General features: G+C 48.4%; 8 protein-coding genes and 2 long non-coding RNA genes across 18 annotated transcripts; 6 read left to right on the top strand and 4 right to left on the bottom strand.

Moving 5' to 3' along the window:
- The first annotated feature begins 28498 nt into the window (after nucleotides 1-28498).
- Nucleotides 28499-38120, top strand: TENT5B (terminal nucleotidyltransferase 5B). The gene is made up of 2 exons (XM_038377980.2): nucleotides 28499-28875; nucleotides 35744-38120. The coding sequence occupies exons 1-2, from the start codon at nucleotides 28702-28704 to the stop codon at nucleotides 36761-36763; spliced, it is 1194 nt and encodes a 397-aa protein (XP_038233908.1). The 5' UTR covers nucleotides 28499-28701; the 3' UTR covers nucleotides 36764-38120.
- Nucleotides 38121-87959: 49839 nt separating this feature from the next.
- Nucleotides 87960-167218, top strand: KDF1 (keratinocyte differentiation factor 1). Of its 2 annotated transcripts, XM_043506099.1 has the most exons (5): nucleotides 87960-88506; nucleotides 127521-127609; nucleotides 157993-159110; nucleotides 160414-160488; nucleotides 161099-167218. In XM_043506099.1, exons 3-5 carry the CDS (start codon nucleotides 158012-158014, stop codon nucleotides 161179-161181), a joined length of 1257 nt encoding a protein of 418 aa, XP_043362034.1. In that variant the 5' UTR covers nucleotides 87960-88506; nucleotides 127521-127609; nucleotides 157993-158011; the 3' UTR covers nucleotides 161182-167218. The 2 variants fall into 2 exon arrangements, with proteins under 2 accessions (XP_043362034.1, XP_038233977.1); XM_038378049.2 differs by lacking the exons at nucleotides 87960-88506; nucleotides 127521-127609 and adding an exon at nucleotides 150692-150898.
- Nucleotides 167219-172723: 5505 nt separating this feature from the next.
- Nucleotides 172724-190045, bottom strand: NUDC (nuclear distribution C, dynein complex regulator). Its single transcript, XM_043506100.1, has 9 exons — nucleotides 189812-190045; nucleotides 185682-185761; nucleotides 180279-180482; nucleotides 179608-179694; nucleotides 179082-179195; nucleotides 178394-178588; nucleotides 177261-177344; nucleotides 176065-176183; nucleotides 172724-174170 (listed from the first exon to the last, which is right to left on the bottom strand). Exons 1-9 carry the CDS (start codon nucleotides 190026-190028, stop codon nucleotides 174119-174121), a joined length of 1152 nt encoding a protein of 383 aa, XP_043362035.1. The 5' UTR covers nucleotides 190029-190045; the 3' UTR covers nucleotides 172724-174118.
- Nucleotides 181691-208974, top strand: LOC122458276. Its single transcript, XR_006278248.1, has 3 exons — nucleotides 181691-181703; nucleotides 187178-187181; nucleotides 208803-208974. It is a non-coding gene; the product is annotated as an uncharacterized LOC122458276 (long non-coding RNA).
- NR0B2 (nuclear receptor subfamily 0 group B member 2) lies at nucleotides 182529-197544 on the top strand. Of its 5 annotated transcripts, XR_005289607.2 has the most exons (3): nucleotides 190465-191138; nucleotides 192501-192584; nucleotides 196029-196164. XR_005289607.2 is itself a non-coding variant. In XM_038377784.2 (2 exons), the coding sequence occupies exons 1-2, from the start codon at nucleotides 194628-194630 to the stop codon at nucleotides 196307-196309; spliced, it is 825 nt and encodes a 274-aa protein (XP_038233712.1). In that variant the 5' UTR covers nucleotides 192599-194627; the 3' UTR covers nucleotides 196310-197544. The 5 variants fall into 5 exon arrangements, 1 of the variants encoding a protein (XP_038233712.1); XR_006278247.1 differs by lacking the exons at nucleotides 190465-191138; nucleotides 192501-192584 and adding an exon at nucleotides 182529-182982; XR_006278246.1 differs by lacking the exon at nucleotides 192501-192584 and having other exon boundaries at nucleotides 190465-191280; nucleotides 196029-196160.
- GPATCH3 (G-patch domain containing 3) lies at nucleotides 199731-208759 on the top strand. Its single transcript, XM_038377783.2, has 7 exons — nucleotides 199731-200171; nucleotides 201229-201659; nucleotides 203304-203478; nucleotides 204772-204831; nucleotides 206470-206591; nucleotides 207039-207166; nucleotides 208068-208759. Exons 1-7 carry the CDS (start codon nucleotides 199841-199843, stop codon nucleotides 208279-208281), a joined length of 1461 nt encoding a protein of 486 aa, XP_038233711.1. The 5' UTR covers nucleotides 199731-199840; the 3' UTR covers nucleotides 208282-208759.
- Nucleotides 208975-212907: 3933 nt separating the features above from the next.
- Nucleotides 212908-224809, top strand: GPN2 (GPN-loop GTPase 2). 4 transcript variants are annotated; one of them, XM_043506098.1, is made up of 7 exons: nucleotides 215338-215737; nucleotides 216160-216595; nucleotides 218351-218507; nucleotides 219647-219807; nucleotides 223242-223372; nucleotides 223914-223993; nucleotides 224650-224809. In XM_043506098.1, exons 2-6 carry the CDS (start codon nucleotides 216182-216184, stop codon nucleotides 223984-223986), a joined length of 936 nt encoding a protein of 311 aa, XP_043362033.1. In that variant the 5' UTR covers nucleotides 215338-215737; nucleotides 216160-216181; the 3' UTR covers nucleotides 223987-223993; nucleotides 224650-224809. The 4 variants fall into 4 exon arrangements, with proteins under 4 accessions (XP_038233849.1, XP_043362032.1, XP_043362033.1 ...); XM_038377921.2 differs by lacking the exon at nucleotides 215338-215737 and adding an exon at nucleotides 212908-213145 and having other exon boundaries at nucleotides 223914-224809; XM_043506097.1 differs by having other exon boundaries at nucleotides 215325-215737; nucleotides 223914-224809.
- Nucleotides 224810-228282: 3473 nt separating this feature from the next.
- On the bottom strand, nucleotides 228283-238244 carry LOC119845424 (T-box transcription factor T-A-like). The gene is given in 9 exon segments (XM_038377692.2): nucleotides 228283-229707; nucleotides 229710-229906; nucleotides 230971-231085; nucleotides 232062-232241; nucleotides 233004-233065; nucleotides 233469-233530; nucleotides 234983-235117; nucleotides 235800-236064; nucleotides 236976-238244. Coding segments are annotated over 9 exon segments (1356 nt in total). The 5' UTR covers nucleotides 237161-238244; the 3' UTR covers nucleotides 228283-229552.
- A 12011-nt stretch (nucleotides 238245-250255) lies between these two features.
- On the bottom strand, nucleotides 250256-261518 carry LOC122458274. Its single transcript, XR_006278245.1, has 3 exons — nucleotides 261506-261518; nucleotides 256438-256442; nucleotides 250256-250666 (listed from the first exon to the last, which is right to left on the bottom strand). It is a non-coding gene; the product is annotated as an uncharacterized LOC122458274 (long non-coding RNA).
- Nucleotides 261519-261641: 123 nt separating this feature from the next.
- SFN (stratifin) lies at nucleotides 261642-264681 on the bottom strand. Its single transcript, XM_038377622.2, has one exon. The coding sequence runs from the start codon at nucleotides 263029-263031 to the stop codon at nucleotides 262291-262293; it is 741 nt and encodes a 246-aa protein (XP_038233550.1). The 5' UTR covers nucleotides 263032-264681; the 3' UTR covers nucleotides 261642-262290.
- Between the last annotated feature and the right edge of the window lie 5617 nt (nucleotides 264682-270298).

Below are 270298 nucleotides of genomic sequence, written 5' to 3'. Positions count from 1 at the left end.
CAGGACCACTGACCGGTGTTTGTCTTAGCTATTCCTAAAAACCCCCGGGGATTTCACAAACTCCCTGCGAAGCCTGTCCCAGAGCTTAACTACCCTCATTGTTAGAAAGTTTTTCCTAATATCTAGCCTCCATCTCCCTTGCTGTGGCATAAGCCAATTTCTTCTTGTCCTACCTTCAGTGGACATGGAGAACAATTCTCCAGGTCAGGGTTTCTAAACTTTTTTATCGTTTCTGTTGCTCTCTTCTGGCCTGTCTCCACTTTGTCCAGAATTGGACAGAAGACTCCAGCTGGGGCCTCGCCACTGCCACGCAGAGTGGGCCAATTACCTCCAGGTCTTATATACAACAGTCCTGTTAATACACCCTAGAATAATAGCCTTTTTCACAACTGCATCATTTTGTTGACTCCCGTTCACTATGTGATCCACTAGAACCCCCAGATCCTTTTCAGCAGCACTATTGCCTAGTTAATCCCCATCTTGTAGCTGTGCATTTGATTTTCCCTTCCCAAGCATAGTACTTTGCACTTGTCTTTACTGAATTTCATCTTGTTGATTACAGACCAATTTTCCAGTTTGTCAAGGTCATTTTGAATCCTAATCCTGTCCTCGGAAGTGCTTGCAACCCCTCCCAGCTTGCTGTCATCTGCAAATTGTTAAAAGCTTGCTCTCCACTCCATTATTTAAGTCATTAATGAAAACCCTGAATAGTACCGGACCCAGGACAGACCCCTCTGGGACCCCACTAGATACACACCCCCACCCCAGGGTCGGCCTTAGGATTTATGGGATCCTATGCAGTATTATTAAACTGGTACCCCTATGCAACCTGGGCTCATGTATGTATTTTAGATAAGGGTGGTCTTTTGAAGGATTTATTTTAAAAACTATGTCTAAAGATCATAGAATCATAGAATATCAGGGTTGGAAGGGACCTCAGGAGGTCATCTACTCCAATCCCCTGCTCAAAGCAGGACCAATCCCCAACTAAATCATCCCAGCCAGGGCTTTGTCAAGCCTGACCTTAAAAACTTCTAAGGAAGGAGATTCCACCACCTCCCTAGGTAACCCATTCCAGTGCTTCACCACCCTCCTAGTGAAAAAGTTTTTCCTAACATCCAACCTAAACCTCCCCCACTGCAACTTGAGACCATTACTCCTCGTTCTGTCATTTGCTACCACTGAGAACAGTCTAGATCCATCCTCTTTGGAACCCCCTTTCAGGTAGTTGAAAGCAGCTATCAAATCCCCCCTCATTCTTCTCTTCCGCAGACTAAACAATCCCAGTTCCCTCAGCCCCTCCTCATAAGTCATGTGTTCCAGTCCCCTAATCATTTTTGTTGCCCTCCGCTGGACGTTTTCCAATTTTTCCACATCCTTCTTGTAGTGTGGGGCCCAAAACTTTACACAGTACTCCAGATGAGGCCTCACCAATGTTGAATAGAGGGGAACGATCACATCCCTCGATCTGCTGGCAATGCCCCTACTTATACAGCCCAAAATGCCATTGGCCTTCTTGGCAACAAGGGCACACTGTTGACTCATATCCAGCTTCTCGTCCACCATAACACCTAGGTCCTTTTCTGCAGAACTGCTGCCAAGCCATTTGGTCCCTAGTCTGTAGTGGTGCATGGGATTCTTCCCTCCTAGGTGCAGGACTCTGCACTTGTCCTTGTTGAACCTCATCAGATTTCTTTTGGCCCAATCCTCTAATTTGTCTAGGGCCCTCTGTATCCTATCCCTACCCTCCCGTGTATCTACCTCTCCTCCCAGATTAGTGTCATCTGCAAACTTGCACCCCAGCCCAGAGCCCCCTTCTTCATCCCAAACCTCTCAGCTCTGGCCCCACCCCAGAGTCTACACCCCCAGCCAGACCCCAGACCCCTTCCCGCACTCCAAACCCCTTGGTCCCAACCAGAGCCCCCTCCTGCACCCCAAACCTCTCATCCCTGGTCCCACTCGGAGCCTGCACTCCCAGCCCAGAGTCCATACCCCCCTTGCACCTCAACCTCCTGTCCCAGCCTGGTGAAAGTGAGAGAGTGTTGTGGAGAGTGAGCAAGGGAGGGAAGAGGGGGTGGAGTGAGCAGGGGCTGGGCCTCAGGGCAGGGGGTGGGTCAGGGGTGTTCGGTTTTGTGCCATTGGAAAGTTGGCAACCCTACTTGCCGCGGGCAAAGCTCCGAGGTGCTTCCGTCAGGAGGATCCCTGTTCTGAGAAGCAACTGCTAGAGACGAGACAGCCAATGCTTGCTGGGGGCCAGGAGACTGGGCCCGTATCCCTAGTGAGCTGGGAGATTTCACAGGCGTCTAGCTCAGCAGCTGGCAAAGTCCACCGTTCCCTGGTGCAAGGGCCTTCCTCCCGCTGAAGGCAGGAGGCGGGGGAAGGAGAAGAGAAACAAGCAGTGACACAGGTGCTTTGTGTCTCTGCGCTCGCTTGGCAATGAGCTGATGGCAAACAGCCTGCAGGCAGAGGGGTGTGCCGTCCCAGAAAGCTGGTGTTTACACCACAGCTTGGTGAAGTTGCCCTGGGAGAGAGACACAAAGGAAGGTGCGGACAGGCCTGCACACCTTGGCCGAGCGCTACAGGGGTGAGAGGGATAGCACCGTCTCCTGGTGCCCCTTAGGCCAGGTCCCCGTTGATCCTGGGGATGCAGTGCTGTCGCTTGTTCTGCAGATGGGGAGTCTGATCCTGTTCCCTCCACCCCAAGTGGGGTAAGGGTTGGGCCTCTGAATTTCTCAGGGACAGTCCACAGCATATAGTCACGTGCCTGCATGGTCCCTCCCATGTATACGTGTGTGCCCTCTTGCACAACCACCTCCATGCCTAGACCCACCGGTGTGGTGCACGTGCAGTTACCATAGGAACAAAATGAAACCGTCTTTCCAGGAATCCGAGTGAAACTGGAGAACCCTACTAAGTACCTGCTGGCTGCTAGTGACTTCTTTGCACCTGTGGCGTCTAAGATGCGTCAGTAGCCCCTCGTTCATGGAAAATACACCCCACCAAAGGCCCGATGTGCTAGAAGCAGCAGCCACCAATGGCTGGGACCATCTCACCCCACCCTGAGCATTAGCTCTTTCCATAGTACTTTTCAGCCCCAATGAAAAATGAATGGGGTAGCTCTAGACATGGAGGATACGTCTACACTGTAAAGTAAAATACCCCACAGCCCAGGTCAACTGACTTGGGATCAAGCTATGAGGTTACACATAGCAGGGCTGATGTTCCTACTCAGGGTGGAGCCCGAGCTCTGAGACCCGCCCTCTCGCCGGATTTCAGAATCCGGCTCCAGCCCAACTGGGAACATCTACACCCCCATGTTTCACCCTGTAGCGCGAACCCCAATCAGTTGAGGCGGGCTCTGAGACTCGCTGCTGCGGGGGTTTTGTTTTTGCTGCATAAAGATACCCAGAGCACACCTTCCCACTCATTGAAATGCAGCCGTTTCTGGGGTGGAACCAGCCACTGTTGAACAGTGTACAGTACTGCTATGAAACATTTTAGGAGAGGAAATGATGAATACCAACTGTATCCAACTGAAATTGCCAGAGAAAGAAAATTGTCCCAACTGGAATTTGTCCAGGCCGCCGGAGTTAACATTGCTGTGATGTCAAAAAGTCCCAGGAGATCTTTCACGCTCAGGAATCAATTTTAACACCCAGCTTGAAAGAGGCCAGCTCTGAAGTGCAGCACAACGACCTAATGCAGAGAACGAGAGGGGAAATGAACCACCTTCGAGAGGGGGCAGGCATGTCATTTAATGCACAGCTGGAAAGTGCTCAGGTACTGCCCTGAGGAGAGCAGGCTAAGAACCTCCACAGAATAGGCTGGCCGTCAGCTCGGTCTCCAAAACTGCGCCGGGGGAGCGAGAGCAAAGAACGTGCTGCTCTAGAGGGGCTCCGGGTCCCAGGAAGAGCCCATCAGCTTAGAGGGCTTTCTGGGCTTAGCCTTCCCCTTGATGAGCTCCAAGCTGAGTATGGAAGAGAGGGTGAAAGACCCTCCTCTCCACTTTGGCTTTGACACAGCCATGCAGGCCTCGGACAGAGCCTCCAGAGCCAGGCTTGTGGGTCCTCCTGGGAGCCACAATCCACCTTCAGGGCAGATCCGTTACAGAGAAGAGAAGTTGGCTGAGCTTGGGGTGGGTTGGTGGATAGTCCCTTCCCTCTCCCTGCCTGCTGCTGAGCAGAGCTAGTGCACTGGCTGAGCCTGGCCTCCGTCTGGCCACCCGGCAAGAAGGACAATTCCTGGGGCAGTCGTTATTTTAGGCCAGCTCTACTCAGCTAACAGCCCTGGAGACGGAAGCCTTCTGTTTACAAGGCACGGTCTCCCCGACCCCCTCACTGCCCAGCTCAGCCCTGGTCTTGAGTAATGGCCTCTTCAGGGACAAGAGTGGTGTTCTAGGCTCCCCACAGCCCATTGCATCCTGGGTCTCCGTGCTGAGACAGCCGACTTGAGGGACAGTCTGGTGGAGACACTTTGCCTGGGCTGAGACTCCCCTTCACATACACTTTGAGGAAGGAGGAGAATCTTGACCAACTTTCTCCAGCCCTGCCCTGGCCCAGACTCACACAACAATTCTGGCACATGCAAGCTCCCCACTGAACTCACCCTGCTCCCAGCCCCATCAAGCCCTAGGGAATGACCTGGCTGGGAGCACAGAAGCCAGGCAAAGAGTGAAAAAAAACCCCAAAAGCCCCACATTAAACTTCTCTGGACTTCCAGGCCTGGAGCTTGGATGAGTTGGGATGCAGGAGGGGAGCAGATATGACCTGGATCCGGCCTTTCACAAACTGGTGCAGCTGGGCCTTGCCAAGTGGAAGTGTAGTCTTGTGACTAAGGCGGGAGGTGGGAGTCAGCTCTCCTGGGTTCTATTCCAGGCTCTGCAGGTGAGTGGTGCGCGTTTTCCCAGCTGTAAATGAGAGATCATAAACACCTACCTCTTAGAAGGGGCTGGGATGCCAAATGAAAGGCACGCAGAGAGCCCCATTCCCTACAGGGTTGCTAGAATGACACCTTGGAAGCTGAAATCTCTAAATGAATTTGTCCTTTGCCATTCATGCACCTTGTTATTTCATTGCTAATAGCTGCATTTGGGCTCCAGCAATTAAGTTACGTCCTGGTGCGTGGGCATGAGCCAAGGTGACACCATCCTCCCCAAGCTTTTGGATGTTTCTTCTGAGAGGCTTTATTATTTTATAACAGGAGAAAATGTATCAGACTGGTTGCATTGGTAACTAACAAACACAGGACCAGCAAAAAGAACATGGAGTACTTGTGGCACCTTAGAGACTAACAAATTTATTTGAGCATAAGCTTTCGTGGGCTAAAACCCACTTCATCGGATGCATGCAGTGGAAAATACAGTAGAAAGATAGATATATATACAGAGAACATGAAGAAATGGGTGTTGCCATACCCACTATAACGAGAGTGATCAGTTAAGGTGAGCTATTATCAGCAGGAGAAAAAAAAAACATTTTGTAGTGATAATCTGGATGGCCCATTTCCAACAGTTGACAAGAAGTTGTGAGTAACAGTAGGGGGAAAAAATAAGCAGGGGGAAATAGTTTTACTTTGTGTAATGACTCATCCACTCCCAGTCTTTATTCAAACCTAATTTAATGGTGTCCAGTTTGCAAATTAATTCCAATTCTGCAGTTTCTTGTTGGAGTCTGTTTTTGAAGTTTTTTTGTTGTAGTATTGCCACTTTTAGGTCTGTAATCGAGTGACCAGGGAGATTGAAGTGTTCTCTGATTGGTTTTTGAATGTTATAATTTTTGACGTCTGATTTGTGTCCATTCATTCTTTTACGTAGAGACTGTCTGGTTTGGCCAATGTACATGGCAGAGGGGCATTGCTGGCACATGATGGCATATATCATATTGGTAGATGTGCAGGTGAACAAGGCTCTGATAGTGTGGCTGATGTGATTAGGCTCTATGATGGTGTCCCCTGAATAGATATGTGGACAGAGTTGGCAACGGGCTTTGTTGCAAGGATAGGTTCCTGGGTTGGTGGTTCTGTTGTGTGGTGTGTGGTTGCTGGTGAGTATTTGCTTCAGAATGGGTGGCTGTCTGTAAGCAAGGACTGGCCTGTCTCCCAAGATCTGTGAGAGTGATGGCTCGTCCTTCAGGATAGGTTGAAGATCCTTGATGATGCGTTGGAGAGGTTTTAGTTGGGGGCTGAAGGTGATGGCTAGTGGCGTTCTGTTATTTTCTTTGTTGGGCCTGTCCTGTAGTAGGTAACTTCTGGGTACTCTTCTGGCTCTGTCAATCTGTTTCTTCACTTCAGCAGATGGGTATTGAAGTTGTAAGAACACTTGATAGAGATCTTGTAGGTGTTTGTCTCTGTCTGAGGGCTTGGAGCAAATGCGGTTATATCGTAGAGCTTGGCTGTAGACAATGGATCGTGTGGTATGATCTGGATGAAAGCTAGAGGCATGTAGGTAGGAATAGCGATCAGTAGGTTTCCGATATAGGGTGGTGTTTATGTGACCATCGCTTATTAGCACCATAGTGTCCAGGAAGTGGATCTCTTGTGTGGACTGGTCCAGGCTGAAGTTGATGGTGGGATGGAAATTGTTGAAATCCTGGTGGAATTCCTCAAGGGCTTCTTTTCCATGGGTCCAGATGATGAAGATGTCATCAATGTAGCGTAAGTGCAGAGCACTAAACCATCCTATGTATTTTATGGGGCACTCATCTAATAATGAACTGGGTCATGCTTGTGTGCACTGATGCTCTCTACTGGATGGAATTGGAATGGCTCGGCTGTGTGTCATAGGCCCTGTATTGCTGACACTTAAAGGGGATTGTCCTTTAAATTTCAAATGGCAGGGGCATCTGCTCTGAGAGCGGGGTGATCTGAGCTCTGCCCTCTCTGTCAACATGAAATTGTAATATGCAGCAAAGTGACACATTCAGGGGCCAGGTCTTTTTTACAGAAGTACCATCTTAATCCTTTCGTTAATTGTTGCCAATTAAGGCGCTGATTCAGCCAGGTACTTAAGCACGTGCTTGACTTGAAGCATGTAACTAGTTGATGTTCATTATTATTATGAATTTGTATTATGTACCTAAAATTACACACATGCTTAAATACCTTGCTGAACTGGGGCCTGGATGATGCTAGAGTGTGTGATTTGGCTGCCTGCATGTTTAACCCAGGAGAGCGGATGCAGAGACAGCAGAGTTGACATTTCCAATTCCTAGCAATTTTCTGGCAGGCAATTCCCCCCCCCCCTTGCAAAGATCTCTCTGGGCAGGACAAACCATCCACCCGTCGACTTGGGCTTTTCCACAAGGCAGCCTCTGCCTGTTGATTTAATGAAGCTCATAGCATTGATTTCATGGCTTTACGCTTTGCCCTCCGAAAAGGGCCTGTGGCATTGTCCATTTAACTGGCATTTTAGTCATGCCCTGCCTAGCTCTTCCCCATTTCTCTGAACATCTGACCTGCCAAGGCTCAGGTCCAGAATCCTCTATTTTGGTGGCAGCTAAGCCACAGTTGGTCGGGGTGGGAGGGGAGGATATTTCATTAACTGGATCAGGAAAACCATGAATTCAGGTCTTTGCAGGTAAGTTGGAGCCAGACCCTGTAACCCTTCCTTACCCGAGTCGTCTCACAGACAATAATGCCAATGGCAAATATTCACAAAGCTTGAGGCTGGCCTGCCAAAAATATGAGATTGGTTTAAAAATCATGATTTTTGTAAGTTGGGTTCCTTTTATTTGCCTTCCCTTTTTCTTCTTTCCACCCTTTAGGTTGCGCTTGTTTCATGATTTCAGGCTTTTCTCTGCAACTATGTGGGCAAGAAACTTTGTTTTTAAATGAAAGCCAGGATACTCCTGACTACAGCAGCTGCGGCTTTAAGAAAACTTGTGAAAAAAACCCACAAGCGTTGGCAAGACTGCGGTGATTGAAATGGGCTTACTGTTCAGGTGAGTAAGGATTTCAGGATCAAGCCCTGCACTAGGAAATGTGTTTCATATTGCTTGTTCTCAGACGCATTGCTCTGCAGGTGTGAAAGTCAGCGCCTGCTCTCTGCTGTGGACTTGGGATCACTGCAGTTCTGCAGGGACAGCCAGCGCCTGTTCTTTGAGTGTCCTCGTTTGACGTCTTAGGCACTTTCCTGGGCACGTCCAAGGATGGGCCCAAGTTCTTGCTGTTTTAAAAGAGCTGCCCAATAGCCCGAACGAACTGTCAATCAAAGTACCTCTATGGCTAAAGAACTGCCTTGAGCCCTTTCCATGGTTCAGTTAGTCCCAGTGCTGGTGAACGGCTGCAGCTTGAGACAATGTCGGGTGATTAGCCATCGGAGTTCATAACCCCGCCATTCTGAAATCATACTTTGCACTTCTTCAGCACTTTCAATGAGAGGACTTTTCCCCTCAAAGGTGGGTCAGTGCCATTAACCCTGGTCTACAGATGGGGTTACTGGGACAGGAAGTGACTTGCCCGAGGTTGTACAGCAAATCAGTGGCAGAGCCAGGCCTTCTGACTCCTTATTCTCTGCTCCAACCATACTCCCTCCCCGAGCAGGGAGTAGAACATTCATTTCCTGGCCCCTAGTCTCTGGACCAAACTACTGGATGTGCTACGCCAACTTCATTCATGAATGTTGGCCATGTACAAACAAGCATCCCAAGGCAAGGAGAATTTCCCCAGCTTGGGTCTTGCATGGGGCATCTCCGTTCGCAAAAGAGTTGTGAATGCCATTACTATGCTTTCCTCTGTACTCTGCCACTCGCCTTCTCCCTGGGATGCGTGGGAGAAGAAAGGAATCCTTGTGAGGGCCATCAGGACTAAGTCATTGGATGTTGCAATGGTACGTTCTGTTTTAATGGCGTGGTGTCTTTCTTTGGGCTGTGCTAATGGTGGCTTCCAGGGCTCTATGCCAAAGCTGGTACCATGTGCCCACCCTGCTGCTTTCACTGTCAGAGCCAGGGGCCCCACAGAAGAGCGTTTGAGTCACTTGTCTTTATAGATAAGTGTTGAGTGAAACCGCAGCATTTCTTAAGGAATCGTGCTGAAACATTGCCTAATCACTCGGCCTCCCCAGCCAGATACACAGCACATTGTTTCTTTTCCTTGAGAACCAAGAGCAACAATTCTCCCGAATTACTTGTACTTTCCTGTCCAGCTGGGGCTGCCTACCACCCCCATCTCCAGCATATCTAAGCATCTCACTACCATAAATGAAATTGGTCCTCACAGCACCTCGGGGAGATAGGAAATTGCTAGTTATCTACATTTTATAGATGGAAACTGAGTCAAGGTGAGATTAAGTGACTTGGCCAAGGTTGCACAGTGAGTCTGTGGCAGGGCTGGCCGCTAAACTGAGATCTCCTGAGTCCCAGATCAGTGCCTCAGCCATCACCATCTTTCACATGCACGTGCCCACATGTGCTTTCAGCTTGAATCTCTTTATTCGATTACTTTTGTTCTCCTTGTTTCCCTTAAAGTCTCCATGGGAAAGCCTGCTGGGGGTGGTAGGGGTCTCTGTAACCTGCTCCATCTTTTCTGCCTCCCAAAATGGCAGCTGCCCCTGCCTATCAACACACTTGTTAGGCTTTCAATCTGCTGGGCGAGCCAGGCAAGTCACTTCCCCTTTCTGGGCCTCCATTTGCCCATCTGTAAAATGGGGGTGATAAATAACTCCCCCTCCTTTGCCTTTCTTGTCTGTTTTGATTGAGGCTGGGCCTGGCTTGTGCTGTGGGTTGGTGCAGCGCCCGGCACAGCTGATCTCGGTGGGGGCCTCTGGTTGCTGCAATAAGACACATTCAGAGGTCTCTGCAGGCAGGAAATGGAGGGGTTGGTGGCTCTCCGGGTGGCGGCTGGGAACGGCAGCAAAAGGATTTAATAAAAGAAAATCTGTCCCCACTGCTTCACTAAGGGGGCAGGGGGTATAGGGACAGGCCCCACCCCCAACTGGGAGACGAGACCGGAACAGGGAATCAGCTGCTTCAGTGCAGGGGGTCTGTCCTCTGGGCTTCCCCGTGTCCAATATCCAGTCGCTTCCAGCCTGGGGCTGTTCCTTGGCCACCCCGCCGGGCATTTGGGTCGCTGCAGCAATGGGCGAGGGCAGAGCCGTCATCACGCCAGCCTCTCACGGGATGAGGGAGCTCGGCTCGGGGGCAATAACTTATCTGAAGAGAACAGTGTACGTCCCTCCTTATAGAAAGCTTCTGGATCCCACCCAGGTTCCCGCTGCTCGGGGCCAAGGGGCAAGGCGCTGGTCTCCTGTTCTGCCAGCAGCGGTCGTGGGCTTTGCGTAAGGGTGGCAGTGTGCTAACAACCGTCAAAACTTGGCACCGAGCTGCCCTATACCAAGCATCGCTCCCAGCTGCTGTCTTGGCGGGCACGCTGGGGCCTGTCCCAGCAAGAGCTAAAAGCAGGTGGGGTTACAACTGGAGCCAAACCCCACTAGCTGGGGGGGCGGGGGGTGTCACAGGCTCGTATCCTGTGTGATCGGCACAGCCGAGGGGGCCTGGCAACACCCGTCCACCGGTGGGTGACGCTGTCACACCTGAAGCCTAGCCAAGCTTCGTTGCTGACAACCCCAGCCCCTGAAAGCAGCTGCAGTTCCATGGGAACCCCTAGTTCAGAGGGGAAGCTGGGCTCAAGGTTATTTTCCTTACACGGCGGGCCGAGAAGAGGGTGTCACAAGCTGGGTGGCAGCGGGATCTTAGTGGAAGACCCTGTCACCGTTTCAGCGTAACTGCACCTGTATTACTCACTCCGTGGGCCACTCCAGGCAGGTCTCAAGCCATCACCTGTCTCTGGACAGGGACCTCTTAGGTGGTGTTTGAGGCTTAACCGCTCTGTGAGGCCCCTTGTTAGCCCCCCTGCCTCTGGCAGCTGGGTGTCAATGCCACCAGCCTGTCAGCCACTCGAGCACTCCCCTCCGGGCTCGGCCAGCCTGTCTTTGCCTCGCAGGGGAACAATCGGAGCATCCCAGTCCCCAAGTCACATTCGAAAAGTTCACCTGTGATACCCACCTCCTGACGCTGGCTACTCTCAGGAATCCCAAATCTTCTGCCCCCAAAGGAGCTGGGTACCCCAGTTTACCAGTTGGCACCAATGGTCCTCTGCTGTGATATCGCCAGCCTCAAGGCCAGCGCCTGGGCCTTGCTTTCTGTCTGAGAGTGAGGAGCAATGTACGGCCAGCAGTTATAAGGTACCCTGCAGCTCTCTCTAAGCAAGCACAAGCATTGCAGAGACAACATTACAAACAATGCACAGAGTTGAACACACATGAACCATTCCAGGAGTCACCCATCCATCTAGTGGGGTGCCAGCTGATCAAAGTCCTTCCAATCTTTCTGCCGCTTGGACAGAAGGGCCTGGCCTTTTGCTGGATCAGACTGAAGGCCCTGGGTCAGTTCAAGCTCATCCCGATACCAAAAGCCTTTGGCTCCTCGTCTGTAGAAAGCCCAGCTTGCCCCAGCCTATGGGAACCACTTCAGGGCATGGCACCTCTCAAGAATAGTTAGGCTCAGTAACTCGCCTTAATCACCCTCCTCCCCTCCCAAGTTTTTAGTTCCCGGAGGAGCAGTGGTCACCCTTCCCCACAGAGCAGAACCCAACCCTACATCAACCAGCCAGAGACTTCAAACAACAGCCCCCAAAGACACTGCGTGGGGCTGCAGTTTCTGTCACAGATCCCGCCTGACCGAGCCCGGTACACAGGGCACCAAACCAATCGCAGGTGCAGGAGGCTTCTGTCTCTATCAGTCCAGGCTGAGTAGGATCGGACCTCGGGGGAATCGCTGTGTGTCCACACAGTTCTGCAGCCCCTTCTGAGCGCCAGGCAAAGCGCAGTGCCTGGGAGAGCTGAGTGTGAACTGGGGAGCCAAGCAGCAGGCCAGCTTAGGGTGCTGTGGGCTCTGGGACACGCACAATAGTCACTGTGTTGAGGTTTCGCTGCACCTGTGAGAGCTTGTAGGGCCGAGATGGGGCCGGCACCTTTCCTTGGGGAACAGCGCAAGGCCGGTCGTTGGGCTGTCAGTGCCACCGGGTGCTCGTCATGGTGACATCCAGCCCCCAAGATTCTTGCAGAGAGCAGCGCTTACTCAGTGCAGGCCCAAGTAAAACTACCCGTGGCCGCAGCGGGAGGTTCGCCTGAGTAAAGCACGAAGAAGCAGTGAGTAAAGACGCCAGCATCGGGCTCAAAGCAAACACAAATCTTCAGGTTCAGAGCCCAGTGATCCTGCTGGCTGCCAGCCAATGGGCATTACACTGTCGGTGTCCACCCGGGACCCAGGGCTGAAAGAAGGAGCAATAGCTGCCCAGCCACTTAGCAGCCAAGCTCAGCGCCCGACACACGCAAATAGCACAAACTCATGAATCGGCAAGCGGGGCAGGCGCTGACGAATCGCTGAAGCGAATCACGCAGTGACCTTTCACTCCAGTCACCGCAGCCTTCCAGTTCATCGTGGTGAGGCTGGGGGCAGCTTGCCCAGAGCGCCCAGGACTACAGAGGTGCATTTCTGTAGTGCAAAGCAGCTGAAAAAACAGCCATGGGCACATGACAGCCAGACGGCCCCGCCCCTCCGATGCCCGGCCCCCTCATGCAGCATTTCACGCCAGTGCAGAGCGAGTGTGACGTGCTACCCCATCAGCATGGCAGCGCCTTGGACCTCCCTAGCGCACTCATTTGGCACGGGTGCAAATGACCACACAAGGTGCAGGGCATCAGAGGTTTGGGCCCAAGGTTCACTCAGTCCCCTTTAAAGCACTGGAGGGAGGGTTGAGCCTGGGGTTAACTGCCCCGTTTCTCTACCTGCCCACGCTGCATCAACGCCCAGGGAGAAAGTCACCAGTGAGCTGCAGCCCTTTTATGCTGCCCTAGCCAGCTCAGAGGGGCTGTAAGCCCCACCCTGCCATGGAATACTCCTGGCACAAGAGCCCATCTCTGGGGGTCTCAGAGCCCACATATCCAGCGCTGTGCCCCCAGCCCATAGGAGCTGTTGTAGGAGCAGGCACTGGAGGTATTGGGGCAGAAGGGAGAGCGGCTGAGGGGTCAATACCCCAACTGTTCTGTGTCCCTGCGGTGGTCCTTGGGCTGAACCGGTTTCCGCATGGGGGAGGTGCACATTGGCACGGGGCTGGCAAGGAGGGGGCAGCTGTCGTGCTGGTGCAGGGATGGAGCTGGGTCTCACTGTCTGCAGTGATGGGGGGCTGCCCCAAAGGCCTGCCCACCTGTGATTTACAGGTCGTACAATTCACCCTGGCTGCAGCCCCATGAAACCCACCACGGCTCTCTGGGGCTTGCGTATACAGAAGAAGGAGCTATGGGCAGTTTCACCTGCAGGAGGGGAGCAGGATTCAGCCCAAGGCCAGGGTGACCGTTCCGTTCAGTGGGGCGGCTGGAAGAAGGCGTGAAGATGATAAAGCGGTGAGCAGAGTGGATGGGGCAGGAGGTGGCAGGGTCAGCTGACCGAGAGGCAGCGTCAGGGTTTAGAGGGGAAAAGGAGAAGCTGTGGAGGGCGAGAGGGAGCCAGGGAAGGGGCCCGGTCAGAGCAGTGGGAGTGGAAGAGGCTTTGAACAGCAGGGTTTGTGTAGATCAGCCTGAGAGGTGCTGCTGGCCCTGCTAGTCCAGCCCTGACGTGAGCCCCGTCCTGTGAGATGCTGAGCACCTGTATCTCCCACTGGCCCAGTGCCTGCTCTGGATGGTAAGTCAGGCTGGTGGGTGGTGCCAAGGCCAAGTGCTCCCAGCTCCAGGTTTGCTGTCTAATTGGCGAGTGTCACTGTGACAAATGGGCAGAGATTGTATCCGTTAGCTAATTGAGTATGCCTGGCAAATATTTACCTGGCAGACCCCACTCGCTTGCTGCCTTCGTTAGCTAATGGGCTCATTCATTCAGCTTAGGTCAATGCTTGAAAAACAAACGAATTATTAACGGCTCCAGAAACGCCGTTTGGAATTGGTGCTGACGTCTCTGGCAGGTAGCGACTGCTGATGCTGCAGGCAACGTGTGCGTGGAAAGGACGTTACAGGTGGAACCAGGGATGGACCTGGCCCCAAATCCTCCAGAGCTGCTCACCCCTTAATTCGGGAGTGTGGGGGAGCCACATCCCAAATTGGCATCAAATCCAGATTTTGTGGTTTAGAGGACAGAAATTGGGGCCTGTCCCACAGAGTTAGGAGCCCTCTAGCTCAGGGGTTCTCAGGGTAAAATTTGTGGTAGCCTCAGAGTGTGTAATAGGTGCCTATGTAAGAAAAAGTCCCAAAAAACGGGACTGTCCCTATTGAAATGGGACATCTGGGCACCCTAGCTGGTGGCCACACTCACACTTCTCCCTAAAATACTTAGTTAGCTTTAGGAGAAACAAATAAATAGGCACATAGACACGTCTAAATCACTGTACTTTATTTATTGCTAGCTAGTAAGTCTGTTGTATGTTTGTTAATATCACTTTTCACAACAGATTTACTCAGCCCTGCCAAGCCTGGGGACAAATTAACCCCTGGATGGGGGGTCGGAGTAGGCAGTTGGGGCCAAGGGCGATCGAGTTGGGGGGTGGAGCAGGGGAGACAGTGGGGGCCAGAATCTGAAGCCCCAGAGCCCAAAGCCCCAGAGCCTTGAGCCCAAAGCCCCATGGCCGGGGGACGGGGATGAAGCCTAAAGCCAGGTGGCCGGAGTCTGCTGCCCCACCACCCCTGGGATGGTGGGGAACTCACCAGGTGCCGGCTTCTCCAGCGTTGTGCCCCAGCTGTCTCCAGAGGGGGGCAGCGCCCAATCCCTGCTTGCAGCCCCAGGAGACAATGCCAAGGTGGTGCATCCAGGAGCAACGGGGGTGAGGGGCTGCTGCTTCCCTCCCCCAATCACAGCCCAGGAGGCTGTGGCTGCAAGAAAAGCCACTGATGGCCACGGTGGCCACATTTGAGACATGCTTCTCACGGGCCTCTCTGTCTGTCGTCTGTTGCAGGAGGCATCAGAATGCTGCCAGGTTAGTGGCGTAGGTCGGTAGCCGGGCTCGTATATTTGGACATAGGAAATGACTGTGGCTCTTGGGTAGTGATCTGTCAGCGTGGTTTTCCCTTGGTCTTCCTGCTGCATAGAGAGCAAGGACCCAAGAGTGGCTTAAGCCCATGTGGGACCCCGAGCAAAAGGCAGGGAATACAGAGCTCAGGGAAGGCACCAGCCTGCCCCAAAGCTGCGCTCATAGGCCTCCGGCCTAGCCCTGCTCCCCCTGAAAGCGACAGAGCCCCGAACTAAGTACCGAGCATGCAGCCGCATATGTGTGCATGGGGCTTTGTTCGCACCAATAGCCCCTCTGGAGTCAGCAGCGCCGCACTCGGCTGCACTTGCGGGAGCGGGGCCAGATTGGCGTCAGCGGGCGCAGGACTTCCTGGTGGCTGACACTCAGGGCCAGTTAAAGTGGCTGGTTCTTGTCCTCAGTCAGGGTCCTTCATTCACTTCCCTGGAAGGGTGGGCGGGGGGCTCAGGCTCTGCAGCTGCCCCAAGGGAATAATCAGGGAGGGGCTTTCAGAGCAGCCCCTGGGAGACTTGCTCCCCCAGAGCTCTCTGCCCCAGGTTGGCTGTGGCAGGAAATGAACTGTCTGTTGCAGGGAATGCAGGCCGCCCAGGAGGACACCAGCGAGCACTTAGGGAAGGACCTGGGAGTGTGACTGACTATGGCTGGAGCTGTTACATGTGCATCAAGACAGGGTCCACTTTCCCCCACCTGCCTGCTTGTTCGCTTCAATCTATGGGCCTGGCCGCCGGGAGATCGAACATGGTCTGGGAGCCACCAGCTCCCTGCCCCTTTGCATCTGTATGAGCCGCGTTCAGGCAGCCTGGCCTAGGGCGCAGGTGGGTCCCTCTCCCATGTTCTCGGAACAGGCAGTACCTACTGTCTGCTTCCCTCGGGAGGCAGGAAGGGCAGGCTCCAAGCCTCAGCCTGGAACACGAGCGGCAGCTGAAGCTGCTCCGGCATGCCGAGGGGTGGTGTGATCAGTCTATCTCCCTGCTGCCTGTGCAGAGCTGACGCAGCGCCAGTGGTTCCCCCTCCCACCCCATGGCCCTGGGAACACAGCGATGGTGCAGCCCAGTGCAGAGGGAAGGAACATGAAATGGATGGTCAGTGATGACACCCAGCATGGCTGTGGGTCTGAGTAAAGCTGGCTGTGGGGGACAAGAGCCAGCCTGGTGTGTTTGTTACAGGAAGGGTGCATGGAGGCTGCCCATCCACTGCCAGCTGCAGCAGGCCCTGTGCACCGCAGCATTGCAGCAGTTTCACTGCACCAGAGGAATGGGGATTCAGGATACCCGGGCGTAGGGGGTGCACAGCTGTGCTTCCAAGGGCCCCCTTCACTGCAGTCTGCTAGGAGGGCAGGGGCAGGGCAGGTGAGGGGTAAGGCCAGGAGCCCCCAGCTAATCCTGTGTATCTCAGCAGCATGGTATAATTTCTCTCCCGTCGAGTGGATGAGCCCTGGAGGTTGGGGGTGATTCCCTGACCAAGACAGGGCCATAGAGAGAGCCCCGGGATTACTGCCTGGGTAAGGAATCCCTCGTTGATTGTTTGCGTGAGCCCTGATGGACAGAGAGCCTGACACCTCTGCCTTGTCTCACAGCTGCCTGCATCGCTCTCTCTTAACAGTAGGGGGCTCTGGAAGACAGAGGGCAACTGGGGATCCCCGTTCCCACCAGAAGCATCCTGCAGGTGCCCCCAAGCCAGTCCCCAAGATATCCATCGATACATAGACCCCACCATCGTCTGCGGGTTGCCAATTCCTGAACAGTCAGCGGAGGTGTTTGGTGTCATTCCATGACCCTGCGTCACTGCTCATGCTTTTGTAATAACACCTTGCACGTCGGTAGCGCCTTTCATCTTAGGCTGTCAAAGCCCATTACAGGCACTCATTAAGCCTCACAGCAGCCCTGCAAGTATTATCATCATCATCATCATCATCAAAATTCTTATAATTTCCATTGTGCAGAGAGGTAAACTGAGGAACAGAGAGGTTGAAGTGACTTGCCTAAGATCACAGAGGAAGTTGGTGCCAGAGCTTATAATATGCAGAAACTCAGAAGTTGTCTCGCCCCTTCCCGCCACAGTAAACATACTGCGGTAGCCCAGAACAAGTTGTGTGCGCTAACCATAAAACAGCATGGTCAATTTGCTCCTGTGTCACACTGGAGCTAGCCATGGTAAATTCTGCTGTGTCCCATCTCTAGTGCGACAGAGCTGGTGTCGTACATTTGGCCTCTTTTTGCTCTGAAACAGTCTCTCTTCCAAAATCTTAGACCTCCTGGAGAAGAGTGTAACCCAGCTATCCACAGGAATCATTTAGCTCCGAAATATTTGAGAGGATGATTAGGTATACATCAATCTAGGCAGGCATTATAATATCAGACAGTGGGAATTCACCCAGTATTAGGGGGGAAGAGCCCCTGGTAGCACCTGTATGACAGTAGTATTTAGAAGCCCCAGTCAAGATCAAGGCCTGCATCATGCTGGGTACTGTATATGTAGTGACAGACAGGCCCTGCCTGCAAGAGCTCACAATCAAAATAGGCGAGACAGACACAGGAAGTGTGTTGTTATCCCCATTTTAGAGATGGTGAAACGAGGCCCAGAGTGATCAAGTGACTTGCCCAAGTTCACACAGGGAGTCAGTGGCATAGCTGAGAATTGAAGCCAGGTGAGTCCCTTAGGCACAAGACCATCCTCCTCCTCTGTGAGAGCAGCTGTCTCATTCTGGTGAGGTGGTGTCTCCCCGTCTCAGCCAGGGGCAAAGTACAGCTGCTGGCAGTTTACACAGGCTGGTGGAAGGTACCGAAATAAGCATTTTCGGCACAATTGGGCAATCCCATCTGAAGCAGGACCTTGGCCATCGTTATGTGAAACCGCTTTGCCGATGCTCTGCCAAAGTGCTGACAGTGGGTATCTCCGTTTGTCCTACTTGGGCAGGTGTCATTCCTATGGGACCATGATGGGGGTTGAACCCAGCACAGCTGGTGTGGATTGGGAGAGGGTTAGCAGTCTGAGCACGGGAGTAGCAGTCAAGTACTTGGGGCAGAGGGCGAGTCTCACTCTCCTTGGGCACGTACGCTCTCTGCACCTCAGCTTCCCCAACTCTATATTGGGGGCAAACACTGGCCTAGCTTACAGCGCTGTGAGTCTTTAATTCGTTCAGCTTTGAGAAATTAGGCCCCAGAGACCAAACTGGAGAAACTATTTCCACAGAGTGAGAAATAAATGATCCCAGTGAGAGATCAGCAAAGGGTTTCCCTTGGGGGCAATTTTGTTCTTGCCTCCTTAAAAAACATCTGCAAGGAGAAGGGAATTGTGGAGACTTGCAGGAATCAGAGAGGAAAGCTCAGGGCCTGTTAGTGTGAATCCACAGCGCTCGCCGATGTGGGAATGCTGCCACAGGCCAGGTGAGCTGAACGCACATCAGAGGCTGTTATAAGAAACTCTGCCCCAAAATCAGCTCCAACAACCTCACACCAGCAAAGCAGGGGTCCACTATCCACAACAATGCAAGAGTCTTCTCCAGCCAAAGGAATTCACGTGTCACCCATAGGCCACTATATGTAGGTTGGATGGATGGTTACCAGCCACTAGAATGAGAAAGCTCCTGGCGACCAACCAACATACAAAAGCAGATGGGCTGCCTGTCGAGAGAGGTACGGAGTACTTGTCAAGTCTCCTCAGCACATTAAGAGCCAAAGGTTAAATAGTCTAATGCAGCAAACGAAGAGAAATCCAGAGAATGTTTGTGTGTGTGTGTGTGGGGGGGGGGTCTTTGTCCCAAATCCTGAGCTATACTAGTCATTAAATTATGGGAAGCTTCAGTTCATATGCAGATACGCCCACACCATGCTTAATGTCCTCCCCTTGCAAATCACATCTCTCCATTCTGCTCTGGCAAGATCTTGTCAGCATCACTTTATGGGAAGAAGGCCCTGGAGTTCACTGAGCGTGAAATTCACCACTGTGCCAGGGGCTGGCACACAGCATAGAAACCATTAAAGTCCTTAGTGATAAGCAGTGTATATAAGACTTGTACTGGCCCCCTGCATGCAGGTGGGTTTTCCCTCTGTGACCTCTAGGATTTTTGTGCAGCTGGCTTTGACAATAGGAAGGTGAACTCCGAGGTCTCTTCTCATTTATTCCACCCAACTGAGATCTTACCCGCTCTGAGGCTGAGGTATCCTGATCCTAGTGGTTCACAGAAATCCTGACCAAGCCCGGGTGAAAATCTGGATTGAAAATCTGGCCTGTTTCCATAATGGAGGACAGAGTTCATCTCAGCAGCACCAAACACCTTTGGAACCATTTGGGTGAATTCTGACCCCATGGCCTGCTCCAAAGTCTACCAAAATCACTGGAATGCCTCCCATTGACTTCAGTGGGCTTTGGCTCAGGCCCTTCCTTCCTAGCTGTAAAACAACCTTTAGAGCTTAATAATACTGGCACCTTCCAAAGTGCTTTATAGCCACTAATTAACCAGACCTCACAACACCTCGGTGAGGAATTTGTGTGTTGTTATCCTCCATCTGACAGCCGAAGTTCAAGGTTACACCATGAGTCAGTGACAGAGCTGGCAACAGAATCTAGGCCCTGCCCTAACCACTAGACCACAGTCCCTCCCCAATCATGCTGTGCCTCTCACGGCCCAGTGTGTGACTAATGGTAACTTAGATGCTTTATTGGTGTGGGGGCTTGTGCTCACAGGTGTTTTGGTGGCACGACTGGCGACTGCCATGCACCTGTCTCTGCTGGCCCCTTGTCCTCACACACCTGTCATCCCTATCCCATGGCAGACGGCTTAGGCACAAATTGGCCCAGTCCCAGCTTGTGAGCTCTCTGTGTTATTTGTTTGTACCATGCCTAGCACAACGGGGCCCAGATTTCCAGTAATCAATATAATTATCCTCATTTGTGGGAACCAATGTAACATAATTTCTCTCCACTGGTAAAGCAGCACGAGGTACCGATCCCACACTCTGGGCTCTTGGTCGTGATTTTAAAAAATATCACCGTGTCAAAGCTTATTTCAAAAAGAATCCGAATGCTCATTTTCTGGTGCTTATTGGCCAATTCTTCCAGTGATTTTTAAGCCCCTTCGTTCTTGGGTGTCTGTGTGATTTAAGGAGTCCCTGGCTCCTTTAGTCAAGGCACTGAAACTCAACAGGGAGGTACTTATATAATGGGCTTTACTGACTATGTCTGTCCTCCGGGTGAAATTCACCCCAGGACAGAGGTCCCACTGTGGTGTTGAAGTGGGGTGTAAGTGATGCAGTCTGTTGTGTGCATAAGCTGCCTATCCGCCATTATGAGCTGCATCATTGTTCTGTACACTAGCATCTGCAGTATATCTGGAAACCCCCATAAAGGCCGTGATGCCTTTGGAAACATGACATGCAATCACTATGAATAAACAGGAGCTATCTAAAGAGATCCGTTTGTTAAGGGAGGTTTCTGACACAGAAGCGAGAGAGCACTCCACCTCCTAAATCCACATCCACCACCTCAAAGGCAGTTGTGTTTATACAGAAAGTGCCCTGTGCGTTAGCATTAGATCTTGGGAAATCACTCCCAATGATGTGTTTGGGGAGGACCAGCTTGTACCTTGATAAGAGACCCCTTGAGGGAATTTGAGGCTGGTAAAAGGTACAGACCATGGCTCAGATACCCACATCCTCTTTTCATTGGCAGAGGAGATACAACACGGGCAGTAGCCGTGCAAGCTTCCCACGTGCAACCCAGCTGCTAGGCCCTGTCCCTGATCTGCAGGAATCACTTCCAAGAGTGAGAGGGTCACACAGTTGTCTTCACGGCCCATTCAATCTCTGACCTCTCCTGCGACTGCCCTGGAGGCATCACTATTGGTGATTTTAGCAATATAGACACCTGTGTGCTAGGAACCGGACTGAGATCCACCTTTCTCCTCCCAGTACTGGCACCATCCCACAGAAACTTTCCTCCTCTGCCTTCCTGTTCCATCCTCTACTTCATCACCCGGTCCCTGATTTGGAGATTTCTCTGTTGCCTTCTGCCTCCAACACCTTGAGGAGTCTATGTTTGCTTATTTGGGTGGAGCCTTTTAGATGGGACAAAACCACGGTCTTGACTAAACCTTTTAACGTCCCTAAACAGGGGGCACTGCCTCTTCCAACCCATTCTAACCCTCTGAATAAGCTAGTTTCTGCCAGTCTATGTCTAGCAAAGCCCCATTTAGGAAAACCCGAGAGGGGCCCCAGAGAGGCCTCCAGCTCACCCACCCACCTGATTGCCACTCCAAAAGCCACCCAGTGCCTATCCAGATGATCCCCTGCCATGACAGTGGTACCTCAGCATCCCTCCTGCCCACTTGGTCAAACATCACACTCTTATTGAAAGAGCAGAGTAGGAGCTTTTCTCAATGAACCCATCTATTGGAAACCCAGCCTGGAATTCTTTCTCGGCTATTTTCCTACCCTTAGACCTGTGGGGGCATGTTCCTCGTTCCATCCCAGGCTGTTTCCAGCAAGACCAATAATAATGAAGCGAGTGCGTCTGCTTTCTGCACTTCTCTGGTGGGAGCAGGTTTAGAGGCAAGGGAGCTGACAGCTATTTACGCTTTTCAGGCAGTGTTTAAGTCTATAAGACTAATAAACCTTGTCTCCACTACCCTTTCCTCACTAAAACTACCCATTGTCACTAACGATGGCACAGATCCACCTGTGATAGACCAAGGTGCCATAAACCACTGGCATTTTAACTGCTATGTTGTCAACGCCTGTTCTGAGCACATACACACTAGGTGGGTCGTGGCAGTCTCATTATTACAGGACATTTCATAATTTTACTACATGCTGCCCAGCACACAACCCAATCATAGCTCTCAGCGTCAGCTCTGCGAGTTGGATGCATTTACTATAAATAGCAGGAAAGATGGGCTCCCAGTTCCATTTACACTCACCAGACACCACTAACTTTATGAGGGGCAAAAATTGATACTTTTGAGGTTCATTTATTAAAATGGGACAACTAGTACTCAATAGGTGGCTAGTGCAATCATTACTGAGCAAGAACGAAATTAACCCTCACCTCTTTTCTGCCTCCTGCAGTTTTCTCTCTGGCTCTTTTGGATAATTCAGTTACAAACCCTAACTATGGAGCTGTGTATTCCAGGGTGTGTTTAATTTGCTCATTCAATCAGCCAGTGTTATTTTCCTCGGTTCCCAGAGCTCCTTGCTCTTTTCAGAAGCCAGTGGCAATGTGCATCTCTTATGTAATCAACTGGACGTTTCTTTGCACCACCTTTTTTCTTATCATCAATAATCCTACCCTCCGTCACCTGAGCCACTGTCCGACATCTTAGCTTGTCTCATCTCATCACCTCTTAGAGGCAAATTCTGCTCTGCACGAATACAATGCCCAACCTGTAGGAATCATGGGAGTTGAAGCCACATCAGTGAATCTTTCCACTGCTCGCCTTTCCCACCGTGTCCAGCACAAACTACAGTACTTGTCTTCATTTTTAGGGCCTATCTCCACCTTAGCTATCATCTCATATACATGACGGAGCTGCCAGCTCTGCCTCCGCTCCCCCAACAATGCCAGCAGGGAGCGCTCTTTGGTCTAGTTTGTGGTCTTTCTCCCATAATACTTTTTATGTGTGGAAGGAGGAATTCCCCATAAAAATCTGCATGGCCACCTTGTTGTGCTCCAAATCCCGCCTTAAACCCTTCTGGGTTGTGATGCCTACAAAACATGCAACAATAGCTAGGCAGGGGGCACTGTGACTGCTGTTGGTTCCACTGATCATAACTGCTTCCCTGTTAGCGCGTGTTCCTTCCCCTGCCCCCGCAACCCCTATCTGTTCATCGTATCCGCCTGTTGGCTCTTGTCTTATAGTTTGGTTGCAAGTTAAATGGGGCAAGGACTGTCTTTTTGGTATATATGTGAACAATGTCTAGCACAAAGGACCCTGACTGGGCCTTGCAGGTGTTACCTCAATACAAAGAGTACAGATAATTTTGGTGTGTGGATGGGAACTTAGCCCTGTCCTTGATCCACGGTAGAGCTTTGGGAAGTCCAACGAGCTCCACATAGCCAGACTCTGAGGGAGCCCCAGACAGGCACAGGGAACTGATTTCAAGATGGGGACCTCAGGCTTTAGCACAGATCAGAGAAACAGTTATCTCCACTGTAAAATGTACCAGCACTTTAATCACCTTGGATGTCACCTGTATTGTGAGCAGATTCCTGGAATGTCTGAAGCTGCAGGGCAGATGGACATTTAGATTGTATGTTCCCTCAGTTAGTGAATGTGTCGGATTTTCTGTTTAATCAAATGCTGCATGCCTTTGCAGCACCATCATAGCATATAATCACCAGCTATAATAATAACCATTATGATTAAAGAAGGAGTTTCAAAAGCAACAAAGAGAATTAAGAGCACAAGTCCCAATTATTTTCAATGCAATGTGTGCTCCTAAATCCCTTACGTGCTTTGAAAAATATTCCCCATTATTCTTCCAGGCTGAGATTTTCAAAGGCACTTTCAGGGACATGTGGGTGCTTAACTCCTTTGTTCCAGAACTGTGCAGCCTTCTTCCTTCCCTCTTTTGAATGTTTCCCATGGTAGCTTTCTCAGACAGCAACTTGTCTTTTAGATCCTACTAGAATGCCTCCTGAGCCCACCTTAACCATGCCCCCACAGCCCTCTTCAATTCTCTATCAGAACGTGACTAAAGCCATGTTTAATAAATCCAGAGTCTGAAACGCTACAGCAGAGTTGGCTGCCTGCCTAGACTTTATCATAAGATAACAGCTTCTATGGCAGGAAAATGGCAGACTAGACAGAGCTTTAAATGAAAACTATATAGCTTACTAGCACCGGGGCCAGCGTTACGTGTTCTGCCTCTTGGACTGAGTTGATGGCAGAGCTGAAAGGGTGGAAGTGTATAAACAGAGGTGCTTCTCTGGGCAAAGGTCTTATTCTCACGTCACCGTTCGTTTAGTTTCAGGTGGTTATGACTTATCATAAAACACCATGAAACATAGGCAGTCACAGGGCCCAATCCTGCCCTGAATTACACCCTGGCAACTCCCCTGAAGTCAAATGGATTGCATGGGTGTAACTAAGGGCAGGATTTAATCCACGGAGACAAATTTATCCCCGATGTAGCAATGGAATGCCCCAGAGCTGTGACTGACCCACAGCCATTCTGCAGTTAATAACTCTGAAGCAGGTGTATTTGTGCTCGTAAGCAAAAGGCAGCAACTATCATCCCTGTTTGATATGCAGCCCTCTGTTCCCAGTGCTAGGAGAGCGTCTTGGCTGGAAGGGAATGATCAATCCCATCGCTCCATCTCAGCTCAGGGATGAGCTGAGTCCCCCATGAAGTACAGGACAATGCTGGTGTGATGCAGTAGGGAGGGGGGAGTGTTGACCTGGGAATGTGGCAGGGGAGTTTCATTGGGGATCGGATACCTGAGAACCTGTAACCTGAGCCAGGAGGGGGAGGGGGAAGGTAACACCTCTGCCTGGGAAACTAGACAAAGGCTGCAGGAGAGAGCCTGCTGGAGGTGTTTTGGTTTCAGTTTTGTGCTGGGTGTTGGAACGCAAGGAACCCCAAGGCTGGGATCTAAGCTCCCTGCCCCCCAGAAGGACTTGACTGAGGGGTCCTGGTTGTACCCACAAGCTCTGTTTTAATCTGTGTTCCTATTGTCCAATAAACCTTCTGTTTTACTGGCTGGCTGAGAGTCACAGTGAATCCCAGAAAGAGAGGTGCAGGGCCTGGAGTCCCCCACACTCCGTAACAGCTGGTTCTTTCCCTCTCTCCCTAAAGAGCGCCATATGGCCCCTCAGTCTCTTTCTTCTCTCTGGGGCTGGGTGTAATCTGTGCTGTGCGGTGTACAGACAGATAAGCAGATATTTTGACACTTTTAGGGATGACACTGCACCTAAGAAATTAGCATTTGGAGTATCACAGCAGCATCTCAAGTTATACTTAATATTGCCTCAATGTGTGTGGGAGGGGATGTACTGGGTGATCTCTTGAGGTCACTTCCAGCCCTACATATCTATGACTATCTTCTTCCATGAGCAGATAAGCCATTTCTCATATTGACCCATCTGCTGGAATAGTCTCCCATGTCCTGTGCGCCTTCATTTCCCTCCTTCCCCAGCCCAGCCCTTGCTCTGGATACTACCCCAAACCTTAATATATTGTAGTAAACTGCATAAATAACGCTAAGGACATCACGATCTTTCACTGTTGCATCCTTCGTTCTTCCATACCCACTTCCTCCACCCTTTATTGCTTCTCACTGAGGAAACTCCAGTTTCCATTGTAAGATCCCTGGGACAAATTTTCCTTTGTTATTTAGCTATAAATTCCACCACTTGCAACTCTGGGGCTGCAAAAATGGTCATTTTGAAACATGAACCCTCTGGAATCCAGAAATAAAATGTATACGTTAAAAAAAGGTTCTGAGATGAGCCAATTCTGAAAAGAGAGAAAAACATGATTATCTGTAAAAAGAAAAGGAGTACTTGTGGCACCTTAGAGACTAACAAATTTATTAGTTAGTCTCTAAGGTGCCACAAGTACTCCTTTTCTTTTTGCGAATACAGACTAACACGGCTGCTACTCTGAAACCTATGATTATCTGTGTGAAAGTGGGGCCTATCGGTCCCAACCAAGTTTGAGGCCATTGTGCTAGGCGCTGTACAGACAGAGCCAAAAGTGTTCTCTGCCCTGAAGAGTTTACAGTTCAAGTTGCTGAGCCTGCTAAAACTTACACATGTTGACTTCCAAGTAACTAAGCCAACATGGATTCCAGCCCGTGCCAATCACTATACCACTCACTAAGAACAGCATAGATCCACCCCGGCACTCTTCTAGATTCAGAGATTTTAAGACCAGAAGGGATTATCATGCCTGTCTAGTGTGACCTCTTGTGTATCACAGGCCATAGATTTCACCCAGTGATTCCTGCACCTAACTCAACAACTTGGGGGTGAAGTAGAGCATGTCTTTTAGAAAGACACCCGGTGTTGATTTCAGGACTCCAAGTGATGGAGAATGTACCACATCCCTTGGTAAAATGGCTCAACGGTCAATTAACCTCACTTTTAAAAATGTGCACCTTATTTTCAATTTGAACTTCAATTACCTCGGCTTCCTGAGAATGGATTGTGTTATGCCTTTGTCTACTAGATTAAAGAACCTTCTGGTATCAGATATATTTTCCCTGTGTAGGTAATTGTAAATTGCAATCAAGTCACCTGTTAACCTTCTTTTGATAAACTAATAGATTGATCTCCTTTAATCTCTTACCATAAAGCATGTTTAATTCCTCATGACCAGCACTGTAGATGATGGCTCAGGCTGAAGCTTATTCACAAAATTCCTAGTTGTGGAGGGAAGCTATGCAAAAGCCTTGAAGCCATAGATTGAAGTAAACAGTGCATTGCAATATATTTAGCAAATGTCATAAAATGCAAGTTATTATTATGACCGTGCAAATCACAGAAAGTCAGGGGGGAGGAGAAGATATACTTCCTGGACCGGAAAGCTGCTGAATGTCTAGACCCAGGGGACAGATGTTTAGAGTAGGGTGTCACTGACTTCCTCTCTGCAGATAGATCAGCACCGAACTAGGACCTTGCAGGGTGATTGGAGTGGGGAAAAGAGTGACTCTCCCTAGCACCGGTACAAATAAACAGCTGGGCCCTATATGCTCTGTCAAAGTCCTTGGTGGCTCTGTTGTGCCCAGCTGCTTTTGGTGTCCCCATGAGGGCACCACCCCAGTCCCTAGATTCCCACAAACCCCCAGTCCCAACTTCACTCCCATTCTCCCAGAGCCCCCTTCCTCTCCAGCTCCCAGCTCCCAGCTCCCTCCTCTAGATCCCCTCTAATTCCAAGTAAGTTCTAGCTCCTGCGGCCGGTGCGTGTCCCTTTAAATCCCAGCCTTCTTGCTCTGACCAATCACAGACGGGATCCCCGTCCAGCGACAAAAAGAAAAGGAGTACTTGTGGCACCTTAGAGACTAACAAATTTATTTGAGCATAAGCTTTCGTGAGCTACAGCTTACTTCATCGGATGCATTTGGTGGAAAATACAGAGTGGAGATTGATATACACACACAGAGAACATGAAACAATGGGTTTATCATACACACTGTAAGGAGAGTGATCACTTAAGATAAGCCATCACCAGCAGCAGGGGGGGGAAAGGAGGAAAACCTTTCATGGTGACAAGCAAGGGAGGCTATTTCCAGCAGTTAACAAGAATATCTGAGGAACAATGGGCGGTGGGGTGGGATGGGGTGGGGGGGGAGAAATACCATGGGGAAATAGTTTTACTTTGTGTAATGACTCATCCATTCCCAGTCTCTATTCAAGCCTAAGTTAATTGTATCCAGTTTGCAAATTAATTCCAATTCAGCAGTCTCTCGTTGGAGTCTGTTTTTGAAGTTTTTTGGTTGAAGGATAGCCACTCTCAGGTCTGTAATCGAGTGACCAGAGAGATTGAAGTGTTCTCCGACTGGTTTTTGAATGTTATAATTCTTGATGTCTGATTTGTGTCCATTCATTCTTTTACGTAGAGACTGTCCAGTTTGACCAATGTACATGGCAGAGGGGCATTGCTGGCACATGATGGCATATATCACATTGGTAGATGCGCAGGTGAACGAGCCTCTGATAGTGTGGCTGATGTGATTAGGCCCTATGATGGTATCCCCTGAATAGCTATGTGGACAGAGTTGGCAACGGGCTTTGTTGCAAGGATAGGTTCCTGGGTTAGTGGTTCTGTTGTGTGGTGTGTGGTTGCTGGTGAGTATTTGCTTCAGATTGGGGGGCTGTCTGTAAGCAAGGACTGGCCTGTCTCCCAAGATCTGTGAGAGTGATGGCTCGTCCTTCAGGATAGGTTGTAGATCCTTGATGATGCGTTGGAGAGGTTTTAGTTGGGGGCTGAAGGTGATGGCTAGTGGCGTTCTGTTGTTTTCTTTGTTGGGCCTGTCCTGTAGTAGGTGACTTCTGGGTACTCTTCTGGCTCTGTCAATCTGTTTCTTCACTTCAGCAGGTGGGTATTGTAGTTGTAGGAATGCATGATAGAGATCTTGTAGGTGTTTGTCTCTATTGTTTCATGTTCTCTGTGTGTGTATATCAATCTCCCCTCTGCATCCGATGAAGTGAGCTGTAGCTCAAGAAAGCTTATGCTCTAATAAATGTGTTAGTCTCTAAGGTGCCACAAGTCCTCCTTTTCTTTTTGCGGCTACAGACTAACCTGGCTGCTCCTCTGAGACCCCTCCAGCGACGGAGACAAACCTGACCTCGGCCCAGAGCCAGCTTTCCCTCCCCCTTGGCTCCGCCCCGTACCGTCCCCGGATTGGCGAATCTGGAAATACGGCCCGTCTCCCGCTCCTCCCTGCGGCCAATGAGAGCGGTGGAAGGAGTCGGAGCGCTGAGGGATTGGTGAGTGGGCCGGGCCAATCGGGGTGCGGCGGGGCGAGTATATAAGGCGGCTCCGGGGGCTGAGGCGACTGCAGTGTTCAGCGTAGCCGGCGCGCAGCGGAGGGTGCTCGGTCGCGGCGCCGGCTCCCACGGGTCCCCTCGGCCTCCTTGCTGCTGTTTGCCCGGCTTCTGTAAAGCCCCTCGCTTCCGGTTGCCCTCTTGTCCGCTTCCGGGTGACTTGGGCTCGGCTCCCGGCGGCGTTTCCCAGGAGCGGCGCGGGGCGGGTTGCGATGCTGGCGGCGGGGGCGCCCGGGGCTGGCGGCTCGGAGCGGCCCGGCGGGCGGTTCAGCGTGTTGAGCTGGGAGCAGGTGCAGCGGCTGGACCAGATCCTGGGCGAGGCTGTCCCCATCCACGGCCGGGGCAACTTCCCCACCCTGTCCGTGCGGCCCCGCAGGATCGTGCAGGTGAGGGGGGGGGCGTGTCCCTCAGACCCCCGGCGGGGCGGGGGGGTCCCTTGTCATGCATGGTCCTGGGGAGGAGGGTGGGGGGCGCCTGGTTCCCCTCTGTGCACAATGCTGGGGGGAGGGGTGCCCAATGGCCCCCCCATGCCTGGCATTGAGTGGAGGGGTCCCTGGTGCCTCCCCACTGTCTGGAGGGGGGGTAGGAGGTGCCTGGTTCCCCTCTGTGCACAATGCTGGGGGGAGGGGTGCCCAATGGCCCCCCCATGCGTGGCATTGAGTGGAGGGGTCCCTGGTGCCTCCCCACTGTCTGGAGGGGGGGGTAGGAGGTGCCTGGTTTCCCTCTGTGCACAATGCTGGGGGGAGGGGTGCCCAATGGCCCCCCATGCATGGCATTGAATGGAGGGGTCCCTGGTGCCTCCCCACTGTCTGGAGGAGGGGGTAGGAGGTGCCTGGTTCCCCTCTGTGCACAATGCTGGGGGGGAGGGGTGCCTGGTGCCCCCCATTATGTATGGGGGAGGGGGTGTCTCACTCTGCACTGTGCATGGTCTGGGTGGGAGGGATGGACCACTGGCTCCCCACTGTGTGACACAATGTGGGGAAGGGGGGGTCCCCTGTGCATAGTGCTGGCAAAGGAGGGGGCCTTGTAGGCCCTCCTGTGACCCACCTCCCTGTTAAAGGTCACCCTCGCCTGTAGAAGTGGGCAGTGGCTCCTGCCTAGCGTTGCTCACGGGCTAAAGCAGCTCTGCTGCAGTCCTGCGCGCTGGGCTGTTGGAAGCCAGCAGATCAGCTAGCTAAGGCTGGATTCAAAGGGTCCCCCCTGCACATGAGCATTGTGACTTGGCAAAGGCCGCACTTCCCATGGGAGCTGTTCTGACCCGCTCCTGTTTGAGAAACTGCCATGTGGGTGGGAGGGAGCTGGGATCTGCAGACACCCGGTATTTTCTGCCAAAGGGTGTCTCCCTCTCCAGAGCAACTGTGTTTAAATCCCCCTGCTTGATGGGAGACCGAGTGCATGTTTGGGCAAGGGCAGCTCCTCCATAGCAGAGCATGCTATGGGGCTACCTGAAACGCCTCCAGTTTTTCTAAACCAGCGGGTAGGCTCCCTGCATAGGAAAAGGAGGTCACCCGGAACTTTAGAGGCCATTGTTGACTCTCATTTTTTTCGTAAGTAGTTTGTGCAGAAGTGTTGGACTCTGCCCTGATGAGGCTGCACTCGGGCTGGTCCTGTGCTTGCTCTTGCTGTCTGCTTATATGGGGCTTGGAGTCTGCTAGCAGAAAATAAAACTGCTGAGACAGTGATATCCAGTCTTTCACCCTTGGCATCTTGCCACCCAGGCTGAGAAATTCTCCAGCTGAAGCAAATACTTCTACCAGCCGAAGCTAAGATGGTAGATTTTTCACTCTGCATCCATCTCTTACTATGTAAGGCCTCTGAATCTTGCTGCTACCTCACCCAGACTGAAGCACATGATGTACAGAAAACCGAGGGGTCATCACAGGCAAAGTCATTCAGAATTGCTTTGGGATTAGATTCCCTGTATCTATTGATATTCTACTGCATCTTGGCTTGTCCCTTGTCGTCTTGTTGACAGTTTCCTGTTAACCTAAAAACTCTGTCTTGGATCCAGGACAAAATGCATAACCTGATATCTTATTCATGTAAATAGCATATAGCAAAGTTCATTTAGAACTGCCCCATCGGTGGAGGGCAACATGGGACTACTTTACTGCACATATTAAAAACAGATGTTTGTAACAACTAAATTCAGACTCCATCAGCCCAGGTTAGCTTCTGTAACAGGAAGGCTGTGAGATCCTTTATGATAGGATAGATGCAGCAGGTACTGCAAAAAATGCAGTAATGGCCACCTCAACTAGTCTGTGAATTAGCTTAGTCTTTTTTGCGCCGTTTAAAGCAGTACCATTCAGCCTCAGTTGTCAAAGTGTCAGGGGGATGTTAAATGTCTGGATTTGTCAATGTAAATTAATGCTGGGACCCAATGACCCCATTTCAGACTTCTGAGGTCTGAATAATAAAAACTAAGCTTTAGCTGTGTAAGGACAAACTGATGCAGTTAGTATTGCTTGCACAGTTACACCACTTGTATTGCAGTGTCAGTAGACATTTAAGGGAATGTGTTCTATTCCATTTTATTATTGGCGGATTTAGGACCACTAGGGACTTAATCTATAGTTTGCTCCATAGGTAACTATAACAAAAGTAATCCTTAATGTGAAAGGATCGCTGTTAACTCAAAACAAGCTGGAAACTGGCTTCTTTACCAAAACATTAGATTAAAAATGAATTGTAAATATAAGTTACTTCTCACTTAGGGCAGAGTAAACAGAATATCTGCTTGTCCAATGATTCAAGTCCATGCCAAGTGGAGTTTCCTGGAGCTGCAAAATATGGGTTGCAAAGATTGAAGGGGAGTGTATATTTAAACCATTGGCATAAAATGCATTATGCCGCACAGAGCCACTTGCACGCACCTCCACCTAGGAGCTGGATCTGCTGCTGGCCACTTCCGGGGCGCAGCATGGTCCGCAGTACCAGGACAGGCAGGAAGCCTGCCTTAGCACTGCTGCTGACTGGGAGCTGCCTGAGGTAACCCCGTGCCCCAACCCTGCACCCCAAAACCCTCATTCCCAGCCCTGAGCCCCTCCAAACCCAGAGCCCCTTCCTGCACCCCAAAACCCTCATTCCTAGCCCCACCCTGCAGCCCTCACCCCTGAGCCCCTCCCAAACCCCTCATCCCCAGCTCCGTTGGGTCGCAGGCATCAATTTTCTTCAACTGGGTCGCCAGAAGAAAAGTTTGAAAACCACTCTCTATGCCATCATTTAATCTTCCCACATTAAGAGGGATTGGTTACCATAAAGTTGTAACAGCTGTGCTTTAATATGACCCTTCTTTCATATGAATATAGCAACATTCACAGTTTAGTAGAAAGTCTTGACATTCATTTGCGGGCTTCAGGAGATGCAGAGCACTCAATCTCCTGGAAATGAAAAGATTGAACACATGAACATGTGCCCCATGGCTTGGTGGTCTCTGCATTTGCATTGTGGTGGATTCTTGAGTCTCCATTTGTGCATCAGGTGCACATCTTCCATGTAACATCCTAATACGGTTGCTGGTTGTCTGTAGTTCAAGTAAGCTGCTGCATATTCACGGAAGGGAGGCTTCTTCATTCCTTTGTAATGACTCATCAAATATAAAATCAAGCATGTTGGCTTCTAATTAAAAAGCCTATTCACAAACCAAACTGGCTTTCACAAGAAACTAATTTAGGATTTCAAGATCTCTGCCTCTTGGAGTAATTAAGTTTGGAAATTGATCAAGTGGCATTTGAAAAATGACTTTTATACAAAGCAATGTGACTTCAGCTAATGTAGAGCCCTTAAGTTCATGCTAACTCAGTTGGACTTTCAAATTTTGTTGAAGTGCATATGTATGACATGAAAAATGTAATGAAGCAAATGATAGGAAGCTATTAGAATGCCAAGCTTGATTTGTGTAGAGTAGTGGAAAGCTGACATTGCTAGAAGCCAGATATCTAGCATCAAATGTTTCACCAGTTCTGAAACTTAATACCCAAACAGTAACTAAACTGGAGTGAAACTTTCTTCCTTTAGTCTCAGCTGTGTAATAGCTGATTAAAGGATATTTACAATCTTGCCACTACCAACTTACAATAAATACTGAGGACAGTAATTCTGACCAGGCACATTGGCAGTCTCAGCGTTTAGGTCTGAGTAATCTGAAACAGGTAACCTAAAAAGGCAGCCACTTTGTAATGCTTGGTTATATATAACCAGCTAATCTCATGATGTAGAGAATACCAGGCCAAAATGCAGGCTGGTTGTCAGAATTGCTCAGCTGTACCATGTATAGTGAGGTACTCTGTACTACTGACCTGCTTCTGATGAAACTGACAGTCCTCTTAAGTCTCTCCTCTACTTTATCCTAGTGCTAGCAGTGAGTAATAGATTTCAAATGCTCTTCTCCCTCTATAGTTGGGACAACAGATCCTACAACTCATATCCAGCCTTCTGCATGGGCAGGTATCCTTCAGAACAGTGTGGTGTGATCCATGAGAGACTCTCCAGACATTTGAATCCTCCTACAAGGCTTGGTTCAAAAAAACTAATAAATTCATGGAGGATAGGTCCATCAGTGGCTGTTACCTAGGATGGGCAAAGATGATATCCCTAGCCTCTGTCTGCCAGTAGCTGAGAATGGATGATAGGGGATGGATCACTTGATGATTACCTGTTCTGTTCTGTTTCCCTCTGGGGCACCTGGCATTGGCCACTCTTGGAAGACAGGATACTGGGCTAGATGGACCTTTGGTCTGACCCAGTATGGCCGTTCTTGTGTTTGGTTTGTGCCTGATCCTGTTGACATTCTTCTCAATGAGAAATTTCAATTTATTTCTATTGGAGCAGGATTGTATTTTTAGGCAGTTGGACACATAGCCAGTGTTCAACCTTCATGGGCTGTTAATGTGTTAAACTCTTCTGGCCATGGGCGTTTGGACTATTCAGAGAACTGCAACCATAAACCCCACTGAATTTCAGAGAGCGGGGATATTGAATCATGGGTCCAAAACCTCTGTCTTCTAGGTCTTGGGATGAATCTTAAGCCAACTGAGGTCTGAGTTTCTATTACTTGTATGCAGCAAAGATCTCCAGTTTGAGACTCGAATGTTAGTTTAATCCAAACCCTTCTCCTGATTCTGCATCAATCTTCACCTATATTTGATATTAGACTGACTAGTACAAACAGTAGTCCCCACATCATATTCAAAATAATATGGACCTGGGGGGAAAGATACAATTTTGTAACTCTGGTCTAATGTGTTCACTGTGATTGACCATAATTGGTATGAAGTTTCTTTGTACTCAGAACTTATTTGAATCAATTATAAATTCCTAGATAGAAAGCATTTTCTCCATTTAATAGGAGATGGAAATGTCTGCTCAGTATGTGAAAATGAGCAACCTAACTATGCACTGTCATGAAATCTGGTGTGAGCTTACTCCTAACTACTTAGCTGGATCTAAAACTAATCTACCTGACATGTTGGTAAGGGTGCATGCACTGGTAGGTATTTGACATATCTAATAGTAGATGGCTTACTTGTTTCCTGTGGCTTGATATGTGAATCTTAAAATTTTACAGTGAGTCCAGGCAAATGTCCAACTTCAGCTACAGTAGCTCCTGCTAGAGAGTAACTAGGAAATGCCAGCATAAGAACCACATCTTGTAAAAATTGTTAAATTCCATGTTTTCCAACATTCACAGCTTTCACCAGAATACCCTCTACTTGAAAGTACAGTTTCAGACTTGCAGCTAGGAGATACCTAGCCTTCATGAAACTAGCTGATATAAATTAGTGTCGTTTTGATACCATTAACTTTCCAGTAAGTATTGGTGGCTCTCTAACTTCCTGTTAAGCTTGATCCAAAATGGAATTCTTAGTCTAGTTCATGGGCCTGACTCTTATTGGTTAATAGGATACTCTCTTTTCCAGCTGGAAAAGTCAGTCAATAACTGCAGTGGAGCATAGCTTAAATTGCTAGGATTAGTTGAAACTGTAGTTTAAAAAAAAAAATTACTAGACTGGAACTGGTTCCAGTTACATTCAAAGTTGTGGCTGAACTATTTGTTCTGGAATAATTCTCTTGCCTAGTGGGGCCCAAACGCTTCAATAATTTCAGGAGCACATTAGGCAAATCAAGTTGAAGTTTAGTGTTTTTTGTTTTTAATTCTTAGGCTTTCTTGATGTTTGGTTTCACAGCCTTAATTTTCAACTTTTTGTCTGAATATCTTGATATTAAAGGAAGATGAAGAATGAATCTCTGCCAAAGTACTCAGTTTGAGGTCCTGACTGAGTTTAATATAGAGCTCAAATCTTTTGCTAAAAGGAAGTTACCATCCTCAATTGCTAGCTGATGTCTGGAATAGGTAGTTCATATTTTATGATCTTAGGGTTATTTCAGCCTATGCATGTTTAAGGAATCACAAGTGATTCAGCTTCATATTTAACAAAGCTTCAGAGGGGGGTGTGTGTGTGTGTGTGTGTTAATATTGAGGAGGTAGGATTAAAATTGCTTCAGTAACACCTCTTGGATTAAAAACTGCCTCTTAAACCTGGCAAGATGTCAAATGCAAAATATTGACACACTGGAAATTATTAGGATACACTTACTAGTTAAAACATGAACTTGCTGAAATGCACTTGCCATGAGTATGCAACTGTAGCTTCTTAGTTTGCCTTTAATGAGCCTTGGCAAGGCTAGGAGAACGTCTTCTGAAACATGTACGAATACAGCTACTCTAATCAAATAAAAAGTGGGACGTCACTGTTTCTGCATCCGGGCACTTCTCCCGGATCAGTTGCAGTTCCAGATTAATGGCAACAACTGTTACTTAAGACTCTTATTCGATAAGAATCGAGAGACTTGAGGAAATAGATCTTGCAATGAACCTGCTCAGACAGTTGCTGCCTGGAGATAATAGAGTAGGAGCAGTTAACTGCTGTAGGACAGAAGTACAGATGTTCACTTTCTGCCAGGAGCACTTTAATGTAAGAACAAGCAGTTGAGGCCCCTTTTTAAATCCTGTGACTGCAAACACATAGCCTTTGAAGTGTACATTTCTCTGTAGCCTGTGTCTCTGGAGTACCTCCAGACTTCCCTGTTTGTAATAGGAATGATAACCCATCTCCTTTTTGTTATGCTGGCATGACCTACTTCAACATGCAAACCCAATTTCAGTTCTAACATCCCATTCTAAGAACACTAGTTTAGTACTATATAGACAATGACTCTCTCTCTCTCTCTGTATCTCTCTCTGTATCTAAGGTGGTCCGCAGCCGTCTGGAAAAGAAGGGAATTGCAGTCCATAATGTCAGGTTGAATGGCTCAGCAGCTAGCCATGTCCTACATCAAGATAGTGGCCTGGGGTACAAAGACCTGGACCTCATTTTTTGTGTGGATCTGAAGAGTGAGGAGTCTTTCCAGCTAGTTAAAGATGTGGTCATGGACTGTCTCCTGGACTTCCTCCCAGAAGGAGTAAACAAAGACAAGATCACCCCCATGACTCTGAAGGAGGCATATGTGCAGAAGCTAGTGAAAGTATGTAATGAAACAGACCGCTGGAGCCTTATATCGCTGTCCAATAACAGTGGGAAAAATGTGGAACTCAAATTTGTGGACTCTCTCAGACGGCAGTTTGAGTTCAGTGTGGACTCCTTCCAGATTGAATTGGATTCTCTGTTACTATTCAGAGAGTGCTCAAAGAACCCCATGTCTGAGAACTTCCACCCCACAATCACTGGGGAAAGCGTGTATGAGGACTTTGGGGAAGCAATGGACCATCTCAGGAACCGAATAATCGCCACCAGGAACCCAGAAGAAATCAGAGGTGGTGGGCTTCTGAAGTACTGCAATCTCTTGGTGAGGGGGTTTAAGCCCAAGTCGGAAGTAGATATGAAGGCACTACAGAGATACATGTGCTCCAGGTTTTTCATAGACTTTTCTGACATCGGAGAACAGCAGCGGAAGCTCGAGTGTTACCTTCAGAGTCACTTTGTTGGGATGGAGAGCAAAAGGTATGACTACCTAATGACCCTACACCAGGTGGTGAATGAAAGTACAGTGTGCCTGATGGGACACGAAAGGAGGCAAACTCTGAACCTCATTGCCATGCTGGCTGTGAGGGTGCTGGCTGAGCAGAACATCATCCCAACAGTAACCAATGTGACCTGCTACTATCAGCCAGCACCATATGTCAGCGAAATAAACTTCAACTGCTATGTCACCCATGTGCAGCCCCTTCTGCCTTGCAGTCACTCCTACCCAACATGGCTTCCTTGTAACTGAGCATGGACAGCATTCTCTAGGATCTGTATTCCAGGGTGCTCCCTGGCCTTGGCAGCCTTCTAAAAGAACTGTGACAAAAGGCAATATACTGGACTCTTTCTGAAGTTTTTTTTTCCAAATTTGTTGGAACTAGCTGTGTGTGCTGTACACTGTGGAGATTGGATGTGCAGTGTAATGGAAACTGTAGATCTGAGATGTTTGCAGGAAGACTTATGAATTATGTGGGGAGTTGGGGGGATTGTAGGGTTAGGCTAAAGGTAGAACTGCACTGCCCTGAAATGCAAATCAGTCTGAATTTCCTTTAGTGCAGGAGGTTTTAAGGGTTGTGCAGACTCATGGTTTCTGAAGATAGAAGCCAGAGTGGCTGATTCCTTTGAAGGACCAAAGAATCCTGTTAAGTGCCTGTAACAATATAAACACAATTGTACTGTAAACCTTTTTTTTTTTTTTTGGCAGGGGCTAAGATCCCTAAGTGCTTGTGTGGGGATGTCTTGATGATGTGTTTTGGATGGGAGGGAGTCATTTGATCATTTCTAGTAACATAACAGATGTTGGATTGCAGGTGACATATTGCTAAAGCGTTTGGCATGGCTTGCTGCTCGTGAAGGACTGGCTAATAGTATCTAATATCTCAAAGCTGAATCGCACAGAGGTGGGGGTTGGCATTGAATGTATGTCTAAATGTAACATGGGACACTGGGGCTGGGGAAGAATTGCATTGTGGAGAATGCTGTCCAGAGCTTTATGGAGATGGGAAGCAGTAGAGGCCTATCCAAGTAGTCACTAAAAAGCTCCCAAATTGGCAGTGCCAAAATTTTCAGCAACTTGTGTACATAAACAGTAAAGCAAAGGATCTGTTTGGAAGTCTGCCATAGGTTATACTAGTACAAAGCTATATGTCTTCTAGGGAATTTGAAATGCTGCTACTTTTTGGCATGCAGTGTAGTTTTAATGCACAAACCAACCAATGGTCAGCTGGGCTATCTGGGAAAGACCAGGCTTGTCCTGAAGCACAAACCAGCTATTGGCTAGTCAAACCATTAACCATAGCAGTTGCTTTTATGTAGGCTGGAGCCAGTTTTAGGTAAAATGCTTAGAACCCTGTCCCTCAAGTATTAGAGTCCTAGCAGATTCTCTTGATTCTAGCCTGCCTTGGCTAGAGAATAAATCTTCCTTTCTGTGCCCTTGGTCCTTTTGTCAAAAGCAGCCTGTTCTTTCAGCTACACAATTCCACATCTGAGCAACAGATATGAGATTATGAATCTAAAATGGTTAGAAATGAAACATGACTTCTTTTGTGCAAAAAAAAAAAAAACAACCCTAAGTTTGGCTTTAGGAAAAGGTATGTCATGTTTTTTTTTTTTTTTTAAAAAAAAAAAAACACCACAAACCTTTGTCTGGGAGCATTTTAGTGTCTCTTAGGCAAATGTTCTGCCTTTGAAGTTGTGGCAGGGTTGGGTGTGTGTATGTGTGGAGTACAAACAGTCCTGCCCTGAGATGTCTGGACTGCTTACCCATTCTTTTGCAACATCACATTTGAGACTTAACAATGCATGGGTTTGTAAAGCTGATACAACTGAGATCAGGCATCTTCTCTTTAAAAAGATAAGTGTGCAGCTCTGGGAGTATACAACACTAATCACTTCATGGTGCTTCCTCAGAGGCTAATATACTTGACTATTTTTACTAACTTGTTTTCTGGTTGTTATAAAACTGTACCACAGCTGGGCAGATTGTACAATCTAATAAAGATTAGATACTTGGAATATGTATAATCAGAATTTTACCTTCGGGGGGGGGGGGAGAATGGGGAGGGAGGGTTGGAGCTTGTGCGTGCACTTCTCTGAAAACTAACAGGCTTAAACAAATCTGCTCCAGCTTTGCTCCTTTCATCTTTATCCAGTAAGAACAGGGCCCTGCCACTACCTGTCATAGTTTGTTAAACCTACTAGGATCTCATGCTCTCAGACTGTACAAGTTTATTTACACAAGTAATCATGATACAGCTTATGGGGTAAACTCTGCTACATGTAACTTCTTGATGCCCAGAGCCTGCTTCCTGTGGCAATGCCTGACATAGGGAGGTTTCAAATTTAGTTTTTCCTTGTGCTGAAAAACTGGTTTAAAGAATGTTTTTGGAAAACTAACTAGGATCTCTAGACATGCAATCCTCACTCAAAGACTCACTTTAAGGGGAGAGCTGGCTTTGCATTTTTTTATTAAACTTACTTTTAACACAGCTGATCTGTAGCATGCTGCACTTTTCTTTTTTGGGCAGGGAGGCTTCTCTCATACTCCTTAACACAAAGTGTGAAGGTAGATGCACTAAACTCTGATCTTTCCAGGGCAGTTACAGAACTCCCTCTTTCTCTAACAGAATGTAAAGTTTCCCTATATCTAAAAGCTTGATGGGGAGAACTTAAAATAAGGCTGCACTTTTGATTTGTGGGGAATGGGAGTGGTTGGTTCCTTGCAGTGTGAGATGCTGCCACTTGTAGAAAATCTGAAGATTCCAGTAGTCTGGCACTCTTAATTTTGTTTCAAATGTACGTATTCCTCCCCCCTGCATCTGTATCACTTGTCATGCAATGGACTTGACGTAGACTCACTAGATTCTTTAGAATCTGTTACAAATAAATAGTGTATTAAATTCAACAGATTTGTTGTTTACTTCACACACAAGGGTAGGGTAGCTTTACTATTTCAGCCCGTCCCCACTAAAAATGACCGATCTACAAATTGGATGAGTTGGCATGAGATTGGAGGACTGTGTGCACAGTCCTTGGCATTTAGGTTCTTTTAATTGCAGTGTCTAAATGCTCCTTGTTTGCACTTCAGGTAGTTGAGTCCCTAGAACAGAGGTTACTCCAGAGGCTTGAGTACATGGCAGGAAGAGAAGCATGGCAGCACCCCAAAAAAATTTTCTACTTCAGTATTGTGCACCCTACCTTCCCCAGCCACTTGTCAAATCACTGGCGCTGGGAGGGTGTTAACTGGCTAGCAGTAGTTGGTAGGGGATAGTTTATTCCACAATGTGAAAATTGTGTGGGGAGTATTTAAACACTGACTGCTGGGGGTAATCTTACTAAGTGGCAGCAATGGACTGTAAAACACTGACAGCCTCACGTGGGTAAATTGCTCAGCTGCTACAACTAGATGTGTGAACATGGTCTTAATGTCTCATGGGGGGCAGTGAGGTAGACATCTTAAATGGGTGCAAACTTTCAGAAATGCTTGGCTCCCCTGTGGTCACTTGAGTTTAGCTCTCAATACTGACCTCTCCTCGTGGGGGTGTGAGCTGTTCTGAAAATGCTGTCACTAATCACCATGCCTAGCCAGCTGTGATACTTCCTTATTATGGGAAATCGAGCTAGAACTGCCTGAAGTTCTGTTACCGTAGCCATGAACAGGATGGCATCTCCAGCAACAAGAAACACACACGTTTCTAGACAAAACACCTTGAGGCCAAATCCCCCTTTGTCACAAGTCCAATGTGGCTGCTGTCATTGGGCTGGCACCAGTCTAACCCGGCAGGAATGCACCCATTGCTGTCTCTCTCCAAAGCAGGAGGGGGTCTTGCCCTTCTACTACAGCTGTTGGCTTCTACTGAAACCTACACCTAGCCCTGCCTCTTAGGATACTTGCTCACTGCTTACAGCTGATGCATCTTGTTGGTATGTAACTTTCATGAACTAAAACTTCATATCCAGTTCAAAACTCCTGCTACCCACCCCAAGTGTGCCTTAGCTTGCAGGGGCTGGGGAGAATAGAAAGTCATTTTAAAAGTGACTCTCTCTAGTTCCCTTTTAAATTGTCTTCTCTATGTTACCCCTAGGTCCCACAATGACAGTGCAGGAACTAGTGAATAAGCTGCCTCTCTCAACTGGTGTGAGCCTGAGTGGAGCAGCAAAACTCCTGACAGAGTTGTCAGGGCCTTTCATTGTTGGAGCGGATCAAACTATACAAAGGGATGCTGGTGGAAAGTACTAGTTATCAGAAAGGAGCTATCAATGTTTACAACTGAGATTTGGGTCCCTCTTGTTTAACCAAATAAAAATATATATTTTCTCAAAACATGGGGTCTCTTTCTTGCTTTGAACAGAGAGGCATGTTACAGCTGCAAGGGGGGGATGATTGAGTGGGTTGTATTCAATTTGTGTGCTTACTTAAACTCCAGTAGTGGCATCTTAGGGTATGTCTACACTACAAAATTAGGTCAAATTTATAGAAGTCAGTTTTGTAGAAAGCATTTTTATACAGTCAAGTGTGCGTGTCCCCACACAAATGCTCTAAGTGCATGTAGTCGGCGGACTGTGTCTACGGTACTGAGGCAACCGTCGACTGCCGGAGCTTTGCACTGTGGGTAGCTATCCCACAGTTCCCGCAGTCTCCACCGCCCATTTGAATTCTGGGTAGAAATCCCAGTGCCTGATGGGACTAAAACATTGTTGCGGGTGGTTCTGGGTAAATATCGTCAGGCCTCCCTCCCTCTGTGAAAGCAAGGGCAGACAATCATTTTGCACCTTTTTTCTTGAGTTACCTGTGCAGAAGCCATACTACGGCAAGCATGGAGCCCGCTCAGCTAACCGTCACCGTATGTCTCCTGGGTGCTGGCGGACGTGGTACTGCATTGCTACACAGCAGCAGTTTATATTGCCTTTTGGCAGCAGACAGTGCAGTATGACTGGTAGCCGTCTTCGACATAGTCCTGGGTGGTCTTTTAACTGGGTGCCTGGGCAAACGTGGGAGTGACTCAGCCAGGTCATTTCCCTTGTTTTGTCTCATGGCGATTGAGTCCTACCGGCAGTGCAATCTGCAGCTAGCAGAAGACAATGGCCAGCAGTCATACTGCACCATCTTCGGCCGAGCACCCAGGAGGTGACGATGGCTAGCGGTCGTACTGCACAGTCTGCTGCCAGCATGATGTATAAAGATAGATGAAGTGGCTCAAAACAAGAAATAGACAAGATTTGTTTTGTATTCATTTTCTCCTCCCTCTGTGAAATCGATGGCCTGCTAAACCCGGTTTTGAGTTCTTTCCTTGAGGTTTTGAGTTCTATCCTTGAGGCGGCCATTCAGTTTCTCGCAAAGCCACCCCCTTTGTTGATTTTAATTCCCTGTAAGCCAACCCTGTAAGCCATGTCATCAGTCGCCCTTGCCTCTGTCAGGGCAACAGCAGACAATCGTTCTGCGCCTTTTTTCTGTGTAGACGCCATACCACGGCAAGCATGGAGCCCACTCAGATCACTTTGGCGATTAGGAGCACATTAAACACTACGTGCATTATCCAGCAGTATATGCAGCACCAGAACCTGGCAAAGCGAAACCGGGCGAGTAGGTGACGGCAGTGCGGTTATGAGAGTGATGAGGACATGGACATAGACTTCTCTCAAAGCATGTGCCCTGGCAATGTGGGCATCATGGTGCTAATGGGGCAGGCTCATGTGGTGGAACGCTGATTCTGGGCTCGGGAAACAAGCACAGACTGGTGGGACCGCATAGTGTTGCAGATCCGGGACAATTCCCAGGGGCTGCGAAACTTTCGCATGCGTAAGGGCACTCTCATGGAACTTTGTGACTTGCTTTCCCCTGCCCTGAGGTGCAAGAATACCAAGATGAGAGCAGCCCTCACAGTTGAGAAGTGAGTGGCAATAGCCTGTGGAAGCTTGCAACGCCAGACAGCTAACGGTCAGTCGGGAATCAATTTGGAGTGGGCAAATCTTCTGTGGGGGCTGCTGTGATGCAAGTAGCCAACGCAATCAAAGATCTGCTGATATCAAGGGTAGTGATCCTGGGAAATGTGCAGGTCATAGTGGATGGCTTTGCTGCAATGGGATTCCCTAACTGTGGTGGGGCCATAGACGGAACCCATATCCCTATCTTGGCACCGGAGCACCAAGCCAGCGAGCACATAAACCGCAAGGGGTACTTTTCAATAGTGCTGCAAGCACTGGTGGATCACAAGGGACGTTTCACCAACATCAGCGTGGGATGGCCGGGAAAGGTACATGACGCTCGCATCTTCAGGAACTCTGGTCTGTTTCAAAAGCTGCAAGAAGGGACTTTCTTCCCAGACCAGAAAATAACCGTTGGGGATGTTGAAATGCCTATAGTTATCCTTGGGGACCCAGCCTACCCCTTAATGCCATGGTTCATGAAGCCATACATAGGCAGCCTGGAGAGTAGTCAGGAGCAGCTCAACAGGCTGAGCAAGTGCAGAATGGTGGTAGAATGTGCATTTGGGCGTTTAAAAGCGCGCTGGCACAGTTTACTGACTCGGTTAGACCTCAGCGAAACCAATATTCCCACTGTTATTACTGCTTGCTGTGCGCTCCACAATATCTGTGAGAACAAGGGGGAGACGTTTATGACGGGGTGGGAGGTTGAGGCAAATCGCCTGGCTGCTGGTTATGCACAGCCAGACGCCAGGGTGGTTACGGTGAGCACAGGAGGGTACGGTTCACATCAGAGGAGCTTTGAAAACCAGTTTCATGACTGGCCAGGCTAAGGTGTGAAAGTTCTGTTTGTTTCTCCTTGATGAAATCCCCAGCTCCTTGGTTCACTCTACTTCCCTGTAAACTAACCACCCTCCCCACCTCCTTTCGATCACCGCTTGCAGAGGCAATAAAGTCATTGTTGCTTCACATTCATGCATTCTTTATTAATTCATCACACAAATAGGGGGATAATTACCAAGGTAGCCCAGGAGGGGTGGTGGAGGAGGGAAGGACAAGGCCACACAGCACTTTAAAAGTTTAAAACATATTGAATGCCAGCCTTCTGTTACTTGGGCAATCCTCTGGGGTGGAGTGGCTGGATGGCTGGAGGCCCCCCAGTTGTGTTCTTGGGCGTCTGGGTGAGGAGGCTATGGAACTTGGGGAGGAGGGCGGTTGGTTACACAGGGGCTGTAGCGGCGGTCTGTGCTCCTGCTGCCTTTCCTGCAGCTCAACCATATGCTGGAGCATATTAGTTTGATCCTCCGGCAGCCTCAGCATTGAATCCTGCCTCCTCTCATCACGCTGCCACCACCTTTCAGCTTCATCCCTCTCTTCAGCCCGCCACTTACTCTCCTCAGCCCGCCACCTCTCCTCCCGGTCATTTTGTCCTTTCCTGCACTCTGACATTGTCTGCCTCCATGCATTTGTCTGTGCTCTGTCAGTGTGGGAGGACAGCATGAGCTCAGAGAACATTTCATTGCAAGTGCGTTTTTTTTTTCGCCTTCCAATCTTTGCTAGCCTCTGGGAAGGAGAAGATCCTGTGATCCTTGAAACACATGCAGCTGGTGGAGGAAAAAAAGGGACAGTGGTATTTGAAAAGACACATTTTATAGAACAATGGGCACACTCTTTCATGGTAAACCTTGCTGTTAACATTACATACATAGCACATGTGCTTTCGTTACAAGGTTGCATTTTGCCTCCCCCCCCCCCCGCCCCGCGTGACTAACAGCGAGGAACATTTCTGTTCAGCCACAGGCAAACAGCCCAGCAGGAACGGGCATCTCTGAATGTCCCCTTAAGAAAAGCACCCTATTTCAACCAGGTGACCATGAATGATATCACTCTCCTGAGGATAATACAGAGAGATAAAGAACAGATGTTGTTTGGACGCCAGCAAACATACACTGCAATGCTTTGTTCTACAATGATTCCCGAGTATGTGCTACTGGCCTGGAGTGGTAAAGTGTCCTACCATGGTGGATGGAATAAGGCTGCCCTCCCCAGAAACCTTTTGCAAAGGCTTTGGGAGTATATCCAGGAAAGCCATGAATGCCAGTGCAAATTAATCATTAAACATGCTGGCTTTTAAACCTTGTATAGTATTTTAAAAGGTACACTCACCACAGGTCCCTTCTCCGCCTGGTGGGTCCAGGAGGCAGCCTTGGGTGGGTTCGGGGGGTACTGGCTCCAGGTCCAGGGTGAGAAACAGTTCCTGGCTGTCGGGAAAACCGGTTTCTCCGCTTGTTTGTTGTGAGCTATCTACAACCTCATCTTCCTCATCCCCAAAACCTGCTTCCGTGTTGCCTCCATCTCCATTGAAGGAGTCAAACAACACAGCTGGAGTAGTGGTGGCTGAATCCCCTAAAATGGCATGCAGCTCATCATAGAAGCGGCATGTTTGGGGCTCTGGCCGTTGGCCTCTCTGGTTTTCTGGTAGGCTTGCCTCAGCTCCTTAAATTTCACGCGGCACTGCTTCAGGTCCCTGTTATGGCCTCTGTCCTTCGTGTCCTGGGAGATTTTCACAAATGTTTTGGCATTTCGAAAACTGGAACGTAGTTCTGATAGCACGGATTCCTCTCCCCATACAGTGATCAGATCCCGTGCCTCCCGTTCGGTCCATGCTGGAGCTCTTTTGCGATTCTGGGACTCCATCATGGTCACCTCTGCTGATGAGCTCTGCATGGTCACCTGCAGCTTGCCACGCTGGCCAAACAGGAAATTGAAATTCAAAATTTCGCGGGCCTTTTCCTGTCTACCTGGTCAGTGCATCTGAGTTGAGAGTGCTGTCCAGAGCAGTCACAATGGAGCACTCAGGGATAGCTCCCAGAGGCCAATATCATCTAATTGCGTCCACAGTACCCCAAATTCGACCCAGCAAAACAGATTTCAGCGCTAATCCCCTTGTCGGGGGTGTAGTAAGGAAATTGATTTTAAGAGCCTTTTAAGTCGAAAAAAAGGGCTTTGTCATGTGGACGGGTGCAGGGTTACATTGATTTAACGCTGCTAAATTCGACCTCAATGCCTAGTGTAGACCAGGGCTTAGTCCTAGCTAGGCGGTGGGGGACACAGCAGTGCCATTAAGTCTTAAAACACCTGCTCTGGGCTTAATTTCTCATTTATAAAGCAATGTCTTTCCTAATGCAGCATGTAGAGCTAAACTCCCAACAGTGCATGAGCATCCAGGGCCATGGGAGAGCCTCAGTTTTGCAGGGATATTGATGCAGCAGACACAATCCAATTTCTTGCTGACCACATATGCTAGTGTCATAATGCCACCCAAGGAGATGCTGGCCATCATGAGCCATATGGTTTGCAAGGGGACAGTGGCAGTCAGGGTGGCGCAGGCTTTTTCTGAAGAGCATATTGCTTCTTGACCCTTGTTAAGGACATTACTCCCAAACTGGCTCCTGGCTTTTCCATCAATAGTAGAAGGTGGTGCTAAGCACCCCTCCGTAGGGCCATAAGTTTGCCATAAAACACCCCTCCACCTCTCTCCATTTGAGGCAATTGATGGTAAATGCCTTTGCTAAAAGAGGGCTGTAGGTGTTCCCTCTGCAATCACCTCCCTCTTTTTTGGTGAGGCACGGCTGGGGCAAGGCTTTCCTGTGGGCTATGTACGCACAGGTCTCAAGGAGGTGGGGTGACTGTGACTCAGTGTGTAGGGTTTGCATGCCCTTTTAGTGAACGCCTACCTATCAATTGCTCTAGGAGCAGCACAGATGTCCGATTTATAGACTAAGATCTAAAGTCTCATGTGCCAAGCTTGTGTCACGGGAGCTCAAAAGAAGGTCCCAGAAGTTCTGAGTTGCTTCCCTTACGCTAGTGTTACCACTTTGCAGAGGCAGTTCGGGCCAACAATGAGCCACCAGAACACCTTAAACTGCTGCAGAAACTTTGGCTGGGTGGCAAATATAAACACAGATTTGTCACACCTACTCAGTGACGTTTAAAGGGAACTCACTGTATTTAATGAAATGGAGAAGGCTCACTGGATAGCTGGGGCCCAAGAATGATTCAGATCTAGCGTCTCTTCCTAGCTCTGCCACAGATTTTATGTGGCCTTGGCTAAAGGCATTTAACTTGTTTCCTCATTTGTCCATGAGATAGTATTGCCTATGAGGCAGGCCTGTTTTGGCACTCCAGGTCCATAGTAGATAGATACAGTGTTTCCGAGGGGTTGGCCTGTACAATCTATGTTCATCAAAGTGCCTGTGGTTGCTGTTTCTGCCATTGGAGGGGACAGGTCCCAGGAGGTGATGGTCTGGGCCAGGCATCTCAGAAAATGAACAAACAGGGAAACCTGGGAGTCTCGGACTGCTACCAGCTCCGTGTTTTAAAGACACGCAGTCTTCTCACTCTCAGCTGTGTCTCTAACCTTGGAGTTCAGAGGGTGTCACCAACTTTTATTAATGCCTACAATTAAGATGCATTTTGAATGCCATGACAGGTCTAATCTCTGTAATTAGAGGTAGCAATTAGCTGATCTTTTACATTACAATGCAGTTTCCCCTCTAGCCACGCTGCCCCCTTGTTGCTGGTGTGATGCTGGGGTGTTAAATGTGCTAATGTGAGAGCACATAATGAGACCAGCCTCTGTCTGTAAGGCTCCTCTTTCCATTTATAGCTGTGTTTAGGCGATCCGGCGCACGGAAGTTTTGCAGCCTGCCTGATGCCAAGCACAAGACAAATGTCTCATTGATCTGCAGATACGAGGAAGGCAGTTTGTTCCCAGCGGACCTGGGATAGCAGGGATAGGACAGAGGATGTCACAGAAGTTGTCTGTCCCTTGACTGTGTTCTTGAGAGTGTAGGCAGCTTGCCTGATTAATGCTGTCCAAGCAAAAAGCCTGATTCTCTGAGGTACCGAGCACCACCTCCATTTCAAAGTGGAGTAACATGTATGCAGACGATGACTTGCTCTACTGCTGACTGGAATGAGCACATCTTGTATTCTGGCATCCAGCCATTGGCTGCTCACTTGAGATTATAGGTTAGGCTGAATTCCCACAAATGGGATTTCATTTTATCCTAGCATGGGCCCTTGGGAACACTTGAGAAACTGAAAGCTTGGCCCGTGGTATCTTCCCATTAAGATCAGATGTAGAGGCGGTGTTCACCAGCACGTGCCCTCTGCTTGTAGATTATTTGCCCTGTTTCCCTTACTCTACTGGGGATATTATTTCTTATGGCTCTTGCACCTGCTACTCAAAGGTGTTTAGGCTCCTAACTTCCCGTTGGTGGCTTTTTTTGATCTCCTTTCTCTGAAGCAACAGAGATAGCCACAATTGGAGATGAGCTACTGCACAGGGAAGGCCAGTGCTCTGAGATGGCACCGAGGATGTTCTCTCTCCTGTGCTTAGCTGGCTGGCTCATGCTCAGGGTCTAACTGATCGCCATAGGTGGGGTTGTGAAGGAACATTCCCCCAGGTCACACTTGCAGGCTTTTTGCCTTCCTCTGCAGCATGGAGTGCAGGTTGTTTTCTGGGATTATCTATTATTATTTGCTGGGAACACCTCACTTAGTCAACTCCCTGGCATCTCAGAGGCCTCTGGTATTAGCTCACTGCATCTGTGGCACATAATAGTTTAGTCTCCTGTGGGCTGTAATACTTTGATCTAATTTCCATTGTTGGGTTTAGTGTGTGGGTGTTCATAGAATCATAGAACCAGGGGGTTTGAAGGGACCATAAGGGTCATCTAGTCTAAGCCCCTGTGAGTGGCTTATGATATACAGGTGGTCAGTCTAGATGGTCCTTTCTGGCCTTTAATGCTATCTGGGCCCTTGTGCTTGAAGACCAGACACAATGCCTGAGATCTTCCTCTAGGAGGACCCAGCCTCACCCTACTGGCTTGTCTTGCATGCGGGGCTAAGGTTTAGAATGTGGATGTTTCCTTCTAGGCTGAGCCACTGACTTGCTTTGTGAAGATGAGCAGATTGCACAAATGGTTAGCTCAGCCAAGCTAGCACTCCTGCTTGGGAGTGTTATTTAAAACAAACCAACAAAGTAAAAAGCCCTAGATCAATTTATCTCCTGCATCTCATGGGTAACCCAACTACACAATACATGCTAGCCAGTAGACAGGTTATGCTTTCAGCTCATCCATTGTCTTGGTTTCTGGCCCCAGGCGAGTATCTTCGCTATTCCGTTCCTCAGCGTCTCCGTTGGGAAGATAAGGCCAACGATCCTTACAGAGGTGGGGGAAGTGATCCACAGAGGCTAGATGTTCTGAGCGAGCCTTGGTTTTGGAAGCCGGCACGTTGATGGAGCTGGGTCAATGGGAAGGTTAAGACGAGATGTGATAAGCTGTCCCCTGCTGCGGTAATGAGAGGGAGCATGCGTTTTCACCCCCTCATGCTAAACTCTGTCCTCAATCGCTCCTAACTGCCTATGAAACTCCTGTCCTCCTGCACCACGCTCATCTCTGCCTAAAACAGGACTGCTCTCCAAGAACACTGACCTGGCACGATCACTGTCCAACTTGTGTTTGTTTCCAGCTGAGCAGTCCTCATGGCCCGATCCTGGGAGGGTCTGTGGGCAGGCTCCTGACTTCTACTGCAGTCAGTGGGGTTTGGGAGCCCTCAGCACCCCAAAGGATCCATCCCAATGCCTATCGCTCTGGCTGATCCTTGCCCTGTGCTGCCACCACAGCATATTTACATTTCTTATCTTGGCAGTGTCAAAATGTGGTTTCACTGAGAGCAGTGTCACCCTGCCTTGGTAGCAAAGGGAGCAAGTGGTGTCCTGAGTGGTGTTTGTGTGGCCTACATTTTGTCTCTGAGCATGCCTCAGAGGAGGAGTTGAATGGGTTAGACCTCTTCCCCTCCCCCGCTTCCCCCAATAAAGCTAGCAGGGTGGTGGACTGTGGCTGGAACATCTGATTACTTTAATCATCCTTCTTCTAATGTGCAATTATAGGTTGCTTCTGCTTGAAGTCCCTGTTAAAGCCACATATTCACAGAATGACTCATGTAACTACTGCTCTCGTAATGAATGCTGAATGAATTCCTTAAAGACTGGACATAAAGTTAACGTGCTACTTACCAACCTGCTGCCCTCCCTTCCCCCCATTTTCAAATATCAGTTGTGGAACCAGCTGAGCCAGTCCCCCCCACCCCAAACAGCAGTCAATGGCTCATACTGTAGCAATTCCGGTATACTAGCATGGAAATGGCAAATTGCAAAGTACAGGTCACCAAGGGTATAATTACACTTAGCAGAGGGGTTTTCTCATTGCTGCAGCATAGCTCTTCCGAAAGCATCAGCCTCCGCTCCATGAAAGGATAATTGTCTGCCTGAGTTCATTTTTAGTCATTGAACTCTTAGGCCAGAGCTGCAACCCTGGGAAAAACAACCCCTAATTCTCAGCATGGCTGGACAGCCATAAAGCAAGAGAGTTGCAATGTAATTTGCAAAAAGAAAAGGAGTACTTGTGGCACCTTAGAGACTAAAAAATTTATTAGAGCATAAGCTTTCGTGAGCTACAGCTCACTTCATAGGATGCATTTGGTGGAAAATACAGAGGGGAGATTTATATACACACATAGAGAACATGAAACAATGGGTTTTATCATACACACTGTAAGGAGAGTGATCACTTAAGATAAGCCATCACCAGCAGCGGGGCGGGGGGAGGGAGGAAAACCTTTCATGGTGACAAGCAAGATAGGCTATTTCCAGCAGTTAACAAGAACATCTGAGGAACAGTGGGGGGGGGGGGGGGTTAGGATGGGGGGGAGAAATAACATGGGGAAAGAGTTTTACTTTGTGTAATGACTCATCCATTCCCAGTCTCTATTCAAGCCTAAGTTAATTGTATCCAGTTTGCAAATTAATTCCAATTCAGCAGTCTCTCATTGGAGTCTGGTTTTGAAGTTTTTTTGTTGAAGGATAGCCACCCTCAGGTCTGTAATCGAGTGACCAGAGAGACTGAAGTGTTCTCCAACTGGTTTTTGAATGTTATAATTCTTGACGTCTGATTTGTGTCCATTCATTCTTTTACGTAGAGACTGTCCAGTTTGACCAATGTACATGGCAGAGGGGCATTGCTGGCACATGATGGCATATATCACATTGGTAGATGCGCAGGTGAACGAGCCTCTGATAGTGTGGCTGATGTGATTAGGCCCTATGATGGTGTCCCCTGAATAGATATGTGGACACTGTTGGCAACGGGCTTTGTTGCTAGGATAGGTTCCTGGGTTAGTGGTTCTGTTGTGTGGTGTGTGGTTGCTGGTGAGTATTTGCTTCAGATTGGGGGGCTGTCTGTAAGCAAGGACTGGCCTGTCTCCCAAGATCTGTGAGAGTGATGGGTCGTCCTTCAGGATAGGTTGTAGATCCTTGATGATGCGTTGGAGAGGTTTTAGTTGGGGGCTGAAGGTGATGGCTAGTGGCGTTCTGTTATTTTCTTTGTTGGGCCTATCTTGTAGTAGGTGACTTCTGGGTACACTTCTGGCTCTGTCAATCTGTTTCTTCATTTCAGCAGGTGGGTATTGTAGTTGTAGGAATGCATGATAGAGATCTTGTAGGTGTTTGTCTCTGTCTGAGGGGTTGGAGCAAATGCGGTTATATCGTAGAGCTTGGCTGTAGACAATGGATCGTGTGGTATGATCTGGATGAAAGCTAGAGGAATGTAGGTAGGAATAGCGGTCAGTAGGTTTCCGATATAGGGTGGTGTTTATGTGACCATCGTTTATTAGCACCGTAGTGTCCAGGAAGCGGATCTCTTGTGTGGACTGGTCCAGGCTGAGGTTGATGGTGGGATGGAAATTGTTGAAATCCTGGTGGAATTCCTCAAGGGCTTCTTTTCCATGGGTCCAGATGATGAAGATGTCATCAATGTAGCGCAAGTAGAGTAGGGGCATAGGGGACGAGAGTTGAGGAAGCGTTGTTCTAAGTCAGCCATAAAAATGTTGGCATACTATGGGGCCATGCGGGTACCCATCACAGTGCCGCTGATTTGAAGGTATACATTGTCCCCAAATGTGAAATAGTTATGGGTGAGGACAAAGTCACAAAGTTCAGCCACCAGGTTAGCCATGACATTATCGGGGATACTGTTCCTGACGGCTTGTAGTCCATCTTTGTGTGGAATGTTGGTGTAGAGGCTTCTACATCCATAGTGGCTAGGATGGTGTTTTTAGGAAGATCACCAATGGATTGTAGTTTCCTTAGGAAGTCACTGGTGTCTCAAAGATAGCTGGGAGTGCTGGTAACGTAGGGCCTGAGGAGGGAGTCTACATAGCCAGACAATCCTGCTGTCAGGGTGCCAATGCCTGAGATGATGGGGCGTCCAGGATTTCCAGGTTTATGGAGCTTGGGTAGCAGATAGAATACCCCAGGTCGGGGTTCTAGGGGTGTGTCTGTGCGGATTAGTTCTTGTGCTTTTTCAGGGAGTTTCTTGAGCAAATGCTGTAGTTTCTTTTGGTAACTCTCAGTGGGATCAGAGGGTAATGGCTTGTAGAAAATGGTGTTGGACAGCTGCCTAGTAGCCTCTTGTTCATACTCCGACCTATTCATGATGACGACAGCACCTCCTTTGTCAGCCTTTTTGATTATGATGTCAGAGTTGTTTCTGAGGCTGTGGATGGCACTGTGTTCTGCACGGCTGAGGTTATGGGGCAAGTGATGCTGCTTTTCCACAATTTCAGCTCATGCACGTCGGCAGAAGCACTCTATGTAGAAGTCCAGTCTGTTGTTTTGACCTTCAGGAGGAGTCCACCCAGAATCCTTCTTTTTGTAGTGTTGGTAGGAAGCTCTCTGTGGGTTAATACGTTGGTCACAGGTGTGTTGGAAATATTCCTTGAGTCGGAGACGTCGAAAATAGGATTCTAGGTCACCACAGAACTGTATCATGTTCGTGGGGGTGGAGGGGCAAAAGGAGAGGCCCCGAGATAGGACAGATTCTTCTGCTGGGCTAAGAGTATAGTTGGATAGATTAACAATATTGCTGGGTGGGTTACGGGAACCACTGTTGTGGCCCTTTGTGGCATGTAGTAGTTTAGATAGCTTAGTGTCCTTTTTCTTTTGTAGAGAAGCAAAGTGTGTGTTGTAAATGGCTTGTCTATTTTTTGTAAAGTCCAGCCACGAGGAAGTTTGTGTGGAAGGTTGGTTCTTTATGAGAGTATCCAGTTTTGAGAGCTCATTCTTAATCTTTCCCTGTTTGCTGTAGAGGATGTTGATCAGGTGGTTCCGCAGTTTCTTTGAGAGTGTGTGGCACAAGCTGTCAGCATTTGCAGCATTGGATCTACATTAACGTCCGTGGGAGTTGTGGAAAATCTGTGCTTTCTTGAAGGCTTAGGGCCCATGTTGCCGCATCTGTCTTGAGGGCTTTGTAATGTACCTGATGGTTCTTTCTTGCAGAATTTGGTCTTTGAACCAGAAATACTAACTCTGGGCCAGAGTATAACTCTGTGATACCTTAGCATGCACTGAATAGCTCCTTAATCCACTAGTAATCCCAGTCAGACTACTTGTAGTGCACGGTACTATTTAACATGAGTAAGGACATCGCAATCTGTCCCTTAATGTCACTTAGAGCCCAATCCTAGGGTGGGGCCTCATCCAGTCACATCAATGGAAACTGAGACAGTCAACATCTGTCAGGAGCAGGCCTGTTGTTACTATTATTTAGTTCATTTATTATTTGTCTTCTGGTAACACAGAAGGATCCAACCAGATCAATGCTCCAATGTGCTAGGGGCTGTACAAACATATCATAAAAGACAAGAGCTTATGATCTGAATACAATAAACTTTCATCTCTCCCTGAGCTATGGAGAATAAAGAGCCAGTGAAGTTCAAGGCTCTGTTTTAAACAAGTGGAAATAAGGCACTTTGAGTTGATCTGTGAGGATTTGATTTGGGCCAGAGCTTTTATCCATCTAGTCCATTGTAGGTATTGATCTGCACCAGTCACTGAAGTGATTAGTCACCCACAGGTGCAAATGTAGCTAGAGGACCTCAGCCCTATGAGTGTTGGGAAGCTGCGGAAATAAAGGACTTTACAAAGGATCCATGAAAAGATGCCAGGTTCGGGTCTGCTGATCTGATTCCCCGACACGCTACAGATGGGTACGCTGAGTATACAGCAGGCCCTAGCCAAGGAAGCAGAAATTTCATCTGTGTGCGTTGATGACAAACTAGCCATCGAGTACAGAGCCGCTCTGATTAGACATGGACAATACCCAAGTCGCAGGCATTTGCAAAACCACTAACGGACATGGAGGTGACACTGGTATCGCTCAGGCCCTAATTGTGGACAGTAGCAATTACAGGCAGTTTGGTCTGTTAAGGATCTGGGTGTATGTGGGGGTTGTGTTTGTAAACTAGCTCAACAGGCTTTTTGCCAGACTTCTGCTGTTCACCTTTGGGGCCCGTGTTGGGTGGGGAGCGCTGACTTTCTAAATTGACTCTAGCCTCAGCAAACTGTTCAGGTCGATTAGTCATCTTCTCCTCTGCCTCATTTCCGTAGAACACAGAGCTGTCTGTCACGCGGAGGCCCCAACCAATCCAGCAGCACCAGATCCCATGCTGCGGGCACACACCCAGCCGCTGTAGTCCTGTCCAACTCTGGCTCCAGAGTGCCATGGCAGAGACGAACCTTCCTAACAACAGCTCTGTGGTGAAAGCTTCCCATTCCATGCCCTGGAGACCTGGAGCCCTACAACCAAGTGGGCACACAGAGCTTGATGCCACGGGCAGGTACCATTATTGGTTCTCGAAGGCAGAAGGGGCTCTGGCATAGCTGGGGAGGGAGTAGGCCCTCATACATTGCTTTGGAGGGAGGGAGCCCCTCAACTGCTAAACCAGCTCTAGAGATAATCCAAAAAGTCTGAAGGCAGAGAGCTGGCTCGCGCTCTTGAAGCCATGTGCACCTCAGTGTTGGGTCATGGTCACCAGAATGTGCCATTTAGCTGTTCCGCCTTTCTGGCAGAAATTCAAGGAAATACCCCACTGCGGGGCATTGACCCCTCCGAGGATCACAGCCAACTGGCTTCACTCATGAGCAGAGCCAAGCTAGCGTCAGGCCACCTCCCTGGCTTGCCTCCTGGGTCACTAGCCAAGCTCCTTGTTTGCATTTGTGGAAAAGCTCCAGCTTACCTGGCTTAGTATTTTACAGGGACAGTCATCAATTGCACACTCTGTTCTTCCCGTTTATCAAGTACTGATGGGCTAAGGCAGCCAGGGCCAGTTCAAGCAGCACCAAACCCCTCAGCTCCGGCATTCGTCTCTCAACCAAGAAGGATTTCTGCTTCCTTTGGTCCACTAGGTAAGGAGAAAATGTTATCAGTTACAGGGGGCTGTTGCTATCTCTGCGTGGCTAACAAGGCCAGCTACATGCTCAAGAATAGGACCAGGGAGGGATGCTGGTTTCAGTGCAGCTCAGGCCAGCGGAGGAAGGAGAGATGTTATGTAGCAACGAAGCAATGTTTTTTCTCTTCCACTTCATCGAGTTGTCCCCAACGGGAAACTTCAGGCAACAATTCTGTTTTCCTTTTGGAGGTTGGCTATAGAAATAGGTCACTTCCAGCCCCAGATGGTCCATATAAGCTAATAGTCTCAAGTATTGTAACAAATCCATGACCAGCAACCAACTGCAGAGCTGTTGCTATTCTGTACCCCACGGGCAGTGACAGCGGGGAGAGAACATGCAGACCCTCCTGCTCTGTGTGGATGTTAAAGAGCTTCAGGCCATTTCAGTAAGGGCAGGAGGTTGGGCTGATGTCTGGCGTGCGCTTAGTAGTGGTGTTGTTATAGTAGAGGCCCCAACTGAGATCAGAGGCCCATTGTGCCGGGTGCTGCACATGGACAGAGTGAGAGACAGGCCCTGCCCTGAAGAGCTGACAATCTAAATAGACAAGGCAGACAAAGGCGGGGATGGGAAACAGGCACAGAGAGGTGAAGTGACCCGACCAGGATCAAACGGCAAGTACGTGACCAAGCCAAGAATGGAGCCTGGGTGTCCCAAATCCCAATCCAATGGCCAACTCAATTGTTCACATGGCCTCCTAACAGGGTGATGGCTAGCTGCTGTGTTTGGGGGCCTTTGGGCCAGGGGTTTACTTCAGGCCGTTATAACAAGAGAGAAAATTTGCCAAAGCAGGATCTGCATTCAAATTGCAGACCTCCCTTCCATCTCCTGGTGTTGTGGGGTGTTGGGAACACAGGGTGAGCTGAGTCATGCTTTTCTCTACTTATAATACCAAAGGAGTACTGCTCACTCTAGGTTTGTGTGGGCGAGAGGAAAGCAGGCCCGACCCGCGTTAACTGTCACTTGCATAAACCTTCGAAGGCTGGAATTACAAACATTATCCTATGCTTGAGGAAATCCACCCTCTAATTAGCCTGATTGGAGTCTGCTGCCTTGCTGTCTTTCATCTTTTCTTCTCCAGTTTTGTTTCTCTTTCTGGAATTCCAGGCCCCTTTTCCCTCCCCATTACTGGAATTCCTTTCTCCTTTGTTATCTCAGCAGATGCGGCTGCAATTGCTGCAGGGGGACCGATCGCATGGCCTCCTCCAAAATGAAATCTAGCCTCCCATTAGGAAACTGCAACTTTGCAGGGAGCTCTGTCACTCTTTGCCAGCATCACTGCAGGGCTTCTCCTGCCCTGCCAGCCATGGTTTGCCGATGTGTGAAGAAGGAAGTTTAGTGCTGCAGAGAGGTGCAAATGCCGGACCAGCAGCCCAGGCTTTCCCCCTGCAGCCTTCTGCCAGGGTGCGTCCGTCTGGACCTATACCAGGAATAGTTCAATCTCCTCAGTGAGGATTTCAGATAAACCGGACAAGTATGATCACTAAGATGGGAAAACCATTTCTGTGTGGAGAGTGTTAATCACAGAATCAGAGGAGTGTGATCTACTTACTTAGTTATGTAGGTCCCTATCAGCATGATATGTGAACATCTCACAGATGTCCAAGGATTTATCTTTCCAACTAGGGAAGAAATGTTATCCTCATTTTACAGATGGGGAAACTGAGCTACAGACTGATTGAATGACTTGCCCAGCGAGAATGTGGCAGAGTCAGGAATATAACCCTGACTCCCAGAGCACCAAGCTAGCACCTTGCAAGGCCATTCTGCCTTCTCCAGGGGAATTGGAGGGGAAGGGAACGAAGTTAATTCTTTTGACTCTCTCTGATAAGCTGGCTAATTTTCCACAAGGGGGTCCTCGGCAGATGAGATGGTAAATTTGAAGCACAGGTAGCAACTGGTGTCCCAAAAAGAGTCTGGGTTTGTATTCTATCCATCTGATTTCTCAGCGAAGCCAAGCTCGGCTCTATACACAACATGCTCCACTTCTGAAGATCTCAGGGTTTCCTTATCATAGAATCTCAGGGTTGGAAGGGACCTCAGGAGGTCATCTAGTCCAACCCCCTGCTCAAAGCAGGACCAATCCCCAATTTTTGGCTCAGATCCCTAAATGGCCCCCTCAAGGATTGAAGTCTCAACCCTGGGTTTAAGCAGGCCAGTGGTCAAACCACTGAGCTATCCCTCCACCTCCAACAGCTGGGAATGCAGGCCCCTTCGCTACGAAACCCATCTCTCTCACTGCCTGGCCACCCTGGACATCCCAACTGCTGGCTGGCCCTTTAAATCTGTGAAGGATCTTGCCATTAGGAAGCTTCTCCGAATAGTCAGCCTTTGTCTTTGTTTAATTTCAGCCTCTTACTCCTATCTACCCCAGACCATTCCCAGTTACTCCCTTTGGGCCTTAGCCTTCCTACACCTGATCTATTGCCACAAGTCCTTAGCTCACACTCTGCCTTTCCGAGGTGCCGTGTGCAGGTCATTGGCTCATTACAGCCATGTAACCTTCTCAGCTGTTTCCTTTGTGGGTCTCTGCATTTCACCATAGTTGGGCTTCTCATGCAGGTTGCGAGGGGGATCCTAGGACACCAACTATGGGTATTGGAAAGATGGCTCTTTCCTGTAAATGGTTCACAGCTGGAGCCCATGGGCAAAATTTGAGCAGGTGCCACTGACTTCAATGAGAGATGGTTGTGTCACTCTGCAAGCAGGGTGTGGCTCTAACAGCTTGGGTGAAAGGGGATGCTGCTACTCTGGCACTCAAATCATACAAACTCCAGTTCAGCAACAGTCCTGGGCTTTCCCAGAGGTTTGTAAGCTGCAGTCAATGCGGTGAGTGCCCAGGGGGTCTATGACACCACCCTGAGCCTTGGGGCTCAGACCTGGATTTCCCCGGTGTTTGAGAGGATCCATAACTGGTAATCAGATAAGCCCTTCTCTGCTGGAAACCTCCCATTCTGGATGCATGGATTGCAAGCAAAGCTGCCTCAGGTGCTTGCCAGAGCTCCCTTCCTCCACCTCTGCCTGTCCGGCTCGGGGCAGGAGAAGCATTATCTGCTCACGGGCTTCCTTCATGCTGAGTATTTCTGTGCTGCTGACTGCTTTTGCTGATGACCCTACAGTTGGAGAGGAGCTAGCACACAAGAGGGCCTGAACTGGAGAGATCTGGGGAGATTAGAGCAATGGGAGACTCAGTCTTAATCAACAGGCAGTCCTGGCCCTAGGAGAGGAAATACCAGGACAAGACCTGTCCTAGTAAAGTGGTTTTACTTCCTTGTCTTAACTGTGTCCCAACATCCTCATTCCATGTAGTGAAGCCCTCCAGCCATTGCAGGGAGGGGAAGTGACCGATGCAGGAATGTGGTTTTTAGGAATGGGAACACCATGTGAAAAAGTCTCAGACCCCCACTACCTGCCCAAAGGGAGTATGCATACTTTGGCTGCCACCGTATTCACTTTTTGCCCCATGGGCCCTAGCTGGCCAACTGAGAATCCCCTGATGTAGGGAGCTTTCAAGGGATGTACAGCAGTATAGCCAGCTCCTAGCCTGCCCCTCTCCATCATGGTGTAGACAGGAAGGTAGACTGAGCCGGCACTAGGTCAGTTCACAACTGGCAATAGGGTCCCACAGAGAACTCTGCCTGTTGGAGTAAATTAGAGCAGCCCCAAAATTGCTCTAACTTACACCCCGGGCCAGGATCTGTGCAGATTCAATGGGGGCACCAGAATGGTGTAATTTTCACCCTAGTGTCCCCCCATGGGGTGAGCACTGGAGAGAATTTATTTAGAGAGGGACTCTAACCCTGAACACACCTGGGAGCCAGCATGTGGGCCTTGGTATGTGCACATGTATGTTATAAGCTATGTGCATATGCTGATGGCCACCATCTTAGCCGACACACCAGAGACTGAACTGGGGACTTCCAGACCTAAAAGCGGTAGTTGCGACAGCTTCAGCCGCAGAGCCAGGCTTTGCAGCTGGGGCTGTAACAGACTTGTCTCCTCGGCAGAGGTGGCGCCTGTAGCGCGTACTCCCCAGTGGGTCACACGTATTCTTCACAATGAGCTGTTGTAGGGCTCTTTCCGCAGCTGGGGTTCATGGGCATCCCTCCCGTTCTGTGACCTAGGAAACAAGCTAGGTGCTGGGAAGGCCTGCGGAGCAGTAGCTGAGCAGAAGTGCAGCCAGCCATCTTGGTGCTTCCAAAGAGGAATTGTGTTGATGGAAAAGAGAGTGAAAGCAGAGAAGTCCCATGCCCCAGCAGGGTGTGTTAGGGGGATGTCGGTGTGAGGAAGCAGAGGCAGAGATGGGTGGAGAAGGCTGGAGCTGAAAGCAAAGCAGCAGACAGAATCTTAAACTCCCTCCAGCACCAAGTCAAACAGGGCCATGCCCAGACTCCTGAAAGGGGTGCAGTAATCTGGAAGGGTCGAGAACCACTGCTCTGGAGCATTAAGGAATATCCTAACCTGAGGCTGTGGAGTCTGGTTTGACAAATTCTGATCATGGATCGTCTCAAGCGTCAATGCGGTTTCCAATTCCTACTTCAGAGTTAGCACGCTTTCCATAGTTCTGCACTGGGTAATTCCATTCCTGGTGAACCAGCACAAAGAGAGTTGATGGCTATTGCCATGTGTTTCTACAATAAAGGGAGTATCTGGTTATTTGACAGCAGGAATTGCCCATGAGGGAGTCCTCATATTGCCAGTGTAATTAAGACATTCATCTAATCAGAGATCAGTGCATGGAAAGACAAGTTCTGCTGTAGTGGCGTAGAGGGTTGGGCATCTGGAAATGACAAAACCACAAGTCAAAACAATGAAATTGATAAGAAAAAGAAGATACTAAATATATTATTTGTTATGTTACATGTTGTCTGAGCCCCACACACCCAACCACTCTGCTCAATCTCCTACCCTCTGTGTTAAGCAAATTCTTGTTCCACTTTTATCTGTGAACAGACTGGGATGGAAAGCTAAGCAGAGACGACGACTCCCATCAGCCCTGTCTCCACAGCACCTCCCCTTCCTCCTGGCCAGGAAAGGGGGATGTTCCTGAACCGGGAAGTGGCTACAGGCTCTACTTGGAGGTGGCAGCTGCATGGCAAGCAAGGAGCTGGAGAGAAACTCAGTTCAGAGCAGGCTCCTTAGGAACCATATGCAGACATGGGTGGGGAACAGGCTCTGATTACCAGACCTTACAGCTGGGTGCAGGTCCGTGTGGGGCTTACGGGAGAGCAGCTAGCAGGGAGCCAGTGCAGAGGGGCCCCAAGAGACATTGAGCCTGGCTTGGAAACCCTAGTTGCTTGCATAGAGCTTGGAGTAGAGAGAGGACATCCCAGGTCCTGGGCTTGAAGAGCCCTGACTCTCGACTGGGCTGCCCCAGGAGCATTCATCACTGTTGGTCACTGTGAATGGTTACTGTTTAAGCCTCGGTACTGAGGGTATTTGCAACCTTCCCCTTTCCTGTTAGCCCTAGTAAAATCCCCTTTCCCTGAGCCACGTGTCTGAGTGGCTAGTGGGACTCGCCAGGGCTAGCGTGTAAAAGGACTAGCAGCTGGAGGACATGCCTCCAAGGCATGGTCCACCTGGCACGCCACTGGCAGCTTAGAGTTTGGTGTGCTCCAGTACTCAACATTGGCAGGACACCTTGCAGAGAAACCAATGTGTGTTCTCCAGGCTGAAGCAATTCCCTCCAGGCTCCCTGTGTCACCGCAGTAATTATTAAGCAAAGCTCTGGAGGTATGTGAAGAATGCAATGATTTCAATATCAGGGACAGCTTGGGCTATAATAGACTCTGCTGTTGTAACAAATCTGTGGTCCCCTTGAAATTTAATAGCAACCATGGGGATAACACTCATCTCTTCCTGCTCCTAAAAGACATATTCTACTACTAGAGTTATAAGAGAATCTCCATTAGCCGCTAGCAGCACAGGGCTGATGATGCACCGCTGAGATTCATAGATTCATAGATACTAAGGTCAGAAGGGACCATTCTGATCATCTAGTCCGACCTCCTGCACAACGCAGGCCACAGAATCTCACCCACCCACTCCTACTTTTTGGATTCCTCTTAGCATAAGGTGCTGGTACTCATGAACACTACCCAGTTCACTAAAAATACTTATCCATGGCAACTCTTATTCGCATGATCAGCAAATTTAAGGCTAAAAAGGAATTTTCCCAATATCAGCTGGGACTTTGTGGGATTCACCTTCCTCAGGAGCATTGTGGGAAGATCATGTGGTAGGGTCAGATGGGTGTATCTGATACCAACTTCCTGCTTTTCCTGCAGGTGGACGAGCAAGTTCTTGTCTCTCAGATAGAGGCAATTGAGGGGATCTGGGGCAAGCGTGTTCCTGTGTGGGGCAGAGGTAGGGAGGATAATGATTCTGTCGTTTGGGGATGATAGAGACGACTCCCTCCCAGGGTGGGACAGGGAGGACACAAGGGATGGATAAACCCTGTGTCGTATCTAAGGAGGAGCACCTAATTCTCCCAAAGTAGGACTTGGACTGTAATAAGTAGTTCAAAACAATCTGTGGGTGGGTAATAGAAAGTTGTTTGCTTTGTCCTAATAATCTGCCCTATCTCCAAGTGTTGCTGTTATAAAATATTTAACTAGGCAAGAGCTCACGCCTGGGTGTGTGCCGGTCCATGTGCACTCGTCCCCAGCTGTGTCTAAGCACAAAGCCCGTGCAGCAGGCTGTCTCCGCCTGAAGAGCATGTGCTCCCCCCACCTTATTATAAGCTGCCATGCTTAGAAAGGGGTGAGTTGGTAGCACTGGTTACTGTAAAAGGTCATGAGCCAAATCCACCTAGCTGGAAAATAGAACACAGCAGAGGGATTTGCACCAGTGGGTAGATCCATTTATATCTGTGTTGCCAAGCGGTTTGGATGTGAATGGTGTGTGTGCAAAAGGTGCTGTGCCCCCAGGATTAGCACTAGTTGGACCCTTTGCTGGTGCTGGCAGAGCCAGGGATAAAAAGGAGCCAAGAAGAGAGAGCTCTCTTCTATCTTCCAGAGGAGGGCTCTTCAGGCCAGGTATAGTGGACAACAGAAAGTGACATTTCCACTGCTACTGCCTGTTCTGAAGCTAAATAGGCCATCATCCCGGGACACTTGACCCGAGACCTTTCTCCAGCACTAAATTGACACGAAGACATGTACAAAGAAAAGGAAAACAATTACATGTCTGCTCAGCTGTGCCCCCCAAGTCCACATGGTGCACCCCCACCTTTGCCGGTGCTGGTGGAGATCTGCCATCCCCAGTGGGCTGTTGTAACAAATCTGTGGTCCCCTTGAAATTTAATGGGTTTCAGAGTAGCAGCTGTGTTAGTCTGTATTCGCAAAAAGAAAAGAGGTACTTGTGGCACCTTAGAGACTAACAAATTTATTAGAGCATAAGCTTTCGTGAGCTACAGCTCACTTCATCGGATGCATTTGGTGGAAAATGCATCCACTTCCTCGTGGCTGGACTTTACAAAAACTAGACAAGCCATTTACAAAACACACTTTGATTCTCTACAAAAGAAAAAGGACACTAAGCTATCTAAACTACTATATGCCACAAGGGGCCACAACAATGGTTCCCCTAACCCACCCAGCAATATTGTTAATCTATCCAACTATACTCTTAGCCCAGCGGAAGAATCTGTCCTATCTCGGGGCCTCTCCTTTTGCCCCTCCACCCCCACGAACATGATACAGTTCTGTGGTGACCTAGAATCCTATTTTCGACGTCTCAGACTCAAGGAATATTTCCAACACACCTCTGACCAACATATTAACCCACAGAGACCTTCCTGCCAACACTACAAAAAGAAGGATTCTGGGTGGACTCCTCCTGAAGGTCGAAACAGCAGCCTGGATTTCTACATAGACTGCTTCCGCCGACGTGCACGAGCTGAAATTGTGGAAAAGCAGCATCGCTTACCCCATAACCTCAGCCATGCAGAACACAGTGCCATCCACAGCCTCAGAAACAACTCTGACATCATAATCAAAAAGGCTGACAAAGGAGGTGCTGTCGTCATCATGAATAGGTCGGAGTATGAACAAGAGGCTACTAGGCAGCTCTCCAACACCACTTTCTACAAGCCATTACCCTCTGATCCCACTGAGAGTTACCAAAAGAAACTACAGCATTTGCTCAAGAAACTCCCTGAAAAAGCACAAGAACAAATCCGCACAGACACACCCCTGGAGCCCTGACCTGGGGTATTCTATCTGCTACCCAAGATCCATAAACCTGGAAATCCTGGACGCCCCATCATCTCAGGCATTGGCACCCTGACAGCAGGATTGTCTGGCTATGTAGACTCCCTCCTCAGGCCCTTCGTTACCAGCACTCCCAGCTATCTTCGAGACACCACCGATTTCCTGAGGAAACTACAGTCCATTGGTGATCTTCCTAAAAACACCATCCTAGCCACTATGGATGTAGAAGCCCTCTACACCAACATTCCACACAAAGATGGACTACAAGCCGTCAGGAACAGTATCCCCGATACTGTCACGGCTAACCTGGTGGCAGAACTTTGTGACTTTGTCCTGACCCATAACTATTTCACATTTGGTGACAATGTATACCTTCAAAGCAGCGGCACTGCGATGGGTACCCGCATGGCCCCACAGTATGCCAACATTTTTATGGCTGACTTAGAACAACGCTTCCTCAGCTCTCGTCCCCTAATGCCCCTACTCTACTTGCGCTACATTGATGACATCTTCATCATCTGGACCCATGGAAAAGAAGCTCTTGAGGAATTCCACCATGATTTCAACAATTTCCATCCCACCATCAACCTCAGCCTGGACCAGTCCACACAAGAGATCCACTTCCTGGACACTACGGTGCTAATAAGCGATGGTCACATAAACACCACCCTATATCGGAAACCTACTGACCGCTATTCCTACCTACATGCCTCTAGCTTTCATCCAGATCATACCACTCGATCCATTGTCTACAGCCAAGCGCTACGATATAACCGCATTTGCTCCAACCCCTCAGACAGAGACAAACACCTACAAGATCTCTATCATGCATTCCTACAACTACAATACCCACCTGCTGAAGTGAAGAAACAGATTGACAGAGCCAGAAGAGTACCCAGAAGTCACCTACTACAGGACAGGCCCAACAAAGAAAACAACAGAACGCCACTAGCCATCACCTTCAGCCCCCAACTAAAACCTCTCCAACGCATCATCAAGGATCTACAACCTATCCTGAAGGACGAGCCATCGCTCTCTCAGATCTTGGGAGATAGACCAGTCCTTGCTTACAGACAGCCCCCCAATCTGAAGCAAATACTCACCAGCAACCACACACCACACAACAGAACCACTAACCCAGGAACCTATCCTTGCAACAAAGCCCGTTGCCAACTCTGTCCACATATCTATTCAGGGGACACCATCATAGGGCCTAATCACATCAGCCACACTATCAGAGGCTCGTTCACCTGCGCATCTACCAATGTGATATATGCCATCATGTGCCAGCAATGCCCCTCTGCCATGTACATTGGCCAAACTGGACAGTCTCTACGTAAAAGAATGAATGGACACAAATCAGACGTCAAGAATTATAACATTCAAAAACCAGTTGGAGAACACTTCAATCTCTCTGGTCACTCGATCACAGACCTAAGAGTGGCTATACTTCAACAAAAAAGCTTCAAAAACAGACTCCAACGAGAGACTGCTGAATTGGAATTAATTTGCAAACTGGATACAATTAACTTAGGCTTGAATAGAGACTGGGAATGGATGAGTCATTACACAAAGTAAAACTATTTCCCCATGGTATTTCTCCCCCCCACCCCACCCCCCACTGTTCCTCTGATATTCTTGTTAACTGCTGGAATTAGCCTACCTTGCTTGTCACCATGGAAGGTTTTCCTCCTTTCCCCCCCCTGCTGTGGGTGATGGCTTATCTTAAGTGATCACTCTCCTTACAGTGTGTATGATAAACCCATTGTTTCATGTTCTCTGTGTGTGTGTATATAAATCTCTCCTCTGTTTTTTCCACCAAATGCATCCGATGAAGTGAGCTGTAGCTCACGAAAGCTTATGCTCTAATAAATTTGTTAGTCTCTAAGGTGCCACAAGTACCTCTTTTCTTTCTTGAAATTTAATAGCATTTAATAGCCCAGTGGGCTGCTGTGCACAAAGGCTGAGATTTTCCAGCATGGCTAGTTGTTTTGGGTGCCCAGCTGAAGACATTTTAAAGGGATCTGATTTTCAGTGAGCATCCAGCATCCCACCCTCTGACAGTCTCCTCTAATCCCCGGGTCCTACACATGCCTATCATGACATGCGGTGCACCTCATCTAGTGCACTACATGGCCCAGTAGCCAGGGGGCCTGGAACAATGTATATAGTGGGGGTGCTGAGAGCCATTGAACCAAACTGTAAACCCTGGATATGATGGCAACCATTTCAATCCCAGGGGTGCTGCAGCCCTCCCAGCACCCCTAGTTCCAGCACCTATGCCAGTGGCAGCTATGTGGGTGAAACCAGACCATCACTACTCTCTGGAATGAACTCACGCAGGACAATGACAAAAGACAAAACCACCACATCACCGGTGGGGGAACACTTTTCACAAAGCGATCACTGTCTTTCTGATCTATCAGTCCTCCTCCTCAAAGGGAACCGGCACAATGCTTTCAAAGGACAACCCTGGGAGCTTAAATCCATCGCTTTGACAGACACTAAAAATCATGGACTAAACAGAGAGGGAGGGAATTTATGGCTTATTCCAACAATCTATAACTAAGGCTATGATTATCAGACGTCACGGAATCCATGACTTCCAGAGACCTCTGTGACATTTTCTGCCCTGGGGCTGGAGCTGTCAGCAGGTAGCCCACCCCCCAACCCCTGCAGCTCTCTGCCGCTTCTGGCAGCGGGCCCCCAGGAGCTCCTAACTGCCAGGCAACGGGGATCCTGCAGATCCCGGCCTCCACGGGCAGTGAGGGGACCCCAAGCCTGCAGCCACTGTGTGTGCTTGACCCTCCTCCCTCCCCATTTTGTCAGGGATATTTTTAGTAAAAATCACAGCCAGGTCACAGGCGTCCCTGAGTTTTTGTTTGTTGCCCATGACTGATCTATGACAAAATCAAAGCCTTATCTATAACCCACTAACAATCCCCAAGCTGCTCCCCTGTCCCCTTTCCTTTCCTCCCAATGTCTGGAGAGGTGTTATTGGACCGCTTCACCATCTGTGTTAACTACTTATGCTAAACAATCTGTTCCACCTTGTGTTTAGTTGTGATACTCCGAGTAAGTTTCCCAGACTTGAAGAAGAGCTCTGTGTAAGCTCGAAAGCTGGCCTCTCTCACCAACAGATATTGGTCCAGTGAAAGATATTATCTTACTCACCTTGTCTCTCTAGGCTTCTCTAAGGCATGTCAGGTTGGGCACCCAAATTCACTAGCTGCTTTTGAAAATCTTGGCCATGTATTCGCAAAAAGAAAAGGAGTACTTGTGGCACTTAAGAGACTAACAAATTTATTAGAGCATAAGCTTTCGTGAGCTACAGCTCACTTCATAGGATGCATTTGGTGGAAAAAACAGAGGAGAGATTTATATACACACACAGAGAACATGAAACAATGGGTTTATCATACACACTGTAAGGAGAGGTTTCAGAGTAGCAGCCGTGTTAGTCTGTATTCGCAAAAAGAAAAGGAGTACTTGTGGCACCTTAGAGACTAACAAATTTATTAGAGCATAAGCTTTCGTGAGCTACAGCTCACTTCATCGGATGGAGAGTGATCACTTAAGATAAGCCATCACCAGCGGGGGGGGGGGGAACCTTTCATGGTGACAAGCAAAGGAGGCTATTTCCAGCAGTTAACAAGAATATCTGAGGAACAATGGGAGGTGGGGTGGGGAGAAATAACATGGGGAAAGAGTTTTACTTTGTGTAATGACTCATCCATTCCCAGTCTCTATTCAAGCCTAAGTTAATTGTATCCAGTTTGCAAATTAATTCCAATTCAGCAGTCTCTTGTTGGAGTCTGTTTTTGAAGCTTTTTTGTTGAAGGATAGCCACTCTTAGGTCTGTAATCGAGTGACCAGAAAGAAAAGGAGTATTTGTGGCACCTTAGAGACTAACAAATTTATTAGAGCATAAGCTTTCGTGAGCTACAGCTCACTTCATCGGATGCATTTGGTGGAAAAAACAGAGGGGCGATTGACCAGAGAGATTGAAGTGTTCTCCAACTGGTTTTTGAATGTTATAATTCTTGACGTCTGATTTGTGTACATTCATTCTTTTACGTAGAGACTGTCCAGTTTGACCAATGTACATGGTAGAGGGGCATTGCTGGCACATGATGGCATATATCACATTGGTAGATGCGCAGGTGAACGAGCCTCTGATAGTGTGGCTGATATGATTAGGCCCTGTGATGGTGTCCCCTGAATAGATATGTGGACAGAGTTGGCAATGGGCTTTGTTGCAAGGATAGGTTCCTGGGTTGGTGGTTCTGTTGTGTGGTGTGTGGTTGCTGATGAGTATTTGCTTCAGATTGGGGGGCTGTCTGTAAGCAAGGACTGGCCTGTCTCCCAAGATCTGTGAGAGTGATGGGTCGTCCTTCAGGATAGGTTGTAGATCCTTGATGATGCGTTGGAGAGGTTTTAGTTGGGGGCTGAAGGTGATGGCTAGTGGTGTTCTGTTATTTTCTTTGTTGGGCCTGTCCTGTAGTAGGTGACTTCTGGGTACTCTTCTGGCTCTGTCAATCTGTTTCTTCATTTCAGCAGGTGGGTATTGTTGTAGGAATGCATGATAGAGATCTTGTAGGTGTTTGTCTCTGTCTGAGGGGTTGGAGCAAATGCGGTTATATTGTAGAGCTTGGCTGTAGACAATGGATCGTGTGGTATGATCTGGATGAAAGCTAGAGGCATGTAGGTAGGAATAGCGATCAGTAGGTTTCCGATATAGGGTGGTGTTTATGTGACCATCGCTTATTAGCACCGTAGTGTTCAGGAAGTGGATCTCTTGTGTGGACTGGTCCAGGCTGAGGTTGATGGTGGGATGGAAATTGTTGAAATCCTGGTGGAATTCCTCAAGGGCTTCTTTTCCATGGGTCCAGATGATGAAGATGTCATCAATGTAGCGCAAGTAGAGTAGGGACATAGGGGACGAGAGTTGAGGAAGCGTTGTTCTAAGTCAGCCATAAAAATGTTGGCATACTGTGGGGCCATGCGTGTACCCATCGCAGTGCCGCTGACTTGAAGGTATAAATTGTCCCCAAATATGAAATAGTTATGGGTGAGGACAAAGTCACTAAGTTCAGCCACCAGGTTAGCCGTGACATTATCAAGTCAGTGGCACTGCGATGGGTACCCGCATGGCCCCACAGTATGCCAACATTTTTATGGCTGACTTAGAACAACACTTCCTCAGCTCTCGTCTCCTAATGCCCCTACTCTACTTGCGCTACATTGATGACATCTTCATCACCAAATGCATTTTTTCCACCAAATGCATCCAATGAAGTGAGCTGTAGCTCACGAAAGCTTATGCTCTAATAAATTTGTTAGTCTCTAAGGTGCCACAAGTACTCCTTTTCTTTTTGCGAATACAGACTAACACGGCTGCTACTCTGAAACTTGGCCATGTATGTAAGCACTGGCCTGGTTAATTGCTGGGTTTGGTGGCATTCCAAATGGAAAGACACAATGATGGATTGTTAATGTCTAGCTGGTGTGGATGCATGTGCATTTGAACTCCGTGTCTGGAAATTGGGGGTGAAGGCCTTCACAGAGGAAAGATGGCCCAGTGGCTGGGGAGTTAGTTGGGGACTTAGGAGACCTGGTTCCATTCACTGCTTTGCTACCAAGAGTCCCCTAGTTTCTGCGTGCCTCAGTTCCCCCTCTTCATATTGGAGATGGTAGCAATGCCGTGCCTTACAGGGGTGTGTGAGGCTAAATACCCTAAAGATTGTGAGGTGCTCTGATGCTGCAGTAATGATGGCTGGATAAGTAGTTTAGCTAGATAAAAGAGGTTAACCTTCTTAAAGATAAAGGGAAGAAAAAATGATCCCAAGGAAACACCAAGACTTGAAAAAAGAAAAGGAGTACTTGTGGCACCTTGGATACCAACAAAGACTTGAAGTCTCGAACTGACCCACAATGTGCCTTTGACTGTTCTGGTTCTTACTGGGAGAGGTGTGGCTGCTGTATCCAATTAAAGAGTGCAGGGTGCTGGTGGCTGGTTTTTTTACACCTGTTGTGTAAAGCTACAGCCTCCCATTACTGACTCGCTGCATGACTGATTTGAATTTTGCCCTGTCCCGCAGTCAGCCACTTCTGGTGCAGCAGCTGGTCAGCACTTAATACGTAATGTTCACCTTGCCGGGCTCTGGCCATCTAGTATTTCAGGGTTACAGCAGCCTTTCTGATCTGGCTGTGGTATTCCCGTGCAGATTCGGTTGCACTATAAGCGATTACAGCAACTTAACATTATTTATGTACATAACACAGAGGTCATCGGGAAAGCTGAGGGGAGGGAGATAGCAGCATGAAAATCGCATTAGTCCACAGTGCAATTATAAGGTGAAATTAATGTGTTTTTAAAGCGTTTAAGCCATAAAATGTGCAAACGTTGTGCCCATTAAAGCCTCTGACTGGGAGAGTCCAGCAGCAATACAAAGCCCTGCAGCCTATTTTAAGTTCTTAATTGTTGTTCGTGTGCATAAAGCAGCTGAATTATTGCTTGGGTTTGATTGGCTGGGGTGGGGGAGGGCAATAATCCAGCTGTTTTCTCTGCCAGCTGGACCGAGATGGATTTCTTACTGAAGGGAGACCAGCAGGGCAAGGGGTGTAAGCTAGAGATGGAAAAGACCCTTTGAATCCATCCCCTCACCGATGCAATGGGCCTCCCACACCTTCCCTTAGGAGACTGTTCTACCACTTAAATGATTGAACTCTCAGGGAAGTTTTCTTGATTGTGCATGTGCACAAAGGGGGAGGTAATAATGTCCCTGCGGAAAAGGCTGTTCCAGACCCTCTCTAAAGGGCTATAGGCTTGTTTTGGGAAAGTGTCTGTATTAAACAGATGGGGTCAGCTGTTCAGATCCGTGCACTAGAAAAGCCATAGCCAAACGGGGGGTGTGTGTGTGTGTGTGGAATCAGGCCACCCCAGTTCTGTCTTGTGATTTGCACAAAGACGGCTCCACGGGATCCTCTGGGACTTGCACGCAAAGGACATTCTGGGGTGTAGTCTGCATGGTTATGCGACTTGGGCAATGGGCCCACAATACATACAGCAGGGAGGGGATGACCAATTGAGCTGTGCTAGGGCTGGCCTCAGCTGTACAGGTGTGTTAATGCTTCTTTTTCAGCGTCCATGCGTGCCAGAGTGGGGCAGCGAGTTATGCCTGTATCTGGGCACTTGTGCCATAAAAAGTGCCCCAAATACCTCTGAGATGGGGGGTCTCTAGCATTCGCTGCCCCCTGTGGGAGACCCACTGCCTTGGCACACCCTGTCCTGAGAAGGTGATAGTTCAGACCTCCAGGCCTAGCCCTAGAGAGGCCTCCCACGCACAATTAGCTGCAAGCAACACCAGCGAGATTTGGTCCTCTGGCACCTAGCTGGGCCCAGAGCAGGCAGAGTCACAGCCCAGCAGGCTGCTTTGCCTAGGGGCCAGTTCTGGGTGAAGCTAGGACGGGCAAGGAAGACTGTCCCTGCCCTAACCCAAGGAAGCTAGCCCAGTTAGGCCTAGTCAACTTGGTCTTAGACCTCTCTGAAGGAACTGTTTATATTATGGACCTTAACACCCTGCTGATTGTTTTGAGTTGAGGTTTCATTTGTTTTCTGTGAACCCAGAAGGGGTCTGGATGAAGAACTGGCAGGAGAGTGAGGCCACAGAGGCAGTAGACCATTGTGGAACCAGGCTCAAAGGGGTGCTAGAGAGGAAGATTCCCTGCAATGCTGCATCCTGACACAAGAGGGCGCTCTGGTGGCTAGTGCAAGCACGCAGTTAGTGCAACAAACACTATGATCGTTAAAACGTTATTTAGCATTCGTGAATCATGTTTGTCGCCCTCTCTCTGTTAACTCACCTGAAACAGAGATCCACGGAGACTAATGCAGCCTGAAATAGATTCTGCATCTGAGTTTGCTTTTGATCTCGCTAGTGGTGTCAACACTTGTGATTTTATCACAAGTCTCATGCTATTTAGTGTTTTCTTAAAAGCTCCAGCTTCTGGAGTCCTGTGATTACACGGAAACCTCAGCTGTCATCATCTTTTTAAAAGTACGTTTCTAGTACAAACAGAACTGTTTGTTATTGAAAAAAGCTGAGTCATCAAAATGAAAGTCCTGTGGGAAAGGGTGAGTTTCTTGACTCAAGAAAGTTTTGGGAAAAAAATTAAAAATTGTCAAAATGTCCCATTCTGGCATTTTCTGAAGGAAAAAAATCCATTTTTTCTCGTTCAAAATGACTTTCCATTTTTAAATAGAACCTAATTACAGTAAAAAGATTATTAAAAAATGGTTGAAGTCTAAATGAAATGTTTTGATCAACTTGAACCAATTTTTTTTTTAAGATTTTCAGTTTGCAAAAGCGTTTGAGATTTTTGACTTTTCACCCCGATTCAGGATAGGAATATTTTTCAAAATCTTGGAAATTTTAGCAGGACGAGAAAACAGTTTCCTTAACCGGCTCTAGGGTCTAACCCTCCTGTTTGTTGAGAAGCTTGAAAATGTGACCCCAAAACCAGAAGACAAATATAAAGGATCTACAATTTTTCTTTTTTTAAAGTCTCATTAATTTGTTAAAGCCGATTTCATGATTTGGGGGTGGGCCTGATTGATGATTTTTTTAAACTTTGGGACTCTGACCAGATGAACTGTGCTGTAATTTGTGTGCCCACGCACTATTACCCACGAGGGTTCAAAAATCATGAGCTGACACACAGAACATCATGAGATTGACTTAAAAACCATGAAACGTTTTTAAAAAATCAAAAATAACTTTTGGCTTCTTTGTATTTATCTTCTGGCTTTTGAGCAGTTAGGGTAATATTTTAAGGCTTTTCTCTGCTATGAAGGCTAGAAAATTACTTTAAAAAGGAAAACAATAAAAAAAAAAACAACCAGAGATTCTCATGTGATCCACTGACTCCAGGAGCTAGAGCTTTAAGAAAAACCACAAAGTATTGTGAGATTTGCAATGTAGTGTTGCCAGCTCCGGTTTGCCTCTTCTTCCCCCTACTGGATAAGAATTTAGTAGTGTAAAAGAAAATCCCTCCTTAAGAAGCTGGTCCATAGCCCATTAAAGTTAATAGGAATCTTTCCATTTTGGATCAGACCTTATGGGAAGTGGTCCTGCAACCAGATAGCAAGCTAAGGGCTTTGCACTCTCTGGGTTTGTTTAATGTCAATCTGATTGGGAAAGGGGCGTTTCATTGCTATCCACCTCCCGGGCCTCCCTTTGTTTCCATATTTGCTGTTCTAACCTGTGGTTTCAGGAGCAACCTGCTCAGCCCATCGCTATGCTGTGGTTTTTGTTGGGTTTTTTTTCATTTGAACCAGAGGGTCAATCAGATAATGATTATTAAATATTGACACTCAGAGGGCTTTTATTATTTAATGCCGTGTACACACTGAAAGGGATTCATTGTTCAATAGTGGGCTAGAAGTTAATGCATTGCAAACAGCTGCTCCATGATACAAAGTGGTAATAAACGGGCTGTAAATGTAAACCCTACATGGCAAGGAGATGAAGGGAATTAAGTCTCAGCCTGCATGTGGAACTGTTATTCTGTGAGGTGATCTAGCAGTTCAGTAATGGGGCGCTCTTCCCACTGAGTCAGAACTGAACCAGGGCTCCAGCATAAGGCTGGCCTGCTGGACTTAGTGTGTGGTGACTCATTTGGCCATGAATAAAAGATCCCATGTAATGAGTAGGGGTATTAGCCCTAGTGTCCTGGTGACATGCCATCTGGACAGGTAGGGTGACATTGTAGCCCCAATGGGAAGTTCACCATTGACTTAAAGAGACCTAGGATTTCATCCTCAGATTCTGCCTCCTTAAAAGGCCCCTGAAGTTGCAGCCTCAAAAGTCAGTCTTCACTTTCTGGGGAACTGTAGTGTAATAAGCTGTGCAAAGGGCATCCTTTTACCCCAAAGGGGGCTGCATATCAGAGATGGGATAATTGAGCCTGTGTAGAGTGTATAAATCAGTGTAAGTTTGTAAAGCACTCTTGGAACCTTTGGTATGAAATACTCTGGACGTTCATTGTTGTTTTTTCTCAATTGACCTGAGTCACCAGCTCCACTTCCCTAATGTTTGGAGCCTTGGAGGTGAATCATTGATTAGACCCATTATGTGGATGCAGACCAGCTGTGAAGTTTAGGTTTGGACCCAACATTCTCCAAGGACCTGGGGGTGTTTTGATCATAGATGGAAGATGGTTAATTTGGGCCCATCTCTTTTAGTAATATTGTTGTCTCTGAGTTCTGTCACCTTGGAGATGAGCCTAATATGGAAATGGGAGTGGAGCGGTCTTCCTTCGTAACTTCATGCCAAGTCTTGTGCCTTGTGCTTTGATGTCATTAATGAAATGTGTGACGACCTCCTTGAGGCTCTCACATCTGGTTCTGGGGTAGCTTATGGTTGTTTTCTGAAGTATTGGAATCTCCATCACTTTAAGTCTTCCAATCAAAAGTGGATGTCTTCCTAAAGAGATGCTCTAGTTCAACAGGAGATAGTGGGCTTCTGCAGGAATCACTGGGTGAAATCTATGGCCCGTGTAGGCAGGAGGTCAGACCAGATGATCACAATGGTCCCCTCTGACCTTAAAAGCTGTGACCGATCGACTGCAACTTATAAATCGATGCCCTTCTTTCTAGACAGGACACAGGCAGTGGGTTTTTACGTACTTCAAAGCCAGCACTGCTGCAATTGTACTCTTCCTCACTGGATCCTAGACTTGCCTCGTTGCTGGTGGTGGCCCAGGGATATCAGCAGAGGGTCAGTGTATTGTACCGACACTGCATGCCGTTGTCTCAGTCTCAAGTGCAGGCTGGTGTCTCCAGGGCACATGGTGGGTTTTTTTCATAGCAAAATGGGCTGCTGGTGTGACCCGTTTGTGTGTTAAAGGTCCTCATCTATGCAGAGGAGATAAACGCGTTACGCCACTAAGCAGGGACCGGAGCCCTGGCTCTTTCCCCCCACTTGTAGCAGCTCACATTTTGAGCTCTGGGGGTCCCGATGTGTTGGCCACAACAGGGGCCCTCACTGGGGTGAATTAAAACAGGAAGGTTGGGGGAGGTGGCTCAGATTGAATCTGACACAGAGCAGGGGGTAGATCCGTTCTGCCAGCTGAGCCACCTGCTGGAGTTGGCTGGGCTGCATGAGCTGAAGGGTAGGAAGACTGAGCCCCCCTTGAGAGGGATTGGAATGGGAGGTGCTGGGAGGAAGTGTCTGCCTTGGGGGGTAAGATTAGAACAGTCAGGGCCATGCAGTCCCCGTTAACCCTCCCTGGGATAATAATGAGGCCCCAGTTATGCCAGTGACCCTGTTCCACGATGCACAGTCGTCTTCTAGCAGCTTCCGGGGGAGCCCCCTACCAGAATCGCAGCCTTACACAGTGACATTGCAAGGACGTTTACACACAGGTCCTAGGATTGGCCCGGTTCTCTCACACAGACCATGAGCGATGCTTGGGGCTGGCAAGTTGCAAGCTGCAAGAGGTGAGAGTTGTTGTTTGAGTGGATTGTTTAATATTCCAGGAGAGGGTTTATCAGTGCAGGCAGCAGGAAAAACAACTCTGTTTTCTGATACCAGGGGCAGCAGAGTGGCCACCGTGCCTGGATCGGGGGCACAAAGGTTCCCTCCCTCTGGAAAAATGCTGTTTGCTTTTCTCATTGGGAGACAAAGGCAAATGCAGATGAAAAATAAAACTAGAGCTGCAGGGTTAAGCCTCCAGTGGCTTCTCCTGCCCTGTTGGTATTGCTTAGTTTTCCATGGAAATTGATGACACTGTACAATATGCTTTGTCCCTATGTGTCACCCTTCCTCGGAACGTCTTGCAGCATTTTACAAACATGCATGAATGGAGCCCCATGCCCACTCATGGAGTAGGGCAGGAGTAAGATGCCTGCCTCCCTGGTGGAGAAACTGAGGCACAGAGCTGTGGCATGACTTGCCCAAGTTCTCAGGAAGCATGAGGCCAGAGCCAGGTTTGGAGCCCAGATCCCCTGACTCCCAGCCCTGTGCTTTCCTCTCCAAATCCATCCCAGGGCTACAGTGGGAAGCACCTGCTTCATGCAGCAGCATGTTGGTTGCACTCCTGCTGGAGGGTCCTGTAATGTTCTGGGGCAGGTGAGCCGTTAACCCTGGTAGGAATGATATTTCAGGAGGACACCTGGGACGTGTTCCAGGTTAGTCCTTCGCAGGAGGGGGCAGCAGCTGTAATATCTGCTGATCTCTCCCCCTGCTCTGGTGATAGGGAGAATTGCAATCTGGATCCACTGCATACCAGGCGGTGGGGACTCTCCCTTGTACTCTGCAGGCAGGACACCCTGCCCCTTGGGAGCACCCCGGGCCAAAATGGAACCGTCGTGTGTGAGGAGGCAAGCTTTGTTAGAGGTTACCCTCCTTCAGCACACAACCTCTTGCTTCGCTGCTGCTGTCTAAGGCTTTGTCTGCACTGGCACGTTTGTCGGTAAAACTTTTGTTGGTCGGGGGTGTGAAAAAAGCATACCCCAACCGACAAAACTTTCACCAACAAAAGCACCAGTGTGGACAGCGCTATGTAGCTGGTAGATGCTCTCCTGCCAACAGAGCTACCGCTGCTCGTTAGGGGGTGATTTAATGATGCTGGTGGGAGAGCTTATAGCGGCTCAGCTGCAGCGGTACAGAGGTCCATAGTGTAGATGTGGTCTAGGTATGCTGGGTCCTGCATCAGACCTGGGGGCTGGATGCTTGGGATCCCTTCCAATCCGACATCTCTACGGTGCTGATGCCAATATCACAATGCACCTATCTCGGGCACACGAGGCAACGAAGTCACCAACTGCAGGCTTCTCCAGGGACTTCAGCTTCTAGCACACGAACCTCTGTCCTTATCCACCAAGCGCCTTGTCTCCTCCTTCAGACCCACTCCTTCCAGCCTTCCTGGCCTCACCATTCATTCTCCTGCATCCTCCCTCTCCTGGTGTTGGCTGTTGTGGTCACACGGCACCTGGCTTGGGCAAGCAGCTTACATCCAGGACCAGGTCTCTCATTGTTTGCCATGGCCTACACTGCAGAAGGGAGCATCAGTAATAAAGGATATTTCGCTCCATCACCACAAATCCCTTGGTTGGGATTTTTCAAAGGCGCCTAAGGGAATTAGTTGCCTGAGTCCTGTTGAAACCCCATGGCGGCTGGACACGCCACTTCCTCAGGAAGAGAGATATTAGTGCATCAGCCAGTGCTTCCGCGCTGTGCTTTGAGATGAGTCTCTCATTCAAGAGGAGTCAGTGCAAAAGAATGGCACTTCCGTTCATCCTGGGGTGTTGGGGTGGGGCTGTTCTGGACTCGGATGGGGCTGTTCTGGACTCAGGTTCGACACAAGTTATATATTTCCCCCCCTCCCTTGACTCAGGGAGATGGGAATTTGCTTCACAGCTTCTATTCCTGCATTTGGAATCACCCACTTAATGAAGTCTGGGTAGGCAGTGTGGTCTAGTAGTACAGCTTGGCGGTCATGGCTCCTTGGGTTTACTCTTGACTCTGTCGTTGACTCACGAGTGACCTTGGGCAAGCCACTTCAGTCTGTGCTCCAACCTCTCCATCTCTACAACAGGGGATAATACTATTCACCTGCCTTCCAGGGGCATGGGGGGTGGTGGTGGGATTAATGTCTGGAAAGTGCTTTGAGTTCCCAGCTAAGCAGTGGTATAGATTTCTGAACAGCAGCTCTACACAACTGCTTGAGCGAGGAAATGAACAGTGAGCGAACCAGCTGATGGGTGGGGTAATGTAAGTGGACAGCACATGGTTGTCTGAGTTAGTATTTGGCCAAGCTAATGCACCTGCATCTGGGAAAAAATGCCCAGGGATCCTTAATGGCCCAAGGGCCAGCACCCCCCCTGGGGAATGATTTGGCTCTAACTCAAAGGGGAAGCAAGCTCCCTACGCTGCTCCCTAGTAGGGCTCTGGGTATTGACTCAGAAGGAAGAGAGTATCACCTTTATGCAGCATGTGGGTGCTCCTGGCAGGCCTCCCATCCGTATCGTGACTCAGACCAACGCTGCTTAGGTTGAGATCAGAACAGATTAACCTTTAAGCAGAACAGCACGTTGTGCTCTTAGCCAGGGCTGTCGGCCAAACCAGAACTTCCTTCCCTGCAACCCCCCACACACACACAATGCAGAGAGGAAAGTGACGGATCCTTATGCAGGAGCGGAGGCCTGGTCTCCTTTTACTCTAGATGTTTTAAGTATCGTATAAAGTTCATCTCTGACTCACAAAACGCTTGTTAAAAACATTCAGCAGCCAGGAAGCTCCTTTCTGTGGTCTCGGTCCGTCCAGCTGCTCCAAGCCTGTGCCTTGGTTGTTTAAAGACAAAGGGATTTTTGTCCCTACTGCCCCAGATGACAAAAGGAAAATTTCAGTCCAAGTCCAAGAAGGTATTTTAAAATGCCTGAGAACGTTGCCACATCTCCACTGACATGTGCTGGGTGATCCCAAGGGAAATTGGGAATCAACTGTTTTAATTCAAATTCCACGAGGAAACCCTGCCTGGTGAGGCATGTTGAGACAGGGAGATAAGATCAGCCATGCTGGGTCAGACCAATGGTCCATCTAGCCCAGTATCTGACAGTGGCCGGTGCCAGGTGCTTCGGAGGGAGAGAACAGAACAGGGCAGTTTATCGAGTGATCCGTCCCCTGCCATCCAGTCCCAGCTTCTAGCCATCAGATCAGCCATGCACTCAGAGGCTCATGGCCCTTTAAGCCAGACAAATGGAGAACTTGCCTAAAAAGAGTGATGGGACTTCCCTGCCGCCCACCTGAGTCTCTGCCCGTTTCTCTGAGTTTGTGCGTGTCAGCAAGTCCATGAGCTGGCTGCCTTGTGTTTCATTATTTCCATCTTTAATTTTTCTTTCTATAGGGCACTTTAAAGAAGTAATTATTAGTGAATCAGGCATGTTTTACACTGGATCGAGTGACAAGCAACTACTCGCTACCCCTCTTCATTCCTATCCCACAGCTGAGCGCTACAAGTTCCATTGCAACATTTCCACTTAGTAACATAGTCACTTGCGAACTTTCCCAAACCCCTGTTTTATATGTAGTGATTGTAGCAGTGGGGGGTCTTGCCCAGGTGTTTTTGGAGAGCAGCAATTTCTCTCCAAGGCACACTAGTGTGCTTGGCAGGAAGAAAGGTGTTATGATAAGGCCCTGGCTTAAGACTTAGGAGATCTGGGTTTGATTCCCAGCCTCCCCAGAGTGGTGTTAGATAAATCACTTACGCTTGTTTGCATTAGTTTCCCCATTTTCACAGTGGGGCTGACAGTGCTGTTCTACCTCCCGGGGTGCTGTGAGGACAAACACCTTAATGAGGTACAGCACTAGGACTAAGGGCCCAGAATGGGGACAATCATTCTTCCTTTCTCCCACCCGGCTATGTGTCTTATCTATTTAAATGGCAAGCTCTTCTAAATAATGCATCCGATGAAGTGAGCTGTAGCTCACGAAAGCTTATGCTCTAATAAATTTGTTAGTCTCTAAGGTGCCACCGGTACTCCTTTTCTTTTTGCGAATACAGACTAACACGGCTGCTACTCTGAAACAAGCTCTTCTAAATGTGTGTGTGTGTGTGAGAGTGAGTGAGTGAGAGCACTGGGCCTGCCTCCTTCCCCGGGGTGTGTTGGAAAGCAGTCCTGAGTGCTGAAATAGAAGATGTGGCTCTCACATCAGCAGCCTGGCAATGAAAGGCCATTGTTGCACGGACAGTATAAATCATTTCAGTAGCAGCAGAGGGTGGCGTTAGCAGAGGCTGTGCAGGGAGGGAAGCACTGGTACAATGCATATGAGGCAGATCCTGAGGGGGCAGATAATTTTGTATCGTCCAGCCCTTACCACCCCAGCATTTTCCATTCTCTTCCAGCGAGTATTTGTCTTGGCCTGGCTGAGGACACCAGGCCAGGAATGTTTCCCCATCGCAGAGTGAAAGTGGAGGCTGGAATTGTTGGAATAGCATCAGGCTGAGTAACAGTTCTAACTTTATTCTCTGAAACAAAGCCCAGTGTCCCAGACACTGAGGTCTGTTCCAGCTCCCAGCTGGCAGTGTGTCCTGGGGCCAGGACTGGGGAACGCACTGGGAAGGGAAGAAAATACCGTCTGTTAACAGTACAGGTCTCCCCCTGAAATTCTCATCGTGAAACCAATGGGAGCCCCCCACCCCACCTACACACCAGCACCAGAGACAGCTAAGGGTATGTTTCTAGGGGTGAGCAGGACAGGAAAACACTGTCTATTACCAGCAGGGATTTCTGAAACGTTAGCATACAATTTCTCTGCCACTGCTTGTTCCTAGGGGTGCGTCCCAGTGCAGCTCTCTGCAATATCTTTCCTCTGCTCTCTGGGCTGGTTGCTGAAATCCCATTCATCCCCTCGGTGCCCTCACTTACTGCCGTGCAACCCCAAGGAAGTCAGTGGGATTGCACAGGTGTCACTCAGAGTAGAATATTCCCCAAGTACATACTGGGCAGGGAGGCTTATGAACCCAGTGTCATTGAGGGGGGAAATCCAGGGGGAGTGGGGGCACCATGCTTGCCTTTGCGTTAGCGCGTGTGGTCATTGCTGGGGAGTACTGCGGTGTTTTTCCAGCAGGAGTTTCTGGCAGAGGTGCAATTAGGACTGCCCTCTGGAAAGCCTGGCAAGGCACTGGGACTGGCGAGAATGCTATTGCAGGGGCCACCCTTCTGGCCTCTGGTGGGAATGCAGGGAGGGTGTTGCTGAGGTACTGCCTGGTGACTGAGGAGCAGCACTGAGCCTCGGGGAAGTATTCCCAGGGCTGGCCCATCCAGCCCTGTCTGGCCTAACTGTTAGCAGCAGAGAGAAGAAAATTATACCCACAGGGACTTGGAGAGAGGTGGGAAAACAGCACTTTCCTTTGGAGGGAAGAAAGCTAATGTTTTCTTGAGAAGCTTCCCTCCCCTAGCCCGTGGGGTGGAGGGACTGCCCAGGTAACCCACTGATCAGCATGTGGGGCGTCCCCGATCTGCAGGGCAGGTGAGTCTGTTTGCGCTGTCAGCTCTTTAGCTCAAGCTGTAGCCGCTGATGCTTACGGTGCTCGAGAGGGCCCTTGTTCAATCCTCGGTGCTGGCCAAGAAAGTAGTTGTCCTACCTGAATGTTCTCGAGCGCCTGCAACATTCAGTCTATCTGAGCTGTTTATCCTGGTATTTGGGTGATACCTCCCCCTCCCTGCTAGCTGAGCACCTCCCAGGGCTTGAACAATGGTAATTTCTTTCTCTTTCCCTTCCCAGCCCGGGAAGTGGTTGGAGTAGTTTATAGGGTCTTTGTGTGTGTAGAACTGAACTCTGGGGTATGTCTGCAGTGCACATTGGGTGGGGGGGAGACTCAGACATTCCTGGGCATTCTGGTACTTCTGGGAACACCGTGACCCCACCCCTGCTGCTGTGACCTCGGACATATGGTGCATGTGAGGTCATTCCGCACGGGGGCGGGGGGTGCCATTTTTTAAGAGGGCACAGCCATGCCCCACCCCTGCTGGTGTGACTTTGCACACATCGTGAGTGCGAGGTCATGCCAGCGGGGGCGGAGAAGCGCGCTCTTCAAAAAGGGCATTCCCCAGGCCATCTGATACTGCACAAAACCAGAGTCTGAGTACTGGACAGGGACCAAACCCTAGAAAAGCAGGACTGGCCTGGTCCATACCGGATGAATGGCCTGCCTAGTGCAAATAAAGGTAGGACTGTAGCCAGCCTGGGTAGCATCCCTGTTCTAACTTTCATCTAGCTAGACCCGGTAAAAACCAGCAGCATAGATGTGAAAGGTCTGCTCTCAGCATCACTTCAGTCTCTAACCGGCTGCTCTCCATCCAGGGGCTGATTTTTGGGAAGACCCAGCGAGCGCCGGTCAGAGGAGAGGTAAATGGGGGTGTGCTGCAAGCTGGGTGTTGCCTGCACCCTGTTGTCCCAGCAGGGTTCCCAACAGCTTCCTATAGATGTTTGGGGTGTTAATTAACGAACCACTGGCCGCCGGCGCCCTCCGGGAAGTCAGCCTCCTCTTCCTTGGCCGGGCCAGAGCTCAGGGGAGTGATTCCTGTGTGTTCTCGAAAAAAGAAAAGGAGTACTTGTGGCACCTTAGAGACTAACAAATTTATTAGAGCATAAGCTTTCGTGAGCTACAGCTCACTTCATCGGATGCATTCATCGGATGGATGTGTGTTCTCGGGCTCCATCAGAGCCCGAGGGGGAGAATGGGACTCTGGCTTCTTGTCTTGTGCCAGAGGGAAGAAATCCAGCTGTCTAACGGGGCGATGCTCCTTGTCTGTGAGCTCTCAGCTGGCAGGCTGGGGATACAGGACTGACAAAGGCCTTGAAGGAGATTCCCTTACTCTCATCTCCAGCTGGCTCAGCTGCTTCTGGGACCTACACAAACCCACAGCCAAGTGGGGGAGGGAGCCCCAGATAATGGAGAGCCCCCAAGTGGGTGAGCCGAGGGGGCTGGTGCTGCCTGTGGTCGTTAGGTGATTGCCAGCAGTTTGAGGACTGCGTTTATGGACACTGTCCCCTTCCCAGTATGGAGCTGGGGAAGCTGTTGGGTAAAGCATGGGGGCAGCCCCAGTGTGTGATGGAGGAAACCATGGAAATCGCCCCCTCCCAGGGCAGGCTCTGGAGCAGAGGGGAGGATGACCTTTGAGGGGTGAAAGGTGCAGAGAACAGCCCCTTCCAGGACTCTGGGGGTAAGGTACCTGGCAACTGCCCCAGGGCCGTATCACCCAATTGGCCGTGAGACCGAGGGCCACAGTGCTCTGGGAGGGGGGAGGCAGAAGAGGGGTGCAGCAGGGAGTGGGAGCGAAGCAGGTGGGGGGACCCAGCGGAGCAGCTGTGCCAGCCAGCCCAGGGGACGAGCTATAGGAGCATGTTGGCTGGCAGGGGGTGGGCTCTTGGAGGGAAGGGCAGGATTGACAACTGGCCACGGCGAGCTGGCTCAGCCGAGAACAGCGCCCCCATGAGAACACGGCCGACCTCAGGGGCATCGGGCACCAAGAGGCTACACGGGTGCCCACAATTGTAGGGTCTTTGGGAGCTGGCTGGCCGGCTGCAGCCCTGCGTGGGCTGGAGGGAGCCCTGGGATTTAGAGGTAGTGAGGCAGCCCCCGCAGCCCAGGGCAGAGCCGATTCTGCTGGTCTGAAGCAGTGGGGATGGCTGCACTAATGAGGAACAGCGATGCCATATGTTGTTTTCCTTAAATGAGACCAAGTTTTGAGTTGGAACGGGATCCATCCTTGGTGCCTGGCCTGCAGGCAGCGTTCCTGCTAGAGACTCCATTGGGGTCTGGGTAAGAAAGCACTTGCCAAGACAAACATCTGAACAGAGCCACCAAATATGTGAGAACGGGAAGGAGAGTTTTGGTTCCCTTGGCTCAATGCGGGCCGAGCCTCCTAAAAAAGAAGTGCTCAGGAGTGCGGGGGCTGGAGATGGTGAAAAACCCAAAAGCCAGTTCCCAAGGGGGCTGCAGCATGGAGTCCAGGCATCAGTCAAGGCCAGAATCTTCCCATGGCTCCCTGAGGTCTTGTCTATACTGGGGATTTCTGTACCTATGGAGCCACGCCCATGCACTCCCCCAGGGCAGAAACACTACGGTGGTGCAAACCTCGGTACCTCTTTGGTGTTTTTTCCTGGCACAAAGTGCCCTATTGCAGGCAGGCCCTTTAGCTGGACTGTTTGATCGGATTGCCCTTCACCTTTCTGTCAGTGAGCAGATTCCATTGCATCTTACTCTCCCTTAATAGGGTCATTGCCTTGTTATGGCTGGCCAGGTCCTCCTTTGCCCCCTCCAAAATAAATAAATAAGTAAATAAATAGGTCAGTGGCCTGTTTCTTTGGAAGAAATCTATTAGCACAAACAGCCTTCAAAGGTTCCATTTTAACTGAATTGTGACCTTTTTCTGTAAGCTGAACACCAAAGAATGCATGAGTCAAATTGGCCTGGTCCACGGAGCGGTGAATGCAGGATGGAAACTGTTAATGTAGCCTGGAAAATTCTGCTGGTCCTGAACACAGATATATTTAATCAGAAACACTGAAACCGTGAAAAGACAAAGCGACTCAAAGTCATCATTGTATTGTGACAAATCCATGGGTACCTAGCACTTTTTTATTGCCACCGCACTGCCCACTTTGAACTTTGTGGCAGCAGCAGGGATAGAACTCAGATCCTCCAGCTCAGAAAGCCCAAGTCCCTGTCACTTGACTTAAAGGAGAATCTCCCTTACCTTCCAGCAGCATAGGGCTAATGACACACAGTTGAGAAGCTCTGATCACACCCATAAGAGGGCACGGTTATGCACATACATGCTAGTCAGTTCATTACGCTATTGTTATAAATCCAAGGTAAAATAATGTCAGCTTGTTAGAGCAACAGGGATCGGCTAGGGTGGGGTTTTATGAATGACAGATAAGACCACTCACTGTAGCCCTGGGCTTAGGAGGGTGTTGTCAGATCGAGGCTTGAGACGCAGTTGGAAGGAGGGGCTTCGCTGGTTTTGCCTGTAACTGAGTCACAGGTAAGTGTGGTGTTGGGCTACGTTGTAGGATTGTGAGGCGGGCAGCTGGCAGATGAGTGATTGCACTGAAGGAATTTATAAGTCATGTCAGGGTACTGCCAAGCACTCCCAAACTTTGGCGCAGGACCCGTGGCGCTAGGCCCTGTACAAACACAGAAGAGAAAAACAGTCCCTGCCCCACAGCACTTACAACCTGAGTAAACACCGAGAAACAGAATTGGGGAATTCTTTCCTGCAGCCTTCACCAGCCCAATTCCAGACCCCTGGATGGCGGGGCAGGACCTCACTGACTCCCCCCGGTGTGCCAACAGCTCCCTTGGCTTTCCCAGCATGTCAAGCGAGGTGCATCGGCTTTCAACAGCCTGCTGAGTGAGCTCTCCTTGCTTTCCCTGCTACACCATCTCAGCGACCAACTGCCCAGCCAAACCACAAACATTTGTTTGTATGAGTGGGTCAGCTGTCATATCGTGTTTTCTTTATTTTACCCTGAGAACAGCTACAGTATTTTTCTGGTGCCAAAACAAACCCGTCCCCCATCTCCATGGCTGTACCTCTTAGAACAGCTTCGCTTGTTGGCTAAATTGACCCCAGGAAGGCATCTGTGTGCGCCGTGCCTGCACTCTTCCTCATCTGTCTCCCCTTCCTTCCTGGCTCCTCTGTGCAGGGTGGACAGGGACCATCCTCTCCCTTGGCTCTGCTCTGACCAGGTATGTTTCACTCCCCAGGATGAGCACCCCTTCTAGGAGAACTCGGGGTCCCTTTGGGGCTTGTTTATCAAATCCCCCGGAGGGAGCGTCAGGATTGCCTTGTGCACTCTGCTGCAGGGCGAGGAGGCAGTGGAGGTGGAGATGGGATACCGCCCAGTGGCTTAGTCACCAGCCCTTCTGCCTGCTGGAGATGCCAGCCACAGGAATGATCAACAGGGATTAGTCAGGGATCTAGGGTGGAGCAGCAGCTCTGAGAGGCTTGGAGAAGGTCCCAGCATCCCCAGAATCAATGGGACGAATTCTGCTCTGAGTTACACCCCTTTGAGGTCAGTGGGCATGCACAGACACGGGCAGCAAAATTCAGCCCCACAGACCCAATTCTCCTGGCATGCCCAGGTAGATCAGGAGCGACTGCTGGAATCGCTAGCAAAAAGCCAGGGCCAGGGCAGAATCAGGCCCGCTGTGTTTATTTTCCCACCCATATCCTGATTGTGTCCCCCAGAATGAATGCCATGTGCAGAGGCGCTGGAAGGGACACAGCCTCACCCAGCATCCCACAACAGGAGCATTGGTAGGAGGGGTTGAGTCCGTTATAGCATTGGCGACAGGTGCTCGTTTGCCAGCCTCAGGAGCAGAATCCTTTGTTCGTGACCAGCTCTGGCCTAGGCAGTGGCATTGGGGAGGGAAAAGGCTGTGGTCCCATGGATGAGGGGCAGTCATGGGACCTGGGTTCTGGCCTTGCCACTAGCTCACTTTACGGCCTTAGCAAGTCACCTTAGTTTTCCCATCTGTAAAATGGGGATGATGGTACTAACCCACCTGCGGCTAACAGACGGGAAGGGCTGTAATACTAAAATCAGGACGTAATTCCCAACAATTCCTTCTAGCTGTGCTGAGGCAGAAACCTCTAGCTACAGGCTTCCTGGGCAACCAGTCCTTCTGGAAACACACCTTTGGTCCTGTCCGGCTTAGTCCCTGACAAAGGGGGAAAGTAAGAAGGGGCGACAGGCCAGTGGAGGTGAGAGAGAGCATGGCAGGGAGGGATTCGTTAATCCCCATGGCAGAAGCCACAGGATGCCACACAGGACTTTACCTCCCCTTCTCCAGACCACGCAGAAACGGGGCGGGGGAAAAGCTAAAGGAGGGAGCTCAGAGTTGCAAGAGATACTTGGTGTGATGCAAAAACTCTCATCTTCACAGCCCCGGCTCTCTGCGGAGTGACGTAGCTTGCAGAGCTCAGTTTAGCTTGGGTGCAAGGAGCTACCTCTCCACTGGCTTCACGCCCGCTTACAGTCGGGCTGGGGCCATGAGCCACGTGGGCAGAGGGGAAGGGACACAGAGGAACCCCAAGGAGAGAGGGTCTGGCCCTCCCCAAAGCACATCAGCCCAATAGGTTTCAATGGCATTAGTAGGTGACTCCTGATCCTCCCCCCCCATTCCCTCTTTATTAATTGCTTCTGACCCTTGGCAGGCCTGTCTCCCACAGACAGTGATGGATCGGAGGTCGTTGGGACTCACTAGAGATTGCGCACGTCGTCCGGGAGTTTCTTGTTTCACCTGCTGGACATCTGATACCCCTTCTTCCCAACTCATGCCGCTGGCCAGCCTTTGGTACGTTGACTCCCTCCCTCCAGACGGAATGGATGCCAAAGGGAGAGGGTCTCTTTCCCTGGGCTAGGGCAAAGTGCTGCTTCTCCAGTAGATCCAGGCTTGCTTTCATACCATTTGGTTTCCTGCTCTGCTCGCTGGCAAGGCTTGTGAGGCCAAGTAGCCAAAGCCACCGTGTTCTGAGCAAGCAGCTACAATGTGTCACTAAAATCCAGCCGGCCCCACGCCCAGCACATTGGCCTGCGGGCAGCCATGGGCTCATGTTTCACAGTTCCTGGTGCATTGTGTTTGTGGCCAGTGGTCTTCGGAGCTTTTTGTTAACATACAAGGGGGGGTCAACTTGGTGCTGGGAGACAGAATGCTGGGAGTCCAGGACTTGATTGGAGATGGGGGACCAGAAGCCACAGAACTACAGAGGTTGAGTCATCTCTAAAAAGGCAGCCACGTGGCAATCGGGAAGATGGTGGGAGGCCATCAGCTACAGTAAATTACACCAGGAAGGGAAATAGGAGCAGGAGCAGAGGAAAAAGCAGGAGAGTGTGGTGCAATGGGTAGGGCAAGGCACTGGGAGGTGAGACCCATGGGAATATTTCCATGTGCCGTTTAGATAAGACACCTGATGAATCTGCCCCTCAGTTTCCCCACCCGCCCTGTGCCAGCTGCAAACCCTGACTCCAGCATCCTCCTCTCCCTTCCCCTGCCTCGGGGTGTGATGGGGTATTTCTCAGAAGGTTCAGTCTTTGCATCCAGTTTGGTTAAGCACCAAATATTCAGGTGCTACCCAGCACAATCTGAAACCCCTAGGTCTCCTGTGACCCCTCTTACGGAGGCTGTCCATAAATGACAGAACACATTTTTGGGTGATTTTCAAGACCTACACACCTCTTGTAACACCGAAACACACAAAATTAAGGAACCAAGGACACATCCACGCCCTAATGCGTTGTGTCATTTATGGACAGTCCTACTGAGCTCTGCCCCAGACCAAGCCCCATAGATATGGAAACAACTCACTTACCAGTGCCCCCTTGTGGCTGGGTGTGGGTTTGCTGGGCCTTTCCCTTGGTCATCACCTGCAGCCAGGACACGTGAAAGTTCAGTCTGCTTCTGGGGCTGCCAAGTCCAGCTGTAAATGGTCTGACCCCCAAGCTGTCTTCTCTCAGCTGCCCTCTTCAAAGTCTTTAAGATGTTCTGAGCAGCCATGACCCCCCCTGGAGCCAGATGCTCCCTGCCTGCCTCCCGAGATCAGGCCCGTAGGCAGGACCACATCAGTGACATAGGCCTACATTGTTTGGATTCCCCGCCTGAGACACCATGAAAGGGCCTAATTTCCAGAGGGGGGTGCTCTGTCTTTTCTGCAAATCTAGGCCTCTTCAAGGTTTCTCATGATGGGCACTGAAAATCACTAGCCACTTTTGAAAATGTAGGTCAATGAATTGCCATCCCAAACCCAAGCATTCAAAACAAGTCAGACCCCTCCTCAAAAGTCATGAGATTGGCTTAAAAACCAGGGGATTTTCAAAACAGTATATTTGGGGCTCTTTTTATTTGCCTTTGATTCTTGAGCCATCAGATGTGACATCTTGAAGCTTTTCTCTGCAACCACCAGGGCTGGAAACTTGCTTCTTTTTGTAAAGAAAAGCCAATAGTCTCATGTAATCACCTGATTCCCAGAGCTGGGGCTTTAAGAAAAGCCCCCTAAAATTAGGAGACTCACCATAAATCCATGAGAATTGGTAACAGTGTCCCATAGCCAGTAGCTTTTCACTGCAGTTGGACAGTGTCACAGGTTGGCTGGCCTGGAGTTGGGCTCAGCTTTGCTGATGACACAGTAACTATTCCCCAGCTGATCCTGCTTGGATAGAAAAGGAGTACTTGTGGCACCTTAGAGACTAACAAGTTTATTAGAGCATAAGCTTTCGTGAGCTACAGCTCACTTGAGCTGCAGCTCACGAAAGCTTATGCTCTAATAAACTTGTTAGTCTCTAAGGTGTGTGCCACAAGTACTCCTTTTCTTTTTGCGAATACAGACTAACACGGCTGCTACTCTGAAACCTGCTTGGATAGATTAATTGCAGGAATTGGATGCACCTGGGAAAGAGTCAGGACTGGGACACAGGGACAGTTTAAGAAGGATGAGAGCGCAAGCCTGAGGAAGGCAGAAATAGTTTGTATTTTCATGTGGGATTTGCTGGGGTGGGGAGTCCTGCGAGCCCCGACCCCGAAGGAAGGGTGAACCTTGAGAGGCTGTAGTGTGAATACAGGTACTCAGTGGGCCGAAGATGAGGTTGTGAGAAAGGCAGGCTGAGGTAGGAAGAAGCTATGTGGGGGTCCTGACTAGACAGACCTTGCCTGCTTGTTACTGGGTCCCTGGGCTGGAACCCAGAGGAAGGGGATGGCCTGGGTCCCACTGAGGAAGGTAGTGGAAAGATCTTGGAGACTAATGGACTAATAATCTTGGATCAAAGACTTGGTGTGAGGCTGTTGGACTCTGTTACCCCACAAGCAGTGGGACTAGATGTGAGCTGGCTGGAGGGCTGAGTCACGAGAAGAGGGGGCGACTGGAGGGGCTATTGGGATGGGGTGCAAGAGAAGACCCTGCCGTGCCATTCCTAGTCATAGCCGGTAAGTGACACTTCAACAGATTGCAATTTATTCCCTGATTTATTTACTGTCTTGTTCTCGCCAGAGTGAATCGTGGATGTCAGTGGGTCCAACTTGTAACCCTTGATTTCCTTTTTCTCATGTGTTTTGGAAAGAAAGCTTTTACCAGGAATTTAAAATCATCATCAGCACCATAGTGTTTCCTTCAGGGCACTGTGTAAACAGTCGCTAACGAGTGAATCCTTAGGAATGATCTGAGTCTTTTTGGCAGAACTTGTGAGAATTTATTTTACATTTAATCCTTGGAGAGGGAGAGAGTTTCTGTAAGTGTCTTTAAAAACCACAATAACATTCCTCTCCATGAGCACAATCAACTGTGGCTGCTTGATTCTCTGTGATTTTTTTTTTAAGCTTCTGCCTGAGTTTTGGGAGTGGATTGAAGTGTAGCCACACAGACCTGTGTCTGGAACCCAGACTCAGGGTTGAACAATGAGATCAGAATCTCAGCTTTCACTTAAAAAAAAACAAAACAAAACAAAACAGCTCTCTGCAGAGCTTGAAACAATAGCTCCAAGAAGTGTGAACTATCCCCATTCATCTTAATTCCGAAACTTGCTGCCATCCCACCAGAGGTGGGAGAGTACCACCTAGGGCTTTGGCCATGGAGGCCCTGAGTTTCCTTAGTTTGGCCCTGTGTCTTGCGTTCATCACCTGTTGGTCTGCTGAGTGGATCTCTTGTACCCGAGTCGAGACTCCAAACACCTGTCTGCAGCGTGCCAGCCTGTGTCTTGTACCCTTTGCTTCAGTGTGGCTCCCCTGGGCCAGTTCAGTGCCAACCATGGAAACTCCTGCAAAGATTCAAGCTGACTACAGTCCTGCATTACTTACTGCTGCCTTTGGGCTGGGCTCCAGTGCTTGGTCACTAAGGCGTGTCACTTGCTTGTTAAGCAACATCTCCTAGCATCAGCACAACCTAAGAACAACTTCGCCTGCATGCCAGGAAACCAGCTCCTTACCAGACATGAAATGCAGGAGCAGATCACTCAGCAACCAGACAGCCATCTCTCCAGAGAGGAGTGAGCCATGTTGGAGGGGACTAGACCTACCTCCAACCGTGGCCCCATTCTGTGCTGCCTGGTGCCAGCAGCTAGGACAACCTGTTATAATACTGAACTGATCCCATTTTATGAACCCTCTGAAAACCACTTACAAATGGAAACTGAATGTAAAAGCAACCAGGAGTCCTTGTGGCACTTTAGAGACTAACAAATTTATTTGGGCATAAGCTTTCATGGGCTAAAACCCGCTTCATCAGATGAGTCCCACAAGTGGTTTGGAACCATCTATAATACCTTCTGCTGATGTGCCTAATAACAAACTATAACAGCTTAGAGACTAACAAATTTATTAGAGCATAAGCGTTTGTGAGCTACAGCTCACTTCATCGGATGCATTTGGTGGAAAATGAAGTGAGCTGTAGCTCACAAAAGCTTGTGCTCTAATAAATTTGTTAGTCTCTAAGGTGTCACAAGTACTCCTTTTCTTTTTGCGAATACAGATTAACACGGCTGCTACTCTGAAACTATAACACGTTCCTCATGTCTGTAATATGCTTATAACAATTATTAATCATTTAACCCTCCTTAGAAACCATTTACCCCTGGACCCTGTAATATAAAGACCATTGAGGAGTTGATTTCATTCATAGCTCCCAAAGAGCTTTACAAAGTAGGATACCATTGTCCCCATTTTACAGATGAGGAAACTGAGAGACAAAGGCCCAGATCCTCACAAGTATGTAGGGGCAATGAAATCAATGGGAGGTAGGCACCTAAATACTTCTGAGCAACTAGGTGAATGTGACTTGCCCAGAGTCACCCAGCCGGTGAGTGGCAGAGCCAGGAGTAGGACTTGGCTCTTTGGAGTCCCAGTTCACTAACCTGTCCAGTGGCATTCCAAGCTCCTCTGGCTGACCTGACCAGGGCTTCATGTTGGAAGCAGATGCTCAGCGGTGGAGGTTCTGAAAGGTCCAAGATGATCAGGTACCTAAAGGAATGAAGGCAGTTGGGGTTAATTATCTCATTGCCCTGAAGCACAACTTAAATCTGCAAAACTTCTGCACAAACCTCTCTCACTTCAAAGCATTTCTGCCTATTTATATGGCACCCCCACCCCAACCTGGCGCTAGGGTGCAGCATACTTTGTAACTGTGCTTGTTTGTTGCCATAGCAGCAGTCCCTTTTGACTCTCTCTAAACAATGGCTGGAGTTTGACGATGTAAGCAGAACTTTATTTTCATGACCTGGCTGCAGTGTCTGTGTATTGCTATCCTCTGCTGGTTGGAATCCAAACAGTGTGTCATAGGCCCTATACTGCCCACACCTCACAGGAGATTCTTTTTTTCGTGTGAGTGGTAGCAGGCTGTTGGAACAGGAGGATCAAAGATCCAATCCAGTTGTGACGTGCTGAATGGCCCTGGTGTGCAGCATGGTGACAAGATTTACGGTGGTCAGACATGCCATTGTGTGGTTCTGCTGCATGGCGTCTTGCAGGGAAGGGATATTTCCTCCTTGTCATTGGCCTCCTGTGAATCAATAGAGGCAGCCTGTCTATGAGCAGGATGTTCCCCAGCAGCCCTCTTCTGGTTAGGTAAAGCCTTCCCAAATGTCAAAAAGTTTATGCTTTAAAGCAGCTGAAAGAGAAACCCAACTCCACTCAGCTGGAGTTCTTTTTCTTTTGGCCGCCTGTGTGCTCCAAGCCAGGCATGCTGATGGGTGACTCAGAGGCAAAGAGAGGGAACGAAAAGGAGGGGTGAGACTGAAGTGAGGAGGATGGGGCAGATGAGAAAAGGAGGGGAGGAGAAAAAATGGAAAGCCATGGAGAGAAGAGGTTTGAGATGGGGGGGGAGAAAGATAGAGAAGAGAAGGAACAGTCAAAGAGGAGAAAGAGAGTGGAATGAAGCTGATCATCAAGAGCTGAAAATCTGGCCCCATCTGTGGGTGCTGAGCCCTCAGAAATCTGGCCCTGAGCTCTTGAAAATCTGGCCCTTAGCAACTTGCTGTCTTTGGCAACCAGGGGCCACCTTCACAAACTGGGATGGGGTCAGGGCTGGGGGGAAGGTCTCTCAGTGATGCACAATTTGGAGGGTGCCTGCTATAGCAGTAATGCCCTCTGCATCCGAATGAGAGCGGTCTGCTCTTATCCAGGTGAAATATATCATTCATGGTCCCCATTTTTTTTTTAAGTGCACTTTATAATTTGTTGCAATTAATTCGTTTAACCCGGTTCCATGGAAACAGAGTTGGTGGCCAGAAACACTCGCTCTCCTGGACTCAGCCATAGCACCTCCAGCTGTGATCTCATTAGGTTTCATGAGCTAAGCAATGTTGGCTTGGTTAGCGCTTGTCTCGGAGACTGTCCAGAAACACCTAGGCGTTACAGGACATGGTGCTGGATGAATCATTAAGGGCGCTAACGTGGGGGAGGGGTTTTCCTGCCAGAGGGTCTGTTTTTCAGGTGACACATAAAACCGAGACACTCCTTGCTTGTTGTTAAGGATCCCTATGAGACACTATGTGCAGGAGTTGGGTGTTCAGACGCTGAGTTTAATTACACTCCAACTTGGGTAATTATGTTGGATGCCTAAATTCTCCCTTGCGATCGCATTCACCCCTTCCTAAAAATTCTAATAATCCGTTGCCGCATGCTGTTAACAGCTGGCGTGTTCCACCTCAGAGGGAGTTACCCAAGTGCCCCACGGCTGATATGCAAGTGTAACTTTACAGCCGTGGCGAGTCGAGAGAGGGTCTGGTGATTTTTTTTGGACGTGCGTGGATCTGGATCTGAACTTCTTGGCTCAGGCCTGCGAGGGGCAGGGGGCAGCTAGCTTAAGAAGTTCCTCTCATTCCGATTTGCAGAGCAGCTATCATTCTCTGCCACTGATGCACATGGCTCCCCAGTGCACATTTAAACAGGACTGAGAGCCTGGCGGGTGACTGGGCAAGCTCACCACAGACTGACAGCGCACGGAGAATAGGACTTCCCCGACTTGCTTCTCCATAAGAGGAACTGTTGAACCACCACAGTGACAGGGCCAGGCAGCCCCCCATCCTCCCCTCCCTTGTGCTCCATAAGAGGAGAAAAAGAGAGGGGCCCCCTGCTTGGCTCCCTTGGCACATTCCATTCCTGCCTGTCACGGACCAATATAGCCACCAGCATCACTCCACGCACACGCCAGAGGTGCTGAGGCAAGCTGGAAGGAATTCAGCTGCAGTAAGTGCTCAGACACTCAAGGCAGCAGGCCCAGCCACCACAAATGAGGTGCGCCTCTCGTTTGGAACCAGGATCCGATCCAAATGCCATGGACTTTGGGATTCTCAACTGGGAACTGGAAGCACGCCTGGGTGAGAGAGAACTACCACCATTTACAAATAGCACCCACAGGATTCCCAACCCCAAGGTGCTTCATGAGCAGCGTTTAGGAATCTCTTCTCTCTTTCCCCCCCCATGCAGCTGCTTCTGGGGTGGAACACTGTAGCAGTTAACAGCCTATAGCAAAACAATTCAGTGCAGGAAGTGAAGCATAATGTATCCGATTAAAACTGCTACGGAAACCTAAGGAGGTTTTTTTTCCACCAAATGCATCCGATGAAGTGAGCTGTAGCTCACGAAAGCTTATGCTCTAATAAATTTGTTAGTTTCTAAGGTGCCACAAGTACTCCTTTTCTTTTTGCGAATACAGACTAACACGGCTGCTACTCTGAAACCTAAGGAGGTGAATGTAATAATGCAAACTGGAATTTATCCAGGACTCTGGTGATTATTAATCCTTTCCATGAGCAAGGGCTAGCCTGTGTCCCACCTGGTGTGGAGAGGTTGGGCTGCTTGTGACAGCTGTCAAAGGGTTGATTAACTCTGAGAGGTCAGGTAGTTAGGTAACAGTGCCCTGCCCTTGGGTTATTTTCAGCCAAAGAAGTTTGTTCTCAGGACCTCATGCTTCTATCTTTGTTTGAGTGGCTGGCTGTGTTGAGAGTCAACATCTTGCTGAGGGAGGGCCATGCCACACCTTCAAAAATCATGGGTTGGGGCCACATCAAAACATCATGAGCTCGGCTTCAAAATCATGATTTTTTTTTAAAATTACTTTGTGAATGGTTTTGTATTTCCTTCTGCTTGCCATGCCTTCAGCATGCCCTCACACCAGATTTGCACAGCTTGCTCCACAACCATAAGGACTAGAAACTTGTTTTTTTTATGAGCTCCTGAGATTCTTACAGAATCACATGGCTTCAGGAGCTGGGCCTTTAAGAAAAACACCAAGTAGCATGAGAGACGGCAACCCAAAATCCCCAGCGGTCTCACACTTGCTTGTGCAGTTCAATTGATCTCCCTTAATAAATACAGATGAGGTTGGTTTTTTTGGTTTTTTTTTTTTTTTCCTCTCTTCCCTAATTCCCTGTGGTCGCCGTGGATCTACCGTGTAACAAGTTATGAATATTGCATGTGAGCTGGCTATAAGGTGTTTTTGGTATGGTGGTTTTTTTTGTTGTTGTTTTTTTTTTTTACTGTATGGATATTGTTTGCCATGTGGGAAAACAAGCCCTGGTCTACACTACATACGCTGTCCTGGGTTGACCTAATTCTGTAAGTGTCTAGATTCCCGCCAACATAACTCGCCCTCTACACCAACTTAATAGCGCCCTTCCACAAGCGGCACAGAATCAAGATTGATGTATTTAGGTCAATGCAGTGTCGGTGTAGATGCTGCGTTGCCTACAGAGACTGTTGCTGGCTTTCAGAAGCCGTCCCACACTGACCGTTCAAGCAGTATAAGTGCTCCTGGTGAGGACATGCACCACCGACACAAGGAGCCTAGTGTACTTGTGCACAATTGATGTAATGCTGATTGTAAATTAGATCAACTTAATTTTGTAGTGTAGACATGGCCCAAGCAGGAAGAATGAAGAATGGCTCAGGGTAAGCCATCTGCTGGTAAACGCTTCAGGGTTGAGAGACCCTCCCTGAACTATTAGCTGTGAAGATCCTATCTCCAGGCTTCAGCCAACAAACAAAACAGGTTTGGCTGCATGGGGGTCAATGCTTAGAACCAGCAGTTCAAAAGGACTATACACCATTAAATAGACTCCGTCCTGAGATTGGGAGCGGTTGCGGGGAGCCGTTCAGGTTCACCATCAGGACCTGCTGGTGTCTGAAGAAGCTGGGCCTGCCTGCCTCACCAGCAGGGCTCTAGTTGAGAGAGATTCACCGGGCAGGAGTGGCAGAAGGCCCTTAAAAGTAGGGGGGCTGCTGGTGCCTGAAATGTGGCTCCGCCCCCTTGCACGGTCCTTTCCTCCAAGGCCACGCCCTCATGCTGCCAACCTCCGAGGCCCTCCCCCCCCGTCACTCACCCTTGCGGCCAGTAAAAGGTGCGAGGAGGGGCTCATTCTGGTGCTCCTGCACATGTGTCGACACTGTCTTTTATTTCGAGGAAGAAGGATTTAAACCCTTTATTCCTACCGGTCAACCAAAATCGTGTTTAAATTGAAGAGGGTTGTCTGGTTACTATCCACCACTGCTCACGGCCTTCTGAAGGGAAGCACCACAGGTGGTATTGAATGCAATAAGCCCAGTGGATACATAGCGTGCTGTAGCCCAGTCTGAGAGTGGGAGAATTGTGATTCCACCCCAGGGGCGCTAAAGGCGTGAGGCCTGATCCGTGAGGGACTCAAAGAGGAAACAGAGGTGCAGCCAGCCCTGTAACTGACCGTCCCTTCTGGACAGCAGCCAAACCAGCCATGGATCAGAATTGTCCCAACTCCAAACAGTTCTTCTAACCGGTGTGCGCTGGGATCAAAAGCCGTTGAACACTGGTTTAAAACTAGATTCAACAAGGGCAGGATAAGTTTCATCACGGTGTTGCTAACTCTCATGATTTTTATTGTTAGCCTCACACTAGTTGGGGTTTTTTCCCCCTCTTAAAGCCCCAGCTCCTGGAGTCAAGTGATTAAAATGGAAGCTGAGCGCCTCATATAAATAAAATAAATGTCTAGCCTTCATGGATTAAAGGAAAAGCCTGGAAATGTGACCTTTGTGTAGCTTAAAAGCTCAAAATCTCAAAGGCAAATAAAGATAAGGTTCTTAAAATTGAGGGAGAGGGGTTATGATTTTTAAGCTTAAACTCTCAATTTTTTGGAGGCCTGACTCGTGAGCTCTGAGCGCTTGGGGCTGTTGCTACTGCTACTCCACAGCCTGGCCCCCAGCATCACAGCCAGGCTGCAGTCCAAGTGGTGTGTTACCCCCTTTGCATACGATTTTCCAGTCTGCCCCACCGCTGGGGAATGAAGGCTCTTCGCTTCCCGTCCCTGGAAATGCATCCCACCATTGGAGAGGGGAGCACAAGGTGGGAATGGGATGTTGCCCTTCTGAGTGAGTAATTGCCTTTGGCAATTAATTCTCTTACAGCCCTTAATGGACAAGTGACTAGGCGACATCTCTCTGGGAATGGCAGATGGTTGCAGAGTAGTAAGCTTCTCTGCTCGAAATCTCTCTCTCTCTCTCGGGAAACACTTGCACTTTAATGAACTTAAGGGGGAGGGGGAGAAAGTGCATGGGGGTGTTTCATGTGCCCATCACCATTGCATCTGGCTCCAGGACATTAATTAGATGCAACAATGAATGCAATGAAATAGTCACAGAGGCCCATCCTACTAAAAATCCAAGTGTTGGTCCAGCATCAAGCAAAAAGAGGTGCCTTTGTCCGATGATGTTCAGCAAACTTAGCCTCTGACAGGTCACCAGGGGAGTTTATAGGACTCAATAGCCCCATCCTTGCTACTGCTAGTCCGAGTTATATGTATCCGGGCTCTGCTAGGCTCACCTGACACTCGGGCTGTAGACGGCCAGTGCTGCAAAGCATGGTCCAGAATCTGACCTTTTCCAGACTCCAGGGGTTTTCAGCTTCAGGGGTCTGATTCTGGCCCATCACTAGCTTAGTTGGTCAGTGTGATCCTTACAACAGCTACAAACATGGCTGTTCTAATGCAGGTTGGTATCCCCAACACTCACTGGCCAAACTGGGCTTCAACTCTGCTGCTGTTGGACAGCGTTTGAATTGTGCTTATCTGAGATTTTTGAATCACTAATTTTGGCCAGTATGGGTCGGGCCAGAGATTAACCTGTCATCCTGCTCACTTGCTCCTGTCCCAAGCCTCTCTTTTCCTCCCCCGCAAACAACCTTCCTATTTTAAACAGGATTTGAGGGTTAGTTTGTTTTCGCAGTACACCTGTGTCCCTGTCCACCCCTGTCATGCTGCATACCTGTGACAGCTGCTTACCATGCTGATCAGATTGTCTCTTTGTTACCTTGTTTTTTCCCCAACTATTTGTTGAATCTACCTGTTCTTGTCTCTTATACTTGGATTGTAAATGTCTCATCAGGGCAGGGCCATCTCTTTGATCTGTGTTTGTACAGCGCCTAGCACCCTTGGATCCTGCTCCATGACTGAGGCTCATAGGCATTATTCAATATAGAAATAAAAACTGAGTCTGGCTGGCAAAGCTCAATGCTGAGTTAAAAGCATTTGCCGTTGCTGGATTTGTTGCACCTTCCCCTCGCAGGTCCCTGTCTAGCCATGAGCCTGAGCAGTTCTGCACAACTCAGTCTCTCCATCACCTGAGCGCTTTCATGCCTCGCAATCCTGGGAGTGAAAGAGGGGGAGAGGGGAGACTCCTTCCGATGCAGTGCGTAAGAACTGTCTCTGAAGCTGTCCAGGGCTCCTGACAAAAATGCTTCCTCTGGACAATGCAGCAGTTCCTGCCAAGTGTCATTAATAATGCCCGTAATGTAAACCACTCTGAGCGTGCTGGAAGGGGCTGCCTGACCACAGCATGAGTGATGGAGTGTGATCAGATTCGGGCAGCCAGACTGAATGAGATGAGCCTCCCATTCCTGCCTGCCTTGTGCAGTTGCTATTCTAAAGCATGCGCTCAAGAGCATTAAGCCAGCCACCCAGGGCAGGGGACAAGGGTGAGTCCTCTTTGAACCCTTGGAAAAATCTCTAGATTTGGGCCAGAACCCACAACTTCTACGTTCTCTGGGGCTGCTGAATTCTGGGGTTTTTACAGTTCAACATCACCTCCCCCTTCCCAGGCTTCTTGGAAGCAGGGCCACAAGAATCTGAGTTCTCGACCCTCCACTTAGCGGAAGGAACATGGGGTTGGATTAGTGCATTTCCCTTAAACAACTGGTTCAAATTATGGGGAAACTTTTTTCAAAACACAGTGGGGGGGGGGGTGGGAGGCCAAAACCCACAGTCTGCCAGTTTCTGCCCTCCCCAAAATGCTGTGTCAGGGTTGATAGCCAGGCTGTGGGGGCATACTGTGCCAATAGCAGACTGCTGAGGCATGCACAATGCATTCTGGGATACCACTCTGGGGAGCCGGTGCCTGGAGGTGGAGCCATTCCCTGACCACACTCACCCAGTCTTGGGTGGGAGGCATGGGTGTGCACTAATATAATGAAGGTGTGACGCTTTCTCAGCCAAGGGGCTGGATGTGTGGGTAGAGCAGGTGGGCTGACCTAGGGGACAAGCTCCTTGGCTCTCTGGATGTTTCCTACTTGAGCCATGGCAATCTAAGTCTTGGTCCTGGCACTGATTTCCCCAGCTGCCCTGCTGGTGTAAACCATACCCACTCCATGCATATGAGCCGCTATGTGTCACACCATGGCCCTGCAGGGGATGCTGGCACCAGGGCCGGAACCAGGCACTTGTGGATCCAAACCCATGAATTTCTGCTGCCAGAGCTAAAAGACCCAGCCGACAATATGTGGCCTAGCCACCAACAGAGAGGCCAGGATGCTACACAGGCCTGGGGACTTTCCATGCCTGCTCCATTAATATGAGGTTGCACGGTTCCTGCCCCCCAAACTGGGTCACCATCCATATACCTGACTACCCCATGAGCTCCATGCTCTGCTTCCACCTGCAGAGCCATGGAAGGGTCGCGCAGCTGGTCCGTTGAGCGCTGAAGCGGTTAAACCCAGCTGGATGCCGGGAGCAGAAAGGCCGGGGAATTAGGTCCATTAACTTTCAGACAAAACAAACTGATTTCTGAGGTTTAACCAGATCCGTGACTTAAGGAGCTTAGGTGGGAAGAGGAACTAGCACAAGCCAAGCTTAGCACAGTAACGCAAGTGGAAGAAGGAGTGGTGGGGATCAGACCGACCAGCAGAAATAGGCTCCTGATACGTGGCAACCTGTCACCGAGTTGGCCTGTCCCACCTACACCCTCTTCTCCCAGGTGAGGCTGGTGCTGCTATCAGAGACCTGCAGCGCTGGCTGGTGGCGACGCTTGTTAGGCCAGGAGATCTGTCAGCACTGAAATGGCTAGACGGGTGTGAGGAACCAGAAAGGGGGAGACAGGGCAGAGGAGAGGAAGAGAGACGAGCAGGGACGCTGGCGTTTGGCACATTGTACTCACCACAGGGCCCTGAGGGCACCTGTATAAGCCAGCAGACAGTGATGGGGAAGTGGATGAGGACAGCGAATGAGAGGAAAAACAAGAGAGGCCTTTGTGATCCCTTATTGAAGGCAAAATAAGGAGAGCTCTCGACCCAGAAGAAATGGGTCTGCACCCAGCTTACACCTGGCTGACCTCCTCCAGGAGGGAGCTATCATCTGTCTGCACCCGGCTTAAGAAAAGCAGCCACTCCCAGGGGCACAGTGTCTCCACCACAGCTCCCTGGGCTGCAGTCTGCCATTTGGATGGGGCGCGGCACTAGAAAAGTACCCGCATTTGCCGTGGTTTGGGGCTGAACCCCTGTTGAAATTTGAGATGACAGTTGCGAAGGCTGAGCACCTCTGAGACTCAAGCCCTCTGTTTTTAAGGTGGTAAAACCCGCTGCAGGCAAAGCACCGATTTGCCCACCTGTTGAACCCACCCCCTCAGCCCTGGACTCTCTGCCCTTCCTGTGCCCTCCCACGATTGGGCTCGGCTGCCTCGCAATGCTTGCTGCATGACTGCAGCCTAAAAGGCCGTCGCCATGAGGAGGGATTGTGGGGCAGGGGCTAGAACAGGGGACTGGGAAGTGAAACTTCTGGGCTCTGATAAAAAGTTCCTCCGGACTCAGGAAAGGATGAGCAGTTGAAATGAATAAACAAGAATATCCAGTTACCTGAGCTAGAACAGGGGCTGTACACTGTCCTTCACTGGGCTGTAATTTCCCCCCCAGACCGCAAATTCCATTAAGGAGACTCGCACGCCTTCCTCTGCAGCATGGCCCACTGGCCACTGTCTGAGATGGGACCCTGGGGTAAATGGACCCTAGGGCTGATCCCATGTGGCATCCCCTCTGTCCTTATTCCTTTCGACTCACTCAGAGCCCTGGGGCAAGTTGCTCAGCCACCATTTCCCTATCTGTAAAATGGGAACACTGATCCCAACCTGCTTCTCTGAGGTGTTGAGGCTCATGGGCTTTGAGAGCCAAGGGCTAGAAGGGCAGAGAATTAGTGCTGGCTCTCAAAAAAAGAAAAGGAGGACTTGAGGCACCTTAGAGACTAACAAATTTATTTGAGCATAAGCTTTCGTGAGCTACAGCTCACTTCATCGGATGCGTTCTGTGGTTTTTGTTAATAGCCTCTTGTCACCTAGCTAGAATTATTCCTGGAGTCCTAAAGGCCCCTCTTCCTCTTCCTGCATTTTGGAAGCACAGGCCTGATGGGTACTCCAGCAACACACCACCTTCTTAGCTCTAATCCGCGGTGCCTGCATCCTCCCTGCTTACGCTGCAGAGGGATTTGTAAGAAACTCGCCGGCTTCTAACCCCACGGCCCTCGGGGCAGTCTGACTCAGCAGCCAGCTGCTATCTGGCTGGGACTAGCAGTTGTGAAAGAACTAATGCAGTAGTCATAGGGTGTGGTCCCAGAGGGAGCTGTCATGTCCCCAGCTGTTCCAGAATCTGACCCAAAGTACTTGAGTTTGCAATACTTTATCGTGGGATATTCCTACCTGGCTCTCATCCAGAGACCAGTTAACACCCTGAAGCAGGACGGACGGGGAGCCCTGATTATTTTATTTTTTTAAAATCCTGGTGTCACATAAGAATGGCCATACTGGGTCAGATCAATGGTCCACATAGCCCACTACCTTGTCTACCAACAGAGGCCAGTGCCAGATGCATCAGAGGGAATGAACAGAACAGGGCAAATATCAAATGATCCATCCCCTGTCGTCCAGTCCCAGTCGCTGGCAGTCAGAGGTTTAGGGGCACCCAGAGCAGAAGGTTGCATCCCTGACCGTCTTGGGTAATAGCCATGGAGGATGGGTCCATCAATGAACTTATCCAATTCTTTTTTGAATCCAGTTATACTTTTGGCCTTCACAGCATCCTCTGGCAACAAGTTCCACAGGCTGACTGTGTGTGATGTGAAGAAATACTTCCTCATGTTTGTTTTTATACCTGCTGCCTGTTCATTTCATTAGGTGACATTGGTTCTTTTGTTATGCGAAGGAGCAAATAACACTTCCTGTTTTTCTCCACGCCATCCTTGATTTAATAGATCTCGATCACATCCCTCCTTAGTCGTCTCTTTTCTGACCTGAACAGTCCCACTCAGTTTAATCTCTCCTCATATGGCAGCTGTTCTATGCCCCACATCCTTTATGTTGCCCTTCTCGGTACTTTTTCCAATTCCTATTTTTTTTTGTATGATGGGATGAGCCAGAATTGCACACAGTATTCAAGGGGCGGGTGTACCATGGATTTATATAGTGGCATTATGATATTTTCTGTTTTGTTGTCTATTCCTTTCCTAATGGTTCCTGACATGGTTAGCTTTTTTGACTGCTGCTGCACACCCGAGCAGATGTTTTCAGAGAACTCTCCACAATGACTCCAAGGTCTCTCTCTTGAGTGGTAACAGCTAATTTAGATCCCATCGTTTTCTGTGTATAGTTGAGATTGTTTTCCAATGGGCATTATTTTGCATTTATCAACACTGAATTTAATTTGCTATTTTGTTGCCCAGTCACCCAGTTTTGTGAGATCCCTCTGTAACTCTTCACAGTCAACTTTTGGACTTACAAAATTACTCAAGATTGCGATCATCTGCAAACTTCATTACCTCACTGTTTACCCCTTTTTCCAGATCATTTATTAATTTGTTGAACAGCATTAGTCACAATATAGATCTGTGGGGGACCCCATTATTTACATATCACGTTTGTCTCAGTGTCTGATCATTCTGTTCTTTGGTATAATTTCAACCAATTCGTCTGGTACTGAAGTTAGGCTTACCAGCCAGTAATTGCCAGGATTGCCTTTGGAGACTTTTTTTTTTTTAACTCAGGGTTTCATTACCTACCCTCCAGTCATCTGGTATAAAAGCTTATTTTAAGTAATAGGTTACATACACAGTTAGTAGTTCTGCAATTTTTCATAAGAGTTTCTTCAGAACTCTTGGGTGAAGACCATCTGGTCCTCCTGACTTATTACTGTTCAAATTATCAATTTGTTCCAAACCCTCCTCTATTGACTCCTCAGTCTGAGACAGTTCCTCAGATTTATCACCTAAAAAGACTCTTGCTCACATTCTCTGCAGTGAAGACTGATGCAAAAAATTCATTTAGCTTCTCTGCAACAGCCTTGTCTTCTTTGAGTGCTCCATGAGCACCTCAATCGTCCAGTGGCCATGCTGGCTGTTTGGCAGGCTTCCTGCTTAAGATATACTTTAAAAAAAATTTGCAGCTGGCTCTTGTGTCTTTTGCTAGCTGTGTTTCAAATTCTTTTTTGGCCTTCCTAATTATACTTTACTTGATAGATTTATGTTCCTTTCTATTTTCCTCAATAGGATTGCCTTTTAGTTTTTAATATACCTCTTTGTTTCCTAACTGTCTCTTCTATTCTGTTTAGCCATAGTGGCATTTTTTGGTCCTCTTACTGTTGTGGGGGGACTTATTATTATTATTTGGGACATACATATAGTTGACCTTCTGTTATGGTGGTTTTTAAAACGTTTCCATGCAGTTTGCAGGCATTTCACTCTTGTGACTGTTCCTTTTTAATTTCTGTTTAACTAGCCTCCTTATTTTTTTGTGTAGTTCCCCTTTTTTGAAGCTACAAGCTAATCCCCTGCAGCAGTGGGTCCCATGGGTTAAATGCACACAATGTGTGTATTTCTCTGGATTCCCTCACCTCACAGCAACTGCCCTGAACTCAAGGGATGAGCACAGCCCAACCTCCATTTCCAGGCAGCCTGGATCAGTATTTGCTGGGAGCAGCGATGTTTTGGAGAGCTCTGATTCTCACTCCCCTCCCTTTCCCAGCCAGCAGGCCCTCTCTTGGAGCAGCATGGCACCTATTGAAATTATCCCCCTGAACCAGAGCCTCCTCCCCTGGTCCACTTGACTACCCCACGGGAGGGCAGGGGATGCTGCAGATCCATGATTATTTCAGTTCTGCTGCTTCCTTAATGGCTGCTTCTAATCTGCACAAAGCAGCATTAGGGTCCCTAGTTATTCCTCAGACTATTGCCCCTTTGATAAGAGGGGGAAGAGTGGCAGCAGCCAGAGGACGGCTGCTCTCTACTGTGGCACTCCTGTAGGTGAGGCAATAGTGAGCCCCCACCTTGAGCTGGCTCCAATAGCAACAGGGGACTCTGTGGCCGGAGCTGCGCTGCCAGGATGCCCGGGGGAGGTACAAATAAGTGCAGAGGCCTCTCAAGACTTGGCATCTCCAGATTATGCTCCAAGATCTGGATGGATCTCCAGGGATCCACTGACTAGGGGGCAGGGAGGTAAATTACATCACAATGCCCAAGAGACAGATGAGGAGGGAGCCCCCTCTACTGGGGACAACACAGTCCAAGCTCTGAAGTTCACGACCAGATCCTGTCTTCCCAGCATGCAAAGGGTTTTTGAACCCATCTCCAAGTCAGGCTCTAGCAACACCTGGGAAATACCAGGGGGATTTGGCATCAGTAGCAGAAGGCGACGTGACGATACCAGAGACAAAATGGCAATTAGTCCTTCTGCTTGTCGGAGTTCTGAGCTAGGGCAGAACCTGATGCCTTGAGCCAATTGCCTGTGCACAGAGGGAGGGACCTTTCTGTGCCGCGTATGGTCTGGCGCAATTGCCCTGAGGCAAGATGGTGGCCTTTTGCCTTCCTCAGAAGCAGGGTTGCCCCAACTTTGTCCCAATGTGGGCAACTTACCAGAAGCCCTGCTCAGCTGCATGAAATTGAGCAGACTGCAGTCACTGTGACTTTTAAGCAGAGCTGTGGCCTTTGGTAAATACAGGTCCCAGCAAGCGATTCTCAATTTCACGCCGACAGATGGAGCATTCTGTAGCCAAATGTGACTGCCCGGTCCCAGACACCAGAAGTCATCCATGGGGATCAAACAGGGGACCTTCAGTGCAAGCCCTTACCCAGTAGTTTTTGTTAGTCTCTAAGGTGCCACAAGTACTCCTTTTCTTTTTGCAAATACAGACTAACACGGCTGCTACTCTGTTACCCAGTAGTATACTTGAGGGTAAACGCAGGTAAATGGAGTTGACCCACTTCTCCTTTGGGGAATGTGGCAGGTACCCACTTTTCATGGAAGGAATAAAGCGTTTGCTCCATCCTTCTCTCCTGTGAGAAGCAAATCCTGGCTGCACAACCAGTCAACCAAGGTTCACGTTGTCTACCAGCCGGTAATGCTCAGCAACAGATCAGTCCTGGAAATTGTGGCCTGCAAAAATCTGCAACAAGCCATCCTGGGCTACTTCCCATGTGATTTGACTGAATATATTTGCCAACCATTGACAGTATACAATATTTATTTATTTATTTATTTATTTTTACAGCTTTATGTATCTTACTTTAAATTGGGCTTAGGCTAGTAAGGGCATCACTGCACACGTTTCGTGCCTACCTTACTACTGCCCGGCCTGGAACACCAGAAAGGTTACTTTAGCCATTTCATCAGTTTTACCACACTCCCACCACCCTTACCACTTGAGCGACAGGCGCAAATGTGTGAGGTTACGTCTACATTGTATAGAACCGGGTGTAGTGCACGTGTAGCTACACAGCAGACTGAAAAGCAAGCTGTGTCCCTGCTGCGGTGTGTAGCTACACACAGCAGGGAAAGACTATATCTGGATGGAGGCAGCAGGAAAGACTCTGGCAGCTGATAGAGCCGTTCCTGCTGCCTTCCCCTCCACAAGCCTTTCCCTGTTGCCAGAGTCTTTTGCGGCAGTGGGGAAAGGCTCCTGCAACAGGGAGCCAGCAGGACATGACACTGCTAAAAATAGACGTGTAGACAGGGCAGGCACTGCTTGTGCTTGTAGAGAGCTGTGTCGGGTATGTACCCAGAGGGTTCAGGTGTGTCTTTACTCACCTAAGCAGTGCCTTGCCATCTACACTGCTATTTATATCTGCACTGGAGGGGGGTGCAGTGTAGTATTCTACATGCCACCATAAGATTTGTGCAGTGTCGGCATACCTTTAGTTGCAAATAGCAGGGCTCAGCCACTGGAGGAGACATGGTAACAGACATAGTAATGGACTGTTATAGCTGAATTCTGGAGCCCGTACTCTGTAGGCGGCATCTGTGGATTAAAACTGCGATCGGCTGTAGGACTAGGATAATGAACACTGAGCTACACTTTGTTAGTCTCTAAGGTGCCACCGGTACTCCTTTTCTTTTTGCGAATACAGACTAACACGGCTGCTACTCTGAAACCTGAGCTACACTTGACCCACAACCACGGTTGGACCACTATTGATCTGAGTCCAGGTACAAGGTACTGCTGGATTAGATGGACCAATGGCCCGATTGGGTATAGCGAACCATCTGTTTCTAACATCTATTTTTATTTATTTCCAAACAACTTGATGTTTAATGAGAAAAAGCTAGCCAATATAAATGACAGATCCATCATATGCAAAGGGTTTATGCCTTAACAGCAAACTTCTGGACAGGGTACAGGCGCTCTTTTCGCTGCTGTTTTTTGGTCTTCAAACTTTCTTCATACTTATTTAATCTGTGGCGCATGGCACGAGTCTTCTTTGGCCGTAGGTCAAGAGGCTTGTGCTTTTTGCCTTTGTAAAATTTCCTCAGCTTCTACAGAAGGCAGATATTGCATCCCTGGACTTCTTGGTAATGCATTTGACCAGTGGGGTAGTAACTTGTTGCTGTTATTTCATACTGGTATTGCAGTACGGCCTAGATGCCTCTATCACATCTGGGCCCTGTTTCACAAGGGGCTGCACAGATATATAGCCGGCCTATACAAATAAATGGGCTATTAATTAATGTGGCATTGGAAGATGGAAAAAATAGCTAGCCTTTCTGGCTTCAGATGCAGGGCCTGTAGGATGAAAGTTTCCTCCATCTCTTCCCAGAGCGGCTTTCTCTTAGTCTTCCAGCTGAGGTTGACATGTGGTCCTGGAGCACCCTGTAATATACAATCTGTTTGGTGTATTGGCAGCACATGGTTATCCTGAGACTAAAGTCCTGTTCCAAAAGTTTGTCCAAACTGGCTTCCTCCCAAGCTGATTTCTGTGCAAGGTATTCAGGGAGATTTCATGCTCTGCAGATGGCTAAAGGGTAGATTTGGTGGAGTTTCTTGGTGGGGAGAGGGTCAGTTGTTTGCTTTGACACAAGCTTGAGCATGAGTTTCCTTTAGCAAAGACAGGGATGCTTGAGTATTCAAGTGGTGTTTACAAGGGGAGTGGGGTTTTTTTGTTTTGTTTGGGTTTTTGTTTGTTTGTTTTTGGTTTGTTTGTTTTTTTGTCAAGCCCTTCATTGCGGGGAAACAGATGGGATTTGATTTTACGGCAGCTCCAGGGAGCCGCAAATAACAGCCCTGAAATCAGTGCTGAGGCGGTGGAAAAGCACAAGAAAAACACCTTTGTGTCCATCTGGACACTGAAGTGAGGAAATATGGCTTGACATGCAAAATAAGCACAAGTGTGACTTGCCTTCTTGATGACAGGTGAGTCATATGACAGCCCTACATTCGTATTATTACAGTAAGCGCCTAGCTGTCTGGGGAGACGACTGCATAATGAATGTTAACATTACTGACAGGTTTCAGAGTAGCAGCCATGTTAGTCTGTATTCAGAAAAGGAGTACTTGTGGCACCTTAGAAACTAACAAATTTATTTGAGTATAAGCTTTCGTGAGCTACAGCTCACTTCATCGGATGCATTCAGTGGAAAATACAGTGGGGAGATTTATATACATAGAGAACATGAAACAGAGAGATTGAAGTGTTCTCCGACTGGTTTTTGAATGTTATAATTCTTGACATCTGATTTGTGTCCACTTATTCTTTTACACAGAGACTGTCCAGTTTGACCAGTGTACATGGCAGAGGGGCATTGCTGGCACATGATGGCATATATCACATTGGTAGATGTACAGGTGAACGAGCCTCTGATGGTGTGGCTGATGTGATTAGGTCCTATAGATATGTGGACAGAGTTGGCAATGGGCTTTGTTGCAAGGATAGGTTCCTGGGTTAGTGGTTCTGTTATGTGGTGTGTGGTTGCTGGTGAGTATTTACTTCAGGTTGGGGGGCTGTCCTGCTGGTAATAGCTCATCATCTTAAATGATCACTCTCATTACAGTGTGTATGATAACACCCATTGTTTCATGTTCTCTATGTATATAAATCTCCCCACTGTATTTTCCACTGAATGCATCCGATGAAGTAAGCTGTAGCTCATGAAAGCTTATGCTCAAATAAATTTTAGTCTCTAAGGTGCCACAAGTCCTCCTTTTCTGTTAACATTACTGTTACTAATAGTATTTATTAAGCTCCTGGAGCATGTCTAATTCACCCTCTGATTAGGGTTTTCCCAATTATCTTTTGCTGCTGCTTGGCTTTTTGGCTCCGATCCACAGCTCCACCAACTTACTGGAGGGTATGTCAAACACAGCTCCCACCAGTACAGAATAGCAAGCCTTTTTGCCAGGGTTTTGTTTATTGACAAAACAAATCGGTGTCAACTCAAATCACCCCAGAGCCTGCTGTCTGCCCCTTTTTAACGCCTCATCCCATTGATGCTTCTATGCATCCGATGAAGTGAGCTGTAGCTCACGAAAGCTTATGCTCTAATAAATTTGTTAGTCTCTAAGGTGCCACAAGTACTCCTTTTCTTTTTGCTCCCTGCTGGTTATCTTCCCTACCAGACTTTCCAGCTGGCTGGCCCCAGGTCCTTCACCTGATCTCACCTCTGCCTATTTGAGCAGGTGCTAGGCTCCCTCTTCCAAGGACTGCCTCCAAGCTGTCACATGACCCTGTCTTGGTCACCTGACTCAACCCATCAGCCGGAGCTTTGCAGGACCCTGGATTGCATGTCCCAGGGCCCTGTTCCACCCACTCCTGCTGATGTCCAGCTTCTCCCATCTTTGTGAAGCAGTAATAGAGACCTGAGTCCAAATGGCCCATTCCTCCCTGCCTAGCCAGGTTTGCAGTGTCCAGCAAATAAAAGTTATATGCGTTATATGCGCTACCCACACTGGCACTGCAGGCGCTGTATATCCCATGGGCGTTATACGCTTCTCACACAGTTGAATGCTCTCTGCCATCAGCTTCGGCCTGAGATGCATTGCACAACTGTCCAGAAAAGCCCTGCCTGCCGCATTCTGTGTTCTGATAGCCATCCCCAAGGCTTGGGAAAAAACCCAGCCATTCCCCCACATTGAGATCATAAATAACACCCGCCGTAAATCAAGCTGTTTCCTGCAGAACAGGACTGGCAGCCCCAGCCCAAAGACTGGAAATGGGGCCTTGCAGCCAGCCCTTTCTGTTCCCACAAGCCCCGGGAGCAGTTCCCCAGGGCAGGGGAGGGGATGAGGTAGGTGGATATTAGCCCAACAAAGCTCCACCAATTCCCATAACTGAGCTGCTTGTAGCTCTACAACCACTGGAGCTGTGTGACCCCCTCCTGTGATCTGCCAAGGACAGGAATGAGCGCTAGAGTGCAGGGCCGAGAACAGGGGAGCAGTGTTGTCTAGTGGGTAGTGGTGTACAGAGGTCTGGGTTCTGTTCCTGGCTCTGTCACTGACCTGCTGTGTGACCTTGGGCAAGTCACTGCCTCACTCTGTGCCTCAGTTTCCCCTCCTGCCTTTTGTCTGCCTTGTCTATTTGGACTGTCCACTCTTTGGGGCAGAGGCTGTCTCTGACTATGCCTCTGTACAGCACCTATCACAAGGATGGCCTGATTTTGGTTGGGTCAAGTCTGAGCTCAGTAATGACAAAAGGAAGGTAATAGTGCTATCTAATCTCTCTAGGCAGCATTGTGTGACAGGGGTAAAGAGTCTCTTTCTTCCAGCACTGAACAAGGAACTCTAATAGAAAAAGGAAAAGAGACTCATGCTTAACCCTGTTCAGTCTGTCTCTGCTTCCCTGCAGCCTGCCCCCAACTGGGCTTCCTGTTCCAGGTTAAAGAAGCAGCCTGGGTAATGCCACGAGCAGGGAGACAGCCAGCTGGTCTCCCTGTATTACACCCCCTTCTATCATCTTTCTCTGTAGCATTTCCCAAGGATGGATTCCTCCTTGGGGGTTGGGGGGAATCATACTGCTCAGGTACTGTCAGCACCAAGGGCTGCCTGCAGTTTCCCCACATCCTTGGTCATGCTGCGTCACGCAGGGGCTCTGACTGTGACTTACCAGCCCTGGCCTGGCCCCAGCAGGGGCCGTGGACTCTCCCTTCACTCTAGTGCTCATGTGGAATCCTTTGTCTCCATCCTCGGCCTCAAGCCCTGCTCTGGCTGTGGTGGGGGATCCCTGGACCGGCCCTGAGATGATAGATGAAGGGATGGCAGGGGGAATCATGAGCTCTGGGCTGGCCCTGAGGTGATGGGGAGGGAAGCAGGAAACTTGAGCTTCCACATGATCTAAAATGATTGATAGCCCGTGTGCTGGGCTCTGGGAGAAGCACTTTGGAAGGTGGTGGCACACGAGAAGGGTGCTGGAGCACGGAGGCCCTTGCTCCTCTGGACCACAGGAAGGGCTGGTCCGTGGAAAGTTAGCCGGGTCAGCAGCCCTGGAGGGGCCGTGGCTGTGGCTGGGGGCATGAGACGGCAGAGCTGGCTGCTCCCTGGAAAGTTAGCCGGGTCAGCAGCCCTGGAGGGGCCGTGGCTGTGGCTGGGGGCGTGAGACGGCAGAGCTGGCTGCTCCCTGGAAAGTTAGCCGGGTCAGCAGCCCTGGAGGGGCCGTGGCTGTGGCTGGGGGCGTGAGACGGCAGAGCTGGCTGCTCCCTGGAAAGTTAGCCGGGTCAGCAGCCCTGGAGGGGCCGTGGCTGTGGCTGGGGGCGTGAGACGGCAGAGCTGGCTGCTCCCTGGAAAGTTAGCCGGGTCAGCAGCCCTGGAGGGGCCGTGGCTGTGGCTGGGGGCGTGAGACGGCAGAGCTGGCTGCTCCCTGGAAAGTTAGCCGGGTCAGCAGCCCTGGAGGGGCCGTGGCTGTGGCTGGGGGCGTGAGACGGCAGAGCTGGCTGCTCCCTGGAAAGTTAGCCGGGTCAGCAGCCCTGGAGGGGCCGTGGCTGTGGCTGGGGGCGTGAGACGGCAGAGCTGGCTGCTCCCTGGAAAGTTAGCCAGGTCAGCAGCCCTGGAGGGGCCGTGGCTGTGGCCTGGGGCATGAGACGGCAGAGCTGGCTGCTCCCTGGAAAGTTAGCCGGGTCAGCAGCCCTGGAGGGGCCGTGGCTGTGGCTGGGGGCGTGAGACGGCAGAGCTGGCTGCTCCCTGGTCTCCGAGGGCAGAGGAGGCCCCTCTGTATCCCTTTGATCCCGTTGGAAGAGTCTTTCCTCTTCTGAGAGAACCCAACAGTACCACCTCGTGGCCAGCTTCTGTGGTGCAGCCTGTGCTTCACTTGGCTGCAAAGGGAGTCAGTCCCCAGCTAGGACCAGGCGCACTCTCCCCCCTCGGCTTGATGGACAGCTGCTGAACCAGGCCAGCCGTCCAAGAAGGCAGCAAGCTCCAGCTCTTGGGACATGACTCCTGCTTCTGGGCCTGATGGAGCTGGCCACCATCCTGCCATATGGAAACTAACAAGGTTAAAAATAACCAGGGTGAAGCTAGGGTGACCAGACAGCAAGTGTGAAAAATCGGGATGGGGGCGGTGTAATAGAAGCATCTATAAGAAAAAGACCCAAAAATTGGGACTGTCCCTATAAAATCAGGACATCTGGTCACCCTAGGTGAAGCTGTGGCAATCCCAGGTTAGGCCCTGGGGGGCCTGTGTGTCTGCCATTGTGGGCAGGTCCCTTGCTAGGATCATCTGGGTACATCTCACTAAATCAATTTGCTGTCCTTGCAGAAATCGGTGCACCTCAGTCCTTCCTGTTCTCTGCCTGGGACTTGCTGTAGTCAGTCTCCTGAGGGCTGTAATCCTGGTCTAATCCTGAGGTTGGCTTGGTGTGTGTGTGGGGGGGGGTAGCAGCCTGTGATATACAGGGGATCAGACTGGACGATCCGGTGGTCCCTTCTGGCCATAAACATTCTGAGTCCGGGTGGGAAGTGGGGGTGCAGTGGGGGGGTTGGGGAGAGAGGGAACAGAGACAAGGGGGGAAGAGAGAGAGAGGGATGTAGTTGGAGGGGCACGTTCCTAGCAGCGTGGCATGTGTTGCTGTACTCGCTACAGGCTCTGGGGCACCATCCGTCACCGACATGTGGCTGCACTTCACCAGCCGAGAGTAAAGCAAACCCAGTTCCCATGGACAGGGAGTCAATGTCCCACGGTGCTTACTGCCCACAGAGGCCTCCTTTGTCCAGATGTGGCGCTCATGCTGTATCCCATCAGAGGTAATCCGACAGCAGAGCAGCAATCCTGGCAAAATGATCCAGTCGCTTGTAATTTGAGCTCTTAGATTAGACAGCTGTCTGGAGCTCTCCCGCAAGTCAGGCTGCTCTCTGAGTGCAGAGGCAGTTGAGCTCTAGTGGATGCTCTGCTTGCTCTGTATGTCCTGCGGCTATTGCTTGCCTAGTTACAAAAAAAAAAAAAAGTCATTCCTTAATAATGTAGCATTTTGCAGTTGTATTTCTCCAAAGTGCCTAACAGCAGTGGGTCTGTATTGTTACCCCAGAAAAGGAAACTGAGGCATAGAGAAATTAAGTGACTTGCCCAAGGCCATGTTGGCCAGATTCCAATGGGAGTTACTTTGAGGATCTGAGCCTAACTGCTCAGCACACCCGCATTTGGGGCCAGATTTTCATGAGCTCAGCCCCCTCAGACACCTAAACTAGGGCCAGACTTTCCAAAGAGCTCCACGCCCAAGGTGCTGGCCCCGACTGTGGGTGCTGATCTCTTGCGCAAACACCAGCCATGGTAAAGAGAAAGTAATGCTGGGGTCAGAACCCAGTGTCGTGACTCCTAGCTGTACCCTCAGTCCACTCAATCACACCTAGATCCCGTAAATCACGATCCACTGGTCACAAGAGCCACCTGCAACAAACAGGCAGGGGATAGATCCTCAGCTGATTAAAAATCTGCCATGGGCCACCAAAGTCAGTGGGTCTACAGCTGGGGGTCTGGCTCAAGGGTGGACCCTTTATTGCTGCAGTAGCCTCTTAAAGGTATAGAGCTGTGTTCCTAAGGGAAAGCACGAAGAAAAAAAGGAAGTCCGATGTCCATGCCAGCACTGTCCTGGCAACAAAGGGCATTTGCAAGAGGTGAAGCCAGGAAGGTTCGGCACAGATATCTTGCCCTGCCAGACAGAGGAAGCTGCAGCCTGACTTCACATTGCTTCTGGTTTTTGCTGCTGTTGGGAAAAATCTTGACCAGGTGGTGTGGAGGGGGACTCAAATTTCGGCTTATAGAAATATTTCCGGGGGGCGGCGAGAGCATTGTTTGGATTGTCTCTTTCCGCCCAACGATGCTTCCAAAGCACTTGTATCACGGCCCTGGCTTGGCGCGTGTATGTTTATTGGGCTGGGATGGATGATTTTTGGAAGAGGAAGGCTCTTTAGCTGCGCGTTGACACTGATCAAGGACATCCCATGCACAGAGAGAAAGGGGAAGTGGAGATGGAGCTCATGTTAACCACAGGTTTGGCACGGAGCTGGACCTGCGTGGAGCCCCGATCGCTGGTAAGATCAGCAGTAAGGGTGATGCCCAGTAAGAGTGATGCCCAGGTGATCAGTACAAAGCCCTCAGCAGGCACCTCCTTGACTCCAGGATAAAGGCTGGGAAAATCACTCCCCTATGGACATGGCTTCGGGGGCCTTTTGTCAGTCGACATGCCAGGAGGCCTCTGTGTGCTCTGCCCAATAGCCCTTATCCATGTCCGTGGCTTTTTCAGGGAGAGGATGCACCCCACCTCGGATCAGCCCTTGTCGTTCCAGAGCATGGCCCTGCCCTCCTGCTCTGGTGCGTGAGCGCATGCACACGCACAGGCTCACGGCTACAGCCGTAACCCAGAAGCCAAGAAGTGAAGGGCAGGGTTGGCATGATGGGGTGGTTGGGGGCGAGGGGGGGAGGAAGTGTTCTGGGGCTGTGATTCAGGCAAGTCACTTTCTGTCTCTGTGCCTCGGTTTCCCCCAGCTGTAAAATGGGAGCAGTGTCATCACTCCCATGGCAGGGGCCTGACTCTGTAGCAGAGGAGCAGGGCCCCAGAAGGGCTGGCCGGCTCAAGGAATGCATGTGAAGTGCAGTGAAATCCCTGTGTGGAATTGCTAGGGCAGGGCACAGTCTCACTGATTCAGCTGCTGTTACTAGGGGCAGGTTATTTTCATCCTGCTCACTTTATCACCAGCTCCCCCCGCCCCCTCCCCCCAGCCCTGCTGCCCCAGGTGGGTTCCCTCCTTTCCCAGGATCCCTCCATAGTCCTGGGGCCCCTGCCTGTTGTTTCTCAATATTCCAATCCCACAGCTCCTCTCCCCAGGCTGCAGCAGAGGGGACCCCCCGTCTCCATCTGTCCCCATTGTGCCAGCCAGTGAAGTCTGCCCAGGGTCGCTTGAGCTCCTCTGCAGCGACTCTCTGCCAGCAGAGACCTGCTGTGTGGGAGGCGAGTGGTGTCATGTGCCAGGGGATTGTGGCCTCAGCCTTTGGGAACAGCAGAGAGACAAAGCAGCGGACTGTGAACCAGGCGGAGGGCTCACAGATTCCAACAGCAGGGAGTTGGGGCACATGCAGCAGAAACCATGGAAACGTTCTGTGGGAGACCCCAGCCCTTTCCCCACACCCCTGCGCCCAGAGGGGAAGGCAGCAGCTTGGTTAACGGCTCAACAAATCTCCCTGTGGTTGTTCGCTGGTCTCTGGAGGGCGTCTCCATCCCATTCCTATCAGCTAGGAGCGAAGGTGCTACGACAGAGGGGACACCAGCCTAGGGACTCACTCCACCTGCTTCCTCCTGGCCTTTTTCAGGCCCTAGCTCTCCCCAGCCGCCAGATCTAATGCATGGCCGGGGGAGGGGGGACTTGGCTGCACCAAGCTAAGCCTCCCCCCCCCGCTTCTTTCACTTTCCATCTCCTGCCAGCCACCCTCACCCTCTCTGGACTCAGGCTGCACCCCAAATCTTTGTTGGCACAGAACATGCCTGCTAAATCCGGAGGGATTTTCCTTGCAGAGCTGGGAATAACCAGTTTTAGGAGACCTGGCAAGGGGCGCAGTCTGCCCTGCACAAAGGTGCAGTATATGTTGTTGTAAAACAATAACCAGCTATGGCAGAAACTGCACTTGGCCCAATCCTTCTCAAGGAAAAAGTCCATGCTCCTCTTGGAGAGATATCCAAGCACCTCAATCATTAATGACAGGTTTCAGAGTAGCAGCCATGTTAGTCTATATCAGCAAATAGAACAGGAGTACTTGTGACACTTAAGAGACTAACCAATTTATTTGAGCATAAGTTTTCATGGGCTACAGCCCACTTCATCAGATGCATAGAATGGAACATATAGTAAGAAGATATTTATACATACAGAGAATATGAAAAGGTGGAAGTACCCATACCTACTGGAAGAGGCTAATAAATTAAGAGGAGCTATTAGCAGCAGGAGGGGGAAACTTTTGAAGTGATAATCAAGATGGCCCATTTCGGACAGTTGACACGAAGGTGTGAGGATACTTAACATGGGGAAATAGATTAAATTAGTGTAATGACCCAGCCATTCCCAGTCTCTGTTCAAACCTAAGTTAATGGTATCTAGTTTGCATATTAATTCAAGTTCAGCAGCTTCTCCTTGGAGTCTGTTTTTGAAGCTTTTCTGTTGCCAAATTGTCACCTTTAAGTCTGTCACTGAGTGATTAGAGAGATTCTCCTACTGGTTTTTGAATGTTATGATTCCTGATGTCAGAAGTTTGTCCAATGTACATGGCAGAGGGGCATTGCTGGCACATGATGGCATATGTCACATTGATTGATGTGCAGGTGAACGAGCCCCTGATGGCGTGGCTGATATGATTAGGTCCTATGATGGTGTCACTTGAATAGATATGTGGACAGAGTTGGCATCAGGCTTTGTTGCAAGGATAGGTTCCTGGGTTAGTGTTTTTGTTGTATGGTGTGTGGTTGCTGGTGAGTATTTGCTTTAGGTTGGGGGGCTGTCTGTAAGCAAGGACTGGTCTGTCTCTCAAGATCTGTGAGAGTGAAGGATCGTCCTTCAGGATAGATTGTAGATCTTTGATGATGTGCTGGACGGGTTTTAGTTGGGGGCTGAAGGTGACGGCTAGTGACGTTCTGCTATTTTCTTTGTTGGGCCTGTCCTGTAATAGGTGACTTCTGGGTACTCTTCTGGCTCTGTCAATCTGTTTCTTCATTTCAGCAGGTGGGTATTGTAGTTGTAGGAATGCATGATAGAGATCTTGTAGATGTTTGTCTCTGTCTGAGGGGTTGGAGCAAATGCGGTTATATCGTAGAGCTTGGCTGTAGACAATGGATCGTGTGGTATGATCTGGATGAAAGCTAGAGGCATGTAGGTAGGAATAGCGGTCCGTAGGTTTCCGATATAGGGTGGTGTTTATGTGACCATCGCTTATTAGCACCATAGTGTCCAGGAAGTGGATCTCTTGTGTGGACTGGTCCAGGCTGAGGTTGATGGTGGGATGGAAATTGTTGAAATCATGGTGGAATTCCTCAAGGGCTTCTTTTCCATGGGTCCAGATGATGAAGATGTCATCAATGTAGCGCAAGTAGAGTAGGGGCATTAGGGGACGAGAGCTGAGGAAGCGTTGTTCTAAGTCAGCCATAAAAATGTTGGCATATGTGGGGCCATGCGGGTACCCATAGCAGTACCGCTGACTTGAAGGTATACGTTGTCCCCAAATGTGAAATAGTTGTGGGTGATCCTCTGGGTGAGTGAGAAGTATTATCTGCACTCCGCCGATGGAGTAAATTGAAAATCAGTGGTTCTCAACCAGGGATATGGGTACTTCCAGGAGTACGCTGAGGTCTTCCAGGGAGTACATCGACTTCTCTAGATATTTGCCTAGTTCTACTTCAGGCTACATAAAACGCACTAGCGAAGTCAGTACAATCTAAAATTTCATACAATGACTTGTATATACAGGTCTGTATACTATATACTAAGATGTAAGTACAATATTTATATTCCAGTTGATTTATTTTATAATTATATGGTAAAAATGAGTGTCAGCAATTTTTCAGTAATAATGTGCTGTGATATTAGTTTTTATTTTTATGTCTGATTTTTGTAAGTAAGTAGTTTTTAAGGGAGGTGAAACTTGGGGTATGCAAGACAAATCAGACTTCTGAAAGGGGTACAGTAGTCTGGAAAGGTTGAGAATCACTGAATTAAGTGGCTTGCCTCAAGTAACACAGGAAATCACTGTCTGAGCCAGGAATCAAACTGAGGTCTCCTGCTGGCTAGTCCACTGCCAGAGCCTCTAGGCCAGCCTTTCTGCCCTAGGTGGTCAAGCCCAAGAACAATCACTTTTAAAAAGTGTCTTGCATAGCATCGCAAGAACGGTTAGGATTAATTTACAAAGTTGCTAATCAGAGGCAGGATAGGACAGAGAGAATGCAGTTTCTGCACATGAAGCTGCTGGAAATTAGCATTTCAAAGCTGTAAATTCTGGCTTTGGGAAGCGAGTTAGTTAGTTAGTTTAACAGTGTTGCCTAATAGTTTCCTGTTTCTCCTCAGAAAGAAACCGTAAGATCAGTGGAGCAAATAACCTCATTTTAATTTGTCTGGTTATATGGCAAGATTTTACCCCAAAACTGAAAAAGGGCCAGAGACCCTCACCAAGTCCACTAAGAACATTGCTTGTTGCTACTGATTTTATGTGGATGTTGCCCAGATGCTGCGGTGATGGGCAGCAGTATAAAACACTAATATTACAGTACCACCGATAGGCTCCAATCAAGATCAGGGTCCCATTGTGCTAGTTGTTTTACATACACCTAGTAAGAGTCAGTCCCTTCCCTGATAAAGAGATGAGGGCGATAGACAAAGAACATATTATTATCCTTAATGCACAGATCAGCAAACTACATCAAATGACTTCCCTAAAGGCACACAGCAAATCACTAGCAAAGCCAAGAAATGAACCTAGATCTCCTGAGTCCCAATCCAGTGCTTTAACCACCCCAGCCCCTTCTTCTCAAGGCCCAGGACTTCAAAGGAAATGCTCCCAGAATGTCCATGAATTGTTAGTCTCTAATGTGCCACAAGTACTCCTTTTCTTTTTTCATGAATCTATAACCACCCTTCCCCCACCCACCCCTTGCACGTTTGCCTCTGGTCTAAGTCCCTGCTCATAACCCTCACATGTACTTGTATTTCTATTCCCCTGCACAAGCTGTGTCCTTGGACTGTATCAATGCATTACTAACCGTCTGTCGTTTCATCACTGCCAAAATCTTTGTGCAGCAGATAAACCTGTGGCTGTGTCATTAATGGGAGTTCTTACACTGCCCCCTTGTGTCACCACATAGACATGAACATGGTTTCAGCATCTGCAAACAGCTGTATCTAAGGAAGGGCAGATTCTTTGCATTCCACTTTCCTAGCATCCCACCTTGCGTGCGCCCTGTGGGTTTTTAGGCCTGTGTGTTTTAAATCAACATAGTCTCTGGTTTTTTGCATTGTTTTCACACCAAACATTAATGAATGGGAGAATTTCACATCTTTGCCCAAACCTTTCTGAGATAACATTAAATGTCAGCGTTAAGAATTTATCAGTTCCCATCCACCTCACAACCCTGTGATCCAGCCTTGTCACATTTTGTTAGGACAAAAAGAAAAGGAGTACTTGTGGCACCTTAGAGACTAACAAATTTATTGGAGCATAAGCTTTCGTGAGCTACAGCTCACTGAGCTGTAGCTCACGAAAGCTTATGCTCCAATAAATTTGTTAGTCTCTAAGGTGCCACAAGTACTCCTTTTCTTTTTGTGAATACAGACTAACAGGGCTGCTACTCTGAAACCTTTGTTAGGACAGTCTTTGATCTGCCATTGTCTATTTGAATGAGGCTCCAGGCTATTTGCCTACAGGGTTGTGATGTACAAATGTCACAAAAGGACTTTGGAAGAACTGAAGTGGAGAGGTCCCAAATAATCCATCCCAGTTTTTACATAAGACGACCCCCCACCGCCACTCCACCCTGTCAATCTAACTGGGAGTCCTATGTTAGCACAAATAATAATAACCAAAGTGAGTGAGAACCCTCTGCTGATCCCGCCCCCTCCCCAATGCTCTTCACTCCCATTCCCGTCCTATCTGAGACAGGCAAGTCCGAAGACTCTCTAGTTCTTTGTCCCAAGGAGTGATGGGGTATCCAGGGCTGCTTGGCATTCCTCCCTTGGTGCGATGCCAGTGATCTACCACTGACGTGCTTCATCAGAACTAAACCGAACTGAAGCACAAAGGAGAAAATCTGGGCTTAGGTATTAACATCCCACATTAATTTTTCTAGAAAGACTGTAATGAGATAAGCCTGGAGAGCCAACATGTGCCAGCGCTATTTAGGGAACATTATTGCTGGCCATTGGCAAGAGGGCCGGACTACACGTAGGTATTACGGAAGCCCTGGGTCAGAAGGATGCACCCTCCATGGAGGAGGCAACGGAATTTTTATTTTTCCTTTGAATTTGTACTGCGGTTGCCAAGTCTTTATGCATATCTGTGGCCAGAAAAGCTGCTAGCCCACCCACTCTCTCCGATGGGATCTCCCGCACTGGATGGGGGTTGGCATTTCAGCCCTCACTCATGCTCTCTCCTCTTTCACCATCATTTTTAATATGTATTCTGGCAGCCCCTAGGAACCCCAGTCAAGGATCAGGGCCCTGTTGTGATAGGTGCTGTAGAGTGAAATAAAGAAGACCGCACAATTTTACAATACAAGTTGTCCATGCTGTAGGATCCATTAACAGTAGCCGAGAGAGGTTTGAGATGGTTCTTCCATGGATTTCAGCCCTGGAGCAGGTGTGGGAGTCAATAGGCTGTGAGAGAACAAGTGTCTTGTAGGAGAATTTAACAGTAAAGGGGATCAGGGGCATGGCTAGCTTGGAGTAAAAAGGCCAGTTGTAATGAAGCCTGAGAAATCTTGAAGGAATTACTTATTCGGTCCAGGTGGGCTATAGATTGCAGGTGGTAAGAGGAAGGATGGTCACATGGCTAAGGCACTGGCTGAAGATTCAGGAGATCTTAGTTCTCATCTTGGCCTTGCTACAGGATTCCTGCATGACACTGGCTAAGTCAGTAATGTGAAAAGCAGCCAGGGTATAGGGTGCCTTGTTCTTGGGCATGCACCTTGGCCTAGTTTTCAGAGCAGCTGCAGCTTCCATCCGGGAGAGCTGCTGATGCTCAGCACCTCTGGAAACCAAGCCCTAGGTACGTTCCCAAATCTGTGGTCACTTCTAACGCTTTTACCTTCGTTTCTCTGCACCTCCTATACCAGTGGAAAGGGGGAGAAGAATGATGCTTCTTTGCTGCCCCAGAGGAGGGAGTCACCTTCCAGAATGGGCATGCGAAGTTATCACTCCCCACCCTCCCTCCAGTTCTCTACGGGGATTGCAGGTTTCTCTGCATCCCAGTGGGGTGGTTTGGTGCAAAGTGTATTATATTTCATGTGCAGTGTGTTTTCACTGAACACGTCCAAATAGCTAGTGATTAGAACAGGCGGCTGAGAAATCAGGATGCCTGGGTTCTATTTTTAGCTCTTCTACTGACTTCTCCTGCAATCACAGACTCCACACTTGACCATCCTGCGTTTTTCCGAGAAATGGGGATAATACTATGTAACCTCCCACCATGGGGGTATTGGGAGGCTTAATTAATTAATGTTTGAGCTGAGTAGTAAAAGATTCTGAAGAAAAGCCGTTCATGATGAGACTGTAATTGTGCTGTGACCAAGGGGTGAGGGAAAGAGGTTCCTGCATTATTTCAATCCATGTCATTTAATGGAGAGTGGATTTCTTTTTGAAAGGTCTTTCCCTGCAATTCCTTTAAGTAGGTTCTCCTATAATTGGGTCAAAAGCTGATTTGCAAATAATCACCGAGAAAAAAAACTGGAAGGATTTAAGACCAAACTGTGCTTTTCATACTATTAATTGAAAACCTCTGGGAGATAATGTGTTCCTTCTCACATTTGAAACCCATAAGCCACTATTAAAGTCCCTGTTTCTGCCCTGCTTTTGAAGAAAGGGTCCCTGCTGGGATTAAGGCTGCAGCAGGCACAGAGAACCTTCTTCCATATTCTTCCTTCAGGTGTGAGTTGATTTAGAAAAGGGTCAGGAAGTTATGGGCTGGAATGGGAGCAGTCTCAGTCATAGGATGTGCAAGGCTGTGCAGGGTTCTCTCTGCTGCAGAGTTGCAAACACAGAGTCCTACAAACTGGGATCATTTTAAATTCAAAAAGAAATGGAAGCATTTCCTGACACATAATAATACTAAGAATTCCTAGCACTTTATCTAGCATTTGTCATCCACAGATCTCAAAAGTGCTTTACAAAGGAGGGAGAATTCATCATCCTTGTTTTACAGATGGGGAAACTGAGGCACACAGCAAGGTGAAGTGATTTGCACAAGGTCACCCCAGCAATCTAGGGGCACAGTTGGGACTAGAACCCAGGTGTCAGAGTCCCACTCTAGTGCATGCACATATTTTCTCTCTATCTATCTATACAACCTCCCCTAGAGTGGAGGCAGTTATTCCAGTGTAAATGGACTTGTACCAGTATAGCTTATTCTCCTATGGGAAGGGGACTACATTCTACCAGTATACACACAAACACTTATACTGGTATAATTACATCCACACTAGGGGTTGTGCTGGTGTGACTATCAATAAAACAGCACACCCCAAGAGACAGAGTTATACTTTGTGCAGACCAGACCTTCAGCTACAATCCTGGGAGGAAAAGCTTATGCTCAAATAAATTTGTTAGTCTCTAAGGTACCACAAGTACTCCTTTTCTTTTTGCGAATATAGACTAACACGGCTGCTACTCTGAAACCTGTACCCAGTGATGAGCCCTGCGCAGGGATAGGATCACCAGATGTCCTGATTTTATAGGAACAGTCCCAATTTTGGGGCCTTTTTTTTATATAGGCTCCTATTACCCCCCATCCCCTGTCCTGATTTTTCACATTTGCTGTCTGGTCACCCTACGCAGGGACCAGGTTGGGGGTGGCTTGTACTTCCCCTGTCCTGGGACGGCTGTTACGGCCCCTCTGGCAGTGCCTCCTAGCAGCAATAGCCCCATTGTGCCACTGTAGAATAACTGGGCCACTCCCCCTCCTCTCCCTGGCCAGAACCATCCCTGTGGCAATGAGCAGCATGGAGTCGGCTGTGGCATTATGAGGTGACTTTATCACCATCATAAAGTGGCTGCAACACACCCATGAATCCCCCACTCCTTCGAGTCTTAGAATTCCTCCTGCCCTCCTGGGGTTTCCCATCAAACAGCACTGAATTTGTTTAAAAACAAACAAGACACATCAACTTCCTCCAGGCCAGGTGGACTTTGAAGGCTTCCAGATCAGGTGCTGAGCACTGCACAGGCCTGACTTCATATATGAACACCCACCACCACCGGAGTGGCCAATTTTTGTAATACTTGGTGTTAACCTGAAAGCCCCAGTTCCTGGAATCATGGGATTATCTGGGCCTCTCAGCTTTCCTTTAAACAAGAAACAGGTTTCAGAGTAGCAGCCGTGTTAGTCTGTATTCGCAAAAAGAAAAGGAGTACCGGTGGCACCTTAGAGACTAACAAATTTATTAGAGCATAAGCTTTCGTGAGCTACAGCTCACGAAATTTGTTAGTCTCTAAGGTGCTACCGGTACTCCTTTTCTTTTTTCTTTAAACAAGAAAGTAAGTTTCTAGCCCTTGTGGTGGCAGAAGCTTGAAAATACAGTCTCTACAGGTTTACAAACCCGGAGACAAAAATATGCATTTAAAATCTCATGATTTTGCAAGCCAGTCTCAAATTATTGGGGGAGTCTGGTGATTTTTTGACTACTTGACCACACCGATCCCCTGAAAACTACTGGGAGTGGCATCTCACAGAGATCACTGTTGTTTGGTTTCCAAGGCGGTCAATCTCTTTGTCTTTGGATAATTGAACATTACAAATGAAACAGAGCAGGAAAGTTGCCCCCAGGCACAAACAAACTCATCAGGTACTTAACTAGATCACAAGCTGATACTAGTGTCTGATAGAAGGAGAACATTCTGGGTGATTATTGTTTTCATGGAAAGGAGCCCAAGAGTCTGAGTACATTATAAGCAAAACTGGTTCAAAAAATACTTTAACAAAGAGTTTCTTTACTGTAAAACGGCCTAGCACTGAAACACGGGACCCAGGAGTCCGGTTATGTAGGTTTTGCTCTTGACAGAGCTATCAAGTCACTTCAGACCAGATCCTGGAAGGTATTTAGGTATCTAACTCCTATTGAAATCAATAGGATTTAGGTGCCTAAAACTTCTGAGGCTCTGGGCCTTCATTTCTTAGGGCCCATTTTATAAAAGTGGGACGATAATACTGACCAATTTCCCACGTTGGCTGGGAGGCTCAATTCACTACTGTTTATAAAGTGCCTTAAGATCCCAGATGAAAAGGGCTACAATCACGTGAAGTCTTAGCATGGGGAAAAGCCCCCTCCGGTGACCCATGGCACAAGCGGACTGTGCACTCAGAATCCTGTGCAGCTGTGGCCCTGTCGGTCCCAGGATATTCCAGGGACATGATTGGGGAAGGTCTTTTTTTTTTTTTTATTGGACCCTCTTCAGAATCCCTGAGTTTTATTGTAAAAGAGAAAAGGCAGCTTACACTTTCCAAAATACATTGTTAATTTTTTAAAATCCAAGATGCCCAAGTGTCCCATTCCCATTCCCTTTCCCTGGTCTTCTTTCCTCTCTCTCCCCCCCCCAAAAAAATTAGTCTGGTCATGAAAAGAAAAGGAGGACTTGTGGCACCTTAGAGACTAACAAATTTATTTGAGCATAAGCTTTCATTTTCTTTTTGCGGATACAGGCTAACACGGCTGCTAGTCTGAAATCTGGTCATGAACACATGAGAGTCATTTAAAGTCCCTTCATCACTGCCCTGATCCTTGTGTAGTCACTGACACCAGATGTAAAATGCTACCAGCCTGGAGTGGTAGTGTCTCAAATGCACTGTACGCTGCTCTAATTGCAGACACAAGGTTGAAAGCAACAGTGATCTGGGCTCTTGGGGGTTTCTCCACAAAGCCCATCTGGCAGCTTAAGTCACCAGGTTGTGTTTGGGAGAGGGGATGGGTGATGGGGTGGAGGTGTTGGGAGTTTTGTGCTGGGTATTGCAGCTGCAAACAATGATGATGTATTCAGGTATGAAACTGAACTTTTTTTGGAGCAAAAATAGCTGTTGTCACATTGAAGCTACAAGCAGAAAAGAGCTGGTTACTTTACTTCTAAATATTGCTCTTTTGCTCACCAGCAACCACACAACAGAACCCCTAACCCAGGAACTTATCCTTGCAACAAAGCCCCTTGCCAACTCTGTCTACATATCTATTCAGGGGACACCGTCATAGGGCCTAATCACATCAGCCACACTATCAGAGGCTCGTTCACCTACGCATCTACCAATGTGATTTATGCCATCATGTGCCAGCAATGCCCCTCTGCCATGTACATTGGTCAAACTGGACAGTCTCTACGTAAAAGAATGAATGGACACAAATCAGACGTCAAGAATTATAACATTCAAAAACCAGTCAGAGAACACTTCAATCTTTCTGGTCACTCAATTACAGACCTAAGAGTGGCTATTCTTCAACAAAAAAACTTCAAAAACAGACTCCAATGAGAGACTGCTGAATTGGAATTAATTTGCAAATTGGATACAATTAACTTAAGCTTGAATAGAGACTGGGAGTGGATGGGTCATTACACAAAGTAAAACTATTTCCCCATGTTATTTCCCACCCCACCCCACCGTTCCTCAGATGTTCTTGTCAACTGCTGGAAATGGCCCACCTTGATTATCACCACAAAAGGTTTTCTTCCTTCCCCTCCCTTCCTGCTGGTAATAGCTCATCTTAAGTGATCACTCTCCTTACAGTGTGTATGATAAAACCCATTGTTTCATGTTCTCTGTGTGTGTATAAAAATCTCTCTACTGTATTTTCCACTGAATGCAACTGATGAAGTGAGCTGTAGCTCACGAAAGCTTATGCTCCAATAAATTTGTTAGTCTCTAAGGTGCCACAAGTACTCCTTTTCTTTTTGCTCTCAGACTGAGTCATCTGCCCTGTCCCTCCCCCAGCTCCTGACTCCCTAGGGGCTTAACGCTGACCCCAATCTTTGGAATAAGACTAGAGTGAAAGGACCTGATCCAGAGCCTGTTGAAGTAGATGGAATAACTCCCAGGACTCCAGTGGGCTCTGGATCAGGGCCTAAATGAGACAAACTCCATCCAGGTGATTTTCCTTCTAGACTTTGCTCTTTCTTTTAGTCCTGTCTAGCAGAGGGGCTGAGTGAGTCTGTGCTATCTCTGCATTTCTATAGGCAGATTCCTGAGGTGTTGGCTATTACTCCACCTTTATTCTGGCAACCTCTCATTGACTTCAATAGGATTTCACCCCAGCAGGGACAGATTAAACACAGAGTAAACCCCTATGAGTTTTAATCTGGTAGGAGTCCTGTCGCCTATGCATTGAATTGCAGATGGCATTGTTATCCAGGAAAGTTTTTAAAAGTGCCCAGGGGATTTAGGAGCACAGGCCCCTTTGACTATCAATGAGACCCGGGTTCCTAAATCTCAGGGGTGTAATGAGTCATTCAAATTATTCCCTCCAATGTGCATCAGTTTTCACTCACCCGTATAGAATTTCATCTGCTATGGTGCTGCCCAGTCACCTAGCTATCAGGTCCCCATGGTCTTCTCTAGTCACAACTAACCTACCTGTTGGTCTTCTGAAAATGTTATTTACAGCCTTCTCCAGACAATTAATAAATACACTAGCCTCGGACTGGATATGGAACATTTCACCATGATCAAAATGTATTCCTATTCTCCGTTTTCTCTCTCAGCCCAGGACTAGACTTAACCTCTTTTAATAAGTGCTCGATTAGGAGGGGATGTAACCGTTTCAGATAGCAAGGGATTTTTAGTGAGGTTGTACTGTAATGCAAACACCGTGACAAAAAAGAGTTCAGAGTCATGTGCGTCCTCGTCCGAAAGCTCAGGAGCAATGAAAGTTTCCCCTTTAGTGTTATACTACGAGAGCTCAGACAGGGCCTCGTGCAGGCCACGAATGGGGTTTATTGCCATATAAAGCCAAGTCTATCCCCAGCCTCTTATAGGCCATGCCCTAAGAGAGTCCCCTGTCCTGTACGCTGCCATCTCACTACAGCCCAGCAGGTGGCACGTGAAGATTACTACCAATGAATAAGTTTGTTACCCTGTCAGCCTCTCTCCACACAGTGTGTGGTTGTGTCACCTGTTTATTGTGTCTTGTCCTCAGGGTGCAAGCTCTTCTAATGGACAGGGACTCTCCATTACTAAGGGCAAGTCTACACTGAAAACTTTGCCTTGGCACACTATAGCGCTTTAACGCAGACGCTTTAAGCCGATGGCAGAGAGCGCTCCTGTCGGCGTAGTTAATCCACCTCCTCAAGAGGTAGTAGCTGTGTCAACAGGGGAAGCTCTCCTGCTGCCACAGCGCTGTTTACAGAGGAAGTGAGGTCCGTATAACTACGTCGCTCAGCTGCAAGGATTTTTCACACCCCGGAGCGATGGAGTTATCCCGCTATAGGGCTGTAGACCAGACCTAAATATGTGCCCTATGCCTCTGCACAGAAAGATCTCAGTCACATTCATGTCCCAAGGCACCAGCATAATACAGATATTCCTAGTCCAATGATTATGGTTCTGTTGCAATTAACACAAAATATTAAAAGCAAGAATACCCAGGTGACAGGGAGGCCAAAGGGCTAGCAAAGGGCAGACATGGGTCAGAGGAGGTTTGCACAGATGTTATAGGTGTATCTAATTTGGGGCTTATTTTTCAGTTTTCCTATCCCAACCTCCCCTTCCATATTTAAAGCAACCTCTCAAGACACCATATATAATGAATAAAATATATAGCTATTTATTTATGTACATACTGACTTCCAGAAAGTGCCTGCTATAAAGCACCAAGTACAAGGTGTATATTCAGTACAAGTCAAGCTACAGCAGCTGCTCTGGATCTATCCAGCATAAACACGAGGCAAAGATTATATAACAGACCTGCTGTCTCGCTCTCCCTCCCTCACACACACACACCCACCCCACCCCCCCAAGGTAGTCTCTGCACATTCATGAGTCAGTGTGATCAAAAAAAGCGATCCAGTTTAAAAAAATTAAAAGGGATGAGATAAGCCTCTTCTGACAGAAGAGTCAAAGAGTCCCATGCAAAGTGAACATTAGAAGCCAGAGTGATGGACGAGGCCCGGTGCAAAGAGATACTTTAACCATCGTTTTGTGACTTGTTCCACGTGGTTGATTCTGTTTCTGCACAGGGCTTGAATCGTGGCGCTGTTCTTTGTACCCAACGTGAAACTTGCAAGCAGGTTTTCAGCAAGGGAGTTTGCCATCAGAACCCATTACAACCTTGCCCTGAAGGACTTCCAACAGGGAAGTGTCAATGCTGCTTATTGTACGGCTCACTCAGACCGAACTCCACCCTTGTGCAGCGGGCCAGCACAAAGCATATACACCACTTCAGTCCCATACCAGTGGGCTTAGGCTAGGCGAGCTCAGGTAGAGGACATGGAAGGGCAAGTCAGATGTAAGCAATGCCTAGGCATAGTGCTAGCCCTCTTCCCAGGGGCTAAGTTTCACCCTGAGGGCACAAACCTCTTGTAGAACTTAAGGCCAAATCATGGCCCCATGAAAGTCAGTGGCAAAATTCCCAAAGATTTCTACGGGATCATGATTAAGGTCTAGCTCATAGTTCTAGGGCACCCCAGAATGTAACAATTAGATTCTGAATGTGAGAGTATATTGCTTCTAAATGGAAACATTCATTCAAAGCTGCGGGAGACTCTGTTTGGACATCTTGGTGTCCCAGCTGGGAGGCTTTGTGGTCATTACAATCACTGAAGAGGAGAATGTTCCTTTTTGGTCTCTGTCCCACTAAGCTGTCTCAGTGGATACTGGTCCATGAATAGAAACATTGTCCAAAATGGCAAGAGAACTAATGACCAGCTGCAGATACTTCAGGTTTGGTGCAGTCCGGTAGTGATGTCCCCAGGTGGATTGCTGAAGTCTCAGGCTGGAGATGTGCAGGAGTAAATTAAGGCAGGATTCTTGGGTCCAGTCCCCCTATTCCAAAAGGGGACCAGATGCAGCAGTGAGTCAGAGCAACAGGCTGATTGCTGCCAGCAGCCTGATGAGGTGGGAGAAACAGATGAGTCTATGCAGGAGCTGAGGAGGACAGTCTGTCTGGGGGAGGCAGAGTCTCTCTAGAGGGCCCATTTAGTCTAAAAGCACCCCGGATAGCAAAACAGATTGGGCCGTGACACAGCACACTGGGGTCTTCTACATGTGACTGTCCCACAATGGGGTTTGCTCTGCTCCTGATGAATTGAATCTTCATTCATTTCTTTACAGATCAGAGCTCTTATACTTGTGAGGAGCTGCATGTGGTTCAAGAGGCCAATCCACCAGCAGTGGTGCTGATGCCGTCAGGGACTAGATGGGTGAGTAGTCGTGGAACAAGAATTCTGCAAGCCAAGGTGGGGTGCTACCTGGGGCCCCACAAGAATTGACCCCTTCTTAGGATGGGTGCTATGGAAAGTCACCCAAGTGCAAGCCTAGAGTGAATGCGTTTCCCTATACCTACGGGTGCTCTCCCTTCCAGTTTCCCCCAGCTGATACGGGTGCTGACTTAAAGGCAGGTGGGTCAAGCACAACTTTCCAATTCCCAGAAGGGCCCAGGAAAGGCAGTTGCTGAGTGGGGTCCACCCAGGTCCCAGATCAGAGTGCTGCGGAGGGGGAAGCTGCTCCTTCCCACAGGTCCCAGCTGAAGTGGGTGCGCCTCCCGAGGACAAGGTGCCCTCCCCCCCCACCCGGGATGGGGCCCCTCCCGAGGGGAAGGCGCCCCCCCCCGCCCCCTCTCTGCTCTCAGGCCGGGGGCTGCCCCGGCGGGCTCCTCTTGAAGGGGGACTCGGGCGGCTCCGGGGCGCCCCCCCGGGCGCGGCGCAGCCGCCCGGCCGCCCAGGGCACGCAGCCGCCCGGCGCCGAGGCCAGCGGGGCGGGCGGCCGCGCCTTCCGGGAGCGCCGCAGGCTCTTCTTGAGGCGCTGCCCGTGGGCGGCCAGGCGGAGCTGGGCCAGGCCGGCGCCGCTGCCCAGCCGGGCCAGGCTCTCGGCGCGGCCGGCCACGCGCAGCTCGGCCTGCACCAGGGCGCGGTGCAGCTGCTGCACCCGGCTCTCCAGCTCCAGCACCAGCAGCCGCCGCCGGGCCTCGGCCAGCGCCGAGCCGCCGCCGCCGCCGCCGCCGCCGCCGCCGCCGCCGGGCATCGGGGGAGCCCCGCTTCCTCCCCCCTTCGGCGAGGATGCGCCCGGCGCCGGCCGCCGGCAGCCTTTATAAGGGGACGGGGGCGGGCGCGGAGCTGAGAGACGCTTCCCTGAGCCAGTCACCGGAGCCGCAGCGCCGTCACTCAGCCGGCCGGCCGCGCCCACGCTCCGCCAGGTGCCTTCCCCTTCCCCGCCCCCTCCCCCCCCCAGCCTCTGCTCCGCTAGCTCCGGCTCTTCTCGGCTGCCCGTTCCCAGCCCCCGCTGCACTTCGGAGCAAACTCCACGGGAAGGAAGGAATTTACAAACCGGGTCCAAAAAAGAATTAGATGGGGGGGGGAGGGGGGAATATCATCAGTGGCTAGTAGCCACGATGCTCGGGGAAGCAAGCCCATGCTCAGGGTGGCCGGGAACCGCTGATGCTCCGAAGCTGGGGCTGGACAGCAGGGGATGGATCTCTTGACAACTGTCCTGTTCTGTTCCTTCCTGCGGAAGCATCTGGTACTAGCCGCTGTCAGAAGACAGGATACCGGGCCGGGTGGGCCAGAGGTCTGACCCATTGTGGCCGTTTTTATATTTGTATGAATTCTGAGCACAAGCACGGCACAAGCAGCCCTCACTACGCTCCCCAAGGCCTCAGCCACACCCCCCCCCCCATACCCTGACCTAGACACACAGACTCTATACCATACACGTCCCTTCCCCGGACATCCCCCACCCATTCGCCAAACCCGCCCTCTCCTCAAACGCAACACTCTCCTCACACACTCACACTGTTGTATTCTCTTCTGTTCAGGCCATGCCCATCGCCCTGGCGTCTGAGGGCACTAGCCTTCCCCCAAACCTCCCAGACGCTCGCTCCTTTTCCCCCAAAAACGCACACGGCTCTGCTTGACATTGAATACTCTGCCCTAAGTAATGACTCTGTGTTCCTGGAATGGTGATGGTGATTGTCGTTTAACTCTGGGGGTATCATCAGTAAATAGACTGAAGGGAAGTGAGGTGGGCAGGAAACTGACTAGAGACTATCTCGCGAGGCACTTAGAGACATCCAATATGCCTTCAGAGCTCTACTGAGATGAAAATATACAGCTTAAAATCATCTCTATTTACCAGCCTAGCCATGAGAAAAATTCTTTACATTTGTCATTGTTTTTGGTGCATTTATTCCTCCTGCAAACCTCCTCCATTCTTCTCCCCTTGTGAGATTCTTGGGTGCGGTAGGGCCTCAAAGGGCTTAATAGAATAGGGATTTCTTTCCTGGACTTAGAGCCTGTCAGTGAGACAGTTAACGAAGATTCTGGGGCTGATGGGTTTTTTCTCTGCAGTTTGCAGAATTCAGGTGTCTAAGCGTCTTGCCATGCTACCGGAAAGAAAAAATGGAGAGGCTACCACAAGCCTGATTCAGTTTCTCCCAGGCCTGTAGCTTCAGGCATCCTCAGTCACAGTGTTTGAGTTTAGCCATTCGAAGGTAGAGAGCAGTTGATCCCTTTGCAGCTCCCTCAGGGAGATGTTTTGCTAAATCTATACGGGCTGTGGATCACAAAGGCAAAATATCTGTTCTTCAGATGTAGTGCTATGATCTAGGAGGGAAAGTCAGATCGACAAGGCAGGGGTCAGCAGTAACTAGGAAGGGGGTGAACTCATTCCAGGATCCCCTTATTGCCCACTGAGGAGGGTCCCCCATCTTCATAAAGATGTTCAATAGGAAAATAAAGGTGACGTGTCAATAGAGCCCAGTGGCCTGGAAATGCAGATCCTCTGTTTCATCATTCACGCTGATAGTGCAGCATGACTGCCAATAACATTATTATATAAGACTTTATTAATAAAGCTTAGAGTGGGCTGGTTTGACAGGAGATCACAGAACCATCAAAAAAAGAGAGAGAGAGAGAGCATTCTGGAGTGAGAAGGTGACATCTGCTCCCAGCTGGCAAACAGAGGCAGCAGCACTGGCCATCCCCATCCTGGGGTATTTTCCTCTTAAGCTTCCTGCTCTGATCAGGACACGGTGCAGCTAACAGCTGGGCCTTAATGCACATGGATATGTGCACTGGGGTCAGGGTGGGCGTGCATTTCACATAGTTAAGAAACAAACTCTTGAGTTTGACAATGCTGCCACATGCCAGTCAGACATCAGCGCCACATCAGACTATTGCCTCACCACTTGGCCTGCCCCTGGCTGCCGGCTAGTGCAATCAACAACAGCCCTCTCGCCAGTTAGCAAACCTGTTTTGATATCACCTCTGCTTCTCCTACAACACCTAGGATTGAAAGCTCTTCCTTGCTCCTCCAAAGGAAGCAGCCATGTTCTAAGCACCTGTCATAAATATAAAGGGAAGGGTAACCACCTTTCTGTATACAGAACTATAAAATCCCTCCTGGCCAGAGGCAAAACTCTTTCACCTGTAAAGAGTTAAGAAGCTAACCTGACCAAAATGACCAATGAGGAGACAAGATACTTTCAAAGCTGGAAGGGGTGCGGGGGGGACAAAGGGTGTGTGTGTGTGTGTGTGTGTGAGAGAGAGAGAGAGAGAGAGAGAGATGTTTTTGCCGGGAACAGATCAGGAATGCTCTTCACAACTCCTTAAGTTAGTAAGTAATCTAGCTAGAAATGCGTTAGATTTCCTTTTGTTAAATGGCTGGCAAAATAGCTGTGCTGAATGGAATGTATATTCCTGTTTTTTGTGTTTTTTTGTAACTTAAGGTTTTACCTAGAGGGATTCTCTGTGTTTTGAATCTGATTATCCTTTAAGATATTTACCATCCTGATTTTACAGAGGTGATTCTTTTACTTTTTCTTTAATTAAAATTCTTCTTTTAAGAACCTGATTGCTTTTTCATTGTTCTTAAGATCCAAGGGTTTGGGTCTGTGTTCACCTATGCAAATTGGTGAGGATTTTTATCAAGCCTTCCCCAGGAAAGGAGGTGTAGGGCTTGGGGGCATATTTTGGGGGGAAGACATCTCCAAGTGGGCTCTTTCCCTATTCTTTGTTTAACACGCTTGGTGGTGGCAGCATAGGGTTCAAGGACAAGGCAAAGTTTGTACCTTGAGAAAGTTTTTAACCTAAGCTGGTAAGAATAAGCTTAGGGGGGGTCTTTCATGCAGGTCCCCACATCTGTACCCTAGACTTCAGCGTGGGGAAGGAACCTTGAGAGCACCCTTGAACAAGACATTGAGCACAAAAACGTTGTTACGGACTAAGGCGATATTGAGGAATGATACCTATTCTAAACCTGAGTTGTTGCTTTATATATGTGTAGAACATGCTGTATAAAATCTAAGGCAAAATCCAGGCTCAGTTTTAACTGTGGGACCACTGTTAGTGCCATAGCGTATTCTTCGTTGTTATTTAACGAGGCCCCTTTTGTAAGATGCACCTTGCTGTTGCATACAAAATTATCTTCTCTCCTTCTATCCGCCACTCCAAAACAGCCCTCCACAGGGTGAGTGGTGCTAGGTATAATTTATGAGTCAGAAAATCCTCCTCTGTAATTATTGACTCTGCTTTGATGGAACTTGTACCCCCAAGGAATGAAAAAAAAATCTTGAAAAGACTGGTTGCATCTTCCCCCAGCCCATGGGAGCAATAAAGAAAGGAGAGAAAGAGCCTTGCTCCCCTTGGATAAAAATCTAATGATGAAATAATTGCATGTTGTTCTGATTTTTTTCCCCCTTAAGCTGGAGAGCAGAAATTCCCTTGGCTGTATTCGTGCTCTCAGGTGAGCTTTTGAGCCATGTTCTGCATTAATTTGCAATACCTTGGCTATGAAGAACCACACACATCACACAAGTGCCAGTCTGTGACTGACTATCAGGGACTGAGAATTACTTTGTTTATTTCCTTACATATATTTCATCTCTTTTCACATCAACTGCACCTGGTGAAACATGCCGCAGGGAAACGAAAGGCGGACTGGCAGAAATATAAACTGAGCAGACAGGAGAAAAAAGACAGGAAGCTGGGAACTGGACAGAAATTTGATGAAATGTGCAATCATTTGGGATTGTGACTTGTTGAGCACCACACTCAATATAGATGCAGATGTTTGTTGGCTGCGAATGTTCATTTTAAAGAAAAACCTCAGGAATTAGTTACAAGGCCACATTTTCAACAGCGCTCAGCTGCTTTCATTGTCCCCAGCAGTGGCCGAGTTGTTTTGAGTTGACTTATTCTTAGGGACTGATTCTGCTGCCATTTAAATCAATGGCAAAACTACCTTTGATTTAAAGTAAAGCAGTATCCTATTAATGATACTTCATCCATAGATCCCAAAGCACTTTACAAAAGAACTTAAGTATTGTTATCCCCATTTTACGAACAGGGAAACTCAGAGGGGAAGTGACCGCCTACAATCATTTAGCAGCTCTGTGGCAGATGAGAACTCAGATGTCCTGACGCCTAATCCAGTGTCCTGTCCACTGTACCACACAGCTAAAGCAATCTCTAGAAGTGTATTAGCAGATGGATGGTCACACTGTTTTTAGACATAGCTCTCCTTGTTTCATTCTTTCCTCAACCTTTAATGATGCTGGGAGCTGCCCTTTTGATGATATGTTAGACTCCTGCTGGGAAATAATCCTTTGTGCTTCTCTAGCACCCTTCGTCTGAGACAGCTGTTAATATTCACCTCTCGCCTTTCAGGTGGGTGAGTATTATTATATCCAGTTTACAAATGGGTAAACTAAGGTTAAGTGATTTATCCAAAGCCAGTCAATGGTGGAGCTGGGAGTAGAACCCAGGAAACCTGACTTCTTCTTCCTTGCACCGTATAACCCTTTGACTAGATTCCCTTCTGAGTAATAAATAAGAATAAGTGACATGACCAAGGCTTCTTTTTTTAATAATAGAACTTTCCAGACAACAACTTTGGAAAGTCTCCTGCCTTTCTTATGTATGCAAATCTGAGTTGCATTTATTGTGTCTTCACTATAAGCCATCAGACTGTCAGTATGACAGCTTCCTGTTTGAATTTTAATCATTCTGCTATTTTAATGTTCCATGCAGATTTTATTTCTGGTTTGCTCTTCTTTACACTTGGATGTAATTAGAATATTACAGATCTTGCATTGCAGATTGCCTTGTTCTTCCCTTTTATCCATTCTTCAATCCATGGGTCTGGCTTCCAATACACAGCTGTACTGTGGCAGGCTGTGTGAGTCATCTGCCACAATATAGCCATGAGAAAAGGAGTACTTGTGGCACCTTAGAGACTAACAAATTTATTAGAGCATAAGCTTTCGTGAGCTACAGCTCACTTCATGAGCACCAAATGCATCCGATGAAGTGAGCTGTAGCTCACGAAAGCTTATGCTCTAATAAATTTGTTAGTCTCTAAGGTGCCACAAGTACTCCTTTTCTTTTTGCGAATACAGACTAACACGGCTGCTACTCTGAAATATAGCCATGATTCAGTCAGACAGCAGGCCCCTGCTCTATTTAAATGAGCTATTCTCAGTACATCACCCAGAAATAATCAAGATCAAATGCAACTGAAGTCTCAGTAATTGTGAGCTGAATCCTGAAGCTCTTCAAGGGGAGTTTTGCCTAAGTAAGGACTACAGAATTGCCCCCCCTTGTCAATATCTATCACTTGAGTCAAGAAGTGTTGGATTACATTGCCAGCCACTGGAACGTGGATCTCCTTTCTGACTTTTCCCGCATTTGCTTTTAGACTGGTTCAGGAAACTCTGGATTAGGGAACATCCCCTGACCCCAGCACCCAATCTGGCTGTTCCCTGGATCCGAGTACTTACAAATCTGACCCTGTTAGTTCACAAATTTTAGCACAAATAAGGCATGTTCCTTGTTCGAAGCACTTCACTCATGTTAATCCATCCCCCAACACCCCTGGGAAACAGGTAACTAAAAATTACCCCTCAGTTGCCAAAGGCAGAGAAGTTAATGGCCTGATCCTGCTCCCACTGCTGTAGAAATGACAGTTTTGTCTTCTCTACAATGGGTGCAGGCTCAGGCCCTCAGTGACTTACTCAAGGCCAGACAGTGAGCCAGTGGCTAAGCAGGGATTTGAACTCAAGCCTCCTTGAGGCCCTGACACTTCTTTAGCCAACAGGACCCCACTGCCTCTCACAACTAAGGCCGACCTCCTGAGCTGGAGCCATCCAAGGAGCCCTCTCACACTGGCATGGCTCTTCTCCCATCGGTAGTTCTGGATCCAGGGCACTCCTTCCTTTTTGCGCCCCAAGCTTTCAGTGATAGAATCATCAGCCATGAGGATTCCCCCCACTGTTGCCTAGCACTGGAGCAGCTCCAGGGCTCAAGTGTTTTAACCACCACGTCCTCTAAACCTGCCCAGAGCAAGGGGTAAAGAGGCCAGCAGCTGCTGCACACTCGTGCTTCCATAGCCACCTGAGCCAGCATAAGAGCAAAGCAGGGAGAAGTACAAGGCTCCCAGTTAGACCACGGAGGAGAGATCTTGGGCGTTCTGCTCCACGGCCGAGTGTCTCACGACCCTTCCAATGGGTCGTAAAAGGCTCCAGGCATCCCATCCGTCACTGATGCACCGCACAGTCCAACTGCCCACAAGCAGAGAGAAGACAGATGAATGCAAACAAAGGGAAAGTATTATATTAAAGGCCATAGCCCCCCCCACACACACACATATACGAGCACCCACCCTCATCCCAAGAACAAATGTTACCCTGCAAGCCCTTTGTGCCTGGAAATAGTGCCTCAGCCATAAGAGACAGGCTGCAATGCTGATGGATCTTTGCCCAAGCTGACAAGCTTTTAATAATTTAGCAGAGAAGTCTGGATTTAGCAGCACTCAGAATAAACCTCTTTGATGTAAAAGCTGGTTTGTGAGCCTTGCCAGTAACAGACACTAGCACACATGCTTATCAAGTAATTGATACCACCACTTTGCAACCCAAGACACAAAAAACACACCCAACCCAAATGTGCAGGTATATGTAATAATTATTATTTAATACACTCTATACCCAGCTGCTCTTGCATTGTTACCAACCCTCATGATATTATCCTGAATCTCACGATATCTGGTGTTTTACTTCAAGCCACAGCTCCTGGAGTCATGGGATTATGTCAGGCTCTCGGTTTGCACTTAAAAAAAATGTCTAGCCTTCATGACTGCAGAGAAAAACTGGACAATGTGACCCACAGGTGTTCCTAAAATGTCAGAAGCCAGAAAGTAAATAAAAAGTACTCCAGGTTTTTTAAACTCATTTTTAAACCGATGATACTGTGTACTACATCAAGTAATGCATCCGATGAAGTGAGCTGTAGCTCACGAAAGCTTATGCTCTAATAAATTTGTTAGTCTCTAAGGTGCCACAAGTACTGCTTTTCTTTTTGCGAATACAGACTAACACGGCTGCTACTCTGAAATACATCAAGTATGGAACAGAGAGCAAGACACCGAGTAGCAGGGAAATGACTTGCTCAAGGCCACAAGGAGAGTAACCAGGCCTGCTGCTTCCCATGCACCTGAGGGTCACACAACAGGTAACCTGCCTCAGTTTCCCATCGTGGACTGTTAAAAAAACTAAAAATAAACCATTTTGTCCATTCCTGTCCCTTCTCAGCTTGTGCTTTATTAAATGAACAAACATTAAACAAACATTAAATTAACAAACATTCAAAACAAAATTTTAAAGTGCATCCAACTACAAAACAAAGTTTTCTTGGCCTTCCTGCCTGGGACCTTTACTACTTTGGCAGGCAACTCCCAGGCTGTCTTCACTCCCAGGAGTCTCTAGTCCCTGAGGGAGTATGTATGTATTTCTCTCTCCTTCCCTCCATTGCAGCTTCCTGCTGCTCTTTCTAGGGCAATCACCTTGAGCTCTTCCAGGGGATAGCTCATTCTGTGATCAGGACTGGTTAGCCCGAGCCCTCCAGTGGTGAGCCACCTTGTTACAGAGAGTCAGCAGCAGAGTGGGGAATAGGGCTGAGCATATTGGCTCCCAGCCCTAGGTCCTATTCACTGCCTCCCTGGTAGTAAGACCTTAATTTTTCAGCTTGCAAGAAGTCACAGGAGCAACTGCCCATAGCAATAGGTAGACCAGGGGTTCTCAAACTGGGGATCGGGACCCTCAGGGGGTCACAAGGTTCTTACATGGGGGGTCGCGAGCTGTCAGCCTCCACCCCAAACCCTGCTTTGCCTCCAACATTTATAATGGTGTTAAATATATAAAAAGTATATATAAGTATATATAAAAGTATTATAAGGGGTTGCAGTCAAGGCTTTCTATGTGAAAGGGATTACCAGTACAAAAGTTTGAGAACCACTGAGATAGACACATGGCAGACATTTAGAAAAACACCTGAGAGCAATTTGCAACCATTCATACACACAACCTACCATATGCCCTCCAACAGACAGGACAGAAACAAGACACACAATTCTCCCTTGCACACTGATGTCCACATGCTCTAATGTGCACACCTCCACCCCACCCTCCATTGGTGACACATTCATACAGATAGGAGATGGGGCCATGCCACAGGATTAGGGCTTCCCTGAAATGTTTGGGGGTGTCATGGTCAGACCTGGGGGCAAACCCATTTCAAATATAGATACATCCCTTCCTCCCCTGCTGCGGCCTGTCTCTCCCATCACCCTCTGGAGTTCATGTTCCAGATAGGATATTTTCCAGGCTAGTTTGAGTCCTGATTTGTTTCACAGGTTGTATACTGTGTAGACTAGGCATTTGGAGAGAACACATTTAATTTGCTTTTAGCGTTCCGTGATTCAGCAATAGCCCAGCTGTTCCTGGTGCTCTGATGCATCCACGTTGCCTCTGCTTCCCTTGGCATACCCTGGTTCACCCTCTTCACCCATTTAACCCCGGGGGCAAAGATAACATCCTTTGCCAGCATCCTTGCCATCTCTGCACTAGGAAGGACACTGTGCTTCTCTCTGCTTCAGAGTCTGACATCCTCTCTGCAAGGCCTGTGGGCCTGGAGTAGGCATGAGACACCCTGCCTCAGCCAGTGGACTGCAGCTGCATGCTGCCAAAGGGGGGGCTCATACTCACAAGGAATTAGAGGTAAAGCTTTAGGTATTGGGCAGATTTTGTCTCTGTTGTGTGCACATGAAGGAATTGGGGAGGGGGATGATCTTGAGCAGCATGGGACAAACCCTGTTTCCCTCCTTCCACAGCAGAACCAGCTCGAGGGGGTGGGGGTGGGGAGAAGGCAGTGTTATCTACTGGTTACAGCTGGAGGCTGGGTGTCAGGAGACATATGTCCTACTTCTAGCTTTGCCACTGACTTGCAGTGTGTAGCCTTGGGTAAGTTACTTAACCTCAGTTAAATCATCTGTAAACTGGGGAAAACAGTACTGCCCCATCCCTGACCAGGTTGGGAAGCTTTGCTGATGTGTGTACTCCTCACATGGGAGCCCCACAGAAGGACTAAGTTGTGTTATTACAGACGGGGTGGGGCGGAGACAGCCTTTGGCAGAGGCTGAGCCAGTCGCTGTGTTTTACGAGGACCCTCTCCCATCTGACCTGATCTTCTCCATCTGCACATCCTGGTCCCCTGTCCAAGCAGGAGTCCAGGTTCCTGCTCAGTAATCTGCAGCTGGCATCCCTCTGCCCAGACCTGCCCCTGAAGCCTTGGCACCACTAGCAGCTGAGACATCTTGTCACCTTCAAGGCCCCATTTCCAGCAGGTGCAAAGGATCCTGGAGCACATTTGGGAACTAGAGGCGTCCATTGCAGTATCTCAGCAACAGCAAAGATGCCCGTGGGGGGGAGGACAACTTGGCTGATAAGGCCCAGGATGGGCTGGGAGGAGGGAGAATGGGAATGGAACAAGAAGAAAATTCCTAGGGGTGCCTGATTTCAGCTTTACTGAGAGCCCTAATAAAGTTTTGGCTTCACCTAGGACACTAATGGATCTGGGAAGAGAGAGGGAAACAGAGAGGGGGTGTATTGGTCCTTCAGTTCTTGCTGAAAGCAGCGTGTTCCTGGGCTTCTCCTTGCAATGCTGACCCCAAGGATGGGGCTGGCTGGTCTGGTCCCTCTGGCTTCCTCATGCCCTCACACTGCATTACTAGCTGGAGCAATGGCCGTACTGGAGTTTCAACCCCCTGACCAGTTAGCTTGAGTTTAATACACCACCTACCTCGAGCTGGCGATTGTTGTGTGGGAATGGGAGGTGGGTTCATGGCTACCCTGGAGTTATACCAGGAGCTAACACTGCAGTGAAGACAAGCCCAGAGAGCCATAGGCTGGCCCTTACTATCTGCCAACCATTTAAAAGCTGGTGGCTGGTGGACTCTTTAGAAGTGCAGAATAATATAACCCTCATTAATTAATTAACGTGATTACTATCACTTCCCCAGTTGCCCAGGAGCTTTTCCATGCGTCACTGGTGCCAGCATGGGGAATCTAAGAGCTGCAGCTTTCCCCTCTACTCCACAGACCCTGATCTAGCTAAAGAAGAGAGCAGAGAAAAATCACATCTAGTGGTTAGAGCACATTAGGGTGACCAGATAACAAATGTGAAAAATTGGGACAGAGGGTGGGGGTGGGGGGTAATAGGTGCCTATATAAGAAAACACCCCAAATATCGGGACTGTCCCTATACAATCAGGACATCTGGTCACCCTAGAGCACATGACTTGGAGTCAGGCTGCTTGGGTTCATTGTCAGCTGTGCTGCTGACTCACTGCATGACCCTGGGCATGTCCCTTTCCCTCTTTGTGCTTCTGTGAACTTATCTAAAACAGGGATAATGACACTGGATCTGAGGATGGACAGGAACTGTGAGGATTAACTTGTTAATCTTTGCAAAGGGCTTTGAAACCCTCAGATGGAAACAGGCTAGTGGAGGGCAAATTGCTCCTGATAAAAAGGAAATGTGGATGCACTGCTGAAATATTGCTCATGTGCAGCTTCTGGGGCGAATCCTGTGACCCACCCTCCCCCCATGAGTGACCAAGGTATGGAATTATTGTCAGGGGGTCTGGAGTCACTGAAAGGTTCAAACGTCCTGGCATAAACTGGAGCATGTTCAAAGTCCTCCTCCAGCACCCAGCTCCAGAAGGAGTAAGGACCGTGCCAGAGTTGCTAGCAATGAAAAGAACAGACGTTAAAATTAGCAGCAGGCCTGACCTCTGCTAAAGATGCTTTCAAGCACTTTTAAAAGCCTCAGTCTTCTGGGAACCCAGGCCATGCACTGCACAGACCCTGATGAAGAGGCCTGATGTCATCAGGTGCCTTGCGTGCTGCTAGGTAGGCAGCTCTGGCTGATGCATCTGCCTCCGTGCCGCTGACTAATGCAGCTTCCTTGCCCACACTGTGACGCAGAACAGTGCTCAGCAGCAAACTGATCTTCTCTTCCTACCCAGGCCGTGTTCCTGCTGTCACTAGGCTTAAGAGTCTGCTCAATGCCCAGCGCTAGCATGACAGCCTTTGCACTGGGGAGAAGAGAGGAGAACATTGGCCATAAACTTGGAAGGAACCAACCTGAGCTGTTTCCATCGCTAAAGCACTGCATATTCCCTGGGGCAACATATGCAATGAAGATCAGCTGGATTCAATGCATATCCTTATTCCAAATAAAGCCCAGAGCTCTTCCAGTTTAGAAGGTGACTGCTTGGGTTGGAGGAATCTTATGAATAAATGAAAACCAGTGTCCAGATATTTTTAAATAGAGCTGGAGCCAAAGTGAAATGCCAGAGCCCAACAGCCCTGAACTCAGGGGAAGTTTGAACTTCATGGGCCCATCTCTAATAATGCAAGAATAATAAATTAATAATGCCCGGGAGGTGTTTTCGCTCTCTTGACCGGCACTCTCGACACCTGACGAGGAAAAAGGCAACACATTTCCAGGCAGCGCTTTGAATTGCACACAAATCAAACCCCAGCCAGCGAAATGACATGAGCGGGAGTGAAGCACGACGCTACCATTGCAGCGGCTTCAACAAATCCACCCAAAGTCTTTGTGCTGTTTTGAAAAGGAACCAGCCTCCTGGTTCTGGCAGAACATTGTTATCTGATTTCTCTCTCTCTCTCCCTCTAGCAGCCTGGCTGGTGCATCTCAGACAATCCTGTGTCAGTCGTAGCTACTGCTGTGCAGGGTGCTTTGGTGGTCCACAGATGTCAGCCTCATTCTTCTGAGACTCTTGCCAGCCAGCTGTCCCGGGATGGGCTTTGAGTATGAAGTGCCCTGCACCCCATCACTTCCCTCCTTTCCCCGAACCCTGGAGCAGAACTAAGCACCCCCCACCTCTACACTCCAGGCTGGTGAGTCATCAGCATTCAGAGATCCAATGAGTCACTCAAGGCAGCAGAAAAACAGAGTGAATGAGCCGAGCTGCCTGGCAGGTCTGCTCTGTGGAAAGCGCAGTGTGTCTCCAGCGTGCATAATTGCCCGCCACCACCATGCAGCAAATGACACCAAACCAAAGCAACAATGCCCGCAAGCTCCTCTCTCCTGTGAAAGCAGGAACTGTATTTGCATGGGACTTGTTTTTAGCCACCATCGCCTTCTTGTTACCCAGAATTCTTTTAACCCAAAGCTCTTAGTAACGTTTATTCTGTGCAAGGTGATATCAGGAAATAAATCAGGGAGGACACGACCGTCCGACCGATAGATGGCTGGCTCAAAGAGGACAACGCAAGAGTGCTTTTACTTAAAGCTAAGCCTTACTTAGTCTCAAGCACTTACACACATCCGCAACAGGCTAGTAAAACACCCCCAACCCTCGATAATTACCAAAGCTGAGTGTGGCTTTCGAGTGGCACCGTAACAGGCTTCTGCTGGCCAGGTTTCCGTCTGCCATTGGGGACCAAGATGCATCCAGAGGGAGCGTTCCTGAAGAGCCCCTTCTGAGAGAAGTCCAGTTACCTTAAACTTTTCCCCCTTATTTATACATTAGTTATACAATGACATATTCCTTAAAGAAAACTTGCTAAGCAAGTCGTTTTAAAAGGTCAAACACCTGATGATCGTCAGTTAACCAGAGATTTTTTTTTTTTTCAGAATGTCCATGCCTTTGGGCCCTGACAAACATTCCCGGGGGCACGTATAAACAGACTTCTTTTTTTTTTTAAATACTTGCATCAGCAATTCCAACACTCTTAGCTGGAAGGGTACAGGGTCAAGCAGCCCTGTCCGTGGCACCTAAAACCCCCTCCCCTGCTGTCTTGGTTACACTGAGGCTGCTGCGTGACCAATTTACAACCTGCTGACTTGGCTACTTTTAGCAATAAGCAAGAATGGCTCAGTCCGGCCTGCTAACTTGACTACTGTTAGCAACAAGCGAGAGTGGTTTAGGCACTTTACTGGTTTGCCAAAATCTCCCCAAACACTGTCTACGCTGGGGCTCCCATCCTGGCTCCCACAGGCGGTGCTGCTCTGGCAGAAAATGATCAAGACAAAAGTTTAGTGGAGACAAGGCCAGGAGACATGCAACTCACCCAGAGCCTGATCCAAAGGAATGACCCCCCCACCACACACACACTTCAGAGGGCTTTGGATCAAGCCCACAGCTTGCATATTCCCGTCCCTGCCACATAGCAGCAGTTTGCAGAGGTGAATATGAGGCTTTTGACCAAGTTTTGCTTTGTGTGGATTTCTGCCTTTTCTTTGCTTTGATCCCTGCCTTTGTCATTCCCATGAGCTCAGACCCTCACCAAACACCCAGTTATTACCATTTGACATTGTTCAGATAGCACCAGAGGGGCACACTGCACCTACCAAGTGTCTGAACTGCACCCATGGGTCTTACAATCAGGCCTAACCCTGCAAACTCTGGCTGCTGGGCATAGCACTTACTGCCAGGCTATTGACTCCAAAGCAACTGGGCCTGCTGGTAAGCAGTGTGCCTGGTAGAGTTGCACAATCAGGTCCTAAATTAGATCTAGGATAAAACAAATGGCAAATCTTTAAAGCCCTGATTTAGGAAAGCATTTAAGCACATGCTTAACTTTAAGTATGTAAGTCCCACTGGATTGCTATTGCTGCCTGACATTTTCAGAGGAGAGTTCTTCATTCTGGAACTCACCTCTCCTCTCCTTCATCCAATATGGTCTGAGATCGTCAACTCTCAGGGCACAGGGTTTACCATAGGAGGCAGCAAGGTCCAGTCAGGAGATCTGGATCTGTTCCTGGTTCTTCACTTGACTGGCTGTGTGACCTGGGCAAGTCACTTAAGACCAACATTTGCAAAAGTGGCCTCTGATTTTGGGTGACTCCTTTTCTGGGTGCCCTGAACCAGCCACTGTGGGCCTGGTTTTCAAGCCTTGAGCACCCCTCAACTCCAGATGAAGTCAATGGGAGTCATAGGAGCTCAGCACCCCCGAAAATCATGCTCAACGGTGTCTCAAAATGAGCATCCAAAAATCAGAAGCCATTCTTGCAAATGTTGGCCATAACCTCTGTGCCTTGGCTTCCCCATCTTTAATGCAGGGATGACTTTTGCAAAGCACTTTGAGATCTATGCATGAAGAGCACCAGGCTGAGTGGATGACAGTGCGGTGGACTTTTGCTTCAAGCAAAGAGTGGGGTTGGATGTTCAGCATTAGCCTAGTGAATTTTGTGGTGTTATCTTTTACATATGGGGCTGGGAGACCACAAGATGGTCCCTTTTTTTAAAAAAATCTCAAAATATAAATAAAAGGCCAGGGTGGGTTTTGCTAGATAAGGGGTCGTGTGTGGCAACAGGGTTAAAATATTAGTAATTAGGAAGGGAGATTTGCCCTTGAGGGGGACAGGCTGTTATTCCCGCAGAGCAGGTTATTTGAGTTGATTAGTTTCATTTTGGTTGTGCTGTGTTTTCATATGTGTGGATTACTTTAAACTGTCTCCTTGGTACTTGTTGTTTCCAGGCCTGTTGAGAGAAGCCTGTTTGAAGGTGGGGTTAAAGCAGAGCGGGGTGCGCACACAGCAAAGCATGACTCAAGGATGCGATCACTGCAGACCATGCTTTGGCATATTGCAGTGGCACGGCCCTCATAAAAGGGCTTTGGAAGTCCCCCTCTAAAGGGAAGGGGAGAGAGCGGTGGCAGTGCTCTTGCACACATATGTGTAAAGAGAGACATGTATTTACCTTTTGCCCTTCTATGGCAATTCCCATCAGCGATCTCAAAGCACTTTATAAATATTAATAATTTGTATTATTGTAGCACCTAGGAGCCTGAAACAGGGAAATACTATTTCCATTTTACATGTGGGTGAATTGAAGCAAAGAGATTTGAGATGATTTCCACAGTATAATGGAGGGAGTTCATGACAGAGCCAGGAACAGAACCAAAGTCCTGATGCCAAGCCTCTGCTCTAACCATTAGACAACGCTCCCTCTCTACATTGTAACAGGCTGATGCTTTGAGTTTGTATTGTGGTGTGAACAAAGCTTTACATGGCCCTCTGCAGAACCATGCTAGTCTGACGGCCCAGACAGTCCCACAATTCACTGCACCATGCCCTCAAGGGAAGCCCTCAAGGCCTGCTTCCTGCCCAGCAGCACAGTGCAGGTCAGCGAGAATGGAGTGGGGGATTCCTAGTCTTGCCCCAGGATTCCAAACACCCTGCCCTTTGGACTACTAGTGTGGATGCAGAAATGCTTTAACTTAATATGGTTACAGTTTAAACCCTCCCAGTAAACCATTTTCAAAGTGATTTAATTTGGTGCCAGTGTGGGCAGGGCATAACAATTCAGATTACCCTTCGCTGAGAGTGGATCAGGGCACTGCCGGCTCTCTTCCTTTGTCAAGACACTGCCACTTTGCTCCAGCCTCTGCTTGGTTTGCTATATGCAATGCCACTATTCATTTCTCCTTTCTGCTCTCCCACCCCATTTCTGAGCCCCCAGATGTCAGCACATGCAGAAGTACAAGGACATTGCTATCAACAGTAGAAGCTGGTAATTGGCAACAGTATCAGCTAAGACAATTTAAAAGTAGAGGGAGTTCTGAGTGTCTCTGCTCTGCTACGATGGATGAAGAACTGTAAAAAACTCCAGCCCCACTTCCATTTCTCAGAATGGTAACCATGTTAGTCTATATCAGCAAAAAGAACGAGGAGTACTTTTGGCACCTTAGAGACTAACAAATTTATTTGAGCATAAGCTTTCGTGGGCTAAAACCCACTTCATTTGATGCATGCAGTGGAAAATACAGTAGGAAGATAGATATATACACAGAAAACAGGAAGAAATGGGTGTTGCCATACCCACTATAACGAGAGTGATCAGTTAAGGTGAACTATTATCAGCAGGAAAAAAAAAAGCTTTTGTAGTGATAATCAGGATGGCCCATTTCCAACAGTTGACAAGAAGGTGTGAGTAACAGTGGGCCGGGGGAGGGAAATAAGCAGGGGAAATACTTTTACTTTGTGTAATGACCCATCCACTCCCAGCCCTGGTCTACACTAGGTATTGAGGTCGAATTTAGCAGCATTAAATCGATGTAACCCTGCACCCATCCACATGACGAAGCCATTTTTTTCGACTTAAAGGGCTCTTAAAATCGTTCAGGTGCCCGTTCCTGCTGGGCTGTTTGCCTGTGGCTGAACAGAAATGTTCCTCGCTGTTAGCCAAGCGGAGTGGGGGGAGGCAAAATGCGACCTTGTAACGAAAGCACATGTGCTATGTATGTAATGTTAACAGCAAGGTTTACCATGAAAGAGTGTACCCATTGTTCTATAAAATGTGTCTTTTCAAATACCACTGTTCCTTTTTTTTCCTCCACCAGCTGCATGTGTTTCAAGGATCACAGGATCTTCTCCTTCTCAGAGGCTAGCGAAGATTGGAAGGCGAAAAAAAAACGCACTCGCAATGAAATGTTCTCTGAGCTCATGCTGTCCTCCCACACTGACGGAGCACAGACGAATGCATGGAGGCAGACAATGTCAGAGTGCAGGAAAGCACAAAATGACCGGGAGGAGAGGTGGCGGGCTGAGGAGAGTAAGTGGCGGGCTGAAGAGAGGGATGAAGCTGAAAGGTGGTGGCAGGGTGATGAGAGGAGGCAGGATTCAATGCTGAGGCTGCTGGAGGATCAAACTAATATGCTCCAGCATATGGTTGAGCTGCAGGAAAGGCAGCAGGAGCACAGACCGCCGCTACAGCCCCTGTGTAACCAACCGCCCTCCTCCCCAAGTTCCATAGCCTCCTCACCCAGACGCCCAAGAACGCGGTGGGGGGGGCCTCCGGCCACCTAGCCACTCCACCCCAGAGGATTGCCCAAGTAACAGAAGGCTGGCATTCAATAAGTTTTAAACTTTTAAAGTGCTGTGTAGCCTTGTCCTTCCCTCCTCCACCACCCATCCTGGGCTACCTTGGCAGTTATCCTCCTATTTGTGTGATGAATTAATAAAGAATGCATGAATGTGAAGCAACAATGACTTTATTGCCTCTGCAAGCAGTGATTGAAGGGAGGTGGGGAGGGTGGTTAGTTTACAGGGAAGTAGATTGAACCAAGGGACCGGGGATTTCATCAAGGAGAAACAAACAGAACTTTCACACTGTAGCCTGGCCAGTCATGAAACTGGTTTTCAAAGCTTCTCTGAGGCACACCATGCCCTCCTGTGCTCTTCTAACTGCCCTGGTGTCTGGCTGTGCATAACTAGCAGCCAGGCAATTTGCCTCAACCTCCCACCCCGCCATAAACGTCTCCCCCTTATTCTCACAGATATTGTGGAGCGCACAGCAAGCAGTAATAACAGTGGGAATATTGGTTTCGCTGAGGTCTAACCGAGTCAGTAAACTGCACCAGCACGCTTTTAAACGTCCAAATGCACATTCTACCACCATTCTGCACTTGCTCAGCCTGTAGTTGAACAGCTCCTGACTACTCTCCAGGCTGCCTATGTATGGCTTCATGAGCCGTGGCATTAAGGGGTAGGCTGGGTCCCCAAGGATGACTATAGGCATTTCAACATCCCCAACGGTTATTTTCTGGTCTGGGAAGAAAGTCCCTTCCTGCAGCTTTTGAAACAGACCAGAGTTCCTGAAGATGCGAGCATCATGTACCTTTCCCGGCCATCCCACGTTGATGTTGGTGAAACGTCCCTTGTGATCCACCAGTGCTTGCAGCACTATTGAAAAGTACCCCTTGCGGTTTATGTACTCGCTGGCTTGGTGCTCCGGTGCCAAGGTAGGGATATGGGTTCTGTCTATTGCCCCACCACAGTTAGGGAATCCCATTGCAGCAAAGCCATCCACTATGACCTGCACATTTCCCAGAGTCACTACCCTTGATATCAGGAGATCTTTGATTGCGTTGGCTACTTGCATCACAGCAGCCCCCACAGTAGATTTGCCCACTCCAAATTGATTCCCAACTGACCGGTAGCTGTCTGGCGTTGCAAGCTTCCACAGGGCTATTGCCACTCGCTTCTCAACTATGAGGGCTGCTCTCATCTTGGTATTCTTGCGCCTCACGACAGGGGAAAGCAAGTCACAAAATTCCATGAAAGTGCCCTTACGCATGCGAAAGTTTCGCAGCCAATGGGAATTGTCCCAGACCTGCAACACTATGCGGTCCCAGGCATGTGCTTTGAGAGAAGTCTGTGTCCATGTACTCATCACTCTTGTCACCACGCTGATGTCGCCTACTCGCCTGGTTTCACTTTGCCAGGTTCTGGTGCTGCATATACTGCTGGATAATGCATGTGGTGTTTAATGTGCTCCTAATTGCCAAAGTGATCTGAGCGGGCTCCATGCTTGCTGTGGTATGGTGTCTGCAGAGAAAAAAGGCGCGGAACGATTGTCTGCTGTTGCCCTGACGGAGGGAGGGGCGACTGACGACATGGCTTACAGGGTTGGCTTACAGGGAATTAAAATCAACAAAGGGGGTGGATTTGCGAGAAACTGAATGGCCGCCTCAAGGATAGAACTCAAAACCTCAAGGAAAGAACTCAAAACTGGGTTTAGCAGGCCATCGATTTCACAGAGGGAGGGAGGAGAAAATGAATACAAACCAAATCTGGTCTATTTCTTGTTTTGAGCCACTTCATCTATCTTTATACATCATGCTGGCAGCAGACTGTGCAGTACGACCGTTAGCCATTATCACCTCCCGGGTGTTCGGCAGAAGACGGTGCAGTATGACTACTGGCCATTGTCTTCTGCTAGCTGCAGATTAAAAGGCAGTGCACTGCCGGTAGGAATCAATCGCCATGAGACAAAACAAGGGAAATGACCTGGCTGAGTCACTCCCATGTTTGCCTAGGCACCCGGTTAAAAGAGCACCCAGGACTATGTCAACAATGGCTACCAGTCATACTGCACTGTCTGCTGTCAAAAGGCAATAAACTGCTGCTGTGTAGCAATGCAGTACCACGTCCGCCAGCACCCAGGAGACATACGGTGACGGTTAGCTGAGTGGGCTCCATGCTTGCCAGGTACGGTGTCTGCACAGGTAACTCAAGAAAAAAGGTGCAAAACGATTGTCTGCCCTTGCTTTTACGGAGGGAGAGAGGGAACGGGGGCCTGACGATATGTACTCAGAACCACCTGCGACAATGTTTTAGCCCCATCAGGCACTGGGATTTCTACCCAGAATTCAAATGGGCAGTGGAGACTGCGGGAACTGTGGGATAGCTACCCACAGTGCAAAGCTCCAGAAGTCAATGGTTGCCTCGGTACTGTGGACACACTCCGCCGACTACATGCACTTAGAGCATTTGTGTGGGGGGACACACACTCGACTGTATAAAAACGCTTTCTACAAAACCGACTTCTATAATTCGACCTAATTTCGTAGTGTAGATATACCCTCAGTCTTTATTCAAGCCTAATTTAATGGTGTCCAGTTTGAAAATTAATTCCAATTCAGCAGTTTCTCACTGGAGTCTGATTTTGAAGTTTTTTTGTTGTAGTATTGCGACTTTTAGGTCTGTAATTGAGTGACCAGGGAGATTGAAGTGTTCGGTTTTTGAATGTTATAATTCTTGACGTCTGATTTGTGTCCATTTATTCTTTTATGTAGAGACTGTCCAGTCTGACCAATGTACATGACAGATGGCATATATCACATTGGTAGATGTGCAGGTGAACGAGCCTCTGATAGTGTGACTGATGTGATTAGGCCCTATGATGGTGTCCCCTGAATAGATATGTGGACAGAGCTGGCAACAGGCTTTGTTGCAAGGATAGGTTCCTGGGTTAGTGGTTCTGTTGTGTGGTGTGTGGTTGCTGATGAGTATTTGCTTGCCAGAGGTTGGGGAGCTGTCTGTAAGCAAGGACTGGCCTGTCTCATTTCTGGATCTTGTTTGAACTACAGGTGAAGAATAATAATTACTGGAGGTCAAGGCTGCCACCTACTGGCCAACACACCTCACTGTGGGCTACCACTTATGTCTTCATTCTAGTGCTTTGCTTTTCTGCAGCTTCTCCCACCTCAAGATCTCAAAGCCTGTTACAAATCTTAATTAATTAAGCTTCCCCCTAAGGTGGTCAGTATCATTATCCCCATTTCAGGGATAGGTAAACTGAGGCATACAGCGGGGATGTGGGTTGCCCAAGCCCACAAAAGAGATTAGAGTCAGAGTCAGGTGTAGAACCCAGGAGTCCTGACTCACTCCCCTGCAATAACCATTAGGCCAAATTCCCTTTTGCGTGGTCTGTACATCCAATAGTTTCAGTGTTCAGATACTAACTATAGGGGAGTCCCAGCTGAGGCCTTGTGAAGCCTCGTACTTGGGGGAGCAGTAGGACTCAGGGGAAGAGCTCCGGAACGGGGGTCAGCGGGTGAAGGGATCTCGGGGTGAGGGGTAATTCCTGGAGGGAAGTCAGTAGCTGCAGAAATTGGGGGGAAGGGTGAGAGGAGGGTTTGGTGGTCACGCCATGGGGGGGTGGGCAGGAGCAATGATTGAGAGGAGTCAGTCCCGGTTGGGGCTCCCAGGGGTGTCAGTGTCTGGGGGGAATTGTGTGTGGGGGGGTGTCAGTCCCGGTTAGGGGAACCAGGGGGGTGTCAGTGTCTGGGGGGGTCAGTCCTGTTTGGGGCTCTGGGAGTGTCAGTGTCTGGGAGGAATTGGGGACATCAATCCTGGTTAGGGTCCTAGGGGGTGTCAGTGTCCGGGGGGAGTTGGAGGATGCGTCAATCCTGGTTGGAGATCCTGGGGGGTGTCAGTCCCATTTGAGGGTCCCGGGGGTGTCAGTGTCTGGGGGGGGGGAATCAGTCCCTGTTAAGGATACCAGGGGGTATCAGTGTCTGGGGGGGGGGTCAGTCCCGGTTAAGGATCCCGGGGGTGTCAGTGTCTGAGGAGGTCAGTCCTGTTTGGGGCTCTGGGAGTGTCAGTGTCTGGGAGGAATTGGGGACGTCAGTCCCGGTTGGGGTCCTAGGGGGTGTCAGTGTCCGGGGGGAGTTGGAGGATGTGTCAGTCCTATTTGAGGGTCCCGGGGGGTGTCAGTGTCTGGGGGGGGTCAGTCCCGGTTAAGGATCCCGGGGGTGTCAGTGTCTGGGGGGAGTCACGGGGGATCAGTCCTGATTAAGGGCCCCAGGGGGTATCAGTGTCTGGAGGGTCAATCCCATTTGGGGTCCCAGGGGTGTCAGTGTCTGAGGCGGGGACAGTCCCTTTTAAGGATCCTGGGGGGGGTCAGTGTCCGGGGGGGTCAGTCCCGGTTAAGGTTCCCCGGGGTGTCAGTGTCTGGGGGGGAGATCAGTCCCTGTTAAGGATCCCAGGGGGTGTCAGTGTCTGGGGGGGGTCAGTCCCGGTTAAGGATCCCGGGGGTGTCAGTGTCTGGGGGGGGGATCAGTCCCTGTTAAGGATCCCAGGGGGTGTCAGTGTCTGGGGGGGGTCAGTCCCGGTTAAGGATCCCGGGGGTGTCAGTGTCTGGGGGGGGATCAGTCCCTGTTAAGGATCCCAGGGGGTGTCAGTGTCTGGGGGGGGTCAGTCCCGGTTAAGGATCCCGGGGGTGTCAGTGTCTGGGGGGGGATCAGTCCCTGTTAAGGATCCCAGGAGGTGTCAGTGTCTGGGGGGGGGTCAGTCCCGGTTAAGGATCCCGGGGGTGTCAGTGTCTGGGGGGAGTCACGGGGGATCAGTCCTGATTAAGGGCCCCAGGGGGTATCAGTGTCTGGGGGGGTCAATCCCCTTTGGGGTCCCGGGGGTCTCAGTGTCTGAGGGGGGGACAATCCCTGTTAAGGATCCTGGGGGGGGTCAGTGTCTGGGGGGGTCACTCCCGTTTGGGGGTCCCGGTGGGGGTCAGTGTCTGGGAGGAATGGCGGGGTCAGTCCCGGTTAGGGGTCCAGGGGGTGCCAGTGTCTGGGGGGAGTCGGGGGGGGTGACTCCCAGAACGGGAGGAAATCAGTGGCTGGGGATCCCGGGGCTCCGTGGCTGGGAGGGTCCGGCCCGGAGAAGCGGGTGGGGGGGGCCGGGTGCAGGGCCCAGGAGCTCAGTCCCCGGGCCCTCGTCCGCGGGGGAGGAGCTTCGCCTCTCCGAGAAGCGTGTCCCTAGCGCCAGCCCGTAGCGGCGGGTCACATGGTCTCACCTGGCCCAGGTGAGGGAGGGGCCGGACGCCGTTCACCTGGCTCGGCACAGGTAACTCCAGGGCCGGGCCTGGCCACCGACCCCCCCCCCGGCGGGAGGGGGCCCACTGGGGGGGCCCCCCCCGCGCCCGGGGGGAGCAGGCCCCGCCCCGCCTTGCCCAGGTCGCTCCCCCCGACACACTGCGGGGGGCGGACCCCGCCCCTGTCCGGCTCGGGGCGCCCCAGTCCCACCTCAGAGACCCCGCCGGCGGGGGCAGCCCCGGGGGAGCCGCCCCGCCCCGGGGGCCCTGGCAGCGGGGGGGGGCGGGGTTCTCCCGCGTCTGCTCGGTGGCTCTGGATTTGTTCGCCGTGGGCAGCGGCTGGGTTTCGTGTGCGGACCCCCCCACGGAGGTGCGGACCCCGTTGGAAGCCGTAGGCATCGGGCAGGGGTCCGCGGATCGGAGGCCCTAGTGAGATCCAAAGCCGGGGCTGCCTTCCCGCCTCGAGGCAGGGGGACCTCTCCTTCCCCCTCCCCGCGGAATCGGTCTCCGCTACTTGTGACAACCCTTCTCCAACCCCCCCCCCCACACCCACCCACCCACCCGGCTCCCTGTTTGATGAGGTGACATTCCCCCAAGCACTCTGTGTCCCCCTCCCCCCCAACCTGCTCGCTCTGGGGGGGGGGGTGACATGCATCTTGCACTCCCTTTGTGTTGCTGGGCTTGGGAGGGTTCTGAGCTCCATGTGGGATGAGGGATCTGGTGCCTGTTCAAGAAATTTGATCAGCTTTCTAGGAAGCATGTGATTGACTGGAACCACAAACGCCAGTGCCGCCGTTGCCACTTCATGTCCTGTGCTCAGTCGCATGCCGTGGACCCAATACCTCCAGTTCCATCGCCACACTAGCTGCACGTCTGTTACTCTTTCTTTGGAAAATATTTGTAGTTAACTTTTTAAAAAAGTATCGGTATGCTGTGTTGTTGGGAACGCCCAAGGTGTTTGTGTCAGAAGCAGATGTACCTCCGTTTATGTGAAAATAACTTTGTCTGTAGTGAATCTTCAGGAGAATGAACAGTTTATTATGATTTGTACAACGGGGGTGTCTAGGATCACCAACTGAGATTGGCAACTCCATTGTGCTAATGTACAAACGTATAGTGAGACGAGCTTTTGATCTAAATATACAAGACAGATGTGAGGTGAGGAGGAAACTGAGGCACAGCAGCAAAGTGACTTGCCCCAGTTTGCCTAGCAAATAAGTGCTAGAGCTGGGAATAGAACGTGGATGTCCTGAGGCCCAATCTACTGCCAGCAAAACCACTGTAAGGCAGGTTTGAACCATGGCAGCAGTGTGGTTTTTGAAGACACTGTAAAAACTATTGAGGGTTTTGTGTGTTTGGATGCAGGTCACGTTAGAAATCAAGAAAGGATTAAATTTGAAATACAGCAGTTTGGAAGTTCTGAAAGGCCCCCTTTTATCCAGTGTTTCCAAATCCTCCGGTGCTAGATAAGGATGAGTCAAAGCTGTGGCCAGCTTGGTTATTGGCTTACTGGTTTCGATAATTCAGCTAAAACAACAAGGAGTCTGGTGGCACCTTAAAGACTAACAGATCTATTTGGACATAAGCTTTCGTGGGTTAAAATACCACTTCTTCAGATGCGTGCATCTGAAGAATGCCATGCAACTGAAGAAGTGGTTTTTTATCCACGAAAGCTTATGCCCAAATAGTCTTTCAGGTGCCACCAGACTTCTTGTTGTTTCTGTGGATATAGACTAACACTGCAACCCCTTAATGCTTGATAATTCAGTTCGTTCTTATAACTGATTTTGAAGGAGATTTCCTCTCCCTCTCAACAAGGAAGATCTTAAACCCTGGATAATTAGAAATTCCAACTACTCACAAATACCATTCTTCTGAAATGGATGCTTAACCTCTTTAGAAGGATCTTGTTGGTTCAAATAAGATTGATGCTTGAGGAGGAGGAAGGCTACCAACTTCATTGTCAGTGTCAATTTGGCAAGTGGTTTTTAACCCAAATATTTATTTGCCATTGTTAGGCAGCTGGTTACAATTTAGCATCTGGGCTTACAGTCAAAAGGAATACATCTTTGGAATCCTGGTAGTTGGGCTTTGACTATAGTTTGATATCTGTGTTGGTTGAGAAGTCTTTATAGTCTTAAACTTGTGATCTTGTGGTGAATACAGTGTGCAGCTGTGATCTAATGGATTGAGCACAGGGTGTGAGCAGGAGATAGGTTCTATCCCTGACACTGTATTTTGCACAATCTTAGATAAGTCATTTAACTGCTGTGCCACAGATATTTTTTTCTTCTACAGTGGCAATAATACCCACTTTATAAGACACTTTGAAACCACAGCGCTATATAAATGACCATTACTTTATGGGCTTTGGATATATGTCATTCTTTTAACATGACCTCTGGTATTATGATTAATCTGTCTTCCTGCTGACCAGTAATGGCTCTCCACTTGGAGAATTTGATCAGCTCAGATGAGTTTTTTGGTGCATGAAAACTTGGTGAAGTTGAGCAAAAGCTGATGGCCTGACTCAAAAGTGCCGTGCACCCACAGCTCCCGATGAAGGCAATGCGAGCTGGGGGTGCTTATCCTCTCTTTCAGAAGGTGCTATCTGAGTTTTTATATTTAAAATGTCTAGGAGTCAGGGAAGGGGAACTCTCAGGGTGTGTGTTAATCTTATAAAATAAATAAGTGAGACCAGATGGCCTGAAGAAGAGCTCTGTGTCGCTCAAAAGCTTGTCTCTTTCACCAACAGAAGGTGGTCCAGTAAAAGATGTTGCTTCACTCACCTTGTCTCTTTTATATCCTGGAGCCAACCCAGCTACAACACTGCAAAATACATAAGTATCAGCCAAGGCTAATGAAGCCAAAATGTCCATGGAAAACAGCAGCACGGACGCTAGAGAAGCTTATCCCCAATGTATAAATATCTGCCAAGCACTCCCAGTCCCCGTGTCTGTTACTTTGGCAGGGCCACTTTTAAAAAGTGGCAGTGGTCACCCTAGTTAGGGTAGGAGTAGGGAGGTTATATTACCTTTGTATTTGACAGTGATGTGACCACTGTTGGAATACTGTGTCCAGTTCTGGTGTCTACATTTTAAGAAGGATTTTGATACATAATACAGAGGGTTCTGAAGAGATCCGCAAAAATGATTAAAGGATTGAAAAGCATGCCTTATAGCGATAGACTCATGGAGCTCAATCTGTTTAGCTTAACAAAGAGAAGACTAAGGAATGACTTGATCCCTGTACCTATAGGTACCTATATAGGGAGCAAATATTTGATATTAGAATCGTAGAAATGTAGGGCTGGAAGGGACCTTGAGGGGCCATCAAGTCCATCCCCCTGCATTGAGGAAGGACCAAGTAAACCTAGTCCATCCCTGACAGGTGTTTGTCCAACTCATTTTTAAAAGCTTCCAAAGATGAGGGGAGGGATAGCTCAGTGGTTTGAGCATTGGCCTGCTAAACCCAGGATTGTGAGTTCAATCCTTGAGGGGGCCATTTAGGGATCTGAGGCAAAAATTGGGGATTGGTCCTGCTTTGAGCAGGGGGTTGGACTAGATGAGCTCCTGAGGTCCCTTCCAACCCTGATATTCTATGAGGACTCCACAGCCTCCCTTGTAAACTTATTCCAGAGCTTAACTACCCTAATAATTAGTAAATTTTTCCTAATATCTGACCTTGCTGCAGATTAAGCCCCTTATTTCCTGTCCTACCTTCAGTGGACATGGAGAATAATTGATCACCGTCCTCTTTATAGCAGCTCTTAACATATTGGAAGAGTGATCTGGTCGCCCCTCAGTCTTCTTTCCTCAAGACTAAACATGCCCGTTTTTTTTCTACCTTTCCTCATAGCTCAGGTTTTCTAAACCTCTTATCATTTTTGTTGCTCTCCTCAGGACTCTTTCCAATTTGTCCCCATCCTTTCTAAACTGTGGTACTCAGAATGGGACACAGTACTCCAGCTGGGTCCTCACCAGTGCCGAATAGAGCAGGATGATTACATAAACACTCCTTTTAATACATCCCAGAATCATATTTGCCTTTTTTGCAGTTGAATCCCATTGACAACTCATTCAGTCTGGTCCATTATAGTCCTCAGATCTTTTCTGGCAATTTTGTAGTTGTGCATCTGATTATTCCTTCCTAACTGAAGTACTTTACACTTGTCTTTACTGAATTTCATCTTGTTGAATTCAGACTAATTCACCAGTTTGTCAAGATCATTTTGAATTTTAAACCTGCCCTCCAAAGTGCTTACAACCCCTCCCAGTTTGGTGTCATCTGCAAATTTTATAAGCATGCTCTCTACTCCGTTATCCAAGTCATTAATGAAAATATTGAATAGTACAGAACCCAGGACTGATCCCTGTGGGACTCCCAATTTGACATCAAACCACTGATAACTATTCAAGAACAGTCTTTCAATCAGTTGTACACCCACCTTATAGTAATTTCCCTTAGACCATATTTCTCTAATTTGTTTATGAGAATGTCGTGGAACTGTGTCAGAAGCCTTACTAATCAAGGTATATAACATCTACTGCTTCCCCCTAGGTCAATAATTCTGTCAAAGAAGGAAATTAACTTGGATTGGCATAATTTGTTCTTGACAAATCCATGCTGGCTCTTCCTTATAAACCTGTTATCCTCCAGGTGCTTTCAAATTATGTAACAATTTGCTTCAGTATCTTTTCAAGTATTGAAGTTAAACTGACTGGTCTGTAATTCCCCAGATCCTCCTTGTTCCCCTTTTGAAAGATAAGTACTATGTTCAGCCTTCTCTTGGTCTGGGACCTCTCCTGTCCTGCAGGAGTTCTCAAAGATAATTGCTAATGACTCCAAGATTGCTTCAGCTAGTTCCTTAAGTACCCTAGCATGAATTTCATGAGGCCCTGCTGACTTGAATACATCTAACATATCTAAATATTCTTTAACCTGTTCTTTTTCTGTTTCGGTTTGTGTTCCTTCAATATTAATTGTGTTGAGTCTCTGGTCATCATTAACCTTTTTAGGGAAGACTGAAGCAAAATAGGCATTAAGCACCTCAGCTTTCTTGATGTCACTAGTTGTTAGTTCGCCTTCCTCACTAAGTAGAGGACCTCCACTTTCTTTCAAGTTTCTCTTGCTCCTAATGTAATTAAAGAACCTCCTTTATTGCCTTTTATGCCCCTGGCTAGGTGTAACCCATTTTGTGCCTTAGTCTGTCCGATTTTTTCCCTACGTACTTGTGCTGCTGTTCTTTTGTACTCCTCTTTAGCAATTTGACAATGTTTCCACTTTTTGTAGGATTCCTTTTTGATTTTCAGGTCATTTAAAGAGCTCCTAATGGAGCCATTTTGGCCTCTTGCTGTTCTTCCTATCTTTCCTTTGCTTTGGAATAGGTTGCAGTTATGCCTTTAATATTGTCTCGTTGAGGAACTACAAGCTCTCCTGAACTCCCTTTTCCCGTAGATTTTCTTCCCATTGGACCTACCTACCAGTCCTCTGAGTTTGTTGAAGTCTGCTTTTTTGAAGTCCATTAGCCTTATTCTGCTGCTCTCACTCCTTTTCCTTAGAGTTGTGAAATCTATCATTTCATGTTCACTGTCACCCACATTGCCTTTCGCTTTCAGATTCATTACCAATTCCGCCCTGTTGGTCAGAATCAAGTCTAAAATGGCTGTCCTCCTGGTTACTTCCTCCACTGTCTGGAACAAAAAATTGGGCTCTTCAATCTAGCAGACAAAGGTATAACAAGATCCAGTGGCTGGAAGTTGATATATACTGGACAGCTTTGGAACCCAAACAGAGTGGGAGAAAGTAGCTACAATAACAGCACAGAGAGAGAGAGACTGACATACCTTGGTTCAAGCATTGAGATGCATGAATTTATTTGTCCTCATAACACATGGTGACTTATATGTTCAACTCTCATTTGGTAAATTCAGGGATCTAAATTTCAGCATATTGCATTAGAAGCGGGTGTGCGGAGACCAGGGAGTGGTGGAAAGTTGTACCCTTTGAAATACAAACAGCCTTATTTGCCACAGTGGTAACCACTGCTAGCCCAGGCCCCAAGGGTAGAGCAATGTATTGGTCACATGCAGTGTGACATTGAACTTGTATGTAAAAGCCACATCAAAGGTTTACTCCAGAGGTCTGATTTGAGACTAATTTGGCATCTACGTTCAGTTCCCTGAAAACATCTGCAATTGAAATGAAAAGAGAAGCAAAATCAGTTTTTCCTTCCATGCTTTTTGCACTATATGACACTGACTGCCAAACACAATCAGCAACAGCTGTGCCACCATTGCCAAATCCCCTGAATTTGCTTTAGCACCAAGTAGCTCAGAGCTCACTGTCTTGGTCAGCTGCTTGTACAATGATTAGTCAGTTGTCATCTCCTCCTAGGCACGATGTGTTTTGAAATGGATATGGCTTATTCTTAGAGCCTACTTTAAGCCTGAAGAATGCAAGACGAAAGGGAAATTGTTCAAAAGAAGGTAGAATGTGTAAATGGAAGCTGCCAGCTGGCACCAGCCACCTTCTGAACAACTTCAGAGTCTGAATCTCCTTCCATTTATGCTGGGGAAGCATCTTCTGAAGGTTATAGTGGCTTTTCTGACTTCCTGCTTCCTTTTGGAAGGCACTTAAAACTCAATGTTTAAAGCACTAGTAAAAGTACTGCAGGGAACATTGCCCTGGGCAGGGGTTCTCAGACTTCATTGCACCTTGACCCCGTTCTGACAACAAAAATTACTACATGACCCCAGGAGAGGGGACCAAAGCCTGAGCCTGCCTGAGTCCCACTGCCTAGGGTGGTGGGGCCAAAGCCCAAGGGCTTCACCCCTTGGTGGGGGGCATGTAACCTGATCCCTGTCACCACGAGCCGAAGCCTGAGCCCTGCCGCCCAGGGCTTGAAGCCCTCAGGCTTCAGCTTTGGCCCCAGCAAGTCTAATGCCAGCCCTTCTGACCCCATTAAAACAGGGTCGCAACCCACTCTGGGGTCCCCACCCACAGTTTGAGAACCACTGGGCTAGATGATCCAGGTGTCATCCTTCTCTGATGATTTAGACGCTGGCTGGAGACAGTTACTGTGACAATGGCTCTAAATTTGACATGAGACCTTCTTGTTCTTCAGGTGCCTGAGGTGGTGAGCCATGCTGGGCAGGAGAACAAGACACCCCCAAGAAATAATCAGTAAGCACCGGATGAACCTATCCCACCAGGATGCTGTGCCCCAAAGGATCAATCCATCCAAAGAGTGTGACATCAGCCTGGAGGTGTTTAGCAAATCCACACCTGAACTCAAACAGAGCCGCAAGCTGGCACAGCAAGCACGGGACAGGAGAGCCCGCAAAGCTGACCTCAAAGACTCCAACGGGAGGGAGGCAGAAACAATTACCTTTATTTCTGGCACAGCAGAGGCTCCCCAGACCCAGAGCTTGTGCTGTCTTTCTTTGTCTCAGGCCTGGAATGCCTCCAAGGCTGTTCTCTGCTGTATAGTGGCCTGTGGGGGCTGCTTTAAGAATTGCAGCATTCACATCCCCTGCATGGGTCACACGGAGACTTCAATTGATGATGGAAGAAACAGAGAGCAAAACGGACGTGTGCCTAGCAACAGCCCTGCCAACATCTCCCCTGTTGAAAAGAATGGGAACCAGATCAAAAAGAACACCATGGGGAGCAGCTTCAGCTACCCAGATGTGAAACTGAAGGGGATCCCTGTCTATCCAAACCGGAGCCCTGGCAACCATACAGATGCAGATTCGTGCTACAAAGAGCCCCTGCCAGAGAAGACCTTCAGAAACAGTATAGAAAAGCCACCACTCCCCAGCAGCCACCGGAGCTCGGAGGAGTATTACTCCTTCCATGAGTCTGATCTGGATCTCAGTGAGTTGAGCAGCTCTATGTCCAGCAAAGAGATTGATGTCTTGATCTTCAAGAAACTGACAGAGCTCTTCAGTGTCCACCAGATTGATGAGCTGGCCAAGTGCACATCAGACACCGTCTTTCTGGAGAAGACCAACAAAATCTCAGACCTGATTAATAGCATCACTCAGGACTACAACCTGGATGAGCAGGATGCTGAGTGCAGGCTAGTCCGAGGCATTATACGCATCAGCACTCGGAAGAGCAGGGTCCGGCCCCCCATTTCCATTCCTGCCACCAAAAGCCACGAGGAGAAGATGAGCAGAGGAAATCCACCGGACAGTGGCAATGAAACCATGCTTGAGTCCCTAATCTCCAGCCAAGACGGTACGTGCAAGTCCCTTGTCCACACAAGCTTTGCAGCTCAGCTCCCTGTGTTTGAGAGCTGGGTTCACCTTGGGATATGAAAGCCCTGGTCTTGTGAGAGCTCCTACTTTGGAATTAGCAGAGAGTGGAGTTGGAAACTGAACTGAAGCATCAAGGTTATTTTCCTGAGTTGGAGGTATCCTTTTCCCTTTCTAAATCCTGAAGATGGCCACTTAATACTATCCACATCCCTGAGAATCCACTTTGCAGCTAGTATCCTTCTCGATAACTCACCATTCTTTACTCTGCTAGAGGGGTTTGTGCTCAGTGATATAAGGGGCTGGCCATGCTGGTTCTGTGCTAGTCCTGGCTCTCCTCCCTAACCCCATCTTAGGAAGCAAGACCATGACTCAAACTCAGGTCACTGGGTCATATCTGATCATATCTGGCACATACCAGAGCACTTCCACTAAGGCTAGTAAGCTGGCCTTCTTAATTAAGCTTGACCAATGTTGTTCTTGGATAATGTTCACCTCCTGATGCTTTCTTCCCCATGTCTCATTCTCAAGCCAAAGGAATCTGCTTCTCTGCCCATAGCATGAAGGAAGTTTCCCAATCCAGTAACAAATCTGAAACAATTGTTTATCAACAGCCTTGGAAAACTGGCTGGGTGTGTGTGGTGAGGTTTCACCATATTAATTTTCTAATCTTTCATTCCATTTCTGGAAAGACTTTTCTTCCCCCACTCTCACCCTTAACTTAGAGTCCTGTAACGTAACCATATACACTTCCAGACTTCTGAACTGCACAGTGAGGCCGGTCACTAGCTTGTCCCCTATCGTTCTTCTCTTAGGTGTTAGTTACCTGCAAGTATCTCAAGTGCTGCCTAACCCTAAAAGAAAAGGGGGAGCTGCTGACAGAGTGGGAGGGCCTCTTTCTTTGGAATGTGCACCCCCTGTCCAAGTACCTGAAACTGCTCACCTCCAGGACATGCCACAAGGCGCGCTGTCTTAGGGCTCTTGAAGAAGTAAATATTGTTGGATGTGATGGGGAAGAAGTAAGACTATTCTATTTTTGGGCTCGCTGGTTACTTAGTTATAGGGTTGCTGTTCTTTTATCATATTTCAATAGTTGTCAGAGGCACAAGAATGTTTCTTAAACCTAAAGAATAAAGAAGTCGTGAGCTTAGCCCTGATACCCAGCTGGATACGTGCAAATGATAGTGGCTGTTGGGAGAAAACTTTATATGTTGCTGGCAGGTGCATCTGGCACCATATACACCTTCAGTCTCTCCTCTCTCAGCACTTCTGAATTTTCTTTCCAGATTTGGCTGTGCAGATATCAGAGGAAACCACAGCAGATGTGATAGCCAGGAACATGAGGCGGTTCAGCACTGCAGGTAACACCTCTGTCTCTGTTATAGTGAGAAAGCAAAGGCTACAGCTCTTCCAGCTTCCATCTGTGACTTTGGGATGCGGCACTTGTTGAATAGAGGCCATTTCCTTCATTGGGAGGACCCAGGCTAGTACGTACACACACACGCGTACACACACTTTTCTCCTGGGGCCTGAGACCAAGCCTGAGGGTTTTCAGTCCCCAAACCTTTTGACAAAGTTTGAAGGGAAGTGAAAGCATAGTTAGGATGGGATTTTGACTTCAGCCTGAGAGTAACTTACCGTGAAGTGAAGCAGCAGGGGCGAATTATTTACCAGCAGATGTCTTGGGCTCTTCCTCTCCCATATTGCTTTTAATGTTTTGCATCAGAGAGTGGCCACAGGCTGAGCTGCTAGATCCCCTGTGTGTGTAAAGTGATAGGATCTCTTCTGAAAGTTGCCTCTGATACTCTGGGCTGTTCCCTGCCTGAGGGCGTCAGCTGCTTTCTCTTCCCTTGCCATACTTAAGCCCCTTCATGGCAGCTGTATCAGTCTAGCTCCTGTGGATTTTGCTGCTGCAGTCTGTGCCATTTTATTTGAACTTATCCTCTCCCCCCCCCCTTTTTTTTTTCCAAGGGTCTCCAATGAGCAGAGCTTCCTCCTATCAGGACACAGAGACTGATTCGTCTGGAGCACCACTGCTTCAGGTTTACTGTTAGAATAATGGACCAAGGCAGAGCTCTGTGGCGGGAGAGGTCGCTGGGCCTTACAGCAAACAGAGTTCCTCATCTCTTTTCATATAAAACATGCTATGCCACTTTATTTTCTTCAGTTCTCATTTTCCCTTGTTAAAGTTCAACTTGCCCCTCAATCTGTGGGGTGCATTGGATTATTTTTCTGTGTGTGGGATCATAACAGAACCTTGAGGAAATGGACCATGAATCTAGTGAACTTATTCAGACAATGGGACGTGAGTTCTTGGAACAGAAGATGGACAAGGGGATACTGACAAAGGGAATATGTTCTGCCTTTGTGGGAACTTGCAGTACTACTTCCACTCTTGGAATGCAGTTTTAGTACCCAACCAGACATCAGACATCCAGCTGTTGCCCAGCTCCAAGAGTCAGCTGTACAGTTTTTGCCCTTCTGGCACTGTAGATGTTAATGTATGTTGTGTAGCTTTGTTGATGATAGGAATGTCTTTTCATTTGTAGCAATTCTGTTGAGGTGAACTCCAAGGCTGTAAGAACACCTGTTTAAGATCCCAGATGTCTACTTACCATTGCTGGCCTTGATTGTCCCAGAGGCTGAGTCCTCTATGCACGGTAGCCAGACAAGCTTTCTTGACAAAGTGCCTTACACCTGTCCTGAAGGGACCACCTCAGAAAAGAGAGGATAGTTCAGCCTCCAGGGTTCGTTTAATCCTTGGCCTTTTTGTAGTGGGTGCCAACAAAGCAACCAAGCCAATTAGTGCTAACTACAATGTGGACAACTTGTTGATGAGACTAACTGGACTGCGACCCAACTCTTGTCTCTCAGGTTATCATGCAACCATTGAATAACAACTTTAAATCACTGCCGGTCTGGTGAGAACCACTGACATGAGGTATTAAGTAGACAAAGGTGTTGATTTATAACTCATTTGCCAATCAGCTTTTCCCTCACTCATCTGCCAAGGCTTACATAGCCCTGGGTGGTCATGTTAACTGCTGGAGAAAGCCCTGACCTTGGGTCTTGGCAGGTAAGTGAAAGACAAGACTTTTTTAAAAATTACAAATCAGTCCTCCCTGTAACTCTGCCTGTGTGTTTGGGATCTTAAATGCTCCTTAAAAATGCTCCCTGGAAAACTTTGCTGTTGCCTTTAAAGGGAGGGAGAAGGGATTTGTGGGGGAACTCTCCATGAAGTGTATGTAGGGAACTGATTATTGCTGTGTAAATGTGACTCTCACCCCCCTTTGCACAGGGGTGTTCAGTGTGCTCAGCCTCTTTCCTAGGAGCTGTGGCCACCCTAAAGGCACCAAACTGGGTGACCTTGAGGGCTGCAGCTTTTCAGAAGCCTGAGGGCTGCACCTCACTGGCATCTCCACTGGCTCGTTTATCAGAAAGTAAACACCCCCAGCCATGAGACTCGTTTATACACCTCAGTGCCTTAGCAGGGGAATAGGAAATGCTCGTTGGTGGAATTAACCAGCAGTGAAACCGGTGTCCATTGTTGCTAGAGCCAGACGCTGGCAAAGGTTGGCTCTGGCCCTGGTGTAGGCCGCACTTCTGTGCTTAAGCAAAGGAAAGGTGTCTTGAGCTTGTTGGTTGGGACTTTAGAGCCTGTGTTTGCCCCTATGCTTTTCAAAGATTTGGAGCTTTTCGTTCCTCACTTCACTAAGGAGGCTTATACAGCTGCCGATTGTGGACAGAACCCCCTTGAAACATACCGTTCACCTGAGCCACATTTAAGTCCCACTCAGACCTACTTGCTGTTCTTGTAAATTACTTGCTTTTAAAAAATACAGATTCAATCCTATCACTTGAAACATCAGAAACACTGGCTCATGAATCAGTGCTGACTCGGCAATGATATTTAGGCTAAATAACTGATCCCACATCACTTCGAAGCTTCTTCCACATTTGTCTGTGTTTTCTTGTGGCGCTGTGTCCCACGTTTGGGCCTTTGACGGGCTCAGAGGGATGGTCTGGCAATGCGGGGGCCACTGAAGTTTTGGTGAGTTCGACTGTATTTCCTTAGGCTTTGTTTTTTAAAGCAATGAAATGTAAATTTGAAAAAGCCCTCCCGCTTGTTCATGTGAGGACCTGACCCAAAGTGGTGGCCAGGACTCCTGGCAAACAGAGACTGACTGACTAAATACGTAATATTTTACGTACTACATTTGATGGGCCTTGCTGCCTCTTGGCTTCTGAACTAGTTTGTAAATATGTATTTGGATAAGTTTGCTTTTTAAAATGCACATTTACGTGACAACGTAGCGTGGCGCCTACTGCTGGAAGAAACTGATTCCATATAGCACCTTGATGAGGCAGTTTCAGGAAGAGCTGCCAATGGTTGCTGCCCAGATGCAACAGCAGACTTTTACAACTGTTTATACAGCCAGTTATGCCAATAGTGCCTGACAATGTATGTGGCTTAAAACTCCGAGTGAAAAAACCAGTGGGTGTTAGAGGTGTAAAACAATCCCTGAAACTGGCAAACCTGTTGTATGTTATGTTGGACTCAGTCTTTCTCTGGTTTTGGTTTTTGTTTTTAATTGCTCCCTATTTAATTAGGCTTTAAATTTCAGCCTGAAGCAGATTTTAAGCACATCCTTTGCTGAAGGGTCTGGGAGAGAAGGGCGTGTGTAGTGCCCTGCAGCTGGCAGACAGCAGTGCTCCAGCTAGAAGTTTCTCTTGTGGTTGACCATTGTGTTAAGTCTGTATATGTTTTTCCCCCAGTTGATTTAATGCAGCCTGGTGTCTGGGGAGCAATGAGGGTCTGTATAAATAAAGTAGCCTCTTGGGAGCTGTCTGTGTGCAGGGAATGTGTGGGGGGGAGTTAATAAAGGGGAGACACTGTCAATGACAATTCTACAGAACTGAGGCCAATCTTCTCTACAGTGTCTCTCTTCTCCCCCCCCCATCTTGTACTCATTTAATCCATCTGGAGGAACCACACCCTCATGAAACGGGGGGGTGAGAGGGGGGTCAGAGCTTTTTTGTTCTCCTGACCCTCTGACTTGAAGGACCAGTTTTGCCTTTTCAAAGTCAGTTACTCATCTAGCAGCTAGTTTGCAAAGTCCTGCTCCTGCACCTGCTGTCACTCTCCTTTTTTGGGGTGGGGAGGGGTTGGGAGGGAGATGGTCAATCAAAGGAACTCCCATGTCTCTCTAGCTTTGTGATTAGATGAGGGAGTGTGGCTGCTTATAGGGTAATTACCTTGTCATAAACTTTTTCAAAGGTATGGGGGTGTGGTAAGAATTGGTGCCAGACCCTTCTTTCTCAACTTTGCAAGGAACTTCCTAGTGACAGTGGGGCTCCACTGAGACCTGATTGTTGGATTGGAAGGTAGTTGGTTTGGGGAGAGGGAGAGATTTAAATCCCCCTTGTTGGGTCAGGGGTTGCTAGGATCCTTTCAGTCTGATCTGAGATCTGGAGCTTTTTACATCTAAGTTGCCATTTGAATGGTGCTGCAGGCAGTAATGATTGAAAACTCCTCACTGTTGCGTGGCTGGTGTGAAACAAGCTGTTTGGTGTCAAGCCAGTGATTCCCAGCACAACCCCCCTGTTCCATTTGGGAGCTATGGCTCTCTGTCTAGAGAGGCAAAAGATTGAGACCAAACTCCCTACTTGCTTCTGCAGTTAGGCCCTCCATGTGGAGGTCCAGGGAAAGACGTTTGGACTGCATTTACTGGCACGGTACCCCTGGGCTAAGTAGAGGACATCAGACCGTAGATCTGTCAAGCTGCCATCTTCCACCAACACTAAATATCCAGTCAGACCCCTGCAGGGAGACAGCCTTCCTTTTTAGGGTTCTTTATTTTCATTTAAAAAATATAAAGGGAGGAAAAAACCCTTGTTCTAGGCTGGCAGTGGGTCTTGGCTGGAAGGGCTCTGCCAGGGAAGAACCTTTGCTTGTGAACAGAGCTGTTTGATTGGTGAACCAGGGCAACAGGTATATAGAACTAATACGGCCAGCTCCACTTAAGTGGCAGTAACTTAAGCTGCCTTTCAGCCAACTTTCTGAATAGCTGCCTCATCCGGGTCTGTTTCGAAGCAGCTTTGGAAGAGGGTCCGTCAGCTTGCAGCCAGATAATCACAGGGCAGCCCCCTCGCAAAAAGCCACTCTAGGATGCGCCACTTACTCTTTTCCAGCTGCTTTATGGGACCCAAGTAGGTTTCCCTTCTGTTTTGCCAGCTTCCTGTTTGGGGTTAGCTTATTTTGCATTAGTGGTGGGGAACGGCTGATTACCACAGAATTGCTCTGTTGTTTTGTACTAGTGATCAGGCATATTTTTGATAAACCAGGCCATCCTAAAAGTTGTGACTCGGGTTATTACTTATTTGTACTCAGCCGTGAGTAGAGGCCTCACCCACAATTGGGAGCCCATCAAGTTACCCACTTTGTGCACACATGGTGAAACATGTCCCTGCCCCCAAAGAGCCATGTAATCATACCAAGCTGGCCCTTGGTTCCGAACCCTCATTAATTGCTGTTCTCAGAATATTTCTAGGGAGTAACTAGGATGTCTACTGCCACCTTAGACTGTTTAAAATAAAGATCTGACAATGTATCCATCTCACTTCTTGGTTCCTTGTAGAATAGCAGTGAAAGTGCTTTAAATTCTCATTCCCAAGCCTGTGTGTCACTTTATTTTTTTGAACACTGCTGTGTTCTCCCCATTCATGCTTGGGTATTGAATGAATTTGCAACATCTTTTTGCTACTGGAAGAGTTGTCATGTTTGTCAGTCCAGCAGTTTCTTAGGCTGTGTCTACACTACACAGCTTTTAGCATAGCTGCTGTTTGTCGCCTTTTCTGCCAACAAAAAAACTTCCACCCCCAATGAGCGGCATTTGCCGGCAGCTCTCCTGCCGACAACACACAGTTCACACCGACACTTGTCGAGGCAAAACTGTTGTCTTTTAGGGTTGTTGTGTTTTTTTGTTTGTTTGTTTTTTAACACCTCTGAAAGACAAAAGTTTTGTCGTCCAATTGTCAGTGTAGACCTAACCTTAGTTGCTGTATCTGGATCCACTCTGAGTGTCAATATTGGGCATGGTACTGAATGGGGCAAGTGATCTTTTGGGAAGAATATGGTGACTAGGGAACTAGTGCCAAACACTAAAAGAGACCAAGAACTGAGCAACACAGGACAGGGATTTTTAGGCAGACTGGTTTTAACATACATTTACCTCCAATGTCTAAATGAACATCTGTGAGAGAGGATTTCCCCCCTCCCACCTTTCAGCTGAGAGCTCACAAAACCTTCAACTTATGGGTGTTTCCTTAAAAGAGAGTCTGATTCATGATGAATCTAAGTGTTAGTGCTATCCCATTGTCTCACACCTGTTAGTTACATAAATATCTGTGGATTTAACAGGAACCGGTCTTCATGATGAACATGCATGCAGCTAAAATCAGCAGGACTGAGGTTATGTTGGGAAACCACCTGTGAATTTACTTCCTTTTGGGAGCTTGAGTCAGCATCTTTATTTCACTGTTGACGTCTTTGATTTTTTTGGTTAAGTTTTTCAGTGAAATAAATAGCAAGTCTCCACTGAGCATGTGTCTTAATCACCATTGGAAAAACCACCTAATGGTGCTCTTCAGAGATTTTATGATCTGTTACATGACTACGCCCTTAGCAGAAATCTAGGACCATGCAGGTCATTGACCTGAGCAACCATGGTAGCACCTTCATCCTGGCTGTTTCTCTGCATACATATGAATCTAGAACATCCTTGTGCAAAAATCAACTCTAAATGCACAGGCCCCTGCTTTCAAACCCCTTGGCCGTGATTCAGTTTTATTTTGTTAAAGCTAGCAAAAAGCGATTGATCTTCCTATGAATAAACAGACTCTGGTTAGGGTTGGCAATTTTGATTGAATGTATACCTGGAGGTTTCATCACATGACTTCTTTAATTCCTGGAAACTCTGGGACAATCCTGGAGGGTTGGTAACCCTAACTCTGGTCTGTGTTTTTTAATTACTGTTTGGAGCATGCAAAGAAAAGCAAATAAACACTGTTCCCCTCACCCACCCACCTCTTGAAAATGACTGACTGGTTTCTTTCCATGTGGTCAAAAAGTGATGTTGGAAAATGGACTGTTCTACCTTGATCCTTTCCCAGCCCAGTCCTTATTAGTTTCCCCCCTTAAAGTGGGAGCTGCAGCCTCTGTTCAAATTAAAAAGCAGTGATTTTAAATGCCTAGTACTTGTTCTTTCTCCTGCGAGGCTTTGCTATTTAATAGTTTGTTTATAAAGTAGTAACACAGCCTGGTTTGCTTCTCGTACTGTTTAAACATGTAGCTTAAAAAGCTACACCAGGGGCTGGTGTTGGAAGGGAGAGAGAATTGTATTTCAGTCTGGAAACACCTCTACAAGGAGTCTTCAGGGCTTTATCTAAATATGCGGGAAGGGAAGAGCTGAGGCCCCCTGAGGATATGTCCACACTGCAGCTGAGAGTGAGCCTCCCAGCCCAGGCAGCCAGATTCAAGCAGGGCCTGAGCTAGCCTGGATGTTGCAGCTTGGGCTGGAGTTCAGGCTCTGAAGCTTAGGCAGTCAAGTGGGCTTGAGAGCCAGAGCCCCACTGTATACATGGCACTTGTTAGGATGCTAGCTCAAGCCCTGCTAGTAAATGTCTCTACCCGGGCTGGGAGCCTTGCTCCCAGCTGCAGTGTAGATATAGCCACAGGTGCATGATAAATTGCTGAACCTAAAGGCTCGAGTAGATCTTTCATGGGTGGTGGGCTGCTTCTTCTGTTCCTGCTCTTGTCTGTCACCTATGCACAGTGCAGAGCTAGCTCCCCTGTCTGCTCTCTGTAGAGTTCTTTTGCATGCAGGCATGCTTGTCTTTGGCAACTCCAGCTCCTGTCACAGGGTGATTGATTGTGTTGTGCTTCCTGCATGCAGTTTGAGTGTCCGCAGCAGGGCAGTGAGCCTGGGGACATTGCCCCTATCTTCAAAACCACCTTTCAAGTTAAACCTGCTTGGGAATAGTGACTAGTATTAACATACTTGTGTGCTGAATGCTCCTTTCTTTGCCAAGGGGTGGCAGCACTGACCCAGATGATTGACTGCTTTTGTAGCAAAGCAGTGATGAGCTGCCAACATCTTAACAACCAGTTCCCTATAAAAAGTTCTGATTTAAGGGATGTGCCTCTGTCCTGCCCCCTCCTGCCTCCCCAGGCTCGTTCTCCATCCCAGGTGCCTGCTGGTGGTGCAGGAGGCCTGCAGCCCTTGCATCAGTGGGGTCGCTTCCCGGCATGTGGGGCAGCGGCTCCCTGCAGGCAAAGGCTGCTGTCTGCCCGACTCCCCACCACGGGATGTGAGCGCCCCCGAGTGGCAGAGGCCGGACAGCCCCACAGTGCAGGAGTGGGAGAGACTGGCGGGGGGCTCGCCCCAGCACGCCCAAGGCAGCCCCCAGCCAGCCCTGGCTGGCTCCTGGGGCAGAGGAGGCTGCTACTGCCAGATCTCCCCGCCCAGCGCAGCCGGTGGCGCTCCCTGGGCCGGGCAGGAAGCAGCATGGAGCTCGGCCGCAGCTGCTGAGCAAGGCGGCATCGGATCGGCCTCTGGGGCGGGGCCCCCGAGCGGCTGCCTGGAGGGCTGCGCAGCCGCAGTGCGGGCCCTGCCCCGAGACTTGACGCGAGGCCCCGCAGCCCTTCCATAGCTCTGCACCTCCCAAACGGTGCTGCTCCGTGCACCCCCCTCTTGCACCGAGCCAACTTTAGGATTTTTGCCGCCCCGAGCAAAAAAATTTTTTGGCTGCCCCTGCTTTTTTTGGTGCCCCCCCAAATCCCTGGCCCCGCCTCCTCCCCCAGGCGTGTTGCATTTCTTTCCCCCCCCCCATTGCTTCCTACAGCTTCCCCCTGCAACCCCCGTCCTAGCTCACCTCCGCTCCGCCTGCTCCCCCGAACATGCTGCTGCTCCGCTTCTCCCCCCTCCCTCCCAGGCAAGGGAGAGGCAGCACGTTGAGGGGAGCAGGCGGAGCAGAGGTGAGCGAGGGTCAGGGGGGGGGAGCGCAGGAAGTAACGGGGGGTAGAGGAACCGCTCCCCACCCCAGCTCCACTCCACCACCGCGGCCGCCTCCCACAACCGAGGTGCGGCTCGGCTTCTCCCTCCCTCCCAGGCTTGCTGCGCCAAACAGCTGTTTGGCACCTGGCAAGCCTGGGAGGGAGGGGGGAGAAGCAGCAGGGCAGCGGCGTGCTCAGGGGAGGAGGCAGGGCAGAGGCAAGCTGGGGCACATTTCTAGGGGCAGCATGGCGCCAGAATGCTGCCCCTAGAATTGAGCCACCCCAAGCACCTGCTTATTTTGCTGCTGCCTAGAGCCAACCCTGTCTCCAACAGCCCCCTTCTATAAGCCCTACACCATGCACCCTCCCTAGCGCTGCGAGTCGGGGCCCCCTTGGCCTGGGGGTCTGCCCCAGCCGAGTCCCAGCCTGGCTGGGACTTTCTGGGGCAGCGTCTGCCTACCCAACCCCGCCCTGTTCTCTGCCCCCTCCAACCACTCCCTGCTCCTCATCCAACCCCTCCTCCCGGCCCCCTTACCAAGCGGCAGGCGCTGCCGAGCTGCTCAGGATGGTCCAGAGCACTGGCGCCAGCGGCACGGCATGCTGAGGCTCTGTGAGGGGGGGGATGGCAGGGGAGGGGCTGGGGGAGCCTCCCCGGCTGGGAGCTCAGAGAGCCTGAACAACCGGTTCTAAAACTGCTTCTAAATTTAAAAACCGGTTCTTGCGAACTGGCTCCAGCTCGCCACTGTACTGGTGGAGGTCTAAAGCTTTTGCCATTACCCGGCCTTGCTAGCAATTTACCTCTGGAAATGTTTTTCAGCTGATGTAACAGGGCTTTTGGGAGCCTACTTGCATCATGTGAAGTATGACTCCTGGTCCCAGGAAGTGTCTACAACACGTGTAACTAGGCTGCTTAGCGTCTGCAATTGTGGAGCCACCTTCACAGCTGCTTGGAACCAGAAATCTCCTTTCCCTGCTTTGGTTTATTTCATTCCAGCATGACACATTCAGGTGGGGGTGTTGTTTTTATTGACCTTTCCCTGGCGCGAGTCAGTGACACCTCAGTAGTGGCACAGGACAAGGTCAGCAGGGAGAAACACCTTCCATTCCGCTGGCTGGAAGGGTTGAAGTCCAGGGGCTTAGGCCTAAAGCCAACCTTTGATTCACAAACACAACCTAGGATGTTTGACCCTGCTCAAGTTTTGGGAAGAGAATGCAGAGGCGCTCTCATGAGGGGGTAGATTTCCCTGCACACATGAATAATAAAGCAGAACTATTCCCCTGAATCAACAGCAGCCACCTCTCTGCCACTGCAGTCTTCCTTCAACTGTATTTGATCTGCTTTACTACCTACTAACTTGATAAGGGTGCTGCTGTAGCAGATTGTCTCTCTCAAATCCTGGGTGGTTGGCACTTAAAATGGGAAGTCTGGTGCCAGATTGGACTAGAAAATTGAGATTTAATATCTTAAGAGTATGGTTGAGGTTAACCATCATCATGTGCTGTATAAGATGGGTTTTGTCCCCCAACAGTCATGAAGTGAACAAGAACAGGTTTCAGAGTAGCAGCCGTGTTAGTCTGTATTAGCAAAAAGAAAAGGAGAACTTGTGGCACCTTAGAGACTAACAAATTTGAGCATAAGCTTTCGTGAGCTTATGAACAAAAACAGTGGCTAAGTTCAATATCAGGAACTGTCTCAATCAAAACAAGGGGAAGGCTCTATATTTAAAAAAAAAAGTATAGGCGCTTGTCAAAAGGTTTCTCACTTCAGTTCTAGAGACAATTGCATCCCAATTACTTTTGCTACCTTTGATCTGCTTATTTTCATTGCTGGGTTAGCAATAACTATTCTTAGGGCGGCATATGGATGTTAGAGCCCTGCTTGCTGTGGACTGAACCCTGCTCCCATGTAGGGTTTGCATTATCTGAAGCAAGAGGTGCAGTTTGCTCATCTATCCCTTCTTCCTCACCTTTGATCTGACCCTATTTCCCTCAACAAAACAGGGTGACCGAACCCCATTTCTCCAACACCAACCCCTGCCAGCAAGGGATGAAGTGGTGCTGGTGAACTGAGGACACGGTTCGAGGAGGGTAGTGCTACAGGCAGGTCTGGCCTCTGACCAGTCTCTGCCACCGCAACTGCACCTGCCGAAACTTGACTTGTTAGGAGGGGCCTGAGGCTGGAAGCTAAGCCTAGTGCAAGCATGGAGGTTAGCCTGGTCTTTCCCATTGCTCCTGCTGTTTTCCCACCTCAAGGGACAGACAGGACCAGACAGGCACCTGCCCTCAGTGGCTTCCTCTCTGAACTCTGCAGTTCAGAATCAGGGTAGGCTCTCAACACACATGCCGCAGATATACTGACCTGATTTTTTGGCCTGCTGTACACCAGAAACAGAACTGGGCAGAAAAGTTGGCATATATAAACCATACATTCCAGGAACTTAACTAGTTGCTCAGCCTGCACAGGAGAGAGAAATAATGCTTATACATGTCATGTTAGTGGCTGGCCCAGTCAGTTTTCATGCAAGACCCTGAAATACTTTTTTCTTATGTCTGCACGCTTAACTTCAGTGAGGGCAGAAAGGAAGAGAACTAGTTGTGAAACTACAGCATAGCCTGTCCAGCAGGGTAAGGAAGCACCCCTGCACAATGAATATCAGAGTGGCAGTTGTCAGGGTAGGTGCCCAGCTCCATGTTCTCTGTTACAAGGCTGCTGCTGTAGGGGATTGTGCAGGCAGCACTGACATCTGGGGCCAAAATGTACAAAAGCTGAGACAGAACAGACTGGCCTTGGCTCAGCTGAGTGCAAACAAGCCGCCGTGTCCCGCTGCTATAAACTGAAAACAAACAGCCCAGGCACATGGGCAGAGGGGACTTTACCCCTTTGCCCAACCTACCCATTCTGTCAGTTTGACTAGCCCCTCCAGTGATACCAAAAGGCAACTTTTCCACTCCATCTGATATAGAGGCAGCTGATGTGAGAAATAAAGACCTGCTGCTCTCACTCTATAACCACACCAGGGCTCAGGCCTAGTTCCTGCACAGCAATGTGCGTGGTGAAAAGAAGCCTCCATGGCATGTTATGCACCAAGCCTTTTTCACAGGCACAGCATTGATCAGGCAGGGGGCAGCTACTTCAGCTTGAGCACCAGGGCTGCGATAGGCAGAGGGTAGGCCACAGAATAGGGCTGTTGGCCAGCCTGGACTAAAGTGTACAAGCTGGGCCCAGGCCCCGAGCTGTGTGCTTCAGGAGTGGCAAGTCAGAGGTGGTGCCCGGCCTTGGGCAAGCTGAATGTTAAAAGTCCCAGATCAGCAGTGCACCAGCCTCTTCTTCCTGCAGACCCCACCTCATTATTGCTTTCAAATGTTTCAGACAGGGCATGGCAGCACATAGTTGGTCCAGGCAGAGTTTGAGACTCTCTGGCCTAAAACCTCTCATCAGTCCAGCCCTTAGTGTTCTCCATTTCCACCTTCTACTGCTTTCAGACCAGGTGCTGCCCCATTATCAATCCACACCCTACTTACCACACAATTACACATGCAAGTCACCCTATTTCTTTTATTTTACAAGTGCAGCTTTAACAATGATATTAACATGCAGAAAACAAGTTACTCGAGTCAGCAGCACCCCAGAGAGGAGAGAATGTAGGGGACACTTGCTGGCCAATCAACAGGTGAAAGAGAGGAGGCCTCTTGGAAAACACTAACTTGACATAGGTGGAGAGATCAAACTTCCAGCAAGAGCTGTCACTACCCAGAGGGCTCCCTCCTGCCTACCATCCACTCCCTCCCTTTACAACAGCAGGAGGACCTAGGTGCTCCTCCTTCACCTGATAGCAGAATTTCAGCACACCCATCACTTTAGTGACCTCTCCCCTCAACTCTGTAGTGATCCACTTGCCCCATTTTCACCAAGCCCAACAACAGCACTAAGCCAATCCCATGCAGTGAGCAAATCAGCCACTGAACCCTCCTCACTCCCCAGGCACAATTCAGCTCTAGGGCCTCCCCCAAGCTAGAAAGGCCATAAAGTCCCTTCCCCACTAATTTGAGTAGCAGTGTGATGACTAGTGGCGCAATGTCCTCTGATAACTGAAATGGATTTGTACCAGTGTGGAGTGGGAGGAGTAAAAATCCTTCTCTGTTGTAGATAAAATGGTATTTAACTGGCACATTAGCCTCTACTCCAAAGACCAAGGGTGAAGGCAGGCCTTATTGAGGAGCTCCCCCCATGGCAAACAGATGAAGGCTAGGAAAGCGTTACAGAATAAGCCAACTGTTCCTACAGGAGAGCAGAGCAGTCATGCAGGAAGAGTTAAGGGACTTACCCACTGTGAGCAGTGCTGTATTACTGAAGGTAGGACCAAGACCCCAAACGCCACAGCTGCTCCACTGATAAACACAGGGGGGTGGGTCTTAGCCAGGGTGCTGTGTTCTGTAAAAGTTTTACAGGTGCAGCTTGCTTTGGAGCAGGTACATATGTGGGGGGGGGGGGGGAAGAGAAGATGGAATTTTGCCCATAAAGGCTCCAACTAGACTGGTTCTTAACCAAGGACTGGGGTTAGTGGGTCTCAAGAGGAAAATGACAGTCCCACGAGATGTTCAAACACTGCTTTAGCTTGACTTGCCTAGCCTTTTTTGCTTTACTTCCTCCTCTCTGCCAAGCAAGGTCCTCGGGATCTATATAAATGTGAGCCAGCTGGCTATGGTGTCTGACAGGCGCTGCAGCTGCAAACTGATACAAGGGCCTTGCATTGTGCTGGACTGACAACAGCGAGGATGCCAGTCATGAAGCTGCTTCCGTGGCAAGTTCACTTGGAGATGACAGGAGTGTTTACTCACTCAAGGTCAGGAGATGACCCTTCCCTCCCCCCGACCCATGCACATCCTGCCCCATTCCATGGTATGTCTCAAGGGGGCAGAGGGGGAAAAAAAGGGGCTCAGTTGAATTTAGCCTTTGAAAAGTCCATTTCTGGATGCTGCTCCATGAACCTGTAAGAAAGAAAGGTGCACAAGTGAATGAGCTAGGCAGGCTGCACGCTACATAATGCTACTCTGCAACATCAAACACACCCACACACAGGAGAGAGCATGACATTTCCTAGGTTCAATCTATCCTCACAACAGCCCCTGTATAGTGGGGAGGCATTAATCGCTGCTTCCACATAGGAAGAGGATAGCAATGCCCCCTCTGCTGTCACTTTCACTTGCTATCATGATGGCTGCTGCCCTCCCCTTCCCCAGGCCTGCAGGTCTCACATTAGCCATGTTGATTTGCAGAGCTTCCCATGCAAGGAACCCTGGACACCACCTCACTCCTTCCTGCTCCTGTTAGTAATATCAGTAACGTTACCCAGTCAACAAGGCCAACAGGTGTAACGAGCAACGGTTATTAATGGGACACACCCTTGGGAACTATTACCTTCAGGCCAGACACGTAGCAGCTGCGATGTTGACAATGGGGGTGAGGGGATTCTGATCGAACCTTAGACATATTACTTAGTCATACATATTACTGGGGATGTTGGGGATGTCTCCACTACTGAGGTAGTGAGAATAGTAGCAAGAGAAGGATGGCACAGAAACCCAGCTCCAGTAAAGCTAGGCCAAACCCAGCCCAAATGTACAGCTCTTCCGGCAGCTTTGATTAGCTTCATGCTCCGTCTGCCACTGCAAGCAGGTTTGGAAATACTGCATCATGCAATGTGAACAATATTGTACAAGGAGGAGACCCACCAATGTAGTTCAGCACGATGCAACCACTGGCTAGGCAGAGGGCTATATGCAACCACAGTCCCATTCTGCATGACGCTGGAGAAATGTAATTGCAGCGGCACTTCTTTTGTATGTCAGCAGAGAGGACTCTGTTGCCAGAGAGCAGGAATGTAGCTGGACATCACCAAAGCCCACTATGGGCCAGACAGTCTAAACTTCATGCCCATTCTCCACCAGTCAAAGAACACTGGGACTAAGCTTATGGAGAACATTCAACAAGTGGTCTCATGTACAAGAGATCCTGTCTACAGTGCTCAGGGAAGCAAGGGCAAGCCCAGATTCTTGGTGAGAGGGGATCATCTCAGTTTTGGGTCTGATGTACGTTTTGGAACGACAAGTCATCTCACTAGAAGCACACAGCACGCAACCCTGATGGACCTTTAACTTGAACAAGCCCCTACGGTGCTGATCAAAATACTACATCAGATAGTACTGCCAGTAAAGTCTACAGAAAAATCAAGGAAGGTGAGATGGTAGCAGGAGAAACTGTCCTGCTAGACTAATCCTTGTTTCACCCCAGGGAAAAAAGAGGCAGTTTTTCATTTACAAGGGGAAGCTGCATAACCCATAGTTACCCTTCGTCTCATCACCAGCAGATGTGGGCACTAACCCCACATGGCCTTGTCAGGAAAGTTATTCACAGGAACTCCAAGGTGCAGTTACATCAATCAGGGCTATAAAGATATAAACGTGCTATTGGCTTGGAGACAACTGTCTAATGTAGGATGTGTGGGGGAGGAAATTATCTGGGCTACTAGGTTGAGGGAGATTAATGAGCTTTTATGTGATCTCACTGGCTCCACAGAGACAATATCTCCAGCCCAGACACCACCTGCTGTGTCTTACTCCCTGCACTTGAAGCTAGCCCTAGAGCAGAGCTGTGCAACACAGCATAATTCAATATGTTCCCATCCCAACACGGAGGGTCAATGTCTAAAACATTTCAACTGAATTCCGCAAGTGAGTGCAGACAGGTTCCAAGGCCAAACCTATCTCACGCGCCATCAGTCATTCTCCCCCCTCCCACTACTCCACGACATATGGCTGACACACAAAATTGCTCAAGGGAGGTGGGGAAGAAAGTACCCATGGATGAATTCTCTCTACGCACTTTTTCAGTATATCCTGCTTCTTCTGTTCATCAGATGTGGGGAGCCCCATGGATTTCTGACGTTGATCATACATCATTTTCTCCACCATGCTGCGAGTTTCACTGTCCAGGTCTGACAACTAAAACCCAAAGAGATTCTGTTATAGATGGAGGAATAAACCACAGGCCCCATGGCCTACATACAGAACCTCTGCTTACAGTGAACTAAGACACAGTAAAATTTCAAGGCACTATAGCATGCAAACTACAGACCTACTTATATAGAAACCGACCTGTAAATCCAACTGCACTCACTGCAATAAGGTTTTCCTGAATTCAGTTTGCAGGGTAGCTTTGAAGTAGCCAATACCATCTCATGCTTTTGAATTATTTAACTTGTTAGATCACCTCTTTCTAGTTATGCCATCCATAACCCCAGTTAGGGCATACACTCACAAAGCCTCTCACAAATATTCAGTTAGTCATACTCTGATCCAAAAACTGTTCCATGAGGAGGCACCATGTCTCCTCATGTTCCTTTTAACATGCTCCCTACACCACTCCAGGTGAACACTCACTGGATTCTATAGGAGCAAACTTTTCTGGAGTAACACTGAACTCATGAAAACAACAAGGAGTCCGGTGGCACCTTAAAGACAAACAGATTTATTTGAGCATAAGCTTTCGTGGGTAAAAACCTCACTTCTTCAGACGTGAGGTTTTTACCCACGAAAGCTTATGCTCAAATAAATCTGTCTGTATCCACAAAAACAACAAGGAGTCCGGTGGCACCTTAAAGACTAACACAGCTACCCCGACACTGAACTCATGGTATTTGAAGTCAGGGGAAGGTGTTTTCCTTACACAGAGCAGAGGTTTCTTCTCAGACTAATGCAACGTTGTCACCATGGGCAGTGGCAAGTTTACACCTTATTTTCCCAGGACACAAGAAATTCTAAAGTCCCACTTCTAATTCAGACCAGGTCTCTCATGGGGCATTGTGACAAGTTGTGTGCCACACTTCTTATAGTTCCATAGGTCAACATTTCTCCTAAGTCTTCATCCCCTTTGGATTCTGTGTCCTTTGGCCCCATTTACTTTGCTTGCAGAGTGAATACATGGTAGAGGCCAAAAGGTTTAAGAAACCTTGATCACAAGTTGATCACCGTACACAGCCCCTGTTCACTATGGCTAATGGGCTGACAAACAGGTATTACCTTTGAGTTCTCTGGGTTAATTTTCTTGGTGTTGATTTCTGGGTCCGTGGGGACTAGCTTGCTCCACCATTCCATCTTGTTGATCTAAAAAGAGGAGAGGAGACAGTAAAGAACGCTTCACAAAACAGCAGGTTCTCTGAAAATGCTCATCTGGGATACTTAGGTGGGTTACTTTTTTTGTTACAAAGAAACAGAGTTACTGGAATCAAACCCAGCTCATGTAGCCCTTAACTGACAATGACCGTCAGAAGATAAAGCCTGGATATAAGGTGGCTTTCCCATTCTCAATCACCTCAGTTTAATCCCAAATGGCAGGAATTACCAACGCTAGCAACAATCTCCAAGGAGACAGCGTCCAGAATGGGCAAACCCATGTTCCTATTATTAAATCAACTGCAACTGAAATGACATAAAAGGAACGCTGCCACACTGAAACCTGCCAGCACATCACACACCAACCGTGCCCAGATGCTCACATACCACAGGTGAAAGACAGGCCAGAATTTTGCTCCAATAATACACCCAACTTTAAAGAAAAGCGGACTCCATTCTCAAAGAGTGAGTGACCAATCCAGGAGCAAGGATCAATTAAAAGTTACAGCTGAAGATCTGGTCAGACTCTGGTCCTCGATACACTGATGTTCCTAAGTGGAGCAGTATATAGGCTCAAGCAATACTGTACCAAAGAACAGGAGTGGAAGTACAATCTCAACTCTCAAGGTTCCTGGCTCTAGGGGATGTATAACAGACACGAGCCTGAATGCTATCAGTGATTCACCCTGATGTACCTTGTACAGGATGTGAGAGAAATTTCCAGACCTGAGCCATTTTTTTTAGGTGACAAAACTGAGGCCTGGTCTACACTAGGAAATTAGATCAGTATAACTATGTCCCAGTAAAAAAAATCCACAGCCCTGAGCAACACGATTAAACTAACCTAACCCTAGTGTAGACAGTGCTATAATGGGAGAATTCTCCTGTTGAGCTAGCTACCTCCTCTCAGGGCGGTGGAGTACCCACTGCTGCACCATTTTAAGTGTAGACATGCCCTGAAGAACTGTCCAAGATTGAGGTGTCAAAATACTGTGTGGATGGATCACTTGTCTGACCCAGTATGGCATTTATGTGCTTACCTTCTCCAGGTGCACGGTGACTATTTTACCATCCTCAATCAGCCAGGAGCTCTCCTCCACCTTCACTTCATTGTATAGATCTCCTTCAATCACTGGGGGGTGACCCTTCAGCCCCACTTTCAGGTGCCGTCTCTGAATGTCCACCACCACATCCTTCCCCTTCAGCCGGAAGCTCACCTTGAATGGGATGGCCAGCTGGACAGGGGAGAGAGGGAGAAAGAGGGATCAGAGATCTCTCACTTCCCCTCGTGTTACTGCTCCAAGACTTTCTACCTTGAGTTCATCTGAGCTACACTGTATATGCCAGAGTAGGACATGCTCTTTGTGCATTAAATATATGGATTCTGTGGGGGCTGAAGCAGACATTTGGCAAGATGATGCCTGACAGGTCCCAAGTGGGTTGCACAGGATGAGCAAACTATGAGTGCTGTCTCACTTCAACAAGGTCAAGATTGAGGCAGAATGACAAAAGGGCCTCAAAGCCTCTTGTCTACTAAGCTCTCTCCCTCTATGGGTGTGCTACAGCTGAACACTGTTACTATTATCTTCTTGGACAACCAGAATACAAAGCATATCATTGAGCTAGCTGACCTTGTTACTCATCAATGGCTCCACAGTTCATAGCAGTGCCTGCCCTCAAGTTTCAAGGCTAGAATTCCTCACATCCCCAATCAAAGGCAGCACTTACATCCAGTTCAGAAAGGGTCTGTGTCCACCTATAGTTTGGAAGGTCAGCCCCATTCCCAGAGTTTGGTTTAAGTTTTCCTTTATCCTTCTCATCTTCTTCTTCATCATCAGTCTCCTAAACAGACAATTTAAGCATTAGTAAAGAGGTTTTCAAGCCTGAATATACATTTCACTAGTAAGAATGGCTCTTTAAATTCATACGGGATTTTCCAGTTAATTATGTTTTTTGATTCCTAAGGCACTCCACATAGATCCAGTCTGGAATTAGAGGGCAGAGATTTCCTTTTAAAGCATCAGATTTTTAAAAAATTAGGGAATGTCTTTGAGAATCTGTTGCAGTCTCCAAATTGGCAGGGAGTAGAGATGGCAGAAGCACTGAAGACCTCCAGTGCATGCTCTCACAGATAGAGGACGCACCACACTGTTCAAATGGCACACTCCTCCATATACCGAGAGGCCACCTCAATGTTGTTCAGATGCACACTTCCTCCTCCCCAGAACTGAGGAAGTCTCTGGGAACACATTACCTGTTTGCTGGGCTCTGGAGATTCTGTTTGATTCTCACGGGGTTTCACTGAGACATCTTTGGGCTCATCTTGTTTTTGCTCTTTTTTCTGTTAAAAAAAAAAATACCCCAAACCCCCAGACTGATTATCTGATGTCTGTGAAACTCTGACAAGTGAAATGTACCAATACAGCACTAGGTGGCCCCATTTCCTTCTATAGATAAAGCTGCAGACCTGCGCATAACTCAGAACTATAAGAAACTTGGGGGGTTTCCAGCTCTACTGCACCACATAACAGGAAAGCCCCATTCTCCAAGAGGCAGACTGGCATGGTGTCAGCCCTCCTCTGCTCCTTTCCCCAGTGTAACTGCACAGAGAGTTACTCAGAGACCGTGCCAGAACACTCTGTTGCAATAAGAGCACTTGCTGAGGGCACTGGGACAAAGTAACCTGTAAGAGAAGCAAGGAAAAGAAAGATTGGACAGGCTTAGATTAACTTGGAAATGCAACAGCTGCTCCAGTCTGGTATTCTGGATATTTGTACAAGCACAAAGCTTCTAACTGAATTATACCAGCCACTACTGACTGGACTGCACACAAGCCAACGAAGGAGGCTGGCTCTAGCCCCAAACAGTCTCCTTTTAAAAGGCAGATGTGTGTGTGCACACACGTGCACCATACTGAGCTCTCACCTGGTCAATTTCCTGTTGCAACCTTTCCGCCTCTTCCTCTGTAAGCTCCTTGATCCTTGGTTCATTATCTTCCTGCTTCTTTTCTTTAGCGAGTTTGGCAGCTCGCTCTGCCTTTTCACGCCGTTCTGCCTCTTGCTGGGCTTTTTTCTCCTTCCGCTCTTTCTGAGCCAGCTTGTTGTGGTGGTTGAATGTCTCTGTGATTAACTGAAAGAAAGGAGCCCAATGATGGAGGAGTTTTAAGAATTCACCATACTCCCAAACCTGGGTGGCAGCAGCTGAAGGGAGGCTCTACCTCCCTCATAAGTCTACTGCAGAGCAGACACGTTCCCCAAAAGCACTGACCTAGGGATATTTCCCTCTTTTTTCATCCCAGATTTGAGATGGTGTCTGACAGAATATCTGGGAAAGTTCAAAATACTTTCCAAGTCCCTGCCCATAGGAGAAAAGTACTCCTTGAGCTGGATTCTCCATTGCCCTGTACCTTGTGCAGTGTAAAATTCTACCATTTGATTTGGCAGTGTTTAACAGCTACTTTGCAGAGGTGAAAGTGCAATGGAGATTCAGGACCCTAGTTTGTATATTCAGCTCTGTGCCAAGGATTTGTAGTCTCACCTTAAAACTATTCATGTAGTCTTTGTGCCTCGCTCATCTGTAAAATGAGAAGAATACTGTCCTAACTCACAGAGGACCAGGAGACTCTGATAACTAGCGTTTGTCAATGCTTTGAGATTCCCCCCGTGGAAGAAGTTATAGGAGTATAATGTGTTATAACTGGATCTGGATGCTTTCCAGGTGGAGTACACTGAAGACCATCTGAAGCATCCCCATATACTAGATGGATAATTATCCAATTTAATATTTAGATGGTAAGCTATTTAGGGTGGAGAACTTGCATTCATACTATTTTTTGTAAACACCTTGCATTGTTGGCAGAATGGGGGGGGGGGGGAAATAACAATGAATACTTAAAAACCTAGAAGCATCAATTTTTACCTGAAAGGTATAGTTTGTAGGAGAGAGATTTTAAAAATTTGAAAACCAAATTATATTGCTTGGGAACAAGTTACCATATAACCCTTCCCCAGGAGCACCCAAGAAAGGCAGAATATCAAGGTCTGTGATGTAAATGGCTGCACTGCTTGGAGGGAGAGTTGAGTAAACAGGCAGGAAGCCAGAGAAATAACCCAGCTGTTGATAATGCCAGAGGTACTGTGCAAGGCAGCACGTAGTGAAAACAGTTCTACTACGGAAGACACACTAGCTCTTCAGACAGGAAAGAGAACATCTGGGGAGAATGTAATGTAGGGCAGGTGGGAGCAATGCTGGGTACCCCTGGTAACCATCACAGATAGGAATCAAGAGGAGGGAAGGAAGAGATTCCTTATATCAAAGGGTACGAGTTTAATCAGAGGAAGTGCCAAGGATGTGATCGGCACTTATCAGGGTGAACTAGCCCAAAGCAGCTCAGAGATTCTGGACCTCAGCTAATTATACAACTGACTGCAAACCAGTACAGGGGGAGAAAGATACAATTATTATTAAATCTTTATGTACACAGCAGGAGTGCAGTACTCTGTTCCCTCTAAGCTGTGGGGCCACCTAGGAGTGAATCACACACTTGATTAGCAGAGCCACGGCAGCATGTGCTCAGGTGGCCCTCCCCACACTGCTCTGCAGTCACATTGCTCCTGCCCTCTACCTTGGAACCCCTGGCCAGCTGCTCCTGGAACCCTCCTGCTTGCTGTGGGGGGGGCTGAGGGGCGGGGGCTGATATCAGGGTGTCCTGCTTCCCCTGCCTCCCCACCCCCCCGGCACCAATGTACCCCATCTCCATAGAGGGGGAGGAGAACACAGGGCTCAGGAGCAGGAGAGCTGCTGTGATGAGTGAGTGCCTTAAAGAGATAGCGCACGGTCCCTGACTTCCCCAGCAGCCAGCGCGTGCACACTGTCTTTGTGTCTCTCTCACACACACACTCTCTGACACATTCACCTTCCAACACATACTTGTGTTGTTGTTGGTACTTCTTGGTACTTCCTGCAGTGCACATATATTCTATGTAATTTTATTCTTTCAAAGTGCTGTTATTTTAGTTTCTGGACTGGTCTATGCATTTCATAATTTTATTTCTCTCTTATGCTTAAAATTTAATTCTTTGAGTAGCGAGTTCTAAAATGCGTAATATGTCCTGGCTGGAGTAATTAAAAAATATTATATCTAGGCTTTTTGTTTCTACTGGTGACACAGATCTGCACATTACCTCAATACCGGTGCACATAACAAATTTCATTCCGCACATGGATGGAAAAAATTAGAGGGAACACTGGTCGGCAGTACCTTCTTTGATAGGATATTCAAAACACAATCCCTCTGTTGCATACATAGAAATGGAATTGAGTCTCCAAAAAGCCAAAAGGATGGTACTACTAAAATATCATTCTAATTCATTTGGGGAAGGGAAGTGAAAAGGAGACAGGTGTGTCACAGGGTAACACTGGCCCTTTAAGAGGGAAGAGGCCAGTGCACCTGCAACCGGTCAGTTGACCCCAAATTAGGCTTGAGAGGGGGTATCTGGGCACTAGAGGGCAGGAGATTGGGAGAGTCAGAACAGGTGACTGAATCTGAAAGCGCGTGCAGCAAGGAAGAGGTGGCAGGAGTTGCTTGGAAGACAGCTGAATTCAGATAAGAACTGGAACAGAACTGCTGGTGAGAACTGATTGAAGTGGGGAATCCTAGATGAGTAGAAGGCTTGGGCAGTGGCTCCTAGGAAAAAGGGGATGATACAGCTTGGTGAGGAGAAGCTAAGCCTGGAAGAAAAAGGGTTGATGGAGGAAATGGATCCCCTGCCAAGGGGCAGGACTTGCAGGAAGGGAGGCCTGGAGGAGTGGAACACTGCAGGAGGGGAAGTTCCTAGAGCAAAGACCTGAGTGAAGGGCTGCAAGAAGACTGGTCACTCTCAGACAGGAAGGCCTGGAGAAAGGGACTCTAGATTGGTGTAAAAAGAACTCGGAACAGAGTGCTGTTATTGACTTGGGTCGGTGATGTGGCAGAGCTAAATCTGAAGAGGGGAATAAGAGGGGAAAAAAACCCACTGTATCTTCATACATTTACTGTGGAAACTGCAGAATGGTTTTATTACAAGGTTTTTGGGGAATTACTGCACTGGTGTATACCAATTATGCCCAGGGGCAAGCTTTGTATCGGAGACAGACTATGTTCCCTTCATGTATGGATAAAAAGGACAAACTGAGGCTGGGAGAACCTGTCAGGCCTGTTGCAGGGGTGCTGCTTGAGGTGGAGCTGCCCTATGAAAAGATTTTCTCCAGAATCTTTCTCCATCCACAAAAGAGGATTCAACATTATGGTTTCCCTGCCTCTACAGCTAGTCAAATTCCAAGCTATGATCCCAAATTGCTGTGTGAAAGAGGCTCGGTGTTCCTTCCCAAACGGAGGTGGGAGAAGCATGCTATTTCTGTCCACCGTCCGCTTAACCCACATCTTGGGAGAGTCAGGGGCTGAGATCAGGGCACTGATGCATACCCAGCAGCAAGTGGCAGGGTGGTATGCAACCATTTGATGGTGGAATTGGCTCTGTTTCAAGTGCTGGAAGACCCCTTTGCTGTTGGAAGACCCTAGTTGCTTCAGCATTGAATAGCCATGACAGAAGCACAAAATATGTATTTACGTGTAGTATAGTTTACTGCCTGTATAGTGACTTGTCAGAGACTTGCCCTTACTGAGGAACGATGTAAGGATGATGATTTTAAAAACAAACCCTCAGTCAAACACAGGAAGGTTCTTTAAAAAAAAAAAAGGGGGGGGGGGAGTGGGAGCATGCATTCTCACCTCCCACATCGGCATAATTCCCCTTATCCTGCCAACACAAAAGCTTCACCTTGGTGCTGAGACCACACAAGACATTTCAGTCCCCAAAGGAAAGTTTAGGATAATGATGAGTAGCAGGAGAATGGGATAGAGCAGTCTGGCTTCTTCAAACCTTTGTAGGGGGCACAATGTCATGAAAGGCAGGGGAAGTCACATTTTATATGCAGTGTCTTTCAGAGGATCACAAAGCACTTTACAAGAGAATTAAGACTTGTCTTTCTCTTACAAGTGGGGAAACTAAGGTATGGCTGCTAAGTGATTTGACTTGCTATGCAACTTTTGACAGTACAGCATAGAAGCCAGGAGTCCCAACTTTTAGTTTCCAACTCTAGTCACTACAGGTGTCAGTCATCTGAAACTCTATCAGGAGTGCTAATAATCATATTTTCTTTCTATAACTATATGCCAATCTCTTTGTGATCTTGAAGATTTCTAACTCCTCTCTCCCCAGACTGAGCGGGGAAGAAGAGTTAATCATTTGCATCATTTTCATCCTAAAGCTTCTTTGTCCATTTCACAGATTATGCAGCATGTATACATTATGCAGCATTGAAAAAACCATATGGCAGTGGTTCCCAAACTCTGACCTTCAGACCAGCAGTGGTTGGTAGAGCACGTAACTGTGGCAAACAGAGAATTTGTTCCTCACCTCCACTTGCTAAACTGCATTAAAGCACCTACAAATATATTTAATTTCCCAATACTGATTTTTTTTTTCCTTGCAAGAATTGCTGTAGTTGCCTGCCACAGATGTTATTCAATAGCCAGTAGGAGGGGATGTGATCTGTATGGAAATTAATGTTTCCACGAGATGCTACTACGACATAGTCTACAACGTGAAGAAGTTTGGAACTCCTATGTAGCTAACTACAGAAGGCATTCAGAAAGTTTGGGTACTTCATATTTGAGCACTTGGGTCTGTTAGATTAAATATGAAATGTAGTACTCTGCAGTAAGGTCAGGAATGCCAGCCTGCTGGAAACTGAAGGGTCCAGTTCTCCCACACCCACATAGTGACCACCAGCCTCACACCAACACTGTCGTATACTGCAGCTTAGAGATAAAGTGGTAACTGCATATGCAGTGAGACGGACTTTGTGCTTTTTCTGAAATGAACAAACAAGGTAACCTGGGGTTATCAATCCTGCGGTATCTGTCACAGTTAAATCAGTATGTCTGGCAGGCTTGCTTTCCAAACAAGCCTTTGGCCAGAGCATAGCCCAAAAAAAAACAACAACCTTTCACCACTGATGCCACTCACACAAGCAAACATGCTCAGCTGTGGATGGGGCAGTTTATTATTATCTTGTTTCCTTAGTACGTTTCAGCAGTTTCATAGAAAGTCAGGCCCATAGAGCAGTAAAAAGAATCAGATGGCAATAGGAGAGCACGCGGTGGCAGAGCAGTAACTGGAGAATATGGAGAACTCAGCCTACCACAGAAATGAGTGTTTCCCGATAGAGCATAGCTTGCTCTAGATATGTAAGAAAAATCAATCATGAAGATATCAGGGGAGTTACCTTTTTTGCTATTCCCTCTTCTCCTCCTATGAAGAAATCAGTTTTACGTCTGAGGAAACTGAAGAACGTGTTCACAAGCTGAAAGACAAAAGACAGGTAGTTTCAGGAGACCTGAAATAAAGATTTCAACTTCCCAAGAAAAAACAAACAAAATAACTTTACTCTTGGCCTGCCAGGACACCAAACTGCCACCAGATCAACAAGAGACGCTAGTTCCTAACAAGAAAAGGAGTACTTGTGGCACCTTAGAGACTAACAATTTTTTTTCTACTCTATATGGATAAATTCAGTGCCTTGCATAATGACAGGTTTCAGAGTAGCAGCCGTGGTAGTCTGTATTCGCAAACACAGACTAACACGGCTGCTACTCTGGTTCCCATCAGTACTTCTCGCCTCAGTAAGGAGAGAGTTTTTTTGATGTTCTGTACTGTAATCCCCAGCCAAGTCTACTTGGAGATCTGTTTAAAGCTTGACATCAAACTCCGTACCTATTTGTCAGATAAACAATTAGCGTATTCTGCAAAGATATGCCTTTTGGATTCTCTACCTTCAAGAGATTTTCATGAGATTATACAATGGGCAAGGACTGAAATTCCTTTTGAAGTCACCTTCCCTTAGAAGCACCATGACTACTATAGTTACAGTGCGGGCTTCTAGAATTATAACCTTAAAACTATCTGGTGTGTGAGGAGTTATTTTTTTTTAAATAACTCATAAACTTAGGTCTCTTTGCTCATGTAAAAACCCCAGTAGTTCTCTCACACCAAGTCATTCCTCAGCTCTGAGTAATGCTGTAGTAGCCATAGACCTTATGTGATCAAATCTTATGTTTTTTGTTTTTTTACAAGACAGACTACAGCACACTTACTTAAATATGAAGAATTATAAACTGCAGCTATACTTGAAAGAAGTAAAGCACATGACTCAGTATCCTAGACTTTACTAAATAAAGAAAATTAATCTGTAAAATTTTGTAATTAACAATGGCCAATAATGCAAATTAGAACGAGTACTTGTGGCACCTTAGAGACTAACATTTATTAGAGCATAAGTTTTCGTGAGCTACAGCTCACTTCATCGAATGCATAGAATGGAACATATAGATATATACACACACGGATAAGTTAGAAGTTACCATACAAACTGTGAGAGGCTAATTAGTTAAGATGAGCTATTATCAGCAGGAGGAAAAAAAAGTTTGTAGTGATAATCAAGATGGCCCATTTAGACAGTTGACAAGAAGGTGTGAGGATACTTAACTTAAGGAAATAGATTCAATATGTGTAATGATCCAGTCACTCTATTCAAACCCAAGTTAATGGTATCTAGTTTGCTTATTGATTCAAGCTCAGCAGTTTCTCGCTGGATTCTGTTTTTGAAGCTTTTCTATTGCAAAATTGCCACCCTTAATTATTTTACTGAGTGGCTGCAATGCAACTAGGGTCTTAATATCTACTGCACTGGTTTAATAAGCCACCCTGTTGCACAGCTGCAAGAAAAGTCTGTAGGTCTTGAAATACAGTTATTCCAATCCCTTATCACTTTTTTCTAATCTTATTAGTATCACACTGAACAATTTTTTTTAAAGTCTGGTAAGCGAGAACTATTTGAGCAAGTATTCTCATTTCCAGGCCCTAAACCAAGAAAGCTCTTACTGTCCAAGGAAAGGATACATGGACTCAATAGAAGCAGACAAATAGATGCTCTAATATGGCACAGCTAAAGGATAGCATTGCATAATGGTCCAGATGCATGGGATGCAAAAGGAATTGCTTACATCAGACATCTGTAGGGCCATACCAAATTCAGCCATGAAAAACGCATCACTGACCATGAAACCTGGTCACCTGCTGTGAAATTTGGTTTTGTGTTTTTACCTTATACTATATAGATTCACAGGGGCGACCAGAGTTACTCAAATTGGGGTCCTGATCCAAAAGGGAGTTGCGGAGTGGGGGAGGAGGGGTCACAAGGTTATTGGGGGGGGAGTGTCACAGTATTGTCACCCTTACTTCTGCACTGACTTCAGATCTGGGCAGATGGACAGCGCTGACTGTTAGCCGGGCGCCCAGCTCTAAAGGCAGTACCCCGCCAGCAGCAGTGCAGAAGTAAGGGTGGCAATACCATCCACCCTTACTTCTGTGCTGCTGCCTTCAAAGCTGGGTGGCCAGAGAGTGGCGGTTACTGACTGAGGGCCCAGTTTTGCAGGCAGCAGTACAGAAGTAAGGGTGACAATACCATACTATGCAAAAAGAAAAGGAGTACTTGTGGCACCTTAGAGACTAACAAATTTATTAGAGCATAAGCTTTCGTGAGCTACAGCTCACTTCATCGGATGCATTTCATTTTCTTTTTGCGAATACAGACTAACATGGCTGCTACTCTAAATACCATACTATGCCATCCTTTCTTCTGTGCAGCTGCTGGAGGTGGCTCTACCTTCAGAGCTAGGCTTCCAGCCAGCAGCTGCCGCTCTCCAGCTGCCCAGAAGCAAGGGTAGCAGTACCCTCCCCTCTACAATAACCTTGCAACCCCCCCAACTCCTTTACGGATCAGGACCCCTTAAATTACAACACCATGATTTAAATAGCTGAAATTTACTATTTTTAAAATCCTATGAATGTGAAAATGACCAAAATGGACCTTTAATTTGGCAGGTCCCCAGACATCTGACATATGACAAGACTAGACTATATTGGTATGTTTCAGCATGGCAATTTCTGCAAGAGAGGGAAAAGGGAGAGGAAAGGAAAATAGTGCTCACTGAGACTAAATCCTACCCACACCTCAGCTAAAAGCTATACGATGTCAGTAGGAAGTGCTGTTGCTGCTATGGTTTCCCTGACTGATGTGGGCAGGGACTGATCCTGAAACCCATGGTAACCTCGCCATCCTATTTATCTTCCTAGGTCATTTGAAACACCATGTAACAGTCATAACATTTTAGGGTGATTGTCAGTAAAGAAGTCTCTGTGGCCAAAGAAACGGCTCATGTTTAACAATTTTGCTTGCCATCAGGGCTGCGACGCTAGAAGCTGGGACAGGATGATGGGATGCATCATTTGATAAATTGCCTTGTTCTATTCATCCCTCTGAAGTACCTGGCACCAATCACGTTAGAAATAGGATACTGAGCAGACAAACCCATAGGTCTGACTCAATATGGTTGTCTTAGGGTCACAACCCTCCAGGGATAGGACTCCATGACATGCGTGACAAACAAGAACCTGCCATATAACTACTAATATATGTAATGCAGCTGGTGTTGGTCACCAGGATATTAGAGACACAAAGTGGTGAGCTAATATCATGTTACTGAACTGGGATATATCATTTCCAGACCTGAAGAAGAGGTCTGTGTGGCTCCAGAGCTTTTTTCTCTCACTAAACAGAGTTGGGTCCAAGAAGAGAGATTCCCTCACCCACCTTGTTCTCTAAATATAGCTACTCATTCACCTTACTTTATATTACATCCCTTTGCTTGTATTTTGTCTATTGAAATTGTAACATGGTGTGGATTTTGTCGTCTTGGCTATGAAAGCCCATACGTGTCAATGGCACCATATTAACTAAGAAATACATTCAAGTCAATGTCTTCCAGCCATTACCCCAGGCACCCCGAGTCCTGGGGACTCCAGGGGAAGCAATAACAACATGTGTGGAGGCTGCTGGCAAACAGCAACACGGCAACCTCTGGTGACCAACAGGAGCACGCATGCCTCTGAACGACTACCCCAGCCGCACAGCCAGGACACAAGCACCATACCGACCCCTTCCTCTTTATTAAGAATCACCGTTTCCCTACCAAAGTACGTAGGCAGGACGGGGAAATAACGGGCGCATCAGATACCGGGGGGGGTGGGGGCCGGGGGGAGAACCACATGGCTTAATGCAGCCACCAGAGCACGTGCACCGGAGCTGGGGCTATCACAAGCTTTATCCAGACTCATCTCCAGGGGGCTCCCAACCAGGGTGGGGTGAGCCCTGCATCCCCCCCCCCCAGCGGCCAGCTCGGCCCGCCCCCGTTCCCATTTCACGCGGCCCCGGAACAGAGTTAGGAGCTCAGGGGGGAAGAGTCGAAAGGTGGGGGGAGGGGCGGCCTGACGAGCGCGTCCATCCCGGGCGTTACTCCAGCACGCCGCCCTGGTGGCTGCGGGGCCATGGCCAACAGCATCCATCGAAGCGCTCCTCCTGCTCCGCCGCATCCGCCGCGCTCGGCCCCATCATTATCCCGCCGCCGCCGCCGCCGCCGGTGCGGTGCCTCAGCCCCTCACACCGGAACCGGAAACCCCGCCCCCACGCGGCCGCTGAGCCGCCAGCCAATCCTCGCGCCCAAGTCCCCCCCATCCGCTAGTGATTGGCTGTCCCCGCGGCCAATCCACGGAGACGAGGCGGGAGCCTCGGCGCTTGGCGTTGGTTTATATGGTTACTGACAACGTCAGGGGCCTTCCAGAAAATATCTGCGCAGGGCCGCGTTTAGTCACCAAGGGCGGAGGGCAAAGGTACAGGCGTTATAGGGGCGTAAGGGGGTAAAGGGTCCTGTTCTGGGGGTGGGAGCCCTAGGGTGTCTGGGGGGCTACTGTATTAGGGTCAAAGGGAGAGGCATGGTGCTAGATGCCTGTGATGGGGTCACAGGGGAGGAAGTCACGGGCCTTGGTGATCAAAAGGGAGAGGTTATGGGACTCCATGTTCCTGGGAGGGCGTCATGGGGGCTGAAGGGGGGGCGGGGCGGGGTGCTATGCTACCTACCAAGGGAGGGCTATGGGGGGAGGGGTACCACACTTTCTGCTCATTCCACTTGGGTAGTGACTAGGGGAGCCTGTTTCCTTTCCCTCTCCTCACAGGCCCGGCAGCCTTGATGTCTGGGTTGCAAATGCTCTGAGGCAATGTTTAAACCAGAGCTTCTCAAGTGCCTCCAAAGGATAGGTCAGCCTCCCACGTGGAACCAAGGGCAAAGAAGCAAAACCAAGGAAGACAACTCTCTGTTGCTTGAGGGCAGCCAGATTGCTGATGACAAGCTTGCATACTGAGGGAAGGAAGTAACATGTTCCTGTCTCTAATCACCATGAAAAACACCAGGAGCAGCAAACACATGACCAAGCTGATGCATCCACTTCAATGGTCAAACAGCCTGCTGTCGATAAAGGACGGTATCACTATAGTCACTAGAGGAAATGGCTCCTAACTCTTACCATGTTGCTGTTTCAGAGTAGCAGCCGTGTTAGTCTGTATTCGCAAAAAGAAAAGGAGTACCCGTGGCACCTTAGAGACTAACAAATTTGTTAGTCTTTAAGGTGCCACGGGTACTCCTTTTCATGTTGCTGTTAGTAACCCAGACCAATTTCATGACTGAGGGCTGGAAAGACAGATCATTCTCTTAAGCGACACCCGATGTGTCACTGAGTGCTCAGCCCATCTGAAAATCAGGTCATAAGGCCCTTTCAATCTGCACTTTCGGTAAGAACTGTGGATTTGTCTCACTGTCCTTAGCCAGAATCTCCTTTCCACTCACTGTTGAATACAATATGTGCTGACTATCGACTGCTGTGGGAGCCTTCAGCATGAAAGCTGCTGTAAAAATGACATCCAACAATGTGCTGTAAGTGCAGTTCAAATAGAGGTTAGAAGGAGTTTGGAAATGTGGAGGTACTCCTTTGGGTGAAATTTGTGTTTGTGTTTCCTCATCTTGTCGGTTGCTCAGATTTTGGAGGGGAGAGAAAAGCTGAAATAGTTGGTTAAGTAGGTTCTTATATTTCACTCACAAATCAATTGCTATTCGATCTTCTAAATCCAGGGCTGAAAAAATTAAGCAACATGTATGTATCATATTGAAGAAAATATCTATGTTAGGGTTACTTGGAGATGATGTGGAGTAATGTGGAATTCAGGATTCTTAGTGGTGATTGTGATTCAGAAGATGGAGCTCTTCCTTCTGAAGCAGTTCTGAGCTAATGTTCCAGTATGGTATTAGGAGGTCTTGTGCTGCTGGAAGTGCCATCTTTAGGATGAAATGTAAAACTGAGGTCCTGACCATTGTGAACTAACAGTTCCATGGCACATTTTGCAAAGGTGGCCCAGTGTCCTGTATGTATTTAACAGGTTTCAGAGTAGCAGCCGTGTTAGTCTGTATTCGCAAAAAAGAAAAGGAGTACTTGTGGCACCTTAGAGACTAACAAATTTATTTGAGCATAAGCTTTCGTGAGGTACAGCTCACTTCATCGGATGCATTCGGTGGAAAAACTATTATCACCTGTATGTTAGTATTATTCAAGATAGGTGTTAGACTTTTAAAGACGTGTTTAGTTTCTATAAAATGCTTGTAAATTGCTGTATGCATTAATCTTTGTAATGTCTTTATCCCATATAATATAATATGTCAGTTTGCTATATAGCTGTAAAATGTTGCTCTGAATTTCTGGACCCATGCAGGAGGAGTGGTTCCCCCACCCATCAAGAAGGGCTATCAAAACTAAGTGGACCATTGTGAAACATCACGATACAAAGACTGGGTTAATGTTCCTCTCACACCTATGAAGGTGCTATGTGCAAGGAAGCTCGTCTCATCAACTTGGATTATGAAAGGAAATATAGATAGCTGGCACAAAAATTCGTTGTCTCTTTGCTGTTTGGACTCTAAAGGGCTGGAGCTAGGAAATTAGGAGAGATCCTCGGGGTCAACTTGGGTTAGCCCTAAAAGACATTTGGTTCTGACAGATTACTACATCTCTGTCACCTTTGAAACCATAGACTGTAACTCATGTATGTATATATGTTGCCTGCTTTAACCTGCAAATAACTCTTTTTTTTTCTTTTTCCTAGTTAATGAATCCTTAATTAGTTTACTATAGGATTGGCTACAAGTGTTATCTTTGGTGTAAGATCTGAAATACAAATTGACCTGGGGTAAGTGACTGGTCTCTTGGGACTGGAAACAACCTGAATCTTTTGTGATCTTTGGTGTATGGCAACCAACTATCACTCAGTCCAGCTTGTCTGGGTGGCAAGATAGACTGGAGTGCCCAAGGGGACTGTCTGGGACTCCATGGTAAGATTGTTATAGTGCTTCAGGAGTTCACATTTGTTACTGAGTTGGTGAAATTTAATTATTGAACATACAACCGGTTTGGGGTGTTTGTCTGCTTTTTGACAGTCTCCCCTGAGGTTGGCACTCATGGTCATGAACCACTCCAGAAGCATGACACCTCCCCCTCTGATCCTGCTGCTAGAGGTAGAGAGCTATAAAGCTTGCCTAGGTTGCAGGACTCCTGAAAGAGCAGTCAATTTTTCTTTCTTTTGCTAAATGCTAACTCTGGTCACAGAACATCTGATTAGGCAGGTTTGCAGCCCTTTCTCCAAAGATATGCCATCTTAGATGGCTTTCTCTTCAGTTCTGCCTGATCTGATCATAATAGCTCTTATGTAACCCAGACCTTCCTCTAGCTCTCTTATCCTGGTTTTAATTCCACAGTGAGATATGTGGATTCTGGCACTGATCATATAGCAAGACATCTGGGGACAGAAGTGCTGATCTTATTTTATTCTAATTTCATGCAGAGAGTAAATCAATGAGAGCTCAAATCAACCCTTTACTACTTACAATGCGGTCTGGTGGACAGATGCCCGTGACTCAACCTGTCTAAATGAATCTTTTAACATGAAAATGACACCGTTTACCATTGGGAGAAGGGGGCCAGCAGTCATTATTTTCCTAAGACTTTTCATAGTTTGGTGATCTCCACTGGGCACCTCTAGTGACAAAAAGTTCCCCTCTGCCCTGCACTGGGGAAGTGGATGTCTTCTGCTCCCTTGTAAACATGTCACCTACCTCTTTCTTCACTCCATTAGGTCCTGCTCTGTATTCCCACCTAGCTTTCCCAGCTGCTTCCCTCCCACTCACTAAGGCAAGGAACTAGACAGCATGGCTCTTTCTTCTTTCATGTTCTTTAGGATTGGGCTCCAGGAGCCTGGATGGGATGGGGTTTAAACTAAGTGACTTCTTCCTGCCCTAGAAATTTGTCTGAGTCATGGCACTCCTTGAAATGTGAAGACATATCAATCCATGTATCTAATCTGTGTCTAATGCAATTCCTGTCTATAAACTGATGAAATCTCCAGGGAAATCAAGACAAAAAGTAAAAAGACTATCATACTCCCCTGTATTTCCCCCTTCCTGAAATACACAAGATATCTGAGGCTCCAGCCTTCCTCTGAGTACTAAAGATGTCCTTTGTAGTTCGTTGGGTTTCTTTTCTTTATCTTCAACAACGGCAGCCTGTTGTCAACAAGGTTAAACAAACAACCCGCGGATAAAATGACTTCCAGGTCGCTCTTTCCAAGGCCAGAGTTTACAGGCTGTTTTGCTACTGGTCTCTTGCTCCAGACAAGGGGTGTGTGTGTGTGTGTGTGTGTGTGTGTGTGTGTGTGTGTGCGCTCTTTGGCAATGACACCTGTCATATAGTTTTGCCTGATTACATCTGGGGCCTTGGTGCCATGGTACGGGCTAGGTTAATGACTTTGTTTATACTGTTTGGGTAATCCAGATAAGAAGGCAACTCAATCTGTCATCCCAATCCTGTCCCATCCTCCTGGTCCCAGCTGGCACTTTCATTGAGAAAACTCTTATCAGCACCACGTGGAGGCCCCACTTCCCTAGCCAATCAGTCCAGGGTCGAGTTGTTTTTCAATGAATGCTGCTCAGTCAAAGAGAGGTCAAGGCTGCTAAGGGGGTGTTTCACTCATCACAGAGTCTTATAAATAGAGCAAGGAATAACAGCCAAGGAGGTGAGAAGGGCTACTGAGCTGGGAGAAGCAGGCTGCAGTCAGAGAGCTTTGATTGATACAGCAGCATTTGCAAGGGACTGGTCGTGCTCACAGATCCATCTGGCCAGGTGCACAAGAGTTTCATCCTCCTTGGGACCTGACAGGATCCGCTTGCCAGTCTCAGCAATGACTACATGCAGCATGGACCTGGACTATGAGAGGTGCCAGTGCCAAAGTGAGGAGAACCGAAACGCCATCCTCTATACTCTCCTGAGCCAGAACCTGAACCACAACTGGGGCAGCCATAACCCATCCCAGCAGCGCTGCCTGTGCCAGAAACGTCGCACCGTCTGCCTTCAAACACCCCAGGTCACCTGCCAGGCAGCCTCTGATGTCCTTGTGAAAACGGTCAGCTTCATGAAGAACCTGCCCTCCTTCCAGCTGCTTCCCCGGGGAGATCAGTTGCTGCTTCTGGACAGCTGCTGGGCTCCCCTCTTCATTCTGGGGCTGGTTCAGGAGATGGTAACATTCGAGGTGATAGAAACCCCAGCCCCTAGCATGCTCAAGAGGATTCTCCTTGATGGCCAGAGTAAGAGACAGGAGCCTGAGAGGACACAGCCCAGCCTAGCCGGGGTGCAGCGGCTGCAGTGCTGCCTTAACACATTCTGGAGCCTGGACCTGAGCCCTAAGGAATATGCTTACCTGAAAGGAGCCATTCTCTTTAACCCTGGTGAGTGCCTAATCCTCACACAACTTTCCATCGGCAGGGAGAGAAGGCATGGCACACAGTAGCATCTAGCAAGGAATATCTGTCTGTCTATCCATTCATCCAGGGAGCTCAAATCACTTTACAAGCTGGAAGAAGTATCCCCATTTTACAGACAGGAAAACTGAGGCACAGAGCATTTTAGGGGCTAATTTTCAGAGGTGCTGAGCATCTCCAGCTCCCATTGACTTCTGGAATTCAGGCTGTAAGTGACTTTCCCCACTCAGTCACCTGCTTTAACTCATAGATCTCGGAGTCAACTATGCTGATAGGAATGGCTCATTAGGTTTGCAGTCTCTCAAATCCTAACAGGGTTGATTCAGTTCTTCATCTTTCTAAGGCAGATAAACTGAGTCCTACGCAGTTTACTGTGTGCAAAGAGGGAAGGGGATATTTTAAATAAGACTTTTAAAATGGAGATCTTGCATATCCTTCAGGGACAATAGGATGTTAGGACATGTTTTCCTAGAGCTGGGGTTTGCCCTGGCTTCATTGATCAATATTTCGCCTCCCTTGTTGTGTTACACGCTGTTAAAGAACTGGTGCTCTCCACCCCAGAAGTGGCTGCATTTCAGTGGTGCTGCATGTATGAGTTAGTGAAGTACTTTAGGGTCCTTGGAAGGCATGAATACGTGCTAAGGAGGCGTATATATTTCTCTACCTGTGCCTGTGTGCGGTCCGTAGAAATTGATTGTGACTCGCTAGCCGTAGTGCCTAGCCAGCCTTCAGCAGAGGCACATGCATGGTAAGAAACTGGGGCTGAGGCTTCCCCAGCTAAGTCCAACTTTAACTTGTATTTCCTGTTGTTTCTCTCTCCATAGATGTCCCAGGTCTCAGGGCCTCTTTGTACATTGAGAGCCTCCAACGGGAAGCACAGAGAGCGCTCCGAGAAGTCCTAGTGCCCCTCCACCCAGAGGACAAGGGCCGCTTTGCCCGCATCTTGCTGATTGCCTCCACCTTGAGGTCCATTCCTCCTGCACTTATCACCAATCTCTTCTTTCAACCGATCATTGGCAATGCAGACGTTATTGAAGTGATCACTGAAATGCTATACGAAATAACCAGCAGGCGACTGACTCTTTCATCACACACAGTTTCCTAAGAGATCCGATTCAGCGGCCACTCTCACATGCACCTCCTGAGGATTGAGTTGAGTTTCAAGGGACGGTAATGTTAATCTGGGAGTGGGGATTTAGTGAGAAAGATACTGTGGACTTGCAGACACCTGGATTTGTGTTTATATTTCACTTGGGCTCAGGCAACAGCTTGAGCAGTTGAAAATCTCAGCTAAGGCACAAAACATTTAAGAATGTAACTCTTATTTAGCATTTGTTTACAGCAGACATCAGCCCCTGTACATACTGGACTCATAAAGCCAAGTCGTTTCTGAAGTGTGTGTGATGCTACTATTTCACTGCACAGTAACGTGAATAAAGCATGACCAATGTCCTTAAAACATTCCATACAAAATAATCCTCTGCGCTGACATTTTCCCTGAGAAATAATCCGGTCAGAGAAGCACTTATCTGAGAAAGGAGGGGATTGAAACCAGGGCTTTGAACTAAATGGAGTCTTACCATTTTAAAGGATAAAATTGCCATAGAAAGCCTCTGTTACACACACATAACCTGATCTTTAGATGTGCTCAGCCCTCACTCTGCCTGCCATGCTCAATGGATTCTGTGGGTACTTAGCACCTTTGAAAACAGGCCTGCAATACACAACACATTGGATTAGAGCATGATCCAAATTTTGTGATTCAGGGTCAAATCTCAGCCCTTTCTGCCATTGATTTCAGTGAGGCCAGGATTTCACCATCACAGTCTATGCATACATACGGGCCTAATTCTGCAAACTGTAGTCACGCTGAGCAGTACTGAGAGTGAATGGAATCAGTGCTACCAAGTATTGTGGAATCAGGCCCTTATATAGTACCTGTGTGCATATTGTGTGACTGGTTAACTAAGTGCCTGGGAATCTTAGAGAAGTAGCCATAAAACATCTATCCCTGTTTCAAACAGACAGTATTAAGAAGAGGTAGGGCTGGTGAGCTTATGTCCATTTGTGTAACAGTGAGTGATACCTAGATACACGCTATAGAGGAGGAGCTGCAATGGTTGCACAGACCATTCTGTAGCTGAGTGTCTGCTTCCTAGACTACTGGTTGCTCCCGCCCCCATACTAGGTGCTGATCTACACAAAGAAAACAGCCTTTGCACAGAGTTCAGACATCAGTATTTTGTGAGTGGATGTTAGTCTGTGATTTGTATATAAAATTCAGTAAATTATTTTTTTTAAATAAAATGTATTACATTTTAGAAAATGGTGGTTCTGTTTTGGAAACATTGGTGCATGTTGCATTTTACTGAAACTTAGAAAAGTCTGCCACAGGTTTGAGAACCCAAAGATGATTCAAATGGGATGAGGCACAGTCTCCAGAAAATTCCCTCAAAAATGCATCCTGTCTTGACAGCTTTTGTCATCTTAAACTGCAAAACAAAATTAATGTTGTACATAAATATTGCTGAGGAAAGGTGTCTGATTAATAGCGATGGAGACTGAACAGGAAAATCACAGGAAGCAGAATTGCAACTTTTCCCCTATGGTGCTTCCCTTCACCAATCACATCTCAATCCCACGGTGAAGGCATTGGGCCAGGTTCTGAAGTGATATGTAAACGAGATTCCCTGACACTCACTTAGGGTGTCTACATTAGAAAATCTATAGTGGCGCAGCTGCAACACTAGACTCCGTTAGGCCTGGTCAACACATGAAACTTTGATCAACCTGGTTACGTTGCACAGGATTTGAAAAATGTTGTGCCCTAAGCACTGTAGTTAGGTAGACCTAACCCCTGGTGTAGGCACGGCTATATTGACAGAAGGATTCTTCTCTCGACCTAGCTACTGCCTCTCAGAAAGATGGGTTACCTACATTGACTGAAAAACCCTTTCCCTCTATGTAGGAAGCATCTACACTACGGCGCTACAGACACACAGCTCCAATGCCCTAACTGTGCTGCTGTAGTGGCTGTAGTATAGACATGGCCTGTATAATCTGTATACTGTGGGCCAGATTCAGAACTGATGTGGAAGAGTTGGGTGTAAGTAGGTGTTAGTCTCAGGGAACCTTAGTTGGGTGTAACATAATGTGGGTGGTCCCTACCCCTGCCCCCAACATAAACACACCTCAAAATTTAGCTCCCGGGCACTAGCAGTGAAAATAAAGTTCAGGCTCCATGTCCATTCAGGTTTCAGAGTAGCAGCCGTGTTAGTCTGTATTCGCAAAAAGAAAAGGAGTACTTGTGGCACCTTAGAGACTAACAAATTTATTAGAGCATAAGCTTTCGTGAGCTACAGCTCACTTCATCGGATGCATGTCCATTCAGTGTTTGGCCTCTCTGCAGAGCCTGGTGATTAACTGGGGATTAATTGTGCCAATTGTGCCGGTGGCTTAGTATTGTGGCCACGTTCCACTGGGAACTGAGCTGAGACCCATTAAGTGATTTCAGACAGTCCACACCAGTCGCCAGATGGTTGTTTTATTATTATTTTATTGAGCATGTAAGGAACTGATGAATGCGTGAGTTATAGCATACATCAGTGGTTTTCAAGCTTTTTTCATTTGTAGACCCCTAAAAAATTTCAAAAGGAGGTGCAGACCGCTTTGGAAATTGTAAACACAGTTTGCAGACGCCCAGGGGTCCAGGTACCACAGGTGGAAAGCCACTGTTCTATGGTAATGACATCCTTTCGTGGCTCTTAGACATGGTCTGCAGACCCCTGAGAGTCTGCAGACCACAGGTTGAAAACCACTGGCATAGGACATAATAAACAATGTCATTACCACAGATACACCTGCTAATACAGGGCCCATTTTGTCAAAGGTCTAAAAAAGCATCAGCATCCTCTGCTGTCTGTTCACAACAGGGGTTGCTACAAGGCTCTGCTTGTAGTTTCTGGTTGCTCCCTGTTTTGTCTGGTCATTTTTTTCTTTGATTTCAGCTCCCAGTACTGCCAACCCCAAGCTTTAAAAAAAAAAGAGTCATGACCCCAGAATCATGAGATCACCTTAAATACAAGATTTTAAAATAATCCATGTGGGTTCTTTTTATTTACCTGTTGTGTTTTTAAGCTTTAGGTTGCACCCAGGTCACGCTGTCAAGCTTTTTTCTGCAACCACAAGGGCTAGTTGCTTTGGTTTTTGTTTCAAGAAAGCTGACAGCCTCACATGACTCCAGGAGCTGGGGGTTTAAGAAAAAACACCAATTACCATGAGTCTTGCGATAAAAATCACTAGAGTTGGAAACACTGAGGCACATGCACAGATCCTAAACTGAGGATGTTCCAGGCCCCCGGGGCTCCCATGAGGATATGATGTTCATATGCTGGGGCATATTCCTAATAGGAGGCTGAGGTCATACCGCTGGGCCATAGGGTCACCCAGCTGTGCCACTGTTGTGACATCATCAATGTGCGCCAAGGGCATGAACCCCTATCCCTGCCCCCTTGAAATAGGATGACGTCGTCCCTGCTAGTGACGTAATCGCCCCATCTCGCGAGATGCGTGTCTGCATCGACCCGCCCCCTCCCCCGCGGCGCTGCTCACGTGACCTCGGCCCAGGGGGTTGAAGATGGCGTCGCTCGGGAGCTCTGAGCCCGGTTGGGGCCCTGCCCGCTACTGCCTGGTGAGCCGCATCCCGGCTGCGCTCCGCTCCGCCCAGCTCCGCTCCTACTTCAGCCAGTTCGCCGAGGCCGGCGGCTTCCTCTGCTTCCACTACCGGCACCGGCCCGAGCGCGGCGACCCCCCGGGCCCGGCCACTTGCTGCTGCCTGGTCGCGGTGCGGCTCGGCCAGGCCCGGCGGCTGGTCCGCATGTACTCGGGCAAGCGCTGGCTGGATGCCCAGGGCGACGGGCTGCCCGGCCGCTGTGTGATCCGCAGGGTCCGAGTCTCCCCGGACACAGGTACGGGGCTGGGGGGAGATGGCTTGAAAGGGTAATAGAGGCGGGGGGCGTTTGGGGGCGAGGAGGGGGGTTGCTGACGATAGCCGGGGAGTCTGTGAAGCAGTGGCTCCTACTGATGGGAGAGGAAGCAAGTACGAGTCCCCTCTCTACCTTCTTTCATTCCCATGCGTGCGATGAAGTGAGCTGTAGCTCAGGAAAGCTTATGCTCAAATAAATTTGTTAGTCTCTCTAAGGTGTCCCAAGTCCTCCTTTTCTTTTTCCCAGAAAGTAGTTTACTTCCTAGGCTTGCAGGAGCCTCGGTGGCCTAGAAGTGGTGGGTTCAACCCCTGGGGGAAATGGTTTATGTAGCCCCTGTTTCTTCCCTCCAAATGGCTAGTGAGCTTCCTTGTGGAGCTCAAGGGGTTCCACCCAGTTCTTTGTGGGTTGGAAGGATGGCGTTCACAACAAAGAGATCAGTGGGCGGTAAAATGAGTAGAAGTAGGACAGAGGGATTGCTGAATTGCAGCTGCAAAATTCACCCACCCTCCGGGGGAAAAAGTAGTCTCTACGTACTTTGTTGGGTTACGTGTCTTTCTGGGAGGAAGCACTTCAGGCTTGTTATGTGCAAGTACAGCTAGCGTGTGTTCTGGCTGCAAAGTATGAAAGCTCATCTGGCAAACAAGAGCGCTGAACTATAGATACCTGGTTGGCGGTTCCAGTAGTAGAACACTTCACAAAAGCAATTGCATACTTCAGAGAATGATGTATTGGTTATGCCTTGAGTAACTGAAGACCAGAAACAACTGTCTTGCCTGCTGCATAAAACAGTGCTACCTTGCTATTGGTATGGACTTATAAAGGCTTGAAACAAATGGCTGATAAAATTCTCAGTCAACATATTTTCATAGCTTGATTCTTAAACTAGAACAGCCCTCTGACATATCGTCTACTGCAACTCTTTGTTAAAATCTGTATCACAGGCTCCCTTTCTTAGTCTGCCTTCTATTTCTAGCTTGGTGAAACTGCGCTCTTTGAGACAGAATCACAGATTTGATAATCCACTATTTATTTTTCTTAGGTTTGGGCATGTTCCCATATAAAACTAAAAAGGAGCTTCATAATAAGACCCAGAGTGAAATGTTTACCCAGGCAGACTTGAAGTGGCTGCCTGAACTGAACCCTCCTGTGTTTATGCCCCATGGAAATGTGGGAACCCCTCTGAGAGTCTTCCTGGAGCTGATCAAGGCCTGCAGGCTGCCTCCCCGAGTTATTAAGAAACTGCAGCTACGATTCCCCAAGACAGGATCCTCTCGCAGGTATGGGAATGTGCCCTTTAAATATCGGGACACTGAGACTGTTGAACAAGAAGACCTGGTTTATACAGACATGGGGGAGGAGATCACAATGGAAAAGGGACTCCTGGCAAGAACTGGGATGACTCAACCTAGTGATGAGGAAGACTGGGAAGGACCAGGAAAGGAGGAAGCAAAAGATTCTCATTCAGATGATGTAAGTGACTTTCTCCTGTCAAATTGCAAGACTAACCATAGACACCTCTACAACCCCAATATAGTGTGACCTGATATAATGGGGGTTCGCATACAACACAGTAAAGCTCCGACGCTGCTCTGAGCAGTGTGTTAAAGGGGCCGGGCCAGGGTTGAGGGGTTGGATAAGGGGCAGAGGGTCTTGAGGGTGGTCAGGGGCTCCCCCCACACCAGGGTCTGGGATGCAGGAGCTGTGGAGGGGCACTTTTAGGGGCCCTGCAATCCCAGAGAGGCCCAAGGGATTAGCGGGGGGCTGGGAGCAGCCCGCTTCGCTTTTCTTGCCCCAGCCCCAGCTGTGTCGCTCGGGGGAGGGGGCTTGGGGAAAGGGATCCCTCCCTCTCTTCCCCCCCCCCCCCCACTGGCAGCGGAGCAGCCTGTTCCGCTTTGCCAGCTGCGGCGCTCCGCTTCCTTTTGCCAGTGAGTGTGGGACCTTTCTCTCCTCCTCCTTCCCCCCCCCCTCCCCTTCACCAGCAACACGGTTGTGGCCAGGGCAAGGAAAGTGGAGCAGGCTGGAGCCGCGTCGCTCCGCTTCCCACCACTGATGAGTGCAAAGGACGTCCTTTCCCCAACCTTCCCACGCTCACCGGTGGTGGGAAGCGGAAAGCCGTGGCTGGGGGGTGGTTGAGTGGAGCAGGCTGAGGCCACATTGCTCCGCTTTCTGTTGCTGCCAGCGAGTGCCTGTCGGGGTGGGGTGTGTGGATAGGGGTCTGAGCAGTCGGGACAGGGAGTGGGGAGTTGGGTGGGGTCCTGGGGGTGATTAGGGATGGGGGGTGTCTGGAGGGGGTGGTCAGGGGACAAGGAACGGGGGAAGGAGCTAAAGCAAGTTCGATAAAACGTGGTCTCACCTATAATGTGGTGAGATTTTTTTTTTTTTTTTTTGGTCTCCCAAGGACTACGTTATGTTAGGGTAGAGGTGTACCTGTAAACAGCAGGGAGGGAATCCCGCTGCTTCCTGCGGTGCTGATATCTATCTGTGTAACAGTACCATACAGATAGTATCTTGTATCTGAGAATTGTATTATAAAGCATGAATAATACTAATCTGTATATGCTAAGCTCTGGCTATGAGGTTTTCGGTGGTATTTCATGTTCTCTTAATAGCAAAACTTGTTTTATCATAACCAAGTGGTTCTCCATGGTAAGCTGATTACAGGGTGGCAATTCACCCCTTCTGATGGGCTTGGCATAGAGTTCTGAGCACAGGATCAGGAGGCTGGAACTTTTAAACACCCACCTCCACTTTGACTCACTTGCCATGTGGCAAGTCCTCTTGCTGCATTCCTTACTCATAAAATGGTGTATGTATAAATGGGGTTAGGGTGGAAAGAGAGGAATTAAGCTCTTTCACCAGCTCTCCAAGGTAATTGACTTTGAAAAGCCTTGCTCAGTGGAGGTGTGAGGGGACTAGCACTGATAATGCCAGCGATTGGAAATTGCAGGTGATGTGCCCAAAATAGAGGGCATTGATCAAAATGCCTCTGTTCTATAGAGAACATATTCAGCAGGGCAACTGGAGAGTGGGTGATATGATGGGAGCTGGGGAGACTGAGTCTGGGCAAGTGCCCTAGCTTTACTGGTATCAACCTTCTTAGTTGTTCCTTTGCAGGATGATGATAGGTGTGAGGAGTGGGAACGACATGAGGCTCTGCATGAGGATGTAACCAATCAGGAACGCACGGAGGAGCAGCTCTTTGAAGAGGAGATTGAACTGAAGTGGGAGAAGGGAGGCTCTGGGCTGGTCTTCTACACAGATGCTCAGTATTGGCAGGAAGAGCAAGGAGGTAATATTGCTCATGGCCTCCTGGGAGGGAGGGGCATTTGTGCACAGTAGTTATCTAAATATGAACTCCTTTTACCAAGGGCTCAGTTGTTGAACCTTTGCAAGTTATCCGATAATCAAGTGTTCTGCGAAAGGATTTGATTACAAATTACAGCAATAAATTGGGAGAAGCTCTGGGTATGTTTTATAGGAATCAAGTTAGACACACTTTTATAAACAGATTGGAGAGAAGTTGTAATCTGTAGGAAGGACTTTCCTTTTTCTCTGGTTGGTCATCCACATGGTCAGCAACTGGTCCACAGTACCTCACGTGGAAGAGGTTATATTTTATAAAGAGTTTATAGGAGCCAGGCAGTCAAAGTACCCTTCAAAAGTCCTGAATCTTTCAAGTACTCGGCAAACTTAGTGTTGGTGTGTTGATGCCATGTTGGCAGCCCTGGAGACAAAAGCAATGCAGGTTTCCTCCCATCCAAATGTTGTTCTGCTAATGGTCATCCTCCCTGAGCTGGAGGGTGACTGCTAGGGATGAGATGGCAGCTTGTTTTCAGTGTCCATTCAGAATTCTTGGTCTGAGATAACTAGCACTCTTGCTGGCAGTGGTGAGTATTTTTTTGGATGTAAACATATGTCCCCTTGGACTGGGACTGAGTGCTAACTCTGATTACGTAAGCCACAGACTCAGCACTGGGGGTAACAAGACTTGGGCCCACTTCTGAAAATTCAGTTCCAACAGGTATAACCACAAATAGTGGTCGGTGAGCACTGAACCATCCCTGAGTGAACTCCTCTGTGGCTTTAAGCACTACAACCCTGTTTGGAAAACTTACTCCTCAGACACCACAAATCTGGGCTGGATTTGATCCAGTGACTGGAGACAAGGTTCGTTATGCTATCCCCAATCCCCCTGGCAGGTCTTTCTGTAGACCCCACAAATGTTGTCTCAACACAGACAAGGTGGGGGAGGTAATATCTTTTATTGGACCCACCTCTGTTGGTGAGAGTCAAGCTTTGGAGCTCTTCCTCAGATCAGGTATGAAGAAGCTCTTGTGACCTGAACAAGAGCTCTGTGTAAGCTCCAAAGCTTATCTCTCACCAGCAGAGGTGGGTCCCATAAAAGATACTCCCTCCACCACCTTGTTTCTAATCTTCAGATCAACAGGGCTACAACAACACCGCATATGGATATTAACACACTTCTGCTGTGCTGGATGGAGGGCTATGCCTCTGACACAAAAGCTGCTCCCGTGACCCGGATCCTTTATCTAATTTCCACAAACTGTTTTTCTCTTGACAGACTTTGATGAACAGACAGCAGATGACTGGGATGTGGACATGAGTATCTACTATGACAAAGGTATCTGAGCTGAAATGCACCATCTCCCATATGTACAGGTGGTGGTGGCAGCCCAGCAGCAAGACTCATTGCACTCCCACTGGGGCTGCAGTTAAACTGAAACGTGCTCAAATGTCTAGCATCTCCAGAACTAGGAATGCAGAGAAGCATGGCTGCCTCTCCACCAGGCTCCTGTGGGGCCCAAGGGATCTGAACGTTAAGTGGAGTTGGGAGCCACAGCGAGTTCAAATAGGCAGGGACCTTTGAACAGAAGTCTGTGTAGTGAGGCTCTAGTTTGGTAAGAGGGAGATATTTAATGCTTTGTATAAAGCCTCCTGTTTTACCCTCTCTGGTACAGGGATGCAGACGTTAAACCTCATAATGACTTTTCCTCATGCACTGCCAACTATAATATTCCAAGGTCTTGACTCTGAAGATTACGGTTATAAAGGGACATAGTTAGTCAACAGTTTAGAACAGAAAAGTCTAATACTGTGTCTTATTGAGTGTTCCTAGAAGACAGGATGCTAAACCTTCCCAGATTAGCACCTGAGAATATTGAAATAGGAAACTTTTAAACTCTGAGCATAATTGGCTACTTAGCAAGGCATTGTGCTTGGGACTGCCAAACTAGTGAACTGGCTTCACTCCTGTTCTCGTCAGTTTTGATTTCTGTAGTATAGAACAGTGGCTCTCAACCTTTTTAGACTACTGTACCCCTTTCAGGAGTCTGATTCGTCTTGCATACCCCCAAGTTTCCCCTCATTTAAACTACTTGCTTACAAAATCGGACCTAAAAATACAAAGTGTCACAGCACATTATTACTGGAAAATTACTGACTTTCATTTTTATCATACAATTATAAGTCATTGGAATATAAATATTGTACTTACATTTGGTGTATAGCAGCAGTTCTCAAACTTTTGTACTCATGACCCCTTTCACATAGCAAGCCTCTGAGTGCAACAACTCCCGCTTATAAATTAAACACTTTTTTAATATATATTTAACACCATTATAAATGCTGGAGGCAAAGCAGGGTTTAGGGTGGAGGCTGACAGCTCACAACCCCCCCCATGTAATAATCTGGTGACCTCCTGAGAGGTCCTGACCCCCAGTTTGAGAACCCCTGGGTGTATAGTATATAGAGCAGTGTAAACAAGTCATAGTATGAAATTTTAGCTTGTACTGACTTGCTAGTGCTCTTTACGTAGGCTGTTGTAAAACTAGGGCAAATACCTAGATGAGTTGATGTACTGCTTGGAAGACCTCTGTGTATCCCCAGGAGTATACATACCCCTGGTTGAGAGCCACTGCTATAAAATGAAGCTGTTGAGTTTCCAGCATTGCAGGTGAATGCACCAATTTAAAACAAATGATTTGTCTCTGAAACTCTTTAATGAAATTCTCTTGTTCAAATCTGACTTCCTGTAAAACCTGCATTTGGAGCCAGGTGCCTTCCTCTCAAGATTCTGCTGTTTTAGCTTGTCTTTTTAAAGATAGTTTAAATGAGAAATAAGAGGTTAACATAGTTGGAACAAGATTCATGACTTGGCAAAAGAAGCTGCCAGAAGCTCCACTCGTCTCGGGGGAAAGGGACTGCAATATTTTTTTCCTCTCCCTCCTTAAGTTCTGCTATGTCTCATGTTTGTCCTCAGATGGAGGTGATAAGGATGCCCGTGATGCAATACGGATGCGCTTGGAACAGAGACTCCGGGATGGTTTGGAGGATGGCTATGTTTCAGGGCAACAGATTGGAACCTTTGAGAAATATACCAAGGTAACACTAGAACATGTGCTGCTCGTGGTATCTGGGCCAGAGGCAAACGATAGTTGGCCAGAGGAGGCTTGAAATGACAGAGAATTACAGGACTTGGACTAACTAGCAAACTTTTTTTTCTTCTTAGGATGGCTTTTCAAAGTCATTTTTCAAAGTTATTTTCAAAGTCATTTTTCAAAGTTATTTATAAATCCCTGTAAAAGTGCAGGTGTCATGGAGCTGGGTTTTAGTTAGTGGCATATTGGGAAGGTTGGGGGGCTTTAGAAATGCATTTCTAACAGCTGCAGAAGATGCTTGGCCAGGATTGACTAGCCTTCATTAAGGCTCTGCAACAGAGGCTGTTTATGAAGCCTGACCTTGGTGTGTCACTGACCTCAGTGTAATAGCTTGGCCCACTCACTCCCAGAATTGATGCTGGTTTACGTGGAGTGGTTTCTTCTCTTCCAGGGTATTGGTAGGAAGGTGTTGGAGAGGCAGGGCTGGATGGAGGGACGGGGTCTGGGGAGCAGCAACTCTGGAATGGCTGAAGCGTTGGACAATGAGGGTCAGCATCCCAAGTGCAAGAGAGGATTGGGGTAAGTGCTACAAACTTCTGGTGTTCTTTGCTTGTGCACAGGGCCTCTCAAAGGCCCCATATCAAAAGGTAAAACGTAGTAGGTAATTGACAACTAAAAGCAATGTCTCTGGGGTTCTGCAGCAGTCTCTATAGGCAGCATTGATGTGAGTATTGATACAACTCGTGCCATCTAGAGGTGAATGGAATATGCTTCTGTCCTTATGGCTGTGCAGCTCAAGTGAGATCAAGTCCTGAATCTTGGACCCTTGTTTTTGCTACTCAGCAGTCCTCCAGCAATACCTGGATTGTCTGTAATGGTCCCTTCAAAGCTTGAGAATCTATTCTGGCTCGTGCTTTGTGAACGGTTTTTGTTCCCTTATAGGGGAGCTTGAAACACATGTGGCTAATGACAGCAATGATGCTGGTGATGGGGTGTGCACACTTTTTTGGAAACTAAAGTTCTGTGGCAGAGCCTAGAGGGGGTGGTACCTACAGTACTCGTTTGGCAGATCCAGTGAGTGTGGAAACAGTTGATCCAGGTACAGATGCTATGTGCAGACCTAGTAAACGTTATTAATTGTTCTGTCTCAGCTTTGAGTTGGCCAGCTCAGGTTTTATGCCTAAACTTCTTCAGATTCTCTGCTTCTATATACGATACAGATACTTTACAAACATGCCTCTTAACGGTCTGCAAAACGGGTATTCACTCATTTTGGAGCCATGTTAATGAAACTATACCTAGAGGTTGGTGCCAGTCAGGAACAGGACCTAGGAACTAAGATTCCTAGTCCCCATGCTCTAACCATGGGCCTGGCCCTTCCTTTTATTAGTATTTGGTAAATACGGGCTAGCGTAGAGCAATTTCTCATGTCCTAAACAATGATGCACTGACACACTGATCTCTGCCCACTCTTCTCTAGGTACCATGGAGAGAAACTGCCGACTTTCAGCAAACCGAAAAAGCCTTGCCGGGATGGCCCCATCCTCATCTCCACAGTCTACGATGAGCCCCAGCCTGTAGACCATGGGGACCAGCTACTCCGGCGCCAGCTGCCCACTGCCATGAAGTACAGACAGGACATGGCATTTGTCCGAGCGACTCAGAGTGCTCACCAGAGCCCCAGTGCCTCATGAGAGTTGCTGCTGAATGGAGACTTTGGGACTCCTTCACTAGAGCAATAGCAGAACTTTGTATTAGAACAGCCTCTTCCATGCTGCTTTTCACCTGGAGGCTGACTTCTCCTGCTGTCTGACCCTAAGCAAAACGTTAATATATTTTCTGGAAGAAATACCAGACTCTTCTGTAGCATGCAAGTCTGTTTTAACAATTCCTTTATTAGGAGGGGGTCCCAGTATCCCTGCCACCCAGCTGAGGTATTTGATCCTGTTTGTTTGGCAGTGGGAAGGTTAGCACTAATACTGTAAGCAAGGCTGCTGTGTGAAGCAGCCAGCATTTTGTTTAGGCTCCTGCAGTGAGATGTTTTCAGATGAACGGTCTGCAAGCAGGAAAAAAATCTAACTTTTCTCTAGAAAACTTACTACTGGTTCAGAGCATCATTCAGTCTCTGGTATTTATACTGCACTCAAATAAAAATTTACTGGGGCAAGATGACTTTTTTTGGTGGCCTTCATTTTATCTTTGGCACTTAATACAGTGAAGACTTCTATAGTAGTAGTGAGACTAGCTGTGCTTCCTCTCTGTACAGCACCTGACACTAAGTGGGTAAAAGCACAGGCTAGGATGTGCACCTCAAGCTCTGCTCCCTTCTCCAGTGCCTAGCACTTGTGCTCCTTTTACCCACATGTATTTAACTACACACTTCTCCACTGAGATTCATAGATACTAAGGTCAGAAGGGACCATTCTGATCATCTAGTCCGACCTCCTGCACAGCGCAGGCCACAGAATCTCACCCACCCTCTCCTACAAAAAACCTCACCTATGTCTGAGAGATTACCTTGCAACCACTTCTTTGTAGTAGTATCTTCTAGACATTTTACCAGAATAGCCCAACTTTTGGCACACTTCAGATTTACTTTGAAGAGACCAGCCAGCACTCAAAATGTTTTGGTATTCCAGCAACTATATCCTGGATAAAGCCTGCAGAAATTTTGTAACAGTACCCTCTGAATTCTCTGAACTTCCACCATGCAGCTGTTGAGAATTGAGAACAATTCTTAAGATCTAATTTGGCAAACACCCTTGCCGCTGTCAAATAGCCAAGTACCCTGACCTCTTGCAGTTTCAACTCAATCCTGTTTCAAACAGACAGGTCTGAAGTCTATCAGTTCCGGTATCTGTAAAGTTACCCACTTACTCAAAAAAAATTCTGGCTGGCCCTGCTTTGTGCCACACAAGGAAATAAGAAGTTTATTTTAACATTGCTACTATCATAATTAAACAATATAGTTGGATGTCTTTCTGCTAAATGGCAATCTGGTTTCCCTGGCTTAAATATAATTGTTGCCCTTTTAAAGTATTTAGTAAGAATGTTTCTACCAAGGATTGCAAGTCAACCTGCAGAGCTCACTCATCTCAATTATGCCACTTCGGAAGCTTTGTTTTCTCAGTCACAAAAATCATAGAAATGTAGGACTGAAAGGGACCTTGATAGGTCATCTAGTCCAGTCCCCTGTACTGAAGCAGGACTAAGTATTATCTAGATCATCCCTGGTTTGTCTAACTTGCTCTAAAGAATCTTTGATGGAGATCCCACAATTTCCTTAGGTAGTTTTTTCCAGTGCTTAACTACCCTACCCTTACGTTAGGAAGTTTTTCCTAATGTCTAACCTAAGTCTTCCTTGCTGCAATTTAAGCCCATTACTTCTTGTCCTGTCCTGAGTGTTAAGAGCACTATCACCCTCCTATTCATAACAACCTTTCATGTATTTGAAGACTTATGTCCCCCCTTTAATCTTCTCATCTTCACACAAACCCAATTTTTTTCAATCTTCCCTCATAAGTCTTGTTTTCTAGACCTTTAATCATTTTTTGTTGCTCTTCTCTGGACTTCCTCCAATTTGTCCATCTCTTCTGAAGTCTGATGCCCAGAACTGGACACAGTACTCTAGTTGAGGCCTTATCAGTGCTCAGTAGAGTGGAAGAATTAATTGTTGTTTGTCTTACTACTCCTGCTAATACATCCCAGAATGTTCACTTTCTTTGTAACAGTATTACATGGTTGACTCATATTTAGGTTGTGATCCACTATAATCGCCAGATCCTTTTCTGCAATACTCCTTCCTAGGAAGTTTTTCCCATTTTGTATTTGGGCAGTTAATTATTCCTTCCTAAAGTGTAGTACTTTGCATTTGTCCTTATGAATTTCATCATATTTATTTCAGACCATTTCTCCAGTTTGTCAAGCTCATGAATTCTAACTCCATTCTCCAAAGGGTTTGCAATCCCTCCCATCTTGCTATCGTCCACAAACTTAAAGCATACTCTTTGACCTGGTCAACACTAGGAAATTAAGTCAATATTATTGTGTCACTCTGGGGGTGTGTTTAAAAAAAAAAAAAAAAAAAATCCATACCACTCAACAATGCAGTTAAACCGATCTAACTCCCAGCGTAGACAGCACCCATCAACCTAGCAACCATGACTCTGGGAGGTGGATTACTTACACTGATGGAAGAAGCCCTCTGTTGGCATAGGTAGTTTCTTCACTGAAGTACTAATGGTGTAGCTGCACCACTGCGGCATTTTCAGTGTAGACAAGCCCTCACCATTATCCAAATCATTTATGGAGATATTGAACAGAACCAGATGCAGGATAGAGCCTGACAGGACCCCACTCAGTATCACCTGCTAGCTTGACTGTGAACCATTGATAACTATTCTCTGATTAGATGCCCTACCTTCTCCCTCATGGCTTTACACTGCAGCATCTGCCCAGGAAGGCTGTAGTCTGCCTGTTGACATGACCAGTTTATGTCATCGCATTAGACTGTGGCTATGTGGTGAGAGGAATGCAATGTTCAGTTTTCCATTCTCCCTTTACAGTTTTAGGTAACATGAGCTCAATATTTAGGAATCTCATTACTGGCCTCTCCTGCATTGAACTAACCTAGCTGTCACATCTTAATTAGTTTAGCACGGGCTAGAACTCTAGTTTCTCTTCCTTCACTCAAACATGCTTGTTAAAACAACGCATGCTAAACCTTGTACCTTTTTCCCTTGTCTTGACAATCTGCTTTACCCCAGGACTACCATGGGAGAGAGTGGCTTGTGGCTTATTCTTGTAGTATGAGTCGTGGGCTGAGTCCTTAGTAAATGAGGTTTAGAAACCACCTGCTGGAAAGAGTTTTGATCTAATTATCTACTCCCACTGTGGCACTAAAACTAGTTTAAGGATGTAGAGCAACTCCCCTTCCTCACAAACCTCTGAGAGCCTCCTCTGCTAGTAGGCCTGGTCTGCAACCTCCACAGCCTGGCTCTGGGGGATCATCCACTGAGAATAGATGCTAGTTTCACACACGTACCGAAACTGATGCCTATTTATTTTTAGCAATAGCTGGGCGAATTCCTTTTGGGCTATACTAATCCAAGGCCTGACCAAGAAGCTTAACTCCATTTTCCATCTTTTTTTAAATCTATCTGTACAGCACTTAGCCCTAAGGGGTCTGGGCCATGAGTGCTAGTCCTAGGCGCCCTCATACAAAAACTTTAACCATGTAACACACAACTACATAGTAGGGTAGGGGCAGAGCTCCTTTCTCAAGTAAATCTCTCGTTAAAGAAGCTTCTTACAACCCCTTTATTTCTACAGCAGGGCATCTGTAAATAAAAGCTTTGTCCCTGTGTGACATGCCCCCGGCTAGTAGTGCCTGGGTGCTGTGGTTCAGAGTAGCAGCCGTGTTAGTCTGTATTCGTAAAAAGAAAAGCAGTACTTGTGGCACCTTAGAGACTAACAAATTTATTAGAGCATAAGCTTTCATGAGCTACAGTATATTTCCCACCAAATCCATCTGATGAAGTGAGCTGTAGCTCACGCAAGCTTATGCTCAGATAAATTTGTTAGTCTCTAAGGTGCCACAAGTACTGCTTTTCTTTTTGGGTGCTGTGTAAATGCTCTCCTTGCTTCAGCTGGACCAACCTGTGAAGAGGGCCACCTTAGTACCTCTTGCTCACTACTGTAGCTGTTACTTACAGGCTTAGCCTCTGTGGGAGCAATGGCACAGCTTCCCTGCATGAGGGAGGCTGAGTCTGGCCTTAAGGCTCGGGGTGCATTATTGCTAATAAGGAGGACTTGTGGCACCTTGGAGACTAACAAATTTATTTGAGCATAAGCTTTCATGAGCTACAGTATATTTCCCACCGAATCCATCTGATGAAGTGAGCTGTAGCTCACGCAAGCTTATGCTCAGATAAAATTTGTTAGTCTCCAAGGTGCCCCCAGTCCTCCTTTTTCTTTTTTGTGAATACAGACTAACTCGGCTGCTACTCTGAAAGCTATTATTGCTAATGGTGTTCGATGCAAGTGTGGTGGCTCTGCCTTAATGTTAAATTAATTAGCTCAGAACGAGGGCTGGGAATGGAGCCCCCACAGCATTTACGGTCCTGGATAAATAATTTTTGTGGGTCTGTGTCTTGCACGTGAGCCATGGCCAGGCCTGGAAGCTAACAAACAGCGAAACCACTGTAGTGCTTGAGCAGCATCCGAGCAGGCTGCCTGTCACCCCCAAGGCTGTAGGGGGCGCTCTCCCTAGGGCAAGGGGGTAGGAGCTCTGCTGTGCTAGCTCCTATGGCACCGGAGCCCCTGGGCTTTCCCGCGCTGCTTCCTTTTCCCGCCTTGCCGCCAGGGGGCGCCAATCTCCTAGCTCAGCCCTGCCCGGCGGGAGCAGCGGCTCATGAATATTCAACAGGTTAGTATAACAAGGACGTAGCGGGCTCCCGGAACCTTCCCGCTCGCTTCCGCCCAGCCAGCCGGACCCGAGCCGCTGGGACACGCGCCGGAAGCGGCGTGACGGAGGGGGTTCCGGGCGGCGCCGCGGAGGTGAGGCTGCGCGCGGGGCGTCGCTGAGGGGGCCGCGGGCTCCGCCCGTCGCTCCCACGGGGCCTGGCGGGGCGGAGGCAGCGCTGCCCCCTCTCCCCGCCGGCCCCCCAGCGCCTGGGGGGGAGGGGCGCTCCCCCGGGACGGGCCCCGCCCCTCAGCGACCGCCCGCCCCACTGACGGCCACTGCACCCCCCCCATCCCAGAGAGACCCCCCCCCCCAACCTGCCTGAGTCTCACTCAGACCCCACGGGCGCAGGGTGTCTTTAACGTGAATAACGAGTGCGAGGCTTTGTCGTTCCGTGTATAAACAGCAACAGTCAATAGGGATCAATATCTTAATGAGCTCAACATTGCATGTGATCGTGTCCTAGGTGCATAAGAGAAATGGTGACTTGTCTGTTTCAAATGCATGAACGTTTACTTGGCCGGAGGTTATGAGAGACACTCCTCTCTCCCCCCCCCCCCACACACACACTTTTTTCAGACTGTTTTATGAACTGGCTTTAACCCTATTGGACCCCTGGGCGCCTGTTCCATTAGACCCTCCAACAACCCCTGCCCAGCCTTCCCCAGACCCTCTCTCTAAGCTTCTCTAGATCTCCTAGGCATCTGATAATATCCATCACTCTCTGCCCCCAGGTTTCAGAGTAGCAGCCGTCTTAGTCTGTATTCGCAAAAAGAAAAGGAGGACTTGTGGCACCTTAGAGACTAACAAATTATTAGAGCATAAGCTTTCGTGAGCTACAGCTCACTTCATCGGATGCATTTGGTGGAAAAAACAGAGGAGAGATTTATACACACACACAGAGAACATGAAACAATGGGTTTATCATACACACTGTAAGGAGAGTGATCACTTAAGATAAGCCATCACCAGCAGCAGAGGGGGGAAAGGAGGAAAACCTTTCATGGTGACAAGCAAGGTAGGCTAATTCCAGCAGTTAACAAGAATATCAGAGGAACAGTGGGGCGTGGGGTGGGAGGGAGAAATACCATGGGGAAATAGTTTTACTTTGTATAATGACTCATCCATTCCCAGTCTCTATTCAAGCCTAAGTTAATTGTATCCAGTTTGCAAATTAATTCCAATTCAGCAGTCTCTCGTTGGAGTCTGTTTTTGAAGTGAAGAAACAGATTGACAGAGCCAGAAGAGTACCCAGAAGTCACCTACTACAGGACAGGCCCAAGAAAGAAAACAACAGAACGCCACTAGCCATCACCTTCAGCCCCCAACTAAAACCTCTCCAACGCATCATCAAGGATCTACAACCTATCCTGAAGGACGAGCCATCACTCTCACAGATCTTGGGAGACAGACCAGTCCTTGCTTACAGACAGCCCCCTAATCTGAAGCAAATACTCACCAGCAACCACACAACAGAACCACTAACCCAGGAACCTATCCTTGCAACAAAGCCCGTTGCCAACTCTGTCCACATATCTATTCAGGGGATACCATCATAGGGCCTAATCACATCAGCCACACTATCAGAGGCTCGTTCACCTGCGCATCTACCAATGTGATATATGCCATCATGTGCCAGCAATGCCCCTCTGCCATGTACATTGGCCAAACTGGACAGTCTCTACGTAAAAGAATGAATGGACACAAATCAGACGTCAAGAATTATAACATTCAAAAACCAGTTGGAGAACACTTCAATCTCTCTGGTCACTCGATCACAGACCTAAGAGTGGCTATACTTCAACAAAAAAGCTTCAAAAACAGACTCCAACGAGAGACTGCTGAATTGGAATTAATTTGCAAACTGGATACAATTAACTTAGGCTTGAATAGAGACTGGGAATGGATGAGTCATTACACAAAGTAAAACTATTTCCCCATGGTATTTCTCCCTCCCACCCCACCCCCCACTGTTCCTCTGATATTCTTGTTAACTGCTGGAAATAGCCTACCTTGCTTGTCACCATGAAAGGTTTTCCTCCTTTCCCCCCCCAATGCTGCTGGTGATGGCTTATCTTAAGTGATCACTCTCCTTACAGTGTGTATGATAAACCCATTGTTTCATGTTCTCTGTGTGTGTGTATATAAATCTCTCCTCTGTTTTTTCCACCAAATGCATCCGATGAAGTGAGCTGTAGCTTACGAAAGCTTATGCTCTAATAAATTTGTTAGTCTCTAAGGTGCCACAAGTACTCCTTTTCTCTCTGCCCCCAGTGGTCTAACCTCCCTCAGGTTCCCTCCCCAAACCTCCTTTACCTCATCTGCTCCCACCCGGACCACCACCTCAGTCTCTCATCCTTCTCCATTATCCCCCAGTCCTCCTCCCCCGTCATGCTCCCATCAATGACCCCACAAAGCTGAGCCTGGCAGTGAGGAGGTGTTACCGGCTCCAGGGCCTTAAATAAATGTGCTTCTTATTGTTTCTAAGCTTTGTGCCCAGGGATTTTTCTCTGGGGTTTGATATTAATATTTTTACTAGCTTGAGAACCCGTTACAACGACTTGACTTTGTGTCCCAAAATGAGACTGACCACTGAATTATAACATCAACCAAAAGCCATCTTCATCCAGTGGAAAAATAAAATCATCTAACTATCCAGGTGCAGGAATCCCTGTCAGATAGCAAGGGTAACCGTAACAGGTGTGTCTGAAAGTAACAGTCCTAGACAGGCTGAAAGAACTTCAAAGGCACTCAACATCTTGTCAGCAAGAATCTGAATCTCCTCCCCTCAGCGGCGTAGCCCTTTATATCGTGGTTATTTTCTGCAGCTGGTTTTGGGCCAGTGGACAGGCTGAGATATTGCCTAGTCCACTGCCTGGAAGGGACTGGAGACTGTCCAGACAGGAAGGATAAAATGAGGCTTACTCTCCTGTCTTGGCGTGGTCCCTCCGTCTTGCTAAGGAGGTGGAAGGGGGGTGTCACATGATAGGCCCCCCCCGGTCTGAGAATTACTTGGCAACTTCAGTTTTCAATGCATTATATTCCTAAATATGCCCTTTATAAACACGAATAAAGGGCACTGTCTTAACCTTTTCCTTCCTCTTTCTAGGAGGAGAAAGAAATGAGCTGACATGTCAGAAAACCATGGGTCTTGCCTGGCCTTTGGCCAGGCTGTGATTGGGCCACCTGGCTCGGGGAAGACCACTTACTGCTTCGGCATGCAGGAATTCATGTCCAGGATTGGGCGGAAGGTGGCTGTGGTGAATCTGGACCCAGCCAATGAAGGGACTCCGTATCAGTGTGCTGTGGACATCTCAGAGCTTATCACTCTGGCTGATGTGATGGATAATCTGAAACTTGGCCCCAATGGTGGTTTGATCTATTGCATGGAGTACCTGGAAGCCAATTTTGACTGGCTGCAGGAAAAGCTGGCTAAACTCAAGGGTCATTACATTTTGTTTGACTGCCCAGGGCAGGTAGAACTCTGCACCCACCATGGCGCATTGAAAAATGTCTTTGCACAATTAGCTAAGTGGAACTTCAGGGTATGTTTGGGGTTTTATGTATAGTAATAAGATGGTTCAGCACCCGTAGCTCTCGCATGTTTGCTGAACCATGTTTAAAAGTGTTATGTCTTACAGATAGGCCTTATGAATCTGTGGAGTGTATGTAATAATTAATAATATGCTCTTGCTGTGTATTGGTCCATTCAGCCAAGTATATAAAAGCACTTTACAAAGGTAGGAAAGTATTTTCTGGGGAATGAGGCACAAAGAGGACTTGCCCAATGCCACCCAGCAAGTCAAAAGAATAGAATCCAGGGCTCTTCCCTACCAGTCCTTTGCTCTACTCCTAGTGTCTTTCTACAAAGTTTTCACATTTTAACCCAGTGAACGTTGTAGCTTGGGATAGGGAGGAATGTTTGTATGCCAGATTACGCTGGACCTGAAGGATTCTATCCCAAGAAATTCAAATGATCTTTCAAGATGCGTAACCCAGATCTCATTCAGTTAACAAAAATTATGGGGCAAATTATATTTTAATGTGCTTGATACAAACATTTATTTTAATGCAACATTCTTGTATATTGAAACACACAAATGAAGCCAGCAAATGCACAAATGAAGGTTTTCATAATAAAACTATCTTGCTTACATTACATATATCTCATGCTTTGGATTACTGGCTAGACCATTAATGTATAACCAGTATACTGGACAATCAAGGAGGGTAAGGTAATTTTACTTGAGAATCTTATTTAGAATCTTAACTTTTGCATTTGTGTGTGTGTTTGAATAAACATGATGTTGCATTCACATAGTTCTTTGCATCTAATTTTTATCCTTTCTGAAAAAAGAAAAATCACTATAGAGTTGCATAGATGAGTTCTTATGCACATCTGTAAGCTTCAGTACACTATAGATACAGGAAAAAATCTAGCTGTTGACACGATTGAACTCTGTAATATGGAGTTATACATTTGTGCAATTTCATAGTATGACAGGTAGTAACATAACTAAAATCCTAAACCAATCTGTTTCATATGTATGAAAAATGATTAGTCAAATTGTTTATAAATTTATTCTTTCAAAAACCACACTGCGACTGTTCATCCTAGAGAAGTTTGATGTTATAAAATTACTCTGTTATTGAGTTATTTTGGGTGAATATTTGTATGGGTAAAGTGGAAAAATTGTATATAGTCCAGTAATTCAAAACTGGATTTAACACAGACTTCCATCGCCTTTGCGCTGAGACCAAGCATGGAAAGTTTCATCCCCAAAGGAAAGCAGTTCCAAGCAAGTGAATAGAGAGGGCTGAAGTGGAAGAAGAGTTGCAATTTTAACAATCTCTCTTGTTGTTGGTGAAAGTTTGGCATGTCTATAACATTTTTTCATCCATTGATACCAAAGTACTTTATAAAAATGGGTCAATATCATTATCCCCATTGTACAGAGGAGGAAACTGAGTCATAGAAAAGTGATTTTCTCAAGGTCATTCAGCAAATCAGTGACAAAGGTGGGAAAACAATCCAGGGCTCCGGACTCTTTGTTTGGTCAATATTCTATACAGTGGATCATGCTTAGTGGTCAGAGGTATACAAATAAGTATATCAAACACCTAGGGAGAAGGTGGCTGATGGTTTTTTTTCTGATTAGAACCACATGGGTCTGGAGGGCTGGATGCTTTATCTTTCTCCTGTGTCACAGATTTGCCTTAGTGACTTCTGCATATTTGCATAGGAAGATTCTGCCCTGCCTCTGATTTTGCACTATTTCTTTCTTGTTTCCATTTTGCAGTTGGCTGCAGTTCATTTGGTGGATTCTCACTACTGCACAGACCCTGGAAAGTTCATCTCAGTTCTCTGCACCTCCCTCTCAACCATGCTGCATGTGGAATTGCCTCACGTCAACGTCCTCTCAAAGATGGACCTGATAGAACAGTATGGCAAGCTGGGTAAGAGCCTTTGGGAAGGAGGCCTGGGTGGAAGGAAAATGAGTGGACCCTGCAAAGGAGCAGAGGGTAGAAGGGAAGTGCTGTGGAGCTGACTCTTATCAGAGAGAAACTAACCTCCTGATAAGGCAACTTGGGGATGATAGACAGGAAAAGTATATAACATCTCCCGGAGTTCTTGGTGAAATATTCTGGCCTGTGCAGTTAGCTGTGTGCATGAGTACTCTCATAAGCGCTTTCAAAGCCATTCAATAAGAAAAAGGAGATCCTGAAGTGGCCACAGGGTCCACTGGTAGCACCGTAGACCTGTCTGTTCGTTCGTCTGCCTTTTCTGTTCCAGCCAATCATCAGCTTCCTCTCTCTGACATTTCACACAGCCTCGCCACTCTTGGGGCCAAATTCAGTAAGTCTCAGCTGGTGTAGCTTGCACCTTTAACGTATATTTTAAACCAACTTAAACTCAGTGGGCCAAATTCAGGGGCGATGTGTAAGGTGGGGGTGTTAGTTGTACATTGGTGGGTGGGTGCGAATCTGAAGGAGTCCCTGTTGCAGTAACTTATTTGCTGAGGAATCTGGAAGTAGTTGCACCTGTCACCATTCTAGATGTGATTCGATTCACCTGCTCTCCCCTCTCCAGCCCCTGCCATGTGGAACAGCCTTGCTCCATCTCTCCACCTCTCTAAATCTCCTCTGAAGATGTATCTTCTCGCTCATCTTCACATCTCATTCCTTCCCTGCTCCATGTCACTCTGTATTTGATTCTAAAAGCAGACTGGGATATAGTCTGTGTGAGACGCTACACGAAATAGTCGTCTTATACCTGTTGGGGAAACTCTCAGATCTGGAGCCTCTTGTGCCAATGGGATTGCTGGGGAGCTGTCTGAATCACCTCTCTATGGGGGCAGAGACTTGCTGTTCACTGGGCTTTGTTGCGTATTCTCATTTGATGGTAGGATGACATTGGAGCATTTGAAGAGGGAGCTTGCCCTGCTGGCCACACAGAGCAGTTAATGTTGTCACAGAGCATGTTCAGAGGGCAAAGAAAGGGGTGGGCCAGAACCCCCCCCCACCTCCAAACCCATAGGAAAAATGCAGACCCTGGAAGCTGGTCCTGAAGCTGCTTCTCTTGTCTGTCCTTGCAGCCTTCAACCTGGATTATTACACTGAGGTTCTAGATCTCTCTTATCTGGTAGACCATTTAGCCACCGATCCATTCTTCAAGAAATACCGTCGCCTCAATGAGAAGTTGGTGGAGGTTATTGAGGACTACAGCCTGGTCTCCTTTGTTCCACTCAATGTCCAGGTAACCCAACTTGAGGCGTGGGTGGGTTGGAAAAGGCAAGGAACGTTTTGCAGGTAGCTTTCTGATTCATTAACTGCGTAGATTAAGTTTGTGGGCTTCTAAAGGGAGCTCTGTTCTCCCAATGAGCACCTGACAATAAAATCTTGTGTCCCTGCCCATGTTGTTTTTTTCCAGACTTTAGCTGTGTCAAGTAGAACTGTAATTTCACATCTTGATTTCTGTATCCTTGAATAAGCATACTTATATTAAAAAAAAACAAAAAACCTGTATTACCCATGCGGTATTAAGTCCAAGTTTACTTAGTGCCTTTGATAATGGTCTAGAAGAGGGCTTTGGGAGACTAATGAAACCCAAATGGTACTAAACTTGGAGGAATTGCAAACTCTGGTCAGGACAGAGAAATACAGAAGGGAGGTACAGAGAGCAAAAACTTGAAGAAAATAAAAAATGAGTCTCCTCCTAGAAAAATACAGCTAATATATCAGGGTGGGGAGGGAATCCAAAATATGAGATACTCAGTAGGATGGAGAAAGCCAGGAGGCTATAATATTGAGAGAGACACAGGGGTGAGAATGGAGAGCAAATCAGGCCTGAATTTATAAATGAAGTGTGGCAGCAAAAGTAAAGCTAATGCAGTTTAGGGATGCATAGGCATTGCATCATGGAGCAGGGAATTAAGGATCCCCCCTCTACACAGTTGTCTTGTAACTGTATCTTGGGTTCTGCATTCATTGCTGGGCACTGTGTCATCTGAAATATGCCGATAAATTTGCAGCAGGAGAAGAGCAACAAAAATAAGCTGACAGGTGGAATAATCTTAGAAGGAAGGATTAAAAGGAGTTAATATATACTAGAAATGTGACAGGTTTCAGAGTAGCAGCCGTGTTAGTCTGTATTCGCAAAAAGAAAAGGAGTACCCGTGGCACCTTAGAGACTAACAAATTTATTAGAGCATAAGCTTTCGTGAGCTACAGCTCACTTCATCGGATGCATTTGGTGGAAAAAGCAGATGAGAGATTTATATACACACACACACACAGAGAAAATGAAACAATGGGTTTATCATACACACTGTAAGGAGAGTGATCACTTAAGATAAGCCATCACCAGCAGCAGGGGGGGGAAAGGAGGAAAACCTTTCATGGTGACAAGCAAGGTAGGCTAATTCCAGCAGTTAACAAGAATATCAGAGGAACAGTGGGGGGGGGAGGGAGAAATACCATGGGGAAAGAGTTTTACTTTGTGTAGGTTTCAGAGTAGCAGCCGTGTTAGTCTGTATTCGCAAAAAGAAAAGGAGTACTGGTGGCACCTTAGAGACTAACAAATTTATTAGAGCATAAGCTTTCGTGAGCTACAGCTCACTTCATCGGATGCATTCGATGAAGTGAGCTGTAGCTCACGAAAGCTTATGCTCTAATAAATTTGTTAGTCTCTAAGGTGCCACCAGTACTCCTTTTCTTTTTACTTTGTGTAATGACTCATCCATTCCCAGTCTCTATTCAAGCCTAAGTTTAATTGTATCCAGTTTGCAAATTAATTCCAATTCAGCAGTCTCTCGTTGGAGTCTGTTTTTGAAGCTTTTTTGTTGAAGTATAGCCACTCTTAGGTCTGTGATCGAGTGACCAGAGAGATTGAAGTGTTCTCCAACTGGTTTTTGAATGTTATAATTCTTGACGTCTGATTTGTGTCCATTCATTCTTTTACGTAGAGACTGTCCAGTTTGGCCAATGTACATGGCAGAGGGGCATTGCTGGCACATGATGGCATATATCACATTGGTAGATGCGCAGGTGAACGAGCCTCTGATAGTGTGGCTGATGTGATTAGGCCCTATGATGGTATCCCCTGAATAGATATGTGGACAGAGTTGGCAATGGGCTTTGTTGCAAGGATAGGTTCCTGGGTTAGTGGTTCTGTTGTGTGGTTGCTGGTGAGTATTTGCTTCAGATTGGGGGGCTGTCTGTAAGCAAGGACTGGTCTGTCTCCCAAGATCTGTGAGAGTGATGGCTCGTCCTTCAGGATAGGTTGTAGATCCTTGATGATGCGTTGGAGAGGTTTTAGTTGGGGGCTGAAGGTGATGGCTAGTGGCGTTCTGTTGTTTTCTTTGTTGGGCCTGTCCTGTAGTAGGTGACTTCTGGGTACTCTTCTGGCTCTGTCAATCTGTTTCTTCACTTCAGCAGGTGGGTATTGTAGTTGTAGGAATGCATGATAGAGATCTTGTATGTGTTTGTCTCTGTCTGAGGGGTTGGAGCAAATGCGGTTATATCGTAGCGCTTGGCTGTAGACAATGGATCGAGTGGTATGATCTGGATGAAAGCTAGAGGCATGTAGGTAGGAATAGCGGTCAGTAGGTTTCCGATATAGGGTGGTGTTTATGTGACTGTCGCTTATTAGCACCGTAGTGTCCAGGAAGTGGATCTCTTGTGTGGACTGGTCCAGGCTGAGGTTGATGGTGGGATGGAAATTGTTGAAATCATGGTGGAATTCCTCAAGAGCTTCTTTTCCATGGGTCCAGATGATGAAGATGTCATCAATGTAGCGCAAATAGAGTAGGGGCCAACATTTTTATGGCTGACTTAGAACAACGCTTCCTCAGCTCTCGTCCCCTAATGCCCCTACGATGTCCACGATACAGCATGTTACTTTCTTTAAAGTGTTTTCCGCACATTAATCCTCCTACACACTCTGTGATGTAGGTCAGGGCAAGTGTTGTTCACGGCGTTTTAGAGATAGGGATGCTGCGGCAAAGTTAGGTTACTTGCACAGGACGGAGTCATTATTAGAGTTCTGACTGTAATTCAGGACTTGCTGACATATAGTCCCCTGCGCTAGCCACTAAACCACTTCCTGTAGATCACTGAATTTCTTCAAGGGAAATGAAAATTTTATTTCAAGAGTAGGCTGCAGAACATCCTCAATGTAGGTTCAGAGCAACTGCCTTATTTAGACCAGGTTCTCTTAAAAGATGGCCAAGTCCATCCATTATATTGTAAGCCCTTTGCTACAGAGATCTGTCTGTTATGTTTTTCCTTTGGCATTTTGGCTGTTATATGAGTAGAGCCAGTACCCAATGGCTGGAATTCTGCGCCCTCGAGTGAAAGAATACACAATACAGCTGCTGCAATTTCCCCCCATCTCTCTCTCTCTCTCTCTCTCTTCCTCTTCTCCCCCCCCCACCTCCCCCCAAAAAAGCCCTGAACCTCACATTCGCTGATGTTGGGAGATGCACACACATCTCATTTCTTCATAAGGAAGAAATCACTTTCCAGGGAGAATTGTGAGGCTTTCCCTCTCCTCTACCCAGGCTGAGCGTGTGGCTGTGGCATTGCACCCATCCCTGCTAGTTCAGACTGCTTGACTGTTTTTTCTTCTTAATGCTTCGGTTAAAGCTGCTGCTTCTCATTTTCACCCCCACTGTGTGTCACTCTTCCCAGGACAAGGAGAGTATGCGACAGGTGATGCAGGCAGTGGACAAAGCCAATGGCTACTCCTTCGGAGACTTGGAGCAGAGAAGCCTTGAAACCCTGATGTCTGCAGCAGTGGGAGCTGATTTCCACTTCACATCGTATCCTTTGGCTGCGCTTCTCTCCTGTGTGGAGTCTTGAACTCGGATTTGTGGCTCTGGGGATTTCATATAGGCCTGTCATCTCAAGGTCTGAATTCAGGCCATGTTATTAGTACCTTTATCGGATACTGTTTAATGGCATGTGTACAATGAATTGTTAGGTCTCAACTCAGATCCTATTGGCCAAGGGTCCACATCAAAACCCACCACAACCACATTTGGCCCTAATTGGGATCTTAATTGTGGGGGTGTCATTGACTGCATCTCTGTAATTCATGCTTACTGGGCTTGTTCCTTCCACAGAGCATAATTAATCATTTGATTAATGCCACTTTGTTTGGAGCTTGTTTGGACCAGCAAGAACTACAAATGCATTTGAATGTTGCATCTTCTTACCAATGCTACTAGTTCCCATGTTAGCTTTCAGGCTAATGTTGAAGTCTATTCTCGGATGAGAAGGTTAGAGCTCCTCTGTCTCATAGGGTGCTTTGAACACCAGCCCTTCTTGCTGCCTTGTTTTCCTTGATTCCTGGATGATCAGCACACTTGCAGTCCAGGAGAAGTATGTGCAGCCTCAGGAGAAAACCGTGGAACAGGAAGCAATGGAAATATAGTGCTCCTGTATCTTTCAGCAGGCTTGTGGTGGAAGGAGCTCCCTTCCTGTTTTAACTGTGTCCCACCTCTTCCCATCAGAAGCATGAGGGACCCTCTGTATAGTGTGACTTGGACCTAGTACTTCCTGGGCAGAAGTCCAGCTGTTAAGCCCTCTCTTTGTATGAATGCAGTCCTGCATCTGGATCCTGCTGCATATGAGCTATGTTTTTCTAGGTGACAATGAGATCAGGACCTCCATAGCTGAGTGCAGGACAAATTCAAGATCTCCTTACAGGAACAAGAGAGAATTTTCACCTGATCTGGGACATCAACAGCAGAAGAAGAAAACAACTTCTCTGTAGAGCAGACGATATGTAGGAGCCTACTATTGCCAAGTCTCATCCCTCACCACCATGACCAAGGCCACGTCTCAAGTGAAAGACAAATCAGCATTTACTGCAGTGAATGGAGCTCCTTCTTGTGGTATGAGTTCTCCATGTATTGAATGGGACCTCTGTGCATCCTCACAGTGAGGAGTATCCACTCTTTAGAGAGCCAGCCACCTGTCCATTCATCCCTGGGAGGGAGGAGAGGTGTGAGTTTTGTTGTTGTTGTTGTTGTTTGTTGTTTGTTTTTTTTATTATCAGCTCTTTCTTAACAAAAAACACTTCTTCACCTCTTAGTTTCACCCTGTACTTTTGAGTTTGCTATGAACTCCCCTGAAGTGGAGAAAATAAAATGCAACAGTGCTGCAAAGCATGGGGGACAAGATGAGCCATGAATAGGTTCCTTATTGTAGCTGCAGATGCGGCCACACGTTTCTATTTAAAGCACTCTATTCTCTGTTGTTGCCTTCTGTGACCTACCTGGAAGCAGAACAAGTATCTGCTTGGGATGGGGTGGAGGAAAGGAGGTCACTTCTTGTGCACTCTGTTCCAGTGGACAAATTCTGTGTCTCTGCCCTGCATGACGAAACCCTGCCAATGTCCTGTTGTGAGCTCCTGAAAGCTTTGCCCAAACCGTACTAACAGGAGTGTTCATAGGCTTATGACTGGGGAAGAGCCTGTGTGGTTCAGCAGAAGAATGTCGCTAGCTCCACAAAGGTTGTAGCAAACCATAGAAGTTAGGTCTGTCTTTGTCTCTACTAAGTCCTTTACGATAATCTTCCTTTGCTATATCCCTCCGTCTTTGTGGGATTGTTCTCTACAATTGATTGTCCGGTGCCTTACCCACTTGAGTTTTAAACATCCCAAGCAACGGTGTGTCCACTACTTCCCTGGGGGAGAACCCTGAGTAATTCTGCTCCTACTTGCTGTAGAGACAGTTATCAGGCTAGTTAACTGCTGGTGTAAACGCACCTATCTCTGCTAGAATGGCATCTAATGATCTGAATCTGCCCTGAAGGAGGCTGCTTGAGACAGGTACGTGTTGTGTTTTTAAACTGATCATACCTGGCAATTAGCTTATAATGTTCAAAGCCATTTACAAATGGATTAATCCAAACAGCACCCGGTGAGGCTGATGAATAAGTTGTTACAGTTTCATAATGTTTTACAGATGGTAAAACTGAGACACTAAAAGGTTAAGAGACTTAATCAAAACTTCAGCGGCAGAGCCGACAGTTTAATGTTCTGCAGTTCCTGGTTCCCAGTCCTGTGCTCAGGCCAAGTTTTCCATCCCTTTTCGACTGAAATATTGTAAAGAATAATATAGTTGCTTTGTGCTGTAGAACTTAGCAGGAGAGTTTCCCTCTCTTCCCCGGTACCCTCCCCTTGGCAAATGAAAGAATTGTAGGCTAACAGCTGGTAGGGAATATAAACATGGGTGGTACTAAAGACTCATGGTGGAAGAATGAGATCTGCATTTTCCTACATCTCACGGTATTGTGGCCGGGGCTCAGAGAAGGAAACTTTCTACTCTGCTGCTTGTTGGTGACGGAATGGGGATGCACATACACAGGGTTGGGTTGCCTCATATCAGTCATGTCATGAAGACCACTCTGGAGTTTAAAATTGAAAAAACAAAGTTCTGTCTGCTCTGCGTGTTCAAAGTTTTCATGGCACTTTTTATAAGAGTAGGGTCTTGCCTGCATTGTTAAGCAGTGGGTATTGTGTCTGCTGGTGGTATTCTCTGCCACAGTGGTAACTACATTTCAGTGATTATGCATATAGATTGAAGTGCTATCTCATCATGTATTTAGATTGAAACTCCCTCCTTGACTCACCCTGTTGCATGTAGGTATTGTAGTCCACATGGGATATAAACTTACCTGCTCTTCTGTTAGCCGTACTGTCGCTTGAGAGTGTGTTTGGAATGTATTGAATCTTAAATGTGAATTTTATGAATCAGAGAAATGTAGTGCTTTAAGAGAGCATTGTTAGGTCAAATTCGATAGAAATGTTTCTATTGGTCTTCAATTTTATATGTTTGGCTTTTTTTAATTTCCAAGGCAGAAGTAATTTTTTTTAAAATTCACCTGTAGTGTTTGCCATTGGAGCACTATGCTAGTACAGGATTGAGAGTTGAGAGTCCCTTTATTTTTCCAGGCAGAGAGAAATACAAAAAAATGCAAAAAAAACAAACAATATCAGTAGTGAAAAGTAAATGTTCAGAGTTCCGGCATTAAGGTGTTCTTAGTAATAGGTCAAGAAATCCATTTCTAAGTCCCATCTAAATGTTAACCTTTTCAGTTTCTCTAATTAGAAGACATCTTGATAGCTAGAAGTATCTTTCTTTACTATTTTACTTCCTACTTTCTCTCCAGTTCGTTCTGGCTAATGGTAGAAGTTGCTCTCTGTGCTATCTCGTCACTTAGGAACCTTAAAACCAAGTGTAATGTTGAAATTCTGTTCCTGCTCTTGGAGGGTTTAGGACCTAGGGAGGTGGGGGAGATGGAAGGAGCATAACCAGATGAAAGCAATGTCTCACTTGGGTATTAGAATTTCCTCATTATGCGAACCCACAGAGATCATAGAGGAGAAAAGATAGCAATTGCCTGATCAGCAAACACAAGGCAGCGGACCACCACGTTATGAAAGTAATAACAAGGCCTCTCCTGTTCGTGAACTAGGTGAGTCAGACAGAGTAATTAAATTGTACCTCTGTATGAATTATTGTTGCTTAAGTATAGCTGTAAATGTTGATATTACAACTGGATTGATGTAATGGGATGATTGCTCCACTGGAAAAACCTACAGGGAAATGTTGCTGTCTACATCTCTCAGTGCAAGTGTTGCCTATTGGACACTCAGGGCCCCAATGTACCTGCTGATACCCACATGTTAAGACAGACTCAACATGGATGAAGAAGAAAAATGAAATGCAGGGTTTATAAATACAGTGGGACCAATTGATAACTCTTTCTGCTAAGTGTCCTTGAAATTGAGCTGGAAATGGAGAGCCTTAAATCTGAGGTGGTAGAAAAGTTGCTGATATAAGTGAAAAGAAAAGGAGTACTTGTGGCACCTTAGAGACTAACAAATTTATTTGAGCATAAGATTTCATGAGCTACAGCTCACTTCATCGGATGCATTTGCATTCCACCAAATGCATCCGATGAAGTGAGCTGTAGCTCACGAAAGCTTATGCTCAAATAATTTGTTAGTCTCTAAGGTGCCACAAGTACTCCTTTTCTTTTTGTGAATACAGATTAACACGGCTGCTACTCTGAAACCTGATATAAGTGAGTTTGCACCCACTGTATTACACAGCCATGCAGGATGTATAATCTGGGAGTTCCCAGAAGCAGGGAAGGGGTATGTTTTGGATCATGTCTCTAGTTAACAAAGACATCATGTGGGGTAAAGGACAGTAGTTATTTCTGAAATGTGAGTTAAATGCATGGCAAGCTTATGTGGCTCTGAAAGTCTCATTTTATGGAGCAGGAACTCTACAGAGCTGATCTATCAGCAGGACTCCCCAACTCCCAATTGTAAGTCACTGCTTGTATCAGAAGCAGCAAATTCCTTCTGGTCTTCCCCCTCTTTCCCTCAACCTCACATTGCCACATACCTCCAAGTTAGATATTTGTCGACAAATGACTCAGGCTAACCTTCTGCTGACACCCATGTGTGAAATAGCCACACTCCTGGAACACCCAAGAGCCAAAGCCTCATTCCCACTTCCCTTATTCATTTTCATTTAGGAGGGATCACCAAAGCGGAGCTGGTCTGGGTATGTTTACAAGTTAACTATTTTAGAGAGCTTTCAATCTTGAAATGTTCCAGTGACCTGAAGTGAGAATCTGGAATCCAGCTGGGATTTTTAATCCATTCTCCAGGAAGTGATTAAATATACTGACGGTTTTTCTTTTTTTAAAATTTTTTATTTTTTTTTATAATATTTGTTAGATGACATCTCACTGAAGCACAGTGTGTTCTCTCTCTTCCCCTTTCCCTAGGGGCATAGTAAAGTTTGACCCACGCTAAAATGGTGAATAGTATTTCTTACTATTAATGAATATATATTTTTATTCCAGTCACTTTATTACCTGTAGCTCTGGGTCTGTGACCGTAGAGGAAGAGGCAGGGAGTGGAGGGTGAAGTGAGTACAGAGGCACAGGATCACACTGACTAGAGGTGGCAAAGCCCTGTTGATTCGTGGAGCTCATGATCCCCCAATAAGGACAGGATCAAGTCCCCTGGATGGATACTGGATGGACTCTTAAGCATTCTAAGCACTGCATTTTATGACATTATATTGTTTTGTTGGGTGTTTTGTTGTGTCCCCCCCCCCCCGCTTTCTGGGTTGGTTTTCCAGTAGGATCTGGGAAGGATTTGAATAACAGGCTCATACACATTTTAAGGAGCTTTGAGAGCAGAGGTAGAGGAAGGGGCTATAATGATCGGTCACAATAGGCCAATGGCTTATTATGTGTGTGGATGAGTCTCTATTAAAGTTCGAGGTTTGCCCTATAGTTAGTTGTAGTAGAGGATTTGCCAAACTTCTGGGGAACACATGCGGTCGGCTGCTTAATTTGGAGGAAGCACAGTCTTGGTATCTGAGATCAACTTCCATAAGGGAGGAGCAGGAAGGGGGTAAATTGAGAGGGTGATTTCTTACAGCCAGGATGCCCTATTCCAAAAATTTTTATACTTGCTCCAAACCCCCTTATCAGCACTTGCGTCTGTAAGAACTCTTGGAGGGTTTTAATCTTCAGCAAAAAGCAAACAACACTTAGTTTTCAGAAAGGTTTATTTACAAGTGAAGTTCTATAATAACATAGCTTTTCAAGATCTGGGCCCACACATTTGAAGATCTTATTTCCCTTGTTTGGGACTGCTGTGTGCAAGTGATAACATGCTGACTGGCTGGACGTTGTTATGCTGGGACATGAGCTCTACAAGACAGCACTCATTTACTCCACCATCCTGAGAGTCAGACAGGTTGCATCTTTCTTAGCTTTACCCCCATAGTTTGGAAAGCTAAATCTCTCCTTGGAGACATGCCCTAGTGCTGCTGAGCACAGATTACCACCTGTATCATCCTCTGGTTGCTCTGTAAGAGTCTGTCTTCCATATTATGCCACAACCTTTAAAGAGCGGAGGTTCTGAAACATGTTCTCATCTTGTAGGACTATGCAACCAGCTATGTGCTGTGAGAGTAGAGGTTCACGCCATTGTTCAGCTGCCCCTTCTTTGCCCTCGCCAGCTTCTTTCCAGTTGTTTTTGAAGATGGAAGAGGGCAGCTTCTCAGCATCAATGTCTGCGTGACTGTTGCCCAAGTGGATGCCAGACGGGAATAGCGGAGTCATACTGACCATCACTCGAGGGCACCTCTGCCAGAGCATTGTCATAGACTGGGGATGTGGAGGGGGCTGGTATAATGGAGGCCAAGCTGCTATAAGAGACCGAAGATCCTCTCAGGAACTGGGGGTTGGAGCTGGACTGAGGAGCAGGACCGATAGAGTTGCTGGTGATGGACCACAGGCTGGGATATTGACTGTAAGGTGAAAAGAGAGTTACCATCATGGCTTATCTCACTCACTTCCAGTAGTGCAGCTGCTCTTTCCTCTCCTTGGCATCCTTATTCTGATACACTCCTCCGTGCTCAAAGTCATTCAGCTTTGAGGAAACGGGATGAAACTATAAGGCTTATGAATGCACTTACAGCCCATATGTAACTGCATCACAGTCTTGTCAGGAGACTGGTTAAAATTTGCAATGTGGGCTGAACATAACTGTGTTGTAACTAGGTCATGTAACCCCTCTGGAGACATGCCCAAGGCTTATGGCATAAATATAATGTGGGTAGGGTCCCTCCACGCTACACATTTTCACTTGGCCCTTGATGAGGTAGTTCTTGTAGAGGAGACAAGCCCCCTTCAGGGTGAGGGGGTGCCCCCTCCTGCAAAACTCCCTCCTCACATCTTTGGCAGGGGAGAGCAGAGAGCTTCACCTCCTGCCTTTGTCCTACCCTACAAAGCAAATTCTAGGTGGGGAGAAAAAATTGTACCTCCTTAGCCTTAGCAACAGGCTAAGAGTTTAGCTTGCAACCTACCTGCTTTCTTGATTCTCCATTCACCTGGTGTTTACTCCCCTAAATGCTGTGCAAATCTACCCCTGCAGACACAGCCATGCTTGATTCAGAACCCCCAATTTCTGCATTGCTGCCCCCTCAACCTGCACCGGTCCATGTTACTACAGTTGTGAGCCCTCTTCCACCTATCAGTAAACCTCAGCCGATATCTCCTGAGTACCTGCCTTCCTCAGTCATTGCCATCCCCCGGGCACTGCCAAAGCTCCTCCGCTCTGAGCTGTCAGGCTCATTCTAACCCTAAACATATAGAAAGGACAATGTGCTCAGTGTCCTGATATAGATAAAGTTCAGCTAAGGACTAAACTGAGACACCATGTTCCCTCTCTATGTGGTTAAAATCAGGCTGTGAAACCAGCTCCTAGACCAGCTACCACTGGACATTAACCCCACTTAGCTTCCTTAATTCTTTAGTCTAGGAATAAAAGCGCTCTCCCTCTTTGAAGAAAGTATCCAAGTCTGTGCCATACCTTGTGGTAGAGGCAGTGCTGGGTAGAACCCCCACAGAGGTGGAGAGACTCAGGCCAGACCAGCTGTCAGGGGCAGGTACCATAGAGAGGCCAGTGCAGTTATCTACATAATTAGCTAAAGCAAAAATAGATTATTTGGATGTAGAACAAATGGTGACACACAATAATAAAGAGAGGAAGGATTGCCTGGTGCAGTGGTTCTCAAACTTTTGTATTGATGACTCCTTTCACACAGCAAGCCTATGAATGTGACCCCCCCCACCCCCATAAATTAAAAATACTTTTTTTTTTAATTTAACACTATATAAATACTGGAGGCAAAGCGGAGTTTGGGGGTGGAGACTGACAGCTTGCAAACCCCCACATAATAACCTAGTGACCTCCTGAGGGGTCACAACCCCCATTTTAAGAACCCCTGGACTAGTGATTAGAGCACTAGCCTGGGAATCAGGAGACTTGGGTTAAATTCCCTGCTCTGCCACAGACTTCCTTTGGCAAGTCACTTAGCCTCTCTGTACCTCAGTTCCCCATCTGTAAAATGGGGCTAATTGCACTTCCCTATCTCACAGGAATTGGAAGGATAATACACTACCGATTGTGAGGTGCTCAAATGCTACAGTAGATGCCAGAAAGACTTCCCCACCATATCGAAGACTGATATCCAGCTGTCTCTGGGTGCAGCATAGAAGTGATCGTCAAGTAGCGGCCTGATTCTGTTTCGCATTGTTTGGCAGCAGCTCTAGTTGTGCACCCGCACTGGACAGGACTCGATGCAGCAGGCCCCACCTTACCCAGAGATGAGCAGGCCTGGGTGCTCACTCTCACCGGTGGAGATGGGCCTTTCTACCCTGAGGGTATCCGAGAGTGAAGGCAGCTGTGGTGATGCCTCTGCTGGGCAATGAGGGTCTGATTTCCCTCATTCTTAGCCACCCCAAGGGAACAATTTAATAATGTGCTCCATCTGTTTAAAGGACAGTTCTCTTTCCCCTGCCCCGCTCTCTGCATTGAGTCGCTGCAGTTAACTTTACAGGCAGCCCAAGTCTTGGGCCAGTCCAGAGTAGGGAAGATGAATGTGGCTGTGGTGTCCTTACTCGGTGAGGCGTTGATCTGGCTGTATGGGCTCGGATAAGGGGAGGCCCTCTGGTTCCGCAGGCTGGAGTGTGTCTCGCAGTATGAGCTGTGGCCAGACGAGAGGCCAGGACTGCCTGAGAACGCAGACTGGGCAGGAGAGGAACAGAAAGAGCTGGTGCCTGGCAGAAACCAACCCCCAACTGCGAAAGAAAAACAGTCAAAGGTAACTCAAGGCTCTTTATGCAGCTAGCATCCCTGTCAGAGATCTGTCCAAAGGCATGGCACAGAGCTGGGCTGGAAACAAGTAATGTCAGAAATACAAAACCATGGAAACAAGGGGCGCATTTTCAGAATTCCTAAGTCATGTAGTAGCCTGAGTCTAATTGGTTTTCAATTGGACTTGGGAGCCGAGGTCACTTCGCTGCTTTTGAAAATGCTACCCATAGTCTCTAGAATGTCCAGGAAAGGAACGATGCTGGCATTATTTTAAATGGTAGGTCTCTAACTTTTAGGCTTGTTGCAAGAGACGGACACCAAATCAGATACCTGTTACAGGTCAGCATTGGGAATCTGAGCCTGAGAGAATTTCACATCTCAACAATGCGAGGTCCTGTTGGCTCCATTTGGAGATCATACAAACCATGGACTCTTCATCCCCCACCTGAACCTGTTTCCAGTGCAGCAGTGAGGGGCTAAGGAACCTGAGACTCCAGTTTGAAAGTGTTGTAAACGCTGGTAGGGTCTGGTCCTGTGAATGTTCTGAGCACTCACTGACTCCAGGGGGAGTTGAGGCACTCAGGGTCTGCTCCTCAAAGGTTTTTAGACTCCTAACATCTATTGAAATGAGTTAGGAATCTAAAAACCCTTTGGGGGATCTAGGCCTCAGTGCTCTTCAGGGTTGGGCCTTTCGTGTGTTCATGTCCTAGTGTCCCAGAGATCAGTCAGAAAAGAGGAAGTCTTACGCTGTGAATAGCCAGACTGATGAGCTTCGTTGCTGGGGTCCAGAACGTCTTTGGACTCGCACCTACATGGAGAATATAGAGAGGAAACAAAGTCTCCAGTTAACCAATGTCAGGCAGTCATTAAATAGAGTTCATTTACAGGATCCCTTTACAGCAGTGCCATACAGCCAGTTGCCATCCTGACTCCCAGCTGCTTTAGGGGGAGCAGGACTGGGTGGTTAGAGCAGGGAAGTGAGGTGGGATCTCTGGGCTCTGCCACTGAGGTACTGGTGTGGTTTTGAGTGAGTTTTTTTCCTGGGCTTCAGTTTTCCTATCTGTAAAATGGAGACAGTTGCTCACAAGAGTGTTGTGAAGATTAATTCATTCCCATTTATGAACACACTTAGATGAAAGGAGCGCAAGAGGGGCAAAGCACTGCTAATGATTCATGCAAGCTGGCCTCCGTCTCCCTCAGCCAGCACTCACCTCTCCTTGGCATCCAGGAAAGCTTTTGCAAAGGGATTATGTTTAATTTTCAAGGCAGTGATCTGAAATGACAGAAGACGGTTGCAGTTCAGCTTTCTTAAATATAAACCTTCAGCCACTCCTGACCCTTCATGTCTTCAACACCTCTCCCCACCCCGCCAAATCTTACTCTGGCACACTGGTATCAAATTGCAATTAACTCCACTGACATTAAGCAAGTTACAATGGCTCTACATTTGTGTAACAGAATAGAATTTGGCCCTTTTGTTGTTTCTATGTTGGATCATATCAAGGTGCTTCTCATGAATTCCTAAAATCCACTTGTCTTCACTCCTTGGAAGCATGAAATGGGAATCGTTCTAACTTTCCTCGCTTTTATTTACATCTTCGTTTATAGGATTGCTTATGAGTGGTGCATGCCTGCTAGTGGTTTTTATTTTTTAATAATCACTTGTCTAACAGCTTCTCATATTGAAGCTGCTAACAAAATAGTCCGTCCTCCCCTTCTTCCTCCCCCACCCCGCCCCGGAGATTCAGAGCTGTTCTGGTTTCTACAAGTGGCAATGCTGAAACTTGCACAGAGGAGGGGACTTGCCAAGTGTCAGAGCCAGGATTAGAACTCTCAGGTTTCTTGCCCCAGGCTCTACCTTAGACAACACTTCCACACTAGCCATTTTAAATTAAAAACAGAAGAGAAGCAACATTTTTTCCCCAGGGAAGGCAGAGCAGGGTATTACATTAAGAGTCAAATTCCACCCAGCCTTACATCCCAGGGAATACCATTGAAATCAGGGCTGGATTTGGCTCTAATTCTTATGTGGACTTCAGCTGTGACTGCAAAAGGTGTGAACTTGCCAGAGATACAGAAGTTGTTTCCAGAGCTGGCTTTCAGTAGCAGAGACCTAAAGTTCCTTTGTTTCCAGCAGCATCCAGGCCTAGGGTTAGCACTTCACCTTCCCCGATCTCCCAGGTCTAAGGGATTGTTCTATGCTGCAGGCTTGACCCTGTTGCCATGGCCATCAGTGTGAATGCTCCCATTGGCTTGGGGAGCTTGCGTGAGCGTAAGAGACAAACAGAAGTTTGATTTCTCCCAGCCCCTGCTCTGTGAACCAGGTCTCTGCATGGTGGGGGAAGAGGAATGAAGGGCGAGAGGAGTTGCTTTATGATGTACACACCATAAAGGAAAGTGGATTCCAAGTGACGTACAGTGTATTGGATCTGCCCCAGGGAGGAGGGCATGCCCTAGGAGACAGGTGATGGTGGGAACAGAATGGGGACACTGAAATGAAACAGTTCATTGTGCTGGAAGGTATTGGAAGGGTTCCAGTTGGATACGTTCTTCACTTTGTCTTGAAATGTTATGCTGTTAAAAAGCTGCCTCGTTCCATCTCAGAGGTGACCACAGCACAGTTGCAGGGGAAGTGGTCCACGTGCCTCTGATCTATAGTGCTGTGCCTTTCATGATAAAACCCCCTAGCACACTCTTATCTGCAGGAAATAGTTATCCGACTTACCTCCTCATTCTGATAGGCAGTGACGGCAATAAACTGGGTCTCCGGGAAAGCAAAGCTGCTGATCGCTTTCTGAGGCCCCCCGACCTTCACAATGTGGACGCGGGGCTCATACTTGTGGAGGGAGTTCAGCATGATCTGAGGGACAGAACAAACACATTAAACAGTGGCCTTCAGGCTCAGCTTCATCATCTGAGGACCTGATCTGTCAGTGTGCCAGAAAAGCAGTCAGTATGCAGGCCGGAGACATGCATCCCATGCCTGCAGTAACTCCTCCACTCTGTCCTGCAGGTGCATGGATAATGTGATATGATAGGGCCAAGTGTAACCACATGGCAATTTGCTCGATAAGTATTCTCTAAATTAGGTTCCTGTACTGTGCTCAGTGAGCTATTTGAGCATGTATTTGCTCAGGGCAAACTAGTGGCATCTTTGGGCCACTAACTGAAAGTCCAACTTGTCCACTGGAAGCCCTAGAGAATGACTGCACAAGCTAATGCTGCCGTTCCAATACTTTCCATGGGATAAGGTTTCAGAGTAGCAGCCATGTTAGTCTGTATTCGCAAAAAAGAAAAGGAGTACTTGTGGCTCCTTAGAGACTAACAAATAATGCATCCGATGAAGTGAGCTGTAGCTCATGAAAGCTTATGCTCAAATAAATTTGTTAGTCTCTAAGGTGCCACAAGTACTCCTTTTCTTTTCATGGGATAAGGGAAATAGAAACTTAACTTGCTGTCTTGGGCAAGTATCTTAGAGCTCTCCAGAGGGCTGTAAGACTGACTATCCCCCTCGCCCTCCCGTGAGCCCCTTCCAGAGTTACCTGCCCCCCTCCATTCATCTTGTTGGAGAGCTTGACTTTGCTGAAGGTGACGGTGGCTTTCATCCAGTGAGCCCCAAAATTGGGGGATTTGGGATGGATGTAGACGCAGCTTGGGCTCTGGGGCTCAGGCTTGCCACCAGGAATCCACTCTCCATTGACATACTTCCAGCGGTTCCCATCTGCAGCCACAAAGTCCAGGAGGATAGAGTACATGGAATTGGGGTCCAGGCCCGAGATGCCGACCTTCAGCACTGGGAACATTCTCCTACGCAAGGGATAGGAGGAGGAGACGTTTAATTGTTTGCTTCTCCTTTATTGGCTGCTTCGCGCCTCTCAGCTGTCATTGCAAACCCACTTCTGCGATAGGTTTAATTACAGCGCTGGTCTCTCTCCTGCCACCTTTACAGCACCTTTGTTTTCATTTTAATATAAACTGAGCTGTTTGCCATCAGTTTTCTTCCTTTTCAAACCAAACAGACTAATCTCTCCCATTCCGATAACAGGGAGGGGAAACTACTGACCAGTTTTAATTCACCTCCCCAGATCAAAGTGATCAGCCTGTTATCGTTTTCCTTGATCATTCTTGGATGGGGGGGGGAACAACCCAGTTTGCAAATTCTGAGTCCTCGCCACCCGCCTACATAACTGTCCCAGCAACAGAATCGATCAGAGCCATCTTCTCTGCAGCAGCTCTCGGTCTCTGTATCGCCCAGGTGAAATTCATCCTTGTGCAGAGGGCCAGCACAAAGACTGTGCTATTTACAGCCCGGTAAAGCATAAGCCCCCGATGGGGAATTTGTACGAATCAGACAAATGTAACTATGCAACTCCGCTAAAACCCTATGGATTTAAAATAAGGGTGCTTCCTAGACCTTGGCCCCTACCCTAGGGGAGAGGCCTCCCCTCCCAGCCCCCCATGTCTGGTGATCATGCCACAAGGAGCTCAGAGCCAGAAAACAACCAGTGGCACCTTCCTGGAGACAAGAGCAGCATAAAGGGGGGTTAGGAGGAGAATAGGGTCCTGGCGGATCAGTTGGGTAAATATATGTATCTGGGACCTGGAGGCACTGGTGATAGGCATCTTAAAGATACTTAAGGGAGGTAGATAGAGGGGTGGAAGGAGAGGGTACCTCCAGACAGCTCAGAGGAGGGGTAGAGAGAATTCTTTGCACTCACCGGCCAGTTTTGGTGACTATCATCTCATTGGTGAGCTCCTTAAAGTTCATCCACAGCTCTTTCTCCTCCAGCACCACCTTGATCTCCCTCTCCGAGGCATCCTCTTTCTCAGGGCCCATTTCCAACTCGCTCTCCACTGCGCTGAAGACATGGTCCAGCCACTGGTGGCTGGGGACCGAGCTCATGGTGTCTGGCTTCCTCTCTGCCGTCCTCTGGGAATCCCACAGCAAAGCCCTGGAGCCCAGCACCTAGCATCAGGCCCAGACCTGCTTGTCATTGGGACTCACTGGGGAAGGGATGGAGATACTTCTGGGATTTTAAACCCCTCCTCCCCACCCCCCTCAGCAGGACTCGTGGAGGCTGGGCGGGGGGGGGGGGGCGGGAAGGATTCCTTTCTCATTGGCTAAAAAGAGCTAGCTGGTACCCCCTCCCAGAGAGGTGAGGAGGTGATTGGCCAGCCTGGGGAGGGAGCGGGCGGTATGGCTGGTCACTATGCTCTCCTCCCATCTGGAGGGGAGAAGCTTTGATGTCTATGTGAAACCCAGTGGGAAACCCAATCTACCTCCCTGCTCTGGAGATAGGTTCTGTCGAATCCATCCTGTCCTGGACCCACTGCTTCCCCAAGTTCAGGGGTCGGGGAAGAGATTGCACTGCCATTGACCACTGAGCACCTTTCGTCCAGGAAAAGGCAGTCCCTCTAACAAACCATCTGAGGGAGTCGTCAAGCGAGGAAACTATTAGCTTTGAGGGGTGGGGAGTGCTGTAGCCCCTTCCACCCTTCCCTCACCTGCCCCCCTCTTGCCCCAGCATCTCCCTTTCCCCTATGAAATCCCTGGAGGGTAGGAGGGAGGACAAAACTATGCAAAAGTCTCAATAGCACATTGGCAAATATTTATAGCAAATTGCCACAGAAAAATATAGCAAGGGGCAAAATGCTGCTTGCCCCAGCCGGGCAGTGACTGAGAGCTTAGAGCGAGTTAAGGGAGGGGAATCACTGCCTTTCCTTGCTCCGATGGCAGTAACAATCCTGTTTAAGGCCCCGATTCAGCAGAGCACGTGCTTCAATCCCAGTGCACACCCACACAAAGCCTAGGCTCAGGTCTAGTTGCTTGACTAAACGCACAGGGGGCCTGACATTAGTGCTAAGTAAAAGCGTTAAAATCCCACTTTGCATGTGTGGCTAGTCTGGACAAGGCCTTGCCTGGAGGTGTAAAGCCAGACACCAGTGACCAGCTAGGGCCCCGGTACTTGTAACCCAAACACCCCAGGTGCACCTCACCTCCTTATGCAGTGGGGCTGAGGCCCCTGGGGCCTGGATTGCTCTGCAGAGAAAAGGATACTACTACTTCTGTAGCCCTTTGTGTTTTCAAAGTAACGAAGCTCACAACTTAGATGGTCAGCTCTCGGGGCAGGGTCTGTCTTGTTGTTCAGTGTCTGAGCAGTGCTCAGGACAATGGAGCTTTGGTCCATGACTGGGGCTCCTAGGCACTACCACAATATGAATAATAAATAATACTTGTAGAAATATTACCTACGAAGCGTCACAACCCCACTGTGAGATCGGTAAATACCCTCTGCCTAGACACTTAGATGGCCCATCTCTGGAGTACCTGAGCATCTCACAAACAATGTATTTATCCTCACAGTATCCCTGTGGGGGATAGTATATGATAAATATAGTATCATCCAGATGGGGAAACTGAGAACAGCTTTGCCCAAGGTCACACAGCATGTTAGGAACAGAATTCAGCTCTCTTGGCTCTCACCCTCTGGCTCTAACCACTAGACCACACCTGCTGGGATGTAAAATGTTCTCCCTATCAAGTCTGTCTGGAGCACCAGCATGTGCAGACATGGGGAACTCAGCTGCTTGCTGGCACTGTAACTCGAGCGCAGTTGATTTTATAGGGCCTGCTGTTGAGCAATGTTCCCTGAGCCCTCACTGCCTCCAAGGGCTCTGCAAAGTGAATTGCAGAGATGGGCCAGAGCAGCCGAGTTTGGATTCAAAGCAGAGTTGGAGAGTGTTTGAATTTGGGTTTCCCTTTATAGAAATGCCCAAGTTATGAAGCTTGGATGTGACTCTGGTCTTGCCCAAAGCTCCAGAATGTGGGATCAGGCCCATGTCTGACTGAGACATGGTTAGTGAGTAGGAATGAAGTGGGATTGCTTTCCTGAGATGGCTCTATTCTAATCTTTTTGAGGACTCTGGGGGATTTTTCCTCTGTCTGCTCTGTTTGCAGGCACAGAGCTGGCATGCTGGCTTTTCTGCAGGCCAGTGAAATGTGTGTGTTTGCCCTTGGGCTGGAGAGCTGGGATTTTTAACACTTTAGTAGCTTGAGCCTCTGGAGAAGTGAGATGATGATGCAGGGTCCACACTGTGGAGGGTTAGATGGATGGATTCTGTTTCAGGATATTGGCAGCCATTTAGCTTTGCTTTGTGCCTGACGTTTCTTCCATCAGAGTGTGAAGTTTTTGTAATACGTGGTGGGTCCTGTCAGGAGAACCAGGCAGTGAGGAAATGTCAGGTTCCTTCTTTGCTTTGCTTTGTAGCCTGCAGGGCCAGGGTAAAGAGGTAGCAAGCAGGGAAATTGCCTGGGGACCCACACATGATTATTACCCCATTTTTACAGATGGGCAACTGAAGCCAAGAGAGATTAAGGCTGACATTTTAAAACCTGCCTAGAGGATTTGATACCTGAGTGTCCAAATCCCTTAAAGCATTGTTGAAAATCTCAGCATAAGTGACTTGTTCAGCATCGCACAGGGAGTATGTGGCAAAGATAAGAATTGAACTCTCATCTCCTGGCTCCCAGCCCAGTGCCTTTACAGTTTTAGTTTCCTCTGTTATATTTTGCTTGGCCTTGCCTTGTGCTCTCACTGGCTGCAATGATGTCTGAGGAGTTAAAGAGGTGCCTGTACAATGGCAGTGATCCATCATCACCCATGTGTGAAATATTGCAGGGTACTGGACCATGGGGGCCGGGACATTGGCTCATGTGTCATGGAGTCTTAGCAAATATTCGGCTTGGGATGGTGGCTGGAGAGGGAGGGCAGCACGTATGAAAACTATGAATCAGGAGCCCAGGTCTTGGTCATGCTGAATTTATTAAGTCCGTCTCAAAGTTCATAACGAAAATGCACTTAGCATGCAGCTAACTGGAGCCCTGTCGGAAGTAATGACAGGTTTCAGAGTAGCAGCCGTGTTAGTCTGTATTCGCAAAAAGAAAAGGAGTACTTGTGGCACCTTAGAGACTAACAAATTTATTAGAGCATAAGCTTTCGTGAGCTACAATAAATTTGTTAGTCTCTAAGGTGCCACAAGTACTCCTTTTCTTCTGTCGGAAGTAGATTCTAATTCCTTTCCCCTCAATCAGTGACCTGGTGAGTCTTTTCCATCTGATCTCTGTTCTCTACACTGCAGATGACTTTATTCATTCATTTGTCCCTCCCACCTTTTAAGCTCTTTTGCATTTCCCCTTAGCAGCCTCAAGCCTCACGTCCCCACCCCCTGTACTGTGGAGCACGGAGGAAGGGGGTTGCAAATCCAGATTTAAAGCATCTGGCTTGAGTCCGTCTCTAGTATGTGCAAACATGAGGCCCGCAAGAGAGGATCTAGCCAATGACCCATCGAGTTGGGTGTCTTGCCTCCAACAGTGGCCACTACTTGATGTTTTGGAAGTAGGTGGGAGAAAGAATGATGCACGTGATCAGCTGCGTGATGCCATGTGGGAGAGATGTTTCCCTTGGCCTCAGGCCTGGATGACATCCAGTGCCACCCAGAGGAGCAATCAGTGAGACGCAGCAGCATGTGGTGGTGCAGAACTTCCCATCCATTGCTTCTGCTTGTGTGCTCACACCACCTGCCTGATTTCTCACTGGCGATCAACCTGCTGGCTCCCCCTGTCTGCTGTGCATTATGGATACAGAAACTGCTTGAAAGGCATCTCAGCCTTCCCACCCACAGGTCTGAATGGGGGGGCGGGGATGTTTCCTGCCTCTCTTCTTCTCCCCTCCATTTCCATGTGGGACCCAGGAAACCTGGATCTCTCTGCCTAATCACCCCCCACCTTTCAGAGGATGAAGAGAATTAACAACAGATCAGATTCTCACAGGACAAACAACCTCTGCTGGGGCTCATCTGGAGACAACGGAGGATGCTCTGGCATGCAGATTAACAAGCCACTGGGAGCTGGTACAGGGCAAGGAGTGAGATTTTCTGCCTGGAGTGACTCAAAGTCACTGAGGGCCGGGTGAGAATAGCCTAATCTCCAGCATGCTGATGCTGAGAATTGCACTAGAGAGCTGAGAAATCTCTCACGCCATTCACAGTGCGAGCTGATCAAAGCCACCAGCTCAGCTGAGCTCAGGCTTCCATACGGGGTGGGAGAACAGTGGGGCAAGGATCGTAGGGGTTCTGAATGAGCTGCGGTGGAGACCTCTCATTGTGAGTGGCCACTCAGTCATGTCCCCCCCACCAGGGGTATTTGGGAAAGATCTGGACCCAATGAGATATCATCTCCCACTGTGGGAGGGGGAGGTTTCTCTTGAATTATCAAATCTATGCATGACAGTGGGGCCCCAGATGGTCATTTTTGTTTCAGCTGCACCCTGGCAAATCAGTTGGGATTAAATGAGATCTGGCCCAAACCTGAACCTTCAGCCTGTCTGAGGATTGATCAAGTTTGCAGATCTTTCCCCATCCCCGCAACTCCTTTTCCTTTATGCTTCATGGTCCCAAATCTCACAAGAAAGTGACTGAGAACATGTGAGTCCACAGGACAGGGGTGTATGTGTGCATGTGTAACACACACACAAGTATCCAGAGCCAGTTCCCAGTGGGAATAGAAGTGTGTCCATGAAATTAACTTTTATGTTTAAACTGAGATCAGTTTTCTGTTTGAATGTAAACATGCCCCTGCAAGTTTGGCAGCCCAAATAAAACAACACTGGCCTAGTGCAAGCAAGTAGTGAAAGTGACTGGAAATAATGGTGAACCTGAGCAGGGTAGATCACAGCTTCTTAACCTGAAGGCTGCAAGAATGTCCCGCAACTCCCTCTGTATTCAGTTTCCCAGACCCTCTAAACGTGCCAGCCAGCTCTGTGCTGGGAAGGAGCTAGGCTGACTGCCAGCTGCAGCTGCTCGGCATTAAAAGGACTTGGGGGTGGGGAGTGGAACTGGATCTGGATCCTAGGACCACACCTTCCCCTTGTCCTTCTAACGAGGAGCAGCTGCAGCAGACCCAGCAGACGTGTGTAGAGGTTTCTGGGGTTTGGCCTGAGCTCCACCTCAGCAGTGATGTCTGTACCTCCTTAGGGCAGGTCTACACAGGAAATGCTCTCTCCTGTAGACATGCAACTCCTTAGTGTTCGGGGTGCTCATACAGCAGGCAGCATCGCTGGCCCAAGCATTCAAAAATCATGAGGGGTTTTTTTTAAATGGGTTCTTTTTCTTTGCCTTCTGGTCTCTGAGCCTTGGCCAGTGGTTTTCAAACTGCGGGTCACGACTCAATACGGGGTCGCAGAATGTAAGACACTGGGTCACGGCGGCTATGGTCAGCACTGCTGACCGGACCGTTAAAAGTCCCTAAAGTGGTGCTGTCCGGCTAAGGCAGGCTAGTCCCTACCTGTTCTGACACCGTGCTGCACCCCAGAAGCAGCCAGCAGCAGGTCCAGCTCCTAGGCGGAGGGGCCATGGGGCTCTGCGCACTGCCCCTACCCCAAGCATTGGCTCTGCAATCCCATTGGCCACACAGCCAATGGGAGCGGGGGGTGTGGTGCCTGTAGGTGAGAGCCGCGCAGAACCGCTTGCATGCCTCCACCTAGGAGCCGGACCTGCTGCTGGCTACTTCTGGGGTGCAGCGTGGTCCACAGTGCCAGGACAGGCACGAAGCCTGCCTTAGCAACCCTGTGGCCCAATCCCTTGCCCCAAACCCAGAGCCCCTTCCTACACCCCAAACCCCTCATCCCCAGCCCCACCCCAGATCCTGCATCCCCATTCCAAAGCCCTGACCCCCTCTGGCACCCCAATCCCCTGCCCCAGCCCAAAGCCCCCTCTCACATTCTGAACCCCTCATTCCTGACCCCACCCTGGAGCCCTCACCCCCGTATCCCAACCCTCTGTCCCAGCCCTGAGCCCCTCCCACACCCCAAACCTCTCATCCCCAGCCCCACTGGGTTGTGAGCATCAATAATTTTCTTCAACTGGGTCACCAGAAAAAAAGTTTGAAAACCACTGCTTTAGGCTGCACCCAGGCCATGGTCACAAGCTTTCTCCATAGCCATGAGGGCAAGAGACTTCTGTTATTAATGAAAGCTTGAGAGTCTCACAGAATCACCTGGCTCCAGGAGCTGGGGCTTTCTGCCAAACACCAAGTATCACAGAACCCCTTGATTAAAATCACGAGAGAACTGGGCAATCTTTACAGCAAAAGAAAAAGTGAGGACCCCATGCCTCACTCATCTACAGGCTGCTGCTTATGTTCAGCCCAACTGGTTCCCTTATAATAGGAGAGGTTTCAGAGTAGCAGCCGTGTTAGTCTGTATTCGCAAAAAGAAAAGGAGTACTTGTGGCACCTTAGAGACTAACAAATTAATAAATATTCTGTCTGTATCTGTGCGAGTTTTTTCATGAAGTTGACAGATTTCCACTCTATACGGCTAAATTCAGTGCCTTGCATAATGACTAACACGGCTGCTACTCTGAAACCTGTCATTATGCAAGGCACTGAATTTAGCCGTATAGAGTGGAAATCTGTCAACTTCATGAAAAAACTCACACAGATACAGACAGAATATTTATTAATTTGTTAGTCTCTAAGGTGCCACAAGTACTCCTTTTCTTTTTGCTTATAATAGGAGAGTGAGGGCAGGGCATATATGTTAATGCACCAGGGCACAGTGCACAAGGAGATGTTGTCTTTAGGGTACCAAAGTGGACTGGTTGATTAGTATAACAAGGGTCATGAGTCGACAAAGCAGGTCATGTGTAGGAGATGGCTTGTGTTTAAAATCTCTAGTGCAACCTCCAATGGGAAAGAAGTGGCAGCCTCCCTCCCTCCAGATGGGTTTGCTTCTGAGAGGGGAGGAAGAGAGGTTTGGAGGGCTTTGTGACAGCTACCAGTCGTCCCCGGCCTCCCACCTTCCTGTTCCCCAGTCACCCTCATGGGTAATTTCCTTCCGCCTTCCACCCTCAGGCACAATGACAGCTGAGCATCCTGGACCTATGAGAATGAGTCATGGCCTTTTGCTGTGCCAGAGCCTGGGTTGGAGGAGGGATGGGAAACATTCCCAGCATTGAAGAGGGAAGGGCAGAAAGAGATAACACCCTCCCTTTCCTGTAGTGTTAACAGGTGGAGACAATAGGCCTCCTGCAGCTGGGCCTGGGGCTGCTTCCTGCCAGGACCATTCAGAGCTGCCTTTTACTGACCCACAATCAGCCACCTTGACGTCAGCCACACAAAGGCCACCTTCAAAGACCGCTCAGGCTAGAGGCTCTGTCATGCATGCAGGCCTTCCAGAAGCTCCAGATCCTATTCCTGCTGCATAGCACCCTCCAGCTATTTATGGTAGGGTGACCAGATGTCCCGGTTTTATAGGAACAGTCCCGATTTTGGGGGCTTTTTCTTATATAGGCACCTATTACCCCAAATCCTCTGTCCTGACTTTTTACACTTGCTATCTGGTCACCTTAATTTACGGTTTAATACTAACATCCCTCTTTCCGGGCTGGTGATTTCTGCTGTTGTGGAGAAGGCAAGGAAACAAGATCTGATTTGGAACAAAGATGATGTAATTAATTTAGAGAGACAAGTGACACCAAATAAAAGATAGGTTTCATAGTAGCAGCCGTGTTAGTCTGTATTCGCAAAAAGAAAAGGAGTACTTGTGGCACCTTGGAGACTAACAAATTTATTAGGGCATAAGCTTTCGTGATGAAGTGAGCTGTAGCTCACGAAAGCTTATGCTCTAATAAATTTGTTAGTCTCTAAGGTGCCACAAGTACTCCTTTTCTTTTTGCAAATAAAAGATATTCCCTCACCCACCTTGTCTCTCTCAAATCCTGGGACCGACATGGCTGCAACACTGCAAACTATAATTAATTCAGAACAGTTTGCTCACAAGGAGCAGAGCTGACTAAATTACATGTTTTTTGCAGTGTTGTTGTAGCCATCTTGGTCCCAGGATATGAGAGAGACAAGGTGGGTGAGGCAGTATCTTTGACTGGGCCAACTTCTGTTGATGAAAGAGACGAGCTTTCGAGCTACACAGAGCCCTTCTTCAGCTCAGAAACCTGAAGAAGAGCTCTGTGTAGCTCAAAAGCTTGTCTCTTTCATTAACAGAAGTTGGTCCTGTCAAAGATATTCCCTCACCCACCTTGTTTCTCTAAATTACATGCTGTCTTTCATTCTTTGCTAGGAAGCTTTACTGTAAGTAGGAGTTGCTTCTATCTGCCAATGAAAGGCAGTTGCCTCTGGGGCAGAACATAGCAGCTGTGTAAGAGCAGGCAGCAACACTGCTTATTAGTTTAGGGTAGGATGTGGAGAAGCCGATCCCAGCCAGTAGTGAGGCAGTCTAAGCAATTGGTGTCTGAATGGAGTGAAGGTGGAAGGTGAGCAGAAGAAAGGGGCTGGGACTTACTCTACAGTCTATTTTGCAGGGGTATTTTTAGTCAAAATGGGGACAGTGGCCCAGTGATTAGCGTGCTATACTGGCACTCGGGAGACCCTGCTTCACTACAGATTCCTTGGGAAGTCACGTAGGCCTGGTCTATACTTAAAAGTTAGATCAACATAACTATAGTGCTGAGGGGTGTGAAAATTCACCTCCCTGAGCACTGTAGCTATGCTGACCCGACTCCAGTGGAGATGTGGCTACGTCAGCAGAAGAATTCTTCCGGCAGTATAGTGACTGCCACTCAGGGAGGAGGATTTACTACTGCAGAATAAAAACCTCTTCCATTGCTCTAGGCACTGTCTCCACTCCAGCAGTGCGGCTGAAAAACTGGAGCTGCTGGCACACCCGTAGTGTGAACCTGCCCTGAGTCTCTCTGTGCCTCATCCCCACGTTGCAGATGGGGAACTAATAGCAGTGCCCTGCCTCACTGGGATGCTGTGAGGATAAATACATCAAACAGTGGGATGCTCGGTCAGATACAGTGGAAATGGGGGCCAGGTACGTCCCAAAGATAAAGATAAAGAGAATAGGGGTAGCCTTGGGAATAAGACACTGGGAATCTTGCGAATAAGACACTGGGACACTGGAGATCGTGAGTCAGTCCCAATTCTGCCACACACCTTGGGGCAAGTCACTCTACCCTGTCTTTGCCTCAGTTTCCCCATCTGAAAAAAAGGGGCTAATTGTCCTGCCCTGTCTCCCTGGGGGAATGTGAGCATAGATTCACAGCTGCATCTGAAGCTCATAAAAACTGGTGATGGGGTCAGAGAAGAATCGAGACGTCTAGTATCGAAGCTGTTCCTTTGGGATTGTGACTCTGCCTGGTGTGAAATAAAACCCACTGGGCTTTTTATCAGTCAGAGCCAGGCATTCACAGTGACTCCCACCAGAACCAGGCTTCCCCTTCCACAAAGGCTGTCTCCATGTTTCAGCTCACTCGCTAGGTTCTCTGTAAGGGGCTCTTAAGTGTAAGGCCGTCAGAGCTGATTGACACACTCATGGGTCAGGACTGTTTGTTGTAGTAACCGGAGCCTCAGGAAAATGCCCGAACAGCTCGGTTGTTTGCAGCGTTGTAGCCGTGTTGCGCCCAGGATATGAGAGACACGAGGTGGGTGAGGTAATATCTTTTATTGGACCCAACTTCTGTTGGCGAGAGAGACAAGCGCCATGTCTCTGTAAAGAGCTCAGAGCTGAGTGTGAAAGGGTAGCCCCTGGGGCAATGTCTGATTAACCCCGCCCGTCCCAGCTGAGATCAGCAGCTTTATATGTCATTCATGGACTTGTCATTTCCTGTACACCCTTCCTGCCCAGCATGCTCTTAGCACTAAGCAAGCAGAAAGGAAACCTGCAATGTGGCATTACATGGTGAGGTTTGTGCCCAGCTCTGGGCTAGATGCTGGCAGCTCAGGGACTGAAAGCAACTGCAGCAAGCGCTTTGATGCTTTCCATTCCTGTGGTACCACTCCTCACAAGCTCCAGGCACACAGCACCTCTGCCACGCCCTCTGCTCAGCTCAAGGGGCCTGCATACCACTGTTTCTTCCCACAATCCTGCCCAATTCTCATAGCCTGGCCATCCTCTCCAGACCAAGCCTTGTGGCCTCCTGGATTGCATCCTTTCACCTCATCAGCCTACCCACTGCAAATGCACCAGCCACTGTCCTCTGCCAATTCCCTTCAGTCTGCACCCTCCCACCCCTCAACCCCCTGCCCAGCTTTTCCAGTCCTGGGTGCCCTGCACCACTCTGCCAGTGCATCACAATCCTGACCTCTTGCACGCCCTGCTCTTCTAGTCCTGGGCAAATAACATGGACAGCTGGCTATTTCAGGATCCCTCTAGAAAGGTATTCAGAGCATCTTCACACTGGAATATCCCAGTGGAACCACAGGATCTCCTTACATTCCTGGTGAATGCAGACAATAGAGCGCATTAGGCTACCCCTAAAGTGGGGAGAGCTGCCAGAAAGATCCCCTGGGGTGAAACTAGGGGAGGCTTGGGTGAAACACAAAAGATACGTTTGATATAGGCGATGGTAGGAGTCAATCCCCATTCACCTACCTAATGCCCACCAATGGGCCTCACCCACCCATTCAACCATGGGACTCCTCATTAAAAACCAGCTTCTGGAAAGTGAGGCATAAAACAGGCAGGTGCAATCAATCTTCTGTGAGTGACTGAAGGACTTTCTGATCTGCAGCATCCATTGCTCAGCCCTAAAAAAAGGTGCAACTCTGCACTAATTGGTCACATAGCCAGGGTCTGCTATAGACTGGGTTAAAATCACCATGTTGCTTCCTGCGGGCGCCATGGGGAAATGGGGGGGGGCAGGGGAGTGAAAGGTGCTGGCATCTATGTCCCTTAGTCTGAACAGTTTGGTTTGACCCTGGTGAGTGCAGGGCTGGCTCTAGGTTTTTTGCTGCCCCAAGCAAAAAATGTTTTGGCCCCGCCGCCCCCCTTTTTTTTGGCTTTTACACATGTTTGCACTTTGCAATGTTGTTTTGTTTTGTTAACTGTTTAAAATTAAAAAAGAAATGAAAACAGAATTTGTAGTTAGTGAAATAAAACAATTTCCTACTAGTGTACTCATCTAATTTTAACAAAATCACAATTTCAAACAATTTGGGTTCAGCTATACACTGTAATGAAAAACGTTAGTGTCTTCCAGGGCACCCAGTTTCTCATAAATTAAAATAATTTATATGAAGTGAATTTTTCTGGTTTTTATACTTGCGTCGTCTTTTAATAATTCAGTGAAATCTAAATTTTTTGCAGCAGTACTTTCAATTGAAATTATTGTGAGTCCTGACAAACGATTTTGAGACATGGTGGACCTCAAATAATTTTTTAGTAATTTCAGTTTTGAGAAACTGCACTCACCAGAAGCCACTGGTACTGGTAATGTTAAAAGAATGTATAATGCTATAGCAGTGTTTGGAGTGAAAAAATCATTTCTTCATACTGGATGGCATAAATCGACGATTCGACTCATTAAATGAATATTCAAATGTAGGATCTAGTTTTGAAGGACCTTTTTTCACAATAATCATTAGCATTGGATCAGTAATTACTGTCCGCCATGTACTTGGATCCGATCCTATGTCAGGTTTCAGAGTAGCAGCCATGTTAGTCTGTATTCGCAAAAAGAAAAGGAGTAATTGTGGCACCTTAGAGACTAACAAATTTATTAGAGCATAAGCTTTCGTGAACTACAGCTCACTTCATTGGATGCATTCAGTGGAAAATACAGTGGGGAGATGATTTGTATACACAGAGAACATGAAACAATGGGTGTTATCATACACACACTGTAAGGAGAGTGATCACTTAAGATGAGCTATTACCAGTGTGTGGGGGGAAGAAACCCTTTTGTAGTGATAATCAAGGGGGCCATTTCCAGCAGTTGACAAGAACATCTGTGGGGGGGGGGAAATAACATGGGAAAATAGCTTTACTTTGTGTAATGACCCATCCACTCCCAGTCTCTATTCAAGCCTAAGTTAATTGTATCCAGTTTGCAAATTAATTCCAATTCAGCAGTCTCTCGTTGGAGTCTGTTTTTGAAGCTTTTTTGTTGAAGTATAGCCACTCTTAGGTCTGTGATCGAGTGACCAGAGAGATTGAAGTGTTCTCCAACTGGTTTTTGAATGTTATAATTCTTGACGTATGATTTGTGTCCATTTATTCTTTTATGTAGAGACTGTCCAGTTTGACCAATGTACATGGCAGAGGGGCATTGCTGGCACATGATGGCATAGATCACATTGGTAGATGTGCAGATGAACGAGCCTCTGATAGTGTGGCTGATGTGATTGGGCCCTATGATGGTGTCCCCTGAATAGATATGTGGACACAGTTGGCAACAGGTTTTGTTGCAAGGATAGATTTCTGGGTTAGTGGTTCTGTTGTGTGGTGTGTGGTTGCTGGTGAGTATTTGCTGTAGGTTGGGGGGCTGTCTGTAAGCAAGGACTGGCCTGTCTCCCAAGATCTGTGAGAGTGATGGCTCGTCCTTCAGGATAGGTTGTAGATCCTTGATGATGCGTTGGAGAGGTTTTAGTTGGGGGCTGAAGGTGATGGCTAGTGGTGTTCTGTTATTTTCTTTGTTGGGCCTGTCCCGTAGTTGGTGACTTCTGGGTACTCTTCTGGCTCTGTCAATCTGTTTCTTCACTTCAGCAGGTGGGTACTGTAGTTGTAAGAATGCTTGATAGAGATCCTATGTCAGTCTCTCCACCTTCCAAAAATTGTTCTTCAGTTTTAGATTTGGATAACAGTTCTTCGTTGCTGGACTCTTCAGCTGAAGAAGTAAATCTTTGGATGGATTGTGATTGTTCGTCTTTATCAGTTAGCAAAGATAATCTTTGGTCGGATTGTTGTTCATCTTTATCAGTTGATAAAGATAATCTTTGGTTTGATTGGTCTTCATCAGTTGATGAATAATCACTTTCAATGCATTGCTTAGAGCTTTCTCCTTGATTGTCGACTTTTTAAAAATACGTATTTGAAGTACAAGATAGGTTTTCTAATTCTTTTTGCCATTTCTCTCTTTGTTGCCGGTAGGCAGCACCGGAAAGTCGTTTTTGTTTTTGTCCCTGCATTTTAGCCCTATAACCACTTGCACCGACGCGACATGGAAATTGGTGCGAATGGCACCGATAGGGTGGCACAGTACACGCAAGTAATCCTGATTCCTGATTTAATTAATCAATAACTGTTTACACATTTATGCACATTCACATTATGAGTGACCGTGTCACGACGTGACACGATATTTTTCACATCATGTGCCTATTGCACTAGTGGAGATTTTTTTGATCTTCATGTACTATTTTTTTTCCGTACATTGGTGGATTTTTCTGAAAAAAAAAGGATGGCCGTAATGCCGCCCCTGGAAATGTGCCGCCCCAAGCCCGTGCTTGCTTTGCTGGTGCCTAGAGCCGGTCCTGGGTAAGTCTCACCCCAGAACCTGGGAAGGTGGCTCTTTGGCTAGGGGATGAAGGAGTCTAGCAGCCAGAGGCCAGCCCCTGGCTGTGATCTTGGGCAAGTCACCTCAGTGCCTTTTCCCTGCCTGACAAATAGGAATTGATCCTCGCCCTTCTCACAAGGGCGCGGGGAGGATGTAGGGGCTGGAACTTCCTCCGAGGATGACTCAGCTCGGGATGGGGGCAGAGTGCTAGTCCCCAAGAGGAAGCCAAGCCAAAGCTGCCTTCTCATGCGGGCCTGTTGGCTCGGCAGGTTGGTGTTCTTCCAGGTTGGGGGAATTCTTGCTGTCGCTCGTGGGGACTGGAGGGCTTGGGGCTAATATGCAGCGTTTCAAGGCCTCACCCTGATCAGTGCTCCCTACAGCATCAGGTGACCCTGCGGGCCGTATCCACAGCTTCATGCAGTGATGTCCTGAAGCCTCCCCCCCCACCTCACTGTGTCTGGGAGGCCTCACGCTGGCACCTTTGCCTCTGCAGCTCTTGCAGCCAGACAGCAGGGGGCACTCCTGGCTAGCTTCTCTCTGGGTCCCGCTAACGCAGCCCCCTCGTGTCCTGGGACGCCAGAATCCTGAATTGCTGCTGGATGTGCTCTGTGCACTAAAACTGGGGGCAGGGGGAACAGCTGCTTGACCGGGGGAAGCTCTTTCCCCTGCAGCCCTGGGAAGGAGGGGCGCTGGCTGACCTAGGCTATGCATCGTTTCTGGAGGTGGCTGTGTGCAGTCTGAGGGGTTCCCCCGCCCCAGTCCTCCTGCTGTAGGCACATAAAGCCAGTGTATGGAAGAAACACCACCACCTCCCCAGTGCCCCATGAACAGGAGGAATAGTGACAGGGTGCTACGGCAAATGCTTCAAATAACAACAGAAAAGGCCGGTAGGTCCCGTACAGTCCACCTCCCTCGCAGACTCGTGGTGGGCTCATCCCCTACACTGTTCCCTTTGTGTCCCCAGAGATGGGGCTGCCACCTTCTCACAAGGCGAGACAACTCCACAGCTCCTTTGGCTTCACTGTCAGGAACGGTTTCCTGCCTGCAGGTCCCTGTTCTGGGCGCTGGAGCTCACCTGCGAGCAATGCGCAGCATTCCTGGAGCATGGCTGAGTGGGGTGAGGAATGCTGGCTTTGATGCCGGGAAGATCTTGGGATGATTCCCAGCAGGGAATCTGTTCATTTCTTCCAGGCTCCTGCAGGTGTCAACATGTCCCTTCGCTCCTGCTGGGCGGTGGAGATGCAGCTGATCTTATACAAATCTGGATCTTAGCAGCCTGGCTGGAATGTCTGCATAGTCCACTGCTTTCGCGGGGGGAGGAGGCTGTGGCTTTCATGCCATCCTATTACTCCACAGGTGCCACAAGGTGGGGGGGGGGGTGTGACAGAGCCACAAGGGGGCACTGTGTGTGTGTGCGTACCCATGCACTCCACAAGGGGGAGCGCTGTCTGTGTGTGTGTGTGTGTGTGCGCGTGTGTGTGTGTGCGCGTGTGTGTGTGTGTGAGAGAGAGAGAGAGAAAAAGCCACATGAGGGAGCGGGGTGTGTGTGTGTGGCCAGGGCCAGTGTGTGTGGGGGGGAGGGGGGAATTGTACCACGCAGTCAATTTTTTGCCAGTATAAAATTGGCTCAGTGCAGGGTCATCTTCAGGGCCCCACTAGCCTTGTGACAATATAGGGGGCTGGGTCATGAAAGGGGTGGGGGTCTCCGTCAATTGCACCTTGCCACCTAGCCGCAAATCTGATGGACATCAAGGCAAAGTATTTGGAAAGTGCTGGGTTACCAGTGCTGCAATCTGGGGCTCTCAGCTCCTGTAGCTGAGCTGGGCGCAGGCCAGACTGAGACCGAGAGCCGCCGATGCGGGTATCGAGCTGCAATTCAGCCTGGGTCCCAGCCACACTGGCAGTAGCTGTTCCCTGACGCCGTCTTGGTCACAATGGGGCTGATACTGACTGATGGCAGCAGTTGCTCCCTGAGCTGCCGTGGAGGGTCAGCAGTGAGCTCGGGGCCAAACGGACGTTCAATGTCAATTAGTTGAAAAAGCCCTGAGTGCATGTTTGGGTTTTGCACCCTGGCTCACGTGTTGCTGTGGCTAGGAGGGGGCTTGCTCTGGTTGCAGCCTAAGCTAGTGCTCAATGCCAGGCTGTCCAGTTCTAGTTTTGGGGAGAGGGTGTTGGGCAGAATCCCTTGTTGCCTCAACAGGGCCCCTAAATATCGACTAGGATTCAGGCTGCAGCCCGCGTGACATCTGCCCTCACACCCAAGTGCATCCTCTATTCTGACCTGGCCAGCCAGGTTCTGGGGGGGAGGCTCTGGGTCAGAGACCCCCCGCTTCTCCCTGGGCTGGAGTTTCCAGAAACCCAGGAGTCGCTGCAGTCCCATTGAGAAGAACCAGCTACACTTTATTGCTAGTTGGGCTTATTTCCAGTATGGTGCGGCCCGAACTGAAGCCTGCCTCTTCCTCCCATCAACCCCTGTGGGACAAATTTGGCAGTTTGGCTCTGGATCCAGAGTTGATCTCTGGGGCTAATTCAGATCAAGATTGAAATCCATTTAATCTAGAGCACCTCTAGAAAGGCCCAAACCAGAGCACTAGCTGTGAAAAGCTCCCTCTGCCTGCCAATGGGTTCGGGCTTAGACTTTGACCCAGGGGTTACTGCACTAGCGACAGGAGCTGTGGGGAGCTCTGCTCACCCAGGCCAGGGAGGGGTATGTGCAGAGGCAAGCTTCCTTAATTAGCCTCGTGTTGGTGTGAATCTGAATGCCCCCAAACGCTGGGGGAGGCTGGATCTGCAGACAGGCTTGTAGCCCATCGCTGTTCCCAGTGGGGGTTCAGCCCAACAGGCTGGAGAGTTTGTGTGTGGGGTGGGTGGTTGCAGCCCCCCCCCCCCACACACACACACACGAGGGGCAAACTGGGCATGTCAGCCTAGCCTGGGAAACTTGCAGTGTCACATGTTGCAAGGGAGTGGCAGGGGCGAGCTGTAAGTTATAATGCTCTTCCCACTCAGGTATCAGAGGTGTAAGCAGCTCCCTCCCCTGGGGTGCTTTGCCTGCTTGTGCCAGGTGCATCCCTGTCTCTTTATGGGCTTTGCAGGGTGTGTGGCTATGATTCTGCTCACTTTGCTCACTTGTTCTCCATGCACCCAATGAGTTTTATAGCTTTGCTTTTATTTCTTCACAGCGGGGCGGGGGGGGGGGATCCCATACACGAGCTCCTTTCATGGCTCACCATACTGCAGGGTGGGCTCCACTCCCAGCTGCACCCGGACAGCCCCGCGGACTCTAATGGAGTGAGCGCTGGGGCCCAACCCTGCTCCGTGAGGCTCGGCAGTTCCACTTCACAGGGGGTTGGATGAACCTCTTGCCCAGGTCTGCTTTGCGTGGGGTTGTTGTGGGAATTGGACCCAGCATAGTGCGCCAGCCGGTGTCGTGGGAATTGGACCCGGCATAGGGTGGGAAGAAGCAGCAGTATGCGGTCCCCTCTGGAGATGGGAGAGGGGGGCGTCTAGGGTTCCACCCAATCCTGGGTCTCTCTTGAGATTTGGGGAAGGCCTGGGATTCTCCAGGGGGCTGCCAGAGGAGGCCAGTGCCCTCTTTCCCCCACAGTCGCCCAGGGAGCTGGCGGGTAGCCATGCCCCAGAGTCCCCAGGCTTGGGAGCCCATGTCTTCCCGGGCACCGCCAGTACCAAAGGCGGGTGCATTTCTGCTTCTGTGCCCAGTCTTCCTCCTCTGCCCAGCCACCCAAGCTCGCCCTCTTGCTGCAAAGAGCTGGGTTCGCAAAGGTCCAGCGGGTCCGGGGCCTGTGTAACGTCCCACACGCTGAGCCTGCATAAAATGCTTACTAGCGGCTTTGCTGCTGAGCCCTGGCCCCTGCGGCACATCCTGGGAAAAGCTGCAAGACCGGCTCTGAGCGCAGCCAGCATCGCCTCCCACCCTGCCCAGCAACACTGTCATTTCGGCTCTGTCGAAATCCAGCTCTGCAACTCCCACCTCAGCGCCCTATTAACCCTTCGGAGTCAGGCAAGTCCTTAGCTGGCTAGCACCTGGGCACCAAGCGGGGGAGGGGAGGGACATTGCTGCAAGAGCCCCCTGGGGTTCCCAATGGCAGCGATGGAGCACTGAGCTGGAGCAAATCCCACTTTCCCCTCCCTGATCACCTGCCTGTGATCTCTGCAGCCAGTCCTGGCTTTATCCCCAGGCCCGGAGGAGCATGGAGCTCACAGAAACAGTAGCCTGGCTGTACTGGTGGGTCCCCGTTCCCCACAGTTGGGGCCCATGTCCTATGTGGTGTGCTTGCTCTACACTATCCAATAGTGACACCCCCCAATTTTTCTGCCCCTACCTCCCACTCTGGCTTGTCCTGCCAGGGCTATATCCCTTGTGTTATTTGTGTGCTTTGCTATCAGATGCAATCTGTTTTGTTCCCTCCCCCAGACTGTGCCTCACACTCCCCTATTGACTTGCAGTAACTGCCATAAGAAAAGGAGGACTTGTGGCACCTTAGAGACTAACAAATTTATTAGAGCATAAGCTTTCGTGAGCTACAGCTCACGTCATCGGATGCATCCGATGACGTGAGCTGTAGCTCACGAAAGCTTATGCTCTAATAAATTTGTTAGTCTCTAAGGTGCCACAAGTACTCCTTTTCTTTTTGCGAATACAGACTAACACGGCTGCTACTCTGAAACCAGTAACTGCCATGTAAGAGTGGGGCGAGCAGGAGGCTTTGGCTGCTGAGCTGAGAGGCATTCGTGTTTGTTTGGCCCCCCCAGGAGGCTGGTGAGGCTTTTGGTATGGGGCAAGGAATGCTGGGTGGGGGCTGAAATGACTTTCAGGGAGGGGTTGAATTCTTTGTCCATTCTCCCTCTGCTTTCCCCTCTTAAGCAAACTAAGAACAACAAGCTGCTCAAATGTCTTTGCTCCAACTTCCGCTTCTACATCCAGCAGTGCAGTGAAATAGTTAACAAACTTAAACATTGGTGTTATCAGTAGGTTTCAGAGTTAACACCATCTATCAAGGAACGGAAAGGGTCACACTACCCCCCACAATTTGTTGGGGGTGTTCAGGCTGTCTGCAGACCTGGCTGCATCAGTTCCACTGGGTTCCCAGCTGGGAGGTTTCGTTTATAACTGTAAGGGCTAGAGACTCGACTCTGTTACCCATCTCCCAATTTTAAATTAATCTCCAGTTAGGTGACTCTGTCAACTCCCCATATGCAGGGTACTGCTAACAGGATATACTGTACTCTGAGACTGCATCTGACTGTCTCTAAATGTCCCATGCACTGGGACTTCATCCACTTATCTGGTAGAAGAGGCTGCTAGTTACTGATAATCCCAACACTCTAGTATCTGAGCGCATCATAACACCCCCCCTGGGTGGCTGGGCAGTGCTATTATCCCCAGTGTACTGAGGGTGAACTGAGGTGCAAAGAGATTAAATGACATGTCTAGGGATACACACAGCATTTGCGGCGAAGCAGAACTTGACCCCGGGTCTCCCACAGGCCAGCCCTTTCTTCCACTCTCTGCTAAACACATTGCCCTGTGAGGAAGCATCTCCTGGTGAGAGTATTCCTATTCTTAGGGTCAGCCCTTTGGGGTGGCTAGCCTAGCTAATCACTGGCTTGTTCCTATCTCCGCTTAGCCATGGCTTGGCTGAGTCAGACCAAATCAGCCCTCTGTCTTCCTCCAGCAATCGATTCTCACCCACCCAGTCATTTCTGTTGCTTTTCTCTGATTCTCCCCCAGCAGATCAATATCTTTCCCGTGATGAGCAGGACTCTGTTCCAGGTGCAGGCGCACCATAGCTGGGCGCAGAGAGGCACTAGGCCTTTCTTGCTCTGGTGCATTTTGCATCAGCATGTGCTGCCCCACACAGGCCATGCTGCACGGCAGCCCCATGTCTCACTTGTTCTGCACCACCACATCCAGGTCTGGCTGGGCATTGCTCTTTGCAGCTTGCCTTCCCCATTGGGTGAGCGAGTCCAGAGCCTCAGTCTCTCTGAGGGTGCGGCTGATTCTTGCTGTGTTTCCTGCTCACAATTCTAATCATTAGGTCCTTGTATTCGTCCTGTCGCCCAGTTTAGCATCCTTTGTAAGTGTCAGTAACATGCTGCTTGCCCCTCTTCCAGCCCATGGTGATGTGAGTTATTGGACTCAGTAAAGGGGTAGCTGGATGAAGCCTTCTATGGCCTGTGATACACAGGAGCTTAGACTAAACGATCTAATGGCCCCTTCTAGACAGTGAGCTGGTCCCATCTCTCCACTCCAGCATAATGCTCTGTTGCATACGGTGAAATTCCCCAGCCGCAGCCCGTTCTCATCCTGCTGAGTGTTCAGCCCAAACTGACCAGAGTCATGCCAGAGTAGTATGCTGGGAGGTGCTAGCAAACACCAAGGTGGCTGCAGGGGAGGTGGGGCGGGATGGGCACTTTGAAGACGGCAGAGATCGTCGAGCAGCTTGGAGGCCAGCACAGGTGCTGGAAGGAGGGGCAGTAGGGGGCAAAGCATATGAGGGGTTAGTGGGGATTCGCCAGGCTCAGTACTGCCCAGGGTGATGCAGCCAGGCAAACAGGTTCGGATTTACACAGACTGGCCTCCCACGACATTACATCAGCGCACTCCCCAGGAAAGCACCAAGGAATCTCACGTTACCGCGTCAGTAACTGGAACTCAGGGAGTCCCATGGGGACCGACAGGGGGCTCCTGGATTCTCTTCCCAGCGCTGCCACTGATTCGAAGTTACCTCGCTGTAAACTGGGTATAATAATGCAACCTCCCTCACAGTGGGTTGTGAAGCCTGATAAATGTTGTGTCTCACACACCCACGGTCCAGCTGATGCAGCCCGTTTCTGAATAATGCATGTCATTAACCTGCAGAGATGGCACATGCAGCACTAGGTGGCAAGATCAGGGCCTGCCAGTGACAGATGCCTCTGAAATCTTAATGGTGAGACAGCCCTGCCTGGAGATGCTTCATTACACAGGGACAGCATGGGCGTCACCACCCAGCCTAGACACATGCCCTGCAGGGACCTCTTCCAATGGTGGTGGGGGAGCTCAGACTCCAGGGCTCATTGGGGCCAGGGGCTCAGTGATGTGGAGACTGGGCTGATGGGAACAAGACTGAGTTGACCAACCTGCGTCCCAAAGGCTAGAAAACAGCCTTTGGATGGGCCTGAGTTCAAATGGCTACTAACCAGGGGTGGGTTTGAACCCGCATGATACTTAAGTCTGGTCTCCTGGCTGGGGCAGGCTGGCAGCAAGGAAGCACTGTTGGACATGCTGGTCATGGGGGAGAAAGTGACAGCGGTGTCAGCTGTCTGGGGGAACGTGTGACTCAGCTGGGCCAAGGAGAAGCGCCGCTCCTTTTGTGAGGGGCTAGCACTAAGCCCCAGCTTGTTGTTGAACCCACTGCTAGCCAGGAGTCCTGGGTCCTTGCCCCACCTCTGCCCCTGAGCGGTGCACAGAGCTGGCAGTCACGCCCGTAGCTGTACCAATCTCCCCACTTGTTACCGAGGCTAAGGCTCCCCCTCATGGCAGACTTGAGGCTCCATCAAAGGCATTGGGCTGACCAGGTGTAAAGGGCCATTAGGGAAGGGCCCATGCCACACAGCAGAGGGCCTGGGTCCAAGCTTCCCCAGTGCCAGGGCATTGGGCCTATGGCTCCCTCCCAGCTCTTCTTAGATAAATAATGGGAACTGTCTGGGGCAAATGAGGCACAGGGCGGTGCTCTGCCCCGGCATGACCTGCACGAGACACCGGGTCTGCTGCTGAACGCTGTGCTCCCTCTCCAGCCCCGCGAGCGTGCAGCAGGAACAGCAGGGCTGGCTTGGACCCTGCTCAGCGGATCTGCTGCACATTCCTGGGCAGCATCTGCAAATCTCAACCTGCCTGCAGTGTTCCTGACGGCCGCATGTACGTGCGCCGAGCCCTCTGGGCCCTCGACAGCCGCTGCACCCGAGGCCCTGCCAGGAGAGTCCCAGCCACCAGGAGCTCCAGGGTGGAGCCTCCTTGTGCCCGGTGGAGCCCGGCTGGGGTGTGGCTAGAGATGAAATTGGCACAAGCCGGCAGCTCTGCAGGGAATATTCTGTGCTGATGTTAGTGCTGAGGTCGGCACAAAGTGCTCTGCGGGGAGGGGCGCCCAGACTGGTTTGGTCGCACAGAGCTCCTCCCACCCCTGGGCTGGTAAAGTGACGTTCAGCATGTAGTTTTGGGGGCACTTGCTAGGACGCATGACGCCCACCCTGGTCGCTTTACAGGGCCAGATCCTGTTTTCTATCCTCATGGCTAGTAACCCCTTTAATGTCCAAGGGCTGATGCTCCATCTGAGTAGGAGGAGCAGGGTGTAGCCCCGAATACTGGACCACTCATTGCTTAACGTGGCCACTGACGTGATCTAACCTGCCTTGGAGCACATGGGGAAGGAGGGGCTTAGTGCAGCAGCTGTGGAAGTCTGAGCTATTGGTTTGACTGTCAGACCCCTCCCTAAGGGGATGTAGAGCTCCTGGAGGAAAGGAAGGATAGATGGCTTTGGGGTTCAGCTCTCAGCAAGGAATCAGCAGACCCCTGCTCTTGGCTCTTCTGCTGACTCTGGGATGCCTTGAGCAAGTCTCTTTCCCTGCTCCCAGAGTTTTCATTTTGTGGACATTATGTATTGCCTTGTCCCAGTGCTTACCCATGATACTCTCATCTGGCCAGCTGTCAGGGAGCCCAGAAAGGTCAGCGTTTCAGAGTAGCTTTTCGGGGGCTGGGGGCCATCCACTTGGTTCCCCGCCTGCAAGGAACTGTCAGCTCTTCCTTGGCTGCAGCCTGTGTGGAGTGGGGAACCTGGTGCCGGGCGTTTGGAATTACTGGTGCAGAAACTTTTCCTCCAACTGCTGCGGGCTCAGTGGAGCTTAGATCGGCATTTACTCCTCACCACCACTTGCCCCTTCAATGCAGCAGCGCCGGAAGCTCACTGCATGCAGCTGTAAGTGCACTGAGCTTCTCCTTCCAGCTGCAAAGTGCAGGCTGATTTTCAAAGCCTTGGTAGGGATTTAGACCCCCAAGTTCTTACTAACTTTAATGGGCACTGGGCAGCCAGATCTCACAGGCAACTCAGCAAACCTCAGCCTTAATGACCACAAGTGGCCAGGAGCTTGGTATTTGTCTCCTCTGAGAGATGGAGCCTCCAGCAGCACAGCACAGGGCGTCCGGTTCTGCACTGACTCAGCGGCTCGCTGGACTCCCTCAATACAGCTCGCGTGCAGCCAGGCCCGTGCTGTCTAACCCTGCTCACGCAGCGTGACATGACAAGGTCAAAAAATGCCAGGAGCTGCCTCCGCCCTGTCTCCACCGGCACTAGTGATGGTGGGAGAGCTACAGAAAGGCTAGTGGGGGCAGGGCTATTGACTCACCACCGCCACAATCTTCCAGCAGCCTAGGTTCCCATCCAAATGCCGGCCCAGCCCAGCTCTGCTTTGCTTGAGCCGATGAGCTCATAGCCCAAGGTGGCATGACTCGATTTCATCGTAATGATTTGTCAAGTTGGAACTAGTGGAAGGCAAAAGCTGAACTCAGTACAGTCTTCAGCTACACCCATTCCCCAAAGGAGTGAGCTGGAAAAGTGCCAGTTTAATAACTGCTGAGCTTCTATGCATTCTCCCCAGCAGCAGCCCCTCGGCTCCACCGTGGCTTATGTAGGTTTGCAGCCCAAGGAACAGCTCTTTTCTTTAATGCTGTTACCAAAGGATGCCTAAGGCTGGACCCTTGTGACTTTCCACTTGCTCATGAGCCCACGGCATGTTCATAGAGCTGACACAGGTGTACATTTTTTGCCGGCATTGACCAATCCTGTAGCAGTTTAGCAACTGCTCCCATGTGAAATCCTGAAATCGCCCACATCTGGATAAGGAAAACAGCACACTAAACTGTGCTGTCCAACACGTCCTTACACAGCACTTAGCACCTGGTGTAGACAGAGTAAGTTGTGTTTACTTACGTGGAGGCCGGTCAGGATCAGCCCTGGGAAGGGCCCTAAAAGCTCCCAGTTGCAAGATCTTTTTAAGAATGTTTCTACGTACACGATACACCTGTGTGGGTTTTCTGAGTTAGTTACACAGGGCAAACCTGTGTGGTCACTCTCCTTTCGGTTTGAGCAGCTGATTTCAGCTTAATTTAAACATCATCCTAATTAATTTATGCTTAAACTCAAATAAGCCTGTTTTTTACCCAATACATGTGTCCCCACTGCAGGGGTTTGCCACCGTTACACTACATCAGTTTTAAATAACCACTTTAGTTGGGCCAGTGCCACTATCTCATGTAGACAAGCCCTGCATCTCTGGAATCTGGCATAAGGCTCCTAATTAGATTCGGGGTTTCTGACCCCTAGTTCCAGGGACAAAGCTATAATTTGCCACAGGAGTAGAAGTGAAGTGGAGTCATAGACGTGGGCTTGTAACGCAGAGGAGTGTACCACGTTGTGGGGGCTGACTAGCTCCTACTCTGCGAGCAGAGCTGGATGTGACTGTTAGTTCCCAAAAAACAATAGTGGCTGTTTTTGAAAACCAGTATTATTGGCACCAGCCTGGTGGGGGGGGGGGGGTCATGCCACCTGGCACTGGCCTGAAGAAGGGTCACTGATGCTGCTCCCTTCAGGTGGGTAAGGAGTCCCTCGCCTCCAGGAAAGCTTCTGCCCCTCCACCCCACCTATTTCTATCACTTATTAAATGTAACCAGGTCTCACATCATGTTGGTCTCTCTGTGGGCACAACCTGCTCACAAGGCTTACTGGAGCCTAGCTCCTCTGCTTGGGTCCAGCACTTATGCATAGACCCACTACGGGCAGCCTAGCGTGCATGAACCTGCCTGGAAAAGTACCACACTCACTCCCTGCTTAGACTTGCGCACGCCAGGAACTCCCTCTCCCCTTCCAGTGCCTTGAAAATGCACGCTTTGTGGTGTGCCAGGCAGTGCTGGCCGTGCCCCGGCAGGGCTGTGCTGCATACCGGGATGCAGTAAAGAAGTGACTACGAGGACTACAAAGGCAGGAGCGTAAGTGCAGTTTTATTGGAGAGGGACAGGCAGGCAGTGGCTTTGGCAATACACAAATACAGGAGGCACCTCAAGTTTGTTATTCTTAACCCACTACAAAGAACCCCCCATGGCCCAACACCTCCAGCTTCCTACGGTCTGCAAGGAATACCCAGTAGCCTGTAGAGGAACCCTGCAGAATAAGTCACTACAGAAAGCAAAGGAGAGCGCACTCTCTAGCTGCAATCGACTAGGTTTTGGTGTCTTTACCCCAAAAACCAAACTCAGCTTCCCCTTTTTAAATGTTAAGTGCCAGGAGGCACTCCCAGGTCCCAATGCTGGGGAGGGTCAGGAACCCCCGATGTTACTGACAATGGGTGGGACACCCAAGTTTGTGTGAAGCTATTAGTGCTCTTCCACAGCAGTAACTGCCCCAGTAGGCAGATCACAAGAAATGTGGAAGGAGTGGGGAGGTCAGGGAAGGGGGATTTGTCCCAAAGCTGCCATGAGAAAAGGTAAGATAAAACATGTGAATACCATACGCACAGACCAGTCAGTCCCCTTTGCTGTCAGAATCCAGGCACAGCTTTTGGGAGCCGAGACGTGTCTTACAAAAAAGGAGAAGGGACAGGGAGAATGACCACTGCTTGGTGGGCTGCAGTTCAGTTCTTAGGCTCTTCCCCAGCTTCTCCAGCGTCTTCTCCCGCGCACTCTGCCGTCCATAATGTAAGGTTGTCCCTGAGCAGCTGCATGATGAGGGTGCTGTCCTTGTACGAGTCTTCACTGAGCGTGTGCAGGTCTCCCATGGCTTCATCGAACGTGGTTTTGGCCAGTGCGATGGCCTGCTCTGGGGTGTTGGCGATCTCGTAGTGGAAGACGGAGAAGTTGAGGGCGAGCCCCAGGCGGATGGGGTTCGTGGGCTGCATCTCCTTCTTGCTGATGTCCATTGCTTCCTGGTAAGCTTTCTGAGCATTTTCTATGGTGTCCTTGCGCTCATCCCCAGTGGCTACCTCGGCCAGGTATCGGAAGTAGTCACCCTTCATCTTCAGGTAGAAGACTTTGCTCTCTGCGTCGCTGGCTTTCTTAATGAGATACTTGTCCAGCAGCCCGAGGACAATGTTGCAGACGTCCTTCAGCTCCCCCTCCACCTTCTCCCGGTACTCATTCACCAGCTGCGCTTTGTCATCGCCCCCCTCAGTCTTGTGCTCGATGCTGGAGATGACCCTCCAGGCGGATCTCTGGCATCCCACCACGTTCTTATAGGCAACAGAGAGGAGGTTGCGCTCCTCATTGGAGAGCTCATCCCCGTGCTCCACCACTGCCTTCATGAAATCAGCCATGTCCTCGTAACGCTCGGCCTGCTCGGCCAGCTTGGCTTTTTGCACCTGGTGGTTTCTCGCCATGGCTGGGAGCACTGGTGGAAAGGAGACCGCTTTGCAAGGAGGCTGGTTTGAAAAGGAGCAGGCAGTCACCCTGGGAGCCTTCCGAGTCTCTGTTCAGCTCTGCTGACGGGATCAGCTTTTGGCTTGGCGTCTCAGCCTGGAGCGATGGCTAGGTGTGGCAGAGAAGCTCTCAATGAACCCCTCCCCCCACTTCCTCTCAGACAGTACTCTCCTTAAAAGGAAAACTGCAGCGATTCACCTTGGAACTAAACGAATTATGTACTAGCCAATGTCAAAGAAATCCACCTTAATGCAAGGCCCCCTCCCTGAGACTTGCTGGGCAGAAGGCTGGTACCCAGAGCAGAGGTCTTGCTGTTTGGTTCCAGTTTGCATGGCTGACTCTTCTCAGTGTCATAACTGGCCCCCTTTTTGGCAGCCAATGACTTGCTAGGCCATGGAGGGTGAGCTAGTCTCTCCTGCTTAGAGGAGGCCCCTCCTGATCAGAGTTAGGCTCCCTACCAACCTGTGTGAGGGAATCTTGCCCCATTGATGTCCCTGCTCTCTGTCTCGATAGAGGCCATCAAGCCCTGGGATGGCTGATCCTGCAGCTTCCAACAGCCCTAAACTCACCTTCCAGAATCTCGCAAACATTTTATAATTTTAAGCCTGACATAAATGCAGGGAGATTTCAGATGTAGCTCTTCATCCCACTAATGTCCTCAGCGGTAGGAACCCGGTGGCAGATCGACGGCAGAAGTGGCCAGAGGCAGTGAACAAGCTCCTAAACCAAAAGTGGCTGAGCAGCTCCAGCTTTATGGGGCAGAGTTCCAAAAATGCCATTTCTGTTCCAAAACACTGGCAGGTCTACAAGGCTCTTCAATTCCACAAGGCCCCAGTATTTATCCCCATTGTACAGCTCGGGAACCAAGGCAGAGAGGATAAGTGACTTGTCCAAATCCACAGAAGTTTGGGGGATTTTTGTTTTTCTTTCTTTTATAAAGGAGTGAGATTAGAATCAAGGAATTTCATGCTCCTAATCTTATGCTCAAATCGTACCTCAAATTGAAGTCCTCTTACTTCCGTTAAAATTGAACCACATGTATCAGAGCTGACCTCTATTTCCCGAGGCATATGTTTATGGGTAACTAGGGAGGCGTAAGAAAGAAGCCACCTTCTACTTGTGTCTGTACAACCCAAAGCTGTCTACTGAGCAAAGGAGCAGGCTAGGAATGCATGGTTAAACAAGCCTGCGCTGCCTGTCTGAGGTGCTGGTGGGGAAAATTTCCACGATGCCAGGTTCATTTTTAAATCACCTGTGCCACTTTCCTTTGAGGGACAGACTACTGTCAGAGAGAACAGGATGCTATTGTCCAAGTTTGTTGCACACCACTCTCTGGAAGCATGTCCAAGGGTCGGACTGACCGTGGGAGGGTATGGAACACCTATTTCACGATGGTGTACTCCTGCGACTTGATGTTAAATGCCTCAGATGAGAGACAGCACCATTCCCCACTACAAACATCAATAAAACAGAAGTTTTGCTTTAAAATAAGAGCTTCTAAAGCCACTTCCTAACAGCATGGCTCATAATGTAAGAGACAGGGAACACAGCTCAGATCTAAACACCGGAGGGACTTGTGGCTGTTGAAAGGGCGTACTTGAGACACAGACTTGTCTTTGGAGTACTTGTGGCACCTTAGAGACTAACAAATTTATTAGAGCATAAGCTTTCGTGAGCTACAGCTCACTTCACGAAAGCTTATGCTCTAATAAATTTGTTAGTCTCTAAGGCGCCACAAGTACTCCTTTTCTTTTTGCGAATACAGACTAACACGGCTGCTACTCTGAGACTTGTCTTTGTCAAATAAAAGCTGCCCTGTATTGTATCCTCCATCCGATTGTCAAACCAGGCCTTTCGCCATTTATTGCTCTTTCTTCTTTTCGATTACATTGAAGATGCTTGAAAAACAATTTCTGCGATTGCTTGGCTGCTTTGTAATTAGCTACTCCGATTAGAATCTGTGTCTCATGTTACAATAAGTTTCACTCTCGAACTGATTAAGCCTGTTCCCACTTGCCAGGAGCTGACTGCTCCTCTGTCTGATGTTGCCTGAAGGCTTCATGACAAATTCACCACACTGAAACCTGCTTTAATCACTCACCTTATCTGCTGCATAGATACAGCTGGTGTAGCATGGAGAGGGGAGGGTGGGGTCAGTAACTCAGCTGTCCCAGTTTGCAGGTAAATTGTTATAGCTGCATGACTCACTGATTTAGTCATGTGCAATCAGCAGCGGAGTGTCTCCCACAGCTGATGTCTGAGCCCTTTGCTGTAGAAGGTCCCTGCCCCTGCTGAGTGAAGGCAGATGGGAATAGCATGGCCCAGTGTAGCTCTTGCTCTCATCCTGGGGCTAGAGAGCTGGTTTTTAAGTGGAGGAAAACCCCCTACTGAGGCTTGAAACTAACTTTCCTGAGCCTAGAGATGGAATTAACACTGCATGGTGGACTCTCTAGCTAACTAAGGTACGTATCTGGCCCGTATTACCACAGTATCTGAGCACCTCACACACAATCTTCCCCATCTTCACACCACTGATGTGCCATGGGGAAGTGCCAATATCACCATTTTGTATAGGGGGAGCCGAGGCACAGAGACTAGTGCCATTTTCAGAAGTGCTTTTGAAAATCCGACTGCAAGTGTCTTGCCCAAGGTCATACAGGAAGCCTGTCACAGAGCAAGGACTCAAACCCAGTCTCCCAAGCTCCAGCCAAGAGCTCTAGCCACTGGCCTCTCACCTGACTCCACTGGAGACTGTTCCCACACACACTAATTCCTAGCTGAGGGCAAGTATTTATATTTAACATTAACACTAAGCTAGGACTCTGGCAGCCTAATACTCGTCAGATCTTGGTATTTCAGTAAACCTGGGCCGGATCACTTCTGGGATGGGAGTCCTAGATGCTGCAGGGAATGGTGGTGGTTCTGCTTTGTCAGCTCTCAACCCAATGCCCCAGCAGGACAAAGGGAAGCTGTGCTGCTGGCAGAGTCCTGCTCTAACTGAGACCTACGTTCTGAGCCCGTGATCTTTATGAAAGCAGCCAGAAAGCTCTACAAGCCGTAGGTATTAATGCTAGCACCGGGATCAGACCTCAGCTTGGACAGCTACATGCTGGTCTCAATCTGTACTGTGGGCGGAGTACCTGAGGCTGGGGGACACCCTTGGGGACACCCAAGATTGCCAGCTTCCACAGGCGGCTGGCCATCCTTTTCGTGTTCCTGATGCCACCACCTAGGAGTGCTCCCACGCTCTAGCTGAGTGCTCCTTCGCATCAGTCTCCCCTACCTTTGAAAATACTTGTTCCTTCCCACAGAACGTTCCAAGGGACAAACTATTCATCCCCCCCAGGAAATGGAATTTGAGAAGCAATTTTTCATCCATCCAGCCACTGAACCCACTGTACAGTGCTTGGGCTGCTACCTTCAGATAGGAGGCAAGCCGACCACTTGTCTTTAGGGTAGGTCTAGCCTCACTACCCCAGCAATCACTCTGCATAAGGGGCTTAGTGTTGTTTCCACTCATGCCATTCAGGAGCTGAGAATTACATTGAAGAGGCCTCTGTTCTTGAGAGGAAACTAGCCCCACATGTGTGTCAAACTTGTGAAAACTCTCTCCATTCCCTGCCCGAGTGGTGAATTAATCGCTCTTATGCAGCACTTTTCAGCAATAGATCTCAATTGGTCCCTGAATTATCCCACCATTTCTGTTCCTGGCAGGGTGAAGGCTCTGCCAGTCTGCTACCGGGAAAGTTACAATTGGAATCTTTGCTTGCTTCCATTAGATGATGAGTATTAAAAAACAATCACCAAACAATCTTCCTTGGTTTGCCCGGTATGTACACTGAGAGCTCGGTGTAGGCCACCAGTGCTGACTGTACCAAGATGGGCTGAGCTGCTTCCATTTTAAACTGTCTGCAGTTGAAGTGCACAAACTGGACTGGTAGAACGCCCTTGTAGAGGATAGCACTGCATGAACCTTAACCAAAGGCAGCTGCATAAAGGACTAAAGTCCAAACTAACCTACCTCGAATATGCAATAGGTTGGGGTACATGCGTTTCCCAGTATTACACATTATGATCTACAGCCTGGGGCACCTGTCCTTTCTGTGGGGCTTGCAGCAAACTCGCACTCTGAGCACTAAATCCATTCACCTTTGTAAAGCTGTTAGAGCACCGATGCAGCGGTGTGAGGTGTTTTTTAAACAATCATTCCCATTTACTCTTTCTAATCTGCCCTGGGAAGGCCAACGGCACAGATGGACCTTGAGAGTTGTTGTGCTGTACGAAGGACAAAGCCAGCACCAGTCTCAGCAGTCTACTACAGCTTTCCATCCCAGGTCGTGTCTGTCATAAATGTTTTAAGCACAACTTCAAATGCTGCTGTCAACCACGTTTTGTTTCTCGGTAGCCAGCTCACCCTGACTGCAGATGTGTGTGAAGACAGCTCATTGCATCCTCATACTGCTATGGCTGACTCTTTCCTGCCTGTGGGGCAGCTGTGAGAAATAAGGTGCCTGGAGTTGCCTCCAGCCACTACTGTTGGATTTAAATGCATGTGCATCTATAAAACTAGCTCTTACCAAGGGAGGCCTATTAAATAGCTTCAGCAGAGGCTAGATGCCAGTCCCCATATCTTGTTGCAGGGCCTTGGATCACCACCTGCCACCTCCTCCTCCCATCTTGTGCACTCACTTCAGCAGCTCCCACATGCGAGGCTTGAGGCAGAGGTCCGTTAGCTCTGCTCTAGAAAGCCACTTAAAATAGCCCTTTGTAGCAGTCAGTTGCTTGCTGAGAGCCTGCAGAGCGTATGCAGGACCATGAGCTCCGCCAAAAAGCTTGTTTGAACCAACCCTTCCTGCCCCTCAAGAGCCATAGCCCACCCTGTCTCAGTTTTGCAGAGACAGCCGACAGGGCCCTGACTTGACTTAGAATTCTGGCTGATATTTCAGCATTGACAGGGTTTGAATTTGGGTTAGTACTGATCAGGAAAAATGGTGACAATTCAGCACCAGACATTTGATGCTCTTCAAATATTACCCCCCATTCCTGGAAGCAAGCAATGTTTCAGTCCCACTTTACGGGGGGGGGGGGGAAATGGTGGTTCGAACGTGCCCTAAGGCCACAGGCCAAAGCTGGCTTTCGGATGAGGGACTTCCTGGCTTTCAGCCCCTTGATTAACACAAGAGGTCATACAGACATACGCAAACCCTTTTATGCTCCATCTTCATTCACTCCACCCTCTAAAGGAAAAGCACACACTGGTAAAAGCAGCCTGGCGGCGTTCCCCTTGGGTGCTGGGGACACAACAACCCGATGCCCACGTACAGTAAATAGGAGAAACTTTATTTGGTTACAAAAGTAAAAGGCATGAATGGATTTCAAACCCTACCAGACTGGAGCCTAGCTGAGAAGGGGTGGGGTCTCAGGTTTACACTAGCTCACTTTTACAAACCCTACTTGGTTTGCCAGTGGCTGCTAGAGTGTTAGAGCGTCCAGCCTCCTCCCTCTTTTCTGCTCTGTCCTTTCAAGAACGCAGATGGCAGCAGCAGAGGAATCTATACAGGGACTGCAAATGTCACTACTCGTACTACTGCATTTCATCCCTTCCTCTAAACTAGTGTATCCTAAGACACAGAACTTACTCATAAGTGTTTGAAAGGTGAACTCTTAACACACACTAACTACCTCAGAGACAGGAGAATCCTTTGCCTGCATACATATGCTGCAAGCAGTTCAGGGCTGGGGAGGTGGCCTGCTGGCCAGCTCTGGCAGACATTCTGCTTCACAAGCCCACTGTTCCAGCTGTGAACACACTGCAATAAACCTGGTAAAGTCTCACGTGCCTGCTCATTTAAGTAACTATAATTACATCTTCAATCTATTGCGGGGGAGACACCGTCACTGCAGAGTAAGGCTAGTTCCAAGGAGCCAGCGATGGCCTTGGTTCAGTTGCATGAGTCTCTTTCCAGGAGCAGGAGACGGTAAAAACTCCAGTTATTGCACTCAGAACAGATGCATTTATGGCTTTATGCTTCAAACCCATGGGACAGCAGAGTGCACCAGCTCCACATGTGGGTTTGGAAAGGCTTTCCCACCTGCACAGTGGCTTTCCCACCTCTCTTGCCACGGGAGGGACCGAGGTGCAGTAGCGTAGCCCCGGCGTGGGCAGGCACAGGCGGTGGTAATGGCTGCTGTTTCAGGTATTATCCATGTCCTCAAGAGCGCTTTAGTTCCCTGAACATACTGGATTTCCCCCCGTCAGTGCAGGGAAAGGAAAGTGGAGGAGAGAAAGAGAGGGTTAGTACAAGACATCCCAGAGTGAGAGTCAGGTAACAGGAGCGAGAGCAGGAGTGGATCCTCCAAGCCAGCTACAGGAAATAACAAAACAGGATGGGATCAGATGAGTGCCAGTCCTGCGTTAGCAGCACATGCGAGGCTCCAGCAATGCTCTCCTCAGGAGCTGAAGCAGCTGACCTCTGGTAACACCACACCCTGCAAGCGTCAGCTGTTTAGACCCCTCAAAACAAGACAAGTAAGTGAGTATTTACTGACCAATCTCTCAAGCATCATGCAGTAGGAGAGGGGGTGATTAGGAGACTACCACATGAGCAAGACAGCACTCAGCAGGGAGAGGAAGATGAGGAGGCAGGGGTATCACTTCCCACAATAATAATGGAGCAAGACACATGCAGCTACCACTAGACACTCTGCTGGTGTGTAACTATTGGTTTACACCACAGCTGCTAGGTCATGACTCCCTTTGCACCCACACCTGTTGTGGCTTGCACACGGGGGAGACCACCAGCAGCACCAGCTGTGGAACAGGCTCCAGGGGTCGCTGACTTTGTGTCATAAATAAATAAAACTGTTCTATGGACTGTGCTGGGAAGACAGGGAATAGATACTGGCAGGGTCCATCACGCTTTCTGGCAGCTGCGCATTATCAGTGCTCCCCTTCTGGCGGACACTAGCTCATTAGCGGTGTGTGGAAGGAACAAGAAGGGCAGTTAAGCAAGTGTTAGCAGGGCTGTCCTTGAAGAATCTCCAGCCCTCGTCACTGAGTAATAAGCACTGATGTAACACTACATTCTCTTCAAAGCACTTTTACAAATTACTCACCTGTGTCACAGGCATGTTGAAGGATGAGTTTCATGTTACAGAGAGGAAAACAGGCACAGAAAGAGGAAGTGACTTAGTCACAAAGTGCATCAGTGACAGAGCCAGGATTAC

Source organism: Dermochelys coriacea, chromosome 19 (genome assembly GCF_009764565.3).
Source record: "Dermochelys coriacea isolate rDerCor1 chromosome 19, rDerCor1.pri.v4, whole genome shotgun sequence".
In the NCBI taxonomy this organism is placed as follows: Eukaryota; Metazoa; Chordata; order Testudines; family Dermochelyidae; genus Dermochelys; species Dermochelys coriacea.
Note: the sequence above shows the minus strand (reverse complement) of the source record. Positions and strands in the feature narration are given on the sequence as shown.

Coding starts and splice junctions, on each gene's coding strand:
- TENT5B (XM_038377980.2), top strand. CDS start 28,702: ATGCTGGCGGCGGGGGCGCCCGGGGCTGGCGGCTCGGAGCGGCCCGGC. Junction 28,876..35,743: donor GGCCCCGCAGGATCGTGCAG/GTGAGGGGGGGG, acceptor TCTGTATCTAAG/GTGGTCCGCAGCCGTCTGGA.
- KDF1 (XM_043506099.1), top strand. CDS start 158,012: ATGCTGGGCAGGAGAACAAGACACCCCCAAGAAATAATCAGTAAGCAC. Junction 159,111..160,413: donor CCTAATCTCCAGCCAAGACG/GTACGTGCAAGT, acceptor TTTTCTTTCCAG/ATTTGGCTGTGCAGATATCA. Junction 160,489..161,098: donor GAGGCGGTTCAGCACTGCAG/GTAACACCTCTG, acceptor TTTTTTTCCAAG/GGTCTCCAATGAGCAGAGCT.
- NUDC (XM_043506100.1), bottom strand. CDS start 190,028: ATGGGGGGGACTTGGGCGCGAGGATTGGCTGGCGGCTCAGCGGCCGCG. Junction 177,345..178,393: donor TCACCGTGCACCTGGAGAAG/GTAAGCACATAA, acceptor TCCTCTTTTTAG/ATCAACAAGATGGAATGGTG. Junction 174,171..176,064: donor AAGCAGGATATACTGAAAAA/GTGCGTAGAGAG, acceptor TCTTTCTTACAG/GTTCATGGAGCAGCATCCAG.
- NR0B2 (XM_038377784.2), top strand. CDS start 194,628: ATGACTACATGCAGCATGGACCTGGACTATGAGAGGTGCCAGTGCCAA. Junction 195,172..196,028: donor AGCCATTCTCTTTAACCCTG/GTGAGTGCCTAA, acceptor CTCTCTCCATAG/ATGTCCCAGGTCTCAGGGCC.
- GPATCH3 (XM_038377783.2), top strand. CDS start 199,841: ATGGCGTCGCTCGGGAGCTCTGAGCCCGGTTGGGGCCCTGCCCGCTAC. Junction 201,660..203,303: donor AAGATTCTCATTCAGATGAT/GTAAGTGACTTT, acceptor GTTCCTTTGCAG/GATGATGATAGGTGTGAGGA. Junction 207,167..208,067: donor AAGTGCAAGAGAGGATTGGG/GTAAGTGCTACA, acceptor ACTCTTCTCTAG/GTACCATGGAGAGAAACTGC.
- GPN2 (XM_038377921.2), top strand. CDS start 216,182: ATGTCAGAAAACCATGGGTCTTGCCTGGCCTTTGGCCAGGCTGTGATT. Junction 219,808..223,241: donor TTGTTCCACTCAATGTCCAG/GTAACCCAACTT, acceptor CACTCTTCCCAG/GACAAGGAGAGTATGCGACA. Junction 223,373..223,913: donor GCTGATTTCCACTTCACATC/GTATCCTTTGGC, acceptor CTGGATGATCAG/CACACTTGCAGTCCAGGAGA.
- SFN (XM_038377622.2), bottom strand. CDS start 263,031: ATGGCGAGAAACCACCAGGTGCAAAAAGCCAAGCTGGCCGAGCAGGCC.